At 48.4% G+C, this 285155-nt stretch overlaps 12 protein-coding genes across 12 annotated transcripts; 6 read left to right on the top strand and 6 right to left on the bottom strand.

Moving 5' to 3' along the window:
• Nucleotides 1–29576: 29576 nt before the first annotated feature.
• On the bottom strand, nt 29577–30506 carry LOC309414883 (olfactory receptor 14A16-like; the record flags this gene model as incomplete). The annotated part of the gene is made up of 1 exon (XM_082012261.1): nt 29577–30506. One exon carries the CDS (start codon nt 30504–30506, stop codon nt 29577–29579), a length of 930 nt encoding a protein of 309 aa, XP_081868387.1.
• Nucleotides 30507–44893: 14387 nt separating this feature from the next.
• On the top strand, nt 44894–45841 carry LOC309414897 (olfactory receptor 14J1-like; the record flags this gene model as incomplete). The annotated part of the gene is made up of 1 exon (XM_082012276.1): nt 44894–45841. Exon 1 carries the CDS (start codon nt 44912–44914, stop codon nt 45839–45841), a length of 930 nt encoding a protein of 309 aa, XP_081868402.1. The 5' UTR covers nt 44894–44911.
• Nucleotides 45842–57220: 11379 nt separating this feature from the next.
• Nucleotides 57221–72974, bottom strand: LOC309414899 (E3 ubiquitin-protein ligase RBBP6-like; the record flags this gene model as incomplete). The annotated part of the gene is given in 18 exon segments (XM_082012278.1): nt 57221–57406; nt 57410–58556; nt 59860–59958; nt 60327–60608; nt 61795–61852; nt 61946–62024; nt 62105–62201; nt 63314–63657; nt 64102–64205; nt 64959–65131; nt 66049–66188; nt 66909–67005; nt 67131–67219; nt 68463–68507; nt 69796–69832; nt 70188–70226; nt 70995–71094; nt 72809–72974. Coding segments are annotated over 18 exon segments (3282 nt in total).
• Nucleotides 72975–75379: 2405 nt separating this feature from the next.
• Nucleotides 75380–101831, bottom strand: LOC309414900 (serine/threonine-protein kinase PAK 3-like; the record flags this gene model as incomplete). Its single annotated transcript, XM_082012279.1, has 9 exons — nt 75380–75472; nt 76606–76743; nt 80654–80850; nt 81291–81390; nt 82237–82354; nt 83113–83225; nt 84815–84863; nt 87173–87236; nt 101618–101831. The coding sequence occupies 9 exons, from the start codon at nt 101829–101831 to the stop codon at nt 75380–75382; spliced, it is 1086 nt and encodes a 361-aa protein (XP_081868405.1).
• An 889-nt stretch (nt 101832–102720) lies between these two features.
• LOC309414901 (serine/threonine-protein kinase PAK 3-like) lies at nt 102721–122457 on the top strand (the record flags this gene model as incomplete). The annotated part of the gene is made up of 12 exons (XM_082012280.1): nt 102721–102805; nt 107762–107799; nt 108374–108505; nt 108821–108977; nt 110587–110650; nt 112960–113008; nt 114598–114710; nt 115466–115583; nt 116420–116519; nt 116960–117156; nt 121064–121201; nt 122365–122457. The coding sequence occupies 12 exons, from the start codon at nt 102721–102723 to the stop codon at nt 122455–122457; spliced, it is 1284 nt and encodes a 427-aa protein (XP_081868406.1).
• A 1890-nt stretch (nt 122458–124347) lies between these two features.
• LOC309414902 (E3 ubiquitin-protein ligase RBBP6-like) lies at nt 124348–141042 on the top strand (the record flags this gene model as incomplete). The annotated part of the gene is given in 18 exon segments (XM_082012281.1): nt 124348–125028; nt 126987–127086; nt 127853–127891; nt 128247–128283; nt 129580–129624; nt 130854–130942; nt 131068–131164; nt 132003–132142; nt 133060–133232; nt 133983–134086; nt 134534–134877; nt 135988–136084; nt 136165–136243; nt 136337–136394; nt 137580–137939; nt 138306–138404; nt 139707–140853; nt 140857–141042. Coding segments are annotated over 18 exon segments (3360 nt in total). The 5' UTR covers nt 124348–124862.
• A 7530-nt stretch (nt 141043–148572) lies between these two features.
• Nucleotides 148573–168979, bottom strand: LOC309414921 (E3 ubiquitin-protein ligase RBBP6-like; the record flags this gene model as incomplete). The annotated part of the gene is given in 22 exon segments (XM_082012300.1): nt 148573–148644; nt 148706–148966; nt 149051–149055; nt 149144–149749; nt 152369–152525; nt 152529–153675; nt 154978–155076; nt 155445–155726; nt 156912–156969; nt 157063–157141; nt 157222–157318; nt 158431–158774; nt 159222–159325; nt 160076–160251; nt 161169–161308; nt 162134–162230; nt 162356–162444; nt 163688–163732; nt 165021–165057; nt 165413–165451; nt 166217–166316; nt 168299–168979. Coding segments are annotated over 22 exon segments (4200 nt in total). The 5' UTR covers nt 168465–168979.
• A 1890-nt stretch (nt 168980–170869) lies between these two features.
• LOC309414922 (serine/threonine-protein kinase PAK 3-like) lies at nt 170870–191024 on the bottom strand (the record flags this gene model as incomplete). Its single annotated transcript, XM_082012301.1, has 11 exons — nt 170870–170962; nt 172124–172261; nt 176169–176365; nt 176806–176905; nt 177742–177859; nt 178615–178727; nt 180653–180701; nt 183150–183213; nt 184835–184991; nt 186013–186050; nt 190940–191024. The coding sequence occupies 11 exons, from the start codon at nt 191022–191024 to the stop codon at nt 170870–170872; spliced, it is 1152 nt and encodes a 383-aa protein (XP_081868427.1).
• Nucleotides 191025–191913: 889 nt separating this feature from the next.
• Nucleotides 191914–218011, top strand: LOC309414923 (serine/threonine-protein kinase PAK 3-like; the record flags this gene model as incomplete). The annotated part of the gene is made up of 9 exons (XM_082012302.1): nt 191914–192127; nt 205344–205407; nt 207857–207905; nt 209495–209607; nt 210367–210484; nt 211331–211430; nt 211871–212067; nt 215977–216114; nt 217276–218011. The coding sequence occupies 9 exons, from the start codon at nt 191914–191916 to the stop codon at nt 217366–217368; spliced, it is 1086 nt and encodes a 361-aa protein (XP_081868428.1). The 3' UTR covers nt 217369–218011.
• Nucleotides 218012–220097: 2086 nt separating this feature from the next.
• Nucleotides 220098–235777, top strand: LOC309414924 (E3 ubiquitin-protein ligase RBBP6-like; the record flags this gene model as incomplete). The annotated part of the gene is given in 18 exon segments (XM_082012303.1): nt 220098–220263; nt 221977–222076; nt 222829–222867; nt 223224–223260; nt 224553–224597; nt 225841–225929; nt 226055–226151; nt 226986–227125; nt 228043–228215; nt 228735–228838; nt 229286–229629; nt 230733–230829; nt 230910–230988; nt 231082–231139; nt 232325–232684; nt 233053–233151; nt 234454–235588; nt 235592–235777. Coding segments are annotated over 18 exon segments (3348 nt in total).
• Nucleotides 235778–251342: 15565 nt separating this feature from the next.
• On the top strand, nt 251343–267799 carry LOC309414925 (E3 ubiquitin-protein ligase RBBP6-like; the record flags this gene model as incomplete). Its single annotated transcript, XM_082012304.1, is given in 18 exon segments — nt 251343–251853; nt 253836–253935; nt 254689–254727; nt 255083–255119; nt 256417–256461; nt 257687–257775; nt 257901–257997; nt 258835–258974; nt 259892–260064; nt 260815–260918; nt 261366–261709; nt 262821–262917; nt 262998–263076; nt 263170–263227; nt 264413–264694; nt 265063–265161; nt 266464–267610; nt 267614–267799. Coding segments are annotated over 18 exon segments (3282 nt in total). The 5' UTR covers nt 251343–251687.
• An 11431-nt stretch (nt 267800–279230) lies between these two features.
• Nucleotides 279231–280160, bottom strand: LOC309414926 (olfactory receptor 14J1-like; the record flags this gene model as incomplete). Its single annotated transcript, XM_082012305.1, has 1 exon — nt 279231–280160. One exon carries the CDS (start codon nt 280158–280160, stop codon nt 279231–279233), a length of 930 nt encoding a protein of 309 aa, XP_081868431.1.
• Nucleotides 280161–285155: the final 4995 nt, after the last annotated feature.

Genomic DNA, 285155 nt, shown 5'->3' on the forward strand with positions numbered 1-285155 from the left:
GGCCGTACCAGGGCAGGAAGCTTATTCTTCACACCTTTAACTGGGGCCCCAGGGAGGCAGCAGACTTCCCTAAGAAGTGGGTCCGGTCTGCATATGGGGCCTTCTGTGCCCTTCAGAAGGGAGTCTCCTCTGACAATGACCTGTCGTCTTCTTTTTGTGGAAGCGGTACCAGTACAAGCAGATGGGTTTATGGCAATAACCATCAATGGCCATTGGCTCTTTGACCGAACGTCCCGTAAATGCAAGAAGAGACACTCGGACACCCTGAGATGTCCCCTCCCTTCGCTGGGCCTGGGCACGGGCAGCCAAGTGCCGCACGGCAAAGCCCACTGCATCTTCCCCAGGCTGTCTTGTCCTGGCCGGCTGCTGCCAGGAGGGGACAGCGGGTAGTGACAGCCTGGGGGTGACAGGAGGGACAGCAGGCGGTGACAGGCCTTCGGGGTGACAGGAGGGACACCACAGGCCTGGGGTGTGACAGGACACCGGGCAGTGACTGCCCAGGGGGGTGGCAGGAGGGACACCACAGGCCTGGGGTGTGACATGACACCAGGCAGTGGCAGGCCCAGGGCGGTGACAGGAGGGACACCACAGGCCTGGGGTGTGACAGGACACCAGGCAGTGGCAGGCCCAGGGGGGTGACAGGAGGGACACCACAGGCCTGGGGTGTGACAGGACACCAGGCAGTGGCAGGCCCAGGGGGGTGACAGGAGGGACACCACAGGCCAGGTGAGGCGTGGGGGGGTGCAGTGTTCCGTTGGGCACGCGCAGTGATGCGATCAGGGCAGCCCCTGCGGCTGGCGTCCGTTAAACCGCCAACGGAACGCTGAGGCAGAGGTGCCCGAGTGCCCACAGCGAGTGGTTGGGCCTGGGAGCGCTGCGTGAGAGAGGGAGCAGAGGCCGAGCCGGGGCCGCGGGGGCCTCTCCCCGTCATCCGCCCGCCCGCTCGTCGCTGAGGGCCGCAGGCCGGACTTGTTGCGGGGGTGAGCTCAGCCCCGTCGGTCCGCTGTAGTAGACGCCGTCGGGGAGCAGGCCCCGACCATGTCGTGCGTCCACTACAAGTTCTCCTCCAAGCTGAGCTATGACACGGTCACCTTCACCGGCCTCCACATCTCCCTGTGCGACCTCAAGCGCCAGATCATGGGCCGGGAGAAGCTGAAGGCGGCCACCTGTGACCTGCAGATCACCAACGCCCAGACCAAAGAAGGTGCGTGGGGGCGGCGGGCGTGGGGGCTCGGGGACTGCCCGGCTGGCAGTGTCACAGACCACCCTGTGATGGCCATGGCCTGTGGGAGCCACGCTCTGCTCTTTGTGGCTCGTCCCCACGTAGCCTGAGTCAGCCTGAGGCCCATCTTGCCGGCCTGCGGGGGGACTGGGAGGGCAAGCGGCGCGGGGGCTTACACGGGGTGGGAAGCGATAATGTGATGGGAAGACAACAGGTGGCTACTTTGAAGAAATAAATTGTCTTTGGTGACTTCGTTTTGTGATCACCTTGCTTTACTCCACTGCACTGGAAAACTGGCTTGGTGGCTGTTGCAGCAACTGCTCGCTAGCAACACTTTGGATCAAGAGTGTAGCTGTGAGTTACCATCTGTGCAGACCCTCTAATGGCCCCTCTGCCATGGATGTTCTCCGTATCTAAATGACACCTTGGAATTTCTTGTTAATATCGCTTCTTTTCTACACCAAAGACATTGTCGTTCAGGTGCTATCGAGCATCATTTCACCATATGTCTCTAAGCATTTTTTTTCCCTGGTACTACGTGTGAACCGTATCAGGGCACTACTGAAGTTTTCCGGCAGAACATTTATGGTGACTATACGTAAGAAACGTTCTTAGAGAAGTCATAAATTCTTTTAAACCTAAAAAGTGGTGCTTGTTTCTCAGAGATGATAATGGTTTCGTGGTACTTAGTATGATATTTCAGTTTGGTAAGCTGCTGTCTTGACAAGTTTGAATGTGATTACAGGCCTTGGGGTGTGACTTTTCAGAAAGAGAAAGATTTGTTGCCAAGTCTCTGCTCGGGGATATTGCTGCCCAGGAGGAAAAGGTTCCTGCTGGGAGATGCCAGTTTTGTCCGAGAGCTGCTAGACTAAGCTGGCATCTGTTAAATTCAAATCAAGCAAACAAAAATTTCCAGGCACTTCAGGAATAGTGCTCCAGCTTTAATCCTTTCCTATTAAAAGAAGAAAAAGAAAGTTAACTTTTTAGTCTGCGTTGTTTGACTTCACCTTTATTAAGGTGCCATCAACCAAAATGAATTCAATTAATCGAGGCGAAGGAAATAGAAATGTATTAAAGCCAACTGGTACCACATCCCTTAAGTCTTAAGTCTGCAGTCTTAAGCTGCAAGCCATACGCAGAGGTGGCCGGCTGTCTTCTGTGTTCTGTCGGCCTTGAGCACCAGCAGCGTGGCCGAATCGCTTTTAGTGAACAGCTATGAAAGCAACGGCGCAGAGATTTCATGCTTTAGCTAAGGGCCTGTTTTGTTGCAGGGCAAGCTTGTCTGACTTCAGATCTGCTTTACACAGGTGAGACTTGGCTGTGCTTTGTTTTTCTCCAAAGATCTCTTGGTTTTGTAGCCTAACAGAAGCAAAAGCCACTTAAGCTAGATCAGGACAGAACCTCATGCGCTAGCAGACTCTCCTTTAGTGACCTTTGGGAGCATTTTGCTGTTGGCATTCACGCTCTCTCAAAAAAAACTGGAAAAGATTGTGCTGCTTGCGTTTGGTTCTCAAACCTGAAGATTTCTTGGAATGTACTGCTAGTGTGCTGAGACGATAAAAATGCACCGTTACATCTGAAATCTGGCTTTTCTATCTGCAAAGGGCTTCCCTCTCTGCCGCGCTGTGTAATTACATATTCATATACATTCTTATGAATTGACTAATGTTTTTTTCTGCATTTATGTTGTTTTCAGAATACACAGAGGCTAATGCCCTGATTCCTAAGAACTCATCAGTAATTGTGAGAAGAATCCCTGTCGGAGGAGTTAAAGCTACCAGCAAAACATACCTTCTGTAGGTATCCATAAAGCACTGTGTTCTGTGCTAGTGGTTTGGGTGTGTTACCTTTTCTAATTGATGTTCATTTCCAGAGGCACTCAGATTGTATCTTTCTGGTTAAAGCTGCTGTTAGTTTTTGTTGTAATGGGGTAGATTTTATTGTTCCTGTCCCAAAGTAAACTTATGCTTTTCGGCCTGCTGGGACATGGGGTTCAAACTCCAACAACGGTAACTGTTAAGAATGATTCTATTTGGTTTGATCTTGGGGTTGTTTTTTCTGAGCGCCAAGTTTTTGATGCTGTTTCCTCTACGTGGAGAGATTCCTTGTTACATGTGTTTGCTTGTCTTGCTTTTAGAGTGAAGACAGGTACGCACTGGAGTGTAAACTTAGAATTTGTTCCCATCTCAGAAGAGTCTGATTCTCAGTGTTTCTGCGAATCCGTCTATTCTTTGCATTTGGGGCAGGGGGGGTGGCATATGGCAGGTATCCTTATGCCCCAAATCTGGTGTTTTTGCATACTAGCTAGAGGGGAAAGACCAAGGGTCGCCAGCTCTGCTGATGGGACACTTGGGATGATGCTGGAATTATTTGTTCACTACATCGATGGCTGCATGTCTCATTCATGATGATCTACATGCAGATACAGATCAATGAGTATGTGGAATCTCAGCGAGTTCCCAGATGTAATAAATATTTCCCCAAATACTGTAGCATTTTCAAGGTTATCTTAAAGCAAATTCTGGCAATTAAGTCTTCTTTTTTTTTTTTTTATTCCCCTACAGGACTCCTAAATCGCAGAAAATCCTAGGCACTGCCTTCAGGTGACATTTCTACTACTATTTTTAGTCACCATGTTTAAGACACAAAACTGTAGTACAGACTTCATATTTTTGATACTTACGTAGCAGAGACAAAATATCTGAGGCACTTTGGTGTTCTATTTCTGTAAGTCTTAGAGTAATTTTCTGACAAAGTAGAAATGGGCTTTTTGGGGTTTTTTTAGTTGCACTGAAGGTACCAAGAGAGAGCCGTTTATGTATATGAATACGTTTCCACATGCACTAGACTATCAGCACATCACGTTTTGATGTTCAAGTTCTGTAATCTGTTGTCGCTGCTGTATGTTGGGCACAAGGGCTTTCTTTTAAGTTCTGATCACTTTTATTTCTTCTTCCAGATGTCAAACTGAGCCAGTGAGTGGAATATCAAGAGGCGTATGTAAAACACCATCTCACACTTTTTTCTACACACTGCACTTAATTCCAATCAATGTAGCCTTGTGTTAATTTCCCCAACATTAACCTAATATATTTTCCACTAAAACATAGATGCTGTATGTACAATGTATTTGATTCAGCATCATAGAAATTTTATTCTACGTTTCTAAAAAACTAAGCAGTGATTCGGATGTCTTTCTGATGATGTTTTACTAGTGTCAGCTTAACTGCTGCTTGTGGCATCATAGAATTCAATATCCTGGAAAAGGAACCAGATGAGAGCTACCCTTTTGACTTGTGGAAAAACCGCATGTCATCTTAGTTCCCAGTAAATGCCGCAGTCCGTTGCTGACTGGTGGCCTGAGGACTTCATTCCTGCAAGCTGTTGCAGGAGGTAGCTGGGAGGGAGGAGTGTGGTTGCAAAGGAGAAAAAAAAAAATCCCAGGATTGTGCTCTGAATCCATGTTTTTGTCATCATTAAGACTTGGTTTTGGTCTGCTGGCAAGGAGAAGAATATTAAATTCTCACACTTCCCAAACTAATTTGCGTAGTGTGGCCTGCGGTCTAATACACGACAAGAAATCCATTTTCTCAGTTTTTATAGGCTACTCTGTCATGGCAGACACCTTAATTTCAATAATTTGAGCAGCTTATTTTTTTTCTTGATAAAGTGGTGGGTTTCTTTTATGGCGGATGCTTTGGAGTGGTGTTTGCATTTGGGTTTTGTGGGGTGTGGTGGGCCTGGCATTTTTAAACTTATGGAGAGGAGAGGCAGAGTTCCTGTTTCAGGGCTGATGTGCCCATGCTTGATTTTGACAGGCAACTAGGCTGTGTTCATAAAGGCATAGCCGTGTGCATTTATAAATGATGAGACGCTGATTGATTTACAAACTACACTGAAAATAAGTTTTCTGTAGTGATGCTTCCTTCTCCAAGAAACATAAATATTGTTTTAGAATCCCTTTTAGCGGACAGTTGACAGCTTCCTTACCCCTTGGACTTTTAAGCAGTTGTGAGCATTTGACAAGGCTCCCTCCCTGAGACATTCTGGAGCAATACATAATCTCAAGCGGCTTTGGTTGTTTTAGTTTCTTCTCCTTAACCACATAGGCACTCCTAAGCTGTCGTGGGTTTGGACTTTGTTTTGAACACAGGCAAATGACACTAGGTTGGAAATGCCTATTTCAGTGATGCTCAGAGGATATAGCGCAGAATTTCCGACTACGGTAGAGGTTAACTATTGCTAGGTTTTGATTGTAAAACTTAAAGATGTTTTTAATTTTTTGTGAACAGAGTGATGACTCTTCTGCACCTCTTTCTCTGGCCCAGCTGATTAAGGTATATATATTTTTTTTTCCTGTCAAATACATAAAAAAAAAAAGTGTTTGCTTCAAATTTTTAAATTGAACACTGTGATCTATAGCAGGATAACTGTTGTAATGGGAAGAAAACTTTAATGTAGTTTTTAATTATTTATTTATTTTAACTTTAAAGCCTGTGTAGCTGTTGATAGTATCCTGTGAAGAGCAGTTCCCACTTTGGGAAGATTGAAGGGGAGCGCCTTATCAGCCTGCACATAGTGTTGCAGTATGACTCAGCTTCAAGACACAAAGCAGCAGCCCTGCAGAAGCTGTTGGCTTGTTCACACATTTCGTTAGGTTTACATTGGAAACGAACACAATGTTCACAGAAGAACTGAATTGGCTGTTGGTTATGGACATCTTGGGGGGGGTTGCAACAGCCAAAGTAGAAGCGTTTCTGTCGCATGGGCAATGGCATGGCTATTTTTGAATTTCTAGTCATTATAGTTATAGATCCATTCTTGGAATGCTGCACAATTTCATAAATTGCAGTATATCTAGAGTGGACAACACGGTCTAATTTGTTGGGACACAGTGTAGATTGTGAAAATGTTCCTAGTTACATCAGTTAATATGAAGAATTTAGCAGGGGGGAACGTGCAGTTTGGACTGCCTACAGCACATGAGTGGTCCAATTTCTACTGAAAAGAGTCTTTTGTCTTGCTGAGGGGCTCTAAAAAGCTTGAATCTCTGTAATGCTTCTGTGTCTGAAGCTGAATTTCAGCAAGCAAAACCAACTTCCCTGACCTTTAAGTTGTGTATGCTTCTGATGCTGCAAATGTAAACAATGGTACTTGCCTTCATCTTTCTCAATTCAATGTACAGTGGCTGTCTTCTCCTTCAAATAGACTGGAGCTTAAAGATCCCTTTAATAATAGCGGCAGGTCTAACTTTTTCTGTGCATAGCTTCAGTCCACTTGGAAGAAAACTGGAGTAGGTGCACAAGTCTTTATAAGGTCCAACCTGAGCCTAAGGTTTTGAGTGCCCAAGAATGCTCTTTTCAAGTAGGTTAACAGGCACATAAGCATCATTTCATGGTGTAAGGACTCCCCAGAACACTTTCAGCACAACTATTTTTTATATAAGCAGCTGTTTTCAGGCAACCTCAGCTAGTGTTGTGCTGCTCTGTACAGGCTTGGGTGAGTGGTGTTGTCTTTGGCTGTGTGCGCTTCAATGTGTTTCTAATGTGCCTCTCAAACGATTACTTGTTAAACAACAGACTGCCAATCTGGTTGAAGCCAATGCTGCCGAAGAAGATAAAATAAAAGCCATGATGATCCAGTCTTGCCGTGAATATGATCCAGCCAAGTAAGTGTGGATAATGTCAAATCCGATCTTTGGCAATGATGGAAAACCTGTAAACTTGTTGGTTTTAACAAACATGGATTTAACACATGCATCCTTTTTGTTTTTTTTCCCCAAAACACCTTCAGTTACACGAAGAAAGCCTTGGGTCCACCTCCGACATCATATACTTGCTTTGGTTGTGGAAAACCTGGCCACTGTGTAAAGAACTGCCCAACAAAGGGGGTAAGATTGTGGGGGACTTCTGGTGTGACTTACTTTTAAATTGTTTTCCCTTGGCAGTTCCGTAACAAATACATGAATACTCATGTTAAGAATTGTTTCTTTTGGGGTGAAACGCAGAGGTCATGTGGCAATGTTGCAAAGCCCTTTACAATTCACGGGAAACCTGGAGTTATAAATGTAACATTTTCTCCTTCCAGGCCATGGACATTACATATGTCCATAGATCTTTCTCTGCACACTGTCATGCATATTTTTATACATTTCAATTTTATTGGAAATCTTTCTGGTTTCAACGCTTTTTAATGACAGTTCACAGTTTTCAGTAGTTTGTAAAAACCCAAGATGTTTCGGTCGACCCCATCCGTTCAATGTTTGCGTGTTTTAGTTACACAAGCACCTGGCTGAGTAGCCATGCCATTTGACATCAGTTGCTGAATGTATATGCGTGAGATATGAATTCCACCTTCACTAGAGAAGGTGAATCTCAGTTTCTCAGTGTCGGATTCAGAGCACCGAGTTAAGCTCTCACTCTGAACTGCGCTTTGGAGGAGGAGCGGGGTTGTGTCTCCTCTCCGAGTGGATGGTGAGCCAAGGGATATTTCACCCTTAAGGAACTTGACATTAAGCCAAAGGATGTCGACTGAGTTCAAAACGCTGCTCAAGCCTTTGGGACATCCTGGCTATATTCCTTTAGGGAGAAGGGTATTTTAGTTGAGCAAGCCTTATGCTGGGTAAAAGGAGAGGATTAAAGGCTTTTGCTGCTGAAAATCATCATTGAAATGTCCTTTTAAGGGTGGGTCTTAAGATGAGAGATATCTGCACTTCTTTTCTTAACAGGACAGAAATTTTGAGTCTGTTCCCAGAATTAAAAGGAGCACAGGAATTCCGAGGAGTTTCCTGATGGAGGTGAAAGATCCCAGTATAAAGGGTGCTATGCTGACAAGCACTGGGAAATACGCCATACCAATTATTAGTGCGTAAGTATGGGATTAATGGGACTGAGCAGAAAGGGAACGAGAGAAACCATGCGTGTGTGTCTGAGTGGCAATGCAAGCAAGTTGGCCAGCGTCTGTAATTACGAAGGAGGAAGCACCGTCATTGTATCGTCGCCTTAAAATCTGTGATACTTTCTGATATGGAAATAGACTGGTCCTGCTGTTCACACCCCTGGAAGTTGGTTCAACTTGTGGTACACCTAGAATCTGTAGGTCTGCAGAAGATTTCACTAGTGCTTACCGTTGGAGTCATTCTCCTCGAAAGCTCGTTTTGCTTCTCTTTGACGTTTCAAAGGCTTCTTGCCCAATTTAGCAAATAGCTGTGTGAGTGAGATTTCCTCCCCCTCTGGCTTTGATCAAATCTCATGTGTGAACCAGACGGATGTTTTCCTGTTTTGCTTTACCCTAAGAAAATCCTACTGTGTGGTGACAAGAGTGTCTGAGAAGAAATGCACTTGATAGCACTTCTGTTTGTGGCTGTCATGGATCTCCTTGTGTAGAAGCTGAGACATAGTTTTCTTTTATTCATAAGTGTATTTAATCGGAGACTCACTTGATCCTGAGCCTGCAATTTACATTGACCCTCTGGCAGAGGAGAGGTGGGATTCATTTCAGCTGATTTCTGGATGTCGAAAAATGATTTTTCTAGTCTGAGCCAATCTCTTAGTTGATCCCATGAATGGGAGAGTTCTGCAGAAGGAAAATTGTTCCCCCTCCCTCTTCTGGTGTGGTGGCCAAAGAGAAGTAGTTGAAACTAAATGCCTACGCTTTAGAAGGCTAATGTGGACTGAGAAGAATGCCATCTATTTTACCTAGCTTGCGGAAAATCCAAAGCTTGGAAAAGTTCTCCTTTGCCCATCTTTCACTTGTTGTTTTTCCTTCCCCGCCCCGCCTCCAGGGAAGCGTATGCTAGAGGAAAGAAGGAAAAGCCTCCCTTTTCACCAGAGGAGCCGTCCTCCTCCTCCTCCTCAGACGCTCCTATTCCAGAGGAGTTGTTATGTCTCATTTGCAAAGAGGTCATGAGTGACGCAGCTGTTACTCCCTGCTGTGGAAACAGTTACTGTGACGAATGTAAGTCTTACTCCCACGGTTGTTAACTCAAAACATGGCATCTGACCTTCCGAAGGCAGAACTGGGTGAGAACGAAATTACTTGGTTACCCGTTCTGTTTGATACCTGAGTATACCCAGAACGGGAGAGGACCCTGCTCATGCAAAGGGCAGAAAAAAAAGGCAGAAAGCTTTTTTCCCTGGTTACGTGTCTAGTTAAACCCTCTGTACATGTGGAAGGATGACTCTGAGAAGAATGTGTAACCGTGCAGGTGATTACAGTATGAGATACTGAATACATTTAGTTTGTCCCCAGACCTTTCTCTCATGCAAAATTCTATAGCCTGCTCTGGTGACTTATTGTGGTCTGCAACAAACGGAGAGTTGGGCGTTTAATCCACATTCTTCTCCACAGGAGAGTTGGTGAAATCCTTCAGAACTTGAATCTATGAACGGTTTTTTGAGATGTGTTTTATTCATCAACCTTGAGGTTGGTGACTTCTCACTGTCCTGCACAGTGGAAAGACCAGTCCAAACATCAAGACACAGCCTACTCTACAGCTTCCAAGTAACAACAGTGAAATATCAACACTGCTTAGTTATTTGCTGCATGCTGGACATTTTTTACACTATTGGACATTTACCGCTTCAGGCTCTGTTCAAGACTGTATTCACCCATTAATCATATACGTGTTTTTATAATTGATTAGAACCCCAACATTTTCCTTAGTTTTGCTGAAAACTCTTTTGATGGTTCTCGTTATTCACAGGTATTAGAACAGCGTTACTGGAATCTGAGGAACATACATGCCCAACGTGTCATCAAACAGATGTTTCTCCCGATGCTTTGACTGCCAACAAGTTGTTACGCCAGGTGACATGCTGACATTTATGTAAACTGTTTGTTAGACAGGTCTATTTGCGAAAAGCTGAAAGGGAAGAAAATACTCGTTTACATCTCCTTAAGCAAGGCTAAATGGAATAAGGCTAAATTTACTTTTCAGAGACGTTATCTGGTGTTAGAGAAGCTTACAACTCTTTAGAGAGAATCTGGCAAATTCAGGTCACACTTTTGCTTAACGTGATTGCCTCACTTTCAAATTTGGTGTTAACACTGAGGTACTGTAAATAGAGATACTCTGCGTTACCCATCGTTAGGGTCAGTGTTTCACCTGATGTCTTCCTATACCTGTATGTTGATTGATTTTAGGATTGATAATGTTTACAGGAACACACAAGCAATTTTGCTCTGGGGAGGCTTTTGTTCGTACATCTACTGAAGTTTCATAGTGCCTTTCTGTACGTGTTTTTCTGCCTCTAGGCTGTGAACAACTTCAATAATGGAACTGGCTACAGAGAGCAGATTCAGCAGCAACATGAGCAGCAGCCGCCACCTCCACCACCTCCACCACCACTAACGAGACAAACAAGAGCGCACAACATGCAGCCTCAGCTCCGGCCAGCAGTTTCCAGACAGCAGGACCCACTAATGACTCCATTAGCATCCCTGGCTCCTCATTCTGCTGCTGCTTTGTCATCGTTGGCCTCTGGTCAGTCCTCTGTGGCCGTTGGGCTGCCAGTAAATCCATCTTCTGTCATCACCTCTGGTCTCCCTCCAGCAGTGTCCCTGTCTCTCTGTGCTGAACAGCCGGACGGACCTCTTTGGTAAGTAAATCTGTAGATCAACAGGGATATAAAGGACACTAAAATGCTCAAGTTAGGTTCTTCTTCTTGTTGAGCTTCTCCACTAGCTATTTATCTATCGGTAGTGACAGTTCCCGATACTAGTGGAAGTTCTGGTTTTTGTATTTACTTTGAATGAGGACACTTTGATAACTTGGAAGTGTGTCTCATGCAAGGATTGTCTCAGAAGTATTTCTTGCTCAGTTCCCTTATCAGTCATTGTCTATGAGTTTTACCCTGAAAGAGGCACATTTTGCCCAGGGGCCCTTTGGTTTTATGTGGCTAGCAATTCCTAAAGGAGCCCTCTAGTTATGTCAAAGCTTCTTGAGTGCATTAATTTCTCTCTAGTACGGAGGAAGCAACAGTTTCATGAAACCTGTAAAAGCACAATTAGAGCTAAAACTGAGCAGGTGTTTTCCTATTACGTTTTTCTACGGTATTTCTACCATCAATCTTACGATAAGTCAGAGTCATCCTCAGTAACACAAAGGGCAGTCGGTGACGCGTGCTGACCTGGCTAATAAACACTGAAACGCCGTAACTTTGAAGTATTTACAAACATGAAAGTCTGAGTTTGCAGCCTGGTGAAGTCACATGAAAAGACGTGAAAGATCTGTACGATTGTTTAGGGCTTGTGGCCTTTCAGCTTTATGCCTGGGCTGCAAATAGCCTCTCTGTCCAGAAGACTGTCAGGCTCAGCTGTAGCGTTGAATGCAAAGAACCGCAATTCAGAAGAACCTCTAAGGCAGCCTCTGCACTCGCACATAAACATTTCCTCATAGAATTTCAGTTCTCGCGTCTTCCAAAACGGAGATTCAGTGTGTGACTTGTATGTGCTCTAACCCTTTCACGTGCAGCTAGCTTAAGAAGATATTTTTCCAGTGAGCTTTCTCTTGGCATGCCAGTAGTCCAAATTGACTTCTTTCCAGTGCTTCCTTAAGAATGGGCCAACTTCACATCTGTAAATCTGATGAAGATTTTTTTTAATTTTTTTTCCCGTTTACAGTAGTCAGCCTTTTCTCACCTTGGACTTGCTATTTCCAGTAGCTCTTGAAAACGCTGTTTGAATAATAACTTTTTTTTTTTTTTTGGTAGTGATGCTGATACTGTGTTACCTCCTGCTGCTCTGGTGACTGCTACTGAACTTCTGAAATTTCCCTCTCTGTCAACCAGCAGCTTGTTGGAAGAGGAGGTCAGTTTTCTTTCAAATGATGCAGTGACTGTTGCCTTTTAGTGGAGCTTAATTTCTATCTCTTTGCATGTATTGACAAGGGCGATCACGTTCCTGCACTAAGGCAACCAGCGATCCCAAGTCTTCTGGGCCCCCAAGGGCAATCAGTACCCTCAACCGGTAAGTCACTATAACTTTAGAATTTCTTTTAAAAAGCTGTCTTGAGATAAACTAAATGGGATTTTTCTCTTTTTCCTCTCCCTATGCCAAAAGCTCATGCAATCACAGGCAGCACAGTTGGCTCAGCTGGTGGCAGACCAGGCTGGCAACGGTAAGTATTCTACAGAAATCCGGTATATTACGACCCGTAACCTGTTCAACGAGGCCGTAACACTTAACTTAGACAACAGCTGATTTATAATGGAGTAAGTATGCCCAGATAGTTGTGGAGAATACAAGCGGTGATTAATTTTTAAAGGGCTTAATTTGATTTGGCTTTGACAAAGGGGATCTGTGCTTGCAGTAGAGTATTTAAAGTAAAACTCCAGTACGTGATTGAAAAGAGGACTCTGAAAAAGGAACAGTTTTTGAGGGAACCAGCAGTACATCTAAAAATGAAATATAACTAAAGGATTGGGTGGAAAGCCACCCTTTTGATTACTGGCTGAACAGACCTGAAGACATTGATTCCCCAATACAAATCAGCCTCCAACATTCTTTATTTCACAACTTAGCGGATACTGGTGGAGCAAATTCTTCGAAAAGTCAAGGCTGTTATTTGATGACGATTTTGAATTTCTTCAATGTTCTCATCTCAACGAGCCAAGGTGCTTTCTCTCAGTGGGAGAGAGAGGCGTTTGTTTGATATATTATTGCTGTGTCAAGTTAGTCCTTCCTTTTGGTACGCCTCTGTTAGAGATCGGTTGTAAGCGTGCATTGTGTTTATAATGTCTTAAAGATAAAGCACAACAAAAGCCAGGACGATTCCACAGATTTCCTAAAACTCTCAAATTTAGTAAGCAAGAAAATAACAATTCAGGGACAAGAACAGGCCAAAGACATCATCATGAGGCAAGACCACAGGTGATGCCTGTGGAAGAAGCTAAAAGAAGTTTGAGAGAAGATTAGTTAATATTTGTGCAGTACTTTGAGGATCAGAAGTGTGATCTTCAGTAGTAAGTATAAGCAGTAAGTACATCAAGGAGTGGCAGAGGAGCGGTGGGCACTTGGCACATGGGACATGGGAGTGTCTTTTAAGCACGGGCAGCCTCCATCCACGGTCACAAAGCGGAGTATAAGGGGAGAAGACTGCGGGAGCTGTTGTGGGCGAGGGTCTGGAAGGCAAGCATGAGGATCAAGAAGGGAGCGTAGTCTCAAGTGAAGGGAAAGCAGGGAGAAAAATGCTGAAGTTGAGGGTAGGAAGTGCTCGCCACCAGGCTGCCGCTTCATTGGCTTTCCTCTTTACAATCAGGGCAGAGTGTGACAAAGAGTGACACATGTTTTTGGGTTTCTTCAGAAGTTCAAATCGAGGACGCCTGCGCAGTGGACGTTCCCAAAGGACTCATGCCCCAACAGAAGCAGCATCAACACCCGTCGTCGTGCCTGTGCCTCCAGCTCCCTCGTACCCTCCACCACCCCATGCACTTCCTTCAGGGCTACCACCAGCACAGTCTCCTCTTCACTTTCCACCTGGTCAGCCTCCATCTGCTGGGTACGCTGTTCCCCCTCCAGGATATCCTCCAGCTCCTGCCAACATGTCATCAGCTTGGGTAGCAACAGCAGTGCCAAGGGCTCATGCAAATACCATCCTCATGACACAAGCACCTCCTTTATCAAGGGAGGAGTTTTACCGAGAACAGCAGAGACTGCAAGAGGAGTAAGTATTTGGCTCAATGAAGTTGCCTTGGTTTTCATTGTTGTATTTCAATAGCATATCAGACTGCAGTTACACCACAGTGCACCTGACATCAACAAAATGCAAGAATCGTCACGATGTCATAATGTCATGTCCTTTTTCTTTGAAAGGGTAAACATGCAAAACTGAGACAAGACAAATGTAGTTCTAAAATATTGGCTAAAAGCTGTAGGTATTCTAAACTGGTCTTCCTTCGATGTTAGCTGTTCACCTTTTGCATTTGCATGCAGTAGGCATTTTCTCCTAGTGGCCATGTTGTGTTTCTTGATGTCTTTTGGTAACGAAGGTCAAACTACAATGGTAGTAAAGGTCAAACTTGTTTTCACAGGGACAAGAAAAAGTCCAAACCTGATGAGTTTACAAAGGATGAGTTTGCTAAGGAAGTGATGGAATATAACAAGTCTCGAAAGGAGCGTTCGGTTTCCAGGTACGTGCTTTACATGTCCATTATGGAGAAGCAGATTGTCTGGAAGAATCAGGAGGCATTCCACTCCACCGCTCTGTTGCTAGACGGATGGGATGACCCCAGGGATTAGCAGCGACAGGAGTTTCATGTGTGCATTCCTAGCTTAAATAGGGCAGAGATTACAGTTGACTGGCAGTTATAATTTGGCAACAGCTGTTCAGGAACAGGTTTCTCTTTTAGTAAAGCTTCTCTGTAATGGAATCCTTCACCGCCTGACAGCCTTGAGGAGGCCAGAAATTGAAGAGGTGGAGTTGCTGGATTTTCTGCATCTCCCTATTCTGCTTGTAACCATTTCCTCAAAGCACTTTGGAGGAGATCTGTGAGAGACGTTGTCTTCATCTCCTCTTCTGTTTACCACATGTGGGTACACAGAGAGATTTCAACCTGGACTGCAAACTGGTGGCTTATGCTAGTATGGTTTTGACCTTGTAAAATTTGTCTCATGACTCAGACTTGTTTGTAAGGAAATCTTGAATTGCTGAAGGACTTATAGAGGAGGGAAGATGCTCATGAACGTCTGCGGAATGATGCGAAAGGGTTCTTTAAAAAATAATAAAAGAACTCCTTGTGAAGAAAAACCTCAGGGTAGCTGATGTTTTCTATTCCCAGAAGTCACTTGGGCAGGAGTGCTGAAAAGCTCTCTCTTGCTCATGCTGCCAGTATCTGTCCTAGAGTAATGGCATTGAGTCATCCTAGTCGAGGCTGAGTTCAGAAGCTTTTCGAGATGATTTCTCTTGAAATGCAGTCACTATCCCTGGTTAGAGCTAGAGGTATGTGTAAGATTTTGCTAGCACATCTGGCCAGAAGTGTTGATTAAAGACAACTGGACGTAAGAATTTTGCATCCCATACAAATTGCCAAAGAAGTAGTGAAGTTAAATAGTCCAAGCAGCATTTTAACATTGATCTTTACTGTATTAATGCTACATCGTGTTCTCTCGATGTTTGATACTGCACGGTAGCCATAAAGACTTGCTCTTTTTGCATCTGACTGCAACAAAAGGGATTTGCACTGCGTGTAGTGGTTGAGGAGTGAAAAATGTGCACGTTCATGTCCCAGTAGAGGCCAGTATACAGCACCTTAAATCAATCAATAGCCAAAGGAAATCTGGGAGGAAAAAAGCTGGGGAGAGTAACTGTTTTGAATTAACTTCATCTGGTTTTTTGTGTTCTTGTTTTTTTAAGGTCCAACTCTCCAAAAAGCTGAGGAGAGTAACTGTTTTGAATTAACTTGATCAATTTTTTTGTGTTGTGTTTTTTTTAAGGTCCAACTCTCCCTATAGTACTTCATCTTCCTCTACAAGTTCGCATACCTACTCCAAGTCAAGAACAGGTTCTTCCTACTCTTGCTCGTACTCTCGATCATTTAGTCGTTCCCATTCTCGCTCCTACTCACGATCACCACCATATCCAAGAAGAGGCAAAGGGAAGAGTCACAAGAACTGTCATTCCTGGTCAAGGCCACATGGTTATCACCGGTCGAGGTCAAAGTCACCCCCACACAGAAGACACCATTCACGGTCAAGGTCTCCAGTAGTCCGAGGCCAATCTCCCAGGAAATGGACTATATCTCAAGGGGAAGGAGGAAGGGAGTATTTTAACCGGTACAGACAAGTTCCACCGTATGATATGAAAGCTTCCGATGGCAGATCTATTGACTTTGGAGATCCATTTGGAGAGCAAGGATACGGAGAATGGGAAAGGAACTACAGAGAGTGGTGTGAAAAGTTTTACAAGGGCAATGGTGTTGGTGCTCAACTTCATCCTCCAGTAAAGAGAGGGAACTTTTCTCCAGACTGCTTTGGTCCACCTGGGACCAGACGAGAGTATTCGCCATATGCTCGGGGACATAGGGAGGATTATCCTGTGGGGCAGAGGCAGCACAGCTGTAATAGAGCTGGAAATTACCCTGAACAACCTTCCGGAAGAGAGAGCCGTGGCAACAAAGAGAGGAAGATGCAAAATCCACGTGGAGATGACAAAGGAAATAAACCTAAAAAACACCAGGAGAGAAGGAAAGAGGATGTGAATGAAGGCTTTCTCAATGCTGAGTTGCTAGAAGGTGCGAGAAAACCAAGAGAGCCAGTTACAGGAGAAGTCGTTCAAAGGGACTCATTGTTCATGCTCCCAAGCAGAGATGATGCCACCCCTGAGATGAGGGATGAGCATTTGGGAGCAGATTCTATGGCTTTCAAGCCAGGGTCTAAAAAGAAGAAAGAGAAGGATGAGCGAAAAGCAAAACCTGGCAAGATAAAGCGGGAAGCAGAAGTGGCTGTTCCTCCTCAGAAGGACAATATAAGAAAACGAGCTAAAGCTTCCCAAGTGAAGGTGGACAGCGAGCGTGAAAAATCTCCTCAAATGGAACCTCCTGTGAAACAAGTGAAGGAGGACATGCCAAAGACAGACAATGTTTAAACATCTTCCTCTCAAAAGGATGAGAAGACTCTTGGTACCCCACAGAAAATTCATCCAAAAGTGACAGAAGATCACCCAGAAACTAGACCAGTCGTGGAGGAAAAGGCAAAGAAAGACCATCCAAAAGAAACCAACTCAGAGCAGAGGACAGGGAGAGGTCATTCAGCAATTACAATCACAGGCTAAACAGCCTCAACTTGGGAAAATTATTTTAAATTCTTGCCAACCAAAATCAGAGTAGGATAATGAGAACTAAAACGAAATCTTAAAACATATCCCCCCCATCCCTCCCTGCTTCCTGGGCTGTCACGAATGGATAATTTAGGCTGTTTGAAGAATCACCACCAAAGATACCAGAAAGCGCATGATTTTAATCTAGATTTGTAAAAAGGATGAGTTAGCAGAAGGCGATGGCAAGGTCCACTCTATTCCTTATTCAAGGTGGAAAAGCTGTGCAGATAGAACAATTAAACTGGAATGATTTACTCGTCTATCAAATCGAGTTAATGTGTATATTTGAGGAGGGAAAGTAGGAGAGACCCTTCCATTGAGTCACGAGATTCAGAGAGGACCCCCATGCTTTCTAAAGTCCTTTTCAGAGAGGAGTCTAGGTGCGACTGAATCCACTCCTATTCCCAGATTTGGTCAACAGTTTATGACTAAAGGGACAGGGTATCGGGGATTCTGGTGTAGTGATACAGACTATGATTTTGTGCTTCCTGTCACTTAAAGATGGCAATTTATCCAATACAAAATAGCAGCAATCACATTCACTAACAATGCCGAGATAAGTCACAGTATCAAATCATATAAAACTTAGCAGCATAATCCACTGAAACTTAGAAGTCCTTAATCACACGCACACCTATAGGTGTAGAGACAGAGACCCATAAAGAGATCTAGAGAAAAGAGATAGAGATGTACCAAGGTACCTATTCAATATCCCCCTGGAATTCAGTTAAATCCTCACATCGAATGCTTTGCATCGCTCAATGGCTGCACAGTCGAGCCTCTGAGCTGATCGTGAACTTGAGGGTTCACGGGCTCTGAGAGGCGTCCCACTCAGAGGGAAGTGCTAGTTGCAGCCCGCTGCGGTCCAGGAGAGCTCAAAGGGTCTCACTTGGGACCACTCTTTATAGGACTGGGAGATGACTGACTTTAGGCATCAGTGAGTTTCCACAATGCAGGCAGGTGATTTCTCAAGGTTTTGACGTTACCGCTGCCAAGGATTGTCTGGAGATAATTGATTAGTTCCGTTCATGTCCTGTACCTTGTTCAGGTGATTGCGTCCCTGATACCCTCAGTGCCATTCTCCTCCTCGTCTACACAAGAGCGCCTGGTACAGCTGAGGGCCTCTCTCTGCCAAACCCTTTGTTCAGAGGCCGAGGCTGGTCAGGCAATTTAGAGTGGCCCAGGTTCAAGGGAGGGATGTGCACCAGCACACGGGCTCAGCTTTGCTCCGGATGTCTTTTCCGCAGGTCCTGCCAGGATCCTGCTGCAGCGCGGGTGTCCCACGGGGTTACGGCCTCCTTCGGGCATCCCCCTGCCCCGGCGTGGGGTCCTTCCCAGGCTGCAGGTGGAGATCTGCTCCAGCGTGGAGCTGCATGGCTGCAGGGGCACAGCCTGCCTCACCATGGTCTTCACCAGGGACTGCAGGGGAACCTCTGCTGCGGCGCCTGGAGCACCTCCTGCCCCTCCTTCCGCACGGACCTTGGTGTCTGCAGGGCTGTTTTCACATGTTCTCCTCTCTCCGGCTGCAAATGCCACGTGCCGGTTTTGTCCCCTTCTGAAATATGTTATCCCAGAGGTGCTGCCCCCGTCGCTGCCTGGCTTGGCCCCGCCGGGCACGGGCTCTATGGGACACAGGGGCAGCTTCTAGCAGCTTCTCACAGAAGCCACCCCTGCAGCCCTGCTGCCACAACCTTGCCACGCAAACCCCATGCAGAGGACGAGGTTGCTGTGCATAAACTCGCAAACCAACCCAGAACGGCTGCCATTGTGATGTAACAGGAACGGTGTCACAGAGGGCGAGAAGGCAGGCAGAAGTGTCCCGAGCAATCTCCATAGCAGGCTCACTCCAGGAAGACCCTCGTGGTGTGGGCATTCCCGTCCAAGAGCCTGCAGATGTGATGGGGATGTCCTTTATCCTCCTGGATGCCTAGAGTCTGCAAAATTGTGACCTATCGTTGCAAAAATGAGAGAGCAAGTCTGTGCTGCAGTTCGCGTTTTCTTTTCTTTGGCTTTTTCTGTATTGTATTTGCCGGACAGACCCTGGCTGGCCACACATGTAGCAAGTAAGTGGAGGTTTTTACTACTAGTTGGCTTCTGTATCGATGTGTTCTTTGGCTGTCCCTTAATAACGGAGTTGATTTTTAAACAAAAATGCCAGTAAGATACCATGACTTTGGTAAAGCTGCTGTCAAGAGCTTCAGCTAATAAGGGGGTGTCTCTATCCCACCGGGTGTGGACAGCTTTTGGGATTTAACCTGCAGTGGTTCAGTTCCCCACACATGATCGTGTGTGGCAGTGGGGTCTGCAATTTCCTCAGTTTGCTGGTTCAACCAGTGCAACTGCTAAAATGCGGACTGGGAGAGCTTCTCGGAAGTCCTAGAAACTGTGAGGTTAATCTCCAGAATTTACTGACATTTCTCTTCTTTTGAGGGAAAGCATCTTTTTTGTTTAACCTGCATAATGAAGACATATGACTGTCTAAGTTGACACTTAATGTGTGCTAAAAAAGCAATTAGTTTTGTGGTGAAATGCAAAATTCAAAACACTTTGTGTACGCTCCTGAACTCAGGAGCTGTGACTGTGGTTTGTCAGAATAGAACTGCCACAGCTAAGGTGGATTTTCAGCAAGCTTTAATGGGGGAACAGAAGCATTGACAGTTAAAGACCAATTGGCACTTTCCTGACCAAGTTTCCAATTCTTTTAGTTACTGGCAAAACAGGGCAAAAAATAGACACAAGAAACTGTAGAAAAAAGAGTAACCTGATCTATTGTCCTGTTACCCTCCTCTCTATGTAAAATAGCTGTTTCTACTGGAGGGATGTTGTGAAAGAAACATGTCGTCTCTTTGGATTTCCTTGTTCTGTGGGTTTCCCCACAAAAGGCATTTTTATAAGAGCATCTGGTTAATTTTCCTTTGCGCATTGCTGGTAAAGTCGCCCATGGATATGTAGAAGTCCATCCTTCGGTGAGTGTGAAAGTAACCTTTAGCTTTCCTAGCATTTAAGAATGGTGGAGCAAGCTGTGAGATTTGCCTTTTGTGACAGAGTGCCAGCCTTGCAGGCTGAAGGAAAGTCAACCGTAGCGTCTTTGCAGCAGCAGCAAAGGGATCACGGGCTGTTTTCTAGCTTTCTGTTTAAAAACATCAAAACAGATGAAAGTCTGTTCTTGCAGGCAGAAGTTTGCCTTAAGATTACTGCTTAATGGGAGTCTGGCCTGAAATAAGATGACATTACTAATGTTTTAGCTGCACAATTTAGCACTGTCAGACCAAGCGTGGAGCCCAGTGGGAAACATAGTTCTAGGCATTTGACATGACAGGAGGGCGATTATTCCCTGCTTTATTTTTCCCTTAATCACCTTCTATCCCCAGGTAAGCAAAGTGCTAGCGATGCATGGAAAGCCATGCACTGATCTAACGCATGGCAAAGGAACATTCCCCTTCCCATTAGGGCACCCCTGGCTTGAGAGAGTTGGCCCTTAATCCGACGTTCAGGATGTCTGACGTCTCGCTCCCTCCTTTGGCCAGTTCAGTACCTGTTGCACTGTTTCTCTTTACACGTTGGGCAACGGCGCTGAGTCTCTCAGAAAATACAGGACGCTGTCTGTGTGCGTGTGTCTCTCTGTGACAGTGTGTCCAAGTACAGGTGACTTAAGGCACATAAATTTGTGAGAAGGTGATAGAACCCGCTGCGTCTGCGTCACAGCTGGGACTGGTGGGGGGGTTCAGCTCACCGCACTTCAAGGATCTGCACTGTAGGCTTCAGTTTACACGTAGCCAACGGATCAGCCAGACTTCCCTTGCCTGGCCCACATCTGGAGTCTGCCGGACGGTTGCCAACACCCCGGCGGTGGCTTTTATTCTCCGCTGCCTGTAACGGGAGCCCGGGTGAGCAGTCGGGATGCCTGCCTGGCAGCCCCGGGCAGGTCGGCAGGATGCGCCTTGCTGCCGAGAGGGCTGCATTCCCTCTGGGCTCCTGCTGCGGTGAGACACAGGCAAACAGGAGAAAGATCGCTGTGCGAACTTAGGAGCAGGTGAAGAGGAGGTTGGTGCTGAAAAAGGAGCTTTTAGACAGGGAAGTTGAGCACCGTGGAAACAGGCAATATGATTAGCCCATGGCTAAAACAGTAAAGATACAAATAGCCATCTCTCCAAAGGCAAATTCCCAACAAGACTACGCAGCGGGCTTTGCCCTTTGATGTGCGTTAATTAACGTAGCCAGTAGGCACCTGTTAGCTTAATTAACTCTTACCATGTCTGTAGATACAATGCCAAAGCAATGAACCAGCAACTAGATGTGACTTCTAGCGATATATCCAAGCATGACATTTTGTGAAATTGGACTTTGACTAAGCACGGGCATGGATAAGTTGTTTTCAGCAAGAATGAAAAACGCCAAGACAACTTAACAAAACAGCAGGGTCATTTGTAACCTTTAAATTGTGCTGTGCCACGTGTAACTTAGCACCGGGGCTGTAGGACTACAGGCATGTCCAGATTGGTTCCTGAAGATGTCAGAAGGAAAGCGGCGTTAGCTTTGACAGTCCCTGTAGTGGCCGATTTAAAGTGGCCTCTTCACATTCCTTTCCTTTTCCAAGGCAAGCGGTCTTGAACCTATACAAATCCTGCCTGAAAATGTGGCTAGAAACCCAGGAATGGGAGCGGAGGGGTGGTCTCTTTCGTGCCACATCGAGAGCAGGACTAGACAGAGGCACTTTGTAACTGCCCTTAGGTAGAGGTCTATATGGGGTCTAAAAGCCCTAAGCTCTGCTTAGAGCCCAGGATGTATCCATAAAATGCCATACAATGGATTAGTTTTTTCAAACCCACAAAGTAATTGCCAATCTAAACTGTGTTAGGGAATGTATGTTTTGAATTGCAAAATCAAAATTCAATAAGCTAGGAAGTGCTACGGTTGTATTTTTTTTTGTTTCTGTAACCTTAATGATCTTTTCAGTACGGCGTTTTATACGTAATGTACGTCTGTGTTTTCTCTCTGTTATGCAGTCAAGTCCAGAATAACAGCAGTTGCTGAAATAATGGTCAGAAATCATATAATTACTAAAGCATTACCAGCTGTTTTTATGTGTTTTCACAGTAACAAAATCACTTCCTGCTTCCAAAACGTGCATGAACAAGACTACTCAAGTTAATGGTTTTCCCTGTTGTTTTGGGTGTCCATAAAGCAAATTAATCTCCTACAAGAGCCCAAATTGGAACGAATTGTTACCGAAATCCTCGTCATGAGGGAAAACACAAACTCCAATATTGTGTAAAGAATTAAACCCAACTTGTGTAATGAATTAAGGAAGAAATGGGGTTCTGGGAGAGGGTGGGGGCTGGAATTAAGGAAGAAATGGGGTTCTGGGAGAGGGTGGGGGCTGGAGCAGGTGGGTGCAGGTCTCTGTCTCTGGTTCTTTTCTGCATTTGGGGGCTATGGGGAACCCTGCTGGAGCGGTGGGTTAGGGGTAGCCGTACTCGTTGGCTGTCTCCATGTCAGCCTCCCTCTGCACAAAAAACTGCAGCTGGCCCAGTGGCATCTGCAGGGCCGCCCGCTCCCGCCCCTCCTGGTCATGCTCGGGCTGCTGCTCGTCTGTGATGGGCACCGAGTCCTCCTGCTCCTGCGGTGGGATGGGCGCAGTGGTGAGGCCCCGCCAGGGCCTGAGGGATAGCAGGGAGTCGGCGGGAGGCTGCGGCACGTGCGGCGGCATGTGCAGCTGCTCTGGCAGCCCCTGGCGTGGGGTTTGGCCCCCCGTGGGGGACAGGCGCAGCCAGCTGGGCTGCCTGGGTTTGGGATGTGCACCAGTGCGTGCCTTGCTGCTCAATGCCTCTGCCGGTGCCGACTCCTTCTTGCCATGAGTTGGGGTCTCGGGGCTGCCGGCAGGGGACCAGGGTCCCTGGGGGGCACGCTGGGGCTGGCTTGGGGCTCTGGATCGGGCGGTTGGTGCACCGGCCCCACGACCTTCACTCCTCACCCCCGTGGAGGGATGTCTCGATGGCGTTGAGAAATGTGCCCTCTGGTCGGTGCGGGGCATCCTTGGCCCCAGGTTGAGGTGGCTTTTCCTGGGGACGCCGGTACCGCCTGCGGTGGGGATGCTGGTGGTGGGGCTGTCAGCAGCGGGACGGGGTAGACATGGCGGCTCCAGGGGTGTTGGTACCAGGCCGCGGTGGGGGGGCGGGTTCCGCGGCGGTGGTTCCTCGCAGGAACCGCCAGGTGGCGCCGCGGCTGCAGCCTCTGCCGGGCAGGGGGAACAGATACCCTGTTCCTTTAGTCATAAACCCGTTGACCAAGTCTGGCAGTAGGAGTGGATTCAGTCGCACCTAGACTCCTCTCTGAGAAGGACTTTAGAAAGCATGGGGGTCCACCCTGAACCTTGTGACCCAACAGGAGGGAACTCCTTTACTTTCCTTACCTAACCTTAGTCATAAACTGTTGACCAAGTCCGGGATTAGGGGTGGATTTTGGTCCACTCTGAACCTCATGAATGAATGGGAGGGTCTCCCCTACTTCCTCGCCTCTATATACACATAAGCCACTTTAACCCAATTCGATCCATGAGTAAATCATTCCAATTAAGTGGTAATTTGGGAGGTGTTGAATAAGGGATAGAGTGGACCTTGCCATCGAATTCTGTTAATTCATGCTTTTTACAACTTTATACTAAAATCATTTGCTTTCTGATATCTGTGGCAGTGATTCTTTAAGCGGCCTAAATTACTCATTCGTGACAGAAGTGGTTCAACAGTCAGGGAATGAGATTTTCAGAAGAGACCCCTGGGGTGCCCCTTTGTGGGGGTCCCCAGGAGGTACTTGTGGGGGGTTGGTCGTAGTGGGCTGGGGGATGCAGGCACTGGGGGCGATGGTAGCAGCGTGGGGGGGGATGCTGTTCCTGGGGATTCCGGTAGCATCCTGAGGTGGGGGGCTGGGGCGGGCGAGGGCAGCGAGGGCCTGAGCACGTGCTGGGTTGGCTCGGTGTAACTTGTGCGTCAGTCCGCGTCTGCCTGTGCTCGTTGCCTGCATCTTTCTCTTGGAAGGGATGGTCTCCGGGAGGTTCTGCAGCACACACCTCCTCCCTCCGTCCAGGCGTCGCAGCGCGCCTGCGTTGAATGGCCGCTGTTCAACATCCTTCCCTGTCAGAGCTGCGGCCAGAGCCTCCGTCCGGAGGAGAGCTGTTTGCCTCGTGACCCCATGAAGACCATGCGAGAGCAGAAGGCAGAACTGGGCCTGGTGGTGGACCTGGCGTCCAGAACTCGCGACGGGAGGCCAGAGGTGAGTGTTGGTCTTGCTGTCGGGGAAGCGAAGCTCTGTGACGTTCACGTGCCCCTTCCTGAGGAGCAGCGGTGGGGCCGGGCCGAGGGTCTGTCCCGGGTGAGGGCAGCGTGGTGGGGCGGCGGGCAGGCGTCCTTCCCTGCGGGGTCTGCGAGTGCAAGGGCTATGCCGGCGGTTAGCACGAGCTGCAGGGAGCCTTCCGCGGCGCCCCGGCTCAGCCGGGCTCTGGCAGCGTCCCTGATGGAAGCTCAGAGTGTTGTCGGAGACAAATGAAAGATTCTGGGGGGACAGGCCAGTAGGAGACAACACAATTAAAAAAAGATTAATGGACGTGGATTTAGTGGTCAAGAAGATGAGGAAGAATTGTACTTAAGCAGTAAACCATGAAGATTGAGTTGTTCTTTCCCTCTTGAAAAATGTCGCTGTCAGGAGATCAGCAGAATCCACAGGAACTGGGGTAAAGGTAAAGCTGGCAGGGGGAGATTGCGACCACTGACTCAATTGAGGGACTATGCAAATTACACCCCCCAACTCTTTCTTGGAGCATGCGCGATAGCTCTGTGTAACCAGTAATAACCAATGTGGTAATTTCTAGCCAATGGATGTAAATTTGGGAGGTGTTCTATTGTTTTCGCTACCCATGTAACAGAATCACAGAATCATTAAGGTTGGAAAAGACCTTCAAGATCATCAAGTCCAACCATCAACCCAACACCCCCATGCCCACTAAACCATGTCCCAAGTGCAACGTCTCCACATTTTTTGAACACTTCCAGTGATGGTGACTCCACCACCTCCCTGGGTAGCCTGTTCCAATGCTTGACCACTGTGTAAAGAAATTTTTCCTAATACCCAATCTAAACCTCCCCTGGCACAACTTGAGTCCATTTCCTCTCATCGTGTTGCTTGTTACTTGGGAGAAGAGACCAACACCCACCTCACCACTACCCCCTTTCAGGTGGTTGTAGAGAGCAATGAGGGCTCCCCTCAGCCTCCTCTTCTCCAGACTGAACAACCCCAGTTTCCTCAGCCGCTCCTCATCAGAGTTGTGCTCCAGACCCCTCCCCAGCGTTGTTGTCCTTCTCTGGACATGCTCCAGCACCTCAACGTCCTTCTTGCAGTGAGGGGCCCAAAACTGAACACAGGATTCGAGGTGCAGCCTCACCAGTGCCGAGTACAGGGGCACGATCCCTGCCCTGCTCCTGCTGGCCACACTATTTGTGATAAGGCCAGGACGCCGTTGGCCTTCTTGGCCACCTGGGCGCACTGCCAGCTCATATTCATCCGGCTGTTTTATTCTCACTCAAGGGCTGCAATTTCCATGACAACGACATGTACTTTCCCGTCTGCACATGCGCATCCGCTTCACGCGGCTCCAGCCCCGCTCCTCACGTCACTATCACGTGACTATCACGTCACTGTCACGTGACTATCGCGTGACTCCATGGTGCACGATTTGGCCTTGTAGCAACAATCGGAGGTGTCCGTGGCCCTGCAGCCACTCCCATGGCCAGCCACAGGAATTCTTGCCCAGACAAACAACCTTTGAGACAAATGCCCCATGATTTGCCCCATGGTCCAGTCTCTCACGGTTGGGTCTGGTCGTCATATTGGGCCCTCTGTTCGTTCCCCTCAGCAGGGAGTCACCTACGACAATTACCCTCCTTTTCTTCTTAACAGAGGAAGGCTTGACGTGTGGGGCTGGCTGACTCAGCCTGGGCAACTCCCCGGATGGACTTTCATCAAGGTCCTCCTGTTCCTGGCCCTCAGGTTCCAGAGCCCATGTCTGTTGTGTGAGGGCAGCTGGGACGGTGAGGGAGGCCGGGCGGGGATTCGCCTGCCGCCCCGAGCAGGGACCTGTTTCCCTTCCCCCTCATCTCTTGGGTCCCCTCCTTCTGCCCGGCAGCAGGAGGGCAGGGGATCCCCTGCTGCTTGTGGAGCCTCCACCGGCTGCCTCTGCCTCAGGGACGGCCGGGTGCGGCTCCACCGGCCCACCTCCCTCTCGCACTCCCTGATGCCCCTCAGCCTCCCCACGGCCTCTGCCAGCTCTGCCCCAGGCTGAGCAGGTCGCTCCCCGGTCGCACCGCACGCGGGTGTTGTCTGCGCTGGCCTCCGGCACCAGCGACAGGCTCAGGCGCTGCCTGCAGCCGCGCAGCGGGACAGCCGCGTGCTTGAGCGGGAGCTCGGCCTGGGTGGCCACATTCCTTCTGGCCGCGGCTTTCGGCCGAGGGGAGACCATGGCGGGGCCTCTCCTGGGAGGGCGATGGCCACTCGTCGAGAGAGCCTCTAGTGCCGGGGGGCTGCGCCCTGCCCGCACGCCTGCCCTGCGCGCCCTGCCTGCGCCAACTGCCGCGCTGCGCCCTGCTGACGCGCCACGACCTGTTTGCCCGCCCTGTGCTCTCCCTGCGCTTTCGCCTTCGCGTTTTGCCGCGTTAGGAAGGGTCCCCCGGCGCGATCCTCTGCTCCAGAGCCCTTCGCCTCGGTGGCTTCCAGTGGGGGCAGGCGAAGAGTAAAGGCAGGACCCTGAATTGTAGGAAAGCCAAATTCCAGCTCTCCAGGGAGTCAGTCAACAGGAGCCCCTGGGAAACCACCCTCGGGACAAGGGAGCAGAACAGAGCTGGCAGATCTTTACGGACGCTTTCCACAGAGCGCAAGAGCTCTCGATGCCCAGGTGTAAGAAATCAGGAGAGGAAGGCAAGAGGCTGGTATGGCTGAGTGGAGACCTGCTGGGCAAACCACAGGGCAAGCAGGAACTGCACAGGCAGTGGAGGCAGGGACAGGGATCCTGGGATGAGTCCGGGGACGCTGCCCGGTTGTGTAGGATGGGGTCAGGAGGGCCAAGGCGTGGCTGGAGCTGAGCTTGGCAAGGGATGCAAAGAATAATAAGAAGGGCTTCTACAGGTATGTCAGCCAGAAAAGGAAGGTCACAGAAAGCGTACCTGCCTTGGTCAGCAAGACTGGCAAACTGGCAACAACGGATGAGGAGAAGGCTGAGGTACTCAACAACATCTTTGCCTCGGTCTTCACTGGAAGTGTCTCTTCATACATCCCTGGAGTGGATGGACTGCAAGACGGGGATGGGGGAGCAAAGTCCCTCCCACTGCAAGGGGTGATCAAGTTTGAGACCACCTGAGGAACCTGAATGTGCTCAAGTCTATGAGACCTGAGGAGATGCATCCCAGAGTCCTGAGGGAATTGGCTGATGTAGTTGCCAAGACACTCTCCATGATATTTGAAAAGTCCTGGCACCCAGGCGAAGTCCCTGGAGACTGGAAAAAGGGAAACATTACACCCGTTTTTAAAAAAGGAAGCAAGGAGGACGCTGGGAACTAGTGACCTGTCAGCCTCCCCGCTGTGCCTGGGAAGATCATGGAACAGATCATCCTAGAAGCTATGCTAAGGCACATGGGGGACAGAGAGGTGATTCGAGACAGGCAACATGTCTTCACCAAGGCCAAGTCCTGCCTGACCAACCTAGTGGCCTTCTATGATGGAGTAACCACATCAGTGGACAAGGGAAGACCTACTGCTGTCATCTATATGGACTTCTATAAGGCCTTGGACATGGTCCCCCACAACATTCCTCTCTCTAAAGTGGAGAGAGATGGGTTTGTTGGGTGGACTGTTGGGTAGATGAGGAATTATTCGGATGGTCGCATGCAGAGGGTAGTGGTCAACAGCTCAAAGTCCACATGGAGATCAGTGATGAGCAGTGTCCCTCAGGGACCAGTACTCTTTAATAGCTTCATCAATGACATAAGCAGCGGCATCGAGTGCACCCTCATCAGTTTTGCAGAGGACACCAAGCTGAGCGGTGTGGTTGACAAGCCTGAGGGATGGGATGCCATCCAGAGGGACCTGGACATGCTTGAGGAATGGGCCCATGTGAACCTCATGAGGCTCAACAAGGCCAAGTGCAGGGTCCTGCATCTGGGTCGGGGCAACCCCCAGTATTGAAACAGGCTGAGAGATGAAGGGATGGAGAGCAGCCCTGCTGAGAAGGACTTGGGGTTACTGGTGGACGGAAAGCTGGACATGAGCCAGCACTGTGCGCTCGCAGCCCAAAGGCCAAGCGTATCCTGGGTTGTATCCAAAGCAGCGTGGCCAGCAGGTCGAGGGAGGGGATTCTGCCCCTCTGCTCCGCTCTGGTGAGACTCCACCTGGAGCACTGTGTCCAACTCTGGAGCCCTCAGCACTGGAAAGGCTTGGAGCTGTTGGAGTGGGTCCAGAGGAGGCCGCAGCAATGCTCCGAGGGCTAGACCAGCTCTGCTGTGAGGACAGGCTGGCAGAGCTGGGGTTGCTCAGCCTGGAGAAGAGAAGGCTCCAGGAGAAATTATTGCAGCCCTTCAGGACTTTAAGCGGGCTTCTAAGAAAGATGGAGAGAGACTTTTTAGCAGGGCCTGTAGTGACAGAGCAAGGGGTAACGGTTTTAAACTAAAAGAGGGTAGATTTAGACTAGATAGAAGGAAGAAATGAGGTGGTGAAACACGGGAACAGGTGTCCCAGAGAGGTGGTAGACGCCCCATCCCTGAGGACATTCCAGGTCAAGTTGGATGGGGCTCTAAGCAACCTGCTCTAGTTGAAGATGTCCCTGATCACTGCAGGGGCGTTGGACTAGACAACCTGAGAAGGTCCCTTCCAACCCAAAGATTCTACGATTCGGTGATTCCCAGAGCCAAGCAGCTGAGCTTGAGCCATCACTGCATGGTCTTGGCAAAGCCAACAGCCTCCTGGGCTGCATTAGGAAAAGCATTGCTGGCCGATGCAGGGAGGTGACCCTTCCCCTCTACTTGGCACTGGTGAGGTGACATCTGGAGTGCTGTGTCCGGTGCTCAGCTCCCCAGTGCAATCAAGGAAACTTGTTGACCCATGCACCATCTCCACTACCACTGGGCACCAAGAAGAGAGCCTTTAAAACCAGAACTTTTGCTCCCATGGGACCCAGTGGTGCCATGAGCTTAACCCGCAACACAAGGAGAACAGATCCTTTAAAAGACCAGTTCCTTAGACATTTTATTGGCAGCACCTTTGGAGGAAGAGCCCAGCCTTCAGGCACTGCAGCTGGGAGATGCCCTTTGATTGAAGAGCTGCTATCGGACAGGCCACACCTGACACAGTGTTGTGCGAGGGTCAGACACAACTGGATCACACCTCAATCCAAGGAACATAAGCCCAGAAACATTTCTACAAGGAGGATTATCACAAGGGAAAAAAAGTAGACTCCTGGCCTAAGAGAAACTCTGGGAAATGTGGAGAGGAGACGGGCTATTGTCAGGGAAACAGTGTCCATTGGGTGAGTTTCCTGAGGGCATCCTTGAGCTCCTGGTTCCTCATGCTGTAGATGAGGGGGTTCACTGCTGGAGGCACCACCGAATACAGAACTGCCATCACCAGGTCCAGAGCTGGGTAGGAGATGGAGGGGGGCTTCAGGTAGGCAAAGATGCCAGTGCTGACAAAGAGACAGACCACGGCCAGGTGAGGGAGGCAGGTGGAAAAGGCTTTGTGCCGTCCCTGCTGAGAGGGGATCCTCAGCACCGCCATGAAGATCTGCACATAGGACACAACGATGAAAACAAAACAGACAAATAGTAAACAGGCACTGGCCAGGAGAAACCCAACTTCCCTGAGGTAGGCATCTGAGCAGGAGAGCTTGAGAATCTGGGGGATTTCACAGAAGAACTGACCCAGGGCATTGCCTTGGCAGAAGGGTAGTGAAAATGTGCTGGCCGTGTGCCCCACAGCATGGAGAAACCCACTGCCCCAGGCAGCTGCTGCCATGTGGGCACAAGCTCTGCTGCCCAGGAGGGTCCCGTAGTGCAGGGGTTTGCAGATGGCAACGTAGCGGTCGTAGGCCATGACGGTGAGAAGAAAATACTCAGCTGACATCAAGAAGATAAAAAAAAAGACCTGTGCAGCACACCCTGGGTAGGAGATGGCCCTGGTGTCCCAGAGGGAGTTGGCCATGGCTTTGGGGACAGTGGTGGAGATGGAGCCCAGGTCGAGGAGGGAGAGGTTGAGCAGGAAGAAGTACATGGGGGTGTGGAGGCGGTGGTCGCAGGCTATGGCGGTGATGACGAGGCCGTTGCCCAGGAGGGCAGCCAGGTAGATGCCCAGGAAGAGCCCGAAGTGCAAGAGCTGCAGCTCCCGCGTCTCTGCGAATGCTAGGAGGAGGAACTGGGTGATGGAGCTGCCGTTGGACATGTGCTTCCTCTGGGCATGGGAGCCTGTCCAAGGAGGAAAACGCATCACTAAAGACATATTTATCTGAGCAAAATCTGTGCTGTTTCTCACAGAAACCTCCAAGACTGACTGTCCCCTTTCGGGAAGACCTTTGGCCGGTGCCTTTCATGAGCTGTGGTTGGTGCTGGCCGAGGATGCCCCAAGGAGCAGGACGCTCTGCTGTGGGCTCTGGAGGACTCAGTCCTGCCCTGTGTCCGTAGGTCAGGAGGAACACGGGGTGATCTCAGATTAAATTCACTTTTGATATCAAAGAGCTTTGCAGCTTTGTTGCTCCCAATTCACCTGGTGGCAGAGCAGAGCTGTGGGGATTTTGTTTTGTTTGTTCTGTTCTTGTCCCCCCACACCCGAGGGCAGGAGTGCTTTTAAGGCAGAAATCTTTGTCGTTCCTGCTGCGCTCCAAGTGAAACCTTGGCCGGCAAAGGGACTGTCCCTTCGAGCAGCGTGAGGACAGCCGGTCTGTCCGTCAGCCCCGGGCTCAGCTGCCCGGTGCCGGCACCTTTCTGAGCTGGAGGACTATCACACTGCGCTGTTCCCCAAAAGAACCCAGACACTGCTGAGAGCAGAGGAACCCAGTTCCACCTGCAGCTCTCCCAGCCGCTCAGCCCATCTCGTGGTGCCTGAGGAGGATCTCAGCTCTCCCCGCCCAGCCAGGGACACAGAGGGTCCTTGCAGCTGCCCACATTCCGCCCTCCCGCAGGATTTCCTTGGCCTCAGCCCGCGGTGGCTTCTCTCTCGGGCACCTGGGAAACACAGGCTTGCCATGGGCGAGTTGTGCCCTTCTGGAGGGCAGCCTGCAGCCCAGCAGGACCCCCCGGGAAAGAGTCAACTGTCCCAAAGCTGGGGTGTTGTCAAGGGAGGGTCAGGTCTTTTCCAGCCCCACGCACTGGAGTGCCCAGAGCCCCAAAGTGTGGGAGGGGGGTTGGTTGCTTTTCCTCCATGGAAGAAGCTGCAGGAGAGGACCCAGAGCGCTGGTGTCTCTGCTGAACCCGACTCCTCACCCCCGGTTTCTTGGTGAGGCTGCTGGGAAGGCAACTGATGGCCAAGTGCTTGTGAGGCTGAGGGTGCGGAGCAACGGTGTGAGGGAGGGGAGAGCGGGGGTTTGCTCTGGGGAAGGAGCCGGCACTGCAGGGGATGGCAGGAGGTGCCCGAACCCCCCTCCCACCACGTTTCTGGGATCTCCTCCCTCTCCCGCTCGGACAATGTCTCTGCTGCCGGGCGCTGTCTGTGCTGGGAACCACTTCCCTGTGCCCGAGCCTCCTCCCTGTCAGTGCTCACAGACAGAGAGCCCCATCCCACCCACGGGGTGCCCGGCTCTGCCCTGCAAACACCTCCTGGAGCTGCTCCGGAGGCATCTCTGTCCGTACAGGGGCAAAGGAGCAGCTCAGATGACCCCTCAAGAGAACGGGCACCTCCGTGCCTTCTCCAGAGCGGGAAAATAAAGTCCCATCTCCCACTTCCCCCCCAGCCAACCAAGAGGACCAGTCTCCAAGCACAGACTCCTTCCCTTTCAGGTAATCCCCACTTTTTCCATCCTCTTGTAGTTTCCTGCGAAATAGCCAGGGAGAGATCCCCCGGGGCGCAGGGACCCGCGCAGAAGGACAGCCCTGGGCAGCCCTGGCCGCACACCCAGCTTTGTGTCCCTGTGGTCCTCCACAGGACAAGGACACCGTCGTTCCCTGTCCCACTGACGTGCAGCAGGGAAGCCCTGCGCAGGAGCACGTCCTCCTCTTCTACACTGGGGAAGCCGTGAGTCCTCCTGCAGATGCGACAGCTGTGGGATGTGCCAGCTCGAGGAGATCCCTCCAGAATCACCAAATTCAATGCCCGGCACGCCCAGACTTACCGTACAGAGGGCTGTGAAGAGCTGTCCCCCACACTCAGCTCTCACCACCCTCCCACCCCAGGCTGCCTTTCTCCTCTCTCCCACTCCTCTCCGCTCCCCTCGCTGCCTGCAGGCAGTGCCCCCAGCCCTGCTGCGCTGGGCAGAGGAGCTGCTCCTGGGCAGAGCTGTCTCTCTGCAGCGCTGCCCGCTTGCCACCAGCTCCCTCCACCCCAGCAGCCCGGCCCAGCTCCGCAGCAGAGGACCAGCCCACGGCAGCACTTTCTCTGCCCGCGCTGGGCTCCCTCCGGGTGTCCCTGGGGCTGCAGGGAACCTGCTGGGAAACAGGCTGAAGCCATCCCTGGGGTGCCCTCCCTCACCTGGGGAGGGACACTTCTCTCCAGCAGAGTCGCTTCCCCTCTCAGACACAGAGTTCGGCATGAGAACTGTCGTTCCATGTCCCGTCCTTAGGCAGGACCAGCAGAACGTGGCAGGGAGGGGTCTCCTGTCCCCTGCCGAGGGAAGGGACTCGGCTGAGACATTCAGCGAATGCCACCCTGGGGGTGAAGCCCTGGGGCTGGAAGAGGACTCGGCTCCCTCTCGTGCAGACCACAGACCCACAGCAGGGGGGATTCCCCTTGCCTCAGTGCACGTGGGCAGAAAACAGGCGCCTGCCCGTCAGCTCCTCGTCTCGGCTCTCGTGCTAATTAATGGTGACTGAGGGTGTTCGGGTGGGAACACCTGGTGACATCTGAGGTGACACCAGAGCTTTTCCAAGATGTGTGCAGGTGACTGCAAGCTCTAATGGAGCAACGCTGAGAGACGGGGCAGCATCTGGGGGGTCACGTTGGAGCCCGGTGGGGAATTCCTTTGGTGGAGGGAAACGAGAGCAGATGTTTACAGTTGGACAACTAAAACCTTCCCTTTTCCTCATGTCCACAGCAGCCTACAGAGGTACTCAGCTGACCAAATGGAGCTAAGTCCCTCTCCTTCGCTTCTCCATCAGCTGTAGTTCCTAGACCTTCATCGACTGTAATGGCCGTTGTCTCATGGACATCCCACACTGCTTAACCTAAGTCAGGGCAGCTGCTCAACGGCCAAGCACAGGCCTGGGGTGCTACGTGAGATGCCAGCGCTCCCCGGCACACCTACAGGCTGCTGTCAGGGACCACACAGGGCCTGCAGGAAAACCACTGCTCTTGCGAGGGGATGCCTGACAGACACCCCGGAGAGCGTTGCAGGCAGGTTCGGTTCCTCTGTGCAAGCCCAGGTGGCATCTCAGGCAGATTTGGTTTCTGTTGGCCAGCCACTGAATCCCACCACTGCGGTGAGGCAAGGGCTGACTCAAGTTCATTCAGCCGATGCACAGCAGCTCGCAGACAGGAAGCCCATCACCCCAGGGTCTCAAATCATTTGGCTACTCCCAAACTCTCCTGGTTCTTCGTTCGAAAACCCTTTGCTCAGCCCCGTGATGGTACAATCAAGGAACAGGTGAATGATTTTCACAGTGTTCCTGGATCTCCACATGTCCAAACACCAGCACATTTTCAGCAGCACCTTGTCTTCCTGGAGATCAGCTTCACCTCCACCACAGGCCTTCAGAAGCTGCAGTCAGGACAAGGAAGTGCAGAAAGGTTTATTTCAGCAAGACAAAGTAGTCCCCAGATGAATGGCCCCAGGTCTTCTTGGGGACTTAATGACCCCGACACTCGCTGGAAGGGGAGCACAGCAGGATGCACACTGTCCCGCTGGTGTCTGGGGTCTCTTGGGACAATTCCTTTGCACGGTGCCAGGACAACAAAGGGGATGCTCACCTGAATCTGGTCCTTGTCAAAGAGGCAGTGCTGGTCAGGGATGTGAAAACTGGCATCAGCCTTGGCTGCAGTGATAATGAAAGAGTGTGAAAAAAATTTAACCTCTTCAGGGGACTTTCAGTGGTAGTCCCATGGGCAGCAGCACCCACGGGCAGCAGAGCTCAGTGCAGCTGGGCTTTTCGGAAAGCATCTAAAAGCACGAGAACTGTCCAGACCGATAAGCAGAAAACCAACGAGACATTTCAGGAGACCAACTTGGCTAAAGAAGGAACCCATCAAGAAGCTCCATATTAAAAAGAAAGCAGCCAAGAGCTGGATGCAGGGACTGCAGGAGGAATTTAGAAATAGGGATGGTTTTAGGGAAGCCAAAGCTTCCCGAGTGGGGACCCTTGCAAGAGGTTCAAGGGCATCAAGAGGAGCTGTTACTGCATCCATAAAGAACTAAAGAAAGCACCAAAGATCATGTGTGGCCACTGCAGGATTTAGTAAGAGCAGGTGTAGATAGATCAGAGATCCTCTCTGTCCTCTTTGCCTTAGGCTCGTCCAGCAAGGTCTACCAAGCCTTTGCGCCTTGAGGCAGGACTCTGGAGGCATCTCCCCTGCTTACCAAGCCCGGTCTCCCCTGAGCGTCTGCCTGCCCTTACTGATATCTCTCCATCCTCGCAGACTGTTCATTGAAATACCAAGTTTGGGTAATTCAGACTCTTTCCGTGTGGCCTATTGTCCCACAGAACTGACCTTGGAGTGACATTGCTTCCTCCTCGTGTCCAATCTCAACCTCCCAAGCTGCAATTTGTGGCATTTTTTCTTTCTCATGCTGTTTCCCAATTTTGAGAAAAGCTCCACCACCTCTGAAACCACCCTCCAAGCCGTCTCAGGCTACTCCTATACTGCCCTGAGCCTCTCCACCACTGGGCCAAAGAAGACCAGGTCTCTGAGCCGCTCTACACAGGGCATCTGCTTAAGGCCCCAAACCTGCCTTGCCAGGTCTCCTCTGGGCACTCTCCAGCTCATCCCAACTCTATCAAAATACAGGGACGAACGCCTGTGGGGGGGTCCCTAGCAGTGCTGTGCCAAGGGGAATAATAACGTTCCTGGTCTGGGTGAACATACTCATCCTAATGCTGGCCTTGCTCGTGGTGAGCATCAACCACTGGCTCGTATGGTGTCCCTCGTAGCTCCAGGCCCTTCTCCTCAGAGTCACGCTCAGCACGTCAGCTCCCAGCTGGCCCTGATGTAGAGGTTTATTATTCCTCCTGAGGCCAGACTGGCCAGTTCTCCTTGTAAACTTCCAGAGGTTCCTGTTGGCCCAGTCCCTGAGATTCTCAAGGTCCCTCTGGATGGAAGCTCCATTTGGTCAGTTGTTCATATTGGTGTGCGGGTGGCTCACCATGCTAGTGGTGTGGCCTGAGCAGATAACAGCATGAGGAGCTGCAGGCCTCTACAAGACGCAGGTAGGAATTGCCATGAACACAATCTCCAAAACACCAAAGGAGGCCACAAAGCGCTGCCGCCTCATTGTGAGGGTAGGGAGACATTGGAACAGGTTGCCCAAAGAAGTTGTGGATGCCCCATCCACAATGGGGATTTTCCTTGGCAGTAGGACCCGAGGAAATGGAAGGAGGCTGCATCAGGGGTTGCCCAAAGAAGTTGTGGATGCCCCATCCACAATGGGGATTTTCCTTGGCAGTAGGACCCGAGGAAATGGAAGGAGGCTGCATCAGGGGAAGTTCACACTGGCCATCGGGAAAAGGTTCTTCACTGAGAGGCTGGTCGGTCACTGGAACAGGCCCCCCAGAGAAGTGGTCACGGCACCAAGCCTGTCAGAGTTCAAGGAGCGTCTGGATGATGCTTTTAGTCATCTGGTTTAGTTTTAGGTAGTCCTGCCAGGAGCAGGGAGTTGGCACGATGATCCTTATGGGTGCCCTCCAGCCCAAGGTATTCGATGATTCTGTGACTTGGGGTGTTGTTGAAAGGCATTTGAAGGACAATGTCATCACCAGGAACAGTCAACACGGGTTCACAAAGGGAACGTCCTGTTGAACCTATTTGAGATATCCTATGATTCAAGGATTTTTTCCTTCAGATTCCTCTCAGCTTGCCAGCTGCTGCTTTGAGCTTCAGGGAGTTAAAAGCTTTCCTGTCTTTCAACAGTCTAAGTGTCTCCTTAGACAACTCTTTCATTATGTCCACATCTCTCTTCTCGTACGTACCTAAATCATTTCTCAGGAGATTACCCCTTGTAGACAGGTGACCTCCTGAGAGGCAGCTTGTACGTAGCACGTCGTTACAGAGTGTGTTGCATTGTTTATGAGAACTGATCACACTTACTCTTCTGCCCTTACACATAGGAGCAATTCCTCCGTGCCTGTGTGCAGCCAGTTCTCTAAGGAGGGCGGGGGGAGATGGTGCCATGGAGCTGTCACATCCAGCTGCAGAGATGAGTGGAGAAGTCTGGTGCAAGGGACGGTGATGTCAGTCCCAGGTGGCCGATGTCAGAAATGGTGAGGGGGGAGCGGTGAGGAGCAAAGGTGTCCATACAGTGTCAGGTCTTAGGGGACTGCTTCTCCCAGCTGTCCAGCCCTCCTGAGGGGACACCCTGGGTCAATACCACTGGCAGAATGCTTCTATCACCTCTTCTTCAGACTGAAAAGTAATTGAAAATATCCTTTAAAATACAAAGTAATTTTTACTAGATGCACTTTGAAATCTTCTTCCTTGGCTGCACTATGAAACCTCTCTAATTAGCTGCACAAGTCTTGAAGACTTGAAGAAAATTACAGGAAGAGCCATGGCTCGTTAGGGCTTTCTGTGTTTTAATGAGCCCCATGGTGTGTTTGGTGCTGAGCCCATGATCCTCAGGTACTGAGAGAGGAGTGAAGAAAGTGCTCAAGAAGTCCGAAACTCCACTCAGAGTACCTTGAAGTATTAATTGGCCCCACTGAGGGCCATCACTGACAACGTCTCCCCAGGGACTCGTTAGAGCAGATGGCTGGAGGCCATGAGGGCAGGTAGGCAAAGGCCCTGTGCAGGCGGCTGTCGTGCTGAGGAAACCCTCGGTCTGTTTTACAAAGCAGAAGGGCCAAGCCCTGACCCCCAGGCCCTGGGACCACAGATCCTGTCCCTCAGGCGTGGCTCGGCGCTCTTCCTGGGGGCAGTGGATGTGAGGGTGAGCAGTGCCAAGTGTAGGAGAATTCTATGACCCCTCCTGGTGTCCCCATGCTGGGGAAAAAATGTCCAGAGCCTCCAAAGAGGGTTTCCTCTGGTAGGCCTCCATGGTGCAGGCGGTGGCCATGGCCAAGGGGACGAAGCCCTCCGTCTGATGAGCCGTTTAGTCTATGCAGAGCCCTTGGCCACCTCCACCGCAGGCTGTCCTGCACTGTCCCGTGCCTGCAGCACTTTCCCTTCCAGCTGCAGACAACCATCTTGCTTTCCCACCTGGCTCTCAGCCCAGCATTTCTGTACCTTCAGGGATGTCTCTCTGGTCTTGCTGGCCATTCCTTGAAACACAAAGCCATGGGCTGATCCAGATGCCCTCTGGGTGCCCTCTTGCACCACAAGGCTGCCCTTTGATTGTGGTTTCTTTTGCCTCACCTCCAGTCTGAACCTTCCAAGCTGCACTTTTTGGAGTTCTCTTTCTCTTCCCACTACCAAGAAAAGCTCCACCACCTCTGAGAGCACCCTTCAAGATGTTGTAGGCTACTTCTGTAGTGCCCCAAGCCTCCACTTCCCCAGGCTAAAGCAGCCCAGGTCCCTCAGCCTCTCCACACAGGCCCCAAACCCCATCCTGGGCAGATCTCCTCTAGAACCTCTTCCGTTCCTCCCCATTCCTCCAGACTGGGGAGCCCCACATAGGTGACACATGAGCCCAGATCTGGCCACACCGGAGCTGAGTCGAGGGGGATGAGAACCCCCTTGTCTGGGTGGCCACGCTCCTCCTCATGCAGCCCTGTAGGCAGTTGGCCTTATTAACTTTGAGCATGCGCCACTCACTCATATGGTACCCCTCGTAACGCCCAGGCCCTTCTCTCCTCAGGGTCACTCCTCAGCTGTTCAGGTCACAGCCTGCCCTCATGTTTGGGGTTCCTCTACCCCCAGAAAAGGACTCACAACTTCTCCTTGTAAAATTTCATGAGGATTCTACTGCCAAATCCGAGAGTTCTCAAGGTCTCCCCCAGGGGTGAAGCTCTGTTTTGAGACCTTTTAGTGTGTTCGTACAGGTGGCCCACCAAATCTGTTGACAGGATGTGCCTCTAACAAGATAGCAGCACCAGGACTTGCAGGACACTACGCATAAGGGAAGGAAGCACTGGTTCGATGATATTGCTGACCAAGGTACACATTCCGATGGTGACTCGCTCAGAAGCGCCAAAGGAAGGTACAAAGGAAGCCAAAGTAGGGCCAGGCAAGAAAGGGGAAACAGAGGTGGGCTCTTTGCACGGGAGGGTCCAAGGATGGCCAAGGGGAAGAAATTGTGAGCAGGAAAAGAGGGAAAAAGGAAAGAAAACGTGAAGTGAAGGAAATGCTCAGGACTGCCCGGGGGGAGCTGCCAAGCAGCCCTGCATCTGAGCAACAATGCCTGCAGTGGGACAAGAAGTTCACAGGTCGTCTGACCCAACTTCTTTGTGGCTGACTTCAGTGGTCACTGGGAACCCGAGTGCTTTGCTTCCCGTCACGAAGAGAAGACCTGTTGTGGATGGAAATGCAGAATCCTTCATGCCGAAAGGGACCTCAGGATGTGTCTAGGCCATCCTCCTGCTCTCAGCAGGGTCAGCTATGGGGTCAGAGCAGGTTGCTCAGGGGCTTGTTCATTTAGGGCTCAAAAAGCTGCAGGGATGGAGAGGACACGAGCTCTCTGCAAATCTGCTTCAGTGCTTGACTGTCTTGATGGGGCAAAAGTTTCTCCTCCCTTGTTTCAGCTGATGCCCATTGGCCCTCCTTCTCCCATCATGCATGACAGTGCAGAACCTGGCTCCATGTTCTTGCTGATACCCAAGAAGGAACGGGAAGGCTGTGATTAGGTCTCCCCAAAGCCTTCTCTTCTCCTGCCTTTGCACCTTTGCAGCAAAGACAGACAACGTCATCCTGGGCTGCCTTTGGAAGAGCGCTGCCAAAGCGTTGGTGGAGGTCCTCTGTCCTGTCTCCCCAGCACTGCTACACTTTGTCTTGCTGACTTGGCTCAGCGTTTTCTGCTATACCAACACACTGGCACTGCAGCCAAAGCGGCCCTCCACATCCTCCACCAGTCCTGACTTGTCATCTTGCGAAAAACCTATCCAGGAGGGCATTCTCATCATGTCAGGTCAGGGATCACCTTCCTCCTTCCCTGTAACTGAGGCCTTCTAGCAGAGGGCCATGGTCTTCAAAGTCCCCCGTGATTACCAGGGTCTAAATCTGTGTGCCTTCCTCCAGCTGCCCAGAGGACAACTCGTAACCTTCCCAGTCTTCCTCAGGCACTTCAGCGATCCTGACCAAAAAACCATTGTGCCTCCAGGAGTTAGGGATCCATGTAAGAGTGTTCCTGAGTAAAGCCAGGCCTGAGCTGTGCTGTGCCCTACGTACAGCTTGGCCTGCAGGCTGTGTTCTGCAGATCATATTCCTGGGCTGCAGAAGGAAGTCGATGGCAATGAGCAGTCTGCAGGAAGCTCCCACCTGGTACCCGTAGGCCAACTGCACTGTCCTTACCTTTGCCTAAAACTGCCACAACCAATCCACACGGGAGCATCCTCTTCTGGGGGCAGTAGAAATGACGGCACGAATTTCGTCCCTTCTAAGAAAACACTGAACGTGATGACAGGAGCAAAAGGTTCACAATTTTCTACACATTGAAATACCTTGCTGTGAACAGGAGTTTGCGTTGTGCTTTCAGACAAACCCCTGAGCGTGATTGTCCTGTTTAGGAGATAAGTACTGGAGGAAGATTTCATGGGTTTTTTTACTAGCACAAACATGATGACTTTTTGCTTAATATCCTCATGAGAATGTGGCTGTTAATTCACTTTGTGGCATGACTGTTTTATTTCACAAGTGACGTATCTGGAGACATGAGTGTAGAAATACTGTCATTGCTTCTGTTTGGATGCTCTGCAAAGAAAGCTTTCGGGCGCTGTCACCACATCAGTCGGCACCTTCTAAGCATTGCTGTTGTGTTCTGGAGAACACAGAACTTTGGTAAAGGCTAGTCCCCAGGGAAAGACTAGTTTAATTTATTCTTGTAGAAGGGGATAACCCTTCCACAGATGGGATCTGCAAGACTCGCTGCATGAGCTGACCAGGCAGAACAACCTCACCATGATCTTCCAAGGCACACGCCGGCTGCTGGCCTTTCAGCTTCTCGGATCAGCACCCACACCGTGGTCGCACTGCCGTCCCAGCAGGTACTCGTGTGGAGAGGACGTGGCCACCCCTACCCAAGCCCTCTTCCGGGGTGGGCCTCGCAGGTCCTCGGGGAAAGGGAGTCCCACAACCAACTTGCCCACCAGCTGCCTCTGCTGGCCTGTCAGAGACACTGGCAGCTGTGAGCCTCACAGCACATGTCCCAGCCCTGACTCAAGGGCTGACCCCCAGCTGCTTCCGAAAGAAGGGACCTCACCGTCCCCTTCCCAGCCACGTTCCTGCCGCTGGCCTCTCAACTCCAGAGACAGAAGTGACCTCACAGCCACGTGCCTTCTGCTGTGCCATGAGAGCCTGCGGCACAGCCGACCTCACCATCGCCCTCCCACCCATCTCCTCCCTGTGGCCTAAGAGCTGCTCAGACGCGGGTAACCTCACATTCCTCTTCCAACGCCGCAGCAGCGCCCTGGGACCTCACGATCCCTGCCCTGCCCCCAAGGGGCCAAACAGCTGGAGTTAGGGCTAGGAGAGGGGACCGAGGTGAGGGGGTAGAGCATGGGAAGGAGGGCTTTGGGGGGTGGGTGTTCAGCTTACAATTAGACATTAGAGCTCGCCGTTCTGTGTTGGGGTCAGGCAAAGTTTTCTGTGGTAGTTTTGGTGTTGTGCTGCCTGGTCAGTGTTAGCGAACGGACTTGCACTGTGGGGTGGGTGTTGTTTAGGGCGGCAGCGAGGGCTCGGGTGAAGGCCAACATTTCAACGCTCGGGGTATGGGCAAAGGATTACGGTGATCAACAGGGTAAGAGTATGGGTAAGGGGTTGTGTGTTTGGGCTTTGGTTTAGTGGCAAATACTGAGGTGGGGGATTGGAGTAGTGGATTCGTTCCAGGTTGAGGGGTGGCCTTTAGTGCAAGAAAACACTCAGGGGAAGGAAGGGGAAGGGGCAGCACTTGTGGTTCTGGCCTCTGTCTTCCCAAGTAACCCTTAGGCAGGACACAGCCCTGCTTTCCTGGGAATGGCTGAACTCCCGCCTGCCAGGGGGAAGTACTGAATTCATCCTCGTTTGCTTGGCTTGCACGTGCAGCTTTGCTTCACTCGTTCAACTGTCTTTATCTCAACCCACGAGCTTCTTCACTTTTGCCATCCTTCTGCCCTTCTCTCCCCCATCTGGCTGTTGGGGGGGGTGGGTGAGCAAGGACTGGGTGGGGGCTTAGGTGCTGGCTGGGTTTTATCTCCCACTCCTCTTAATCCTTTCCCCATTGGCCATGCTGTTCTTATTTTGTACCTTCCTTTGGTGTTTCTGAGATGGTTGCTGGGGTATTTTCTACCCTGGGCAGCAAATCCATGAAATAAGTGCCCCCTTTCATTTCCTGTAGTGTCGTGCAATTGCTCCATTGCTGTCTTGAGAGAGGCTCAGGCATCTGCCCACATACCGAACCATCTCAGCCTGTGCCTTTCGGTGCTGCCCACGGAGACGGGATTCAGCTGAGGCTGAGGGGGAGAATTCCATCTTTGGCACCAGGAATGTCACCGTTATTAATATCCTGTCTTCCTAAAGGCTGAACAAGTGATGGTGTGGTGGTGCATTCCGCCCTGCCCTTGCTCCTGAAACTCTCATCAAGCATTGGCCTTGGTGCAATGAGTTTGGCAGTTAAGAGCCCCGTGAATTAGGTTCAGCATCGTAGGGGTGTCTGTGAGAAACCTGCCGTGACTGTCAATGGAGATCTGGTAAATACAGCTGATGGAGAAGGGCGAGAGACTTAGCTCTCCCGATGGCAATGACTCCAGCTGCTCAGAGGAGTACCTCCACAGGCTGCCCTGGACACACGGAGCAGGAACAGGCTTCACTGTCCTAAGCGTGACCATCCGCTGTCACTTCAGCTGGCCAAATACATGCCCCAGCAGCCTCCAAAATGACGACCCCAGACGCTGCCCTGTCCCTCTGAATTGCTCCATCAGAGCTTACAGTGACCTGCACATGTCTTGGGCCACCTCTGGCACCTCCAGTGTCCCCTGTGGTTTGCATGGGTACAGGAGGTACAGGAGGTACCTCCCTTTGCCTGTCTGGGTGTCCTGTCTCACGGTGGGACAAGAAGAGGTGATCTTTGACCTGACTCTGTCTCTGAGAGGGGAATGACGCTGCTGGAGAGAAGTGTCCCTCCCCAGGTGAGGGAGGGCACCCCAGGGATGGCTTCAGCCTGTTTCCCAGCAGGTTCCCCTGCAGCCCCAGGGACACCCGGAGGGAGCCCAGCGCGGGCAGAGAAAGTGCTGCCGTGGGCTGGTCCTCTGCTGCGGAGCTGGGCCGGGCTGCTGGGGTGGAGGGAGCTGGTGGCAAGCGGGCAGCGCTGCAGAGAGACAGCTCTGCCCAGGAGCAGCTCCTCTGCCCAGCGCAGCAGGGCTGGGGGCACTGCCTGCAGGCAGCGAGGGGAGCGGAGAGGAGTGGGAGAGAGGAGAAAGGCAGCCTGGGGTGGGAGGAGAGGTGACAGCTCACAGGGGCAGGAATCCTCACAGCCCTTGGACACGGTAAGTCTCTGGCTGCAGGGCAGTGCAGAGGAGTTCCTGGAAGTGTCTCCTGGGCCTGGCACACCCACAGCTGACAGGACCTGTCAGGACGGCTCTCCTGGCTTTTCTCTGGTGCGGAGGAGGAGGAGGAGGACGTGCTGCAGAGCGGGGCTGTGTGCCGGGGCAGGGGCTCTGCCACCCGGCAGGGTCAGGTCTCAGCCTGCCCAGGGAGCTCCCCAGAGCTGTGCAGGGGAAGCGGTGGGTGGCAGGAGCCACCCCCCGCAGGGCAGGGCATGGTCCTTCTGCTGTCGAGAGAGCGCTGCGAGGGTCGGAGAGTCTCACAGCTTCCCTTCTGCTTCATGGCATTTCCAAGGGCACTTCTCGGGAAGACATCAGCTCAGCAGCAGCTTCCCCTTCCCAGCCACATCAGGTGTCCTGCGGTCTGGTCTTCAGCCCTGCGCAGGCAGAGACGGCCCTGGGCAGTGCCCTGCCCCGGGAGGTGTTTGCGGGCAGAGGTGAGCACAGGGCAAGCGGGATGGGGTTTGTGAGCACTGACGGGCAGCTGAGCAGGGGACGGGGAGATGCTCCAGGCAGGAAGAGCTCCCAGCAGCAGAGACACGGGCAGGGAGGGAGGGAGCTGCTGCCAGAAACGCTGGGGAGGGGGATGTGGGCACCTCCCTGCCGTCCCTTAGGCACAGACACCTTCCCCTGAGCGACTCCTCCCTGGTCTCCTTTCCCAGCCTAAGCAGAGCCTCTGCCCCCCAGCCCGGGGGTCCCGGCCATGCCCTGCCGCTGCAGCAGCCGCAGCCAGAGAAGGACAAAGCCCCGATTCCCATCGGATTTGCACGTCCCTCCTCCCTTGGTGTTTCACTGCCATCCCCTCCTGCCTGTTCTGCCCGTGTTCTCAGCCTTGGGTTTGCAGGGTCAGAGCGGGGCACGGGGGTCGGGGTGGCAGGGTCAGCTCCTGTTCAGACACCGACCCTTGGGGCCCTGGTGTACAGACGTGTCTGTGCGAGCAAGTCTCCTCTAGACAACGGTGGAACATTCAGCTCCTTCCCCGGGTGTCCTGCTGGGCTGCAGGGTGCCCTCCAGAAGGGCTCAGCTCTCCCACGCTGTCTCTGGGCTACCCGGGATCCCCATGGAGAAGACACCGCGGTGCTACGGCTGTGGAAGTGCTGCTGGGCAGCTGCACAGCTGATCTCTCCATGTCCCCATCTGGGAGGGGAGAGATACAATCCTCCTCAGGCAGCTTGAGAAAAGGCGAGGGGTCTGCCCATCTGCTCGTTGAACCTGGATCCCTCTGCTCCCAGCGGTTTCTCGTTAGGGGAACACCCAAGTGTGATCATCCCCCAGCTCCAGGCTGCCAGCACAGCACAGCTGAGCACAGGGCAGACGGGCAGAGCAGCTCTCCTCTCTCTGCACTACGGCACCGTCCCTTTGCCACTCAGGACCCACAAGATTTCACATGGAGGGCATTGGAAACGTCAGGGATTTCAACCACCCAAAAGCCCTCCTAAATGTGGCAAGAGAAACTAGAACCAAACAGACAGAACCAAATCCCCTCAGCTCTGCTCTGCAGTTGGGCGAATGGAAAATGCCGAGAAGCGGTTTGATATATCACGAGTACGTTTCACTGGAGGTCACCTGCGTCCCTAGTTCCGTCTTGCTGCACAGCAAGAAGGGCTCCTCAGGAGCCCATTGCAGAGCCCGTGCTCACAATGGCCCCCTCAGGCAGCAAAACCAGGAGCTGCAGTGAGGCAGCGGCAGAAAGGTCTTCCTGAAAAGAGAGAGCCTGAACATGGGGATGCAAGGAGACATGGAAGAGGTTTTGCTTGGAGAAGTCTGGCCTAACTCAGCACTGCCTTTTCCTGCTCCACAGATAAGCATCCCAAGGGGAAGCACATGTCCAACGGCAGCTCCATCACCCACTTCCTCCTCCTGGCATTCGCAGAGACGCGGGAGCTGCAGCTCTTGCACTTCGGGCTCTTCCTGGGCATCTACCTGGCTGCCCTCCTGGGCAACGGCCTCGTCATCACCGCCATAGCCTGCGACCACCGCCTCCACACCCCCATGTACTTCTTCCTGCTCAACCTCTCCCTCCTCGACCTGGGCTGCATCTCCACCACTGTCCCCAAAGCCATGGCCAACTCCCTCTGGGACACCAGGGCCATCTCCTACCCAGGGTGTGCTGCACAGGTCTTTCTGTTTGCCTTTTTGATGGCAGCTGAGTATTTTCTTCTCACCGTCATGGCCTACGACCGCTACGTTGCCATCTGCAAACCCCTGCACTATGGGACCCTCCTGGGCGGCAGAGCTTGTGCCCACATGGCAGCAGCTGCCTGGGGCAGTGGGTTTCTCTATGCTATGGGGCACACGGCCAGCACATTTTCACTACCCCTCTGCCAAGGAAATGCTGTGGACCAGTTCTTCTGTGAAATCCCCCAGATCCTCAAGCTCTCCTGCTCAGATGCCTACCTCAGGGAAGTTAGGCTGCTTGTGGTTAGTGCCTGTTTAGTATTTGTCTGTTTTGTTTTCATCGTTGTGTCCTACGTGCAGATCTTCACGGCGGTGCTGAGGATCCCCTCTGAGCAGGGACGGCACAAAGCCTTTTCCACGTGCCTCCCTCACCTGGCCGTGGTCTGTCTCTTTGTCAGCACTGCCACCTTTGCCTACCTGAAGCCCCCCTCCATCTCCTCCCCAGCTCTGGACCTGGTGATGGCAGTTCTGTACTCGGTGGTGCCTCCAGCAGTGAACCCCCTCATCTACAGCATGAGGAACCAGGAGCTCAAGGAGGCCCTCAGGAAACTCACCCAATGGACGCTGTTTCCCTGACAATAGCCCGTCTCCTCTCCACATTTCCCAGAGTTTCTCTTAGGCCAGGAGTCTACTTTTTTTCCCTTGTGATAATCCTCCTTGTAGAAATGTTTCTGGGCTTATGCTCCTTGGATTGAGGTGTGATCCAGTTGTGTCTGACCCTCGCACAACACTGTGTCAGGTGTGGCCTGTCCGATAACAGCTCTTCAATCAAAGGGCATCTCCCAGCTGCAGTGCCTGAAGGCTGGGCTCTTCCTCCAAAGGTGCTGCCAATAAAATGTCTAAGGAACTGGTCTATTAAATGGTCTGTTCTCCCTGTGATGTGAGTTAAGCTCACGGTACCACTGGGTCCCATGGGAGCACAGGTTCTGGTTTTAAAGGCTCTCGGTGCCCAGTGGTAGTGGAGATGGTGCATGGGTCAACAAGTTTCCTAGATTGCACTGGGGAGCTGAGCACCGGACACAGCACTCCAGATGTCACCTCACCAGTGCTGAGTAGAGGGCAAGGGTCACCTCCTTCCACCTGCCAGCAACGCTTTTCCTAATGCAGCCCAGGAAGCTGTTGGCCTTTACCAAGACCATGCAGTGATAGGTTATGCTCAGCTGCTTGTCCTCTGGGAATCAGAGAATCCTTGGGTTGGAAAGGACCTTCTCAGGTCATCTAGTCCAAGGCCCCTGCAATAAGCAGGGACATCTCCAACTAGAGAAGGTTGCTCAGAGCCCCTTCCAACCTGACCATGAATGTTCCCAGGGCTGGGGCATCTGCCAGCTCTCTGGGTAACCTGTGCCTGTCATTCACCACCCTTACTGTGAAAAATGTCTTCCTCTGTCTAGTCTAAATCTACCCTCTTTTAGTTTAAAACTGTTACCCCTTTCTCTGTTGCTAGAGGCCCTGCTAAAAATTCTGTCCCCATCTTTCTTAGAAGCCTACTTAAAGTCCTGAAAGGCTCCAATAAGGTCTTCTGGAGCCTTCTCTTCTCCAGGCTGAACAACCCCAACTCTCTCAGCCTGTCCTCGCAGCAGAGCTGTTCCAGCCCTCTGATCATCTTTGTTGCCTCCTCCTAACCTGCCCCAACAGGTCCATGTCTTTCCTGTGCTGAGGGCTCCAGAGCTGGATGCAGCGCTCCAGCTGGGGTCTCACCAGAGCGGAGCAGAGGGGCAGAATCCCTTCCCTCGACCTGCTGGCCACGCTGCTTTGGATGCAGCCCAGGATACGGTTGGCTTTCCGGGCTACAAGCGCACATTGGCGGCTCATGTCCAGCTTTCTGTCCACCAGTATCCTCAAGTCCTTCTCGGCAGGGATGCTCGCCATCCCTTCATGCCCCAGCCTGTGGTGATACTGGGGGTTGCCCCAGCCAAGGTGCAGGACCCTGCACTTGACCTTGTTGAACCTCATGAGGTTCACATGGGCCCATTTCTCCAGCTTGTCCAGGTCCCTCTGGATGGCATCATGTCCCTCAGGCGTGTCAACTGCACCACTCAGCTTGATGTCCTCTGCAAACTCACTGAGGACACACTGGATCCCACTGTCTATGTCACTGATGAAGATATTAAAGAGTACTGGTGCCAGTATGGACCCCTGAGGGACACCACTCATCACCAATCTCCATCTGGACATTGCGCCATTGACCACTACCCGCTGGATGTGACCATCCAACCAATTCCTCATCCACCCAACAGTCCAACCATGAAATCCATATCTCTCCACTTTAGAGAGAGGGATGTTGTGGGGGACCATGTCAAAGGCCTTACAGAATCCAGATAGATGACATTGGTAGCTCTTCCCTTGGACAGTCCCCACGCCGGAGAAGTAAGGATAGCCCTGCACTAGCCAGATCACACCAGTGTCCCAGCCCCGCCAACACCTCTGTGAAACCCTCCCCTCCTCTGGCACCGGGATAAGGAACTGCAGCCAGACCGACTCCAGGGACACCGGGATCAAGAAAGAAGCAGAAGGATGACAACACCACAGATTTAGCCTCGCTTTGCAAAACAGCCGCCCGCGTGGGCGGGGGGTGCGTGTGTGTCTGTTAAGTAGCAATTGGTCAAATCAGTTTGTACCTGAACACGTGAAAGGTGTAAGAACCGTGCGTGACACCGCATTCGGGGTACCCTAGTCTGAACAGGACAGCTCGCGTGCACGAATGCAACAATTCCTCCTGTAACGCTAGACTGGGCGTCCAGGCTCTCTCCTCAGTGGGCAGGGGCCAGTTGCCAAATTTTTGTGAAAGCTCTCCATCGTGGCCACAGGGTCCTGGCCCCATTCCTTCCCCTTGCACAGGAAATTCACCTCCCCCCAAAAGTCATGGTTGGGTTGGGAAACCGTGGGGGTGGGAAACCATTGGGATAGGAAGCCATCATGGGGCTGAGAAATCATCGCTGGGATGGGAAAGGGTGGTGGGGGTGGGAAACCATCATTAAGGACAGGAAATCATCAGCCAGATGGGAAATAACTGAGAGGGGAAGGTGTTGTGCTATGAAAACCAAACCCTCGCGAGGCTGGCTGAAGCAGGTGCTGGTGGAATGTTCGCCATGGGGACGGAGGCTCTTTGCCCCCAACAAACCCCACACTGACCAACCGCCACGGCAGGTACAGCAGCGGCTCCCGCTCCTCGCGGTGCTCCTGCCCCCCAGGTAACCCCCCGCTGGCTCTGCCCACCGATACCTCACCCCACCACCCCTTTTTGCTTCCCCCAGCACAGAGCTTCCCTCTGCGGCTGCTGATGGCATCGCAAGTGCCCGGCGTGAGCTTCGCCGTTCCAGCCATGCCGCCACCGGTCACTGCCGGCGTGTCACCCTCTGTCCTGGTGTCCTCTGAGCCTGCCCAGCTCCACCATGTCACCTCAGAGCCGGTGCAGGCCGGTGTCTGGCAGGGGGTGCCAGGGCCCCTGGGGGTCCCGGGGCAGCCGGTGCAGCTCCCCGCCATGGGGCAGCCTCCCTGCGGGGTGCAGCTCCCCCCCATGCCTGCTGCCTGTCTCCCTGCCTACGGCTGGGGATGGCAGCTGGGGACGGGAGCGCTGGTGCCCCACCAGCCCGTGGGGCTGGGGCCTGGCACCGTGCTCCAGGGGCAGCTCCTGTACCCCACAGGCTCCTGCCCGCAGCACATTCCTGCCTGTCCAGACCCCCACCACCCCACAGCTCAGCACTGCAGGCAGGGCCCCCCTGTGCTCCACACCCTGCCCGGCAGTGCCCAGCAGCTGTCGGAGGCCTCCAGCAAAGACGGGGCAGCCACTGAGGACAGTGACCCTGCCGCCAGCCCCCACCAGACCACCCTGGCTCTGCTGACCAGCAGAACCACGACAAAGCCAAAAGGTGAGTTTTGGGGACTGGCAGAGCCTGCAGGTGGGTGGCCAAGCGGAGGAAAGCTTGCACCACCCCGGGTTTGGCTTGGCTTTTTCAGCAGTGGTAACCACCCCAGCGGCCCCAGGGATGCCCACGCATCGGCTTGCTCAGGGGGCAGCCGTATTCGCTGAGGCCTTTCCTGGGCAGGCAGAGGAAGCCAGCATCAACCAGATGCTCACCTGGCTCGACACCGTCCCCAACAGCCTCGACAGCCCCAGCTTTACCGCCTTCCTCTCTGAGCTCCCTGACCTCTCTGAGTACGTGGCAGAGGGCGGCTGCCCCAAGGAGCAAGCGGCAGCGGCAGGGCTGGGAAACAGCGACGACGTGTTCCCGGATGTCCCTGACTTGACTGACCTCCTCAGTGAGCTCCCCGACATCTTGGAGTATGTTGCAGAGGGTGGCTGCCCCAGGAGCCACTGCTGGTGGTGGGGTGGGGGGACAGCTAGAACACTGTCCCTGATGTCCTTGATTTCCCCAACAGCCTTTGCAGCACCGCAGCCTTCAACCAAGTTCCCAGCTTCTTGGAGGACAGGGCAGAGGGCAACTACCTTGAGGACCACCTGGTGGCGGCAACGCTGGGGGACACCAATCCCTCCTGGGGGGTCGCAGCCTACCCTTTGCAGGACCCCAAGGGGAAGCAGTGTGAGGTGGCAGAAGACCTCCCCACCGGGCAGCCAGTGAGACCCGTGGAGACTTCCGAGGAGAGCTCTGCAGGCAGTTCTGCGCAGAGTCCTCCAGAGACCGCAGAGGAGACTTCAGAGAACAGGCCTGGGGAGAGTCCCAACAAGGATCCCCTGAAGGGTCCTCCGGAGAGTCCCCTGCTGAGCCCCCTGCAGATCCCACTGCCCAGAGCCCTGGCAGGGTTCCCGGCTGCCCCCCAGCATCATCCGCCCCAGACGGGCCAACTGGTGGAGGGGGCATTGCAGATGCAGCCCCGGGTGTGTTCAAGCTCCTTGCTGCTGCCCCCAGGCACCATCTCCTGCCGGGTGGTGCCCAGACGGGGAGAAGAGCACAGCAAGAAGGCCAAGCGCCCCGCGCCAGCCAGTGCCTCCACGATGCCAGAGACCTCCCCGCAGGACAGCATGCCCCCAACGAAAAAGAAGATGGTGGTGCACCAGGTGGCCTAACACTCGAAAACCCTCTGGAGGGGAAGCGGGATGGGGACGGCGTGGCAGCAGGTGGCAGCGGGCAGGAAGAAGCGAGCAGAGAGCTTCCACGGGCAGCAACGTGCCAGCCAAGCGCCCGAGGACCCGGCAGGAGGCCAGCGGGCAAAGGGCCTTTGCGCAGCGGGAGGGGACAGGTTTAATGCAGCCGGCCCACTGAAGCCCTGCCGCACGGAGGCCTTAAACGGCTGGCCCGGGGCTGCGGCCCCACGCCCGGCCCAGGGACCCTCGCCCACCCCGGTCCCCCCAGACCCCCGCACTCTAAGCTACGGCTCCCCACTGCCAGGGGCTGCGCTACGTTCACCGGAACAGGCGACACCGCGCTGCCGGCTGCCGGCGTCAGGGACTCGCCGCGCCCCGCGGCTGCCGGCAGCACCAGGCCGCACGCCCCTGCAGTGCCCCGGGGCAGCCCTGGGAGGCCCCGGGACGGGACGAGGACGCGGAGCGGTGCGGGCAGGCGTAAGGCGGGGCAGGCGCACGCACCGCTCTGGCATGGGGGGAGCCCCTTCTGCCCGCCATGAGGGCGCCGGCCCCGGGCCCGCCCAGCGCCGCTTCCGCCATCACCCCGCGCCCCCACCGGCCCCGCCCCCGCAGAGGAGGCCGCGCCCCCTGCCCGGCAGAGGCTGCAGCCGCGGCGCCACCTGGCGGTTCCTGCGAGGAACCACCGCCCCGGAACCCGCCCCCCCACCGCGGCCTGGTACCAACACCCCTGGAGCCGCCATGTCTACCCCGTCCCGCTGCTGACAGCCCCACCACCAGCATCCCCACCCCAGGCGGTACCGGCGTTCCCAGGAAGAGCCACCTCAACCTGGGGCCAAGGATGCCCCGCACCGACCAGAGGGCACATTTCTCAACGCCATCGAGACATCCCTCCACGGGGGTGAGGAGTGAAGGTCGTGGGGCCGGTGCACCAACCGCCCGATCCAGAGCCCCAAGCCAGCCCCAGCGTGACCCCAGGGACCCTGGTCCCCTGCCGGCAGCCCCGAGACCCCAACTCATGGCAAGAAGGAGTCGGCACCGGCAGTGGCACTGAGCAGCAAGGCACGCACTGGTGCACGTCCCAAACCCAGGCAGCCCAGCTGGCTGCGCCTGTCCCCCACGGGGGGCCAAACCCCACGCCAGGGGCTGCCAGAGCAGCTGCACATGCCGCCGCACGTGCCGCAGCCTCCCGCCGACTCCCTGCTATCCCTCAGGCCCGGGCGGGGCCTCACCACTGCGCCCATCCCACCGCAGGAGCAGGAGGACTCGGTGCCCATCACAGCCGAGCAGCAGCCCGAGCGGGAGCGCATGACCAGGCTGGCCCAGGAGGGGCGGGAGCGGGCGGCCCTGCAGATGCCACTGGGCCAGCTGCAGTTTTTTGTGCAGAGGGAGGCTGACATGGAGACAGCCAACGAGTACGGCTACCCCTAACCCACCGCTCCAGCATGGTTCCCCATAGCCCCCAAATGCAGAAAAGAACCAGAGACAGAGACCTGCACCCACTTGCTCCAGCCCCCACCCTCTCCCAGAACCCCATTTCTTCCTTAATTCATTACACAAGTTGGGTTTAATTCATTACACAATACTGGAGTTTGTGTTTTCCCTCATGACAAGGATTTCGGTAACAATTCGTTCCAATTTGGGCCCTTGTAGGAGATTAATTTGCTTTATGGTCACCCAAAACAACAGGGAAAACCATTAACTTGAGTAGTCTTGTTCATGCACGTTTTGGAAGCAGGAAGTGATTTTGTTACTGTGAAAACACATAAAAACAGCTGGTAATGCTTTAGTAATTATATGATTTGTGACCATTATTTCAGCAACTGCTGTTATTCTGGACTTGACTGCATAACAGAGAGAAGACACAGACGTACATTACGTATAAAACGCCGTACTGAAAAGATCATTAAGGTTACAGAAACAAAAAAAAATACAACCGTAGCACTTCCTAGCTTATTGAATTTTGATTTTGCAATTTGAAAAATACATTCCCTAACACAGTTTAGATTGGCAATTACTTTGTGGGTTTGAAAAAACTAATCCATTGTATGGCATTTTATGGATACATCCTGGGCTCTAAGCAGAGCTTAGGGCTTTTAGACCCCATATAGACCTCTACCTAAGGGCAGTTACAAAGTGCCTCTGTCTAGTCCTGCTCTCGACGTGGCACGAAAGAGACCACCCCTCCGCTCCCATTCCTGGGTTTCTAGCCACATTTTCAGGCAGGGTTTGTATAGGTTCAAGACCGCTTGCCTTGGAAAAGGAAAGGAATGTGAAGAGGCCACTTTAAATCGGCCACTACAGGGACTGTCAAAGCTAACGCCGCTTTCCTTCTGACATCTTCAGGAACCAATCTGGACATGCCTGTAGTCCTACAGCCCCGGTGCTAAGTTACACGTGGCACAGCACAATTTAAAGGTTACAAATGACCCTGCTGTTTTGTTAAGTTGTCTTGACGTTTTTCATTCTTGCTGAAAACAACTTATCCATGCCCGTGCTTAGTCAAAGTCCAATTTTACAAAATGTCATGCCTGGATATATCGCTAGAAGTCACATCTAGTTGCTGGTTCATTGCTTTGGCATTGTATCTACAGACATGGTAACAGTTAATTAAGCTAACAGGTGCCTACTGGCTACGTTAATTAACGCACATCAAAGGGCAAAGCCCACTGCATACTCTTGTTGGGAATTTGCCTTTGGAGAGATGGCTATTTGTTTCTTTACTGTTTTAGCCATGGGCTAATCATATTGCCTGTTTCCATGGTGCTCAACTTCCCTGTCTAAAAGCTCCTTTTTCAGCACCAACCTCCTCTTCACCTGCTCCTAAGTTCACACAGTGATCTTTCTCCTGTTTGCCTGTGTCTCACCGCAGCAGGAGCCCAGAGGGAATGCAGCCCTCTCGGCAGCAAGGCGCGTCCTGCCGACCTGCCCGGGGCTGCCAGGCAGGCATCCCGACTGCTCACCCGGGCTCCCGTTACAGGCAGCGGAGAATAAAAGCCACCGCCGGGGTGTTGGCAACCGTCCGGCAGACTCCAGATGTGGGGCAGGCAAGGGAAGTCTGGCTGATCCGTTGGCTACGTGTAAACTGAAGCCTACAGTGCAGATCCTTGAAGTGCGGTGAGCTGAACCCCCCACCAGTCCCAGCTGCGACGCAGACGCAGGGGGTTCTATCACCTTCTCACAAATTTATGTGCCTTAAGTCACCTGTACTTGGACACACTGTCACAGAGAGACACACGCACACAGACAGCGTCCTGTATTTTCTGAGAGACTCAGCGCCGTTGCCCAACATGTAAAGAGAAACAGTGCAACAGGTACTGAACTGGCCAAAGGAGGGAGCGAGACGTCAGACATCCTGAACGTCGGATTAAGGGCCAAATCTCTCAAGCCAGGGGTGCCCTAATGGGAAGGGGAATGTTCCTTTGCCATGCGTTAGATCAGTGCATGGCTTTCCATGCATCGCTAGCACTTTGCTTACCTGGGGATAGAAGGTGATTAAGGGAAAAATAAAGCAGGGAATAATTGCCCTCCTGTCATGTCAAATGCCTAGAACTATGTTTCCCACTGGGCTCCACGCTTGGTCTGACAGTGCTAAATTGTGCAGCTAAAACATTAGTAATGTCATCTTATTTCAGGCCACGCTCCCATTAAGCAGTAGTCTTAAGGCAAACTTCTGCCTGCAAGAACAGACTTTCATCTGTTTTGATGTTTTTAAACAGAAAGCTAGAAAACAGCCCGTGATCCCTTTGCTGCTGCTGCAAAGACGCTACGGTTGACTTTCCTTCAGCCTGCAAGGCTGGCACTCTGTCACAAAAGGCAAATCTCACAGCTTGCTCCACCATTCTTAAATGCTAGGAAAGCTAAAGGTTACTTTCACACTCACCGAAGGATGGACTTCTACGTATCCATGGGCGACTTTACCAGCAATGTGTGAAGGAAAATTAACCAGATGCTGTTATAAAACTGCCTGTAGTGGGGAAACCCACAGAACAAGGAAATCCAGAGAGACAGCATGGTTCTTTCACAACATCCCTCCAGTAGAAACAGCTATTTTACATAGAGAGGAGGGTAACAGGACAATAGAAAATTCTACACTTTCTTGTGTCTATTTTTTGCCCTGTTTTGCCAGTAACTAAAAGAATTGGAAACTTGGTCAGGAAAGTGTCAATTGGTCTTTAACTGTCAATGCTTCTGTTCCCCCATTAAAGCTTGCTGAAAATCCACCTTAGCTGTGGCAGTTCTATTCTGACAAACCACAGTCACAGCTCCTGAGTTCAGGAGCGTACACAAAGTGTTTTGAATTTTGCATTTCACCACAAAACTAATTGCTTTTCTAGCACACATTAAGTGTCAACTTAGACAGTCATGTGTCTTCATTATGAAGGTTAAAAAAAAAAAGATGCTTTCCCTCAAAAGAAGAGAAATGTCAGTAAATTCTGGAGATTAACCTCACAGTTTCTAGGACTTCCGAGAAGCTCTCCCAGTCTGCGTTTTAGCAGTTGTACTGGTCAAAGCAGCAAACTGAGAAAATTGCAGACCCCACTGCCACACGCGATCATGCGTGGGGAACTGAACCACTGCAGGTTAAATCCCAAAAGCTGTCCACACCCGGTGGGATAGAGACACCCCCTTATTAGCTGAAGCTGTTGACAGAAGCTTTACCAAAGTCATGGTATCTTACTGGCATTTTCGTTTAAAAATCAACTCCGTTATTAAGGAACAGCCAAAGAACACATCGATACAGAAGCCAACTAGTAGTAAAAACCTCCACTTACTTGCTACATGTGTGGCCAGCCAGGGTCTGTCTGGCAAATACAATACAGAAAAAGCTAAAGAAAAGAAAACGCGAACTGCAGCACAGACTTGCTCTCTCATTTTTGCAACGATACATCACAATTTTGCAGACTCTAGGCATCCAGGAGGATAAAGGACATCCCCATCACATCTGCAGGCTCTTGGACGGGAATGCCCACACCACGAGGGTCTTCCTGGAGTGAGCCTGCTATGGAGATTGCTCGGGACACTTATGCCTGCCTTCTCGCCCTCTGTGACACCGTTCCTGTTACATCACAATGGCAGCCGTTCTGGGTTGGTTTGCGAGTTTATGCACAGCAACCTCGTCCTCTGCATGGGGTTTGCGTGGCAAGGTTGTGGCAGCAGGGCTGCAGGGGTGGCTTCTGTGAGAAGCTGCTAGAAGCTGCCCCTGTGTCCCATAGAACCCGCGCCCGCCGGCTCCAAGACGGACCCGGCACTGGCCAAGGCCAAGCCAGGCAGCGACGGGGGCAGCACCTCTGGGATAACATATTTCAGAAGGGGACAAAACCGGCACGTGGCATTTGCAGCCGGAGCGAGGAGTGAGAACATGTGAAAACAGCCCTGCAGACACCAAGGTCCGTGCGGAAGGAGGGGCAGGAGGTGCTCCAGGCGCCGCAGCAGAGGTTCCCCTGCAGCCCCTGGTGAAGACCATGGTGAGGCAGGCTGTGCCCCTGCAGCCATGCAGCTCCACGCTGGAGCAGATCTCCACCTGCAGCCTGGGAAGGACCCCACGCCGGGGCAGGGGGATGCCCGAAGGAGGCCGTAACCCCGTGGGACACCCGCGCTGCAGCAGGATCCTGGCAGGACCTGCGGAAAAGACATCCGGAGCAAAGCTGAGCCCGTGTGCTGGTGCACATCCCTCCCTTGAACCTGGGCCACTCTAAATTGCCTGACCAGCCTCGGCCTCTGAACAAAGGGTTTGGCAGAGAGAGGCCCTCAGCTGTACCAGGCGCTCTTGTGTAGACGAGGAGGAGAATGGCACTGAGGGTATCAGGGATGCAATCACCTGAACAAGGTACAGGACATGAACGGAACTAATCAATTATCTCCAGACAATCCTTGGCAGCGGTAACGTCAAAACCTTGAGAAATCACCTGCCTGCATTGTGGAAACTCACTGATGCCTAAAGTCAGTCATCTCCCAGTCCTATAAAGAGTGGTCCCAAGTGAGACCCTTTGAGCTCTCCTGGACTGCAGCGGGCTGCAACTAGCACTTCCCTCTGAGTGGGACGCCTCTCAGAGCCCGTGAACCCTCAAGTTCACGATCAGCTCAGAGGCTCGACTGTGCAGCCATTGAGCGATGCAAAGCATTCGATGTGAGGATTTAACTGAATTCCAGGGGGATATTGAATAGGTACCTTGGTACATCTCTATCTCTTTTCTCTAGATCTCTTTATGGGTCTCTGTCTCTACACCTATAGGTGTGTGTGTGATTAAGGACTTCTAAGTTTCAGTGGATTATGCTGCTAAGTTTTATATGATTTGATACTGTGACTTATCTCGGCATTGTTAGTGAATGTGATTGCTGCTATTTTGTATTGGATAAATTGCCATCTTTAAGTGACAGGAAGCACAAAATCATAGTCTGTATCACTACACCAGAATCCCCGATACCCTGTCCCTTTAGTCATAAACTGTTGACCAAATCTGGGAATAGGAGTGGATTCAGTCGCACCTAGACTCCTCTCTGAAAAGGACTTTAGAAAGCATGGGGGTCCTCTCTGAACCTCGTGACTCAATGGGAGGGTCTCTACTACTTTCCCTCCTGAAATATACACATTAACTCGATTTGATAGACGAGTAAATCATTCCAGTTTAATTGTTCTATCTGCACAGCTTTTCCACGTTGAATAAGCAATAGAGTGGACCTTGCCATCGCCTTCTGTTAAGTCATCCTTTTTACAAATCTAGATTAAAATCATGCGCTTTCTGGTATCTTTGGTGGTGATTCTTCAAGCAGCCTAAATTATCCATTCGTGACAGCCCAGGAAGCAGGGAGGGATGGGGGGGATATGTTTTAAGATTTCGTCTTATTTCTCATTATCCTACTCTGATTTTGGTTGGCAAGAATTTAAAATAATTTTCCCAAGTTGAGGCTGTTTAGCCTCTGATTGTAATTGCTGAATGACCTCTCCCTGTCCTCTGCTCTGAGTTGGTTTCCTTTGGATAGTCTTTCTTTGCCTTTTCCTCCACGACTGGTCTAGTTTCTGGGTGATCTTCTGTCACTTTTGGATGAATTTTCTGTGGGGTACCAAGAGTCTTCGCATCCTTTTGAGAGGAAGATGTTTAAACATTGTCTGTCTTTGGCATGTCCTCCTTCACTTGTTTCACAGGAGGTTCCATTTGAGGAGATTTTTCACGCTCGCTGTCCACCTTCACTTGGGAAGCTTTAGCTGGTTTTCTTCTCTTGTCTTTCTGAGGAGGAACAGCCACTTCTACTTCCCGCTTTGTCTTGCCAGGTTTTGCTTTTCGCTCATCCTTCTCTTTCTTCTTTTTAGACCCCGGCTTGAAAGCCATAGAATCTGCTCCCAAATGCTCATCCCTCATCTCAGGGGTGGCATCATCTCTGCTTGGGAGCATGAACAATGAGTCCCTTTGAACGACTTCTCCTGTAACTGGCTCTCTTGGTTTTCTCGCACCTTCTAGCAACTCAGCATTGAGAAAGCCTTCATTCGCATCCTCTTTCCTTCCCTCCTGGTGTTTTTTAGATTTATTTCCTTTGTCATCTCCACGTGGATATTGCATCTCCCTCTCTTTGTTGCCACGGCTCTCTCTTCCGGAAGGTTGTTCAGGGTAATTTCCAGCTCTATTACAGCTGCGCTGCCTCTGCCCCACAGGATAATCCTCCCTATGTCCCCGAGCATATGGCGAATACTCTCGTCTGGTCCCAGGTGGACCAAAGCAGTCTGGAGAAAAGTTCCCTCTCTTTACTGGAGGATGAAGTTGAGCACCAACACCATTGACCTTGTAAAACGTTTCACACCACTCTCTGTAGTTCCTTTCCCATTCTCCGTATCCTTGCTCTCCAAATGGATCTCCAAAGTCAATAGATCTGCCATCGGAAGCTTTCATATCATACGGTGGAACTTGTCTGTATCGGTTAAAATACTCCCTTCCTCCTTCCCCTTGAGATATAGTCCATTTCCTGGGAGATTGGCCTCGGACTACTGGAGACCTTGACCGTGAATGGTGTCTTCTGTGTGGGGGTGACTTTGACCTCGACCGGTGATAACCATGTGGCCTTGACCAGGAATGATAGTTCTTGTGACTCTTCCCTTTGCCTCTGCTTGGATATGGTGGTGATCGTGAGTAGGAGCGAGAATGGGAACGACTAAATGATCGAGAGTACGAGCAAGAGTAGGAAGAACCTGTTCTTGACTTGGAGTAGGTATGCGAACTTGTAGAGGAAGATGAAGTACTACAGGGAGAGTTGGACCTTAAAAAAAACACAACACAAAAAAATTGATCAAGTTAATCCAAAACAGTTACTCTCCTCAGCTTTTTGGAGAGTTGGACCTTAAAAAAACCAGAACACAAAAAAACAGAAGAATTTCATTCAAAACAGTTACTCTCCCCAGCTTTTTTCCTCCCAGATTTCCTTTGGCTATTGATTGATTTAAGGTGCTGTATACTGGCCTCTACTGGGACATGAACGTGCACATTTTTCACTCCTCAACCACTACACGCAGTGCAAATCCCTTTTGTTGCAGTCAGATGCAAAAAGAGCAAGTCTTCATGGCTACCGTGCAGTATCAAACATCGAGAGAACACGATGTAGCATTAATACAGTAAAGATCAATGTTAAAATGCTGCTTGGACTATTTAACTTCACTACTTCTTTGGCAATTTGTATGGGATGCAAAATTCTTACGTCCAGTTGTCTTTAATCAACACTTCTAGCCAGATGTGCTAGCAAAATCTTACACATACCTCTAGCTCTAACCAGGGATAGTGACTGCCTTTCAAGAGAAATCATCTCGAAAAGCTTCTGAACTCAGCCTCGACTAGGATGACTCAATGCCATTACTCTAGGACAGATACTGGCAGCATGAGCAAGAGAGAGCTTTTCAGCACTCCTGCCCAAGTGACTTTTGGGGATAGAAAACATCAGCTACCCTGAGGTTTTTCTTCACAAGGAGTTCTTTTACTATTTTTTAAAGAACACTTTCACATCATTCCGCAGACGTTCATGAGCATTTTCCCTCCTCCAAAAGTCCTTCACCAATTCAAGATTTCCTTTCAAACAATTCTGATTCATGAGACAAATTTTACAAGCTCAAAACCATACTAGCATAAGCCACCAGTTTGCAGTCCAGCTTGAAATCTCTCTGTGTACCCACATGTGGTAAACAGAAGAGGAGATGAAGACAACGTCTCTCACAGATCTCCTCCAAAGTGCTTTGAGGAAATGGTTACAAGCAGAATAGGGAGATGCAGAAAATCCAGCAACTGCACCTCTTCAATTTCTGGCCTCCTCAAGGCTGTCAGGCGGTGAAGGATGCCATTACAGAGAAGCTTTACTGAAAGAGAAACCTGTTCCTGAACAGCTGTTGCCAAATTATAACTGCCAGTCAACTGTAATCTCTGCCGTATTTAAGCTAGGAATGCACACATGAAACTCCTGTCGCTGCTAATCCCTGGGATCATCCCATCCGTCTAGCAACAGAGTGGTGGAGTGGAACGCCTCCTGATTCTTCCAGACAATCTGCTTCTCCATAATGGACATGTAAAGCACGTACCTGGAAATCGAACGCTCCTTTCGAACCTTGTTATATTCCATCACTTCCTTAGCAAACTCATCTTTTGTAAACTCATCAGGTTTGGACTTTTTCTTTTCCCTGTGAAAACAAGTTTGACCTTTACTACCATTGTAGTTTGACCTTCGTTACCAAAAGACATCAAGAAACACAACATGGCCACTAGGAGAAAATGCCTACTGCATGCAAATGCAAAAGGTGAACAGCTAACATCGAAGGAAGACCAGTTTAGAATACCTACAACTTTTAGCCAGTATTTTAGAACTACATTTGTCTTGTCTCAGTTTTGCATGTTTACCCTTTGCAAAGAAAAAGTACATGACATTATGACACCGTGACGATTCTTGCATTTTGTTGATGTCAGGTGCACTGTGGTGTAACTGCAGTCTGATATGCTATTGAAATACAACAACGAAAACCAAGGCAACTTCATTGAGCCAAATACTTACTCCTCTTGCAGTCTCTGCTGTTCTCGGTAAAACTCCTCCCTTGATAAAGGAGGTGCTTGTGTCATGAGGATGGTATTTGCATGAGCCCTTGGCACTGCTGTTGCTACCCAAGCTGATGACATGTTGGCAGGAGCTGGAGGATATCCTGAAGGAAGTGCATGGGGTGGTGGAGGGTATGAGGGAGCTGGAGGCACAGGCACGACGACGGATGTTGATGCTGCTTCTGTTGGGGCATGAGTCCTTTGGGAACGTCCACTGCGCAGGCGTCCTCGATTTGAACTTCTGAAGAAACCCAAAAACATGTGTCACTCTTTGTCACACTCTGCCCTGATTGTAAAGAGGAAAGCGAATGAAGCGGCAGCCTGGTGGCGAGCACTTCCTACCCTCAACTTCAGCATTTTTCTCCCTGCTTTCCCTTCACTTGAGACTACGCTCCCTTCTTGATCCTCATGCTTGCCTTCCAGACCCTCGCCCACAACAGCTCCCGCAGTCTTCTCCCCTTATACTCCGCTTTGTGACCGTGGATGGAGGCTGCCCGTGCTTAAAAGACACTCCCATGTCCCATGTGCCAAGCGCCCACCGCTCCTCTGCCACTCCTTGATGTACTTACTGCTTATACTTACTACTGAAGATCACACTTCTGATCCTCAAAGTACTGCACAAATATTAACTAATCTTCTCTCAAACTTCTTTTAGCTTCTTCCACAGGCATCTCCTGTGGTCTTGCCTCATGATGATGTCTTTGGCCTGTTCTTGTCCCTGAATTGTTATTTTCTTGCTTACTAAATTTGAGAGTTTTAGGAAATCTGTGGAATCATCCTGGCTTTTGTTGTGCTTTATCTTTAAGACATTATAAACACAATGCACGCTTACAACCGATCTCTAACAGAGGCGTACCAAAAGGAAGGACTAACTTGACACGGCAATAATAGATCAAACAAACGCCTCTCTCTCCCACTGAGAGAAAGCACCTTGGCTCGTTGAGATGAGAACATTGAAGAAATTCAAAATTGTCATCAAATAACAGCCTTGACTTTTCCAAGAATTTGCTCCACCAGTATCCGCTAAGTTGTGAAATAAAGAATGTTGGAGGCTGATTTGTATTGGGGAATCAATGTCTTCAGGTCTGTTCAGCCAGTAATCAAAAGGGTGGCTTTCCACCCAATCCTTTAGTTATATTTCATTTTTAGATGTACTGCTGGTTCCCTCAAAAACTGCTCCTTTTTCAGAGTCCTCTTTTCAACCACGTACTGGAGTTTTACTTTAAATACTCCTACTGCAAGCACAGATCCCCTTTGTCAAAGCCAAATCAAATTAAGCCCTTTAAAAATTAATCACCGCTTGTATTCTCCACAACTATCTGGGCATACTTACTCCATTATAAATCAGCTGTAGTCTAAGTTAAGTGTTACGGCCTCGTTGAACAGGTTACGGGTCGTAATATACCGGATTTCTGTAGAATACTTACCGTTGCCAGCCTGGTCTGCCACCAGCTGAGCCAACTGTGCTGCCTGTGATTGCATGAGCTTTTGGCGTAGGGAGAGGAAAAAGAAAAAAATCCCATTTAGTTTATCTCAAGACAGCTTTTTAAAAGAAATTCTAAAGTTATAGTGACTTACCGGTTGAGGGTACTGATTGCCCTTGGGGGCCCAGAAGCCTTGGGATCGCTGGTTGCCTTAGTGCAGGAACATGATCGCCCTTGTCAATACATGCAAACAGATAGAAATTAAGCTCCACTAAAAGGCAACAGTCACTGCATCATTTGAAAGAAAACTGACCTCCTCTTCCAACAAGCTGCTGGTTGACAGAGAGGGAAATTTCAGAAGTTCAGTAGCAGTCACCAGAGCAGCAGGAGGTAACACAGTATCAGCATCACTACAAAAAAAAAAAAAAAAAGTTATTATTCAAACAGCGTTTTCAAGTGCTACTGGAAATAGCAAGTCCAAGGTGAGAAAAGGCTGACTACTCTAAACGGGAAAAAAAATTTAAAAAATCTTCATCAGATTTACAGATGTGAAGTTGGCCCATTCTTAATGAAGACTGGAAAGAAGTCGATTTGGACTACTGGCATGCCAAGAGAAAGCTCACTGGAAAAATATCTTCTTAAGCTAGCTGCACGTGAAAGGGTTAGAGCACATACAAGTCACACACTGAATCTCAGTTTTGGAAGACGCAAGAACTGAAATTCTATGAGGAAATGTTTATGTGCGAGTGCAGAGGCTGCCTTAGAGGTTCTTCTGAATTGCGGTTCTTTGCATTCAACGCTACAGCTGAGCCTGACAGTCTTCTGGACAGAGAGGCTATTTGCAGCCCAGGCATAAAGCTGAAAGGCCACAAGCCCTAAACAATCGTACAGATCTTTCACGTCTTTTCATGTGACTTCACCGGGCTGCAAACTCAGACTTTCATGTTTGTAAATACTTCAAAGTTACGGCGTTTCAGTGTTTATTAGCCAGGTCAGCACGCGTCACCGACTGCCCTTTGTGTTACTGAGGATGACTCTGACTTATCGTAAGATTGATGGTAGAAATACCGTAGAAAAACGTAATAGGAAAACACCTGCTCAGTTTTAGCTCTAATTGTGCTTTTACAGGTTTCATGAAACTGTTGCTTCCTCCGTACTAGAGAGAAATTAATGCACTCAAGAAGCTTTGACGTAACTAGAGGGCTCCTTTAGGAATTGCTAGCCACATAAATCCAAAGGGCCCCTGGGCAAAATGTGCCTCTTTCAGGGTAAAACTCATAGACAATGACTGATAAGGGAACTGAGCAAGAAATACTTCTGAGACAATCCTTGCATGAGACACACTTCCGAGTTATCAAAGTGTCCTCATTCAAAGTAAATACAAAAACCAGAACTTCCACTAGTATCGGGAACTGTCACTACCGATAGATAAATAGCTAGTGGAGAAGCTCAACAAGAAGAAGAATCTAACTTGAGCATTTTAGTGTCCTTTATATCCCTGTTGATCTACAGATTTACTTACCAAAGAGGTCCGTCCGGCTGTTCAGCACAGAGAGACAGGGACACTGCTGGAGGGAGACCAGAGGTGACGACAGAAGATGGATTTACTGGCAGCCCAACGGCCACAGAGGGCTGACCAGAGGCCAACGATGACAAAGCAGCAGCAGAATGAGGAGCCAGGGATGCTAATGGAGTCATTAGTGGGTCCTGCTGTCTGGAAACCGCTGGCCGGAGCTGAGGCTGCATGTTGTGCGCTCTTGTTTGTCTCGTTAGTGGTGGTGGAGGTGGTGGAGGTGGCGGCTGCTGCTGACGTTGCTGCTGAATCTGCTCTCTGTAGCCAGTTCCATTATTGAAGTTGTTCACAGCCTAGAGGCAGAAAAACACGTACAGAAAGGCACTATGAAACTTCAGTAGATGTACGAACAAAAGCCTCCCCAGAGCAAAATTGCTTGTGTGTTCCTGTAAACATTATCAATCCTAAAATCAATCAACATACAGGTATAGGAAGACATCAGGTGAAACACTGACCCTAACGATGTGAGTAGGGTATCTCTATTTACAGTACCTCAGTGTTAACACCAAATCTGAAAGTGAGGCAATCACGTTAAGCAAAAGTGTGACCTGAATTTGCCAGATTCTCTCTAAAGAGTTGTAAGCTTCTCGAACACCAGATAACGTCTCTGAAAAGTAAATTTAGCCTTATTCCATTTAGCCTTGCTTAAGGAGATGTAAACGAGTATTTTCTTCCCTTTCAGCTTTTCGCAAATAGACCTGTCTAACAAACAGTTTACATAAATGTCAGCATGTCACCTGGCGTAACAACTTGTTGGCAGTTAAAGCATCGGGAGAAACGTCTGTTTGATGACACGTTGGGCATGTATGTTCCTCAGATTCCAGTAACGCTGTTCTAATACCTGTGAATAACGAGAACCGTCAAAAGAGTTTTCAGCAAAACTAAGGAAAATGTTGGGGTTCTAATCAATTATAAAAACACGTATATGATTAATGGGTGAATACGGTCTTGAACTGAGAGCCTGAAGCGGTAAATGTCCAATAGTGTAAAAAATGCCCAGCATGCAGCAAATAACTAAGCAGTGTTGATATTTCACTGTTGTTACTTGGAAGCTGTAGAGTAGGCTGTGTCTCGATGTTTGGACTGGTCTTTCCACTGTGCAGGACAGTGAGAAGTCACCAACCTCAAGGTTGATGAATAAAACACATCTCAAAAAACCGTTCATATATGGATTCAAGTTCTGAAGGATTTCACAACTCTCCTGTGGAGAAGAATGTGGATTAAATGCCCAACTCTCCGTTTGTTGCAGACCACAGTAAGTCACCAGAGCAGGCTATAGAATTTTGCATGAGAGAAAGGGCTGGGGACAAACTAAATGCATTCAGTATCTCATACTGTAATCACCTGCACGGTTACACATTCTTCTCAGAGTCATCCTTCCACATGTACAGAGGGTTTAACTAGACACGTAACCAGGGAAAAAAGCTTTCTGCCTTTTTTTTCTGCCCTTTGCATAAGAAGGGTCCTCTCCCGTTCTGGGTATACTCAGGTATCAAACAGAACGGGTAACCAAGTAATTTTGTTCTCTCCCAGTTCTGCCTTCGGAAGGTCAGATGCCATGTTTTGAGTTAACAACCGTGGGAGTAAGACTTACATTCGTCACAGTAACTGTTTCCACAGCAGGGAGTAACAGCTGCGTCACTCATGACCTCTTTGCAAATGAGACATAACAACTCCTCTGGAACAGGAGCGTCTGAGGAGGAGGAGGAGGACGGCTCCTCTGGTGAAAAGGGAGGCTTTTCCTTCTTTCCTCTAGCATACGCTTCCCTGGAGGCGGGGCGGGGAAGGAAAAACAACAAGTGAAAGATGGGCAAAGGAGAACTTTTCCAAGCTTTGGATTTTCTGCAAGGAAGGTAAAATAGATGGCATTCTTCTCAGTCCACATTAGCCTTCTAAAGCGTAGGCATTTAGTTTCAACTACTTCTCTTTGGCCACCACACCAGAAGAGGGAGGGGGAACAATTTTCCTTCTGCAGAACTCTCCCATTCATGGGATCAACTAAGAGATTGGCTCAGACTAGAAAAATCATTTTTCAACATCCAGAAATCAGCTGAAATGAATCCCACCTCTCCTCTGCCAGAGGGTCAATGTAAATTGCAGGCTCAGGATCAAGTGAGTCTCCGATTAAATACACTTTATGAATAAAAGAAAACTATGTCTCAGCTTCTACAAAAGGAGATCCATGACAGCCACAAACAGAAGTGCTACCAAGTGCATTTCTTCCCAGCCACTCTTGTCACCACACAGTAGGATTTTCTTAGGGTAAAGCAAAACAGGAAAACATCCGTCTGGTTCACACATGAGATTTGATCAAAGCCAGAGGGGGAGGAAATCTCAGTCACACAGCTATTTGCTAAATTGGGCAAGAAGCCTTTGAAACGTCAAAGAGAAGCAAAACGAGCTTTCGAGGAGAATGACTCCAACGGTAAGCACTAGTGAAATCTTTTGCAGACCTACAGATTCTAGGTGTACCACAAGTTGAACCAACTTCCAGGGGTGTGAACAGCAGGACCAGCCTATTTCCATATTAGAAAGTATCACAGATTTTAAGGCGACGATACAATGACGGTGCTTCCTCCTTCGTAATTACAGACGCTGGCCAACTTGCTTGCATTGCCACTCGGACACACACGCATGGTTTCTCTCGTTGCCTTTCTGCTCAGTCCCATTAATCCCATACTTACGCACTAATAATTGGTATGGCGTATTTCCCAGTGCTTGTCAGCATAGCACCCTTTATACTGGGATCTTTCACCTCCATCAGGAAACTCCTCGGAATTCCTGTGCTCCTTTTAATTCTGGGAACAGACTCAAAATTTCTGTCCTGTTAAGAAAAGAAGTGCAGATATCTCTCATCTTAAGACCCACCCTTAAAAGGACATTTCAATGATGATTTTCAGCAGCAAAAGCCTTTAATCCTCTCCTTTTACCCAGCATAAGGCTTGCTCAACTAAAATACCCTTCTCCCTAAAGGAATATAGCCAGGATGTCCCAAAGGCTTGAGCAGCGTTTTGAACTCAGTCGACATCCTTTGGCTTAATGTCAAGTTCCTTAAGGGTGAAATATCCCTTGGCTCACCATCCACTCGGAGAGGAGACACAACCCCGCTCCTCCTCCAAAGCGCAGTTCAGAGTGAGAGCTTAACTCGGTGCTCTGAATCTGACACTGAGAAACTGAGATTCACCTTCTCTAGTGAAGGTGGAATTCATATCTCACGCATATACATTCAGCAACTGATGTCAAACGGCATGGCTACTCAGCCAGGTGCTTGTGTAACTAAAACACGCAAACATTGAACGGATGGGGTCGACCGAAACATCTTGGGTTTTTACCATCTTGTCCATGGCCTGGAAGGAGAAAATGTTACATTTATAACTCCAGGTTTCCCGTGAATTGTAAAGGGCTTTGCAACATTGCCACATGACCTCTGCGTTTCACCCCAAAAGAAACAATTCTTAACATGAGTATTCATGTATTTGTTACGGAACTGCCAAGGGAAAACAATTTAAAAGTAAGTCACACCAGAAGTCCCCCACAATCTTACCCCCTTTGTTGGGCAGTTCTTTACACAGTGGCCAGGTTTTCCACAACCAAAGCAAGTATATGATGTTGGAGGTGGACCCAAGGCTTTCTTCGTGTAACTGAAGGTGTTTTGGGGAAAAAAACCAAAAAGGATGCATGTGTTAAATCCATGTTTGTTAAAACCAACAAGTTTACAGGTTTTCCATCATCGCCAAAGATCGGATTTGACATTATCCACACTTACTTGGCTGGATTATATTCACGGCAAGACTGGATCATCATGGCTTTTATTTTATCTTCTTCGGCAGCATTGGCTTCAGCCAGATTGGCAGTCTGTTGTTTAACAAGTAATCGTTTGAGAGGCACATTAGAAACACATTGAAGCGCACACAGCCAAAGACAACACCACTCACCCAAGCCTGTACAGAGCAGCACAACACTAGCTGAGGTTGCCTGAAAACAGCTGCTTATATAAAAAATAGTTGTGCTGAAAGTGTTCTGGGGAGTCCTTACACCATGAAATGATGCTTATGTGCCTGTTAACCTACTTGAAACGAGCATTCTTGGGCACTCAAAACCTTAGGCTCAGGTTGGACCTTATAAAGACTTGTGCACCTACTCCAGTTTTCTTCCAAGTGGACTGAAGCTATGCACAGAAAAAGTTAGACCTGCCGCTATTATTAAAGGGATCTTTAAGCTCCAGTCTATTTGAAGGAGAAGACAGCCACTGTACATTGAATTGAGAAAGATGAAGGCAAGTACCATTGTTTACATTTGCAGCATCAGAAGGATACACAACTTAAAGGTCAGGGAAGTTGGTTTTGCTTGCTGAAATTCAGCTTCACACACAGAAGCATTACAGAGATTCAAGCTTTTTAGAGCCCCTCAGCAAGACAAAAGACTCTTTTCAGTAGAAATTGGACCACTCGTGCTGTAGGCAGTCCAAACTGCACGTTCCCCCCTGCTAAATTCTTCATATTAACTGATGTAACTAGGAACATTTTCACAATCTACACTGTCTGTGCCTCAACAAATTAGACCGTGTTGTCCATTCTAGATATACTGCAATTTATGAAATTGTGCAGCATTCCAAGAACGGATCTATAACTATAATGACCTGAAATTCAAAAATAGCCATGCCATTGCCCATGCGACAGAAACGCTTCTACTTTGGCTGTTGCAACCCCCCCCAAGATGTCCATAACCAACAGCCAATTCAATTCTTCTGTGAACATTGTGTTCATTTCCAGTGTAAACCTAACGAAATGTGTGAACAAGTCAACAGCTTCTGCAGGGCTGCTGCTTTGTGTCTTGAAGCTGAGTCATACTGCAACACTATGTGGAGGCTGATAAGGTGCTCCCCTTCTATCTTCCCAAAGTGGGAACTGCTCTTCACAGGATACTATCAACAGCTACACAGGCTTTAAAGTTAAAATAAATAAATTATTAAAAACTACATTAAAGTTTTCTTCCCATTACAACAGTCATCCTGCTATAGATCACAGTGTACAATTTAAAAATTTGAAGCAAACACTTTTTTTTTAATGTATTTGACAGGAAAAAAAAATATATATACCTTAATCAGCTGGGCCAGAGAAAGAGGTGCAGAAGAGTCATCACTCTGTTCACAAAAAATTAAAAACATCTTTAAGTTTTACAATCAAAACCTAGCAATAGTTAACCTCGACGGTAGTCGGAAATTCTGCACTATATCCTCTGAGCATCACTGAAAGAGGGATTTCCAACCTAGTGTCATTTGCCTGTGTTCAAAATAAAGTCCAAACCCACGACAGCTTAGGAGTGCCTATGTGGTTAAGGAGAAGAAACTAAAACAACCAAAGCCGCTTGAGATTACGTATTGCTCCAGAATGTCTCAGCCTTGTCAAATGCTCACAACTGCTTAAAAGTCCAAGGGGTAAGGAAGCTGTCAACTGTCCGCTAAAAGGGATTCTAAAACAATATTTATGTTTCTTGGAAAAGGAAGCATCACTACAGAAAACTTATTTTCAGTGTAGTTTGTAAATCAATCAGCGTCTCATCATTTATAAATGCACACGGCTATGCCTTTATGAACACAGCCTAGTTGCCTGTCAAAATCAAGCATGGGCACATCAGCCCTGAAACAGGAACTCTGCCTCTCCTCTCCATAAGTTTAAAAATGCCAGGCTCACCACACCCCACAAAACCCAAATGCAAACACCACTCCAAAGCATCCGCCATAAAAGAAACCCACCACTTTATCAAGAAAAAAAATAAGCTGCTCAAATTATTGAAATTAAGGTGTCTGCCATGACAGAGTAGCCTATAAAAACTGAGAAAATGGATTTCTTGTCGTGTATTAGACCGCAGGCCACACTACGCAAATTAGATTGGGAAGTGTGAGGATTTAATATTATTCTCCTTGCCAGCAGACCAAAACCAAGTCTTAATGATGACAAAAACATGGATTCAGAGCACAATCCTGGGATTTTTTTTTTTCTCCTTTGCAACCACACTCCTCCCTCCCAGCTACCTCCTGCAACAGCTTGCAGGAATGAAGTCCTCAGGCCACCAGTCAGCAACGGACTGTGGCATTTACTGGGATCTAAGATGACATGCGGTTTTTCCACAAGTCAAAAGGGTAGCTCTCATCTGGTTCCTTTTCCAGGATATTGAATTCTATGATGCCACAAGCAGCAGTTAAGCTGACACTAGTAAAACATCATCAGAAAGACATCCGAATCACTGCTTAGTTTTTTAGAAACGTAGAATAAAATTTCTATGATGCTGAATCAAATACATTGTACATACAGCATCTATGTTTTAGTGGAAAATATATTAGGTTAATGTTGGGGAAATTAACACAAGGCTACATTGATCGGAATTAAGTGCAGTGTGTAGAAAAAAGTGTGAGATGGTGTTTTACATACGCCTCTTGATATTCCACTCACTGGCTCAGTTTGACATCTGGAAGAAGAAATAAAAGTGATCAGAACTTCAAAGAAAGCCCTTGTGCCCAACATACAGCAGTGACGACAGATTACAGAACTTGAACATCAAAACGTGATGTGCTGATAGTCTAGTGCATGTGGAAACGTATTCATATACATAAACGGCTCTCTCTTGGTACCTTCAGTGCAACTAAAAAAACCCCAGAAGCTCATTTCTACTTTGTCAGAAAATTACTCTAAGACTTACAGAAATAGAACACCAAAGTGCCTCAGATATTTTGTCTCTGCTACATAAGTATCAAAAATATGAAGTCTGTACTACAGTTTTGTGTCTTAAACATGGTGACTAAAAATAGTAGTAGAAATGTCACCTGAAGGCAGTGCCTAGGATTTTCTGCGATTTAGGAGTCCTGTAGGGGAATAAAAAAAAAAAAAAGAAGACTTAATTGCCAGAATTTGCTTTAAGATAACCTTGAAAATGCTACAGTATTTGGGGAAATATTTATTACATCTGGGAACTCGCTGAGATTCCACATACTCATTGATCTGTATCTGCATGTAGATCATCATGAATGAGACATGCAGCCATCGATGTAGTGAACAAATAATTCCAGCATCATCCCAAGTGTCCCATCAGCAGAGCTGGTGACCCTTGGTCTTTCCCCTCTAGCTAGTATGCAAAAACACCAGATTTGGGGCATAAGGATACCTGCCATATGCCAACCCCCCTGCCCCAAATGCAAAGAATAGACGGATTCGCAGAAACACTGAGAATCAGACTCTTCTGAGATGGGAACAAATTCTAAGTTTACACTCCAGTGCGTACCTGTCTTCACTCTAAAAGCAAGACAAGCAAACACATGTAACAAGGAATCTCTCCACGTAGAGGAAACAGCATCGAAAACTTGGCGCTCAGAAAAAACAACCCCAAGATCAAACCAAATAGAATCATTCTTAACAGTTACCGTTGTTGGAGTTTGAACCCCATGTCCCAGCAGGCCGAAAAGCATAAGTTTACTTTGGGACAGGAACAATAAAATCTACCCCATTACAACAAAAAGTAACAGCAGCTTTAACCAGAAAGATACAATCTGAGTGCCTCTGGAAATGAACATCAATTAGAAAAGGTAACACACCCAAACCACTAGCACAGAACACAGTGCTTTATGGATACCTACAGAATGTATGTTTTGCTGGTAGCTTTAACTCCTCCGACAGGGATTCTTCTCACAATTACTGATGAGTTCTTAGGAATCAGGGCATTAGCCTCTGTGTATTCTGAAAACAACATAAATGCAGAAAAAAACATTAGTCAATTCATAAGAATGTATATGAATATGTAATTACACAGCGCGGCAGAGAGGGAAGCCCTTTGCAGATAGAAAAGCCAGATTTCAGATGTAACGGTGCATTTTTATCGTCTCAGCACACTAGCAGTACATTCCAAGAAATCTTCAGGTTTGAGAACCAAACGCAAGCAGCACAATCTTTTCCAGTTTTTTTTGAGAGAGCGTGAATGCCAACAGCAAAATGCTCCCAAAGGTCACTAAAGGAGAGTCTGCTAGCGCATGAGGTTCTGTCCTGATCTAGCTTAAGTGGCTTTTGCTTCTGTTAGGCTACAAAACCAAGAGATCTTTGGAGAAAAACAAAGCACAGCCAAGTCTCACCTGTGTAAAGCAGATCTGAAGTCAGACAAGCTTGCCCTGCAACAAAACAGGCCCTTAGCTAAAGCATGAAATCTCTGCGCCGTTGCTTTCATAGCTGTTCACTAAAAGCGATTCGGCCACGCTGCTGGTGCTCAAGGCCGACAGAACACAGAAGACAGCCTCCCACCTCTGCGTATGGCTTGCAGCTTAAGACTGCAGACTTAAGACTTAAGGGATGTGGTACCAGTTGGCTTTAATACATTTCTATTTCCTTCGCCTCGATTAATTGAATTCATTTTGGTTGATGGCACCTTAATAAAGGTGAAGTCAAACAACGCAGACTAAAAAGTTAACTTTCTTTTTCTTCTTTTAATAGGAAAGGATTAAAGCTGGAGCACTATTCCTGAAGTGCCTGGAAATTTTTGTTTGCTTGATTTGAATTTAACAGATGCCAGCTTAGTCTAGCAGCTCTCGGACAAAACTGGCATCTCCCAGCAGGAACCTTTTCCTCCTGGGCAGCAATATCCCCAAGCAGAGACTTGGCAACAAATCTTTCTATTTCTGAAAAGTCACACCCCAAGGCCTGTAATCACATTCAAACTTGTCAAGACAGCAGCTTACCAAACTGAAATATCATACTAAGTACCACGAAACCATTATCATCTCTGAGAAACAAGCACCACTTTTTAGGTTTAAAAGAATTTATGACTTCTCTAAGAACGTTTCTTACGTATAGTCACCATAAATGTTCTGCCGGAAAACTTCAGTAGTGCCCTGATACGGTTCACACGTAGTACCAGGGAAAAAAAATGCTTAGAGACATATGGTGAAATGATGCTCGATAGCACCTGAACGACAATGTCTTTGGTGTAGAAAAGAAGCGATATTAACAAGAAATTCCAAGGTGTCATTTAGATACGGAGAACATCCATGGCAGAGGGGCCATTAGAGGGTCTGCACAGATGGTAACTCACAGCTACACTCTTGATCCAAAGTGTTGCTAGCGAGCAGTTGCTGCAACAGCCACCAAGCCAGTTTTCCAGTGCAGTGGAGTAAAGCAAGGTGATCACAAAACGAAGTCACCAAAGACAATTTATTTCTTCAAAGTAGCCACCTGTTGTCTTCCCATCACATTATCGCTTCCCACCCCGTGTAAGCCCCCGCGCCGCTTGCCCTCCCAGTCCCCCCGCAGGCCGGCAAGATGGGCCTCAGGCTGACTCAGGCTACGTGGGGACGAGCCACAAAGAGCAGAGCGTGGCTCCCACAGGCCATGGCCATCACAGGGTGGTCTGTGACACTGCCAGCCGGGCAGTCCCTAAGCCCCCACGCCCGCTGCCCCCACGCACCTTCTTTGGTCTGGGCGTTGGTGATCTGCAGGTCACAGGTGGCCGCCTTCAGCTTCTCCCGGCCCATGATCTGGCGCTTGAGGTCGCACAGGGAGATGTGGAGGCCGGTGAAGGTGACCGTGTCATAGCTCAGCTTGGAGGAGAACTTGTAGTGGACGCACGACATGGTCGGGGCCTGCTCCCCGACGGCGTCTACTACAGCGGACCGAGGGGGCTGAGCTCACCCCCGCAACAAGTCCGGCCTGCGGCCCTCAGCGACGGGCGGGCGGGCGGATGATGGGGAGAGGCCCCCGCGGCCCCGGCTCGGCCTCTGCTCCCTCTCTCACGCAGCGCTCCCAGGCCCAACCACTCGCTGTGGGCACTGGGCACCTCTGCCTCAGCGTTCCGTTGGCGGTTTAACGGACGCCAGCCGCAGGGGCTGCCCTGATCGCATCACTGCGCGTGCCCAACGGAACACTGCACCCCCCCACGCCTCACCTGGCCTGTGGTGTCCCTCCTGTCACCCCCCTGGGCCTGCCACTGCCTGGTGTCCTGTCACACCCCAGGCCTGTGCTGTCCCTCCTGTTATCCCCCTGGCTGCTCATTGCCCGGTGTCTTGTCACCCCCCAGGCCTGTGGGGACCCTCCTGTCACCCCAAAGGCCTGTCACCGCCTGCTGTCCCTCCTGTCACCCCCAGGCTGTCACTACCCGCTGTCCCCTCCTGGCAGCAGCCGGCCAGGACAAGCCAGCCTGGGGAAGATGCAGTGGGCTTTGCCGTGCGGCACTTGGCTGCCCGTGCCCAGGCCCAGCGAAGGGAGGGGACATCTCAGGGTGTCCGAGTGTCTCTTCTTGCATTTACGGGAAGTTCGGTCAAAGAGCCAATGGCCATTGATGGTTATTGCCATAAACCCATCTGCTTGTACTGGTACCGCTTCCACAAAAAGAAGACGACAGGTCATTGTCAGAGGAGACTCCCTTCTGAAGGGCACAGAAGGCCCCATATGCAGACCGGACCCACTTCTTAGGGAAGTCTGCTGCCTCCCTGGGGCCCCAGTTAAAGGTGTGAAGAATAAGCTTCCTACCCTGGTACGGCCTCAGATTATTCTCCATTATTGATTTTTCATGTAGGTAGTGACAAAGTTGCAGTAAGAAGTCCAAGGGCAAACAAGAGAGACTTCGGGGCCTTGGCACGACTGGCTAAGGGATCAGGAGCACAAGTAGGTTCTCCTCGGTCCTTCCAGTTGCAGGAATGCTGAGGGAAGGAACAGGAAGAGCCAGCAGCTTGAGCCCGGTGACACCGGCAGAATTGGGAGGTTTTTGATCATGAGCTGGTCCACACGACACCAGGCCTGCTGGTGACAGGTGGGGTACATGTGTCTCAAAGGGGGAAAAGGGTCTTTGCACAGGACTTAGCAGGGCTCCATGAAAGAGCCTTAAACTAGATTCGAAGGGGGAAGGGGATAAAACCCGGCTCGCTAGAGATGAGCCTGGGGGCGGCACGCCGATGTTTGAGGGATGGTGCTAGCGAGGTGCTGCAGTCTGCCAGCTCAGTGGAGGTAGGGAGGATGGAGAGCTGTGTGACAGCAAAGACGCAAGGGTTATTGATGTGTTAGAAACCACAGCAGAACTTCCCCTTTGGACTTCAGGAGGGCATACTGGAGTCACTGTGTTCAGCCAGCTGGGCAGAGGATAGGGAGTCCCCCATATGATGCGTCCCGTCTGCCTGGTGGGCCTGTCCCAGGGAAGGCAGGGTGCAGTTCCAAGAGTCTCTCGCTTGCTCGCTCTCCCTGATAGCCTCAACCTAGTCACCTCCTCCCGCAGCTCGGTCACTACGTGGAAGAGTTCCTCTCCCTGGGCGCACCTCCCACAGCTGTGCTCACTGCTGCCGTCCATCAGCATTGCATCCGTCCGTTGCCTCAGCCGAGGACACTGGGTCGGACAGAGTGAGCGAGAGTAGGTCAGTTGAGGTATGAATGACAGTGGCAACACAAAGACTGGAACTAAACAAGAAGCCAAAGCCAAACAAGCCAATGGCCTAATCCAAGAACAACCCAAGCATCCTTCCTTCCTACTGCCAAAACAGGACCGTGGTTTCACACCTTAAAGGCTACTTAGCCCTTTGCAGGACCAGGCCTAGACATGAAGACTACAGCGCCAAGCTGTCTTACTGTTTTTTTTTCTTTTTTATTTTTTTTAAACACTGGGTGGCTGTTACTTCACTTGCTCTTTTGACTGTCACAATTTCCAAGTGAGTGTACAGCTTATTCACAGAGTGAGAAAGAAGGGGACCTTCCGACTGAATTTGCTTTCCCTTGGAAATGGCTGAGGCAGGCAAGCATTTGTGGTTGTTACCTCTCTATCTTAAGCCCTGTTTCGTCTTAAAAATAAATTCAGGAGCCAGAAGGCAGGAAGAAGAGAAACGGTCATATTTTACTCCTTGAGGGGCTGGGTTGTTCTCCCTCCTACCACCATGACTGTGACCATTGGTCTCTTTATCCATCCACCTGTCCCACAGCACAAGCGTTGAGGTTCTATAGAGTTTTATTCTCAGTTCTGCTCTGAGCTGGCATGGGAGAAAGCCGGCCTGAAGCACTAGTGGCTGCTGCCGTTCTTATTCGCTTCCTTTGCTTCCGTGATCAGCGGCATCAGGCTGGAGAGAGGCTTGGCTAATTTTAGGAATGGATGCTGTGCAAAGGAAAAAAAGAAATGAACCATTACTTTCCAAACTCAGGTACTCAGAGCCTCAAGCAGCATTTCTCTGGTTATGGGGAATACGCTGAAACAGGACTGAGGGGACCATCTGCACCTGCGTCTTCATGTCCAGTACCTTGCTATCACAGGCAAACAGGGCCCAAAATCCCATTAATCCCTTTATCAAGTCGTCTTCAGCGTGCTGGCATTTCTGCCCTGCCAGCACTCTGGGAATGCTGTTTGCTCTCCCAGGGCCTTGTTCCTTTCAGGAAACGCAAGTTACTTACTTAGGTTCCTGTTTTTTAAAGACATGGGCTATCTGAGTTGTCAGAAAAGAGCAGAGGCATAAACCGTTCCTTAGGGAACTCCAATAGCTCTAGGAAATGTTCATGCCAGGAGTATTTAGGCCCATGTGTTCTTCTGAAGGCCACGGAGGTACAGGTTTTCAGCACCAAGACAAGAGCAGGGACACCAGTGACAGAGCGCTGACGGACTACTATGCATACGGCCACTATGTAGAGCTGAATATACTACCAAAATTCAACACAGGGCCGCAAAAATGATCAGAGGGACAGAATACCTCTCCTAGGAGGACAGGCTGAGAGAGTTGGGGTTGTTCAGCCTGGAGAAGAGGAGGCTCCGGAGAGACCTTTTTGCAGCCTTCCAGTACTTAAAGGGGGCTTCTAAAGAAAGATGGGGACAGGTTTTTTAGCAGGGTCTCTTGCAACAGGACAAGGGGTCATGGTTTTAAACGACAAGAGGGTAGATTCAGGCTGGATCTAAGGAAGAATTTTTTTGCAATGAGGTGGTGAAACACTGGTACAGGTTGCCCGGAGAGGTGGTAGATGCCCCATCCCTGGGAACATTCCAGGCCAGGTTGGATGGGGCTCTGAGCAACCTGCTCTAGTCGAAGATGTCCCTGATCACTGTACGGGGGTTGGACTAGATGACCTTTAAAGATCCCTTCCAACCCAAACCGTTCTATGATTCCACTTCTTTTCCTTTTGAAAAGCACCAAGACTGGAGACTAATATGAGGGGGTTCCGTCTCATGCCTTTGAGTTTAGCTGGTGAGAAAACCATTACATAGAACAGCTGTTCCGCTTGCAGCCGTGTCCCATTTTTTACCTGCAGAAGTTCCTTGGCAGACCCTCGCCTGTCCACATCCACCTCCAGGCAGCAGCTCAGAAAGTCGCAAAACACTGCGGACAATCGCTCAGGGTTCTGCAGCTCTGGTGTCCCGTTCGTAGCGATCAGATGCAGCGCCTAGAGAAAAAGGGAACATGAGACTCCACCTGTTTCCTTCATATCCATAACTGCCCAGATAGACCCCATTTTTTAAGGTTCAGTCTCCAGTGGCAGTTTCTTCCCTGGCAGGGGGTCAGACAGGATTTTTCTATAGCTACATAAAAAACCTTGAGGCAGCCACAGCTCTTCCAATATCAAAATGATCTTGCCTTGACAGCTGATTTCACGGACTGACCTGGTTAGTATGAACTACATCAGCAAAAGCACATTTTGCTTCTCCAAGTAGTGACAGGCTTGTGACAGTGACAGTTTACAGGCTCTTTTAAAGAGTGAATTTGGCCTAACGCTATTATTTCAGAGGATTACTACTGAAAATGCATCTCGGCGGGGCTCACTGTTCCCTAAAGTACAGCTTCCATAAAGCAAAGGTAGCCAAGTTTTTTGCTCTGCTCTTGATAAAAATGGTAACCAGATGGGAAAAAAGGAAATCCATCAGCTTAGTCCTTGGATAAAGAAACAGAAACATTGGGAACCTTTTTTTCAACACAGGCACATAAGTTGCATGCACAAATATCTTATGAAGAAAATGCGTCTTTGGGCAGATGGGAGCCAAGCTGCAACAACGTCTTTCAGCAGTCTCCAAATTCCAGATCAGCGTCACTTATGTGTTAAGAAGAAAACGTTTAATGCTTGCTATCAGAAAAACGAGTAATTCCATCGCTATGGTAACACTCCACTGCCTCAGAATTGGGAGTATTCACCTGTGTTAAGGGTTGAGTCCTCTGTGGATTCCCCTCTATGTTGTGCATAAATGTCCAGCTGCTCATCTGAATGCACAGTCATTCTGCGCACACAAGCCTAGCCAAACACTTGAAAATTCCAGCCTTTCTCCTCTTCAATAGCATCCAGCCAAAGCTAAGCTCAAGTTTCCTAAGCAAAGCCAAGGATGTTCACTGTCAAGCAGCTGACGGAGTTCATGCAGCTGAGCAAGTCTTCCTGATATTCCTCAGGCCAAGGGAGTACAACGTCATTTTGCAAAACACAGGGTGAGCAGTATCCAGTGTGGTTCGCTTGTAACCAAGGTCTAACATGCTGAGAAGCCAGCGAGATGAGTTCATTGCGCTTTTGCAAGATGTTATGTAGAAACGGAAGACAAACCTTTTGAACTATTCAGACATAAACTTCCAGAATACGTCTAAAATACACAGCAATAATGACAGAAATAGGCCATGGGGTCTTCCATTAAAACGTCTGCCATTACAACAGCTCTGTTCTACTGGCACTTAACTAGACCGGGACCACATTGACTTTGCTATTGTCCTCTTAAATACAGAGGACAATTTCCAAGCCTAAAAGGCAAAGGAACGATCCTAGAGTAAAAACAATAAAAGGAAGCTTCTTTCCTTTTCCCACAACATAAATGTCACAAAATCAGTCTGATCCTGTCCATCTGCAGCTGACCTCAGCCACCGGACACAGTGGTGAGCTGGAGTGCCTGTCCTCACTACGCTTCAATTGCGCTACCCGAGGGATGATACTTCTCCTGCGGGAAAGGACTACAGCACCAATGGCAGCTTTGGGGATTTTACTGCAGCCACATTCACCTGAGTGTGAAACAGGAGTGCCAGGACAAATGGAGCTCTTTTAGTTACTTGTTTCTTCTCAGAACATGAATCCCAAAGAAGAGTCATCTTCAGCTCAGTACGTCCCCTTTTCAGTATTTCCACCAGAACAGGGAAAGGTCTACGGGAAGCTGAAGTACCTTCTTATCACATATCTTTTGGTCTCCTATGATATGCAGCTGGCAAAGAAAAGCAAGTACGGTACAAAGGAAAGGAGCGTTCGCAGTAGCTGCAAAGGGGCAATAAGCTCATTAATTTGTTTCACATGCCAAGAAACAAGAAAGGCTTCAGCAGACCATTACAGCTGCAGTCTGTGAAAGCAAGATCCTAAAGGTATCCAGGCCACCCAGATACGTGACGGAACAACATACAGATGATTAAGAAGCCTGAAACTGTAGAAGATGTGCAGCATTTGAAAAAAATGCTACAGTTTTGAGACAAATTGATGCGCTGTGGTTAAGAAATGAAAAAGAAATGCTTAAGGCTTTGTTTTGTTTCTGTGGTTTTCTGTTTGTTTTTTTTTTTAATTGAAATCAGGAGGAGGTCCAACCTGAATTTCAAAGGGTTTTTATCACACCAGTGTTTGTCCCCCAGGCCCTCGGCATGTGCCGGATGGAAGGAAATCACAGTGAGAGGAAACAAATACCATCACAGACACATCCAAGACACACATGGCTCGAAAATTGTTCATTCCTGTGAGTTCTGCATCAGCTGGAAAGAACGTGAGCAGCATGGGATGCGCCTGCTCTACACGTGGAAAACAACACTGCATCTACATGAAGACTGCTGCTAACTCTAGGACTAATGAGCCTTTCATGCCCTTACAATTTATTTAGGTGTTTAAGTAACGGAAGCTCCTGTGTGCCTTCCATTATTAAAACAATCCTTCATAAAAAACAAATCAATCCTGTCGGGGTTGATTGACCTTAATAAAACTAGCTGATAACTGGGGAACTTCAGGCAGTCCATCACAGGCTGTTCACTGTTCCTAGCTCAGGGGCAACAACCGCTGAAAAAGAGCCCAGGAAGCCAATGCAGATGGAAGCAACTTCAGGTGCCTGATTTTCATCTACCACAGTTTTACTAAGACACCTGAAGATGCCTTGAAGCTCTAAGTGTCCAAGCTGATCGTATCTCCAGCAGGAGATGAGGCATATATGGAGAAAAAGAGCATCTCAAAGAATCTGGGTGAGGGCAGGAAGAGCTGAGTTTGGTCAGAGAGAAGAAATCCAGTGATCTTTCTAACAAACAGTTGACCTGAGGCTTCTCGAGGAGCCCTAATCAGCATTTGAGGTTAAGGAGGCAGGGAACCTTCAGCATCCCGACCAGTCACGCTAATGCTCTTCACGGGTTTTTGCTGCCTTATGCAAATGCATTTTTTGCAAGGGTCTCCCAGGGAAGCAGGTGGAGTGTGGGCTCCTCTCTTTGCTTGGCCGGGGGTATTTCCTGACCATTCTCTTGTTTCTTCTTTCAGTCTGCAGTACGCAGTCGGGGTGCCACAGACCAGAGAGAGCACAGCCTTACTGCTATGAGAAAAGCTAAAGGTCAGGCTCTATTTTAATTCTAGCCTTAATAAGAATCGCGTATGTATACGCATAGAGCAAACTTAATTTCCTCCTGAATTCCTGCATCCTGTCAGGAATTAACTGTGCAGCATTGAGCTCTGTTTCAGCTCTCAGTCATGAGGTGTTATCTCAGCAGACATTCCTCCACTATGACACGCTCCTTTGGTATAAGAACTGGTCATTTCATTTTAAGGAATTAGGACAAAACTGGAAACTTCAAAACATCAAAATACACTAGTGTACTACAAGTACCTGTGCTAAAACAGACTTGTAGAAAAGCATTTGCTAAGAAGTGATTATGGCATTACTAGAACCAGTGACACTTCCTGAAAGGCGCAGGTGAGCAATCGGCACTGATCTGAGTTTGGAAAGACTTCTCCTGCACGTACAGTTGAAATATTTTTCATAAAAATTCCCCAACTGGAGGATCTTGCTGCTGAAAAATTCTTGTCATTCAGAGATACAGCTCAAAGAGATTTCTAAAAGCGCATGAGAAATCTCAAGCGTTGTTGAGGGCAAAAATGACACATTTCTGAACAGTCTATATGTCACTTCTCTTTTAAGGTCCCCCTATTGACGTAACGACAGCTACAATATATGCCGATATGCTCCAGCGACATATTTAGAAGCAGCCCTTGGTGGAACTAGTTCAAGCTGGTGTAACTGGGATTTTGTCTCATGGGAGACAAAACATGGGGCAGGTTAGAAAGACGGTGGTCTCTGGTTTTATTCGCACCTTACCCTGAGAGGATGAGCGTTAACGTAAGGAGGTTCTCCTTGCGCCATTTCAATTGCCGTGATCCCAAGCGACCAGATGTCCACTTTGGGCCCGTATGCGTTTCCCGACACCACTTCTGGTGCCATCCAGTAAGGAGACCCGACCATCGTGCTCCGTTGACTCTGCTCAGGGGTGATCTGAGCACACAAGCCAAAATCAGCTGAGGAGAAAAACAAGTACTGTTAAAGGCAGCTTGATTTATGAAACCAAGCAAAAGAAATCCCTTCCAGATGCCTCAGAAGGCGTTGTTGAATCTATCTGGTAAAGCGGCCATGCTCTGTTTACTCAGTGCTCGAGCCAAGGAAATACTGAAGTGGCCACTTAAAAACCCCTCAAGTTTCATGCAGTGGCTTTTATTCACTTGAAGCTTTAGATTATTCTTTATTACTATCCCTTCTGGAAGGGACCTACACAAACCGAAACCACTCTTTACACCTTTTTCCTTTCTGTACCTCTCTGGACGTTGGCACTGTGCTCTTAGCTCGCAGCAGTGGTCTGCCAGTGCACTACCACAGGCATCGCTTTTGGGTAACAGGCAGTCAGTCAAAAGCAGCCCCACACCACATCCTGGGAATGCTGCACCTGACCAAGGATACCTACTCAGTTTGACAGATCCATCCATTCCGAGGAGGATATTGTCGCTTTTGATGTCTCTGTGGATCACTTGGTTGGAATGAAGGCAATCCAGAGCTTGTAGGCACTCATAGATAAAAAAGAAACATGAGGGTAAAACTTACTTAGTGACCAGATTTCATCACACAAGAAAAGAAATGGCTCTAAAGGATTTAATTTCTAGTTGAATTGAGAGTAATGGCAGAGTATTGTGCTCTCAAGAGGAAGAGCTTGCTGCTTCAACACAGAGTAATAACTTCCTAAACGAAGGCGTAGTAGCTTTTGAAACAGAAATGTCAATTCTTGGCACAGACTGTCCCCTGAAAGCACACACGGAATGACTGCTGCTGCAGGGAATGTGCTATCTCCACCCAGGTGACAAACTATGGTTTGCCAAAAACCAAAAAGTCCCTTCCTTCGGTATAAGATGGATCACTTTTGAGTCGGAGGTCGCATGAGAAAGATTTTATTGTTAGGCTTGACGGCAGATCTGGAAATAGCGTGTTAGGCATTTTTCAGGAGCAACCACCGTTTTGGGTGGAGTGCTATTCTTTTAAGCCGAGGACTGGGATGAAGGAGCCCCTATTTTTCTTTGCTGGTATTTTAAAATTCTGCCACCAGCATATTTGCTTGTACACGAAAGGAATGCAGTACAGGCATGCTCCAGGCAAAGGTTTAGAGAGGCAAAGTTGAGAAGAGTAAAACGAAAAACAACAAAAAAAGAAATAGTACAATAAAATTCTATGAGTAAAACAACAGAGTGTAATAAGTGCAGCGATACTGGCAGGCAGTTCACTTAAGATGCTCTTTCTTCTCCGTATCATAAAAGCAACACAGAAACAAAGCTCTGAACATGAAACCTCTCATCTTCTTACCACCTGCTTAGAAGTACCATCCTGTCCCAGTAATGGGAAGCACAGGCGGGATCCCTTACCTCCCTACAGACAGCTGCTATCTGTCCTTCATCCATACATGTCTCCTCAAGAACATCATTTAAAGAGCCTCCAGCTAGGTATTCCATAACCACCCACAGTGTGTCACCGACGAGGTAGCTGAAAGAAGAAAACAATGGCACTGAGATGAGTGTGCACGGCCAAATTACCTCTGGAAAAAGGCTACAGCTGATTTTGTTTCCAAGTCATTCTTACATGAGGACAGGACAACATGAATAGACATTCCCTCTAGGCTATACAGGACTTAGAACCTGTGCGGTCTAAATGAGGAAGGCCCATAAGTGAACAATTAGACGTCCGAGCTGGCAAGCAAGTGAAAAATTGAAGTTCAGTAATGGCAAAGATAAATCTTGGACCAGGAGGATGTGTACCAGTGAGGACAGGTATTGGTCAACAGTTTGGAAAACCTACCAGAAAATACATCCAGGAACAGGAGAAACAATTTAAAAAATGGCAAATTACGTGTTTCTGCAAACAAGAACTTCACCTTCCTGATATCCACAGCAATGGAAAAGAGCAGGAACAGCCCAAAGGAAGTAATTTCGAGGAGGATTTACCAGCATTTATGATAAGACACAGAAAAGATGATCAACTTAAACAACCACAAAACCAATCAAGCCAACAGCAAAAAAACATGGAGGTAGGCTGAGATGGCTGTGCCAGGTCCTTGAAAACAGTCTTAAGCAATATATGCCAGAAAAGATTAATGCAGACAAAATGCAGTCTCCTCCCATACACTGGCTATGAGTAGATAAACAATAGAGGTCAATTTTCTGCCAGTGACCAAAGGGGTTTTTAAAAGGTTTGGCTTGCAGCATGTAAATGAACATTCACGTGATCATACCAGAACTACTCACCTGTCTAAATAGTTCACAATATTGGAGCTCTTGTTTTCTCTCATGATGAGGATTTCGTTAACTATTAGCTCCTTTTTGGGCTGTTGTTGGAGATTAATTTGCTTTATGGCCACCTAAAACGACAGGGAAAGCCATTAACTTGAGTAGCCTGTTGCACAAGGTCCCAATGAACATGGAGCGCGTGTTTTTGGAATGACATAGCAGAGCTGTGCCAAACTGTCTTGGTATCAGACCAAAGAGCTCAGTAACTTATATTACAACACCCAATTTCTCTGCTAGCCTGGGTGCTAGTTACAGGACACAGGGCCATATACATTTTGTCTTGTAAAATCTGTACAAATGCTCTTTAAACTATCAAGCACGCATCTCTAACAACACTCTCTGGACCGACATTCTTCTCAGATGGTCTTAGTTTACCACCACTATTATTGTTGATGCACAGTTTGCAAGCAGGATGTGATTTTGTTACTGCCAAGATACACAAAAACTGCTGGTAATGCTTTAGTAATTGTACGATTTGTCATCATTATTTCAGCAACTGCTGTTACTCTTGACTTGACGGCATAACAGAGAGAAAACACAGACGTACATTACATTTCAAAAGCCATACTAAAACAATCATTAAGGTTACACACACAAAAAATACAGTCCTGGCTGTTGCCTTCGCAGGCGTGGCGACCTGGTTCAGGAACGGCACGGAGACCAACCCCAGGCCGCTCGGGCCATCAGCTCGCTGACACCAATGTGGTAGACGGCAAATGGCGTTTATTAGTGTGTGACACGGCGTTATATAGCTTAGGTTTCTAACCTCACTTCCGTCTGCTTGCATCATAAATTAAACGCTATTGGCTTTCAGGAGAGGGGCCCTAACTTTCCGTACAGCGCGATATCTTCCGGCCGCCAGACCCTAGCTATCTACACCTGGCACTTCCTAGCTTCTTGAATCTTGATTTTGCAACTCGAAATACACATTCCTTAACACAGTTCAGATTGGCAATTACTTTGAGGGTTTCAAAAAAATAATCCATTCTATGTCATTTGATGGATACACCCCGGGTCCTAAGCAGGGCTAGACCTCTACCTAAGAGCAGTTATAAAGTGCCTCTGTCTAGTCCTGCTCTCAACATGGCACGAAAGAGACCACCCCTCCGCTCCCATTCCTGGGTTTCTAGCCACATTTTCAGGCAGGGTTTGTATAGATTCAAGACCGCTTGCCTTGGAAAAGGAAAGGAATGTGAAGAGGCCACTTTAAACTGGTCACTACAGGGGCTGTCAAAGCTAACGCCGCTTTCCTTCAAGATTCGTTTCTCACCCTCCTGGACCCCACTTCCCTGCGAGCACTTCACGGGCTGTAATGGGCTGTCACCGACACCAGACTTAAACACGACTGTTTGGTTTGGGAGAGATCTTTGCTCTTGATATACTTCTTCTACACTGACAGACATGAGAATGATTTCTAAACCAACACATTGACACTGGCAATAAAAATGATACTGTTTTTATCAGTCCCAAAAGCTTGCTGGGATTTCTGAAGGCTGAAGACAGCAGATGATGCATTTTGCCAGCTGACACTAGCCTGTGCTTCAGAGGAACTGCCTTGGCAGTAAAGATCTACTGGCCACCCAAAAGCCCCATCCACCCTTCGCACCAGAGGGGAGAGCACTAAAGACCTGCAAAATCGGCTGGGACTGTGGACACTTACCTCTTGTCCTGTGGTGATGTCCATCGCCATGTAAACAGTTCCTGACGCCCTAGAAGCAAAACAGCAGCAAAGAAAGGAGCACTTTAGTCCCTAGGAGTGAAAGCAAGCCCAGACAGGAGATCGCTGCTGCCTGTAGGGTTTAAAAAACACCTTTGTTCACCCACTCCTTCAGGCAGCAGCGCACAGCGCAGCAGCCCACCAGCCCTCTGCCACGCAGGGTATCCAAGAGAAAACTTATGCCCAACGTGAAGAACAAGGGATGTCCAACATGAGGAAAGGATCCACACACAGCTTTCTCCAGCATAGCAAAGCAAGGAAACTATTCTCCAGCCATCCTACAAGGTCACAGCTAGAGCAGGTTAAGGCATGTTGTGCTCCAAACAGGGGATCCTTAAACAGCTTCTTTAGGTGTCAAGAGCCATCAGCAGCTGCTTCTGTTAGGTGCACCGGACACGTGAAGGACTCTTCATGGTATCTGTATTTTCCTCCTGTGGCAGACACGGGTTGTGTTGTAGAGCCACCAGAAAGAAATGGTGCTCTCATCTGTGGACTAGGCAGTGTGGCGTTTTGTTTGCCATCTGCCTCTTGTTAAAAGAGGTTCTTCCCCTGTAATGATGTGAAGGGCCTGAAAGGCCACGGTCAGAGGAAACCCCTTTGGGTTTAAAGTAACTGCAGGCTTGTAAACCCCATTAGTGTTCCTTCTGAGCTAAGCACAGGTTTACACTGCCATCATGTCAAAGCTGACGTCTGCACGGGCAGTGAGGCAAGGGAGAGCCAGCGAGGGAATTCTGAGAAGTGGGAACACCCATCCGGCAAGTGTCCCACTGACTGACAATGCCAAAATCAGTTTGCTCCTTTTCACCTGATCCCCTGGCTTGTTTGTGTACCTGCAGGCTGAAATATGTCTGAAGCACTGCTATCCAACAGGCACCAGGGACGATTTTTTTCTGGAGGATTTTTCCCCATCACTACAAATTGACCTGCAGCATGACAGTCACGAGCTGGTGACGGCAGCACGCTCACTGCTCTGTAAGAAGGGCGTGCCATCTTCAGGCTGCACTAAAAGCTGGAGGAAATCAGTTCAGAGACCCTTTCAGGCCAGGTATTAGCCACTTCTCTTCCCACCAGCTGCTGAGGCACCTTTGTACAAGCTCACTCCTAGGATGGGCAAAACAAAAGACGGTGAGGGCGATGGTCATACTGTCACGGTCACACGTGCGTCACACGCATGTTTCTTCTGGCTCTCACTTCTTCAGTCGACACATATCTTTTGAGAGCCTGGCACAGCTCTAAGTGTCCACTGACATTTTACAAATGACAATGACAACCAAACCTTCGGGTACAACGCAAGCGGCAATCCCAGAAAGGGTTTTTATACAACGAATGGAGCAGAAACACCTTCCCACAAGTGCCCCACCAAACAAGAAGTGTCTACGATAAAGCCTGCCAGAGAAAGAGCGTGAGTGCGTCTGGCTTTCTGCAGCATCTATCAGTTCTAGGTCAGCAACGTGCTACCCTGACTCCAAACCTCACAAGCAGTCACGGTTTCTTTACAAACACTAAGGTCACCTGCCTTAACAGGCAGGAAAACATCTCCCGATGTCAGTGAACAGCTTCTGTCAGACACTGACAGCAGCGTGATCCTGGTGCTACACAATGGCTCTGGCCTTCCCGGAACTACGACACAGCCACCGAAACTTTGACCGAGCAGGGAGTCTGTCTGTATTTAAAACGCAAGTCAGATACCTAATTTTGATGCCATTTCTTCTTGCCTCCTCACATCAGAACCATTTCAAATCAATCCTAGTTACAGTAAGCATGGTTGGGCTTCAAAGGGAAATAGCCTGATGGTTTTTTTTCTGTAAACTCCTAAAACCTGCAGGATCCACAAGTGGTCTGCCATCAGGCAGATGATGCATGTTCTCATCAAGTACTTTGTGCTTCAACTCTCTGTTTATTACTGAATTTTTGTTCTTTTCTGCCTCTGCTAGAAAAGAGAGCTTATTATTTAATCTCTGCGTTCTGTTGCTAAACTATGTGGTTATAATCCAGATCACTGAATATCTTTTTAGAGCAAAATATTCGAAAGAAATGGTATTGAGAACTGGTATCTCTCTCACAACTAGCAGGTGCTAAGTGGCTCTTTTAGGCAACAAAGTTTTTTCGCCATTCTTTAGCGTGGCCAGATTATTTTGCGACATACAAAAAACTATTCCCCCTTCTCCCCCTAAGAACATAAGCAAATAGGGGCCACACACTTGAGGGACAGTAGACCTTCCCGGTCCTGCTCCTTGCTGCAGACAAGACATTGGCTCCACCAGGTTGTCTTTTCGTGTCAGTAACTGTGGTCGGACTTACCCTTGGCCAATTTGCTCCAATTCAGTATATTTCTTCTTAGGATCTCCCATGCTCACAACGCTCCCTGAAAGAAACAAAATTAAAGATGCTCACTGCAAACTGGAGATACCAACTTCCAGCAGGTCAGAAATGCAGCTCCACTGTCTGGGCTTGTGAGTCGTTTGTAGCCACTTGGGCAACAACAACAACAACAACTTCGTCATACAGGCAGCTCCACAGCACAGACAGCCTCCACAAAGACAGATTTTCTACAGTCCTTTGGAGAGCTACCTTGACAGCAAACTAAGAGCATGGAGAAACATTCACAGCAGACAGGTATCAGAAAAGAACAAGCACCAATGCAAGTGTTTGTTGTTGAGAAACACTAGCGAGTGCTGGAACAACAGAGCCTTTATTTCCTTAGGAATACTCTGTGTGATTCAATGGAAGGTATAATGCTACCAATGATTACATGCACCTTGGGTTCTGGAATCAATTTTGATGAACAGGTGCCATTTTCAGAACAGGAAAAATACTGCAGAGTGTTTCCAGGAGGGGATCTTCTCAACCTTTCAGCAGTTTGCCGGAAGAATGCCTTTATGTTTTTAAAGAACAGCTTCTCATGTTCATTCACCAGGAATGATGGGGTTTTAAGAACTATCACCATCATCCACTCATTACCAGGCTAAGTTCTGAAGACCTTGCTTATGCCACTCTAAGAACCACACTGCTTGTCTGCAACCTGACTGGGATTGACACGCACTTGTCCTGCACTCTCAACACTGCACGCATGTTGATCTCCACAGAATCACAGAATGGTAGAGGTTGGAAGGGACCTCTGAAGATCATCTGGTCCAACCCCCCTGCCAAGGCAGGATCACCGAGGGCAGCTTGCACAGGAACGTGTCCAGTCGGGTTTGGAAGGTCTCCAGAGAAGGAGCCTCCAACAACCTCTCTGGGCAGCCTGTTCCAGTGCTCCATCACCCTCACAGTAAAGAAGTTTTTCCTCATGCTGAGGTGGGACTCCTGTGTTGCAGTTTATGCCCATTGCCCCTCGTCCTGTCACTGGGCACTACTGAAAAGAGGCTGGCTCCATCCTCCTGACAGCCACCCTGCAGATATTGATAGACATTGAATATCAGTCTTCTCTTCTCCAGACTAAACAGCCCCAGGTCTCTCAGCCTTTCCTCATACAAGAGATGTTCCAGTCCCTTAATCATCCTCGTAGCCCTCCGTTGGACTCGCTCCAGGAGTTCCCTGTCTCTCTTGAACTGGGGAGCCCACAACCGGATGCAATAGTCCAGATGAGGCCTCACCAGCGCAGAGTAGACGGGGAGGATAACCTCTCTCGACCTGCTGGCCACACTCTTCTTAATGCACCTCAGGATACCATTGGCCCTCTTGGCCACCAGGGCACAGTGCTGTCCCATGGATAACTTACTGTCTGCCAATATTATGCTTATTCACAAATAAGCACAGCCGTGGTGGACAGCACGAACAGCATTATTCCTCAGGCTGCCGCGTTACACAGGCAGCTGCACAAACGAGATGCTGATCATTCCAGCAGTAAGGCTCAGAAGCCAGGCCAGATGGGGTGCTGCCGCCTCCCGGCAGCTCTGCGCTGCAGCAGCGGGAAGGCAGGGCCGGCACATCTGGCACAGGGCATGGGACAGAAAGAAATACCGAATACGTACTCAGTTTCTCTAGGATGTCCTCATCTGTCAGCCCAGATTTTGTCTCCTGCCCGTCTGTGTTTCTGGACAAAGCGTTTGATTGTCCACATTGCAGAGTGGTGGCCACTTTAGCTGGTGCCAGCGCAGCGGCAGGTTCAGTTACAGAGCATGAGTAGATCTGTGACAAAAAAAGGCGTTGTATCAGAAAGCTGGCTTGCAGAGATGCCCCTAAGATCATATTGCAAATGCAAATGCTTACGAAGATGCCTCTTCTCTGCTACTAAGATAAATTCACGGACCCTATCAGAATCACAGGAAACTCATGACTAAATGGGAAAGTTCAAACCCGATTGTCGGGGTGTCAGTGGCCTGGGTGAAGCACTGTCATGGTAGGACTGCGGCCCGCAGAGTCTTCACCCGCAAGTGCTGTCTGACCAGAAACATGCAGCTCTGAATTACCCCAAATACAGTGCTATCCAACGCGGGGACTTACTGGTTTTGTATGTTCAGGCCAGGGTGCGGGAACAGGGGGAGGTTCAATGCCTTCTTCCTCCTCCTCATCACCTTCATCCGCTTCTTCAGAAACAGGCAGAGCTGGTGGGGGTTCACATGCTGGTTTTGTGCCCTGTGGACAGACGGGAGCATGAGCGACAGTCACCACTTTGGCACTTGGGAGCTTTGACAATTACACACCACTTGGGTCTGCTCAGACAGCTTCAGGAACCAATCTGGACATGCCTGTAGTCCTACAGGCCCCGGTGCTAAGTTACACGTGGCACAGCACAATTTAAAGGTTACAAATGACCCTGCTGTTTTGTTAAGTTGTCTTGGCGTTTTTCATTCTTGCTGAAAACAACTTATCCATGCCCATGCTTAGTCAAAGTCCAATTTTACAAAATGTCATGCTTGGATATATCGCTAGAAGTCACATCTAGTTGCTGGTTCATTGCTTTGGCATTGTATCTACAGTCATGGTAACAGTTAATTAAGCTAACAGGTATCTACTTATTCGAATGTGGTTAAATACAAGGGTTTAAGAACCCTCCTATTTAACCCCAACCTTTGCTGCTGCTGCAAAGACGCTACGGTTGACTTTCCTTCAGCCTGCAAGGCTGGCACTCTGTCACAAAGGGCAAATCTCACAGCTTGCTCCACCATTCTTAAATGCTAGGAAAGCTAAAGGTTACCTTCACACTCACCGAAGGATGGGTTTCTCGGTATCCACGGGCGATTTTACCTGCAATGTGCAAAGGAAAATTAACCAGACGCTGTTATAAAAATGCCTTTTGTGGGGAAACCCACAGAACAAGGAAATCCAAAGAGACGACATGTTTCTTTCACAACATCCCTCCAGGAGCAACAGCTATTTTACATAGAGAGGAGGGTAACAGGACAATAGAAAATTCTACACTTTCTTGTGTCTATTTTTTGCCCTGTTTTGCCAGTAACTAAAAGAATTGGAAACTTATTCAAGAAAATGCAGATTGGTCTTTGTCAATGCTTCTCTTCCCCCATTAAAGCTTGCCAAAATTCCACCTTAGCTGTGCCACTTCTATTCTGACAAACCACAGTCACAGCTCCTGAGTTTAGGAGTGTACACAAAGTGTTTTGAATTTTGCATTTCACCACAAAACTAATTGCTTTTTTAGCAAACATTAAGTGTCAACTTAGACAGTCAAACCTCTTCATTATGCAAGTTAAAAAAAAAAAAGATGCTTTCCCTCAAAAGACGAGAAACAGTAATAAATTCTGGAGATTAACCTCACAGTTTCTCTCTCACAGAAGCTCTCCCAGTCCGCATTTTAGCAGTTGCACTGGTTGAACCAGCAAACTGAGGAAATTGCAGACCCCACTGCCAGGCGTGGGGAACTGAACCACTGCAGGTAAATCTGTCCAAAAGCTGTCCACACCCGGTGGGATAGAGACACCCCCTTATTAGCTGCAGCTCTTGACAGAAGCTTTACCAAAGTCATGGTATCTTACTGGCATTTTTGTTTAAAAATCAACTCCGTTATTAAGGAACAGCCAAAGAACACATCGATACAGAAGCCAGCTAGTACTAAAAACCTCCACTTACTTGCTACATGTGTGGCCAGCCAGGGTCTGTCTGGCAAATACAATACAGAAAAAGCCAAAGAAAAGAAAACGCGAACTGCAGCACAGACTTGCTCTCTCATTTTTGCAACGATAGGTCACTATTTTGCAGACTCTAGGCATCCAGGAGGATAAAGGACATCCCCATCACATCTGCAGGCTCTTGGACGGGAATGCCCACACCACGAGGGTCTTCCTGGAGTGAGCCTGCTATGGAGATTGCTCGGGACGCTTATGCCTGCCTTCTCGCCCTCTGTGACACCGTTCCTGTTACAGCACAATGGCAGCCGTTCTGGGTTGGTTTGCGAGTTTATGCACGGCAACCACGTCCTCTGCATGGGGTTTACGTGGCAAGGTTGTGGCAGCAGGGCTGCAGGGGTGGCTTCTGTGAGAAGCTGCTAGAAGCTTCCCCTGTGTCCCATAGAGCCCGTGCCCGGCGGGGCCAAGCCAGGCAGCGACGGGGGCAGCACCTCTGGGATAACATATTTCAGAAGGGGACAAAACCGGCACGTGGCATTTGCAGCCAGAGAGAGGAGTGAGAACATGTGAAAAGATCTCTGCAGACACCAAGGTCAGTGCGGAAGGAGGGGCAGGAGGTGCTCCAGGCGCCGCAGCAGAGGTTCCCCTGCAGCCCCTGGTGAAGACCATGGTGAGGCAGGCTGTGCCCCTGCAGCCATGCAGCTCCACGCTGGAGCAGATCTCCACCTGCAGCCCGGGGAGGACCCCATGCCAGGGCAGGGGATGCCCGAAGGAGGCCGTCACCCCGTGGCAGGCCCGTGCTGGAGCAGCCTGTTTCTGGAGGATGGCACCCTGTGGCTGGGGCCCAGGCTGGAGGATGCCGACACAGTCTCACGTAGCCTGACGTGATCCTGCCCTGCTGTGCCAGCCTGCAAGGGTTAGAGGAACTGGATTGTCCGGACTCCAAGCCAAGGGCCGTACGCTTTCAGGACCTGGTTAACGTTTTGTAGTTTCATCTCACTCGAACCTATAGCGTAAGATGAAGCTTTCCTTCTGTTTCTCTATGGTGGGTCTCCACTACAAAAGAACCCTTCAGTCCAGAAGAATATGCCCAGAGGACTCTGGGACTCCCTCGTAACTGACTGGAAGAAGGGACGTGAGATGAGAAAGCGTACCCTCCTGCTCACACTGCCGAGCTTAACCAGCCCCCAGACAGGGATCCCCATGGGACCCTGCAGTACTAAACCAACCACTGCCGTAATCCTGGGCTGGGCTGGGCAGCAGGAAAAACACCGTGTTGTCGGTGTCTGGTAGGTGCTATTTTCAGCTTGTTAGTGGAACTGTGTACCTATCCAAACAGGTATCACAAGTTCATGGAAGCTCTTGTTAGAAAAGAATAAAGAAAAAGACTGCAGAACAAATATTTTGAAAAAGAATTCTCGTAGTAAGTTTCAGTGGATTATGCTGCTAAGTTTTATATGATTTGATACTGTGACTTATCTCGGCATTGTTAGTGAATGTGATTGCTGCTATTTTGTATTGGATAAATTGCCATCTTTAAGTGACAGGAAGCACAAAATCATGGACTATATCACTACACCAGAATCCCTGATACTCTATCCCTTTAGTCATGTAAACCGTTGACCAAGTCTGGGACTAGGAGTGGATTCAGCCGCACCTAGACTCCCCTCTGAAAAGGACTTTAGAAAGCATGGGGGTCCACCCTGATCCTCGTGACTCAACGGGAGGGCATTCCTTTACTTTCCTTACCTAACCTTAGTCATAAACCGTTGACCAAGTCCAGGACTAGGGGTGGATTTCGGTCCACTCTGAGCCTCGTGTCTCAAGAGGAGGGTCTCCCCTAGTTTCTCTCCTCAAGATACACATTAACTCGATCCGATAGACACGTAAATCATTCCAGTTTAATTGTAATCTGGCTTCTCTCTGCATAGCTTTTCCACGTTGAATATGGAATAGAGTGGACCTTGCCAGCAACTTCTGTTAATTCACGCTTTTTACAAATCTAGATTAAAATCATTCGCTTTCTGATATCTTCGGCAGTGATTCTTTAAGCAGCCTAAATTATCCATCCGTGACAGCCCAGGACGAAGGGAGGGGTGCCAGGAAGGTGTTTTAAGATTTCATCATATTTCCCATTATCCTACTCTGATTTTGATTGGCAAGAACTTAAACAAATTTCCCCAAGTTGAGTCTGTTTTGCCCGTGATGGGAATTGCTGAATGATCTCTCCCTGTCCTTATCTCGAGCCACAGGCTTGTCCTTATATTTTCTCTCCCCTGTCCAGCTGAGGAGGGGGAGTGACAGAGCAGCTTTGGTGGGCACCTGGCGTCTAGCCAAGGTCAGCCCACCACATCTTCTCTACAGCTAATGCAAGAAATCCTTGAAAATTCCCCTCTATCACAAAACACCACAAAAAAATCCTCAGGGTCCATAACCTGTTGCTCAAAGGATCCAAGAATAACTCATAAAACGCGCAAAACAAGTATATAACCCTGTACCCCAATCTGAACAGCGTGAAGGAGCAAGGATGCAAAGAAACAAAAGTAAACATGACCTTTGGCCACTAATGCTTCTCTGGAAAAATGGTCATGATTGCTCCATCTACTGTCTGCTTTAGTTGTAAAAACAAGCAAGAGAAGAAAAGTCACAGTTTCAATGCCATTTAGGGGACAAAAGCAGAAAGAGAATTCATTTCAGGAGTATTCCACAAGGTGGAAGTTTTTAAGGCTGCTGCTTGACCACCTCATTTTTGAACGTGGGTCTGACTCATTTTGGGGCCTGACACTGCCTCTTTCGCAGTGAGATGTCAACTTACCTCCCGACAGGGAGGCGATTCGAGACAGTCAGCACGGCTTCACCTAGGACAAGTCCTGCCTGACCAACCTAGTGGCCTTCTGTGATGCAGCGACCACATTAGTGGGCAAGGGAAGAGCAACCGACGTCGTCTATCCAGAGTTCTGTAAGGCCTTTGAGACAGTCCCCCACAACAGCCTTCTCTCTAAGTTGGAGAGAGAGAGATTTGATGGGCTGTGGACTGTGCTGAGTGGTGCGGTTGACACGCCTGAGGGATGGGATGCCGTCCAGAGGGACCTGGATAAGCTCGAGGAATGGGCTCGTGTGAACCTCTAAGGTTCAGCATGGCCAAGTGCAGGGTCCTGACACAGTACTCCAGCTGGGGTCTTGCCACAGCGGAGTGGAGGGGCAGAGTTCATGTACTTCACGGCATCCTTCGAATTTATGAAGGACTATCAACAGAGATGGGGTTGTCCATGAGCATGAGAACCACATGAAGTCTAAAAGTCAGCAAAAGCACCTGCTCCAAAGCGTGGCAGCCTCCTGTCACACGGGAGGCAGCTCTACCTTCCACTGTCTCCAGATGTCAGGGCTCCGGTGGGTCACTCTTGGGGTAGCAGCAGGAACACTTTGGCACAGGTAAAAAGCGTTCCCAGAGCTTCCTGCAAGCATTTGCACAGCTCACAGCCCAGGACAGCCGTGCCTGTGACGGCCACACCGTTTTTACCCTGCCTCCCCCGACCAAAGTACGCTCTGATGCAAGAGCTTTGGTCCCCGCTGTCTCCCAAGGAAAACCAGAAAGTGTGTTACAACCACTGAGCTCCCGTGGGATATAAAGAAGCCTTGTCTGGCAGCAGTTGCTTCCTGCTGCGTAGGCTTTGAACTAGCCCTGGTGACAAAGCTGATCAGCCAATTGTGCTTCATAAGAAAAAGCTCCTGTGTAAAGCTAGCTTCAAAGACATGCACAAGAGAACTTGACTGACAGTGGCCTCACCTATACAAGTGGGCTTAGCATTAGAAAGAAACAGACAGAAACCAGCTGAATGCGGCAAAGGTGCAACGAGATAGTGCCAACTCAGCTAATAAATATGCATTAAGCATGCTTGCACAGGGCAGGTTGTGTGTACAAATACACAAAAGCAAACAGTAACATGTCGTGGCCAAAGCCAATGGGTTTTTCAGCCTGCAAAAATGAATATGTGAGTACCCTTAAAATTGCATATGAGGCATCGAGAATTGTAATGTGGGGTCCTTCTCAGGCTTACAGCCAAGAGGCACCTTTACAGCCGGCAATAAAAAGCGGTTTTAGCCAGTGTGTATGTCTGCTGCCTTCTTTCTTCTACCCACACATGAACTAGGAGAGAAGAAAAGTGCCAGCGAATCCATTTCAGTCAAAGTTCAGGTCGACATTTAAACAGCAAAACATCTCAATACTTATGCTGACCCTTACATAGTTATTTATTTCATCTTCCTTTGATATGTAACTAAGCACATCCTCTGCTACCCACAGGATTTCCTCCCAGCCTCCCAGCTCTCCTATGTAAGAAACACAAGCTATAAATGCTACAAAACAACAAAAAACCCAAACCCACCTGCTTTGGTGGACACCAAAACACCCATGACTTTCTCAAACTCTTCATTGCACCATCTGACGGGCAAGGGACAGGATCTCCTAAAGGGTCTTTTATGGGCACTGCCCTGAAACCCCCCCACTGCTTCTCTCCTAGAGCACAAAGAGATGAGGAAGAATTTCTTTTTTAAGTCTGTGGAGACAGTTTCTGAAAGTAGACCAGTAATTTTAAATGAGGATAAGCCCTTTGCCTTGCATCTGGCAACCAACAGGGATGTGGACCCAGCAGCACAGACCAGTGCCACGCAGAAACCACCACCTGACGCACAGGGAAAGCACGACAAGTCAGATATGGTACCCAGTAACGACAACCAATGGCTCTTCACATTGGTTCTCTGTATGATCAGGTTAGTTCTTAGTCAGACACAGAAACGAGAAGCGATTTCTTCTTCTTTTGCTGAAGTAGACTTTTAAGGAGATATTGACAAAAAGTGCAAAAACAACCCAAAAAAGTCAAAGTAGGTACTTTCATCCTCACTAGATGCATATCTGTCCTGGTTTCAGGCAGGATAGAGCTGGTTTTCTTCACAGATGCTAGCGTGAGGCTATATTTTGGATTTGGGATGAGAAAATGTTGATAATGTGCTGATGTTTTGAGTTGTTGCTAAGTAGTCAAGGACAGTCCAGCTTCTCGTGCTGGCCCCAGCAAGAAGGCTGGGAGTGCACGGGAAGCTGCGAGGGGACACAGCACAGCTAACCCAGGCTGGCCAAAGAGATATTCCCTACCATACAACATCATGCCCAGTACACAAATTGGAGTTAGCCGGGGGGGCAGAAATCGCTGCTCGGGGATGGGTTATGGATTGCCGGCTGCTGAGTAATTGCTGCATTGGGCATCACTTGTTCTTCTATGTTCCTTTGTCGGTATTATTATGGTTGTTATCATTGTTGTTTCCTTCTCTCTTGCTGTCCTATTAAACTGTTTTTAACTCAACCCACGAGTTTTTTCCCAATGCTCTCCCCTGTCGCACTGGGGGAGAGGGGAGTGAGCGGGCAGCTGCATGGCACTTAGTTGCCGGCTGGGGCTAAACCACGACATGTTCAAACCGGTGTCTGAAAAGGAGAAGAAAGAGAAGGAGCCAAAGTCAAAAACTGGCAAGACAAAGCGGGAAGCAGAAGTGGCTGTTCCTCCTCAGAAAGACAATATAAGAAAACCAGCTAAAGCTTCCCAAGTGAAGGTGGACAGCGAGCGTGAAAAGCCTCCTCCAATGGAACCTCCTGTGAAACAAGTGAAGGAGGACGTGCCAAAGACAGACAATGTTTAAACATTTTCCTCTCAAAAGGATGAGAAGGCTCTTGGTACCCCACAGAAAATTCATCCAAAAGTGATAGAAGATCACCCAGAAACTAGACCAGCCGTGGAGGAAAAGGCAAAGAAAGACCATCCAAAAGAAATCAAGTCAGAGCAGCTCTCCAACAAAGAGGGGCAGCCAAAAAAACCTACTGAAAAAAGCAAAACTTCTGACGCGAAACCTGAAAAAAAAGAAATAAAAGGTGATGAAAAGGTTGACAAAGAACGTGAAGCCACTTCCATGAAGGCCTCTAAAGCAGAAAGTGCTGAATCAAACACATCACGGAAGGGGAAGACCAAGCCTGATGGTGAAAAAGGAGAATGAACTCCAGCAAAAGATAAATCTGCTTTTCTTAAAAACCTGAAGCCTTAACAATCTTCAGTAAGATTCAACTTAACTAAGAAACTGGCAAAAAGATGGTGAGTGGAGAAAATGTGCCACCCGCAAAAGAACCTCTTGAGAAACATGAGCCGAGCAGCAGCAACGTGAAACAAGAAAAAGCAAAGGGAAAAGTGAGAAGTAACAGGAGCTGATGGCTCTCATTCAAGTCTTGTAGATTACACCAGGTACCTCATCACTTCTTTTCCTATTCTCTCCTTCCTCCCCCCACCCCAAAAACTGCAGAATTCTTTATGGTGACTAATGGAAGGAACAGCTAAATCCCTGCTAAATGAGTGAATAATCTGTGATCTCTCCTGTTCAACTGTACTTGTGTCAGAACCAAATTTTGTTAAAGGAAACAAGCAGTCTGTACTGCGCAGAAAGCTAATAACATGTTTGACCCTTACTTCTGGGACTTCTTTTTCCCCTCTTCTTATTCATTACATGTTGACTCTTGGAGGAGTGCCCTCTCGGTCTTCCTTCAAATCCAAGGACAACAGACATGTCTATCTCATGCAATATTTTGCGTTTCAAAAATTGCAAGGCACTGTCATGTTCTACTTTTGTCAGTAGGACATGAAATTATACCTTGCAGAGAGAGCAGCTTGGCTGACAATAGGTTGTACTGATTTTGGCTTTGAGCACAGCGCCATATCGACACAGTTACACTGCTGCCAGCTCAGTGCCTCCGTGTTTGGCACTTCCCTTGGAGACCTCTCTTCTAGGTTCCATTGTATGACACGTGAAAAACAGAAAAGTGATCTAGTGTGGAACTGTTAGGATTTAGATTTCAGTGCCTAAAGAAGGAGGACAAAGCAAACTCAAAACATTTAAGACATGGCTGGAGACATAAGGTAGTGTCTTGGTGTTCTAAGAAGGTTCAAAACTGTACATTTTTCTAAGGAAGAACAGTGGGACATGAGGATAGAGCTTTGGTTGTGTATACCTCTCCATAATTGCTTGCTTACAAGAATGAAACAAGAGTGCATGTCTCATGTATCCACCATTGGTAGAAGTAGGACCTGAAGGTATTACCAGATCAGATGGGCCCCAATCTGATAATCTCGTGTCTTTGTTAATTACATGTAGAGTAGGAAGATACCAAATCCATTGGTTGCTCATAGTCACAGCTAGTGGGCTCATCCGTTCTCTTGCCTGTTCCCTTAATTGAACATCTTTTGAAAAAATCCTGAAGATTTAGAATTGAAACAAAAGCCATTTTAGAAAATGTTACAGAAAATGGCAGTGTGTGGATCTCACCCAGTACTAACATGCGCTTTCCTTCTCTGAGCACTAGTTCTACTGAGGGAAGCCCCATTAGAAAGACTGAAGAAAAGCCAGGCACTAAACTCCTTAAGACCAGAGAGGAGTCTAATAATGATATAACAGCCCCTGATAAAGATGTCAATATTATGATCCAGATCCCTCCGTCAAAGTGGGATAGAGTTGACTCTGAGTCTGAAGAGGAAGATGTTAAATCTAGCCAGTGCCCGCAAACGTAGGAAAACCTGCTAGTGCTATAAAAACATGAGTGCTAAGCCACCAAATCCTGTAAAACAGCATGAAAAAGAGGTGGAGCCTTCAGAGGAAACACTGCAGGAAAAAAATCCTAAAGAGCCAAAAGAAAAGGCTGTTGGTAAGGTGGAAGACGATACAGCAGCACCTGCTGCAGTTGACCAGCCTGAAGCAAGCAGACGTGAAAGTCAAAGCAGTCCCAGTGTTAGCTGCAGCCATAGGCGAAGCCCTTCTGAGAGGCAGACTCAAAGCCACAGCAGCAGTGCCAGCTCAGGAGAGAGTCAAGAGAGCAAGAAAAAAAAGAACCAAGAGAAGAAGAAGCACAAGAAGCCAAAGAAACACATTGGAAACCAAACGGATTTGGAAAAGAGCCAAAAGCACGAACACAAGAAGAGGAAATTGAAGAAGAGCAAATATAAAGAGAAAAGTGATGCAAAAGTGAAACCTGTCACTACACGGAATCACAGGTAATAAAAAAAGACTTAATTCATCCTAAGTCATCTTTGTTCAATTTTGTTACACTGCAAACAAATTCAGAGAGAATTCACAGAGTGACAGAGAGAGAGAAAAGGAACAGGGGGCAGGACAGCACTGGTGGAAAAAAGCAACTGTGATGGGCAGCAGGACAGAGACCTGGAGAAAGAAAACATAGAGCAAGAGAGAGGGAAAGAAGGGGCAGCCAGCTGGACAGGGGGATACAGTGAGAAAGGATGGGGCAGGGAACGGGACAGAAAGAGACAGAACAAAGAGAGGGGAAAGAAGGACAGCAAGAGGGAAAAAGGGACAGGGATCTGGGAAGAGAGGGAGAAAGCAGCAGCAGGGCAAGAGGAAGAGAGGCAGAAGGAGGGGGAGGGAGCAGGAGAGGGAAAGCACAATAAGGGCTGGGGCCAGAACAGAGACTGCAAAACAAGCCTGGGGACGCAGCAAGATGGAGGGGGGCTGAAAAAGAACAGGGGCAGGGACAGAGGCAGGACAGAAGGACATAGTGAGAAAAGTTGGGGCAGGGAGGAGGACAGAGCGCCAGACGAGAGAGACAACAGAAAGAAAGAGAAAACCAGGGACAGTGAGCAGCACAGCGGAATGGAGAAAGAGAGAGAGGTATTGGGAACCTTGCCAAGAGATGGAGGAGGGCAGGTGGAAGGCTCAGGAAGCAGCAGAGAGGGACAGAGAGAGAAGAGATGAGCAGGAAGAAGGACAGGGACGGTGGGATAGAGAATGGAAAAACACAGTGACTGTGAACAGGACAGAGCGAGAAAGAGAGAGAACAAAAGAGAAGCAGCAGACCAACGGTATCCTGGGCTGCATCCAAAGCAGCGTGGCCAGCAGGTCGAGAGAGGGGATGCTGCCCCTCTACTACGCTCTGGTGAGACCCACCTGGAGCACTGTGTCCAGCTCTGGAGCCCTCCGCACAGGATAAGACATGGACCTGTTGGAGTGGTCAGGAGGAGGGCCACCAAAATGATCCGAGGGATGGAACACTTCTCCTATGAGGACAGGCTGAGAGAGTTGGGGTTGTTCAGTCTGGAGAAGAGGAGGCTCCGAGGAGACCTTTTTGCAGCCTTCCAGTAATTACAGGGGATCTATAAGAAAGATGGGGACAGGCTTTTTAGCTGGCCCTGCTGTGACAGAACAAGGGCTCATGGTTTTAAACTATAAGAGGGTAGGTAAAGGCTAGATCTAAGGAAGAAATTTTTCACAATGAGGGTGGTGAAAGACAGGCACAGGTTGCCCAGAGAGGTGGTAGATGCCCCATCCCTGGGAACATTCCAGGCCAGGATGGACAGGCCTCTGAGCAACCTGCTCTAGTTGAGGATGTCCTTGCTCAGTGCAGGCGGGTTGGACTGGACGACCTTTAAAGATCCCTTCCAACCCAAACTAGTCTATGATTCAAAGAGATGGAGAAGGAAAAACCTGCACTGGCCTGCAGACAGAGAGAGACAGAAGAAAAGAAGCACAGGGAGCAGGAAAGAGGGGCAAGAGGGAAAGTAAAGGGAGAGGGAGATGAGAGAGAAAGAAAAAGACTTGGAGAAAAGAGAAAGGGGAGGTAGGGAGCAGAGCACGGTAATAAAGGAGGGAAACAGAACCAAAAAAAAAAAAAATTACACAGCGGGAAAGGGGAGCGGGCAGGGAGGGACTGGGACACAGAAGAGGGGTGACATGACCCCATGGACCCAGCACTCACCGGAGTTCCTGCCCTCTGCACTGCCAGGCCAGTTAGAGAATTCAGGCACTTCTGTCTCTGTCTGCCCTTTCCTCCCTTCCTCTGCTGTAGCTCCACTCACTTGACTGTCCACCTAAGAGAACACATTGGTGCCTTACAGCTCCGACAACATGAGGCTGCCTAGATGCACAGCCACGCACCCACACGCACGCACCCACACCAACCCCCCCCCCCCCCCCGCCAACACACACTACGTGGCCGTACTGCACTTTTCCTTATTTATACAGACCCCGCGGTGCACATTGGAGATCTGGTCTGCTGAGAACTACTGAGAGGGACCCTTCCTCACCTGGAGAGGCCGGCTGTCTCTTGTCTGCAGCTGGAGGCAGCAGCTGCTGGGATCCTCTTCATCTCATTCTCCAGCTGCTTCACCTTCTGCTGAGCTCTTCAGCTTCAGCCACGGCAGCTCCTCTCCAGAGGCACTAAGTGTCCATCTGCCCCTCTGCATCCACGTCACCAGGAGAGCAAGGCCAGAGACAGCCCACGCAAACCCGAGCCAGATGCAGGCTGAGAGGCCCCGGCCCTCAGGGCAGCCTCGCTGCAGCTGGAGCAGAGAGACTGGGCCTCCAAGACCAAGATGGCCGCCTGGCAGCCCCGAGCCCAGGACTACAGCTCCCGGCATGCCCTGGGGCACGCCCTCCTGCTGCCTGAGCCTGCATCCCGCCCCCCAGCCAGGCCCCGCCCGCCCACAGCCTCATGGCCGTCTCCCTGGGGTTGCCCAGGCCCGGGCCCGGGCCCAGGCGGAGCAGGGAAGAGGAGGAGAGGGGCACAGAGGGGCAGAGAGGGGTGACAGAGGGATGTAGATGAGGACAGGGGGATGGAGAAGGACAGAACAGCGATGGCCTCCAGGCTTTGTCCTCATTTTAGGCCCGCTGGTTAAAGACTCACCCATGGAGCGATGTCTCAGGACCACTTCATGGCCAGTGGCGCTGCTTTCTGGATCCCCTGGTGGCGATGGGCAGAGGGCCAGGTTGTCAAGTCCCAAGGCCAGGTGCATATGTGGGATGTCAGGGTCACCCCTGCCTGGTTTTTCCCGGCGAAGCCCCAGCTGGTGCCGTCCCTGTGCTGCAGCCCTAGGGCTAAGGCTCCAGGAGCCGGGCATTTCTGCGGGCACTGCACCCTGCCGGGCCCTGCTGCCGGCTGCCCTGGGCTTCGCCCCGTTGCCTCCAGCTCTGCTTTCAGCCAGCACCGAGGGCACCGCAGATTGGCTTGCCTGCTCCCCACAGCCGTCCTGACCCACGTCTGCAGCTCGTATGTGGTGTCCACGTCACACGGCTGATTTGGGGGTGGCAGGTCTCTCTTGTGGCACCCTGGGAATGAGGGCAAAGCAAACCCATCCCTCCCTTTCAATCTTTGCCCACAGACTGAGCAAGTGGAGATGTACCCTGTGCTGGAGAGTGCCCTGCAGGGAGGAGACAGCTGCTTGCAGAGCAGTGCTGAGACCTGCCTGACAGCAAAGGTGGCCACAGAGCGGCCCAGGTGAGCTGGTTGCCTTGGAGGCTATGAAAGCAGCCTTCCTCCACCCCTGGTTTTGGTGAGATACGGAGCAGCACAGAGATGTTTCTCTGGGATCCAGGAGGGCTTCCCAGTGCCCCTGTGAGGGATCCTGCTCCCAGAAGGCGCCTCCCCATAGAGCAAAGGCCATATCCAGCCACCTGGCACTGGGTACGTCTGCCCTGAGGAGTGTCTCCAGGAGGATGGGGTCATCTGCCTGGTGGCTCTGACACAGCAAAGATGAGCTGAAGCCCCGTGGCTGTGGCTGTCTGGTTCAATGTCTCTGAGTGCCTCAGCCTTTCTCCCTGGGAGTGTTTAACCTGGGCCCGTTATCAGGGTGTGACGGATGATGTAAAGATGGATGCTGGTGACATCCCTGTGGCTCTAGTCCTGCTCCCACTTCCAAGTTGTGATGTCTGAAATCCGGGGCCACCTGAAGGTCCCGGCAGAGATTTCCGGAGAGTTTGTGTTCATTTTGTTGACATCCTAGAGCTACAATGGGCGAGGGTTATGGGAAGCTAGGGCTACAGTTTGCTAGGTTGATGGGGTGGCAGGGTTATGGCATGCCAGAGTTCCAGCGAGGTAGGATTAAAGCGTGTTCTTGCTATGGACAGAATCTGGGTTTGTTGCCCTGGGTTCCTGGGGTTAGGTTATTTCTGCCTTGCGTTGTGTTCTGTGTAGCCTTTTTTTGTGGAGAGTCCTTTTTCAGCTTGTCTTTTTAGTGGTTGGACAGGCACCTTTGGTTTGTGTACGATGTTTCTTCTGGTTGACTTTTTTGCTGCTCTGGTGGATTGTACTGTGTTTTGTGTCTTGTAAGCCACTTTTCTGGTCCAATATATCTGCAGCAGGTTGGGCAGTTTCTTGTACTAGAGTTACCAGGGTTCTCTTCCATCTGCAGTTTCTTTGAAGGCATCTCTTTAAGCCACTTGTCTGTTTTGTGAGGGGCAGTGGACTTAACGGGAGAGCTTTTCTTCCTCAGTAGTGCCTCAGAGGATTACCCATCATTTTTGGTGGGTTTGTCTGCTTTTTATTGGCTGTACTTGATTTAAAAAGCTTATTGTAGCTCTTTGGATTTCTGTCATTAAAGGAAGTCTCTGGGCTTTCTGCCCAGGAGTGAGATGTCCAGAATGTTGTCCTTGTTCTGGGGAGGCAGGGTAAAAACGGTGTGGCCGTCACAGGCACGGCTGTCCTGGGCTGTGAGCTGTGCAAATGCTTGCAGGAAGCTCTGGGAACGCTTTTTACCTGTGCCAAAGTGTTCCTGCTGCTACCCCAAGAGTGACCCACCGGAGCCCTGACATCTGGAGACAGTGGAAGGTAGAGCTGCCTCCCGTGTGACAGGAGGCTGCCACGCTTTGGAGCAGGTGCTTTTGCTGACTTTTAGACTTCATGTGGTTCTCATGCTCATGGACAACCCCATCTCTGTTGATAGTCCTTCATAAATTCGAAGGATGCCGTGAAGTACATGAACTCTGCCCCTCCACTCCGCTGTGGCAAGACCCCAGCTGGAGTACTGTGTCAGGACCCTGCACTTGGCCATGCTGAACCTTAGAGGTTCACACGAGCCCATTCCTCGAGCTTATCCAGGTCCCTCTGGACGGCATCCCATCCCTCAGGCGTGTCAACCGCACCACTCAGCACAGTCCACAGTCCATCAAATCTCTCTCTCTCCAACTTAGAGAGAAGGCTGTTGTGGGGGACTGTCTCAAAGGCCTTACAGAACTCTGGATAGACGACGTCGGTTGCTCTTCCCTTGCGCACTAATGTGGTCGCTGCATCACAGAAGGCCACTAGGTTGGTCAGGCAGGACTTGTCCTAGGTGAAGCCGTGCTGACTGTCTCGAATCGCCTCCCTGTCGGGAGGTAAGTTGACATCTCACTGCGAAAGAGGCAGTGTCAGGCCCCAAAATGAGTCAGACCCACGTTCAAAAATGAGGTGGTCAAGCAGCAGCCTTAAAAACTTCCACCTTGTGGAATACTCCTGAAATGAATTCTCTTTCTGCTTTTGTCCCCTAAATGGCATTGAAACTGTGACTTTTCTTCTCTTGCTTGTTTTTACAACTAAAGCAGACAGTAGATGGAGCAATCATGACCATTTTTCCAGAGAAGCATTAGTGGCCAAAGGTCATGTTTACTTTTGTTTCTTTGCATCCTTGCTCCTTCACGCTGTTCAGATTGGGGTACAGGGTTATATACTTGTTTTGCGCGTTTTATGAGTTATTCTTGGATCCTTTGAGCAACAGGTTATGGACCCTGAGGATTTTTTTGTGGTGTTTTGTGATAGAGGGGAATTTTCAAGGATTTCTTGCATTAGCTGTAGAGAAGATGTGGTGGGCTGACCTTGGCTAGACGCCAGGTGCCCACCAAAGCTGCTCTGTCACTCCCCCTCCTCAGCTGGACAGGGGAGAGAAAATATAAGGACAAGCCTGTGGCTCGAGATAAGGACAGGGAGAGATCATTCAGCAATTCCCATCACGGGCAAAACAGACTCAACTTGGGGAAATTTGTTTAAGTTCTTGCCAATCAAAATCAGAGTAGGATAATGGGAAATATGATGAAATCTTAAAACACCTTCCTGGCACCCCTCCCTTCGTCCTGGGCTGTCACGGATGGATAATTTAGGCTGCTTAAAGAATCACTGCCGAAGATATCAGAAAGCGAATGATTTTAATCTAGATTTGTAAAAAGCGTGAATTAACAGAAGTTGCTGGCAAGGTCCACTCTATTCCATATTCAACGTGGAAAAGCTATGCAGAGAGAAGCCAGATTACAATTAAACTGGAATGATTTACGTGTCTATCGGATCGAGTTAATGTGTATCTTGAGGAGAGAAACTAGGGGAGACCCTCCTCTTGAGACACGAGGCTCAGAGTGGACCGAAATCCACCCCTAGTCCTGGACTTGGTCAACGGTTTATGACTAAGGTTAGGTAAGGAAAGTAAAGGAATGCCCTCCCGTTGAGTCACGAGGATCAGGGTGGACCCCCATGCTTTCTAAAGTCCTTTTCAGAGGGGAGTCTAGGTGCGGCTGAATCCACTCCTAGTCCCAGACTTGGTCAACGGTTTACATGACTAAAGGGATAGAGTATCAGGGATACTGGTGTAGTGATATAGTCCATGATTTTGTGCTTCCTGTCACTTAAAGATGGCAATTTATCCAATACAAAATAGCAGCAATCACATTCACTAACAATGCCGAGATAAGTCACAGTATCAAATCATATAAAACTTAGCAGCATAATCCACTGAAACTTACTACGAGAATTCTTTTTCAAAATATTTGTTCTGCAGTCTTTTTCTTTATTCTTTTCTAACAAGAGCTTCCATGAACTTGTGATACCTGTTTGGATAGGTACACAGTTCCACTAACAAGCTGAAAATAGCACCTACCAGACACCGAGAACACGGTGTTTTTCCTGCTGCCCAGCCCAGCCCAGGATTACGGCAGTGGTTGGTTTAGTACTGCAGGGTCCCATGGGGATCCCTGTCTGGGGGCTGGTTAAGCTCGGCAGTGTGCGCAGGAGGGTACGCTTTCTCATCTCACGTCCCTTCTTCCAGTCAGTTACGAGGGAGTCCCAGAGTCCTCTGGGCATATTCTTCTGGACTGAAGGGTTCTTTTGTAGTGGAGACCCACCATAGAGAAACAGAAGGAAAGCTTCATCTTACGCTATAGGTTCGAGTGAGATGAAACTACAAAACGTTAACCAGGTCCTGAAAGCGTACGGCCCTTGGCTTGGAGTCCGGACAATCCAGTTCCTCTAACTCTTGCAGGCTGGCACAGCAGGGCAGGATCACATCAGGCTACGTGAGACTGTGTCGGCATCCTCCAGCCTGGGCACCAGCCACGGGGTGCCATCCTCCAGAAACAGGCTACTCCAGCACGGGCCTGCCACGGGGTTACGGCCTCCTTCGGGCATCCCCCTGCCCCGGCGGGGGGTCCTCCCCAGGCTGCAGGTGGAGATCTGCTCCAGCGTGGAGCTGCATGGCTGCAGGGGCACAGCCTGCCTCACCATGGTCTTCACCAGGGGCTGCAGCGGAACCTCTCCTGCGGCGCCGGGAGCACCTCCTGCCCCTCCTTCCGCACGGACCTTGGTGTCTGCAGAGCTCTTTTCACATGTTCTCACTCCTCTCTCCGGCTGCAAATGCCACGTGCCGGTTTTGTCCCCTTCTGAAATATGTTATCCCAGAGGTGCTGCCCCCGTCGCTGCCTGGCTTGGCCTTGGCCAGCGGCGGGTCCGTCTTGGAGCCGGCGGGCACGGGCTCTATGGGACACAACGGAAGCTTCTAGCAGCTTCTCACAGAAGCCACCCCTGCAGCCCTGCTGCCACAACCTTGCCACGTAAACCCCATGCAGAGGACGTGGTTGCCGTGCATAAACTCGCAAACCAACCCAGAACGGCTGCCATTGTGCTGTAACAGGAACGGTGTCACAGAGGGCGAGAAGGCAGGCATAAGCGTCCCGAGCAATCTCCATAGCAGGCTCACTCCAGGAAGACCCTCGTGGTGTGGGCATTCCCGTCCAAGAGCCTGCAGATGTGATGGGGATGTCCTTTATCCTCCTGGATGCCTAGAGTCTGCAAAATAGTGACCTATCGTTGCAAAAATGAGAGAGCAAGTCTGTGCTGCAGTTCGCGTTTTCTTTTCTTTGGCTTTTTCTGTATTGTATTTGCCAGACAGACCCTGGCTGGCCACACATGTAGCAAGTAAGTGGAGGTTTTTAGTACTAGCTGGCTTCTGTATCGATGTGTTCTTTGGCTGTTCCTTAATAACGGAGTTGATTTTTAAACAAAAATGCCAGTAAGATACCATGACTTTGGTAAAGCTTCTGTCAAGAGCTGCAGCTAATAAGGGGGTGTCTCTATCCCACCGGGTGTGGACAGCTTTTGGACAGATTTACCTGCAGTGGTTCAGTTCCCCACGCCTGGCAGTGGGGTCTGCAATTTCCTCAGTTTGCTGGTTCAACCAGTGCAACTGCTAAAATGCGGACTGGGAGAGCTTCTGTGAGAGAGAAACTGTGAGGTTAATCTCCAGAATTTATTACTGTTTCTCTTCTTTTGAGGGAAAGCATCTTTTTTTTTTTTAACTTGCATAATGAAGAGGTTTGACTGTCTAAGTTGACACTTAATGTTTGCTAAAAAAGCAATTAGTTTTGTGGTGAAATGCAAAATTCAAAACACTTTGTGTACACTCCTAAACTCAGGAGCTGTGACTGTGGTTTGTCAGAATAGAAGTGGCACAGCTAAGGTGGAATTTTGGCAAGCTTTAATGGGGGAAGAGAAGCATTGACAAAGACCAATCTGCATTTTCTTGAATAAGTTTCCAATTCTTTTAGTTACTGGCAAAACAGGGCAAAAAATAGACACAAGAAAGTGTAGAATTTTCTATTGTCCTGTTACCCTCCTCTCTATGTAAAATAGCTGTTTCTACTGGAGGGATGTTGTGAAAGAAACATGTCGTCTCTTTGGATTTCCTTGTTCTGTGGGTTTCCCCACAAAAGGCATTTTTATAACAGCGTCTGGTTAATTTTCCTTTGCACATTGCAGGTAAAATCGCCCGTGGATACCGAGAAACCCATCCTTCGGTGAGTGTGAAGGTAACCTTTAGCTTTCCTAGCATTTAAGAATGGTGGAGCAAGCTGTGAGATTTGCCCTTTGTGACAGAGTGCCAGCCTTGCAGGCTGAAGGAAAGTCAACCGTAGCGTCTTTGCAGCAGCAGCAAAGGTTGGGGTTAAATAGGAGGGTTCTTAAACCCTTGTATTTAACCACATTCGAATAAGTAGATACCTGTTAGCTTAATTAACTGTTACCATGACTGTAGATACAATGCCAAAGCAATGAACCAGCAACTAGATGTGACTTCTAGCGATATATCCAAGCATGACATTTTGTAAAATTGGACTTTGACTAAGCATGGGCATGGATAAGTTGTTTTCAGCAAGAATGAAAAACGCCAAGACAACTTAACAAAACAGCAGGGTCATTTGTAACCTTTAAATTGTGCTGTGCCACGTGTAACTTAGCACCGGGGCCTGTAGGACTACAGGCATGTCCAGATTGGTTCCTGAAGCTGTCTGAGCAGACCCAAGTGGTGTGTAATTGTCAAAGCTCCCAAGTGCCAAAGTGGTGACTGTCGCTCATGCTCCCGTCTGTCCACAGGGCACAAAACCAGCATGTGAACCCCCACCAGCTCTGCCTGTTTCTGAAGAAGCGGATGAAGGTGATGAGGAGGAGGAAGAAGGCATTGAACCTCCCCCTGTTCCCGCACCCTGGCCTGAACATACAAAACCAGTAAGTCCCCGCGTTGGATAGCACTGTATTTGGGGTAATTCAGAGCTGCATGTTTCTGGTCAGACAGCACTTGCGGGTGAAGACTCTGCGGGCCGCAGTCCTACCATGACAGTGCTTCACCCAGGCCACTGACACCCCGACAATCGGGTTTGAACTTTCCCATTTAGTCATGAGTTTCCTGTGATTCTGATAGGGTCCGTGAATTTATCTTAGTAGCAGAGAAGAGGCATCTTCGTAAGCATTTGCATTTGCAATATGATCTTAGGGGCATCTCTGCAAGCCAGCTTTCTGATACAACGCCTTTTTTTGTCACAGATCTACTCATGCTCTGTAACTGAACCTGCCGCTGCGCTGGCACCAGCTAAAGTGGCCACCACTCTGCAATGTGGACAATCAAACGCTTTGTCCAGAAACACAGACGGGCAGGAGACAAAATCTGGGCTGAGAGATGAGGACATCCTAGAGAAACTGAGTACGTATTCGGTATTTCTTTCTGTCCCATGCCCTGTGCCAGATGTGCCGGCCCTGCCTTCCCGCTGCTGCAGCGCAGAGCTGCCGGGAGGCGGCAGCACCCCATCTGGCCTGGCTTCTGAGCCTTACTGCTGGAATGATCAGCATCTCGTTTGTGCAGCTGCCTGTGTAACGCGGCAGCCTGAGGAATAATGCTGTTCGTGCTGTCCACCACGGCTGTGCTTATTTGTGAATAAGCATAATATTGGCAGACAGTAAGTTATCCATGGGACAGCACTGTGCCCTGGTGGCCAAGAGGGCCAATGGTATCCTGAGGTGCATTAAGAAGAGTGTGGCCAGCAGGTCGAGAGAGGTTATCCTCCCCGTCTACTCTGCGCTGGTGAGGCCTCATCTGGACTATTGCATCCGGTTGTGGGCTCCCCAGTTCAAGAGAGACAGGGAACTCCTGGAGCGAGTCCAACGGAGGGCTACGAGGATGATTAAGGGACTGGAACATCTCTTGTATGAGGAAAGGCTGAGAGACCTGGGGCTGTTTAGTCTGGAGAAGAGAAGACTGATATTCAATGTCTATCAATATCTGCAGGGTGGCTGTCAGGAGGATGGAGCCAGCCTCTTTTCAGTAGTGCCCAGTGACAGGACGAGGGGCAATGGGCATAAACTGCAACACAGGAGTCCCACCTCAGCATGAGGAAAAACTTCTTTACTGTGAGGGTGATGGAGCACTGGAACAGGCTGCCCAGAGAGGTTGTTGGAGGCTCCTTCTCTGGAGACCTTCCAAACCCGACTGGACACGTTCCTGTGCAAGCTGCCCTCGGTGATCCTGCCTTGGCAGGGGGGTTGGACCAGATGATCTTCAGAGGTCCCTTCCAACCTCTACCATTCTGTGATTCTGTGGAGATCAACATGCGTGCAGTGTTGAGAGTGCAGGACAAGTGCGTGTCAATCCCAGTCAGGTTGCAGACAAGCAGTGTGGTTCTTAGAGTGGCATAAGCAAGGTCTTCAGAACTTAGCCTGGTAATGAGTGGATGATGGTGATAGTTCTTAAAACCCCATCATTCCTGGTGAATGAACATGAGAAGCTGTTCTTTAAAAACATAAAGGCATTCTTCCGGCAAACTGCTGAAAGGTTGAGAAGATCCCCTCCTGGAAACACTCTGCAGTATTTTTCCTGTTCTGAAAATGGCACCTGTTCATCAAAATTGATTCCAGAACCCAAGGTGCATGTAATCATTGGTAGCATTATACCTTCCATTGAATCACACAGAGTATTCCTAAGGAAATAAAGGCTCTGTTGTTCCAGCACTCGCTAGTGTTTCTCAACAACAAACACTTGCATTGGTGCTTGTTCTTTTCTGATACCTGTCTGCTGTGAATGTTTCTCCATGCTCTTAGTTTGCTGTCAAGGTAGCTCTCCAAAGGACTGTAGAAAATCTGTCTTTGTGGAGGCTGTCTGTGCTGTGGAGCTGCCTGTATGACGAAGTTGTTGTTGTTGTTGTTGCCCAAGTGGCTACAAACGACTCACAAGCCCAGACAGTGGAGCTGCATTTCTGACCTGCTGGAAGTTGGTATCTCCAGTTTGCAGTGAGCATCTTTAATTTTGTTTCTTTCAGGGAGCGTTGTGAGCATGGGAGATCCTAAGAAGAAATATACTGAATTGGAGCAAATTGGCCAAGGGTAAGTCCGACCACAGTTACTGACACGAAAAGACAACCTGGTGGAGCCAATGTCTTGTCTGCAGCAAGGAGCAGGACCGGGAAGGTCTACTGTCCCTCAAGTGTGTGGCCCCTATTTGCTTATGTTCTTAGGGGGAGAAGGGGGAATAGTTTTTTGTATGTCGCAAAATAATCTGGCCACGCTAAAGAATGGCGAAAAAACTTTGTTGCCTAAAAGAGCCACTTAGCACCTGCTAGTTGTGAGAGAGATACCAGTTCTCAATACCATTTCTTTCGAATATTTTGCTCTAAAAAGATATTCAGTGATCTGGATTATAACCACATAGTTTAGCAACAGAACGCAGAGATTAAATAATAAGCTCTCTTTTCTAGCAGAGGCAGAAAAGAACAAAAATTCAGTAATAAACAGAGAGTTGAAGCACAAAGTACTTGATGAGAACATGCATCATCTGCCTGATGGCAGACCACTTGTGGATCCTGCAGGTTTTAGGAGTTTACAGAAAAAAAACCATCAGGCTATTTCCCTTTGAAGCCCAACCATGCTTACTGTAACTAGGATTGATTTGAAATGGTTCTGATGTGAGGAGGCAAGAAGAAATGGCATCAAAATTAGGTATCTGACTTGCGTTTTAAATACAGACAGACTCCCTGCTCGGTCAAAGTTTCGGTGGCTGTGTCGTAGTTCCGGGAAGGCCAGAGCCATTGTGTAGCACCAGGATCACGCTGCTGTCAGTGTCTGACAGAAGCTGTTCACTGACATCGGGAGATGTTTTCCTGCCTGTTAAGGCAGGTGACCTTAGTGTTTGTAAAGAAACCGTGACTGCTTGTGAGGTTTGGAGTCAGGGTAGCACGTTGCTGACCTAGAACTGATAGATGCTGCAGAAAGCCAGACGCACTCACGCTCTTTCTCTGGCAGGCTTTATCGTAGACACTTCTTGTTTGGTGGGGCACTTGTGGGAAGGTGTTTCTGCTCCATTCGTTGTATAAAAACCCTTTCTGGGATTGCCGCTTGCGTTGTACCCGAAGGTTTGGTTGTCATTGTCATTTGTAAAATGTCAGTGGACACTTAGAGCTGTGCCAGGCTCTCAAAAGATATGTGTCGACTGAAGAAGTGAGAGCCAGAAGAAACATGCGTGTGACGCACGTGTGACCGTGACAGTATGACCATCGCCCTCACCGTCTTTTGTTTTGCCCATCCTAGGAGTGAGCTTGTACAAAGGTGCCTCAGCAGCTGGTGGGAAGAGAAGTGGCTAATACCTGGCCTGAAAGGGTCTCTGAACTGATTTCCTCCAGCTTTTAGTGCAGCCTGAAGATGGCACGCCCTTCTTACAGAGCAGTGAGCGTGCTGCCGTCACCAGCTCGTGACTGTCATGCTGCAGGTCAATTTGTAGTGATGGGGAAAAATCCTCCAGAAAAAAATCGTCCCTGGTGCCTGTTGGATAGCAGTGCTTCAGACATATTTCAGCCTGCAGGTACACAAACAAGCCAGGGGATCAGGTGAAAAGGAGCAAACTGATTTTGGCATTGTCAGTCAGTGGGACACTTGCCGGATGGGTGTTCCCACTTCTCAGAATTCCCTCGCTGGCTCTCCCTTGCCTCACTGCCCGTGCAGACGTCAGCTTTGACATGATGGCAGTGTAAACCTGTGCTTAGCTCAGAAGGAACACTAATGGGGTTTACAAGCCTGCAGTTACTTTAAACCCAAAGGGGTTTCCTCTGACCGTGGCCTTTCAGGCCCTTCACATCATTACAGGGGAAGAACCTCTTTTAACAAGAGGCAGATGGCAAACAAAACGCCACACTGCCTAGTCCACAGATGAGAGCACCATTTCTTTCTGGTGGCTCTACAACACAACCCGTGTCTGCCACAGGAGGAAAATACAGATACCATGAAGAGTCCTTCACGTGTCCGGTGCACCTAACAGAAGCAGCTGCTGAGGGCTCTTGACACCTAAAGAAGCTGTTTAAGGATCCCCTGTTTGGAGCACAACATGCCTTAACCTGCTCTAGCTGTGACCTTGTAGGATGGCTGGAGAATAGTTTCCTTGCTTTGCTATGCTGGAGAAAGCTGTGTGTGGATCCTTTCCTCATGTTGGACATCCCTTGTTCTTCACGTTGGGCATAAGTTTTCTCTTGGATACCCTGCGTGGCAGAGGGCTGGTGGGCTGCTGCGCTGTGCGCTGCTGCCTGAAGGAGTGGGTGAACAAAGGTGTTTTTTAAACCCTACAGGCAGCAGCGATCTCCTGTCTGGGCTTGCTTTCACTCCTAGGGACTAAAGTGCTCCTTTCTTTGCTGCTGTTTTGCTTCTAGGGCGTCAGGAACTGTTTACATGGCGATGGACATCACCACAGGACAAGAGGTAAGTGTCCACAGTCCCAGCCGATTTTGCAGGTCTTTAGTGCTCTCCCCTCTGGTGCGAAGGGTGGATGGGGCTTTTGGGTGGCCAGTAGATCTTTACTGCCAAGGCAGTTCCTCTGAAGCACAGGCTAGTGTCAGCTGGCAAAATGCATCATCTGCTGTCTTCAGCCTTCAGAAATCCCAGCAAGCTTTTGGGACTGATAAAAACAGTATCATTTTTATTGCCAGTGTCAATGTGTTGGTTTAGAAATCATTCTCATGTCTGTCAGTGTAGAAGAAGTATATCAAGAGCAAAGATCTCTCCCAAACCAAACAGTCGTGTTTAAGTCTGGTGTCGGTGACAGCCCATTACAGCCCGTGAAGTGCTCGCAGGGAAGTGGGGGCCAGGAGGGTGAGAAACGAATCTTGAAGGAAAGCGGCGTTAGCTTTGACAGCCCCTGTAGTGACCAGTTTAAAGTGGCCTCTCCACATTCCTTTCCTTTTCCAAGGCAAGCGGTCTTGAATCTATACAAACCCTGCCTGAAAATGTGGCTAGAAACCCAGGAATGGGAGCGGAGGGGTGGTCTCTTTCGTGCCATGTTGAGAGCAGGACTAGACAGAGGCGCTTTATAACTGCTCTTAGGTAGAGGTCTAGCCCTGCTTAGGACCCGGGGTGTATCCATCAAATGACATAGAATGGATTATTTTTTTGAAACCCTCAAAGTAATTGCCAATCTGAACTGTGTTAAGGAATGTGTATTTCGAGTTGCAAAATCAAGATTCAAGAAGCTAGGAAGTGCCAGGTGTAGATAGCTAGGGTCTGGCGGCCGGAAGATATCGCGCTGTACGGAAAGTTAGGGCCCCTCTCCTGAAAGCCAATAGCGTTTAATTTATGATGCAAGCAGACGGAAGTGAGGTTAGAAACCTAAGCTATATAACGCCGTGTCACACACTAATAAACGCCATTTGCCGTCTACCACATTGGTGTCAGCGAGCTGATGGCCCGAGCGGCCTGGGGTTGGTCTCCGTGCCGTTCCTGAACCAGGTCGCCACGCCTGCGAAGGCAACAGCCAGGACTGTATTTTTTGTGTGTGTAACCTTAATGATTGTTTTAGTATGGCTTTTGAAATGTAATGTACGTCTGTGTTTTCTCTCTGTTATGCCGTCAAGTCAAGAGTAACAGCAGTTGCTGAAATAATGATGACAAATCGTACAATTACTAAAGCATTACCAGCAGTTTTTGTGTATCTTGGCAGTAACAAAATCACTTCCTGCTTGCAAACTGTGCATCAACAATAATAGTGGTGGTAAACTAAGACCATCTGAGAAGAATGTCGGTCCAGAGAGTGTTGTTAGAGATGCGTGCTTGATAGTTTAAAGAGCATTTGTACAGATTTTACAAGACAAAATGTATATGGCCGTGTGTCCTGTAACTAGCACCCAGGCTAGCAGAGAAATTGGGTGTTGTAATATAAGTTACTGAGCTCTTTGGTCTGATACCAAGACAGTTTGGCACAGCTCTGCTATGTCATTCCAAAAACACGCGCTCCATGTTCATTGGGACCTTGTGCAACAGGCTACTCAAGTTAATGGCTTTCCCTGTTGTTTTAGGTGGCCATAAAGCAACTTAATCTCCAACAACAGCCCAAAAAGGAACTAATAGTTAACGAAATCCTCATCATGAGAGAAAACAAGAGCTCCAATATTGTGAACTATTTAGACAGGTGAGTAGTTCTGGTATGATCACGTGAATGTTCATTTACATGCTGCAAGCCAAACCTTTTTAAAAACCCCTTTGGTCACTGGCAGAAAATTGACCTCTATTGTTTATCTACTCATAGCCAGTGTATGGGAGGAGACTGCATTTTGTCTGCATTAATCTTTTCTGGCATATATTGCTTAAGACTGTTTTCAAGGACCTGGCACAGCCATCTCAGCCTACCTCCATGTTGTTTTGTTGTTGGCTTGATTGGTTTTGTGGTTAAGTTGATCATCTTTTCTGTGTCTTATCATAAGTGCTGGTAAATCCTCCTCGAAATTACTTCCTTTGGGCTGTTCCTGCTCTTTTCCATTGCTGTGGATATCAGGAAGGTGAAGTTCTTGTTTGCAGAAACACGTAATTTGCCACTTTTTAAATTGTTTCGCCTGTTCCTGGATGTATTTTCTGGTAGGTTTTCCAAACTGTTGACCAATTCCTGTCCTCACTGGTACACATCCTCCTGGTCCAAGATTTATCTTTGCCATTACTGAACTTCAATTTTTCACTTGCTTGCCAGCTCGGACGTCTAATTGTTCGCTTATGGGCCTTCCTCATTTAGACCGCACAGGTTCTAAGTCCTGTATAGCCTAGAGGGAATGTCTATTCATGTTGTCCTGTCCTCATGTAAGAATGACTTGGAAACAAAATCAGCTGTAGCCTTTTTCCTGAGGTAATTTAGCCGTGCACACTCATCTCAGTGCCATTGTTTTCATCTTTCAGCTACCTCGTCGGTGACACACTGTGGGTGGTTATGGAATACCTAGCTGGAGGCTCTTTAAATGATGTTCTTGAGGAGACATTTATGGATGAAGGACAGATAGCAGCTGTCTGTAGGGAGGTAAGGGATCCCGCCTGTGCTTCCCATTACTGGGACAGGATGGTACTTCTAAGCAGGTGGTAAGAAGATGAGAGGTTTCATGTTCAGAGCTTTGTTTCTGTGTTGCTTTTATGATACGGAGAAGAAAGAGCATCTTAAGTGAACTGCCTGCCAGTATCGCTGCACTTATTACACTCTGTTGTTTTACTCATAGAATTTTATTGTACTATTTCTTTTTTTGTTGTTTTTAGTTTTACTCTTCTCAACTTTGCCTCTCTAAACCTTTGCCTGGAGCATGCCTGTACTGCATTCCTTTCGTGTACAAGCAAATATGGTGGTGGCAGAATTTTAAAATACCAGCAAAGAAAAATAGGGGCTCCTTCATCCCAGTCCTCGGCTTAAAAGAATAGCACTCCACCCAAAACGGTGGTTGCTCCTGAAAAATGCCTAACACGCTATTTGCAGATCTGCCGTCAAGCCTAACAATAAAATCTTTCTCATGCGACCTCCGACTCAAAAGTGATCCATCTTATACCGAAGGAAGGGACTTTTTGGTTTTTGGCAAACCATAGTTTGTCACCTGGGTGGAGATAGCACATTCCCTGCAGCAGCAGTCATTCCGTGTGTGCTTTCAGGGGACAGTCTGTGCCAAGAATTGACATTTCTGTTTCAAAAGCTACTACGCCTTTGTTTAGGAAGTTATTACTCTGTGTTGAAGCAGCAAGCTCTTCCTCTTGAGAGCACAATACTCTGCCATTACTCTCAATTCATCTAGAAATTAAATCCTTTAGAGCCATTTCTTTTCTTGTGTGATCACTAAGTAAGTTTTACCCTCATGTTTCTTTTTTATTTATGAGTGCCTACAAGCTCTGGATTGCCTTCATTCCAACCAAGTGATCCACAGAGACATCAAAAGCGACAATATCCTCCTCGGAATGGATGGATCTGTCAAACTGAGTAGGTATCCTTGGTCAGGTGCAGCATTCCCAGGATGTGGTGTGGGGCTGCTTTTGACTGACTGCCTGTTACCCAAAAGCGATGCCTGTGGTAGTGCACTGGCAGACCACTGCTGCGAGCTAAGAGCACAGTGCCAACGTCCAGAGAGGTACAGAAAGGAAAAAGGTGTAAAGAGTGGTTTCGGTTTGTGTAGGTCCCTTCCAGAAGGGATAGTAATAAAGAATAATCTAAAGCTTCAAGTGAATAAAAGCCACTGCATGAAACTTGAGGGGTTTTTAAGTGGCCACTTCAGTATTTCCTTGGCTCGAGCACTGAGTAAACAGAGCATGGCCGCTTTACCAGATAGATTCAACAACGCCTTCTGAGGCATCTGGAAGGGATTTCTTTTGCTTGGTTTCATAAATCAAGCTGCCTTTAACAGTACTTGTTTTTCTCCTCAGCTGATTTTGGCTTGTGTGCTCAGATCACCCCTGAGCAGAGTCAACGGAGCACGATGGTCGGGTCTCCTTACTGGATGGCACCAGAAGTGGTGTCGGGAAACGCATACGGGCCCAAAGTGGACATCTGGTCGCTTGGGATCACGGCAATTGAAATGGCGCAAGGAGAACCTCCTTACGTTAACGCTCATCCTCTCAGGGTAAGGTGCGAATAAAACCAGAGACCACCGTCTTTCTAACCTGCCCCATGTTTTGTCTCCCATGAGACAAAATCCCAGTTACACCAGCTTGAACTAGTTCCACCAAGGGCTGCTTCTAAATATGTCGCTGGAGCATATCGGCATATATTGTAGCTTTCCTTATGTCAATAGGGGGACCTTAAAAGAGAAGTGACATGTAGACTGTTCAGAAATGTGTCATTTTTGCCCTCAACCACGCTTGAGATTTCTCATGTGCTTTTAGAACTCTCTTTGAGCTGTATCTCTGAATGACAAGAATTTTTCAGCAGCAAGATCCTCCAGTTGGGGAATTTTTATGACAAATATTTCAACTGTACGTGCAGGAGAAGTCTTTCCAAACTCAGATCAGTGCCAATTGCTCACCTGCGCCTTTCAGGAAGTGTCACTGGTTCTAGTAATGCCATAATCACTTCTTAGCAAATGCTTTTCTACAAGTCTGTTTTGGCACAGGTACTTGTAGTACACTAGTGTATTTTGATGTTTTGAAGTTTCCAGTTTTGTCCTAATTCCTTAAAATGAAATGACCAGTTCTTATACCAAAGGAGCGTGTCATAGTGGAGGAATGTCTGCCAAGATAACACCTCATGACTGAGAGCTGAAACAGAGCTCAATGCTGCACAGTTAATTCCTGACAGGATGCAGGAATTCAGGAGGAAATTAAGTTTGCTCTATGCCTATACATACGCAATTCTTATTAAGGCTAGAATTAAAATAGAGCCTGACCTTTAGCTTCTCTCATAGCAGTAAGGCTGTGCTCTCTCTGGTCTGTGGCACCCCGACTGCGTACTGCAGACTGAAAGAAGAAACAAGAGAATGGTCAGGAAATACCCCCGGCCAAGCAAAGAGAGGAGCCCATACTCCACCTGCTTCCCTGGGAGACCCTTGCAAAAAATGCATTTGCCTTGCATAAGGCAGCAAAAACCCATGAAGAGCATTAGCGTGACTGGTCGGGATGCTGAAGGTTCCCTGCCTCAAATGCTGATTAGGGCTCCTCAAGAAGCCTCAGGTCAACTGTTTGTTAGAAAGATCACTGGATTTCTTCTCTCTGACCAAACTCAGCTCTTCCTGCCCTCACCCAGATTCTTTGAGATGCTCTTTTTCTCCATATATGCCTCATCTCCTGCTGGAGATACGATCAGCTTGGACACTTAGAGCTTCAAGGCATCTTCAGGTGTCTTAGTAAAACTGTGGTAGATGAAAATCAGGCACCTGAAGTTGCTTCCATCCGCATTGGCTTCCTGGGCTCTTTTTCAGCGGTTGTTGCCCCTGAGCTAGGAACAGTGAACAGCCTGTGATGGACTGCCTGAAGTTCCCCAGTTATCAGCTAGTTTTATTAAGGTCAATCAACCCCGACAGGATTGATTTGTTTTTTATGAAGGATTGTTTTAATAATGGAAGGCACACAGGAGCTTCCGTTACTTAAACACCTAAATAAATTGTAAGGGCATGAAAGGCTCATTAGTCCTAGAGTTAGCGGCAGTCTTCATGTAGATGCAGTGTTGTTTTCCACGTGTAGAGCAGGCGCATCCCATGCTGCTCACGTTCTTTCCAGCTGATGCAGAACTCACAGGAATGAACAATTTTTGAGCCATGTGTGTCCTGGATGTGTCTGTGATGGTATTTGTTTCCTCTCACTGTGATTTCCTTCCATCCGGCGCATGCCGAGGGCCTGGGGGACAAACACTGGTGTGATAAAAACCCTTTGAAATTCAGGTTGGACCTCCTCCTGATTTCAATTAAAAAAAAAACCAAACAGAAAACCACAGAAACAAAACAAAGCCTTAAGCATTTCTTTTTCATTTCTTAACCACAGCGCATCAATTTGTCTCAAAACTGTAGCATTTTTTTCAAATGCTGCACATCTTCTACAGTTTCAGGCTTCTTAATCACCTGTATGTTGTTCTGTCACGTATCTGGGTGGCCTGGATACCTTTAGGATCTTGCTTTCACAGACTGCAGCTGTAATGGTCTGCTGAAGCCTTTCTTGTTTCTTGGCATGTGAAACAAATTAATGAGCTTCTTGCCCCTTTGCAGCTACTGCGAACGCTCCTTTCCTTTGTACCGTACTTGCTTTTCTTTGCCAGCTGCATATCATAGGAGACCAAAAGATATGTGATAAGAAGGTACTTCAGCTTCCCGTAGACCTTTCCCTGTTCTGGTGGAAATACTGAAAAGGGGACGTACTGAGCTGAAGATGACTCTTCTTTGGGATTCATGTTCTGAGAAGAAACAAGTAACTAAAAGAGCTCCATTTGTCCTGGCACTCCTGTTTCACACTCAGGTGAATGTGTCTGCAGTAAAATCCCCAAAGCTGCCGTTGGTGCTGTAGTCCTTTCCCGCAGGAGAAGTATCATCCCTCGGGTAGCGCAATTGAAGCGTAGTGAGGACAGGCACTCCAGCTCACCACTGTGTCCGGTGGCTGAGGTCAGCTGCAGAGGGACAGGATCAGACTGATTTTGTGACATTTATGTTGTGGGAAAAGGAAAGAAGCTTCCTTTTATTGTTTTTACTCTAGGATCGTTTCTTTGCCTTTTTAGGCTTGGAAATTGTCCTCTGTATTTAAGAGGACAATAGCAAAGTCAATGTGGTCCCGGTCTAGTTAAGTGCCAGTAGAACAGAGCTGTTGTAATGGCAGACGTTTTAATGGAAGACCCCATGGCCTATTTCTATCATTATTGCTGTGTAGTTTAGACGTATTCTGGAAGTTTATGTCTGAATAGTTCAAAAGGTTTGTCTTCCGTTTCTACATAACATCTTGCAAAAGCGCAATGAACTCATCTCGCTGGCTTCTCAGCATGTTAGACCTTGGTTACAAGCGAACCACACTGGATACTGCTCACCCTGTGTTTTGCAAAATGACGTTGTACTCCCTTGGCCTGAGGAATATCAGGAAGACTTGCTCAGCTGCATGAACTCCGTCAGCTACTTGACAGTGAACATCCTTGGCTTTGCTTAGGAAACTTGAGCTTAGCTTTGGCTGGATGCTGTTGAAGAGGAGAAAGGCTGGAATTTTCAAGTGTTTGGCTAGGCTTGTGTGCACAGAATGACTGTGCATTCAGATGAGCAGCTGGACATTTATGCACAACATGGAGGGGAATCCACAGAGGACTCAACCCTTAACACAGGTGAATACTCCCAATTCTGAGGTAGCGGAGTGTTACCATAGCGATGGAATTACTCGTTTTTCTGATAGCAAGCATTAAACGTTTTCTTCTTAACACATAAGTGACGCTGATCTGGAATTTGGAGACTGCTGAAAGACGTTGTTGCAGCTTGGCTCCCATCTGCCCAAAGATGCATTTTCTTCATAAGATATTTGTGCATGCAACTTATGTGCCTGTGTTGAAAAAAAGGTTCCCAATGTTTCTGTTTCTTTATCCAAGGACTAAGCTGATGGATTTCCTTTTTTCCCATCTGGTTACCATTTTTATCAAGAGCAGAGCAAAAAACTTGGCTACCTTTGCTTTATGGAAGCTGTACTTTAGGGAACAGTGAGCCCCGCCGAGATGCATTTTCTGTAGTAATCCTCTGAAATAATAGCGTTAAGCCAAATTCACTCTTTAAAAGAGGCTGTAAACTGTCACTGTCACAAGCCTGTCACTACTTGGAGAAGCAAAATGTGCTTTTGCCGATGTAGTTCATACTAACCAGGTCAGTCCGTGAAATCAGCTGTCAAGGCAAGATCATTTTGTTATTGGAAGAGCTGTGGCTGCCTCAAGGTTTTTTATGTAGCTATAGAAAAATCCTGTCTGACCCCCTGCCAGGGAAGAAACTGCCACTGGAGACTGAACCTTAAAAAATGGGGTCTATCTGGGCAGTTATGGATATGAAGGAAACAGGTGGAGTCTCATGTTCCCTTTTTCTCTAGGCGCTGCATCTGATCGCTACGAACGGGACACCAGAGCTGCAGAACCCTGAGCGATTGTCCGCGGTGTTTCGCGACTTTCTGAGCTGCTGCCTGGAGGTGGATGTGGACAGGCGAGGGTCTGCCAAGGAACTTCTGCAGGTAAAAAATGGGACACGGCTGCAAGCAGAACAGCTGTTCTATGGAATGGTTTTCTCACCAGCTAAACTCAAAGGCATGAGACGGAACCCCCTCATATTAGTCTCCAGTCTTGGTGCTTTTCAAAAGGAAAAGAAGTGGAATCATAGAACGGTTTGGGTTGGAAGGGATCTTTAAAGGTCCTCTAGTCCAACCCCCGTACAGTGATCAGGGACATCTTCGACTAGAGCAGGTTGCTCAGAGCCCCGTCCAACCTGGCCTGGAATGTTCCCAGGGATGGGGCATCTACCACCTCTCCGGGCAACCTGTACCAGTGTTTCACCACCTCATTGCAAAAAAATTCTTCCTTAGATCCGGCCTGAATCTACCCTCTTGTCGTTTAAAACCATGACCCCTTGTCCTGTTGCAAGAGACCCTGCTAAAAAACCTGTCCCCATCTTTCTTTAGAAGCCCCCTTTAAGTACTGGAAGGCTGCAAAAAGGTCTCTCCGGAGCCTCCTCTTCTCCAGGCTGAACAACCCCAACTCTCTCAGCCTGTCCTCCTAGGAGAGGTATTCTGTCCCTCTGATCATTTTTGCGGCCCTGTGTTGAATTTTGGTAGTATATTCAGCTCTACATAGTGGCAAATGGGATGGTAGCCACTGCTCTCGCTGCAAGCCAGAGCTGAGTCCGTCAGCGCTCTGTCTCTGGTGTCCCTGCTCTTGTCTTGGTGCTGAAAACCTGTACCTCCGTGGCCTTCAGAAGAACACATGGGCCTAAATACTCCTGGCATAAACATTTCCTAGAGCTATTGGAGTTCCCTAAGGAACGGTTTATGCCTCTGCTCTTTTCTGACAACTCAGATAGCCCATGTCTTTAAAAAACAGGAACCTAAGTAAGTAACTTGCGTTTCCTGAAAGGAACAAGGCCCTGGGAGAGCAAACAGCATTCCCAGAGTGCTGGCAGGGCAGAAATGCCAGCACGCTGAAGACAACTTGATAAAGGGATTAATGGGATTTTGGGCCCTGTTTGCCTGTGATAGCAAGGTACTGGACATGAAGACGCAGGTGCAGATGGTCCCCTCAGTCCTGTTTCAGCGTATTCCCCAAAACCAGAGAAATGCTGCTTGAGGCTGTGAGTACCTGAGTTTGGAAAGTAATGGTTCATTTCTTTTTTTCCTTTGCACAGCATCCATTCCTAAAATTAGCCAAGCCTCTCTCCAGCCTGACGCCGCTGATCACGGAAGCAAAGGAAGCGAATAAGAACGGCAGCAGCCACTAGTGCTTCAAGCCGGCTTTCTCCCATGCCAGCTCAGAGCAGAACTGAGAATAAAACTCTATAGAACCTCAACGCTTGTGCTGTGGGACAGGTGGATGGATAAAGAAGCCAATGGTCACAGTCATGGTGGTAGGAGGGAGAACAACCTAGCCCCTCAAGGAGTAAAATATGACCGTTTCTCTTCTTCCTGCCTTCTGGCTCCTGAATTTATTTTTAAGACGAAACAGGGCTTAAGACAGAGAGGTAACGACCACAAATGCTTGCCTGCCTCAGCCATTTCCAAGGGAAAGCAAATTCAGTTGGAAGGTCCCCTTCCTTCTCAGCCTGTGAATAAGCTGTACACTCACTTTGAAATTGTGACAGTCAAAAGAGCAAGTGAAGCAACAGCCACCCAGTGTTAAAAAAAAAAAAAAAAAAAGGAAAAAACCCCCCTGTAAAACAGCTTAGCGCTGTAGTCTTCATGTCTAGGCCTGGTCCTGCAAAGGGCTAAGTAGCCTTTAAGGTATGAACCACCGTCCTGTTTTGGCAGTAGGAAGGCAGGATGCTTGGGTTATTCTTGGGTTAGGCCATTGGCTTGTTTGGCTTCTTGTTTAGTTCCAGTCTTTGTGTTGCCACTGTCATTCATACCTCAACTGACCTACTCTCGCTCGCTCTGTCCGTCCCAGTGTCCTCGGCTGAGGCAACGGACGGATGCAATGCTGATGGACGGCAGCAGTGAGCACAGCTGTGGGAGGTGCGTCCAGGGAGAGGAACTCTTCCACGCAGTGACCGAGCTGCGGGAGGAGGTGACTAGGTTGAGGCTATCAGGGAGAGCGAGCAAGCGAGAGACTCTTAGAACTGCACCCTGCCTTCCCTGGGACAGGCCCACCAGGCAGACGGGACGCATCATATGGGGGATTCCCTATCCTCTGCCCAGCTGGCTGAACACAGTGACTCCAGTATGCCCTCCGGAAGTCCAAAGGGGCAGTTCTGCTATGGTTTCTAACACATCAATAACCCTTGCGTCTTTGCTGTCACACAGCTCTCCATGCTCCCTACCTCCACTGAGCTGGCAGACTGCAGCACCTCGCTAGCACCATCCCTCAAACATCGGCGTGCTGCCCCCAGGCTCATCTCTAGCGAGCCTGGTTTTATCCCCTTCCCCCTTCGAATCTAGTTTAAGGCTCTTTCATGGAGCCCTGCTAAGTCCTGTGCAAAGACCCTTTTCCCCCTTTGAGACACGTGTACCCCACCTGTCACCAGCAGGCCTGGTGTCGTGTGGACCAGCTCATGATCAAAAACCTCCCAATTCTGCCGGTGTCACCGGGCTCAAGCTGCTGGCTCTTCCTGTTCCTTCCGTCAGCATTCCTGCAACTGGAAGAACTGAGGAGAACCTACTTGTGCTCCTGATCCCTTAGCCAGTCGTGCCAAGGCCCCGAAGTCTCTCTTGATTGCCCTTGGACTTCTTGCTGCAACTTTGTCACTACCTACATGAAAAATCAATAATGGAGAATAATCTGAGGCCGTACCAGGGTAGGAAGCTTATTCTTCACAGCTTTAACTGGGGCCCCAGGGAGGCAGCAGACTTCCCTAAGAAGTGGGTCCGGTCTGCATATGGGGCCTTCTGTGCCCTTCAGAAGGGAGTCTCCTCTGACAATGACCTGTCGTCTTCTTTTTGTGGAAGCGGTACCAGTACAAGCAGATGGGTTTATGGCAATAACCATCAATGGCCATTGGCTCTTTGACCGAACTTCCCGTAAATGCAAGAAGAGACACTCGGACACCCTGAGATGTCCCCTCCCTTCGCTGGGCCTGGGCACGGGCAGCCAAGTGCCGCACGGCAAAGCCCACTGCATCTTCCCCAGGCTGTCTTGTCCTGGCCGGCTGCTGCCAGGAGGGGACAGCGGGTAGTGACAGCCTGGGGGTGACAGGAGGGACAGCAGGCGGTGACAGGCCTTCGGGGTGACAGGAGGGTCCCCACAGGCCTGGGGTGTGAAAGGACACCGGGCAGTGACTGCCCAGGGGGGTGGCAGGAGGGACACCACAGGCCTGGGGTGTGACAGGACACCAGGCAGTGGCAGGCCCAGGGGGGTGACAGGAGGGACACCACAGGCCAGGTGAGGCGCGGGGGGGTGCAGTGTTCCGTTGGGCACGCGCAGTGATGCGATCAGGGCAGCCCCTGCGGCTGGCGTCCGTTAAACCGCCAACGGAACGCTGAGGCAGAGGTGCCCGAGTGCCCACAGCGAGTGGTTGGGCCTGGGAGCGCTGCGTGAGAGAGGGAGCAGAGGCCGAGCCGGGGCCGCGGGGGCCTCTCCCCGTCATCCGCCCGCCCGCCCGTCGCTGAGGGCCGCAGGCCGGACTTGTTGCGGGGGTGAGCTCAGCCCCCTCGGTCCGCTGTAGTAGACGCCGTCGGGGAGCAGGCCCCGACCATGTCGTGCGTCCACTACAAGTTCTCCTCCAAGCTGAGCTATGACACGGTCACCTTCACCGGCCTCCACATCTCCCTGTGCGACCTCAAGCGCCAGATCATGGGCCGGGAGAAGCTGAAGGCGGCCACCTGTGACCTGCAGATCACCAACGCCCAGACCAAAGAAGGTGCGTGGGGGCGGCGGGCGTGGGGGCTCGGGGACTGCCCGGCTGGCAGTGTCACAGACCACCCTGTGATGGCCATGGCCTGTGGGAGCCACGCTCTGCTCTTTGTGGCTCGTCCCCACGTAGCCTGAGTCAGCCTGAGGCCCATCTTGCCGGCCTGCGGGGGGACTGGGAGGGCAAGCGGCGCAGGGGCTTACACGGGCTGGGAAGCGATAATGTGATTCGGCCACGCTCGGTAGCTGTGGCTTGTGTTGGGGGCCTCAGGGCTGTTCTTTTGTGGTTGCTGTTCTGACAACTACCTTCAGATCTGTGCTTTGGGCGCGGAGCAGGCATAGAAGAATGTGTGGTTGATGTGTGATGTACAGGGCTTAGAAATTTTTGCTTTCCTGGAATTCTGCTAGGTAAAATGATAAGGAAATATGGGAGGATATCTTATATTAATAACCTCTCCAGATGTCTTGGAAATCAGGTGGAGAAAGCTGAAAGGGATGGGAAGAGAACAGGTGGCTACTTTGAAGAAATAAATTGTCTTTGGTGACTTCGTTTTGTGATCACCTTGCTTTACTCCACTGCACTGGAAAACTGGCTTGGTGGCTGTTGCAGCAACTGCTCGCTAGCAACACTTTGGATCAAGAGTGTAGCTGTGAGTTACCATCTGTGCAGACCCTCTAATGGCCCCTCTGCCATGGATGTTCTCCGTATCTAAATGACACCTTGGAATTTCTTGTTAATATCGCTTCTTTTCTACACCAAAGACATTGTCGTTCAGGTGCTATCGAGCATCATTTCACCATATGTCTCTAAGCATTTTTTTTCCCTGGTACTACGTGTGAACCATATCAGAGCATTTATGGTGACTATACGTAAGAAACGTTCTTAGAGAAGTCATAAATTCTTTTAAACCTAAAAAGTGGTGCTTGATTCTCAGAGATGATAATGGTTTCGTGGTACTTAGTATGATATTTCAGTTTGGTAAGCTGCTGTCTTGACAAGTTTGAATGTGATTACAGGCCTTGGGGTGTGACTTTTCAGAAATAGAAAGATTTGTTGCCAAGTCTCTGCTCGGGGATATTGCTGCCCAGGAGGAAAAGGTTCCTGCTGGGAGATGCCAGTTTTGTCCGAGAGCTGCTAGACTAAGCTGGCATCTGTTAAATTCAAATCAAGCAAACAAAAATTTCCAGGCACTTCAGGAATAGTGCTCCAGCTTTAATCCTTTCCTATTAAAAGAAGAAAAAGAAAGTTAACTTTTTAGTCTGCGTTGTTTGACTTCACCTTTATTAAGGTGCCATCAACCAAAATTAATTCAATTAATCGAGGCGAAGGAAATAGAAATGTATTAAAGCCAACTGGTACCACATCCCTTAAGTCTTAAGTCTGCAGTCTTAAGCTGCAAGCCATACGCAGAGGTGGCCGGCTGTCTTCTGTGTTCTGTCGGCCTTGAGCACCAGCAGCGTGGCCGAATCGCTTTTAGTGAACAGCTATGAAAGCAACGGCGCAGAGATTTCATGCTTTAGCTAAGGGCCTGTTTTGTTGCAGGGCAAGCTTGTCTAACTTCAGATCTGCTTTACACAGGTGAGACTTGGCTGTGCTTTGTTTTTCTCCAAAGATCCCTTGGTTTTGTAGCCTAACAGAAGCAAAAGCCACTTAAGCTAGATCAGGACAGAACCTCATGCGCTAGCAGACTCTCCTTTAGTGACCTTTGGGAGCATTTTGCTGTTGGCATTCACGCTCTCTCAAAAAAAAATGGAAAAGATTGTGCTGCTTGCGTTTGGTTCTCAAACCTGAAGATTTCTTGGAATGTACTGCTAGTGTGCTGAGACGATAAAAATGCACCGTTACATCTGAAATCTGGCTTTTCTATCTGCAAAGGGCTTCCCTCTCTGCCGCGCTGTGTAATTACATATTCATATACATTCTTATGAATTGACTAATGTTTTTTTCTGCATTTATGTTGTTTTCAGAATACACAGAGGCTAATGCCCTGATTCCTAAGAACTCATCAGTAATTGTGAGAAGAATCCCTGTCGGAGGAGTTAAAGCTACCAGCAAAACATACGTTCTGTAGGTATCCATAAAGCACTGTGTTCTGTGTTAGTGGTTTGGGTGTGTTACCTTTTCTAATTGATGTTCCTTTCCAGAGGCACTCAGATTGTATCTTTCTGGTTAAAGCTGCTGTTACTTTTTGTTGTAATGGGGTAGATTTTATTGTTCCTGTCCCAAAGTAAACTTATGCTTTTCGGCCTGCTGGGACATGGGGTTCAAACTCCAACAACGGTAACTGTTAAGAATGATTCTATTTGGTTTGATCTTGGGGTTGTTTTTTCTGAGCGCCAAGTTTTCGATGCTGTTTCCTCTACGTGGAGAGATTCCTTGTTACACGTGTTTGCTTGTCTTGCTTTTAGAGTGAAGACAGGTACGCACTGGAGTGTAAACTTAGAATTTGTTCCCATCTCAGAAGAGTCTGATTCTCAGTGTTTCTGCGAATCCGTCTATTCTTTGCATTTGGGGCAGGGGGGGTGGCATATGGCAGGTATCCTTATGCCCCAAATCTGGTGTTTTTGCATACTAGCTAGAGGGGAAAGACCAAGGGTTGCCAGCTCTGCTGATGGGACACTTGGGATGATGCTGGAATTATTTGTTAACTACATCGATGGCTGCATGTCTCATTCATGATGATCTGCAGGCAGATACAGATCAATGAGTATGTGGAATCTCAGCAAGTTCCCAGATGTAATAAATATTTCCCCAAATACTGTAGCATTTTCAAGGTTATCTTAAAGCAAATTCTGGCAATTAAGTCCTTTTTTTTTTTTTTTTTTCCCTACAGGACTCCTAAATCGCAGAAAATCCTAGGCACTGCCTTCAGGTGACATTTCTACTACTATTTTTAGTCACCATGTTTAAGACACAAAACTGTAGTACAGACTTCATATTTTTGATACTTATGTAGCAGAGACAAAATATCTGAGGCACTTTGGTGTTCTATTTCTGTAAGTCTTAGAGTAATTTTCTGACAAAGTAGAAATGAGCTTCTGGGGTTTTTTTAGTTGCACTGAAGGTACCAAGAGAGAGCCGTTTATGTATATGAATACGTTTCCACATGCACTAGACTATCAGCACATCACGTTTTGATGTTCAAGTTCTGTAATCTGTCGTCACTGCTGTATGTTGGGCACAAGGGCTTTCTTTTAAGTTCTGATCACTTTTATTTCTTCTTCCAGATGTCAAACTGAGCCAGTGAGTGGAATATCAAGAGGCGTATGTAAAACACCATCTCACACTTTTTTCTACACACTGCACTTAATTCCAATCAATGTAGCCTTGTGTTAATTTCCCCAACATTAACCTAATATATTTTCCACTAAAACATAGATGCTGTATGTACAATGTATTTGATTCAGCATCATAGAAATTTTATTCTACGTTTCTAAAAAACTAAGCAGTGATTTGGATGTCTTTCTGATGATGTTTTACTAGTGTCAGCTTAACTGCTGCTTGTGGCATCATAGAATTCAATATCCTGGAAAAGGAACCAGATGAGAGCTACCCTTTTGACTTGTGGAAAAACCGCATGTCATCTTAGATCCCAGTAAATGCCGCAGTCCGTTGCTGACTGGTGGCCTGAGGACTTCATTCCTGCAAGCTGTTGCAGGAGGTAGCTGGGAGGGAGGAGTGTGGTTGCAAAGGAGAAAAAAAAAAATCCCAGGATTGTGCTCTGAATCCATGTTTTTGTCATCATTAAGACTTGGTTTTGGTCTGCTGGCAAGGAGAATAATATTAAATTCTCACACTTCCCAATCTAATTTGCGTAGTGTGGCCTGCGGTCTAATACACGACAAGAAATCCATTTTCTCAGTTTTTATAGGCTACTCTGTCATGGCAGACACCTTAATTTCAATAATTTGAGCAGCTTATTTTTTTTCTTGATAAAGTGGTGGGTTTCTTTTATGGCGGATGCTTTGGAGTGGTGTTTGCATTTGGGTTTTGTGGGGTGTGGTGAGCCTGGCATTTTTAAACTTATGGAGAGGAGAGGCAGAGTTCCTGTTTCAGGGCTGATGTGCCCATGCTTGATTTTGACAGGCAACTAGGCTGTGTTCATAAAGGCATAGCCGTGTGCATTTATAAATGATGAGACGCTGATTGATTTACAAACTACACTGAAAATAAGTTTTCTGTAGTGATGCTTCCTTTTCCAAGAAACATAAATATTGTTTTAGAATCCCTTTTAGCGGACAGTTGACAGCTTCCTTACCCCTTGGACTTTTAAGCAGTTGTGAGCATTTGACAAGGCTCCCTCCCTGAGACATTCTGGAGCAATACATAATCTCAAGCAGCTTTGGTTGTTTTAGTTTCTTCTCCTTAACCACATAGGCACTCCTAAGCTGTCGTGGGTTTGGACTTTATTTTGAACACAGGCAAATGACACTAGGTTGGAAATGCCTCTTTCAGTGATGCTCAGAGGATATAGTGCAGAATTTCCGACTACCGTAGAGGTTGACTATTGCTAGGTTTTGATTGTAAAACTTAAAGATGTTTTTAATTTTTTGTGAACAGAGTGATGACTCTTCTGCACCTCTTTCTCTGGCCCAGCTGATTAAGGTATATATTTTTTTTTTCTTGTCAAATACATAAAAAAAAAAGTGTTTGCTTCAAATTTTTAAATTGAACACTGTGATCTATAGCAGGATGACTGTTGTAATGGGAAGAAAACTTTAATGTAGTTTTTAATTATTTATTTTAACTTTAAAGCCTGTGTAGCTGTTGATAGTATCCTGTGAAGAGCAGTTCCCACTTTGGGAAGATCGAAGGGGAGCACCTTATCAGCCTCCACATAGTGTTGCAGTATGACTCAGCTTCAAGACACAAAGCAGCAGCCTTGCAGAAGCTGTTGACTTGTTCACACATTTCGTTAGGTTTACATTGGAAACAAACACAATGTTCACAGAAGAACTGAATTGGCTCTTGGTTATGGACATCTTGGGGGCAGTTGTAACAGCCAAAGTAGAAGCGTTTCTGTCGCATGGGCAATGGCATGGCTATTTTTGAATTTCTAGTCATTATAGTTATAGATCCGTTCTTGGAATGCTGCACAATTTCATAAATTGCAGTATATCTAGAGTGGACAACACGGTCTAATTTGTTGGGACACAGACAGTGTAGATTGTGCAAATGTTCCTAGTTACATCAGTTAATATGAAGAATTTAGCAGGGAGGAACGTGCAGTTTGGACTGCCTACAGCACGATTTCTACTGAAAAGAGTCTTTTGTCTTGCTGAGGGGCTCTAAAAAGCTTGAATCTCTGTAATGCTTCTGTGTGTGAAGCTGAATTTCAGCAAGCAAAACCAACTTCCCTGACCTTTAAGTTGTGTATCCTTCTGATGCTGCAAATGTAAACAATGGTACTTGCCTTCATCTTTCTCAATTCAATGTACAGTGGCTGTCTTCTCCTTCAAATAGGCTGGAGCTTAAAGATCCCTTTAATAATAGCGGCAGGTCTAACTTTTTCTGTGCATAGCTTCAGTCCACTTGGAAGAAAACTGGAGTAGGTGCACAAGTCTTTATAAGGTCCAACCTGAGCCTAAGGTTTTGAGTGCCCAAGAATGCTCTTTTCAAGTAGGTTAACAGGCACATAAGCATCATTTCATGGTGTAAGGACTCCCCAGAACACTTTCAGCACAACTATTTTTTATATAAGCAGCTATTTTCAGGCAACCTCAGCTAGTGTTGTGCTGCTCTGTACAGGCTTGGGTGAGTGGTGTTGTCTTTGGCTGTGTGCGCTTCAATGTGTTTCTAATGTGCCTCTCAAACGATTACCTATTAAACAACAGACTGCCAATCTGGCTGAAGCCAATGCTGCCGAAGAAGATAAAATAAAAGCCATGATGATCCAGTCTTGCCGTGAATATGATCCAGCCAAGTAAGTGTGGATAATGTCAAATCCGATCTTTGGCGATGATGGAAAACCTGTAAACTTGTTGGTTTTAACAAACATGGATTTAACACATGCATCCTTTTTCTTTTTTTTCCCCAAAACACCTTTAGTTACACGAAGAAAGCCTTGGGTCCACCTCTGACATCATATACTTGCTTTGGTTGTGGAAAACCTGGCCACTGTGTAAAGAACTGCCCAACAAAGGGGGTAAGATTGCGGGGGACTTCTGGTGTGACTTACTTTTAAATTGTTTTCCCTTGGCAGTTCCGTAACAAATACATGAATACTCATGTTAAGAATTGTTTCTTTTGGGGTGAAACGCAGAGGTCATGTGGCAATGTTGCAAAGCCCTTTACAATTCACGGGAAACCTGGAGTTATAAATGTAACATTTTCTTCCTTCTAGGCCATGGACATTACATATGTCCATAGATCTTTCTCTGCACACTGTCATGCATATTTTTATACATTTCAATTTTATTGGAAATCTTTCTGGTTTCAACGCTTTTTAATGACAGTTCACAGTTTTCAGTATTTTGTAAAAACCCAAGATGTTTCGGTCGACCCCATCCGTTCAATGTTTGCGTGTTTTAGTTACACAAGCACCTGGCTGAGTAGCCATGCCGTTTGACATCAGTTGCTGAATGTATATGCGTGAGATATGAATTCCACCTTCACTAGAGAAGGTGAATCTCAGTTTCTCAGTGTCGGATTCAGAGCACCGAGTTAAGCTCTCACTCTGAACTGCGCTTTGAAGGAGGAGCGGGGTTGTGTCTCTTCTCCGAGTGGATGGTGAGCCAAGGGATATTTCACCCTTAAGGAACCTGACGTTAAGCCAAAGGATGTTGACCGAGTTCAAAACACTGCTCAAGCCTTTGGGACACCCTGGCTATATTCCTTTAGGAAGAAAGGTATTTTAGTCGAGCAAGCCTTACACTGGGTAAAAGGAGAGGATTAAAGGCTTTTGCTGCTGAAAATCATCATTGAAATGTCCTTTTAAGGGTGGGTCTTAAGATGAGAGATATCTGCACTTCTTTTCTTAACAGGACAGAATTTTTGAGTCTGTTCCCAGAATTAAAAGGAGCACAGGAATTCCGAGGAGTTTCCTGATGGAGGTGAAAGATCCCAGTATAAAGGGCGCTATGCTGACAAGCACTGGGAAATACGCCATACCAATTATTAGTGCGTAAGTATGGGATTAATGGGACTGAGCAGAAAGGGAACGAGAGAAACCATGCGTGTGTGTCCGAGTGGCAATGCAAGCAAGTTGGCCAGCGTCTGTAATTACGAGGGAGGAAGCACCATCATTGTATCGTCGCCTTAAAATCTGTGATACTTTCTAATATGGAAATAGACTGGTCCTGCTGTTCACACCCCTGGAAGTTGGTTCAACTTGTGGTACACCTAGAATCTGTAGGTCTGCAGAAGATTTCACTAGTGCTTACCGTTGGAGTCATTCTCCTCGAAAGCTTGTTTTGCTTCTCTTTGACGTTTCAAAGGCTTCTTGCCCAATTTAACAAATAGCTGTGTGAGTGAGATTTCCTCCCCCTCTGGCTTTGATCAAATCTCATGTGTGAACCAGACAGATGTTTTCCTGTTTTGCTTTACCCTAAGAAAATCCTACTGTGTGGTGACAAGAGTGTCTGAGAAGAAATGCACTTGGTAGCACTTCTGTTTGTGGCTGTCATGGATCTCCTTTTGTAGAAGCTGAGACATAGTTTTCTTTTATTCATAAAGTGTATTTAATCGGAGACTCACTTGATCCTGAGCCTGCAATTTACATTGACCCTCTGGCAGAGGAGAGGTGGGATTCATTTCAGCTGATTTCTGGATGTCGAAAAATGATTTTTCTAGTCTGAGCCAATCTCTTAGTTGATCCCATGAATGGGAGAGTTCTGCAGAAGGAAAATTGTTCCCCCTCCCTCTTCTGGTGTGGTGGCCAAAGAGAAGTAGTTGAAACTAAATGCCTACGCTTTAGAAGGCTAATGTGGAGTGAGAAGAATGCCATCTATTTTACCTTCCTTGCGGAAAATCCAAAGCTTGGAAAAGTTCTCCTTTGCCCATCTTTCACTTGTTGTTTTTCCTTCCCCGCCCCGCCTCCAGGGAAGCGTATGCTAGAGGAAAGAAGGAAAAGCCTCCCTTTTCACCAGAGGAGCCGTCCTCCTCCTCCTCCTCAGACGCTCCTATTCCAGAGGAGTTGTTATGTCTCATTTGCAAAGAGGTCATGAGTGACGCAGCTGTTACTCCCTGCTGTGGAAACAGTTACTGTGACGAATGTAAGTCTTACTCCCACGGTCGTTAACTCAAAACATGGCATCTGACCTTCCGAAGGCAGAACTGGGAGAGAACGAAATTACTTGGTTACCCGTTCTGTTTGATACCTGAGTATACCCAGAACGGGAGAGGACCCTTCTTATGCAAAGGGCAGAAAAAAAAGGCAGAAAGCTTTTTTCCCTGGTTACGTGTCTAGTTAAACCCTCTGTACATGTGGAAGGATGACTCTGAGAAGAATGTGTAACCGTGCAGGTGATTACAGTATGAGATACTGAATGCATTTAGTTTGTCCCCAGCCCTTTCTCTCATGCAAAATTCTATAGCCTGCTCTGGTGACTTATTGTGGTCTGCAACAAACGGAGAGTTGGGCGTTTAATCCACATTCTTCTCCACAGGAGAGTTGGTGAAATCCTTCAGAACTTGAATCTATGAACGGTTTTTTGAGATGTGTTTTATTCATCAACCTTGAGGTTGGTGACTTCTCACTGTCCTGCACAGTGGAAAGACCAGTCCAAACATCAAGACACAGCCTACTCTACAGCTTCCAAGTAACAACAGTGAAATATCAACACTGCTTAGTTATTTGCTGCATGCTGGACATTTTTTACACTATTGGACATTTACCGCTTCAGGCTCTCAGTTCAAGACTGTATTCACCCATTAATCATATACGTGTTTTTATAATTGATTAGAACCCCAACATTTTCCTTAGTTTTGCTGAAAACTCTTTTGACGGTTCTCATTATTCACAGGTATTAGAACAGCGTTACTGGAATCTGAGGAACATACATGCCCAACGTGTCATCAAACAGACGTTTCTCCCGATGCTTTGACTGCCAACAAGTTGTTACGCCAGGTGACATGCTGACATTTATGTAAACTGTTTGTTAGACAGGTCTATTTGCGAAAAGCTGAAAGGGAAGAAAATACTCGTTTACATCTCCTTAAGCAAGGCTAAATGGAATAAGGCTAAATTTACTTTTCAGAGCCGTTATCTGGTGTTAGAGAAGCTTACAACTCTTTAGAGAGAATCTGGCAAATTCAGGTCACACTTTTGCTTAACGTGATTGCCTCACTTTCAAATTTGGTGTTAACACTGAGGTACTGTAAATAGAGATACTCTGCGTTACCCATCGTTAGGGTCAGTGTTTCACCTGATGCCTTCCTATACCTGTATGTTGATTGATTTTAGGATTGATAATGTTTACAGGAACACACAAGTAATTTTGCTCTGGGGAGGCTTTTGTTCGTACATCTACTGAAGTTTCATAGTGCCTTTCTGTACGTGTTTTTCTGCCTCTAGGCTGTGAACAACTTCAATAATGGAACTGGCTACAGAGAGCAGATTCAGCAGCAACGTCAGCAGCAGCCGCCACCTCCACCACCTCCACCACCACTAACGAGACAAACAAGAGCGCACAACATGCAGCCTCAGCTCCGGCCAGCAGTTTCCAGACAGCAGGACCCACTAATGACTCCATTAGCATCCCTGGCTCCTCATTCTGCTGCTGCTTTGTCATCGTTGGCCTCTGGTCAGTCCTCTGTGGCCGTTGGGCTGCCAGTAAATCCGTCTTCTGTCGTCACCTCTGGTCTCCCTCCAGCAGTGTCCCTGTCTCTCTGTGCTGAACAGCCGGACGGACCTCTTTGGTAAGTAAATCTGTAGATCAACAGGGATATAAAGGACACTAAAATGCTCAAGTTAGATTCTTCTTCTTGTTGAGCTTCTCCACTAGCTATTTATCTATCGGTAGTGACAGTTCCCGATACTAGTGGAAGTTCTGGGTTTTGTATTTACTTTGAATGAGGACACTTTGATAACTCGGAAGTGTGTCTCATGCAAGGATTTTCTCAGAAGTATTTCTTGCTTAGTTCCCTTATCAGTCATCGGCTACCAGTTTTACCCTGAAAGAGGCACATTTTGCCCAGGGGCCCTTTGGTTTCATGTGGCTAGCAACTCCTAAAGGAGCCCTCTAGTTATGTCAAAGCTTCTTGAGTGCATTAATTTCTCTCTAGTACGGAGGAAGCAACAGTTTCATGAAACCTGTAAAAGCACAATTAGAGCTAAAACTGAGCAGGTGTTTTCCTATTACTTTTTTCTACGGTATTTCTACCATCAATCTTACGATAAGTCAGAGTCATCCTCAGTAACACAAAGGGCAGTCGGTGACGCGTGCTGACCTGGCTAATAAACACTGAAACGCCGTAACTTTGAAGTATTTACAAACATGAAAGTCTGAGTTTGCAGCCCGGTGAAGTCACATGAAAAGACGTGAAAGATCTGTACGATTGTTTAGGCCTTGTGGCCTTTCAGCTTTATGCCTGGGCTGCAAATAGCCTCTCTGTCCAGAAGACTGTCAGGCTCAGCTGTAGCGTTGAATGCAAAGAACCGCAATTCAGAAGAACCTCTAAGGCAGCCTCTGCACTCGCACATAAACATTTCCTCATAGAATTTCAGTTCTTGCGTCTTCCAAAACTGAGATTCAGTGTGTGACTTGTATGTGCTCTAACCCTTTCACGTGCAGCTAGCTTAAGAAGATATTTTTCCAGTGAGCTTTCTCTTGGCATGCCAGTAGTCCAAATCGACTTCTTTCCAGTCTTCATTAAGAATGGGCCAACTTCACATCTGTAAATCTGATGAAGATTTTTAAAATTTTTTTCCCCATTAACAGTAGTCAGCCTTTTCTCACCTTGGACTTGCTATTTCCAGTAGCACTTGAAAACGCTGTTTGAATAATAACTTTTTTTTTTTTTTTGTAGTGATGCTGATACTGTGTTACCTCCTGCTGCTCTGGTGACTGCTACTGAACTTCTGAAATTTCCCTCTCTGTCAACCAGCAGCTTGTTGGAAGAGGAGGTCAGTTTTCTTTCAAATGATGCAGTGACTGTTGCCTTTTAGTGGAGTTTAATTTCTAACTGTTTGCATGTATTGACAAGGGCGATCACGTTCCTGCACTAAGGCAACCAGCGATCCCAAGGCTTCTGGGCCCCCAAGGGCAATCAGTACCCTCAACCGGTAAGTCACTATAACTTTAGAATTTCTTTTAAAAAGCTGTCTTGAGATAAACTAAATGGGATTTTTCTCTTTTTCCTCTCCCTACGCCAAAAGCTCATGCAATCACAGGCAGCACAGTTGGCTCAGCTGGTGGCAGACCAGGCTGGCAACGGTAAGTATTCTACAGAAATCCGGTATATTACGACCCGTAACCTGTTCAACGAGGCCGTAACACTTAACTTAGACTACAGCTGATTTATAATGGAGTAAGTATGCCCAGATAGTTGTGGAGAATACAAGCGGTGATTAATTTTTAAAGGGCTTAATTTGATTTGGCTTTGACAAAGGGGATCTGTGCTTGCAGTAGAGTATTTAAAGTAAAACTCCAGTACGTGATTGAAAAGAGGACTCTGAAAAAGGAGCAGTTTTTGAGGGAACCAGCAGTACATCTAAAAATGAAATATAACTAAAGGATTGGGTGGAAAGCCACCCTTTTGATTACTGGCTGAACAGACCTGAAGACATTGATTCCCCAATACAAATCAGCCTCCAACATTCTTTATTTCACAACTTAGCGGATACTGGTGGAGCAAATTCTTGGAAAAGTCAAGGCTGTTATTTGATGACAATTTTGACTTTCTTCAATGTTCTCATCTCAACGAGCCAAGGTGCTTTCTCTCAGTGGGAGAGAGAGGCGTTTGTTTGATCTATTATTGCCGTGTCAAGTTAGTCCTTCCTTTTGGTACGCCTTTGTTAGAGATCGGTTGTAAGCGTGCATTGTGTTTATAATGTCTTAAAGATAAAGCACAACAAAAGCCAGGACGATTCCACAGATTTCCTAAAACTCTCAAATTTAGTAAGCAAGAAAATAACAATTCAGGGACAAGAACAGGCCAAAGACATCATCATGAGGCAAGACCACAGGTGATGCCTGTGGAAGAAGCTAAAAGAAGTTTGAGAGAAGATTAGTTAATATTTGTGCAGTACTTTGAGGATCAGAAGTGTGATCTTCAGTAGTAAGTATAAGCAGTAAGTACATCAAGGAGTGGCAGAGGAGCGGTGGGCGCTTGGCACATGGGACATGGGAGTGTCTTTTAAGCACAGGCAGCCTCCATCCACGGTCACAAAGCGGAGTATAAGGGGAGAAGACTGCGGGAGCTGTTGTGGGCGAGGGTCTGGAAGGCAAGCATGAGGATCAAGAAGGGAGCATAGTCTCAAGTGAAGGGAAAGCAGGGAGAAAAATGCTGAAGTTGAGGGTAGGAAGTGCTCGCCACCAGGCTGCCGCTTCATTCGCTTTCCTCTTTACAATCAGGGCAGAGTGTGACAAAGAGTGACACATGTTTTTGGGTTTCTTCAGAAGTTCAAATCGAGGACGCCTGCGCAGTGGACGTTCCCAAAGGACTCATGCCCCAACAGAAGCAGCATCAACATCCGTTGTCGTGCCTGTGCCTCCAGCTCCCTCATACCCTCCACCACCCCATGCACTTCCTTCAGGGCTACCACCAGCACAGTCTCCTCTTCACTTTCCACCTGGTCAGCTTCCATCTGCTGGGTACGCTGTTCCCCCTCCAGGATATCCTCCAGCTCCTGCCAACATGTCATCAGCTTGGGTAGCAACAGCAGTGCCAAGGGCTCATGCAAATACCATCCTCATGACACAAGCACCTCCTTTATCAAGGGAGGAGTTTTACCGAGAACAGCAGAGACTGCAAGAGGAGTAAGTATTTGGCTCAATGAAGTTGCCTTGGTTTTCGTTGTTGTATTTCAATAGCATATCAGACTGCAGTTACACCACAGTGCACCTGACATCAACAAAATGCAAGAATCGTCACGGTGTCATAATGTCATGTACTTTTTCTTTGCAAAGGGTAAACATGCAAAACTGAGACAAGACAAATGTAGTTCTAAAATATTGGCTAAAAGTTGTAGGTATTCTAAGCTGGTCTTCCTTCGATGTTAGCTGTTCACCTTTTGCATTTGCATGCAGTAGGCATTTTCTCCTAGTGGCCATGTTGTGTTTCTTGATGTCTTGGTAACGAAGGTCAAACTACAATGGTAGTAAAGGTCAAACTTGTTTTCACAGGGACAAGAAAAAGTCCAAACCCGATGAGTTTACAAAGGATGAGTTTGCTAAGGAAGTGATGGAATATAACAAGTCTCGAAAGGAGCGTTCGGTTTCCAGGTACGTGCTTTACATGTCCATTATGGAGAAGCAGATTGTCTGGAAGAATCAGGAGGCATTCCACTCCACCGCTCTGTTGCTAGACGGATGGGATGATCCCAGGGATTAGCAGCGACAGGAGTTTCATGTGTGCATTCCTAGCTTAAATACGGCAGAGATTACAGTTGACTGGCAGTTATAATTTGGCAGCAGTTGTTAAGGAACAGGTTTCTCTTTTAGTAAAGCTTCTCTGTAATGGCATCCTTCACCGCCTGACAGCCTTGAGGAGGCCAGAAATTGAAGAGGTGTAGTTGCTGGATTTTCTGCATCTCCCTATTCTGCTTGTAACCATTTCCTCAAAGCACTTTGGAGGAGATCTGTGAGAGACGTTGTCTTCATCTCCTCTTCTGTTTACCACATGTGGGTACACAGAGAGATTTCAAGCTGGACTGCAAACTGGTGGCTTATGCTAGTATGGTTTTGACCTTGTAAAATTTGTCTCATGACTCAGACTTGTTTGTAAGGAAATCTTGAATTGCTGAAGGATTTATAGAGGAGGGAAGATGCTCATGAACGTCTGCGGAATGATGCGAAAGGGTTCTTTACAAAATAATGAAAGAACTCCTTGTGAAGAAAAACCTCAGGGTAGCTGATGTTTTCTATCCCCAAAAGTCACTTGGGCAGGAGTGCTGAAAAGCTCTCTCTTGCTCATGCTGCCAGTATCTGTCCTAGAGTAATGGCATTGAGTCATCCTAGTCGAGGCTGAGTTCAGAAGCTTTTCGAGATGATTTCTCTTGAAATGCAGTCACTATCCCTGGTTAGAGCTAGAGGTATGTGTAAGATTTTGCTAGCACATCTGGCCAGAAGTGTTGATTAAAGACAACTGGACGTAAGAATTTTGCATCCCATACAAATTGCAAAGAAGTAGTGAAGTTAAATAGTCCAAGCAGCATTTTAACATTGATCTTTACTGTATTAATGCTACATCGTGTTCTCTCGATGTTTGATACTGCACGGTAGCCATGAAGACTTGCTCTTTTTGCATCTGACTGCAACAAAAGGGATTTGCACTGCGTGTAGTGGTTGAGGAGTGAAAAATGTGCACGTTCATGTCCCAGTAGAGGCCAGTATACAGCACCTTAAATCAATCAATAGCCAAAGGAAATCTGGGAGGAAAAAAGCTGGGGAGAGTAACTGTTTTGAATTAACTTCATCTGGTTTTTTGTGTTCTGGTTTTTTTAAGGTCCAACTCTCCAAAAAGCTGAGGAGAGTAACTGTTTTGAATTAACTTGATCAATTTTTTTGTGTTGTGTTTTTTTTAAGGTCCAACTCTCCCTATAGTACTTCATCTTCCTCTACAAGTTCGCATACCTACTCCAAGTCAAGAACAGGTTCTTCCTACTCTTGCTCGTACTCTCGATCATTTAGTCGTTCCCATTCTCGCTCCTACTCACGATCACCACCATATCCAAGAAGAGGCAAAGGGAAGAGTCACAAGAACTGTCATTCCTGGTCAAGGCCACATGGTTATCACCGGTCGAGGTCAAAGTCACCCCCACACAGAAGACACCATTCACGGTCAAGGCCTCCAGTAGTCCGAGGCCAATCTCCCAGGAAATGGACTATATCTCAAGGGGAAGGAGGAAGGGAGTATTTTAACCGGTACAGACAAGTTCCACCGTATGATATGAAATCTTCCGATGGCAGATCTATTGACTTTGGAGATCCATTTGGAGAGCAAGGATACGGAGAATGGGAAAGGAACTACAGAGAGTGGTGTGAAAAGTTTTACAAGGGCAATGGTGTTGGTGCTCAACTTCATCCTCCAGTAAAGAGAGGGAACTTTTCTCCAGGCTGCTTTGGTCCACCTGGGACCAGACGAGAGTATTCGCCATATGCTCGGGGACATAGGGAGGATTATCCTGTGGGGCATAGGCAGCGCAGCTGTAATAGAGCTGGAAATTACCCTGAACAACCTTCCGGAAGAGAGAGCCGTGGCAACAAAGAGAGGGAGATGCAAAATCCACGTGGAGATGACAAAGGAAATAAACCTAAAAAACACCAGGAGGGAAGGAAAGAGGATGCGAATGAAGGCTTTCTCAATGATGAGTTGCTAGAAGGTGCGAGAAAACCAAGAGAGCCAGTTACAGGAGAAGTTGTTCAAAGGGACTCATTGTTCATGCTCCCAAGCAGAGATGATGCCACCCCTGAGATGAGGGATGAGCATTTGGGAGCAGATTCTATGGCTTTCAAGCCAGGGTCTAAAAAGAAGAAAGAGAAGGATGAGCGAAAAGCAAAACCTGGCAAGACAAAGCGGGAAGCAGAAGTGGCTGTTCCTCCTCAGAAGGACAATATAAGAAAACGAGCTAAAGCTTCCCAAGTGAAGGTGGACAGCGAGCGTGAAAAATCTCCTCAAATGGAACCTCCTGTGAAACAAGTGAAGGAGGACATGCCAAAGACAGACAATGTTTAAACATCTTCCTCTCAAAAGGATGCGAAGACTCTTGGTACCCCACAGAAAATTCATCCAAAAGTGATAGAAGATCACCCAGAATCTAGACCAGTCGTGGAGGAAAAGGCAAAGAAAGACCATCCAAAAGAAACCAACTCAGAGCAGAGGACAGGGAGAGGTCATTCAGCAATTACAATCACAGGCTAAACAGCCTCAACTTGGGAAAATTATTTTAAATTCTTGCCAACCAAAATCAGAGTAGGATAATGAGAAATAAGACGAAATCTTAAAACATATCCCCCCCATCCCTCCCTGCTTCCTGGGCTGTCACGAATGGATAATTTAGGCTGTTTGAAGAATCACCACCAAAGATACCAGAAAGCGCATGATTTTAATCTAGATTTGTAAAAAGCATGAGTTAGCAGAAGGCGATGGCAAGGTCCACTCTATTCCTTATTCAAGGTGGAAAAGCTGTGCAGATAGAACAATTAAACTGGAATGATTTACTCGTCTATCAAATCGAGTTAATGTGTATATTTGAGGAGGGAAAGTAGGAGAGACCCTTCCATTGAGTCACGAGATTCAGAGAGGACCCCCATGCTTTCTAAAGTCCTTTTCAGAGAGGAGTCTAGGTGCGACTGAATCCACTCCTATTCCCAGATTTGGTCAACAGTTTATGACTAAAGGGACAGGGTATCGGGGATTCTGGTGTAGTGATACAGACTATGATTTTGTGCTTCCTGTAACTTAAAGATGGCAATTTATCCAATACAAAATAGCAGCAATCACATTCACTAACAATGCCGAGATAAGTCACAGTATCAAATCATATAAAACTTAGCAGCATAATCCACTGAAACTTAGAAGTCCTTAATCACACGCACACCTATAGGTGTAGAGACAGAGACCCATAAAGAGATCTAGAGAAAAGAGATAGAGATGTACCAAGGTACCTATTCAATATCCCCCTGGAATTCAGTCAAATACATCGAATGCTTTGCGTCGCTCAATGGCTGCACAGTCGAGCCTCTGAGCTGATCGTGAACTTGAGGGTTCACGGGCTCTGAGAGGCGTCCCACTCAGAGGGAGGTGCAGGTTGCAGCCCGCTGCGGTCCAGGAGAACTCAAAGGGTCTCACTTGGGACCACTCTTTATAGGACTGGGAGATGACTGTCTTTAGGCATCAGTGAGTTTCCACAATGCAGGCAGGTGATTTCTGAAGGTTTTGACGGTACCACTGCCAGGATTGTCTGGAGATAATTGATTAGTTCTGTTCCTGTCCTGTACCTTGTTCAGGTGATTGCGTCCCTGATACCCTCAGTGCCATTCTCCTCCTCGTCTACACAAGAGCGCCTGGTACAGCTGAGGGCCTCTCTCTGCCAAACCCTTTGTTCAGAGGCCGAGGCTGGTCAGGCAATTTAGAGTGGCCCAGGTACAAGGCAAAGGGCTGGGATGTGCACCAGCACACGGGCTCAGCTTTGCTCCGGATGTCTTTTCCGCAGGTCCTGCCAGGATCCTGCTGCAGCGCGGGTGTCCCACGGGGTTACGGCCTCCTTCGGGCATCCCCCTGCCCCGGCGGGGGGTCCTCCCCGGGTTGCAGGTGGAGATCTGCTCCAGCGTGGAGCTGCATGGCTGCAGGGGCACAGCCTGCCTCACCATGGTCTTCAGCAGGGGCTGCAGGGGAACCTCTGCTGCGGCGCCTGGAGCACCTCCTGCCCCTCCTTCCGCACAGACCTTGGTGTCTGCAGGGCTGTTCTCACATGTTCTCCTCTCTCCAGCTGCAAATGCCACGTGCCGGTTTTGTCCCCTTCTGAAATATGTTATCCCAGAGGTGCTGCCCCCGTTGCTGCCTGGCTTGGCCCCGCCGGGCACGGGCTCTATGGGACACAGGGGAAGCTTCTAGCAGCTTCTCACAGAAGCCACCCCTGCAGCCCTGCTGCCACAACCTTGCCACGCAAACCCCATGCAGAGGACGAGGTTGCTGTGCATAAACTCGCAAACCAACCCAGAACGGCTGCCATTGTGATGTAACAGGAACGGTGTCACAGAGGGCGAGAAGGCAGGCAGAAGTGTCCCGAGCAATCTCCATAGCAGGCTCACTCCAGGAAGACCCTCGTGGTGTGGGCATTCCCGTCCAAGAGCCTGCAGATGTGATGGGGATGTCCTTTATCCTCCTGGATGCCTAGAGTCTGCAAAATAGTGACCTATCGTTGCAAAAATGAGAGAGCAAGTCTGTGCTGCAGTTCGCGTTTTCTTTTCTTTGGCTTTTTCTGTATTGTATTTGCCGGACAGACCCTGGCTGGCCACACATGTAGCAAGTAAGTGGAGGTTTTTACTACTAGTTGGCTTCTGTATCGATGTGTTCTTTGGCTGTTCCTTAATAACGGAGTTGATTTTTAAACAAAAATGCCAGTAAGATACCATGACTTTGGTAAAGCTTCTGTCAACAGCTTCAGCTAATAAGGGGGTGTCTCTATCCCACCGGGTGTGGACAGCTTTTGGACAGATTTACCTGCAGTGGTTCAGTTCCCCACGCCTGGTAGTGTGTGGCAGTGGGGTCTGCAATTTCCTCAGTTTGCTGGTTCAACCAGTGCAACTGCTAAAATGCGGACTGGGAGAGCTTCTCGGAAGTCCTAGAAACTGTGAGGTTAATCTCCAGAATTTACTGACATTTCTCTTCTTTTGAGGGAAAGCATCTTTTTTTTTTAACCTGCATAATGAAGACATATGACTGTCTAAGTTGACACTTAATGTGTGCTAAAAAAGCAATTAGTTTTGTGGTGAAATGCAAAATTCAAAACATTTTTTGCACGCTCCTGAACTCAGGAGCTGTGACTGTGGTTTGTCAGAATAGAACTGCCACAGCTAAGGTGGATTTTCAGCAAGCTTTAATGGGGGAACAGAAGCATTGACAGTTAAAGACCAATTGGCACTTTCCTGACCAAGTTTCCAATTCTTTTAGTTACTGGCAAAACAGGGCAAAAAATAGACACAAGAAACTGTAGAAAAAAGAGTAACCTAATCTATTGTCCTGTTACCCTCCTCTCTATGTAAAATAGCTGTTTCTACTGGAGGGATGTTGTGAAAGAACCATGCTGTCTCTCTGGATTTCCTTGTTCTGTGGGTTTCCCCACAACAGGCAGTTTTATAACAGCATCTGGTTAATTTTCCTTTGCACATTGCTGGTAAAGTCGCCCATGGATACGTAGAAGTCCATCCTTCGGTGAGTGTGAAAGTAACCTTTACCTTTCCTAGCATTTAAGAATGGTGGAGCAAGCTGTGAGATTTGCCTTTTGTGACAGAGTGCCAGCCTTGCAGGCTGAAGGAAAGTCAACCGTAGCGTCTTTGCAGCAGCAGCAAAGGGATCACGGGCTGTTTTCTAACTTTCTGTTTAAAAACATCAAAACAGATGAAAGTCTGTTCTTGCAGGCAGAAGCTTGCCTTAAGATTACTGCTTAATGGGAGTCTGGCCTGAAATAAGATGACATTGTCCATGTTCTAGCTGCACACTTTAGCGCTGTCAGACCAAGCGTGGAGCCCAGTGGGAAACATAGTTCTAGGCATTTAACATGACAGGAGGGCGATTATTCCCTGCTTTATTTTTCCCTTAATCACCTTCTATCCCCAGGTAAGCAAAGTGCTAGCGATGCATGGAAAGCCATGCACTGATCTAACGCATGGCAAAGGAACATTCCCCTTCCCATTAGGGCACCCCTGGCTTGAGAGAGTTGGCCCTTAATCCGACGTTCAGGATGTCTGACGTCTCGCTCCCTCCTTTGGCCAGTTCAGTACCTGTTGCACTGTTTCTCTTTACGCGTTGGGCAACGGCGCTGAGTCTCTCAGAAAATACAGGACGCTGTCTGTGTGCGTGTGTCTCTCTGTGACAGTGTGTCCAAGTACAGGTGACTTAAGGCACATAAATTTGTGAGAAGGTGATAGAACCCGCTGCGTCTGCGTCGCAGCTGGGACTGGTGGGGGGTTCAGCTCACCGCACTTCAAGGATCTGCACTGTAGGCTTCAGTTTACACGTAGCCAACGGATCAGCCAGACTTCCCTTGCCTGCCCCACATCTGGAGTCTGCCGGACGGTTGCCAACACCCCGGCGGTGGCTTTTATTCTCCGCTGCCTGTAACGGGAGCCCGGGTGAGCAGTCGGGATGCCTGCCTGGCAGCCCCGGGCAGGTCGGCAGGACGCGCCTTGCTGCCGAGAGGGCTGCATTCCCTCTGGGCTCCTGCTGCGGTGAGACACAGGCAAACAGGAGAAAGATCGCTGTGTGAACTTAGGAGCAGGTGAAGAGGAGGTTGGTGCTGAAAAAGGAGCTTTTAGACAGGGAAGTTGAGCACCGTGGAAACAGGCAATATGATTAGCCCATGGCTAAAACAGTAGAGAAACAAATAGCCATCTCTCCAAAGGCAAATTCCCAACAAGACTACGCAGCGGGCTTTGCCCTTTGATGTGCGTTAATTAACGTAGCCAGTAGGCACCTGTTAGCTTAATTAACTGTTATCATGTCTGTAGATACAATGCCAAAGCAATGAACCAGCAACTAGATGTGACTTCTAGCGATATATCCAGGCATGACATTTTGTAAAATTGGACTTTGACTAAGCACGGGCATGGATAAGTTGTTTTCAGCAAGAATGAAAAACGCCAAGACAACTTAACAAAACAGCAGGGTCATTTGTAACCTTTAAATTGTGCTGTGCCACGTGTAACTTAGCACCGGGGCCTGTAGGACTACAGGCATGTCCAGATTGGTTCCTGAAGATGTCAGAAGGAAAGCGGCGTTAGCTTTGACAGTCCCTGTAGTGGCCGATTTAAAGTGGCCTCTTCACATTCCTTTCCTTTTCCAAGGCAAGCGGTCTTGAACCTATACAAACCCTGCCTGAAAATGTGGCTAGAAACCCAGGAATGGGAGCGGAGGGGTGGTCTCTTTCGTGCCATGTTGAGAGCAGGACTAGACAGAGGCACTTTGTAACTGCCCTTAGGTAGAGGTCTATATGGGGTCTAAAAGCCCTAAGCTCTGCTTAGAGCCCAGGATGTATCCATAAAATGCCATACAATGGTTTAGTTTTTTCAAACCCACAAAGTAATTGCCAATCTAAACTGTGTTAGGGAATGTATGTTTTGAATTGCAAAATCAAAATTCAATAAGCTAGGAAGTGCTACGGTTGTATTTTTTTTTGTTTCTGTAACCTTAATGATCTTTTCAGTACGGCGTTTTATACGTAATGTACGTCTGTGTTTTCTCTCTGTTATGCAGTCAAGTCCAGAATAACAGCAGTTGCTGAAATAATGGTCACAAATCATATAATTACTAAAGCATTACCAGCTGTTTTTATGTGTTTTCACAGTAACAAAATCACTTCCTGCTTCCAAAACGTGCATGAACAAGACTACTCAAGTTAATGGTTTTCCCTGTTGTTTTGGGTGACCATAAAGCAAATTAATCTCCTACAAGAGCCCAAATTGGAACGAATTGTTACCGAAATCCTTGTCATGAGGGAAAACACAAACTCCAATATTGTGTAAAGAATTAAACCCAACTTGTGTAATGAATTAAGGAAGAAATGGGGTTCTGGGAGAGGGTGGGGGCTGGAATTAAGGAAGAGATGGGGTTCTGGGAGAGGGTGGGGGCTGGAGCAGGTGGGTGCAGGTCTCTGTCTCTGGTTCTTTTCTGCATGTGGGGGCTACGGGGAACCATGCTGGAGCGGTGGGTTAGGGGTAGCCGTACTCGTTGGCTGTCTCCATGTCAGCCTCCCTCTGCACAAAAAACTGCAGCTGGCCCAGTGGCATCTGCAGGGCCGCCCGCTCCCGCCCCTCCTGGGCCAGCCTGGTCATGCGCTCCCGCTCGGGCTGCTGCTCGTCTGTGATGGGCACCGAGTCCTCCTGCTCCTGCGGTGGGATGGGCGCAGTGGTGAGGCCCCGCCAGGGCCTGAGGGATAGCAGGGAGTCGGCGGGAGGCTGCGGCACGTGCGGCGGCATGTGCAGCTGCTCTGGCAGCCCCTGGCGTGGGGTTTGGCCCCCCGTGGGGGACAGGCGCAGCCAGCTGGGCTGCCTGGGTTTGGGACGTGCACCAGTGCGTGCCTTGCTGCTCAGTGCCACTGCCGGTGCCGACTCCTTCTTGCCATGAGTTGGGGTCTCGGGGCTGCTGGCAGGGGACCAGGGTCCCTGGGGTCACGCTGGGGCTGGCTTGGGGCTCTGGATTGGGCGGTTGGTGCACCGGCCCCACGACCTTCACTCCTCACCCCCGTGGAGGGATGTCTCGATGGCGTTGAGAAATGTGCCCTCTGGTCGGTGCGGGGCATCCTTGGCCCCGGGTTGAAGTGGCTCTTCCTGGGAACGCCGGTACCGCCTGGGGTGGGGATGCTGGTTGTAGGGCTGTCAGCAGCGGGACGGGGTAGACATGGCGGCTCCAGGGGTGTTGGTACCAGGCCGCGGTGGGGGGGCGGGTTCCGCGGCGGTGGTTCGTCGCAGGAACCGCCAGGTGGCGCCGCGGCTGCAGCCTCTGCCGGGCAGGGGGCGCGGCCTCCTCTGCGGGGGCGGGGCCGGTGGGGGCGTGGGGTGATGGCGGAAGCGGCGCTGGGCGGGCCCGGGGCCGGCGCCCTCATGGCGGGCAGAAGGGGCTCCCCCCATGCCAGAGCGGTGCGTGCGCCTGCCCCGCCTTACGCCTGCCCGCACCGCTCCGCGTCCTCGTCCCGTCCCGGGGCCTCCCAGGGCTGCCCCGGGGCACTGCAGGGGCGTGCGGCCTGGTGCTGCCGGCAGCCGCGGGGCGCGGCGAGTCCCTGACGCCGGCAGCCGGCAGCGCGGTGTCGCCTGTTCCGGTGAACGTAGCGCAGCCCCTGGCAGTGGGGAGCCGTAGCTTAGAGTGCGGGGGTCTGGGGGGACCGGGGTGGGCGAGGGTCCCTGGGCCGGGCGTGGGGCCGCAGCCCCGGGCCAGCCGTTTAAGGCCTCCGTGCGGCAGGGCTTCAGTGGGCCGGCTGCATTAAACCTGTCCCCTCCCGCTGCGCAAAGGCCCTTTGCCCGCTGGCCTCCTGCCGGGTCCTCGGGCGCTTGGCTGGCACGTTGCTGCCCGTGGAAGCTCTCTGCTCGCTGCTTCCTGCCCGCTGCCACCTGCTGCCACGCCGTCCCCGTCCCGCTTCCCCTCCAGAGGGTTTTCGAGTGTTAGGCCACCTGGTGCACCACCATCTTCTTTTTCGTTGGGGGCATGCTGTCCTGCGGGGAGGTCTCTGGCATCGTGGAGGCACTGGCTGGCGCGGGGCGCTTGGCCTTCTTGCTGCGCTCTTCTCCCCGTCTGGGCACCACCCGGCAGGAGATGGTGCCTGGGGGCAGCAGCAAGGAGCTTGAACACACCCGGGGCTGCATCTGCAATGCCCCCTCCGCCAGTTGGCCCGTCTGGGGCGCATGATGCTGGGGGGCAGCCGGGAACCCTGCCAGGGCTCTGGGCAGTGGGATCTGCAGGGGGCTCAGCAGGGGACTCTCCGGAGGACCCTTCAGGGGATCCTTGTTGGGACTCTCCCCAGGCCTGTTCTCTGAAGTCTCCTCTGCGGTCTCTGGAGGACTCTGCGCAGAACTGCCTGCAGAGCTCTCCTCGGAAGTCTCCACGGGTCTCACTGGCTGCCCGGTGGGGAGGTCTTCTGCCACCTCACACTGCTTCCCCTTGGGGTCCTGCAAAGGGTAGGCTGCGACCCCCCAGGAGGGATTGGTGTCCCCCAGCGTTGCCGCCACCAGGTGGTCCTCAAGGTAGTTGCCCGCTGCCCCGTCCTCCAAGAAGCTGGGAACTTGGTTGAAGGAGGCGGTGCTGCAAAGGCTGTTGGGGAAATCAAGGACATCAGGGACGGTGTCCTAGCTGTCCTCCCACTACCACTGACTCCTGGGGCAGCCCCCTCTGCCACGTACTCGAAGAGGTGGGGGAGCTCACTGAGGAGGTCAGTCAAGTCAGGGACATCCGGGAACACGTCGCTGTTTCCCAGCCCTGCCGCTGCTGCTTGCTCCTTGGGGCAGCCGCCCTCTGCCATGTACTCAGAGAGGTCAGGGAGCTCAGAGAGGAAGGCGGTAAAGCTGGGGCTGTCGAGGCTGTTGGGGACGGTGTCGAGCCAGGTGAGCATCTGCTTGATGCTGGCTTCCTCTGCCTGCTCAGGAAAGGCCTCAGGGAATACGGCTGCCCCCTGAGCAAGCCGATGCGCGGGCATCCCTGGGGCCGCTGGGGTGGTTACCACTGCTGAAAAAGCCAAGCCAAACCCGGGGTGGTGCAAGCTTTCCTCCGCTTGGCCACCCACCTGCAGGCTCTGCCAGTCCCCAAAACTCACCTTTTGGCTTTGTCGTGGTTCTGCTGGTCAGCAGAGCCAGGGTGGTCTGGTGGGGGCTGGCGGCAGGGTCACTGTCCTCAGTGGCCGCCCCGTCTTTGCTGGAGGCCTCCGACAGCTGCTGGGCACTGCCGGGCAGGGTGTGGGGCACAGGGGGGCCCTGCCCGCAGTGCTGAGCTGTGGGGTGGTGGGGGTCTGGACAGGCAGGGATGTGCTGCGGGCAGGAGCCTGTGGGGTACAGGAGCTGCCCCTGGAGCACGGTGCCAGGCCCCAGCCCCACGGGCTGGTGGGGCACCAGCGCTCCCGTCCCCAGCTGCCATCCCCAGCCGTAGGCAGGGAGACAGGCAGCAGGCATGGGGAGGAGCTGCACCCCGCAGGGAGGCTGCCCCATGGCGGGGAGCTGCCCCGGGACCCCCAGGGGCCCTGGCACCCCCTGCCAGACGCCGGCCTGCACCAGCTGGGAGGTGACGTGGTGGAGCTGGGCAGGCTCAGAGGACACCAGGACAGAGGGTGACACGCCGGCAGTGACCGGAGGCGGCATGGCTGGAACGGCGAAGCTCACGCCGGGCAGTTGCGATGCCATCAGCAGCCGCAGAGGGAAGCTCTCTGCTGGGGGAAGCAAAAAGGGGTGGTGGGGTGAGGTATCGGCGGGCAGAGCCAGCGGGGGGTTACCTGGGGGGCAGGAGCACCGCGAGGAGCGGGAGCCGCTGCTGTACCTGCCGTGGCGGTTGGTCAGTGTGGGGTTTGTTGGGGGCAAAGAGCCTCCGTCCCCATGGCGAACATTCCGCCAGCACCTGCTTCAGCCAGCCTGGCGAGGGTTTGGTTTTCATAGCACAACACCTTCCCCTCTCAGTTATTTCCCATCTGGCTGATGATTTCCTGTCCTTAATGATGGTTTCCCATCCCCACCACCGTTTCCCATCCCAGCGATGATTTCTCAGCCCTGTGTTGGTTTCCTATCCCAATGGTTTCCCACCCCCACAGTTTCCGAACCCAACCATGCCTTTTGGGGCAGGTGAATTTCCTGTGCAAGGGGAAGGAATGGGGCCAGGACCCTGTGGCCACGATGGAGAGCTTTCACAAAAATTTGGCAACTGGCCCCTGCCCACTGAGGAGAGAGCCTGGGACGCCCAGTCTAGCGTTACGGGAGGAATTGCTGCATTCGTGCACGCGAGCTGTCAGGTTCAGACTGGGGCACCCCGAATGCGGTGTCACGCACGGTTCTTACACCTTTCACGTGTTCAACTCCAAACTGATTTGACCAATTGCTACTTAACACACACACACGCACCCCCCCGCCCACGCGGGCGGCTGTTTTGCAAAGCCAGGCTAAATCTGTGGTGTTGTCAACCTTCTGCTTCTTTCTTGATCCCGGCGTCCCTGGAGTCGGTCTGGCTGCAGTTCCTTATCCCGGTGCCAGAGGAGGGGAGGGTTTCACAGAGGTGTTGGCGGGGCTGGGACACTGGTATGATCTGGCTAGTGCAGAGCTATCCTTACTTCTCCAGGGTGGGGACTGTCCTTCTCCTCTTTGCAATGAGCTGGGGTTCTTTAGGCATGCTGAGTGACCCATGGCTGTGCAGCCGACAGTGTAAGCTAGAGGTACCTCTGTCTGTCTGTCTGTCTGTCTATCTCAAGGCACTTGATCCAATTTAATCTCGTCAAGAGGAAGTTGTGATGGTGCATTGTTCTGTCCATCAAAACTTGGTGCATGGCCACACCAGGTTATGTTTGTGCCAAAACCTCCTCGCGTGTATAGTGTTCAATCTCATCTAATGAAATCTTCGCTGGCTACAAAGGTTCACCTTACATACATTTCCCCCTAAATTACAATTGCAATGTCATATATTACTCCATCTACAGGCACAGAGGCAAGAGGTGACCACAGCACCACTCTTTGGGAAAGAGATGGACTGACTTTAGTCACGGGGGGGATTGTGGTGGTGCATCCCCTCGCCCCCCCAGCCGCGCCTTGTACACGGGCTGTTCTAAGTTGCCTGACCAGCCTCGGCCTCTGAACAAAGGGTTTGGCAGAGAGAGGCCCTCAGCTGTACCAGGCGCTCTTGTGTAGACGAGGAGGAGAATGGCACTGAGGGTATCAGGGACGCAATCACCTGAACAAGGTACAGGACAGGAACAGAACTAATCAATTATCTCCAGACAATCCTGGCAGCGGTAACGTCAAAACCTTGAGAAATCACCTGCCTGCATTGTGGAAACTCACTGATGCCTAAAGTCAGTCATCTCCCAGTCCTATAAAGAGTGGTCCCAAGTGAGACCCTTTGAGCTCTCCTGGACCGCAGCGGGCTGCAACTAGCACCTCCCTCTGAGTGGGACGCCTCTCAGAGCCCGTGAACCCTCAAGTTCACGATCAGCTCAGAGGCTCGACTGTGCAGCCATTGAGCGACACAAAGCATTCGATGTATTTGACTGAATTCCAGGGGGATATTGAATAGGTACCTTGGTACATCTCTATCTCTTTTCTCTAGATCTCTTTATGGGTCTCTGTCTCTACACCTATAGGTGTGCGTGTGATTAAGGACTTCTAAGTTTCAGTGGATTATGCTGCTAAGTTTTATATGATTTGATACTGTGACTTATCTCGGCATTGTTAGTGAATGTGATTGCTGCTATTTTGTATTGGATAAATTGCCATCTTTAAGTTACAGGAAGTACAAAATCATAGTCTGTATCACTACACCAGAATCCCCGATACCCTGTCCCTTTAGTCATAAACTGTTGACCAAATCTGGGAATAGGAGTGGATTCAGTCGCACCTAGACTCCTCTCTGAAAAGGACTTTAGAAAGCATGGGGGTCCTCTCTGAACCTCGTGACTCAATGGAAGGGTCTCTCCTACTTTCCCTCCTCAAATATACACATTAACTCGATTTGATAGACGAGTAAATCATTCCAGTTTAATTGTTCTATCTGCACAGCTTTTCCACCTTGAATAAGCAATAGAGTGGACCTTGCCATCGCCTTCTGTTAAGTCATCCTTTTTACAAATCTAGATTAAAATCATGTGCTTTCTGGTATCTTTGGTGGTGATTCTTCAAGCAGCCTAAATTATCCATTCGTGACAGCCCAGGAAGCAGGGAGGGATGGGGGGGATATGTTTTAAGATTTCGTCTTATTTCTCATTATCCTACTCTGATTTTGGTTGGCAAGAATTTAAAATAATTTTCCCAAGTTGAGGCTGTTTAGCCTGTGATTGTAATTGCTGAATGACCTCTCCCTGTCCTCTGCTCTGAGTTGGTTTCTTTTGGATAGTCTTTCTTTGCCTTTTCCTCCACGACTGGTCTAGTTTCTGGGTGATCTTCTGTCACTTTTGGATGAATTTTCTGTGGGGTACCAAGAGTCTTCTCATCCTTTTGAGAGGAAGATGTTTAAACATTGTCTGTCTTTGGCATGTCCTCCTTCACTTGTTTCACAGGAGGTTCCATTTGAGGAGATTTTTCACGCTCGCTGTCCACCTTCACTTGGGAAGCTTTAGCTGGTTTTCTTCTCTTGTCTTTCTGAGGAGGAACAGCCACTTCTACTTCCCGCTTTGTCTTGCCAGGTTTTGCTTTTCGCTCATCCTTCTCTTTCTTCTTTTTAGACCCTGGCTTGAAAGCCATAGAATCTGCTCCCAAATGCTCATCCCTCATCTCAGGGGTGGCATCATCTCTGCTTGGGAGCATGAACAATGAGTCCCTTTGAACGACTTCTCCTGTAACTGGCTCTCTTGGTTTTCGCGCACCTTCTAGCAACTCAGCATTGAGAAAGCCTTCATTCGCATCCTCTTTCCTTCTCTCCTGGTGTTTTTTAGATTTATTTCCTTTGTCATCTCCACGTGGATATTGCATCTCCCTCTCTTTGTTGCCACGGCTCTCTCTTCCGGAAGGTTGTTCAGGGTAATTTCCAGCTCTATTACAGCTGCGCTGCCTCTGCCCCACAGGATAATCCTCCCTATGTCCCCAAGCATATGGCAAATACTCTCGTCTGGTCCCAGGTGGACCAAAGCAGTCTGGAGAAAAGTTCCCTCTCTTTACTGGAGGATGAAGTTGAGCACCAACACCATTGCCCTTGTAAAACTTTTCACACCACTCTCTGTAGTTCCTTTCCCATTCTCCGTATCCTTGCTCTCCAAATGGATCTCCAAAGTCAATAGATCTGCCATCGGAAGCTTTCATATCATACGGTGGAACTTGTCTGTACCGGTTAAAATACTCCCTTCCTCCTTCCCCTTGAGATATAGTCCATTTCCTGGGAGATTGGCCTCGGACTACTGGAGACCTTGACCGTGAATGGCGTCTTCTGTGTGGGGGTGACTTTGACCTCGACCGATGATAACCATGTGGCCTTGACCAGGAATGATAGTTCTTGTGACTCTTCCCTTTGCCTCTTCTTGGATATGGTGGTGATCGTGAGTAGGAGCGAGAATGGGAACGACTAAATGATCGAGAGAACGAGCAAGAGTAGGAAGAACCTGTTCTTGACTTGGAGTAGGTATGCGAACTTGTAGAGGAAGATGAAGTACTACAGGGAGAGTTGGACCTTAAAAAAAACACAACACAAAAAAATTGATCAAGTTAATCCAAAACAGTTACTCTCCTCAGCTTTTTGGAGAGTTGGACCTTAAAAAAAACAGAACACAAAAAAACAGATGAATTTAATTCAAAACAGTTACTCTCCCCAGCTTTTTTCCTCCCAGATTTCCTTTGGCTATTGATTGATTTAAGGTGCTGTATACTGGCCTCTACTGGGACATGAACGTGCACATTTTTCACTCCTCAACCACTACACGCAGTGCAAATCCCTTTTGTTGCAGTCAGATGCAAAAAGAGCAAGTCTTCATGGCTACCGTGCAGTATCAAACATCGAGAGAGTACGATGTAGCATTAATACAGTAAAGATCAATGTTAAAATGCTGCTTGGACTACTTAACTTCACTACTTCTTTGCAATTTGTATGGGATGCAAAATTCTTACGTCCAGTTGTCTTTAATCAACACTTCTGGCCAGATGTGCTAGCAAAATCTTACACATACCTCTAGCTCTAACCAGGGATAGTGACTGCATTTCAAGAGAAATCATCTCGAAAAGCTTCTGAACTCAGCCTCGACTAGGATGACTCATTGCCATTACTCTAGGACAGATACTGGCAGCATGAGCAAGAGAGAGCTTTTCAGCACTCCTGCCCAAGTGACTTTTGGGGATAGAAAACATCAGCTACCCTGAGGTTTTTCTTCACAAGGAGTTCTTTTATTATTTTTTAAAGAACATTTTCACAACATTTCACAGACGTTCATGAGCATTTTCCCTCCTCCAAAAGTCCTTCACCAATTCAAGATTTCCTTTCAAACAAGTCTGATTCATGAGACAAATTTTACAAGCTCAAAACCATACTAGCATAAGCCACCAGTTTGCAGTCCAGCTTGAAATCTCTCTGTGTATCCACATGTGGTAAACAGAAGAGGAGATGAAGACAATGTCTCTCACAGATCTCCTCCAAAGTGCTTTGAGGAAATGGTTACAAGCAGAATAGGGAGATGCAGAAAATCCAGCAACTCCACCTCTTCAATTTCTGGCCTCCTCAAGGCTGTCAGGCGGTGAAGGATGCCATTACAGAGAAGCTTTACTAAAAGAGAAACCTGTTCCTTAACAACTGCTGCCAAATTATAACTGCCAGTCAACTGTAATCTCTGCCCTATTTAAGCTAGGAATGCACACATGAAACTCCTGTTGCTGCTAATCCCTGGGATCATCCCATCCGTCTAGCAACAGAGCGGTGGAGTGGAATGCCTCCTGATTCTTCCAGACAATCTGCTTCTCCATAATGGACATGTAAAGCACGTACCTGGAAATCGAACGCTCCTTTCGAACCTTGTTATATTCCATCACTTCCTTAGCAAACTCATCCTTTGTAAACTCATCAGGTTTGGACTTTTTCTTTTCCCTGTGAAAACAAGTTTGACCTTTACTACCATTGTAGTTTGAACTTCGTTACCAAAAGACATCAAGAAACACAACATGGCCACTAGGAGAAAATGCCTTCTGCATGCAAATGCAAAAGGTGAACAGCTAACATCGAAGGAAGACCAGTTTAGAATACCTACAGCTTTTAGCCAATATTTTAGAACTACATTTGTCTTGTCTCAGTTTTGCATGTTTACCCTTTGCAAAGAAAAAGGACATGACATTATGAGACCGTGACGATTCTTGCATTTTGTTGATGTCAGGTGCACTGTGGTGTAACTGCAGTCTGATATGCTATTGAAATACAACAATGAAAACCAAGGCAACTTCATTGAGCCAAATACTTACTCCTCTTGCAGTCTCTGCTGTTCTCGGTAAAACTCCTCCCTTGATAAAGGAGGTGCTTGTGTCATGAGGATGGTATTTGCATGAGCCCTTGGCACTGCTGTTGCTACCCAAGCTGATGACATGTTGGCAGGAGCTGGAGGATATCCTGAAGGAAGTGCATGGGGTGGTGGAGGGTATGAGGGAGCTGGAGGCACAGGCATGACAACGGATGTTGATGCTGCTTCTGTTGGGGCATGAGTCCTTTGGGAACGTCCACTGCGCAGGCGTCCTCGATTTGAACTTCTGAAGAAACCCAAAAACATGTGTCACTCTTTGTCACACTCTGCCCTGATTGTAAAGAGGAAAGCCAATGAAGCGGCAGCCTGGTGGCGAGCACTTCCTACCCTCAACTTCAGCATTTTTCTCCCTGCTTTCCCTTCACTTGAGACTACGCTCCCTTCTTGATCCTCATGCTTGCCTTCCAGACCCTCGCCCACAACAGCTCCCGCAGTCTTCTCCCCTTATACTCCGCTTTGTGACCGTGGATGGAGGCTGCCTGTGCTTAAAAGACGCTCCCATCTCCCATGTGCCAAGCGCCCACCGCTCCTCTGCCACTCCTTGATGTACTTACTGCTTATACTTACTACTGAAGATCACACTTCTGATCCTCAAAGTACTGCACAAATATTAACTAATCTTCTCTCAAACTTCTTTTAGCTTCTTCCACAGGCATCTCCTGTGGTCTTGCCTCATGATGATGTCTTTGGCCTGTTCTTGTCCCTGAATTGTTATTTTCTTGCTTACTGAATTTGAGAGTTTTAGGAAATCTGTGGAATCGTCCTGGCTTTTGTTGTGCTTTATCTTTAAGACATCATACACACAATGCACGCTTACAACCGATCTCTAACAAAGGCGTACCAAAAGGAAGGACTAACTTGACACGGCAATAATAGATCAAACAAACGCCTCTCTCTCCCACTGAGAGAAAGCACCTTGGCTCGTTGAGATGAGAACATTGAAGAAATTCAAAATTGTCATCAAATAACAGCCTTGACTTTTCGAAGAATTTGCTCCACCAGTATCCGCTAAGTTGTGAAATAAAGAATGTTGGAGGCTGATTTGTATTGGGGAATCAATGTCTTCAGGTCTGTTCAGCCAGTAATCAAAAGGGTGGCTTTCCACCCAATCCTTTAGTTATATTTCATTTTTAGATGTACTGCTGGTTCCCTCAAAAACTGCTCCTTTTTCAGAGTCCTCTTTTCAATCACGTACTGGAGTTTTACTTTAAATACTCTACTGCAAGCACAGATCCCCTTTGTCAAAGCCAAATCAAATTAAGCCCTTTAAAAATTAATCACCGCTTCTATTCTCCACAACTATCTGGGCATACTTACTCCATTATAAATCAGCTGTTGTCTAAGTTAAGTGTTACGGCCTCGTTGAACAGGTTACGGGTCATAATATACCGGATTTCTGTAGAATACTTACCGTTGCCAGCCTGGTCTGCCACCAGCTGAGCCAACTGTGCTGCCTGTGATTGCATGAGCTTTTGGCGTAGGGAGAGGAAAAAGAAAAAAATCCCATTTAGTTTATCTCAGGACAGCTTTTTAAAAGAAATTCTAAAGTTATAGTGACTTACCGGTTGAGGGTACTGATTGTCCTTGGGGGCCCAGAAGCCTTGGGATCGCTGGTTGCCTTAGTGCAGGAACATGATCGCCCTTGTCAATACATGCAAACAGTTAGAAATTAAGCTCCACTAAAAGGCAACAGTCACTGCATCATTTGAAAGAAAACTGACCTCCTCTTCCAACAAGCTGCTGGTTGACAGAGAGGGAAATTTCAGAAGTTCAGTAGCAGTCACCAGAGCAGCAGGAGGTAACACAGTATCAGCATCACTACAAAAAAAAAAAAAAAAGTTATTATTCAAACAGCGTTTTCAAGTGCTACTGGAAATAGCAAGTCCAAGGTGAGAAAAGGCTGACTACTGCAAACAGGAAAAAAAAATTTAAAAAATCTTCATCAGATTTACAGATGTGAAGTTGGCCCATTCTTACTGAAGACTGGAAAGAAGTCGATTTGGACTACTGGCATGCCAAGAGAAAGCTCACTGGAAAAATATCTTCTTAAGCTAGCTGCACGTGAAAGGGTTAGAGCACATACAAGTCACACACTGAATCTCCGTTTTGGAAGACGCGAGAACTGAAATTCTATGAGGAAATGTTTATGTGCGAGTGCAGAGGCTGCCTTAGAGGTTCTTCTGAATTGCGGTTCTTTGCATTCAACGCTACAGCTGAGCCTGACAGTCTTCTGGACAGAGAGGCTATTTGCAGCCCAGGCATAAAGCTGAAAGGCCACAAGCCCTAAACAATCGTACAGATCTTTCACGTCTTTTCATGTGACTTCACCGGGCTGCAAACTCAGACTTTCATGTTTGTAAATACTTCAAAGTTACGGCGTTTCAGTGTTTATTAGCCAGGTCAGCACGCGTCACCGACTGCCCTTTGTGTTACTGAGGATGACTCTGACTTATCGTAAGATTGATGGTAGAAATACCGTAGAAAAAAGTAATAGGAAAACACCTGCTCAGTTTTAGCTCTAATTGTGATTTTACAGGTTTCATGAAACTGTTGCTTCCTCCGTACTAGAGAGAAATTAATGCACTCAAGAAGCTTTGACATAACTAGAGGGCTCCTTTAGGAGTTGCTAGCCACATAAAACCAAAGGGCCCCTGGGCAAAATGTGCCTCTTTCAGGGTAAAACTCATAGACAATGACTGATAAGGGAACTGAGCAAGAAATACTTCTGAGACAATCCTTGCATGAGACACACTTCCGAGTTATCAAAGTGTCCTCATTCAAAGTAAATACAAAAACCAGAACTTCCACTAGTATCGGGAACTGTCACTACCGATAGATAAATAGCTAGTGGAGAAGCTCAACAAGAAGAAGAATCTAACTTGAGCATTTTAGTGTCCTTTATATCCCTGTTGATCTACAGATTTACTTACCAAAGAGGTTCGTCCGGCTGTTCAGCACAGAGAGACAGGGACACTGCTGGAGGGAGACCAGAGGTGACGACAGAAGACGGATTTACTGGCAGCCCAACGGCCACAGAGGACTGACCAGAGGCCAACGATGACAAAGCAGCAGCAGAATGAGGAGCCAGGGATGCTAATGGAGTCATTAGTGGGTCCTGCTGTCTGGAAACTGCTGGCCGGAGCTGAGGCTGCATGTTGTGCGCTCTTGTTTGTCTCGTTAGTGGTGGTGGAGGTGGTGGAGGTGGCGGCTGCTGCTGACGTTGCTGCTGAATCTGCTCTCTGTAGCCAGTTCCATTATTGAAGTTGTTCACAGCCTAGAGGCAGAAAAACACGTACAGAAAGGCACTATGAAACTTCAGTAGATGTACGAACAAAAGCCTCCCCAGAGCAAAATTGCTTGTGTGTTCCTGTAAACATTATCAATCCTAAAATCAATCAACATACAGGTATAGGAAGACATCAGGTGAAACACTGACCCTAACGATGGGTAACGCAGAGTATCTCTATTTACAGTACCTCAGTGTTAACACCAAATTTGAAAGTGAGGCAATCACGTTAAGCAAAAGTGTGACCTGAATTTGCCAGATTCTCTCTAAAGAGTTGTAAGCTTCTCTAACACCAGATAACGTCTCTGAAAAGTAAATTTAGCCTTATTCCATTTAGCCTTGCTTAAGGAGATGTAAACGAGTATTTTCTTCCCTTTCAGCTTTTCGCAAATAGACCTGTCTAACAAACAGTTTACATAAATGTCAGCATGTCACCTGGCGTAACAACTTGTTGGCAGTCAAAGCATCGGGAGAAACGTCTGTTTGATGACACGTTGGGCATGTATGTTCCTCAGATTCCAGTAACGCTGTTCTAATACCTGTGAATAATGAGAACCGTCAGAAGAGTTTTCAGCAAAACTAAGGAAAATGTTGGGGTTCTAATCAATTATAAAAACACGTATATGATTAATGGGTGAATACAGTCTTGAACTGAGAGCCTGAAGCGGTAAATGTCCAATAGTGTAAAAAATGTCCAGCATGCAGCAAATAACTAAGCAGTGTTGATATTTCACTGTTGTTACTTGGAAGCTGTAGAGTAGGCTGTGTCTTGATGTTTGGACTGGTCTTTCCACTGTGCAGGACAGTGAGAAGTCACCAACCTCAAGGTTGATGAATAAAACACATCTCAAAAAACCGTTCATAGATTCAAGTTCTGAAGGATTTCACCAACTCTCCTGTGGAGAAGAATGTGGATTAAACGCCCAACTCTCCGTTTGTTGCAGACCACAATAAGTCACCAGAGCAGGCTATAGAATTTTGCATGAGAGAAAGGGCTGGGGACAAACTAAATGCATTCAGTATCTCATACTGTAATCACCTGCACGGTTACACATTCTTCTCAGAGTCATCCTTCCACATGTACAGAGGGTTTAACTAGACACGTAACCAGGGAAAAAAGCTTTCTGCCTTTTTTTTCTGCCCTTTGCATAAGAAGGGTCCTCTCCCATTCTGGGTATACTCAGGTATCAAACAGAACGGGTAACCAAGTAATTTCGTTCTCTCCCAGTTCTGCCTTCGGAAGGTCAGATGCCATGTTTTGAGTTAACAACCGTGGGAGTAAGACTTACATTCGTCACAGTAACTGTTTCCACAGCAGGGAGTAACAGCTGCGTCACTCATGACCTCTTTGCAAATGAGACATAACAACTCCTCCGGAATAGGAGCATCTGAGGAGGAGGAGGAGGAGGACGGCTCCTCTGGTGAAAAGGGAGGCTTTTCCTTCTTTCCTCTAGCATACGCTTCCCTGGAGGCGGGGCGGGGAAGGAAAAACAACAAGTGAAAGATGGGCAAAGGAGAACTTTTCCAAGCTTTGGATTTCCTGCAAGGAAGGTAAAATAGATGGCATTCTTCTCAGTCCACATTAGCCTTCTAAAGCGTAGGCATTTAGTTTCAACTACTTCTCTTTGGCCACCACACCAGAAGAGGGAGGGGGAACAATTTTCCTTCTGCAGAACTCTCCCATTCATGGGATCAACTACGAGATTGGCTCAGACTAGAAAAATAATTTTTCAACATCCAGAAATCAGCTGAAATGAATCCCACCTCTCCTCTGCCAGAGGGTCAATGTAAATTGCAGGCTCAGGATCAAGTGAGTCTCCGATTAAATACACTTTATGAATAAAAGAAAACTATGTCTCAGCTTCTACACAAGGAGATCCATGACGGCCACAAACAGAAGTGCTACCAAGTGCATTTCTTCTCAGCCACTCTTGTCACCACACAGTAGGATTTTCTTAGGGTAAAGCAAAACAGGAAAACATCCGTCTGGTTCACACATGAGATTTGATCAAAGCCAGAGGGGGAGGAAATCTCACTCAGACAGCTATTTGCTAAATTGGGCAAGAAGCCTTTGAAACGTCAAAGAGAAGCAAAACGAGCTTTCGAGGAGAATGACTCCAACGGTAAGCACTAGTGAAATCTTCTGCAGACCTACAGATTCTAGGTGTACCACAAGTTGAACCAACTTCCAGGGGTGTGAACAGCAGGACCAGTCTATTTCCATATTAGAAAGTATCACAGATTTTAAGGCGACGATACAATGACGGTGCTTCCTCCTTCGTAATTACAGACGCTGGCCAACTTGCTTGCATTGCCACTCAGACACACACGCATGGTTTCTCTCGTTCCCTTTCTGCTCAGTCCCATTAATCCCATACTTACGCACTAATAATTGGTATGGCGTATTTCCCAGTGCTTGTCAGCATAGCGCCCTTTATACTGGGATCTTTCACCTCCATCAGGAAACTCCTCGGAATTCCTGTGCTCCTTTTAATTCTGGGAACAGACTCAAAAATTCTGTCCTGTTAAGAAAAGAAGTGCAGATATCTCTCATCTTAAGACCCACCCTTAAAAGGACATTTCAATGTTGATTTTCAGCAGCAAAAGCCTTTAATCCTCTGCTTTTACCCAGTGTAAGGCTTGCTCGACTAAAATACCTTTCTTCCTAAAGGAATATAGCCAGGGTGTCCCAAAGGCTTGAGCAGTGTTTTGAACTCGGTCAACATCCTTTGGCTTAACGTCAGGTTCCTTAAGGGTGAAATATCCCTTGGCTCACCATCCACTCGGAGAAGAGACACAACCCCGCTCCTCCTTCAAAGCGCAGTTCAGAGTGAGAGCTTAACTTGGTGCTCTGAATCCGACACTGAGAAACTGAGATTCACCTTCTCTAGTGAAGGTTGAATTCATATCTCACGCATATACATTCAGCAACTGATGTCAAATGGCATGGCTACTCAGCCAGGTGCTTGTGTAACTAGAACATGCAAACATTGAACGGATGTCGATAGAAACATCTTGGGTTTTTACAAACTATTGAAAACTGTGAACTGTCATTAAAAAGCATTGAAACCAGAAAAATTTCCAATAAAATTGAAATGTATAAAATATGCCTGACAGTGTGTGGAGAAAGATCTATGGACATATGTAATGTCCATGGCCTAGAAGGAAGAAAATGTTACATTTATAACTCCAGGTTTCCCGTGAATTGTAAAGGGCTTTGCAACATTGCCACATGACCTCTGAATTTCACCCCAAAAGAAACAATGAGTATTCATGTATTTGTTACGGAACTGCCAAGGGAAAACAATTTAAAAGTAAGTCACACCAGAAGTCCCCCGCAATCTTACCCCCTTTGTTGGGCAGTTCTTTACACAGTGGCCAGGTTTTCCACAACCAAAGCAAGTATATGATGTCAGAGGTGGACCCAAGGCTTTCTTCGTGTAACTAAAGGTGTTTTGGGGAAAAAAAAGAAAAAGGATGCATGTGTTAAATCCATGTTTGTTAAAACCAACAAGTTTACAGGTTTTCCATCATCGCCAAAGATCGGATTTGACATTATCCACACTTACTTGGCTGGATCATATTCACGGCAAGACTGGATCATCATGGCTTTTATTTTATCTTCTTCGGCAGCATTGGCTTCAGCCAGATTGGCAGTCTGTTGTTTAACAAGTAATCGTTTGAGAGGCACATTAGAAACACATTGAAGCGCACACAGCCAAAGACAACACCACTCACCCAAGCCTGTACAGAGCAGCACAACACTAGCTGAGGTTGCCTGAAAACAGCTGCTTATATAAAAAATAGTTGTGCTGAAAGTGTTCTGGGGAGTCCTTACACCATGAAATGATGCTTATGTGCCTGTTAACCTACTTGAAAAGAGCATTCTTGGGCACTCAAAACCTTAGGCTCAGGTTGGACCTTATAAAGACTTGTGCACCTACTCCAGTTTTCTTCCAAGTGGACTGAAGCTATGCACAGAAAAAGTTAGACCTGCCGCTATTATTAAAGGGATCTTTAAGCTCCAGTCTATTTGAAGGAGAAGACAGCCACTGTACATTGAATTGAGAAAGATGAAGGCAAGTACCATTGTTTACATTTGCAGCATCAGAAGGATACACAACTTAAAGGTCAGGGAAGTTGGTTTTGCTTGCTGAAATTCAGCTTCAGACACAGAAGCATTACAGAGATTCAAGCTTTTTAGAGCCCCTCAGCAAGACAAAAGACTCTTTTCAGTAGAAATTGGACCACTCGTGCTGTAGGCAGTCCAAACTGCACGTTCCCCCCTGCTAAATTCTTCATATTAACTGATGTAACTAGGAACATTTGCACAATCTACACTGTCTGTGCCCCAACAAATTAGACCGTGTTGTCCACTCTAGATATACTGCAATTTATGAAATTGTGCAGCATTCCAAGAACGGATCTATAACTATAATGACTAGAAATTCAAAAATAGCCATGCCATTGCCCATGCGACAGAAACGCTTCTACTTTGGCTGTTGCAACCCCCCCCAAGATGTCCATAACCAACAGCCAATTCAATTCTTCTGTGAACATTGTGTTCGTTTCCAGTGTAAACCTAACGAAATGTGTGAACAAGTCAACAGCTTCTGCAGGGCTGCTGCTTTGTGTCTTGAAGCTGAGTCATACTGCAACACTATGTGCAGGCTGATAAGGTGCTCCCCTTCGATCTTCCCAAAGTGGGAACTGCTCTTCACAGGATACTATCAACAGCTACACAGGCTTCAAAGTTAAAATAAATAAATTATTAAAAACTACATTAAAGTTTTCTTCCCATTACAACAGTCATCCTGCTATAGATCACAGTGTACAATTTAAAAATTTGAAGCAAACACTTTTTTTTTAATGTATTTGACAGGAAAAAAAAATATATATACCTTAATCAGCTGGGCCAGAGAAAGAGGTGCAGAAGAGTCATCACTCTGTTCACAAAAAATTAAAAACATCTTTAAGTTTTACAATCAAAACCTAGCAATAGTTAACCTCGACGGTAGTCGGAAATTCTGCACTATATCCTCTGAGCATCACTGAAAGAGGCATTTCCAACCTAGTGTCATTTGCCTGTGTTCAAAACAAAGTCCAAACCCACGACAGCTTAGGAGTGCCTATGTGGTTAAGGAGAAGAAACTAAAACAACCAAAGCCGCTTGAGATTACGTATTGCTCCAGAATGTCTCAGCCTTGTCAAATGCTCACAACTGCTTAAAAGTCCAAGGGGTAAGGAAGCTGTCAACTGTCCGCTAAAAGGGATTCTAAAACAATATTTATGTTTCTTGGAGAAGGAAGCATCACTACAGGAAACTTATTTTCAGTGCAGTTTGTAAATCAATCAGCGTCTCATCATTTATAAATGCACACGGCTATGCCTTTATGAACACAGCCTAGTTGCCTGTCAAAATCAAGCATGGGCACATCAGCCCTGAAACAGGAACTCTGCCTCTCCTCTCCATAAGTTTAAAAATGCCAGGCTCACCACACCCCACAAAACCCAAATGCAAACACCACTCCAAAGCATCCGCCATAAAAGAAACCCACCACTTTATCAAGAAAAAAAATAAGCTGCTCAAATTATTGAAATTAAGGTGTCTGCCATGACAGAGTAGCCTATAAAAACTGAGAAAATGGATTTCTTGTCGTGTATTAGACCGCAGGCCACACTACGCAAATTAGATTGGGAAGTGTGAGAATTTAATATTCTTCTCCTTGCCAGCAGACCAAAACCAAGTCTTAATGATGATGAAAACATGGATTCAGAGCACAATCCTGGGATTCTTTTTTTTCTCCTTTGCAACCACACTCCTCCCTCCCAGCTACCTCCTGCAACAGCTTGCAGGAATGAAGTCCTCAGGCCACCAGTCAGCAACGCACTGCGGCATTTACTGGGAACTAAGATGACATGCGGTTTTTCCACAAGTCAAAAGGGTAGCTCTCATCTGGTTCCTTTTCCAGGATATTGAATTCTATGATGCCACAAGCAGCAGTTAAGCTGACACTAGTAAAACATCATCAGAAAGACATCCGAATCACTGCTTAGTTTTTTAGAAACGTAGAATAAAATTTCTATGATGCTGAATCAAATACATTGTACATACAGCATCTATGTTTTAGTGGAAAATATATTAGGTTAATGTTGGGGAAATTAACACAAGGCTACATTGATTGGAATTAAGTGCAGTGTGTAGAAAAAAGTGTGAGATGGTGTTTTACATACGCCTCTTGATATTCCACTCACTGGCTCAGTTTGACATCTGGAAGAAGAAATAAAAGTGATCAGAACTTAAAAGAAAGCCCTTGTGCCCAACATACAGCAGTGACGACAGATTACAGAACTTGAACATCAAAACGTGATGTGCTGATAGTCTAGTGCATGTGGAAATGTATTCATATACATAAACGGCTCTCTCTTGGTACCTTCAGTGCAACTAAAAAAACCCCAGAAGCCCATTTCTACTTTGTCAGAAAATTACTCTAAGACTTACAGAAATAGAACACCAAAGTGCCTCAGATATTTTGTCTCTGCTACGTAAGTATCAAAAATATGAAGTCTGTACTACAGTTTTGTGTCTTAAACATGGTGACTAAAAATAGTAGTAGAAATGTCACCTGAAGGCAGTGCCTAGGATTTTCTGCGATTTAGGAGTCCTGTAGGGAAATAAAAAAAAAAAAAAAGGACTTAATTGCCAGAATTTGCTTTAAGATAACCTTGAAAATGCTACAGTATTTGGGGAAATATTTATTACATCTGGGAACTCGCTGAGATTCCACATACTCATTGATCTGTATCTGCATGTAGATCATCATGAATGAGACATGCAGCCATCGATGTAGTTAAATTATTCCAGCATCATCCCAAGTGTCCCATCAGCAGAGCTGGCAAGCCTTGGTCTTTCCCCTCTAGCTAGTATGCAAAAACACCAGATTTGGGGCATAAGGATACCTGCCATATGCCACCCCCCCTGCCCCAAATGCAAAGAATAGACGGATTCGCAGAAACACTGAGAATCAGACTCTTCTGAGATGGGAACAAATTCTAAGTTTACACTCCAGTGCGTACCTGTCTTCACTCTAAAAGCAAGACAAGCAAACACGTGTAACAAGGAATCTCTCCACGTAGAGGGAAACAGCATCGAAAACTTGGCGCTCAGAAAAAACAACCCCAAGATCAAACCAAATAGAATCATTCTTAACAGTTACCGTTGTTGGAGTTTGAACCCCATGTCCCAGCAGGCCAAAAAGCATAAGTTTACTTTGGGACAGGAACAATAAAATCTACCCCATTACAACAAAAAGTAACAGCAGCTTTAACCAGAAAGATACAATCTGAGTGCCTCTGGAAATGAACATCAATTAGAAAAGGTAACACACCCAAACCACTAACACAGAACACAGTGCTTTATGGATACCTACAGAACGTATGTTTTGCTGGTAGCTTTAACTCCTCCGACAGGGATTCTTCTCACAATTACTGATGAGTTCTTAGGAATCAGGGCATTAGCCTCTGTGTATTCTGAAAACAACATAAATGCAGAAAAAAACATTAGTCAATTCATAAGAATGTATATGAATATGTAATTACACAGCGCGGCAGAGAGGGAAGCCCTTTGCAGATAGAAAAGCCAGATTTCAGATGTAACGGTGCATTTTTATCGTCTCAGCACACTAGCAGTACATTCCAAGAAATCTTCAGGTTTGAGAACCAAACGCAAGCAGCACAATCTTTTCCAGTTTTTTTTGAGAGAGCGTGAATGCCAACAGCAAAATGCTCCCAAAGGTCACTAAAGGAGAGTCTGCTAGCGCATGAGGTTCTGTCCTGATCTAGCTTAAGTGGCTTTTGCTTCTGTTAGGCTACAAAACCAAGAGATCCTTGGAGAAAAACAAAGCACAGCCAAGTCTCACCTGTGTAAAGCAGATCTGAAGTCAGACAAGCTTGCCCTGCAACAAAACAGGCCCTTAGCTAAAGCATGAAATCTCTGCGCCGTTGCTTTCATAGCTGTTCACTAAAAGCGATTCGGCCACGCTGCTGGTGCTCAAGGCCGACAGAACACAGAAGACAGCCGGCCACCTCTGCGTATGGCTTGCAGCTTAAGACTGCAGACTTAAGACTTAAGGGATGTGGTACCAGTTGGCTTTAATACATTTCTATTTCCTTCGCCTCGATTAATTGAATTAATTTTGGTTGATGGCACCTTAATAAAGGTGAAGTCAAACAACGCAGACTAAAAAGTTAACTTTCTTTTTCTTCTTTTAATAGGAAAGGATTAAAGCTGGAGCACTATTCCTGAAGTGCCTGGAAATTTTTGTTTGCTTGATTTGAATTTAACAGATGCCAGCTTAGTCTAGCAGCTCTCGGACGAAACTGGCATCTCCCAGCAGGAACCTTTTCCTCCTGGGCAGCAATATCCCCGAGCAGAGACTTGGCAACAAATCTTTCTATTTCTGAAAAGTCACACCCCAAGGCCTGTAATCACATTCAAACTTGTCAAGACAGCAGCTTACCAAACTGAAATATCATACTAAGTACCACGAAACCATTATCATCTCTGAGAATCAAGCACCACTTTTTAGGTTTAAAAGAATTTATGACTTCTCTAAGAACGTTTCTTACGTATAGTCACCATAAATGTTCTGCCGGAAAACTTCAGTACTGCCCTGATATGGTTCACACGTAGTACCAGGGAAAAAAAAGGCTTAGAGACATATGGTGAAATGATGCTCGATAGCACCTGAACGACAATGTCTTTGGTGTAGAAAAGAAGCGATATTAACAAGAAATTCCAAGGTGTCATTTAGATACGGAGAACATCCATGGCAGAGGGGCCATTAGAGGGTCTGCACAGATGGTAACTCACAGCTACACTCTTGATCCAAAGTGTTGCTAGCGAGCAGTTGCTGCAACAGCCACCAAGCCAGTTTTCCAGTGCAGTGGAGTAAAGCAAGGTGATCACAAAACGAAGTCACCAAAGACAATTTATTTCTTCAAAGTAGCCACCTGTTCTCTTCCCATCCCTTTCAGCTTTCTCCACCTGATTTCCAAGACATCTGGAGAGGTTATTAATATAAGATATCCTCCCATATTTCCTTATCATTTTACCTAGCAGAATTCCAGGAAAGCAAAAATTTCTAAGCCCTGTACATCACACATCAACCACACATTCTTCTATGCCTGCTCCGCGCCCAAAGCACAGATCTGAAGGTAGTTGTCAGAACAGCAACCACAAAAGAACAGCCCTGAGGCCCCCAACACAAGCCACAGCTACCGAGCGTGGCCGAATCACATTATCGCTTCCCAGCCCGTGTAAGCCCCTGCGCCGCTTGCCCTCCCAGTCCCCCCGCAGGCCGGCAAGATGGGCCTCAGGCTGACTCAGGCTACGTGGGGACGAGCCACAAAGAGCAGAGCGTGGCTCCCACAGGCCATGGCCATCACAGGGTGGTCTGTGACACTGCCAGCCGGGCAGTCCCCGAGCCCCCACGCCCGCCGCCCCCACGCACCTTCTTTGGTCTGGGCGTTGGTGATCTGCAGGTCACAGGTGGCCGCCTTCAGCTTCTCCCGGCCCATGATCTGGCGCTTGAGGTCGCACAGGGAGATGTGGAGGCCGGTGAAGGTGACCGTGTCATAGCTCAGCTTGGAGGAGAACTTGTAGTGGACGCACGACATGGTCGGGGCCTGCTCCCCGACGGCGTCTACTACAGCGGACCGAGGGGGCTGAGCTCACCCCCGCAACAAGTCCGGCCTGCGGCCCTCAGCGACGGGCGGGCGGGCGGATGACGGGGAGAGGCCCCCGCGGCCCCGGCTCGGCCTCTGCTCCCTCTCTCACGCAGCGCTCCCAGGCCCAACCACTCGCTGTGGGCACTCGGGCACCTCTGCCTCAGCGTTCCGTTGGCGGTTTAACGGACGCCAGCCGCAGGGGCTGCCCTGATCGCATCACTGCGCGTGCCCAACGGAACACTGCACCCCCCCGCGCCTCACCTGGCCTGTGGTGTCCCTCCTGTCACCCCCCTGGGCCTGCCACTGCCTGGTGTCCTGTCACACCCCAGGCCTGTGGTGTCCCTCCTGCCACCCCCCTGGGCAGTCACTGCCCGGTGTCCTTTCACACCCCAGGCCTGTGGGGACCCTCCTGTCACCCCGAAGGCCTGTCACCGCCTGCTGTCCCTCCTGTCACCCCCAGGCTGTCACTACCCGCTGTCCCCTCCTGGCAGCAGCCGGCCAGGACAAGACAGCCTGGGGAAGATGCAGTGGGCTTTGCCGTGCGGCACTTGGCTGCCCGTGCCCAGGCCCAGCGAAGGGAGGGGACATCTCAGGGTGTCCGAGTGTCTCTTCTTGCATTTACGGGAAGTTCGGTCAAAGAGCCAATGGCCATTGATGGTTATTGCCATAAACCCATCTGCTTGTACTGGTACCGCTTCCACAAAAAGAAGACGACAGGTCATTGTCAGAGGAGACTCCCTTCTGAAGGGCACAGAAGGCCCCATATGCAGACCGGACCCACTTCTTAGGGAAGTCTGCTGCCTCCCTGGGGCCCCAGTTAAAGCTGTGAAGAATAAGCTTCCTACCCTGGTACGGCCTCAGATTATTCTCCATTATTGATTTTTCATGTAGGTAGTGACAAAGTTGCAGCAAGAAGTCCAAGGGCAATCAAGAGAGACTTCGGGGCCTTGGCACGACTGGCTAAGGGATCAGGAGCACAAGTAGGTTCTCCTCAGTTCTTCCAGTTGCAGGAATGCTGACGGAAGGAACAGGAAGAGCCAGCAGCTTGAGCCCGGTGACACCGGCAGAATTGGGAGGTTTTTGATCATGAGCTGGTCCACACGACACCAGGCCTGCTGGTGACAGGTGGGGTACACGTGTCTCAAAGGGGGAAAAGGGTCTTTGCACAGGACTTAGCAGGGCTCCATGAAAGAGCCTTAAACTAGATTCGAAGGGGGAAGGGGATAAAACCAGGCTCGCTAGAGATGAGCCTGGGGGCAGCACGCCGATGTTTGAGGGATGGTGCTAGCGAGGTGCTGCAGTCTGCCAGCTCAGTGGAGGTAGGGAGCATGGAGAGCTGTGTGACAGCAAAGACGCAAGGGTTATTGATGTGTTAGAAACCATAGCAGAACTGCCCCTTTGGACTTCCGGAGGGCATACTGGAGTCACTGTGTTCAGCCAGCTGGGCAGAGGATAGGGAATCCCCCATATGATGCGTCCCGTCTGCCTGGTGGGCCTGTCCCAGGGAAGGCAGGGTGCAGTTCTAAGAGTCTCTCGCTTGCTCGCTCTCCCTGATAGCCTCAACCTAGTCACCTCCTCCCGCAGCTCGGTCACTGCGTGGAAGAGTTCCTCTCCCTGGACGCACCTCCCACAGCTGTGCTCACTGCTGCCGTCCATCAGCATTGCATCCGTCCGTTGCCTCAGCCGAGGACACTGGGACGGACAGAGCGAGCGAGAGTAGGTCAGTTGAGGTATGAATGACAGTGGCAACACAAAGACTGGAACTAAACAAGAAAGCCAAACAAGCCAATGGCCTAACCCAAGAATAACCCAAGCATCCTGCCTTCCTACTGCCAAAACAGGACGGTGGTTCATACCTTAAAGGCTACTTAGCCCTTTGCAGGACCAGGCCTAGACATGAAGACTACAGCGCTAAGCTGTTTTACAGGGGGGTTTTTTCCTTTTTTTTTTTTTTTTTTAACACTGGGTGGCTGTTGCTTCACTTGCTCTTTTGACTGTCACAATTTCAAAGTGAGTGTACAGCTTATTCACAGGCTGAGAAGGAAGGGGACCTTCCAACTGAATTTGCTTTCCCTTGGAAATGGCTGAGGCAGGCAAGCATTTGTGGTCGTTACCTCTCTGTCTTAAGCCCTGTTTCGTCTTAAAAATAAATTCAGGAGCCAGAAGGCAGGAAGAAGAGAAACGGTCATATTTTACTCCTTGAGGGGCTGGGTTGTTCTCCCTCCTACCACCATGACTGTGACCATTGGCTTCTTTATCCATCCACCTGTCCCACAGCACAAGCGTTGAGGTTCTATAGAGTTTTATTCTCAGTTCTGCTCTGAGCTGGCATGGGAGAAAGCCGGCTTGAAGCACTAGTGGCTGCTGCCGTTCTTATTCGCTTCCTTTGCTTCCGTGATCAGCGGCGTCAGGCTGGAGAGAGGCTTGGCTAATTTTAGGAATGGATGCTGTGCAAAGGAAAAAAAGAAATGAACCATTACTTTCCAAACTCAGGTACTCACAGCCTCAAGCAGCATTTCTCTGGTTTTGGGGAATACGCTGAAACAGGACTGAGGGGACCATCTGCACCTGCGTCTTCATGTCCAGTACCTTGCTATCACAGGCAAACAGGGCCCAAAATCCCATTAATCCCTTTATCAAGTTGTCTTCAGCGTGCTGGCATTTCTGCCCTGCCAGCACTCTGGGAATGCTGTTTGCTCTCCCAGGGCCTTGTTCCTTTCAGGAAACGCAAGTTACTTACTTAGGTTCCTGTTTTTTAAAGACATGGGCTATCTGAGTTGTCAGAAAAGAGCAGAGGCATAAACCGTTCCTTAGGGAACTCCAATAGCTCTAGGAAATGTTTATGCCAGGAGTATTTAGGCCCATGTGTTCTTCTGAAGGCCACGGAGGTACAGGTTTTCAGCACCAAGACAAGAGCAGGGACACCAGAGACAGAGCGCTGACGGACTCAGCTCTGGCTTGCAGCGAGAGCAGTGGCTACCATCCCATTTGCCACTATGTAGAGCTGAATATACTACCAAAATTCAACACAGGGCCGCAAAAATGATCAGAGGGACAGAATACCTCTCCTAGGAGGACAGGCTGAGAGAGTTGGGGTTGTTCAGCCTGGAGAAGAGGAGGCTCCGGAGAGACCTTTTTGCAGCCTTCCAGTACTTAAAGGGGGCTTCTAAAGAAAGATGGGGACAGGTTTTTTAGCAGGGTCTCTTGCAACAGGACAAGGGGTCATGGTTTTAAACGACAAGAGGGTAGATTCAGGCCGGATCTAAGGAAGAATTTTTTTGCAATGAGGTGGTGAAACACTGGTACAGGTTGCCCGGAGAGGTGGTAGATGCCCCATCCCTGGGAACATTCCAGGCCAGGTTGGACGGGGCTCTGAGCAACCTGCTCTAGTCGAAGATGTCCCTGATCACTGTACGGGGGTTGGACTAGAGGACCTTTAAAGATCCCTTCCAACCCAAACCGTTCTATGATTCCACTTCTTTTCCTTTTGAAAAGCACCAAGACTGGAGACTAATATGAGGGGGTTCCGTCTCATGCCTTTGAGTTTAGCTGGTGAGAAAACCATTCCATAGAACAGCTGTTCCGCTTGCAGCCGTGTCCCCTTTTACCTGCAGAAGTTCCTTGGCAGACCCTCGCCTGTCCACATCCACCTCCAGGCAGCAGCTCAGAAAGTCGCGAAACACCGCGGACAATCGCTCAGGGTTCTGCAGCTCTGGTGTCCCGTTCGTAGCGATCAGATGCAGCGCCTAGAGAAAAAGGGAACATGAGACTCCACCTGTTTCCTTCATATCCATAACTGCCCAGATAGACCCCATTTTTTAAGGTTCAGTCTCCAGTGGCAGTTTCTTCCCTGGCAGGGGGTCAGACAGGATTTTTCTATAGCTACATAAAAAACCTTGAGGCAGCCACAGCTCTTCCAATAACAAAATGATCTTGCCTTGACAGCTGATTTCACGGACTGACCTGGTTAGTATGAACTACATCGGCAAAAGCACATTTTGCTTCTCCAAGTAGTGACAGGCTTGTGACAGTGACAGTTTACAGCCTCTTTTAAAGAGTGAATTTGGCTTAACGCTATTATTTCAGAGGATTACTACAGAAAATGCATCTCGGCGGGGCTCACTGTTCCCTAAAGTACAGCTTCCATAAAGCAAAGGTAGCCAAGTTTTTTGCTCTGCTCTTGATAAAAATGGTAACCAGATGGGAAAAAAGGAAATCCATCAGCTTAGTCCTTGGATAAAGAAACAGAAACATTGGGAACCTTTTTTTCAACACAGGCACATAAGTTGCATGCACAAATATCTTATGAAGAAAATGCATCTTTGGGCAGATGGGAGCCAAGCTGCAACAACGTCTTTCAGCAGTCTCCAAATTCCAGATCAGCGTCACTTATGTGTTAAGAAGAAAACGTTTAATGCTTGCTATCAGAAAAACGAGTAATTCCATCGCTATGGTAACACTCCGCTACCTCAGAATTGGGAGTATTCACCTGTGTTAAGGGTTGAGTCCTCTGTGGATTCCCCTCCATGTTGTGCATAAATGTCCAGCTGCTCATCTGAATGCACAGTCATTCTGTGCACACAAGCCTAGCCAAACACTTGAAAATTCCAGCCTTTCTCCTCTTCAACAGCATCCAGCCAAAGCTAAGCTCAAGTTTCCTAAGCAAAGCCAAGGATGTTCACTGTCAAGTAGCTGACGGAGTTCATGCAGCTGAGCAAGTCTTCCTGATATTCCTCAGGCCAAGGGAGTACAACGTCATTTTGCAAAACACAGGGTGAGCAGTATCCAGTGTGGTTCGCTTGTAACCAAGGTCTAACATGCTGAGAAGCCAGCGAGATGAGTTCATTGCGCTTTTGCAAGATGTTATGTAGAAACGGAAGACAAACCTTTTGAACTATTCAGACATAAACTTCCAGAATACGTCTAAACTACACAGCAATAATGATAGAAATAGGCCATGGGGTCTTCCATTAAAACGTCTGCCATTACAACAGCTCTGTTCTACTGGCACTTAACTAGACCGGGACCACATTGACTTTGCTATTGTCCTCTTAAATACAGAGGACAATTTCCAAGCCTAAAAAGGCAAAGAAACGATCCTAGAGTAAAAACAATAAAAGGAAGCTTCTTTCCTTTTCCCACAACATAAATGTCACAAAATCAGTCTGATCCTGTCCCTCTGCAGCTGACCTCAGCCACCGGACACAGTGGTGAGCTGGAGTGCCTGTCCTCACTACGCTTCAATTGCGCTACCCGAGGGATGATACTTCTCCTGCGGGAAAGGACTACAGCACCAACGGCAGCTTTGGGGATTTTACTGCAGACACATTCACCTGAGTGTGAAACAGGAGTGCCAGGACAAATGGAGCTCTTTTAGTTACTTGTTTCTTCTCAGAACATGAATCCCAAAGAAGAGTCATCTTCAGCTCAGTACGTCCCCTTTTCAGTATTTCCACCAGAACAGGGAAAGGTCTACGGGAAGCTGAAGTACCTTCTTATCACATATCTTTTGGTCTCCTATGATATGCAGCTGGCAAAGAAAAGCAAGTACGGTACAAAGGAAAGGAGCGTTCGCAGTAGCTGCAAAGGGGCAAGAAGCTCATTAATTTGTTTCACATGCCAAGAAACAAGAAAGGCTTCAGCAGACCATTACAGCTGCAGTCTGTGAAAGCAAGATCCTAAAGGTATCCAGGCCACCCAGATACGTGACAGAACAACATACAGGTGATTAAGAAGCCTGAAACTGTAGAAGATGTGCAGCATTTGAAAAAAATGCTACAGTTTTGAGACAAATTGATGCGCTGTGGTTAAGAAATGAAAAAGAAATGCTTAAGGCTTTGTTTTGTTTCTGTGGTTTTCTGTTTGGTTTTTTTTTTAATTGAAATCAGGAGGAGGTCCAACCTGAATTTCAAAGGGTTTTTATCACACCAGTGTTTGTCCCCCAGGCCCTCGGCATGCGCCGGATGGAAGGAAATCACAGTGAGAGGAAACAAATACCATCACAGACACATCCAGGACACACATGGCTCAAAAATTGTTCATTCCTGTGAGTTCTGCATCAGCTGGAAAGAACGTGAGCAGCATGGGATGCGCCTGCTCTACACGTGGAAAACAACACTGCATCTACATGAAGACTGCCGCTAACTCTAGGACTAATGAGCCTTTCATGCCCTTACAATTTATTTAGGTGTTTAAGTAACGGAAGCTCCTGTGTGCCTTCCATTATTAAAACAATCCTTCATAAAAAACAAATCAATCCTGTCGGGGTTGATTGACCTTAATAAAACTAGCTGATAACTGGGGAACTTCAGGCAGTCCATCACAGGCTGTTCACTGTTCCTAGCTCAGGGGCAACAACCGCTGAAAAAGAGCCCAGGAAGCCAATGCAGATGGAAGCAACTTCAGGTGCCTGATTTTCATCTACCACAGTTTTACTAAGACACCTGAAGATGCCTTGAAGCTCTAAGTGTCCAAGCTGATCGTATCTCCAGCAGGAGATGAGGCATATATGGAGAAAAAGAGCATCTCAAAGAATCTGGGTGAGGGCAGGAAGAGCTGAGTTTGGTCAGAGAGAAGAAATCCAGTGATCTTTCTAACAAACAGTTGACCTGAGGCTTCTTGAGGAGCCCTAATCAGCATTTGAGGCAGGGAACCTTCAGCATCCCGACCAGTCACGCTAATGCTCTTCATGGGTTTTTGCTGCCTTATGCAAGGCAAATGCATTTTTTGCAAGGGTCTCCCAGGGAAGCAGGTGGAGTATGGGCTCCTCTCTTTGCTTGGCCGGGGGTATTTCCTGACCATTCTCTTGTTTCTTCTTTCAGTCTGCAGTACGCAGTCGGGGTGCCACAGACCAGAGAGAGCACAGCCTTACTGCTATGAGAGAAGCTAAAGGTCAGGCTCTATTTTAATTCTAGCCTTAATAAGAATTGCGTATGTATAGGCATAGAGCAAACTTAATTTCCTCCTGAATTCCTGCATCCTGTCAGGAATTAACTGTGCAGCATTGAGCTCTGTTTCAGCTCTCAGTCATGAGGTGTTATCTTGGCAGACATTCCTCCACTATGACACGCTCCTTTGGTATAAGAACTGGTCATTTCATTTTAAGGAATTAGGACAAAACTGGAAACTTCAAAACATCAAAATACACTAGTGTACTACAAGTACCTGTGCCAAAACAGACTTGTAGAAAAGCATTTGCTAAGAAGTGATTATGGCATTACTAGAACCAGTGACACTTCCTGAAAGGCGCAGGTGAGCAATCGGCACTGATCTGAGTTTGGAAAGACTTCTCCTGCACGTACAGTTGAAATATTTGTCATAAAAATTCCCCAACTGGAGGATCTTGCTGCTGAAAAATTCTTGTCATTCAGAGATACAGCTCAAAGAGAGTTCTAAAAGCACATGAGAAATCTCAAGCGTGGTTGAGGGCAAAAATGACACATTTCTGAACAGTCTACATGTCACTTCTCTTTTAAGGTCCCCCTATTGACATAAGGAAAGCTACAATATATGCCGATATGCTCCAGCGACATATTTAGAAGCAGCCCTTGGTGGAACTAGTTCAAGCTGGTGTAACTGGGATTTTGTCTCATGGGAGACAAAACATGGGGCAGGTTAGAAAGACGGTGGTCTCTGGTTTTATTCGCACCTTACCCTGAGAGGATGAGCGTTAACGTAAGGAGGTTCTCCTTGCGCCATTTCAATTGCCGTGATCCCAAGCGACCAGATGTCCACTTTGGGCCCGTATGCGTTTCCCGACACCACTTCTGGTGCCATCCAGTAAGGAGACCCGACCATCGTGCTCCGTTGACTCTGCTCAGGGGTGATCTGAGCACACAAGCCAAAATCAGCTGAGGAGAAAAACAAGTACTGTTAAAGGCAGCTTGATTTATGAAACCAAGCAAAAGAAATCCCTTCCAGATGCCTCAGAAGGCGTTGTTGAATCTATCTGGTAAAGCGGCCATGCTCTGTTTACTCAGTGCTCGAGCCAAGGAAATACTGAAGTGGCCACTTAAAAACCCCTCAAGTTTCATGCAGTGGCTTTTATTCACTTGAAGCTTTAGATTATTCTTTATTACTATCCCTTCTGGAAGGGACCTACACAAACCGAAACCACTCTTTACACCTTTTTCCTTTCTGTACCTCTCTGGACGTTGGCACTGTGCTCTTAGCTCGCAGCAGTGGTCTGCCAGTGCACTACCACAGGCATCGCTTTTGGGTAACAGGCAGTCAGTCAAAAGCAGCCCCACACCACATGCTGGGAATGCTGCACCTGACCAAGGATACCTACTCAGTTTGACAGATCCATCCATTCCGAGGAGGATATTGTCGCTTTTGATGTCTCTGTGGATCACTTGGTTGGAATGAAGGCAATCCAGAGCTTGTAGGCACTCATAAATAAAAAAGAAACATGAGGGTAAAACTTACTTAGTGATCACACAAGAAAAGAAATGGCTCTAAAGGATTTAATTTCTAGATGAATTGAGAGTAATGGCAGAGTATTGTGCTCTCAAGAGGAAGAGCTTGCTGCTTCAACACAGAGTAATAACTTCCTAAACAAAGGCGTAGTAGCTTTTGAAACAGAAATGTCAATTCTTGGCACAGACTGTCCCCTGAAAGCACACACGGAATGACTGCTGCTGCAGGGAATGTGCTATCTCCACCCAGGTGACAAACTATGGTTTGCCAAAAACCAAAAAGTCCCTTCCTTCGGTATAAGATGGATCACTTTTGAGTCGGAGGTCGCATGAGAAAGATTTTATTGTTAGGCTTGACGGCAGATCTGCAAATAGCGTGTTAGGCATTTTTCAGGAGCAACCACCGTTTTGGGTGGAGTGCTATTCTTTTAAGCCGAGGACTGGGATGAAGGAGCCCCTATTTTTCTTTGCTGGTATTTTAAAATTCTGCCACCACCATATTTGCTTGTACACGAAAGGAATGCAGTACAGGCATGCTCCAGGCAAAGGTTTAGAGAGGCAAAGTTGAGAAGAGTAAAACTAAAAACAACAAAAAAAGAAATAGTACAATAAAATTCTATGAGTAAAACAACAGAGTGTAATAAGTGCAGCGATACTGGCAGGCAGTTCACTTAAGATGCTCTTTCTTCTCCGTATCATAAAAGCAACACAGAAACAAAGCTCTGAACATGAAACCTCTCATCTTCTTACCACCTGCTTAGAAGTACCATCCTGTCCCAGTAATGGGAAGCACAGGCGGGATCCCTTACCTCCCTACAGACAGCTGCTATCTGTCCTTCATCCATACATGTCTCCTCAAGAACATCATTTAAAGAGCCTCCAGCTAGGTATTCCATAACCACCCACAGTGTGTCACCGACGAGGTAGCTGAAAGAAGAAAACAATGGCACTGAGATGAGTGTGCACGGCTAAATTACCTCTGGAAAAAGGCTACAGCTGATTTTGTTTCCAAGTCATTCTTACATGAGGACAGGACAACATGAATAGACATTCCCTCTAGGCTATACAGGACTTAGAACCTGTGCGGTCTAAATGAGGAAGGCCCATAAGCGAACAATTAGACGTCCGAGCTGGCAAGCAAGTGAAAAATTGAAGTTCAGTAATGGCAAAGATAAATCTTGGACCAGGAGGATGTGTACCAGTGAGGACAGGAATTGGTCAACAGTTTGGAAAACCTACCAGAAAATACATCCAGGAACAGGAGAAACAATTTAAAAAGTGGCAAATTACGTGTTTCTGCAAACAAGAACTTCACCTTCCTGATATCCACAGCAATGGAAAAGAGCAGGAACAGCCCAAAGGAAGTAATTTCGAGGAGGATTTACCAGCACTTATGATAAGACACAGAAAAGATGATCAACTTAACCACAAAACCAATCAAGCCAACAACAAAACAACATGGAGGTAGGCTGAGATGGCTGTGCCAGGTCCTTGAAAACAGTCTTAAGCAATATATGCCAGAAAAGATTAATGCAGACAAAATGCAGTCTCCTCCCATACACTGGCTATGAGTAGATAAACAATAGAGGTCAATTTTCTGCCAGTGACCAAAGGGGTTTTTAAAAAGGTTTGGCTTGCAGCATGTACATGAACATTCACGTGATCATACCAGAACTACTCACCTGTCTAAATAGTTCACAATATTGGAGCTCTTGTTTTCTCTCATGATGAGGATTTCGTTAACTATTAGTTCCTTTTTGGGCTGTTGTTCGAGATTAATTTGCTTTATGGCCACCTAAAACGACAGGGAAAGCCATTAACTTGAGTAGCCTGTTGCACAAGGTCCCAATGAACATGGAGCGCGTGTTTTTGGAATGACATAGCAGAGCTGTGCCAAACTGTCTTGGTATCAGACCAAAGAGCTCAGTAACTTATATTACAACACCCAATTTCTCTGCTAGCCTGGGTGCTAGTTACAGGACACACAGCCATATACATTTTGTCTTGTGAAATCTGTACAAATGCTCTTTAAACTATCAAGCACGCATCTCTAACAACACTCTCTGGACCGACATTCACAGAATCACAGAATCACAGAATCACTAGGTTGGAAAGGACCTTTAAGATCATCAAGTCCAACCATTAATCCAGAACCACCATGTCCCCTAAACCATGTCCTGAAGCGCCACATCCACACGTTTTTTGAACACTTCCAGGGATGGCGACTCCACCACCTCCCTGGGCAGCCTGTTCCAATGCCTGACCACCCTCTCAGTGAAGAAATTTTTCCTAATATCCAATCTAAACCTCCCCTGGCGCAACTTGAGGCCATTTCCTCTTGTCCTATCACTAGTTACTTGGGAGAAGAGACCAACACCCTCATCGCCACAACCCCCTTTCAGGTAGTTCATTCTTCTCAGATGGTCTTAGTTTACCACCACTATTATTGTTGATGCACAGTTTGCAAGCAGGAAGTGATTTTGTTACTGCCAAGATACACAAAAACTGCTGGTAATGCTTTAGTAATTGTACGATTTGTCATCATTATTTCAGCAACTGCTGTTACTCTTGACTTGACGGCATAACAGAGAGAAAACACAGACGTACATTACATTTCAAAAGCCATACTAAAACAATCATTAAGGTTACACACACAAAAAATACAGTCCTGGCTGTTGCCTTCGCAGGCGTGGCGACCTGGTTCAGGAACGGCACGGTGACCAACCCCAGGCCGCTCGGGCCATCAGCTCGCTGACACCAATGTGGTAGATGGCAAATGGCGTTTATTAGTGTGTGACACGGCGTTATATAGCTTAGGTTTATAACCTCACTTCCGTCTGCTTGCATCATAAATTAAACGCTATTGGCTTTCAGGAGAGGGGCCCTAACTTTCCGTACAGCACGATATCTTCCGGCCGCCAGACCCTAGCTATCTACACCTGGCACTTCCTAGCTTCTTGAATCTTGATTTTGCAACTTGAAATACACATTCCTTAACACAGTTCAGATTGGCAATTACTTTGAGGGTTTCAAAAAAATAATCCATTCTATGTCATTTGATGGATACACCCCGGGTCCTAAGCAGGGCTAGACCTCTACCTAAGAGCAGTTATAAAGCGCCTCTATCTAGTCCTGCTCTCAACATGGCACGAAAGAGACCACCCCTCCGCTCCCATTCCTGGGTTTCTAGCCACATTTTCAGGCAGGGTTTGTATAGATTCAAGACCGCTTGCCTTGGAAAAGGAAAGGAATGTGAAGAGGCCACTTTAAACTGGTCACTACAGGGGCTGTCAAAGCTAACGCCGCTTTCCTTCAAGATTCGTTTCTCACCCTCCTGGACCCCACTTCCCTGCGAGCACTTCACGGGCTGTAATGGGCTGTCACCGACACCAGACTTAAACACGACTGTTTGGTTTGGGAGAGATCTTTGCTCTTGATATACTTCTTCTACACTGACAGACAAGAGAATGATTTGTAAACCAACACATTGATGCTGGCAATAAAAATGATACTGTTTTTATCAGTCCCAAAAGCTTGCTGGGATTTCTGAAGGCTGAAGACAGCAGATGATGCATTTTGCCAGCTGACACTAGCCTGTGCTTCAGAGGAACCGCCTTGGCAGTAAAGATCTACTGGCCACCCAAAAGCCCCATCCACCCTTCGCACCAGAGGGGAGAGCACTAAAGACCTGCAAAATCGGCTGGGACTGTGGACACTTACCTCTTGTCCTGTGGTGATGTCCATCGCCATGTAAACAGTTCCTGACGCCCTAGAAGCAAAACAGCAGCAAAGAAAGGAGCACTTTAGTCCCTAGGAGTGAAAGCAAGCCCAGACAGGAGATCGCTGCTGCCTGTAGGGTTTAAAAACCACCTTTGTTCACCCACTCCTTCAGGCAGCAGCGCACAGCGCAGCAGCCCACCAGCCCTCTGCCACGCAGGGTATCCAAGAGAAAACTTATGCCCAACGTGAAGAACAAGGGATGTCCAACATGAGGAAAGGATCCACACACAGCTTTCCCCAGCATAGCAAAGCAAGGAAACTATTCTCCAGCCATCCTACAAGGTCACAGCTAGAGCAGGTTAAGGCATGTTGTGCTCCAAACAGGGGATCCTTAGACAGCTTCTTTAGGTGTCAAGAGCCCTCAGCAGCTGCTTCTGTTAGGTGCACCGGACACGTGAAGGACTCTTCATGGTATCTGTATTTTCCTCCTGTGGCAGACACGGGTTGTGTTGTAGAGCCACCAGAAAGAAATGGTGCTCTCATCTGCGGACTAGGCAGTGTGGCGTTTTGTTTGCCATCTGCCTCTTGTTAAAAGAGGTTCTTCCCCTGTAATGATGTGAAGGGCCTGAAAGGCCACGGTCAGAGGAAACCCCTTTGGGTTTAAAGTAACTGCAGGCTTGTAAACCCCATTAGTGTTCCTTCTGAGCTAAGCACAGGTTTACACTGCCATCATGTCAAAGCTGACGTCTGCACGGACAGTGAGGCAACGGAGAGCCAGCGAGGGAATTCTGAGAAGTGGGAACACCCATCCGGCAAGTGTCCCACTGACTGACAATGCCAAAATCAGTTTGCTCCTTTTCACCTGATCCCCTGGCTTGTTTGTGTACCTGCAGGCTGAAATATGTCTGAAGCACTGCTATCCAACAGGCACCAGGGACGATTTTTTTCTGGAGGATTTTTCCCCATCACTACAAATTGACCTGCAGCATGACAGTCACGAGCTGGTGACGGCAGCACGCTCACTGCTCTGTAAGAAGGGCGTGCCATCTTCAGGCTGCACTAAAAGCTGGAGGAAATCAGTTCAGAGACCCTTTCAGGCCAGATATTAGCCACTTCTCTTCCCACCAGCTGCTGAGGCACCTTTGTACAAGCTCACTCCTAGGATGGGCAAAACAAAAGACGGTGAGGGCGATGGTCATACTGTCACGGTCACACGTGCGTCACACGCATGTTTCTTCTGGCTCTCACTTCTTCAGTCGACACATATCTTTTGAGAGCCTGGCACAGCTCTAAGTGTCCACTGACATTTTACAAATGACAATGACAACCAAACCTTCGGGTACAACGCAAGCGGCAATCCCAGAAAGGGTTTTTATACAACGAATGGAGCAGAAACACCTTCCCACAAGTGCCCCACCAAACAAGAAGTGTCTACGATAAAGCCTGCCAGAGAAAGAGCGTGAGTGCGTCTGGCTTTCTGCAGCATCTATCAGTTCTAGGTCAGCAACGTGCTACCCTGACTCCAAACCTCACAAGCAGTCACGGTTTCTTTACAAACACTAAGGTCACCTGCCTTAACAGGCAGGAAAACATCTCCCGATGTCAGTGAACAGCTTCTGTCAGACACTGACAGCAGCGTGATCCTGGTGCTACACAATGGCGCTGGCCCTCCCGGAACTACGACACAGCCACGGAAACTTTGACCGAGCAGGGAGTCTGTCTGTATTTAAAACGCAAGTCAGATACCTAATTTTGATGCCATTTCTTCTTGCCTCCTCACATCAGAACCATTTCAAATCAATCCTAGTTACAGTAAGCATGGTTGGGCTTCAAAGGGAAATAGCCTGATGGTTTTTTTTCTGTAAACTCCTAAAACCTGCAGGATCCACAAGTGGTCTGCCATCAGGCAGATGATGCATGTTCTCATCAAGTACTTTGTGCTTCAACTCTCTGTTTATTACTGAATTTTTGTTCTTTTCTGCCTCTGCTAGAAAAGAGAGCTTATTATTTATCTCTGCGTTCTGTTGCTAAACTATGTGGTTATAACCCAGATCACTGAATATCTTTTTAGAGCAAAATATTCAAAAGAAATGGTATTGAGAACTGGTATCTATCTCACAACTAGCAGGTGCTAAGTGGCTCTTTTAGGCAACAAAGTTTTTTCGCCATTCTTTAGCGTGGCCAGATTATTTTGCGACATACAAAAAACTATTCCCCCTTCTCCCCCTAAGAACATAAGCAAATAGGGGCCACACACTTGAGGGACAGTAGACCTTCCCGGTCCTGCTCCTTGCTGCAGACAAGACATTGGCTCCATCAGGTTGTCTTTGGCCGTGCCTTCCGACCGCACTTATAAATTTGATCGGTACTGAGAGACAGGAGAATCTAAATCCAGGGTTGTCTGAACATGTCTGGAGCTTGCCCGACTTCACGCTTGATATTACACCAGCAAAATACCTGGCCCATTTTTCGTGTCAGTAACTGTGGTTGGACTTACCCTTGGCCAATTTGCTCCAATTCAGTATATTTCTTCTTAGGATCTCCCATGCTCACAACGCTCCCTGAAAGAAACAAAATTAAAGATGCTCACTGCAAACTGGAGATACCAACTTCCAGCAGGTCAGAAATGCAGCTCCACTGTCTGGGCTTGTGAGTCGTTTGTAGCCACTTGGGCAACAACAACAACAACAACTTCGTCATACAGGCAGCTCCACAGCACAGACAGCCTCCACAAAGACGGATTTTCTACAGTCCTTTGGAGAGTTACCTTGACAGCAAACTAAGAGCATGGAGAAACATTCACAGCAGACAGGTATCAGAAAAGAACAAGCACCAATGCAAGTGTTTGTTGTCAAGAAACACTAACGAGCACTGGAACAACAGAGCCTTTATTTCCTTAGGAATAAATACTCTGTGTGATTCAACAGAAGGTTTAATGCTACCAAAGATTACATGCACCTTGGGTTCTGGAATCAATTTTGATGAACAGGTGCCATTTTCAGAACAGGAAAAATACTGCAGAGTGTTTCCAGGAGGGGATCTTCTCAACCTTTCAGCAGTTTGCCGGAAGAATGCCTTTATGTTTTTAAAGAACAGCTTCTCATGTTCATTCACCAGGAATGATGGGGTTTTAAGAACTATCACCATCATCCACTCATTACCAGGCTAAGTTCTGAAGACCTTGCTTATGCCACTCTAAGAACCACACTGCTTGTCTGCAACCTGACTGGGATTGACATGCACTTGTCCTGCACTCTCAACACTGCACGCATGTTGATCTCCACAGAATCACAGAATGGTAGAGGTTGGAAGGGACCTCTGAAGATCATCTGGTCCAACCCCCCTGCCAAGGCAGGATCACCGAGGGCAGCTTGCACAGGAACGCGTCCAGTCGGGTTTGGAAGGTCTCCAGAGAAGGAGCCTCCAACAACCTCTCTGGGCAGCCTGTTCCAGTGCTCCATCACCCTCACAGTAAAGAAGTTTTCCTCATGCTGAGGTGGGACTCCTGTGCTGCAGTTTATGCCCATTGCCCCTCGTCCTGTCACTGGGCACTACTGAAAAGAGACTGGCTCCATCCTCCTGACAGCCACCCTGCAGATATTGATAGACATTGAAAAGGTCCCCTCTCAGTCTTCTCTTCTCCAGACTAAACAGCCCCAGGTCTCTCAGCCTTTCCTCATACAAGAGATGTTCCAGTCCCTTAATCATCCTCGTAGCCCTCCGTTGGACTCACTCCAGGAGTTCCCTGTCTCTCTTGAACTGGGGAGCCCACAACCGGATGCAATAGTCCAGATGAGGCCTCACCAGCGCAGAGTAGACGGGGAGGATAACCTCTCTCGACCTGCTGGCCACACTCTTCTTAATGCACCTCAGGATACCATTGGTCCTCTTGGCCACCAGGGCACAGTGCTGTCCCATGGATAACTTACTGTCTGCCAATATTATGCTTATTCACAAATAAGCACAGCCGTGGTGGACAGCACGAACAGCATTATTCCTCAGGCTGCCGCGTTACACAGGCAGCTGCACAAACGAGATGCTGATCATTCCAGCAGTAAGGCTCAGAAGCCAGGCCAGATGGGGTGCTGCCGCCTCCCGGCAGCTCTGCGCTGCAGCAGCGGGAAGGCAGGGCCGGCACATCTGGCACAGGGCATGGGACAGAAAGAAATACCGAATACGTACTCAGTTTCTCTAGGATCTCCTCATCTGTCAGCCCAGATCTTGTCTCCTGCCCGTCTGTGTTTCTGGACAAAGCGTTTGATTGTCCACATTGCAGAGTGGTGGCCACTTTAGCTGGTGCCAGCGCAGCGGCAGGTTCAGTTACAGAGCATGAGTAGATCTGTGACAAGAAAAGGCGTTGTATCAGAAAGCTGGCTTGCAGAGATGCCCCTAAGATCATATTGCAAATGCAAATGCTTACGAAGATGCCTCTTCTCTGCTACTAAGATAAATTCACGGACCCTATCAGAATCACAGGAAACTCATGACTAAATGGGAAAGTTCAAACCCGATTGTCGGGGTGTCAGTGGCCTGGGTGAAGCACTGTCATGGTAGGACTGTGGCCCGCAGAGTCTTCACCCGCAAGTGCTGTCTGACCAGAAACATGCAGCTCTGAATTACCCCAAATACAGTGCTATCCAACGCTGGGACTTACTGGTTTTGTATGTTCAGGCCAGGGTGCGGGAACAGGGGGAGGTTCAATGCCTTCTTCCTCCTCCTCATCACCTTCATCCGCTTCTTCAGAAACAGGCAGAGCTGGTGGGGGTTCACATGCTGGTTTTGTGCCCTGTGGACAGACGGGAGCATAAGCGACAGTCACCACTTTGGCACTTGGGAGCTTTGACAATTACACACCACTTGGGTCTGCTCAGACAGCTTCAGGAACCAATCTGGACATGCCTGTAGTCCTACAGGCCCCGGTGCTAAGTTACACGTGGCACAGCACAATTTAAAGGTTACAAATGACCCTGCTGTTTTGTTAAGTTGTCTTGGTGTTTTTCATTCTTGCTGAAAACAACTTATCCATGCCCGTGCTTAGTCAAAGTCCAATTTTACAAAATGTCATGCTTGGATATATCGCTAGAAGTCACATCTAGTTGCTGGTTCATTGCTTTGGCATTGTATCTACAGTCATGGTAACAGTTAATTAAGCTAACAGGTATCTACTTATTCGAATGTGGTTAAATACAAGGGTTTAAGAACCCTCCTATTTAACCCCAACCTTTGCTGCTGCTGCAAAGACGCTACGGTTGACTTTCCTTCAGCCTGCAAGGCTGGCACTCTGTCACAAAAGGCAAATCTCACAGCTTGCTCCACCATTCTTAAATGCTAGGAAAGCTAAAGGTTACTTTCACACTCACCGAAGGATGGGTTTCTCGGTATCCACGGGCGATTTTACCTGCAATGCGCAAAGGAAAATTAACCAGATGCTGTTATAAAAATGCCTTTTGTGGGGAAACCCACAGAACAAGGAAATCCAAAGAGACGACATGTTTCTTTCACAACATCCCTCCAGGAGCAACAGCTATTTTACATAGAGAGGAGGGTAACAGGACAATAGAAAATTCTACACTTTCTTGTGTCTATTTTTTGCCCTGTTTTGCCAGTAACTAAAAGAATTGGAAACTTATTCAAGAAAATGCAGATTGGTCTTTAACTGTCCATGCTTCTGTTCCCCCATTAAAGCTTGCCAAAATTCCACCTTAGCTGTGCCACTTCTATTCTGACAAACCACAGTCACAGCTCCTGAGTTCAGGAGCGTACACAAAGTGTTTTGAATTTTGCAGTTCACCACAAAACTAATTGCTTTTTTAGCAAACATTAAGTGTCAACTTAGACAGTCAAATCTCTTCATTATGCAAGTTAAAAAAAAAAGATGCTTTCCCTCAAAAGAAGAGAAACGGTAGTAAATTCTGGAGATTAACCTCACAGTTTCTCTCTCACAGAAGCTCTCCCAGTCCGCATTTTAGCAGTTGCACTGGTTGAACCAGCAAACTGAGGAAATTGCAGACCCCACTGCCACACACTACCAGGCGTGGGGAACTGAACCACTGCAGGTAAATCTGTCCAAAAGCTGTCCACACCCGGTGGGATAGAGACACCCCCTTATTAGCTGCAGCTCTTGACAGAAGCTTTACCAAAGTCATGGTATCTTACTGGCATTTTTGTTTAAAAATCAACTCCGTTATTAAGGAACAGCCAAAGAACACATCGATACAGAAGCCAACTAGTAGTAAAAACCTCCACTTACTTGCTACATGTGTGGCCAGCCAGGGTCTGTCTGGCAAATACAATACAGAAAAAGCCAAAGAAAAGAAAACGCGAACTGCAGCACAGACTTGCTCTCTCATTTTTGCAACGATAGGTCACTATTTTGCAGACTCTAGGCATCCAGGAGGATAAAGGACATCCCCATCACATCTGCAGGCTCTTGGACGGGAATGCCCACACCACGAGGGTCTTCCTGGAGTGAGCCTGCTATGGAGATTGCTCGGGACACTTATGCCTGCCTTCTCGCCCTCTGTGACACCGTTCCTGTTACATCACAATGGCAGCCGTTCTGGGTTGGTTTGCGAGTTTATGCACAGCAACCTCGTCCTCTGCATGGGGTTTGCATGGCAAGGTTGTGGCAGCAGGGCTGCAGGGGTGGCTTCTGTGAGAAGCTGCTAGAAGCTTCCCCTGTGTCCCATAGAGCCCGTGCCCGCCGGGGCCAAGCCAGGCAGCGACGGGGGCAGCACCTCTGGGATAACATATTTCAGAAGGGGACAAAACCGGCACGTGGCATTTGCAGCCGGAGAGAGGAGAACATGTGAAAACAGCCCTGCAGACACCAAGGTCCGTGCGGAAGGAGGGGCAGGAGGTGCTCCAGGCGCCGCAGCAGAGGTTCCCCTGCAGCCCCTGCTGAAGACCATGGTGAGGCAGGCTGTGCCCCTGCAGCCATGCAGCTCCATGCTGGAGCAGATGTCCACCTGCAGCCTGGGGAGGACCCCCCGCCGGGGCAGGGGATGCCCGAAGGAGGCCGTGACCCCGTGGCAGGCCCATGCTGGAGCAGCCTGTTTCTGGAGGATGGCACCCCGTGGCTGGGGTCCAGGCTGGAGGATGCCGACACAGTCTCACGTAGCCTGACGTGATCCTGCCCTGCTGTGCCAGCCTGCAAGAGTTAGAGGAACTGGATTGTCCGGACTCCAAGCCAAGGGCCGTACGCTTTCAGGACCTGGTTAACGTTTTGTAGTTTCATCTCACTCAAACCTATAGCGTAAGATGAAGCTTTCCTTCTGTTTCTCTATGGTGGGTCTCCACTACAAAAGAACCCTTCAGTCCAGAAGAATATGCCCAGAGGACTCTGGGACTCCCTCGTAACTGACTGGAAGAAGGGACGTGAGATGAGAAAGCGTACCCTCCTGCTTACACTGCCAAGCTTAACCAGCCCCAGACAGGGATCCCCATGGGACCCTGCAGTACTAAACCAACCACTGCCGTAATCCTGGGCTGGGCTGGGCAGCAGGAAAAACACCGTGTTGTCGGTGTCTGGCAGGTGCTATTTTCAGCTTGTTAGTGGAACTGTGTACCTATCCAAACAGGTATCACAAGTTCATGGAAGCTCTTGTTAGAAAAGAATAAAGAAAAAGACTGCAGAACAAATATTTTGAAAAAGAATTCTCGTAGTAAATTTCAGTGGATTATGCTGCTAAGTTTTATATGATTTGATACTGTGACTTATCTCGGCATTGTTAGTGAATGTGATTGCTGCTATTTTGTATTGGATAAATTGCCATCTTTAAGTGACAGGAAGCACAAAATCATGGACTATATCACTACACCAGAATCCCTGATACTCTATCCCTTTAGTCATGTAAACCGTTGACCAAGTCTGGGACTAGGAGTGGATTCAGCCGCACCTAGACTCCCCTCTGAAAAGGACTTTAGAAAGCATGGGGGTCCACCCTGAACCTTGTGACTCAACGGGAGGGCATTCCTTTACTTTCCTTACCTAACCTTAGTCATAAACCGTTGACCAAGTCCAGGACTAGGGGTGGATTTTGGTCCACTCTGAGCCTCGTGTCTCAAGAGGAGGGTCTCCCCTAGTTTCTCTCCTCAAGATACACATTAACTCGATCCGATAGACACGTAAATCATTCGAGTTTAATTGTAATCTGGCTTCTCTCTGCATAGCTTTTCCACATTGAATATGGAATAGAGTGGACCTTGCCAGCAACTTCTGTTAATTCGCGCTTTTTACAAATCTAGATTAAAATCATTCGCTTTCTGATATCTTCGGCAGTGATTCTTTAAGCAGCCTAAATTATCCATCCGTGACAGCCCAGGACGAAGGGAGGGGTGCCAGGAAGGTGTTTTAAGATTTCACCATATTTCCCATTATCCTACTCTGATTTTGATTGGCAAGAACTTAAACAAATTTCCCCAAGTTGAGTCTGTTTTGCCCGTGATGGTAATTGCTGAATGATCTCTCCCTGTCCTTATCTCCAGCCACAGGCTTGTCCTTATATTTTCTCTCCCCTGTCCAGCTGAGGAGGGGGAGTGACAGAGCAGCTTTGGTGGGCACCTGGCGTCTAGCCAAGGTCAGCCCACCACATCTTCTCTACAGCTAATGCAAGAAATCCTTGAAAATTCCCCTCTATCACAAAACACCACAAAAAAATCCTCAGGGTCCATAACCTGTTGCTCAAAGGATCCAAGAATAACTCATAAAACGCACAAAACAAGTATACCCTGTACCCCAATCTGAACAGCGTGAAGGAGCAAGGATGCAAAGAAACAAAAGTAAACATGACCTTTGGCCACTAATGCTTCTCCGGAAAAATGGTCATGATTGCTCCATCTACTGTCTGCTTTAGTTGTAAAAACAAGCAAGAGAAGAAAAGTCACAGTTTCAATGCCATTTAGGGGACAAAAGCAGAAAGAGAATTCATTTCAGGAGTATTCCACAAGGTGGAAGTTTTTAAGGCTGCTGCTTGACCACCTGATTTTTGAACGTGGGTCTGACTCATTTTGGGGCCTGACACTGCCTCTTTCGCAGTGAGATGTCAACTTACCTCCCGACAGGGAGGCGATTCGAGACAGTCAGCACGGCTTCACCTAGGACAACCGACGTCGTCTATCCAGAGTTCTGTAAGGCCTTTGAGACAGTCCCCCACAACAGCCTTCTCTCTAAGTTGGAGAGAGAGAGATTTGATGGACTGTGGACTGTGCTGAGTGGTGCGGTTGACACGCCTGAGGGATGGGATGCCGTCCAGAGGGACCTGGATAAGCTCGAGGAATGGGCTCGTGTGAAACTCTAAGGTTCAGCATGGCCAAGTGCAGGGTCCTGACACAGTACTCCAGCTGGGGTCTTGCCACAGCGGAGTGGAGGGGCAGAGTTCATGTACTTCACGGCATCCTTCGAATTTATGAAGGACTATCAACAGAGATGGGGTTGTCCATGAGCATGAGAACCACATGAAGTCTAAAAGTCAGCAAAGGCACCTGCTCTGAGCCCACCAGAGCATGTCTGCTCCAAAGCGTGGCAGCCTCCTGTCACACCGGAGGCAGCTCTACCTTCCACTGTCTCCAGATGTCAGGGCTCCGGTGGGTCACTCTTGGGGTAGCAGCAGGAACATTTTGGCACAGGTAAAAAGCGTTCCCAGAGCTTCCTGCAAGCATTTGCACAGCTCACAGCCCAGGACAGCCGTGCCTGTGACGGCCACACCGTTTTTACCCTGCCTCCCCAGAACAAGGACAACATTCTGGACATCTCACTCCTGGGCAGAAAGCCCAGAGACTTCCTTTAATGACAGAAATCCAAAGAGCTACAATAAGCTTTTTAAATCAAGTACAGCCAATAAAAAGCAGACAAACCCACCAAAAATGACGGGTAATCCTCTGAGGCACTACTGAGGAAGAAAAGCTCTCCCGTTAAGTCCACTGCCCCTCACAAAACAGACAAGTGGCTTAAAGAGATGCCTTCAAAGAAACTGCAGATGGAAGAGAACCCTGGTAACTCTAGTACAACAAACTGCCCAACCTGCTGTAGACATATTAGACCAGAAAAGTGGCTTACAAGACACAAAACACAGTACAATCCACCAGAGCAGCAAAAAAGTCAACCAGAAGAAACATCGTACACAAACCAAAGGTGCCTGTCCAACCACTAAAAAGACAAGCTGAAAAAGGACTCTCCACAAAAAAAGGCTACACAGAACACAACGCAAGGCAGAAATAACCTAACCCCAGGAACCCAGGGCAACAAACCCAGATTCTGTCCATAGCAAGAACACGCTTTAATCCTACCTCGCTGAAACTCTGGCATGCCATAACCCTGCCACCCCATCAACCTAGCAAACTGTAGCCCTAGCTTCCCATAACCCTCGCCCATTGTAGCTCTAGGATGTCAACAAAATGAACACAAACTCTCTGGAAATCTCTGCCGGGACCTTCAGGTGGCCCCGGATTTCAGACATCACAACTTGGAAGTGGGAGCAGGACTAGAGCCACAGGGATGTCACCAGCATCCATCTTTACATCATCCGTCACACCCTGGTAACGGGCCCAGGTTAAACACTCCCAGGGAGAAAGGCTGAGGCACTCAGAGACATTGAACCAGACAGCCACAGCCACGGGGCTTCAGCTCATCTTTGCTGTGTCAGAGCCACCAGGCAGATGACCCTGTCCTCCTGGAGACACTCCTCAGGGCAGACGTACCCAGTGCCAGGAGGCTGGATATGGCCTTTGCTCTATGGGGAGGCGCCTTCTGGGAGCAGGATCCCTCACAGGGGCACTGGGAAGCCCTCCTGGATCCCAGAGAAACATCTCTGTGCTGCTCCGTATCTCACCAAAACCAGGGGTGGAGGAAGGCTGCTTTCATAGCCTCCAAGACAACCAGCTCACCTGGGCCGCTCTGTGGCCACCTTTGCTGTCAGGCAGGTCTCAGCACTGCTCTGCAAGCAGCTGTCTCCTCCCTGCAGGGCACTCTCCAGCACAGGGTACATCTCCACTTGCTCAGTCTGTGGGCAAAGATCGAAAGGGAGGGATGGGTTTGCTTTGCCCTCATTCCCAGGGTGCCACAAGAGAGACCTGCCACCCCCAAATCAGCCGTGTGACGTGGACACCACGTACGAGCTGCAGACGTGGGTCAGGACGGCTGTGGGGAGCGGGCAAGCCAATCTGCAGTGCCCTTGGTGCTGGCTGAAAGCAGAGCTGGAGGCAACGGGGCGAAGCCCAGGGCAGCCGGCAGCAGGGCCCGGCAGGGTGCAGTGCCCGCAGAAATGCCCGGCTCCTGGAGCCTTAGCCCTAGGGCTGCAGCACAGGGACGGCACCAGCTGGGGCTTCGCCGGGAAAAACCAGGCAGGGGTGACCCTGACATCCCACATATGCACCTGGCCTTGGGACTTGACAACCTGGCCCTCTGCCCATCGCCACCAGGGGATCCAGAAAGCAGCGCCACTGGCCATGAAGTGGTCCTGAGACATCGCTCCATGGGTGAGTCTTTAACCAGCGGGCCTAAAATGAGGACAAAGCCTGGAGGCCATCGCTGTTCTGTCCTTCTCCATCCCCCTGTCCTCATCTACATCCCTCTGTCACCCCTCTCTGCCCCTCTGTGCCCCTCTCCTCCTCTTCCCTGCTCCGCCTGGGCCTGGGCCTGGGCCCGGGCCCGGGCCTGGGCAACCCCAGGCAGACGGCCATGAGGCTGTGGGCGGGCGGGGCCTGGCTGGGGGGCGGGATGCAGGCTCAGGCAGCAGGAGGGCGTGCCCCAGGGCATGCCGGGAGCTGTAGTCCTGGGCTCGGGGCTGCCAGGCGGCCATCTTGGTCTTGGAGGCCCAGTCTCTCTGCTCCAGCTGCAGCGAGGCTGCCCTGAGGGCCGGGGCCTCTCAGCCTGCATCTGGCTCGGGTTTGCGTGGGCTGTCTCTGGCCTTGCTCTCCTGGTGACGTGGATGCAGAGGGGCAGATGGACACTTAGTGCCTCTGGAGAGGAGCTGCCGTGGCTGAAGCTGAAGCTGAAGAGCTCAGCAGAAGGTGAAGCAGCTGGAGAATGAGATGAAGAGGATCCCAGCAGCTGCTGCCTCCAGCTGCAGACAAGAGACAGCCGGCCTCTCCAGGTGAGGAAGGGTCCCTCTCAGTAGTTCTCAGCAGACCAGATCTCCAATGTGCACCGCGGGGTCTGTATAAATAAGGAAAAGTGCAGTACGGCCACGTAGTGTGTGTTGGCGGGGGGGGGGGGGGGTTGGTGTGGGTGCGTGCGTGTGGGTGCGTGGCTGTGCATCTAGGCAGCCTCATGTTGTCGGAGCTGTAAGGCACCAATGTGTTCTCTTAGGTGGACAGTCAAGTGAGTGGAGCTACAGCAGAGGAAGGGAGGAAAGGGCAGACAGAGACAGAAGTGCCTGAATTCTCTAACTGGCCTGGCAGTGCAGAGGGCAGGAACTCCGGTGAGTGCTGGGTCCATGGGGTCATGTCACCCCTCTTCTGTGTCCCAGTCCCTCCCTGCCCGCTCCCCTTTCCCTCTGTGTAATTTTTTTTTTTTTTGGTTCTGTTTCCCTCCTCTATTACCGTGCTCTGCTCCCTACCTCCCCTTTCTCTTTTCTCCAAATCTTTCTTTCTCTCTCATCTCCCTCTCCCTTTACTTTCCCTCTTGCCCCTCTTTCCTGCTCCCTGTGCTTCTTTTTTTCTGTCTCTCTCTGTCTGCAGGCCAGTGCAGGTTTTTCCTTCTCCATCTCTTTGAATCATAGACTAGTTTGGGTTGGAAGGGATCTTTAAAGGTCGTCCAGTCCAACCCCCCTGCACTGAGCAAGGACATCCTCAACTAGAGCAGGTTGCTCAGAGGCCTGTCCATCCTGGCCTGGAATGTTCCCAGGGATGGGGCATCTACCACCTCTCTGGGCAACCTGTGCCTGTCTTTCACCACCCTCATTGTGAAAAATTTCTTCCTTAGATCTAGCCTTTACCTACCCTCTTATAGTTTAAAACCATGAGCCCTTGTTCTGTCACAGCAGGGCCAGCTAAAAAGCCTGTCCCCATCTTTCTTATAGATCCCCTGTAATTACTGGAAGGCTGCAAAAAGGTCTCCTCGGAGCCTCCTCTTCTCCAGGCTGAACAACCCCAACTCTCTCAGCCTGTCCTCATAGGAGAAGTGTTCCATCCCTCGGATCATTTTGGTGGCCCTCCTCCTGACCACTCCAACAGGTCCGTGTCTTATCCCGTGCGGAGGGCTCCAGAGCTGGACACAGTGCTCCAGGTGGGTCTCACCAGAGCGTAGTAGAGAGGCAGCATCCCCTCTCTCGACCTGCTGGCCACGCTGCTTTGGATGCAGCCCAGGATACCGTTGGTCTGCTGCTTCTCTTTTGTTCTCTCTCTTTCTCGCTCTGTCCTGTTCACAGTCACTGTGTTTTTCCATTCTCTATCCCACCGTCCCTGTCCTTCTTCCTGCTCATCTCTTCTCTCTCTGTCCCTCTCTGCTGCTTCCTGAGCCTTCCACCTGCCCTCCTCCATCTCTTGGCAAGGTTCCCAATACCTCTCTCTCTTTCTCCATTCCACTGTGCTGCTCACTGTCCCTGGTTTTCTCTTTCTTTCTGTTGTCTCTCTCGTCTGGCGCTCTGTCCTCCTCCCTGCCCCAACTTTTCTCACTATGTCCTTCTGTCCTGCCTCTGTCCCTGCCCCTGTTCTTTTTCAGCCCCCCTCCATCTTGCTGCGTCCCCAGGCTTGTTTTGCAGTCTCTGTTCTGGCCCCAGCCCTTATTTTGCTTTCCCTCTCCTGCTCCCTCCCCCTCCTTCTGCCTCTCTTCCTCTTGCCCTGCTGCTGCTTTCTCCCTCTCTTCTCAGATCCCTGTCCCTTTTTCCCTCTTGCTGTCCTTCTTTCCCCTCTCTTTGTTCTATCTCTTTCTGTCCCGTTCCCTGCCCCATCCTTTCTCACTGTATCCCCCTGTCCAGCTGGCTGCCCCTTCTTTCCCTCTCTCTTGCTCTATGTTTTCTTTCTCCAGGTCTCTGTCCTGCTGCCCATCACAGTTGCTTTTTTCCACCAGTGCTGTCCTGCCCCCTGTTCCTTTTCTCTCTCTCTGTCACTCTGTGAATTCTCTCTGAATTTGTTTGCAGTGTAACAAAATTGAACAAAGATGACTTAGGATGAATTAAGTCTTTTTTTATTACCTGTGATTCCGTGTAGTGACAGGTTTCACTTTTGCATCACTTTTCTCTTTATATTTGCTCTTCTTCAATTTCCTCTTCTTGTGTTCGTGCTTTTGGCTCTTTTCCAAATCCGTTTGGTTTCCAATGTGTTTCTTTGGCTTCTTGTGCTTCTTCTTCTCTTGGTTCTTTTTTTTCTTGCTCTCTTGACTCTCTCCTGAGCTGGCACTGCTGCTGTGGCTTTGAGTCTGCCTCTCAGAAGGGCTTCGCCTATGGCTGCAGCTAACACTGGGACTGCTTTGACTTTCACGTCTGCTTGCTTCAGGCTGGTCAACTGCAGCAGGTGCTGCTGTATCGTCTTCCACCTTACCAACAGCCTTTTCTTTTGGCTCTTTAGGATTTTTTTCCTGCAGTGTTTCCTCTGAAGGCTCCACCTCTTTTTCATGCTGTTTTACAGGGTTTGGTGGCTTAGCACTCATGTTTTTATAGCACTAGCAGGTTTTCCTACATTTGCGGGCACTGGCTAGATTTAACATCTTCCTCTTCAGACTCAGAGTCAACTCTATCCCACTTTGACGGAGGGACCTGGATCATAATATTGACATCTTTATCAGGGGCTGTTATATCATTATTAGACTCCTCTCTGGTCTTAAGGAGTTTAGTGCCTGGCTTTTCTTCAGTCTTTCTAATGGGGCTTCCCTCAGTAGAACTAGTGCTCAGAGAAGAAAAGCGCATGTTAGTACTGGGTGAGATCCACACACTGCCATTTTCTGTAACGTTTTCTAAAATGGCTTTTGTTTCAATTCTAAATCTTCAGGAGTTTTTCAAAAGATGTTCAATTAAGGGAACAGGCAAGAGAACGGATGAGCCCACTAGCTATGATTATGAGCAACCTATGGATTTAGTATCTTCCTACTCTACATGTAATTAACAAAGACACAAGATTATCAGATTGGGCCCCATCTGATCTGGTAATACCTTCAGGTCCTACTTCTACCAATGGTGGATACATGAGACATGCACTCTTGTTTCATTCTTGTAAGCAAGCAATTATGGAGAGGTATACACAACCAAAGCTCTGTCCCACTGTTCTTCCTTAGAAAAATGTACAGTTTTGAACCTTCTTAGAACACCAAGACACTACCTTATGTCTCCAGCCATGTCTTAAATGTTTTGAGTTTGCTTTGTCCTCCTTCTTTAGGCACTGAAATCTAAATCCTAACAGTTCCACACTAGATCACTTTTCTGTTTTTCACGTGTCATACAATGGAACCTAGAAGAGAGGTCTCCAAGGGAAGTGCCAAACACGGAGGCACTGAGCTGGGAGCAGTGTAGCTGTGTCGATATGGCGCTGTGCTCAAAGCCAAAATCAGTACAACCTATTGTCAGCCAAGCTGCTCTCTCTGCAAGGTATAATTTCATGTCCTACTGACAAAAGTAGAACATGACAGTGCCTTGCAATTTTTGAAACGCAAAATATTGCATGAGATAGACATGTCTGTTGTCCTTGCCGTTCGCAGTAGCGTGGATTTGAAGGAAGACCGAGAGGGCCCTCCTCCAAGAGTCAACATGTAATGAATAAGAAGAGGGGAAAAAGAAGTCCCAGAAGTAAGGGTCAAACATGTTATTAGCTTTCTGCGCAGTACAGACTGCTTGTTTCCTTTAACAAAATTTGGTTCTGACACAAGTACAGTTGAACAGGAGAGATCACAGATTATTCACTCATTTAGCAGGGATTTAGCTGTTCCTTCCATTAGTCACCATAAAGAATTCTGCAGTTTTTGGGGTGGGGGGAGGAAGGAGAGAATAGGAAAAGAAGTGATGAGGTACCTGGTGTAATCTACAAGACTTGAATGAGAGCCATCAGCTCCTGTTACTTCTCACTTTTCCCTTTGCTTTTTCTTGTTTCACGTTGCTGCTGCTCGGCTCATGTTTCTCAAGAGGTTCTTTTGCGGGTGGCACATTTTCTCCACTCACCATCTTTTTGCCAGTTTCTTAGTTAAGTTGAATCTTACTGAAGATTGTTAAGGCTTCAGGGTTTTAAGAAAAGCAGATTTATCTTTTGCTGGAGTTCATTCTCCTTTTTCACCATCAGGCTTGGTCTTCCCCTTCCATGATGTGTTTGATTCAGCACTTTCTGCTTTAGAGGCCTTCATGGAAGTGGCTTCACGTTCTTTGTCAACCTTTTCATCACCTTTTATTTCTTTTTTTTCAGGTTTCGCATCAGAAGTTTTGCTTTTTTCAGTAGGTTTTTTTGGCTGCCCCTCTTTGTTGGAGAGCTGCTCTGACTTGATTTCTTTTGGATGGTCTTTCTTTGCCTTTTCCTCCACGGCTGGTCTAGTTTCTGGGTGATCTTCTATCACTTTTGGATGAATTTTCTGTGGGGTACCAAGAGCCTTCTCATCCTTTTGAGAGGAAAATGTTTAAACATTGTCTGTCTTTGGCACGTCCTCCTTCACTTGTTTCACAGGAGGTTCCATTGGAGGAGGCTTTTCACGCTCGCTGTCCACCTTCACTTGGGAAGCTTTAGCTGGTTTTCTTATATTGTCTTTCTGAGGAGGAACAGCCACTTCTGCTTCCCGCTTTGTCTTGCCAGTCAAAATTCTTGCCAATCAAAATCAGAGTAGGATAATGGGAAATATGATGAAATCTTAAAACACCTTCCTGGCACCCCTCCCTTCGTCCTGGGCTGTCACGGATGGATAATTTAGGCTGCTTAAAGAATCACTGCCGAAGATATCAGAAAGCGAATGATTTTAATCTAGATTTGTAAAAAGCGCGAATTAACAGAAGTTGCTGGCAAGGTCCACTCTATTCCATATTCAACGTGGAAAAGCTATGCAGAGAGAAGCCAGATTACAATTAAACTGGAATGATTTACGTGTCTATCGGATCGAGTTAATGTGTATCTTGAGGAGAGAAACTAGGGGACACCCTCCTCTTGAGACACGAGGCTCAGAGTGGACCAAAATCCACCCCTAGTCCTGGACTTGGTCAACGGTTTATGACTAAGGTTAGGTAAGGAAAGTAAAGGAATGCCCTCCCGTTGAGTCACGAGGTTCAGGGTGGACCCCCATGCTTTCTAAAGTCCTTTTCAGAGGGGAGTCTAGGTGCGGCTGAATCCACTCCTAGTCCCAGACTTGGTCAACGGTTTACATGACTAAAGGGATAGAGTATCAGGGATTCTGGTGTAGTGATATAGTCCATGATTTTGTGCTTCCTGTCACTTAAAGATGGCAATTTATCCAATACAAAATAGCAGCAATCACATTCACTAACAATGCCGAGATAAGTCACAGTATCAAATCATATAAAACTTAGCAGCATAATCCACTGAAACTTACTACGAGAATTCTTTTTCAAAATATTTGTTCTGCAGTCTTTTCCTTTATTCTTTTCTAACAAGAGCTTCCATGAACTTGTGATACCTGTTTGGATAGGTACACAGTTCCACTAACAAGCTGAAAATAGCACCTACCAGACACCGACAACACGGTGTTTTTCCTGCTGCCCAGCCCAGCCCAGGATTACGGCAGTGGTTGGTTTAGTACTGCAGGGTCCCATGGGGATCCCTCTCTGGGGGCTGGTTAAGCTCGGCAGTGTGAGCAGGAGGGTACGCTTTCTCATCTCACATCCCTTCTTCCAGTCAGTTACGAGGGAGTCCCAGAGTCCTCTGGGCATATTCTTCTGGACTGAAGGGTTCTTTTGTAGTGGAGACCCACCATAGAGAAACAGAAGGAAAGCTTCATCTTACGCTATAGGTTCGAGTGAGATGAAACTACAAAACGTTAACCAGGTCCTGAAAGCGTACGGCCCTTGGCTTGGAGTCCGGACAATCCAGTTCCTCTAACCCTTGCAGGCTGGCACAGCAGGGCAGGATCACGTCAGGCTACGTGAGACTGTGTCGGCATCGTCCAGCCTGGGCCCCAGCCACGGGGTGCCATCCTCCAGAAACAGGCTGCTCCAGCACGGGCCTGCCACGGGGTCACGGCCTCCTTCGGGCATCCCCCTGCCCCGGCGGGGGGTCCTCCCCAGGCTGCAGGTGGAGATCTGCTCCAGCGTGGAGCTGCATGGCTGCAGGGGCACAGCCTGCCTCACCATGGTCTTCACCAGGGGCTGCAGCGGAACCTCTCCTGCGGCGCCTGGAGCACCTCCTGCCCCTCCTTCTGCACGGACCTTGGTGTCTGCAGGGCTCTTTTCACATGTTCTCACTCCTCTCTCCGGCTGCAAATGCCACGTGCCGGTTTTGTCCCCTTCTGAAATATGTTATCCCAGAGGTGCTGCCCCCGTCGCTGCCTGGCTTGGCCCCGCCGGGCACGGGCTCTATGGGACACAGGGGCAGCTTCTAGCAGCTTCTCACAGAAGCCACCCCTGCAGCCCTGCTGCCACAACCTTGCCACGTAAACCCCATGCAGAGGACGTGGTTGCCGTGCATAAACTCGCAAACCAACCCAGAACGGCTGCCATTGTGATGTAACAGGAACGGTGTCACAGAGGGCGAGAAGGCAGGCATAAGCGTCCCGAGCAATCTCCATAGCAGGCTCACTCCAGGAAGACCCTCGTGGTGTGGGCATTCCCGTCCAAGAGCCTGCAGATGTGATGGGGATGTCCTTTATCCTCCTGGTTGCCTAGAGTCTGCAAAATTGTGACGTATCGTTGCAAAAATGAGAGAGCAAGTCTGTGCTGCAGTTCGCGTTTTCTTTTCTTTGGCTTTTTCTGTATTGTATTTGCCAGACAGACCCTGGCTGGCCACACATGTAGCAAGTAAGTGGAGGTTTTTAGTACTAGCTGGCTTCTGTATCGATGTGTTCTTTGGCTGTTCCTTAATAACGGAGTTGATTTTTAAACAAAAATGCCAGTAAGATACCATGACTTTGGTAAAGCTTCTGTCAAGAGCTGCAGCTAATAAGGGGGTGTCTCTATCCCACCGGGTGTGGACAGCTTTTGGACAGATTTACCTGCACTGGTTCAGTTCCCCACGCCTGGTAGTGTGTGGCAGTGGGGTCTGCAATTTCCTCAGTTTGCTGGTTCAACCAGTGCAACTGCTAAAATGCGGACTGGGAGAGCTTCTGTGAGAGAGAAACTGTGAGGTTAATCTCCAGAATGTATTACCGTTTCTCTTCTTTTGAGGGAAAGCATCTTTTTTTTTTTAACTTGCATAATGAAGAGATTTGACTGTCTAAGTTGACACTTAATGTTTGCTAAAAAAGCAATTAGTTTTGTGGTGAACTGCAAAATTCAAAACACTTTGTGTACGCTCCTGAACTCAGGAGCTGTGACTGTGGTTTGTCAGAATAGAAGTGGCACAGCTAAGGTGGAATTTTGGCAAGCTTTAATGGGGGAACAGAAGCATTGACAGTTAAAGACCAATCTGCATTTTCTTGAATAAGTTTCCAATTCTTTTAGTTACTGGCAAAACAGGGCAAAAAAGAGACACAAGAAAGTGTAGAATTGTCTATTGTCCTGTTACCCTCCTCTCTATGTAAAATAGCTGTTGCTCCTGGAGGGATGTTGTGAAAGAAACATGTCGTCTCTTTGGATTTCCTTGTTCTGTGGGTTTCCCCACAAAAGGCATTTTTATAACAGCATCTGGTTAATTTTCCTTTGCGCATTGCAGGTAAAATCGCCCGTGGATACCGAGAAACCCATCCTTCGGTGAGTGTGAAAGTAACCTTTAGCTTTCCTAGCATTTAAGAATGGTGGAGCAAGCTGTGAGATTTGCCTTTTGTGACAGAGTGCCAGCCTTGCAGGCTGAAGGAAAGTCAACCGTAGCGTCTTTGCAGCAGCAGCAAAGGTTGGGGTTAAATAGGAGGGTTCTTAAACCCTTGTATTTAACCACATTCAAATAAGTAGATACCTGTTAGGTTAATTAACCGTTACCATGACTGTAGATACAATGCCAAAGCAATGAACCAGCAACTAGATGTGACTTCTAGCGATATATCCAAGCATGACATTTTGTAAAATTGGACTTTGACTAAGCACGGGCATGGATAAGTTGTTTTCAGCAAGAATGAAAAACGCCAAGACAACTTAACAAAACAGCAGGGTCATTTGTAACCTTTAAATTGTGCTGTGCCACGTGTAACTTAGCACCGGGGCCTGTAGGACTACAGGCATGTCCAGATTGGTTCCTGAAGCTGTCTGAGCAGACCCAAGTGGTGTGTAATTGTCAAAGCTCCCAAGTGCCAAAGTGGTGACTGTCGCTCATGCTCCCGTCTGTCCACAGGGCACAAAACCAGCATGTGAACCCCCACCAGCTCTGCCTGTTTCTGAAGAAGCGGATGAAGGTGATGAGGAGGAGGAAGAAGGCATTGAACCTCCCCCTGTTCCCGCACCCTGGCCTGAACATACAAAACCAGTAAGTCCCAGCGTTGGATAGCACTGTATTTGGGGTAATTCAGAGCTGCATGTTTCTGGTCAGACAGCACTTGCGGGTGAAGACTCTGCGGGCCGCAGTCCTACCATGACAGTGCTTCACCCAGGCCACTGACACCCCAACAATCGGGTTTGAACTTTCCCATTTAGTCATGAGTTTCCTGTGATTCTAATAGGGTCCGTGAATTTATCTTAGTAGCAGAGAAGAGATAGCGTTGTGTCTTTTACCGCTACTGCTGTAACAGTGAGCAGCTTTGCCCAAAGTGTGTAGGCTCTCTGTCATCAGTGGAGAGAGCGGTCGTCAGGCACAGTTCACACCCTTGCAGGCTACTTGCAGGAGAAACTGTCCCCTGGAGGTCCCTGTCCCTCTGCACAGCTTGTACATGTAGAAAAGCGAGCAGCTCTAGACCATACTCAGTGAGGAACACAGTGTGCCAGTGTGACAGAGTGCCACCCTTGTAGGCTGAAGGAAAATCAACCGTAGTGTCTTTGCAACAGGCTGCATTCTACCTTACTAGTTCAGCACTTTTAAACAGCTGAAAATCTGCTTTTGCAGAGAGAAGCTTGCCTGTCTATAAGTTAAGATGACTCCTCAACGGGAGGCTGGCCTGAAATAAGATGACATTGCTTATGTTTTAGCTGCACAATTTAGCACTGTCAGACCAAGCGTAGGGCCCAGTGGGAAACATAGTTCTAGGCGTTTGACATGACAGGAGGGCAATTATTCCCTGCTTTATTTTTCCCTTAATCACCTTCTATCCCCAGGTAAGCAAAGTGCTAGCGATGCATGGAAAGCCATGCACTGATCTAACGCATGGCAAAGGAACTTTCCCCTTCCCATTAGGGCACCCGTGGCTTGAGAGAGTTGGCCCTTAATCTGACGTTCAGGATGTCTGACGTCTCGCTCCCTCCTTTGGCCAGTTCAGTACCTGTTGCACTGTTTCTCTTTACGCGTTGGGCAACGGCGCTGAGTCTCTCAGAAAATACAGGACGCTGTCTGTGTGCGTGTGTCTCTCTGTGACAGTGTGTCCAAGTACAGGTGACTTAAGGCACATAAATTTGTGAGAAGGTGATAGAACCCCCTGCGTCTGCGTCGCAGCTGGGACTGGTGGGGGGTTCAGCTCACCGCACTTCAAGGATCTGCAGTGTAGGCTTCAGTTTACACATAGCCAACGGATCAGCCAGACTTCCCTTGCCTGCCCCACATCTGGAGTCTGCCGGACGGTTGCCAACACCCCGGCGGTGGCTTTTATTCTCCGCTGCCTGTAACGGGAGCCCGGGTGAGCAGTCGGGATGCCTGCCTGGCGGCCCCGGGCAGGTCGGCAGGACGCGCCTTGCTGCCGAGAGGGCTGCATTCCCTCTGGGCTCCTGCTGCGGTGAGACACAGGCAAACAGGAGAAAGATCGCTGTGTGAACTTAGGAGCAGGTGAAGAGGAGGTTGGTGCTGAAAAAGGAGCTTTTAGACAGGGAAGTTGAGAGCCATGGAAACAGGCAATATGATTAGCCCATGGCTAAAACAGTAGAGAAACAAATAGCCATCTCTCCAAAGGCAAATTCCCAACAAGACTATGCAGCGGGCTTTGCCCTTTGATGTGTGTAAATTAACGTAGCCAGTAGGCACCTGTTAGCTTAATTACCTGTTACCATGTCTGTAGATACAATGCCAAAGCAATGAACCAGCAACTAGATGTGACCTCTAGCGATATATCCAGGCATGACATTTTTTGACTAAGCACGGGCATGGATAAGTTGTTTTCAGCAAGAATGAAAAACGCCAAGACAACTTAACAAAACAGCAGGGTCATTTGTAACCTTTAAATTGTGGTGTGCCACGTGTAACTTAGCACCGGGGCCTGTAGGACTACAGGCATGTCCAGATTGGTTCCTGAAGCTGTCTGAGCAGACCCAAGTGGTGTGTAATTGTCAAAGCTCCCACGTGCCAAAGTGGTGACTGTCGCTCATGCTCCCGTCTGTCCACAGGGCACAAAACCAGCATGTGAACCCCCACCAGCTCTGCCTGTTTCTGAAGAAGCGGATGAAGGTGATGAGGAGGAGGAAGAAGGCATTGAACCTCCCGCTGTTCCCGCACCCTGGCCTGAACATATAAAACCAGTAAGTCCCAGCGTTGGATAGCACTGTATTTGGGGTAATTCAGAGCTGCATGTTTCTGGTCAGACAGCACTTGCGGGTGAAGACTCTGCGGGCCGCAGTCCTACCATGACAGTGCTTCACCCAGGCCACTGACACCCCGACAATCGGGTTTGAACTTTCCCATTTAGTCATGAGTTTCCTGTGATTCTGATAGGGTCCGTGAATTTATCTTAGTAGCAGAGAAGAGGCATCTTCGTAAGCATTTGCATTTGCAATATGATCTTAGGGGCATCTCTGCAAGCCAGCTTTCTGATACAACGCCTTTTCTTGTCACAGATCTACTCATGCTCTGTAACTGAACCTGCCGCTGCGCTGGCACCAGCTAAACTGGCCACCACTCTGCAATGTGGACAATCAAACGCTTTGTCCAGAAACACAGACGGGCAGGAGACAAAATCTGGGCTGACAGATGAGGAGATCCTAGAGAAACTGAGTACGTATTCGGTATTTCTTTCTGTCCCATGCCCTGTGCCAGATGTGCCGGCCCTGCCTTCCCGCTGCTGCAGCGCAGAGCTGCCGGGAGGCGGCAGCACCCCATCTGGCCTGGCTTCTGAGCCTTACTGCTGGAATGATCAGCATCTCGTTTGTGCAGCTGCCTGTGTAACGCGGCAGCCTGAGGAATAATGCTGTTCGTGCTGTCCACCACGGCTGTGCTTATTTGTGAATAAGCATAATATTGGCAGACAGTAAGTTATCCATGGGACAGCACTGTGCCCTGGTGGCCAAGAGGGCCAATGGTATCCTGAGGTGCATTAAGAAGAGTGTGGCCAGCAGGTCGAGAGAGGTTATCCTCCCCGTCTACTCTGCGCTGGTGAGGCCTCATCTGGACTATTGCGTCCGGTTGTGGGCTCCCCAGTTCAAGAGAGACAGGGAACTCCTGGAGCGAGTCCAACGGAGGGCTACGAGGATGATTAAGGGACTGGAACATCTCTTGTATGAGGAAAGGCTGAGAGACCTGGGGCTGTTTAGTCTGGAGAAGAGAAGACTGAGAGGGGACCTTTTCAATGTCTATCAATATCTGCAGGGTGGCTGTCAGGAGGATGGAGCCAGTCTCTTTTCAGTAGTGCCCAGTGACAGGACGAGGGGCAATGGGCATAAACTGCAGCACAGGAGTCCCACCTCAGCATGAGGAAAACTTCTTTACTGTGAGGGTGATGGAGCACTGGAACAGGCTGCCCAGAGAGGTTGTTGGAGGCTCCTTCTCTGGAGACCTTCCAAACCCGACTGGACGCGTTCCTGTGCAAGCTGCCCTCGGTGATCCTGCCTTGGCAGAGGGGTTGGACCAGATGATCTTCAGAGGTCCCTTCCAACCTCTACCATTCTGTGATTCTGTGGAGATCAACATGCGTGCAGTGTTGAGAGTGCAGGACAAGTGCGTGTCAATCCCAGTCAGGTTGCAGACAAGCAGTGTGGTTCTTAGAGTGGCATAAGCAAGGTCTTCAGAACTTAGCCTGGTAATGAGTGGATGATGGTGATAGTTCTTAAAACCCCATCATTCCTGGTGAATGAACATGAGAAGCTGTTCTTTAAAAACATAAAGGCATTCTTCCGGCAAACTGCTGAAAGGTTGAGAAGATCCCCTCCTGGAAACACTCTGCAGTATTTTTCCTGTTCTGAAAATGGCACCTGTTCATCAAAATTGATTCCAGAACCCAAGGTGCATGTAATCTTTGGTAGTATTAAACCTTCTGTTGAATCACACAGAGTATTTATTCCTAAGGAAATAAAGGCTCTGTTGTTCCAGCGCTCGCTAGTGTTTCTCGACAACAAACACTTGCATTGGTGCTTGTTCTTTTCTGATACCTGTCTGCTGTGAATGTTTCTCCATGCTCTTAGTTTGCTGTCAAGGTAACTCTCCAAAGGACTGTAGAAAATCCGTCTTTGTGGAGGCTGTCTGTGCTGTGGAGCTGCCTGTATGACGAAGTTGTTGTTGTTGTTGTTGCCCAAGTGGCTACAAACGACTCACAAGCCCAGACAGTGGAGCTGCATTTCTGACCTGCTGGAAGTTGGTATCTCCAGTTCGCAGTGAGCATCTTTAATTTTGTTTCTTTCAGGGAGCGTTGTGAGCATGGGAGATCCTAAGAAGAAATATACCGAATTGGAGCAAATTGGCCAAGGGTAAGTCCGACCACAGTTACTGACACGAAAAATGGGCCAGGTATTTTGCTGGTGTAATATCAAGAGTGAAGTCGGGCAAGCTCCAGACATGTTCAGACAACCCTGGATTTAGATTCTCCTGTCTCTCAGTACCGATCAAACTTATAAGTGTGGTCGGAAGGCACGGCCAAAGACAACCTGGTGGAGCCAATGTCTTGTCTGCAGCAAGGAGCAGGACCGGGAAGGTCTACTGTCCCTCAAGTGTGTGGCCCCTATTTGCTTATGTTCTTAGGGGGAGAAGGGGGAATAGTTTTTTGTATGTCGCAAAATAATCTGGCCACGCTAAAGAATGGCGAAAAAACTTTGTTGCCTAAAAGAGCAACTTAGCACCTGCTAGTTGTCAGATAGATACCAGTTCTCAATACCATTTCTTTCGAATATTTTGCTCTAAAAAGATATTCAGTGATCTGGATTATAACCACATAGTTTAGCAACAGAACGCAGAGATTAAATAATAAGCTCTCTTTTCTAGCAGAGGCAGAAAAGAACAAAAATTCAGTAATAAACAGAGAGTTGAAGCACAAAGTACTTGATGAGAACATGCATCATCTGCCTGATGGCAGACCACTTGTGGATCCTGCAGGTTTTAGGAGTTTACAGAAAAAAAACCATCAGGCTATTTCCCTTTGAAGCCCAACCATGCTTACTGTAACTAGGATTGATTTGAAATGGTTCCGATGTGAGGAGGCAAGAAGAAATGGCATCAAAATTAGGTATCTGACTTGCGTTTTAAATACAGACAGACTCCCTGCTCGGTCAAAGTTTCCGTGGCTGTGTCGTAGTTCCGGGAGGGCCAGCGCCATTGTGTAGCACCAGGATCACGCTGCTGTCAGTGTCTGACAGAAGCTGTTCACTGACATCGGGAGATGTTTTCCTGCCTGTTAAGGCAGGTGACCTTAGTGTTTGTAAAGAAACCGTGACTGCTTGTGAGGTTTGGAGTCAGGGTAGCACGTTGCTGACCTAGAACTGATAGATGCTGCAGAAAGCCAGACGCACTCACGCTCTTTCTCTGGCAGGCTTTATCGTAGACACTTCTTGTTTGGTGGGGCACTTGTGGGAAGGTGTTTCTGCTCCATTCGTTGTATAAAAACCCTTTCTGGGATTGCCGCTTGCGTTGTACCCGAAGGTTTGGTTCTCATTGTCATTTGTAAAATGTCAGTGGACACTTAGAGCTGTGCCAGGCTCTCAAAAGATATGTGTCGACTGAAGAAGTGAGAGCCAGAAGAAACATGCGTGTGATGCACGTGTGACCGTGACAGTATGACCATCGCCCTCACCGTCTTTTGTTTTGCCCATCCTAGGAGTGAGCTTGTACAAAGGTGCCTCAGTAGCTGGTGGGAAGAGAAGTGGCTAATATCTGGCCTGAAAGGGTCTCTGAACTGATTTCCTCCAGCTTTTAGTGCAGCCTGAAGATGGCACGCCCTTCTTACAGAGCAGTGAGCGTGCTGCTGTCACCAGCTCGTGACTGTCATGCTGCAGGTCAATTTGTAGTGATGGGGAAAAATCCTCCAGAAAAAAATCGTCCCTGGTGCCTGTTGGATAGCAGTGCTTCAGACATATTTCAGCCTGCAGGTACACAAACAAGCCAGGGGATCAGGTGAAAAGGAGCAAAGTGATTTTGGCATTGTCAGTCAGTGGGACACTTGCCGGATGGGTGTTCCCACTTCTCAGAATTCCCTCGCTGGCTCTCCGTTGCCTCACTGTCCGTGCAGACGTCAGCTTTGACATGATGGCAGTGTAAACCTGTGCTTAGCTCAGAAGGAACACTAATGGGGTTTACAAGCCTGCAGTTACTTTAAACCCAAAGGGGTTTCCTCTGACCGTGGCCTTTCAGGCCCTTCACATCATTACAGGGGAAGAACCTCTTTTAACAAGAGGCAGATGGCAAACAAAACGCCACACTGCCTAGTCTGCAGATGAGAGCACCATTTCTTTCTGGTGGCTCTACAACACAACTCGTGTCTGCCACAGGAGGAAAATACAGATACCATGAAGAGTCCTTCACGTGTCCGGTGCACCTAACAGAAGCAGCTGCTGAGGGCTCTTGACACCTAAAGAAGCTGTCTAAGGATCCCCTGTTTGGAGCACAACATGCCTTAACCTGCTCTAGCTGTGACCTTGTAGGATGGCTGGAGAATAGTTTCCTTGCTTTGCTATGCTGGAGAAAGCTGTGTCTGGATCCTTTCCTCATGTTGGACATCCCTTGTTCTTCACGTTGGGCATAAGTTTTCTCTTGGATACCCTGCGTGGCAGAGGGCTGGTGGGCTGCTGCGCTGTGCGCTGCTGCCTGAAGGAGTGGGTGAACAAAGGTGTTTTTTAAACCCTACAGGCAGCAGAGATCTCCTGTCTGGGCTTGCTTGCACTCCTAGGGACTAAAGTACTCCTTTCTTTGCTGCTGTTTTGCTTCTAGGGCGTCAGGAACTGTTTACATGGCGATGGACATCACCACAGGACAAGAGGTAAGTGTCTACAGTCCCAGCCGATTTTGCAGGTCTTTAGTGCTCTCCCCTCTGGTGCGAAGGGTGGATGGGGCTTTTGGGTGGCCAGTAGATCTTTACTGCCAAGGCGGTTCCTCTGAAGCACAGGCTAGTGTCAGCTGGCAAAATGCATCATCTGCTGTCTTCAGCCTTCAGAAATCCCAGCAAGCTTTTGGGACTGATAAAAACAGTATCATTTTTATTGCCAGTGTCAATGTGTTGGTTTAGAAATCATTCTCTTGTCTGTCAGTGTAGAAGAAGTATATCAAGAGCAAAGATCTCTCCCAAACCAAACAGTCGTGTTTAAGTCTGGTGTCGGTGACAGCCCATTACAGCCCGTGAAGTGCTTGCAGGGAAGTGGGGTCCAGGAGGGTGAGAAACGAATCTTGAAGGAAAGCGGCGTTAGCTTTGACAGCCCCTGTAGTGACCAGTTTAAAGTGGCCTCTTCACATTCCTTTCCTTTTCCAAGGCAAGCGGTCTTGAATCTATACAAACCCTGCCTGAAAATGTGGCTAGAAACCCAGGAATGGGAGCGGAGGGGTGGTCTCTTTCGTGCCATGTTGAGAGCAGGACTAGACAGAGGCGCTTTATAACTGCTCTTAGGTAGAGGTCTAGCCCTGCTTAGGACCCGGGGTGTATCCATCAAATGACATAGAATGGATTATTTTTTTGAAACCCTCAAAGTAATTGCCAATCTGAACTGTGTTAAGGAATGTGTATTTCGAGTTGCAAAATCAAGATTCAAGAAGCTAGGAAGTGCCAGGTGTAGATAGCTAGGGTCTGGCGGCCGGAAGATATCGCGCTGTACGGAAAGTTAGGGCCCCTCTCCTGAAAGCCAATAGCGTTTAATTTATGATGCAAGCAGACGGAAGTGAGGTTATAAACCTAAGCTATATAACGCCGTGTCACACACTAATAAACGCCATTTGCCGTCTACCACATTGGTGTCAGCGAGCTGATGGCCCGAGCGGCCTGGGGTTGGTCACCGTGCCGTTCCTGAACAAGGTCGCCACGCCTGCGAAGGCAACAGCCAGGACTGTATTTTTTGTGTGTGTAACCTTAATGATTGTTTTAGTATGGCTTTTGAAATGTAATGTACGTCTGTGTTTTCTCTCTGTTATGCCGTCAAGTCAAGAGTAACAGCAGTTGCTGAAATAATGATGACAAATTGTACAATTACTAAAGCATTACCAGCAGTTTTTGTGTATCTTGGCAGTAACAAAATCACTTCCTGCTTGCAAACTGTGCATCAACAATAATAGTGGTGGTAAACTAAGACCATCTGAGAAGAATGTCGGTCCAGAGAGTGTTGTTAGAGATGCGTGCTTGATAGTTTAAAGATCATTTGTACAGATTTTACAAGACAAAATGTATATGGCCCTGTGTCCTGTAACTAGCACCCAGGCTAGCAGAGAAATTGGGTGTTGTAATATAAGTTACTGAGCTCTTTGGTCTGATACCAAGACAGTTTGGCACAGCTCTGCTATGTCATTCCAAAAACACGCGCTCCATGTTCATTGGGACCTTGTGCAACAGGCTACTCAAGTTAATGGCTTTCCCTGTCGTTTTAGGTGGCCATAAAGCAAATTAATCTCCAACAACAGCCCAAAAAGGAACTAATAGTTAACGAAATCCTCATCATGAGAGAAAACAAGAGCTCCAATATTGTGAACTATTTAGAGAGGTGAGTAGTTCTGGTATGATCACGTGAATGTTCATTTACATGCTGCAAGCCAAACCTTTTTAAAAACCCCTTTGGTCGCTTGCAGAAAATTGACCTCTATTGTTTATCTACTCATAGCCAGTGTATGGGAGGAGACTGCATTTTGTCTGCATTAATCTTTTCTGGCATATATTGCTTAAGACTGTTTTCAAGGACCTGGCACAGCCATCTCAGCCTACCTCCATGTTGTTTTGTTGTTGGCTTGATTGGTTTTGTGGTTGTTTAAGTTGATCATCTTTTCTGTGTCTTATCATAAGTGCTGGTAAATCCTCCTCGAAATTACTTCCTTTGGGCTGTTCCTGCTCTTTTCCATTGCTGTGGATATCAGGAAGGTGAAGTTCTTGTTTGCAGAAACACGTAATTTGCCACTTTTTAAATTGTTTCTCCTGTTCCTGGATGTATTTTCTGGTAGGTTTTCCAAACTGTTGACCAATTCCTGTCCTCACTGGTACACATCCTCCTGGTCCAAGATTTATCTTTGCCATTACTGAACTTCAATTTTTCACTTGCTTGCCAGCTCGGACGTCTAATTGTTCGCTTATGGGCCTTCCTCATTTAGACCGCACAGGTTCTAAGTCCTGTATAGCCTAGAGGGAATGTCTATTCATGTTGTCCTGTCCTCATGTAAGAATGACTTGGAAACAAAATCAGCTGTAGCCTTTTTCCAGAGGTAATTTAGCCGTGCACACTCATCTCAGTGCCATTGTTTTGTTCTTTCAGCTACCTCGTCGGTGACACACTGTGGGTGGTTATGGAATACCTAGCTGGAGGCTCTTTAAATGATGTTCTTGAGGAGACATGTATGGATGAAGGACAGATAGCAGCTGTCTGTAGGGAGGTAAGGGATCCCGCCTGTGCTTCCCATTACTGGGACAGGATGGTACTTCTAAGCAGGTGGTAAGAAGATGAGAGGTTTCATGTTCAGAGCTTTGTTTCTGTGTTGCTTTTATGATACGGAGAAGAAAGAGCATCTTAAGTGAACTGCCTGCCAGTATCGCTGCACTTATTACACTCTGTTGTTTTACTCATAGAATTTTATTGTACTATTTCTTTTTTTGTTGTTTTTAGTTTTACTCTTCTCAACTTTGCCTCTCTAAACCTTTGCCTGGAGCATGCCTGTACTGCATTCCTTTCGTGTACAAGCAAATATGCTGGTGGCAGAATTTTAAAATACCAGCAAAGAAAAATAGGGGCTCCTTCATCCCAGTCCTCGGCTTAAAAGAATAGCACTCCACCCAAAACGGTGGTTGCTCCTGAAAAATGCCTAACATGCTATTTCCAGATCTGCCGTCAAGCCTAACAATAAAATCTTTCTCATGCGACCTCCGACTCAAAAGTGATCCATCTTATACCGAAGGAAGGGACTTTTTGGTTTTTGGCAAACCATAGTTTGTCACCTGGGTGGAGATAGCACATTCCCTGCAGCAGCAGTCATTCCGTGCGTGCTTTCAGGGGACAGTCTGTGGCAAGAATTGACATTTCTGTTTCAAAAGCTACTACGCCTTTGTTTAGGAAGTTATTACTCTGTGTTGAAGCAGCAAGCTCTTCCTCTTGAGAGCACAATACTCTGCCATTACTCTCAATTCAACTAGAAATTAAATCCTTTAGAGCCATTTCTTTTCTTGTGTGATGAAATCTGGTCACTAAGTAAGTTTTACCCTCATGTTTCTTTTTTATCTATGAGTGCCTACAAGCTCTGGATTGCCTTCATTCCAACCAAGTGATCCACAGAGACATCAAAAGCGACAATATCCTCCTCGGAATGGATGGATCTGTCAAACTGAGTAGGTATCTTTGGTCAGGTGCAGCATTCCCAGCATGTGGTGTGGGGCTGCTTTTGACTGACTGCCTGTTACCCAAAAGCGATGCCTGTGGTAGTGCACTGGCAGACCACTGCTGCGAGCTAAGAGCACAGTGCCAACGTCCAGAGAGGTACAGAAAGGAAAAAGGTGTAAAGAGTGGTTTCGGTTTGTGTAGGTCCCTTCCAGAAGGGGCAGTAATAAAGAATAATCTAAAGCTTCAAGTGAATAAAAGCCACTGCATGAAACTTGAGGGGTTTTTAAGTGGCCACTTCAGTATTTCCTTGGCTCGAGCACTGAGTAAACAGAGCATGGCCGCTTTACCAGATAGATTCAACAACGCCTTCTGAGGCATCTGGAAGGGATTTCTTTTGCTTGGTTTCATAAATCAAGCTGTCTTTAAGAGTACTTGTTTTTCTCCTCAGCTGATTTTGGCTTGTGTGCTCAGATCACCCCTGAGCAGAGTCAACGGAGCACGATGGTCGGGTCTCCTTACTGGATGGCACCAGAAGTGGTGTCGGGAAATGCATACGGGCCCAAAGTGGACATCTGGTCGCTTGGGATCACAGCAATTGAAATGGCGCAAGGAGAACCTCCTTACGTTAATGCTCATCCTCTCAGGGTAAGGTGCGAATAAAACCAGAGACCACCGTCTTTCTAACCTGCCCCATGTTTTGTCTCCCATGAGACAAAATCCCAGTTACACCAGCTTGAACTAGTTCCACCAAGGGCTGCTTCTAAATATGTCGCTGGAGCATATCGGCATATATTGTAGCTGTCGTTATGTCAATAGGGGGACCTTAAAAGAGAAGTGACATGTAGACTGTTCAGAAATGTGTCATTTTTGCCCTCAACCACGCTTGAGATTTCTCATGTGCTTTTAGAACTCTCTTTGAGCTGTATCTCTGAATGACAAGAATTTTTCAGCAGCAAGATCCTCCAGTTGGGGAATTTTTATGACAAATATTTCAACTGTACGTGCAGGAGAAGTCTTTCCAAACTCAGATCAGTGCCAATTGCTCACCTGCGCCTTTCAGGAAGTGTCACTGGTTCTAGTAATGCCATAATCACTTCTTAGCAAATGCTTTTCTACAAGTCTGTTTTGGCACAGGTACTTGTAGTACACTAGTGTATTTTGATGTTTTGAAGTTTCCAGTTTTGTCCTAATTCCTTAAAATGAAATGACCAGTTCTTATACCAAAGGAGCGTGTCATAGTGGAGGAATGTCTGCCAAGATAACACCTCATGACTGAGAGCTGAAACAGAGCTCAATGCTGCACAGTTAATTCCTGACAGGATGCAGGAATTCAGGAGGAAATTAAGTTTGCTCTATGCCTATACATACGCAATTCTTATTAAGGCTAGAATTAAAATAGAGCCTGACCTTTAGCTTCTCTCATAGCAGTAAGGCTGTGCTCTCTCTGGTCTGTGGCACCCCGACTGCGTACTGCAGACTGAAAGAAGAAACAAGAGAATGGTCAGGAAATACCCCCGGCCAAGCAAAGAGAGGAGCCCATACTCCACCTGCTTCCCTGGGAGACCCTTGCAAAAAATGCATTTGCCTTGCATAAGGCAGCAAAAACCCATGAAGAGCATTAGCGTGACTGGTCGGGATGCTGAAGGTTCCCTGCCTCAAATGCTGATTAGGGCTCCTCAAGAAGCCTCAGGTCAACTGTTTGTTAGAAAGATCACTGGATTTCTTCTCTCTGACCAAACTCAGCTCTTCCTGCCCTCACCCAGATTCTTTGAGATGCTCTTTTTCTCCATATATGCCTCATCTCCTGCTGGAGATACGATCAGCTTGGACACTTAGAGCTTCAAGGCATCTTCAGGTGTCTTAGTAAAACTGTGGTAGATGAAAATCAGGCACCTGAAGTTGCTTCCATCCGCATTGGCTTCCTGGGCTCTTTTTCAGCGGTTGTTGCCCCTGAGCTAGGAACAGTGAACAGCCTGTGATGGACTGCCTGAAGTTCCCCAGTTATCAGCTAGTTTTATTAAGGTCAATCAACCCCGACAGGATTGATTTGTTTTTTATGAAGGATTGTTTTAATAATGGAAGGCACACAGGAGCTTCCGTTACTTAAACACCTAAATAAATTGTAAGGACATGAAAGGCTCATTAGTCCTAGAGTTAGCAGCAGTCTTCATGTAGATGCAGTGTTGTTTTCCACGTGTAGAGCAGGCGCATCCCATGCTGCTCACGTTCTTTCCAGCTGATGCAGAACTCACAGGAATGAACAATTTTCGAGCCATGTGTGTCTTGGATGTGTCTGTGATGGTATTTGTTTCCTCTCACTATGATTTCCTTCCATCCGGCACATGCCGAGGGCCTGGGGGACAAACACTGGTGTGATAAAAACCCTTTGAAATTCAGGTTGGACCTCCTCCTGATTTCAATTAAAAAAAAAAACAAACAGAAAACCACAGAAACAAAACAAAGCCTTAAGCATTTCTTTTTCATTTCTTAACCACAGCGCATCAATTTGTCTCAAAACTGTAGCATTTTTTTCAAATGCTGCACATCTTCTACAGTTTCAGGCTTCTTAATCATCTGTATGTTGTTCTGTCACGTATCTGGGTGACCTGGATACCTTTAGGATCTTGCTTTCACAGACTGCAGCTGTAATGGTCTGCTGAAGCCTTTCTTGTTTCTTGGCATGTGAAACAAATTAATGAGCTTATTGCCCCTTTGCAGCTACTGCGAACGCTCCTTTCCTTTGTACCGTACTTGCTTTTCTTTGCCAGCTGCATATCATAGGAGACCAAAAGATATGTGATAAGAAGGTACTTCAGCTTCCCGTAGACCTTTCCCTGTTCTGGTGGAAATATTGAAAAGGGGACGTACCGAGCTGAAGATGACTCTTCTTTGGGATTCATGTTCTGAGAAGAAACAAGTAACTAAAAGAGCTCCATTTGTCCTGGCACTCCTGTTTCACACTCAGGTGAATGTGTCTGCAGTAAAATCCCCAAAGCTGCCGTTGGTGCTGTAGTCCTTTCCCGCAGGAGAAGTATCATCCCTCGGGTAGCGCAATTGAAGCGTAGTGAGGACAGGCACTCCAGCTCACCACTGTGTCCGGTGGCTGAGGTCAGCTGCAGATGGACAGGACCAGACTGATGTTGTGACATTTATGTTGTGGGAAAAGGAAAGAAGCTTCCTTTTATTGTTTTTACTCTAGGATCGTTTCTTTGCCTTTTTAGGCTTGGAAATTGTCCTCTGTATTTAAGAGGACAATAGCAAAGTCAATGTGGTCCCGGTCTAGTTAAGTGCCAGTAGAACAGAGCTGTGTTCTAATGGCAGACGTTTTAATGGAAGACCCCACGGCCTATTTCTATCATTATTGCTGTGTAGTTTAGACGTATTCTGGAAGTTTATGTCTGAATAGTTCAAAAGGTTTGTCTTCCGTTTCTACATAACATCTTGCAAAAGCGCAATGAACTCATCTCGCTGGCTTCTCAGCATGTTAGACCTTGGTTACAAGCGAACCACACTGGATACTGCTCACCCTGTGTTTTGCAAAATGACGTTGTACTCCCTTGGCCTGAGGAATATCAGGAAGACTTGCTCAGCTGCATGAACACCGTCAGCTGCTTGGCAGTGAACATCCTTGGCTTTGCTTAGGAAACTTGAGCTTAGCTTCGGCTGGATGCTGTTGAAGAGGAGAAAGGCTGGAATTTTCAAGTGTTTGGCTAGGCTTGTGTGCACAGAATGACTGTGCATTCAGATGAGCAGCTGGACATTTATGCACAACATGGAGGGGAATCCACAGAGGACTCAACCCTTAACACAGGTGAATACTCCCAATTCTGAGGCAGCGGAGTGTTACCATAGCGATGGAATTACTCGTTTTTCTGATAGCAAGCATTAAACGTTTTCTTCTTAACACATAAGTGACGCTGATCTGGAATTTGGAGACTGCTGAAAGACGTTGTTGCAGCTTGGCTCCCATCTGCCCAAAGATGCATTTTCTTCATAAGATATTTGTGCATGCAACTTATGTGCCTGTGTTGAAAAAAAGGTTCCCAATGTTTCTGTTTCTTTATCCAAGGACTAAGCTGATGGATTTCCTTTTTTCCCATCTGGTTACCATTTTTATCAAGAGCAGAGCAAAAAACTTGGCTACCTTTGCTTTATGGAAGCTGTACTTTAGGGAACAGTGAGCCCCGCCGAGATGCATTTTCTGTAGTAATCCTCAGAAATAATAGCGTTAGGCCAAATTCACTCTTTAAAAGAGGCTGTAAACTGTCACTGTCACAAGCCTGTCACTACTTGGAGAAGCAAAATGTGCTTTTGCAGATGTAGTTCATACTAACCAGGTCAGTCCGTGAAATCAGCTGTCAAGGCAAGATCATTTTGATATTGGAAGAGCTGTGGCTGCCTCCAGGTTTTTTATGTAGCTATAGAAAAATCCTGTCTGACCCCCTGCCAGGGAAGAAACTGCCACTGGAGACTGAACCTTAAAAAATGGGGTCTATCTGGGCAGTTATGGATATGAAGGAAACAGGTGGAGTCTCATGTTCCCTTTTTCTCTAGGCGCTGCATCTGATCGCTACGAACGGGACACCAGAGCTGCAGAACCCTGAGCGATTGTCCGCAGTGTTTCGCGACTTTCTGAGCTGCTGCCTGGAGGTGGATGTGGACAGGCGAGGGTCTGCCAAGGAACTTCTGCAGGTAAAAGGGGACACGGCTGCAAGCGGAACAGCTGTTCTATGGAATGGTTTTCTCACCAGCTAAACTCAAAGGCATGAGACGGAACCCCCTCATATTAGTCTCCAGTCTTGGTGCTTTTCAAAAGGAAAAGAAGTGGAATCATAGAACGGTTTGGGTTGGAAGGGATCTTTAAAGGTCATCTAGTCCAACCCCCGTACAGTGATCAGGGACATCTTCGACTAGAGCAGGTTGCTCAGAGCCCCGTCCAACCTGGCCTGGAATGTTCCCAGGGATGGGGCATCTACCACCTCTCCGGGCAACCTGTGCCAGTGTTTCACCACCTCATTGCAAAAAAATTCTTCCTTAGATCCAGCCTGAATCTACCCTCTTGTCGTTTAAAACCATGACCCCTTGTCCTGTTGCAAGAGACCCTGCTAAAAAACCTGCCCCCATCTTTCTTTAGAAGCCCCCTTTAAGTACTGGAAGGCTGCAAAAAGGTCTCTCCGGAGCCTCCTCTTCTCCAGGCTGAACAACCCCAACTCTCTCAGCCTGTCCTCCTAGGAGAGGTGTTCTGTCCCTCTGATCATTTTTGCGGCCCTGTGTTGAATTTTGGTAGTATATTCAGCTCTACATAGTGGCAAATGGGTTGGTAGCCACTGCTCTCGCTGCAAGCCAGAGCTGAGTCCGTCAGCGCTCTGTCACTGGTGTCCCTGCTCTTGTCTTGGTGCTGAAAACCTGTACCTCCGTGGCCTTCAGAAGAACACATGGGCCTAAATACTCCTGGCATAAACATTTCCTGGAGCTATTGGAGTTCCCTAAGGAACGGTTTATGCCTCTGCTCTTTTCTGACAACTCAGATAGCCCATGTCTTTAAAAAACAGGAACCTAAGTAAGTAACTTGCGTTTCCTGAAAGGAACAAGGCCCTGGGAGAGCAAACAGCATTCCCAGAGTGCTGGCAGGGCAGAAATGCCAGCACGCTGAAGACAACTTGATAAAGGGATTAATGGGATTTTGGACCCTGTTTGCCTGTGATAGCAAGGTACTGGACATGAAGACGCAGGTGCAGATGGTCCCCTCAGTCCTGTTTCAGCGTATTCCCCATAACCAGAGAAATGCTGCTTGAGGCTGTGAGTACCTGAGTTTGGAAAGTAACGGTTCATTTCTTTTTTTCCTTTGCACAGCATCCATTCCTAAAATTAGCCAAGCCTCTCTCCAGCCTGACGCCGCTGATCACGGAAGCAAAGGAAGCGAATAAGAACGGCAGCAGCCACTAGTGCTTCAAGCCGGCTTTCTCCCATGCCAGCTCAGAGCAGAACTGAGAATAAAACTCTATAGAACCTCAACGCTTGTGCTGTGGGACAGGTGGATGGATAAAGAAGCCAATGGTCACAGTCATGGTGGTAGGAGGGAGAACAACCCAGCCCCTCAAGGAGTAAAATATGACCGTTTCTCTTCTTCCTGCCTTCTGGCTCCTGAATTTATTTTGAAGACGAAACAGGGCTTAAGACAGAGAGGTAACGACCATAAATGCTTGCCTGCCTCAGCCATTTCCAAGGGAAAGCAAATTCAGTTGGAAGGTCCCCTTCCTTCTCACCCTGTGAATAAGCTGTACACTCACTTTGAAATTGTGACAGTCAAAAGAGCAAGTGAAGCAACAGCCACCCAGTGTTAAAAAAAAAAAAAAAAAGGAAAAAACCCCCCTGTAAAACAGCTTAGTGCTGTAGTCTTCATGTCTAGGCCCGGTCCTGCAAAGGGCTAAGTAGCCTTTAAGGTATGAACCACCGTCCTGTTTTGGCAGTAGGAAGGCAGGATGCTTGGGTTGTTCTTGGATTAGGCCATTGGCTTGTTTGGCTTCTTGTTTAGTTCCAGTCTTTGTGTTGCCACTGTCATTCATACCTCAACTGACCTACTCTCGCTCGCTCTGTCCGTCCCAGTGTCCTCGGCTGAGGCAACGGACGGATGCAATGCTGATGGACGGCAGCAGTGAGCACAGCTGTGGGAGGTGCGCCCAGGGAGAGGAAATCTTCCACGTAGTGACCGAGCTGCGGGAGGAGGTGACTAGGTTGAGGCTATCAGGGAGAGCGAGCAAGCGAGAGACTCTTAGAACTGCACCCTGCCTTCCCTGGGACAGGCCCACCAGGCAGACGGGACGCATCATATGGGGGATTCCCTATCCTCTGCCCAGCTGGCTGAACACAGTGACTCCAGTATGCCCTCCGGAAGTCCAAAGGGGCAGTTCTGCTGTGGTTTCTAACACATCAATAACCCTTGCGTCTTTGCTGTCACACAGCTCTCCATCCTCCCTACCTCCACTGAGCTGGCAGACTGCAGCACCTCGCTAGCACCATCCCTCAAACATCGGCGTGCCGCCCCCAGGCTCATCTCTAGCGAGCCTGGTTTTATCCCCTTCCCCCTTCGAATCTAGTTTAAGGCTCTTTCATTCAGCCCTGCTAAGTCCTGTGCAAAGACCCTTTTCCCCCTTTGAGACACGTGTACCCCACCTGTCACCAGCAGGCCTGGTGTCGTGTGGACCAGCTCATGATCAAAAACCTCCCAATTCTGCCGGTGTCACTGGGCTCAAGCTGCTGGCTCTTCCTGTTCCTTCCGTCAGCATTCCTGCAACTGGAAGGACCGAGGAGAACCTACTTGTGCTCCTGATCCCTTAGCCAGTCGTGCCAAGGCCCCGAAGTCTCTCTTGATTGCCCTTGGACTTCTTACTGCAACTTTGTCACTACCTACATGAAAAATCAATAATGGAGAATAATCTGAGGCCGTACCAGGGTAGGAAGCTTATTCTTCACAGCTTTAACTGGGGCCCCAGGGAGGCAGCAGACTTCCCTAAGAAGTGGGTCCGGTCTGCATATGGGGCCTTCTGTGCCCTTCAGAAGGGAGTCTCCTCTGACAATGACCTGTCGTCTTCTTTTTGTGGAAGCGGTACCAGTACAAGCAGATGGGTTTATGGCAATAACCATCAATGGCCATTGGCTCTTTGACCGAACTTCCCGTAAATGCAAGAAGAGACACTCGGACACCCTGAGATGTCCCCTCCCTTCGCTGGGCCTGGGCACGGGCAGCCAAGTGCCGCACGGCAAAGCCCACTGCATCTTCCCCAGGCTGTCTTGTCCTGGCCGGCTGCTGCCAGGAGGGGACAGCGGGTAGTGACAGCCTGGGGGTGACAGGAGGGACAGCAGGCGGTGACAGGCCTTCGGGGTGACAGGAGGGTCAGCACAGGCCTGGGGTGTGACAGGACACCAGGCAATGGCAGGCCCAGGGGGGTGACAGGAGGGACACCACAGGCCTGGGGTGTGACAGGACACCAGGCAGTGGCAGGCCCAGGGGGGTGACAGGAGGGACAGCACAGGCCTGGGGTGTGACAGGACACCAGGCAGTGGCAGGCCCAGGGGGGTGACAGGAGGGACAGCACAGGCCTGGGGTGTGACAGGACACCAGGCAGTGGCAGGCCCAGGGGGGTGACAGGAGGGACAGCACAGGCCTGGGGTGTGACAGGACACCAGGCAGTGGCAGGCCCAGGGGGGTGACAGGAGGGACAGCACAGGCCTGGGGTGTGACAGGACACCAGGCAGTGGCAGGCCCAGGGGGGTGACAGGAGGGACACCACAGGCCTGGGGTGTGACAGGACACCAGGCAGTGGCAGGCCCAGGGGGGTGACAGGAGGGACACCACAGGCCAGGTGAGGCGCGGGGGGGTGCAGTGTTCCGTTGGGCATGCGCAGTGATGCGATCAGGGCAGCCCCTGCGGCTGGCGTCCGTTAAACCGCCAACGGAACGCTGAGGCAGAGGTGCCCGAGTGCCCACAGCGAGTGGTTGGGCCTGGGAGCGCTGCGTGAGAGAGGGAGCAGAGGCCGAGCCGGGGCCGCGGGGGCCTCTCCCCGTCATCCGCCCGCCCGGCCGTCGCTGAGGGCCGCAGGCCGGACTTGTTGCGGGGGTGAGCTCAGCCCCCTCGGTCCGCTGTAGTAGACGCCGTCGGGGAGCAGGCCCCGACCATGTCGTGCGTCCACTACAAGTTCTCCTCCAAGCTGAGCTATGACACGGTCACCTTCACCGGCCTCCACATCTCCCTGTGCGACCTCAAGCGCCAGATCATGGGCCGGGAGAAGCTGAAGGCGGCCACCTGTGACCTGCAGATCACCAACGCCCAGACCAAAGAAGGTGCGTGGGGGCGGCGGGCGTGGGGGCTCGGGGACTACCCGGCTGGCAGTGTCACAGACCACCCTGTGATGGCCATGGCCTGTGGGAGCCACGCTCTGCTCTTTGTGGCTCGTCCCCACGTAGCCTGAGTCAGCCTGAGGCCCATCTTGCCGGCCTCCGGGGGGACTGGGAGGGCAAGCGGCGCGGGGGCTTACACGGGGTGGGAAGCGATAATGTGATGGGAAGAGAACAGGTGGCTACTTTGAAGAAATAAATTGTCTTTGGTGACTTCGTTTTGTGATCACCTTGCTTTACTCCACTGCACTGGAAAACTGGCTTGGTGGCTGTTGCAGCAACTGCTCGCTAGCAACACTTTGGATCAAGAGTGTAGCTGTGAGTTACCATCTGTGCAGACCCTCTAATGGCCCCTCTGCCATGGATGTTCTCCGTATCTAAATGACACCTTGGAATTTCTTGTTAATATCGCTTCTTTTCTACACCAAAGACATTGTCGTTCAGGTGCTATCAAGCATCATTTCACCATATGTCTCTAAGCATTTTTTTTCCCTGGTACTACGTGTGAACCGTATCAGGGCACTACTGAAGTTTTTCGGCAGAACATTTATGGTGACTATACGTAAGAAACGTTCTTAGAGAAGTCATAAATTCTTTTAAAGCTAAAAAATGGTGCTTGATTCTCAGAGATGATAATGGTTTCGTGGTACTTAGTATGATATTTCAGTTTGGTAAGCTGCTGTCTTGACAAGTTTGAATGTGATTACAGGCCTTGGGGTGTGACTTTTCAGAAATAGAAAGATTTGTTGCCAAGTCTCTGCTCGGGGATGTTGCTGCCCAGGAGGAAAAGGTTCCTGCTGGGAGATGCCAGTTTTGTCCGAGAGCTGCCAGACTAAGCTGGCATCTGTTAAATTCAAATCAAGCAAACAAAAATTTCCAGGCACTTCAGGAATAGTGCTCCAGCTTTAATCCTTTCCTATTAAAAGAAGAAAAAGAAAGTTAACTTTTTAGTCTGCGTTGTTTGACTTCACCTTTATTAAGGTGCCATCAACCAAAATGAATTCAATTAACTGAGGCGAAGGAAATAGAAATGAATTAAAGCCACTGGTACCACATCCCTTAAGTCTTAAGTCTGCAGTCTTAAGCTGCAAGCCATAGACAGAGGTGGCCGGCTGTCTTCTGTGTTCTGTCGGCCTTGAGCACCAGCAGCGTGGCCGAATCGCTTTTAGTGAACAGCTATGAAAGCAACGGCGCAGAGATTTCATGCTTTAGCTAAGGGCCTGTTTTGTTGCAGGGCAAGCTTGTCTGACTTCAGATCTGCTTTACACAGGTGAGACTTGGCTGTGCTTTGTTTTTCTCCAAGGATCCCTTGGTTTTGTAGCCTAACAGAAGCAAAAGCCACTTAAGCTAGATCAGGACAGAACCTCATGCGCTAGCAGACTCTCCTTTAGTGACCTTTGGGAGCATTTTGCTGTTGGCATTCACGCTCTCTCAAAAAAAACTGGAAAAGATTGTGCTGCTTGCGTTTGGTTCTCAAACCTGAAGATTTCTTGGAATGTACTGCTAGTGTGCTGAGACGATAAAAATGCACCGTTACATCTGAAATCTGGCTTTTCTATCTGCAAAGGGCTTCCCTCTCTGCCGCGCTGTGTAATTACATATTCATATACATTCTTATGAATTGACTAATGTTTTTTTCTGCATTTATGTTGTTTTCAGAATACACAGAGGCTAATGCCCTGATTCCTAAGAACTCATCAGTAATTGTGAGAAGAATCCCTGTCGGAGGAGTTAAAGCTACCAGCAAAACATACGTTCTGTAGGTATCCATAAAGCACTGTGTTCTGTGTTAGTCGTTTGGGTGTGTTACCTTTTCTAATTGATGTTCCTTTCCAGAGGCACTCAGATTGTATCTTTCTGGTTAAAGCTGCTGTTACTTTTTGTTGTAATGGGGTAGATTTTATTGTTCCTGTCCCAAAGAAAACTTATGCTTTTTGGCCTGCTGGGACATGGGGTTCAAACTCCAACAATGGTAACTGTTAAGAATGATTCTATTTGGTTTGATCTTGGGGTTGTTTTTTCTGAGCGCCAAGTTTTCGATGCTGTTTCCTCTACGTGGAGAGATTCCTTGTTATACGTGTTTGCTTGTCTTGCTTTTAGAGTGAAGACAGGTACGCATTGGAGTGTAAACTTAGAATTTGTTCCCATCTCAGAAGAGTCTGATTCTCAGTGTTTCTGCGTCTATTTGGGGCAGGGGGGTGGCATATGGCAGGTATCCTTATGCCCCAAATCTGGTGTTTTTGCATACTAGCTAGAGGGGAAAGAGCAAGGCTTGCCAGCTCTGCTGATGGGACACTTGGGATGATGCAGGAATTATTTGTTCACTACATCGATGGCTGCATGTCTCATTCATGATGATCTGCAGGCAGATACAGATCAATGAGTATGTGGAATCTCAGCAAGTTCCCAGATGTAATAAATATTTCCCCAAATACTGTAGCATTTTCAAGGTTATCTTAAAGCAAATTCTGGCAATTAAGTCCCTTTTTTTTTTTTTTTATTTCCCTACAGGACTCCTAAATCGCAGAAAATCCTAGGCACTGCCTTCAGGTGACATTTCTACTACTATTTTTAGTCACCATGTTTAAGACACAAAACTGTAGTACAGACTTCATATTTTTGATACTTTCGTAGCAGAGACAAAATATCTGAGGCACTTTGGTGTTCTATTTCTGTAAGTCTTAGAGTAATTTTCTGACAAAGTAGAAATGGGCTTCTGGGGGTTTTTTTAGTTGCACTGAAGGTACCAAGAGAGAGCCGTTTATGTATATGAATACGTTTCCACATGCACTAGACTATCAGCACATCACGTTTTGATGTTCAAGTTCTGTAATCTGTCGTCACTGCTGTATGTTGGGCACAAGGGCTTTCTTTTAAGTTCTGATCACTTTTATTTCTTCTTCCAGATGTCAAACTGAGCCAGTGAGTGGAATATCAAGAGGCGTATGTAAAACACCATCTCACACTTTTTTCTACTCACTGCACTTAATTCCAATCAATGTAGCCTTGTGTTAATTTCCCCAACATTAACCTAATATATTTTCCACTAAAACATAGATGCTGTATGTACAATGTATTTGATTCAGCATCATAGAAATTTTATTCTACGTTTCTAAAAAACTAAGCAGTGATTCGGATGTCTTTCTGATGATGTTTTACTAGTGTCAGCTTAACTGCTGCTTGTGGCATCATAGAATTCAATATCCTGGAAAAGGAACCAGATGAGAGCTACCCTTTTGACTTGTGGAAAAACCGCATGTCATCTTAGATCCCAGTAAATGCCGCAGTCCGTTGCTGACTGGTGGCCTGAGGACTTCATTCCTGCAAGCTGTTGCAGGAGGTAGCTGGGAGGGAGGAGTGTGGTTGCAAAGGAGAAAAAAAAAAATCCCAGGATTGTGCTCTGAATCCATGTTTTCGTCAGCATTAAGACTTGGTTTTGGTCTGCTGGCAAGGAGAAGAATATTAAATTCTCACACTTCCCAAACTAATTTGCGTAGTGTGGCCTGCGGTCTAATACACGACAAGAAATCCATTTTCTCAGTTTTTATAGGCTACTCTGTCATGGCAGACACCTTAATTTCAATAATTTGAGCAGCTTATTTTTTTTCTTGATAAAGTGGTGGTTTACTTTTATGGCGGATGCTTTGGAGTGGTGTTTGCATTTGGGTTTTGTGGGGTGTGGTGAGCCTGGCATTTTTAAACTTATGGAGAGGAGAGGCAGAGTTCCTGTTTCAGGGCTGATGTGCCCATGCTTGATTTTGACAGGCAACTAGGCTGTGTTCATAAAGGCATAGCCATGTGCATTTATAAATGATGAGACGCTAACTGATTGATTTACAAACTACACTGAAAATAAGTTTCCTGTAGTGATGCTTCCTTCTCCAAGAAACATAAATATTGTTTTAGAATCCCTTTTAGCGGACAGTTGACAGCTTCCTTACCCCTTGGACTTTTAAGCAGTTGTGAGCATTTGACAAGGCTGAGACATTCTGGAGCAATACGTAATCTCAAGCGTCTTTGGTTGTTTTAGTTTCTTCTCCTTAACCACATAGGCACTCCTAAGCTGTCGTGGGTTTGGACTTTGTTTTGAACACAGGCAAATGACACTAGGTTGGAAATGCCTCTTTCAGTGATGCTCAGAGCATATAGTGCAGAATTTCCGACTACCGTAGAGGTTAACTATTGCTAGGTTTTGATTGTAAAACTTAAAGATGTTTTTAATTTTTTGTGAACAGAGTGATGACTCTTCTGCACCTCTTTCTCTGGCCCAGCTGATTAAGGTATATATATTTTTTTTTCCTGTCAAATACATTAAAAAAAAAGTGTTTGCTTCAAATTTTTAAATTGTACACTGTGATCTATAGCAGGATAACTGTTGTAATGGGAAGAAAAATTTAATGTAGTTTTTAATAATTTATTTATTTGAACTTTAAAGCCTGTGTAGCTGTTGATAGTATCCTGTGAAGAGCAGTTCCCACTTTGGGAAGATCGAAGGGGAGCACCTTATCAGCCTCCACATAGTGTTGCAGTATGACTCAGCTTCAAGACACAAAGCAGCAGCCCTGCAGAAGCTGTTGACTTGTTCACACATTTCGTTAGGTTTACACTGGAAATGAACACAATGTTCACAGAAGAATTGAATTGGCTGTTGGTTATGGACATCTTGGGGGGGGTTGCAACAGCCAAAGTAGAAGCGTTTCTGTCACATGGGCAATGGCATGGCTATTTTTGAATTTCAGGTCATTATAGTTATAGATCCGTTCTTGGAATGCTGCACAATTTCATAAATTGCAGTATATCTAGAGTGGACAACACGGTCTAATTTGTTGGGGCACAGACAGTGTAGATTGTGCAAATGTTCCTAGTTACATCAGTTAATATGAAGAATTTAGCAGGGGGGAACGTGCAGTTTGGACTGCCTACAGCACGAGTGGTCCAATTTCTACTGAAAAGAGTCTTTTGTCTTGCTGAGGGGCTCTAAAAAGCTTGAATCTCTGTAATGCTTCTGTGTCTGAAGCTGAATTTCAGCAAGCAAAACCAACTTCCCTGACCTTTAAGTTGTGTATCCTTCTGATGCTGCAAATGTAAACAATGGTACTTGCCTTCATCTTTCTCAATTCAATGTACAGTGGCTGTCTTCTCCTTCAAATAGACTGGAGCTTAAAGATCCCTTTAATAATAGCGGCAGGTCTAACTTTTTCTGTGCATAGCTTCAGTCCACTTGGAAGAAAACTGGAGTAGGTGCACAAGTCTTTATAAGGTCCAACCTGAGCCTAAGGTTTTGAGTGCCCAAGAATGCTCTTTTCAAGTAGGTTAACAGGCACATAAGCATCATTTCATGGTGTAAGGACTCCCCAGAACACTTTCAGCACAACTATTTTTTATATAAGCAGCTGTTTTCAGGCAACCTCAGCTAGTGTTGTGCTGCTCTGTACAGGCTTGGGTGAGTGGTGTTGTCTTTGGCTGTGTGCGCTTCAATGTGTTTCTAATGTGCCTCTCAAACGATTACTTGTTAAACAACAGACTGCCAATCTGGCTGAAGCCAATGCTGCCGAAGAAGATAAAATAAAAGCCATGATGATCCAGTCTTGCCGTGAATATGATCCAGCCAAGTAAGTGTGGATAATGTCAAATCCGATCTTTGGCGATGATGGAAAACCTGTAAACTTGTTGGTTTTAAGAAACATGGATTTAACACATGCATCCTTTTTCTTTTTTTTCCCCAAAACACCTTTAGTTACACGAAGAAAGCCTTGGGTCCACCTCTGACATCATATACTTGCTTTGGTTGTGGAAAACCTGGCCACTGTGTAAAGAACTGCCCAACAAAGGGGGTAAGATTGCAGGGGAGTTCTGGTGTGACTTACTTTTAAATTGTTTTCCCTTGGCAGTTCCGTAACAAATACATGAATACTCATGTTAAGAATTGTTTCTTTTGGGGTGAAACGCAGAGGTCATGTGGCAATGTTGCAAAGCCCTTTACAATTCATGGGAAACCTGGAGTTATAAATGTAACATTTTCTTCCTTCTAGGCCATGGACATTACATATGTCCATAGATCTTTCTCCACACACTGTCATGCATATTTTATACATTTCAATTTTATTGGAAATTTTTCTGGTTTCAATGCTTTTTAATGACAGTTCACAGTTTTCAGTAGTTTGTAAAAACCCAAGATGTTTCTATCGACATCCGTTCAATGTTTGCGTGTTTTAGTTACACAAGCACCTGGCTGAGTAGCCATGCCATTTGACATCAGTTGCTGAATGTATATGCGTGAGATACGAATTCCACCTTCACTAGAGAAGGTGAATCTCAGTTTCTCAGTGTCGGATTCAGAGCACCAAGTTAAGCTCTCACTCTGAACTGCGCTTTGAAGGAGGAGCGGGGTTGTGTCTCTTCTCCAAGTGGATGGTGAGCCAAGGGATATTTCACCCTTAAGGAACCTGACGTTAAGCCAAAGGATGTTGACCGAGTTCAAAACACTGCTCAAGCCTTTGGGACACCCTGGCTATATTCCTTTAGGAAGAAAGGTATTTTAGTCGAGCAAGCCTTACACTGGGTAAAAGCAGAGGATTAAAGGCTTTTGCTGCTGAAAATCATCATTGAAATGTCCTTTTAAGGGTGGGTCTTAAGATGAGAGATATCTGCACTTCTTTTCTTAACAGGACAGAATTTTTGAGTCTGTTCCCAGAATTAAAAGGAGCACAGGAATTCCGAGGAGTTTCCTGATGGAGGTGAAAGATCCCAGTATAAAGGGTGCTATGCTGACAAGCACTGGGAAATACGCCATACCAATTATTAGTGCGTAAGTATGGGATTAATGGGACTGAGCAGAAAGGGAACGAGAGAAACCATGCGTGTGTGTCCGAGTGGCAATGCAAGCAAGTTGGCCAGCGTCTGTAATTACGAAGGAGGAAGCACCATCATTGTATCGTTGCCTTAAAATCTGTGATACTTTCTAATATGGAAATAGACTGGTCCTGCTGTTCACACCCCTGGAAGTTGGTTCAACTTGTGGTACACCTAGAATCTGTAGGTCTGCAAAAGATTTCACTAGTGCTTACCGTTGGAGTCATTCTCCTCGAAAGCTCGTTTTGCTTCTCTTTGACGTTTCAAAGGCTTCTTGCCCAATTTAGCAAATAGCTGTGTGAGTGAGATTTCCTCCCCCTCTGGCTTTGATCAAATCTCATGTGTGAACCAGACGGATGTTTTCCTGTTTTGCTTTACCCTAAGAAAATCCTACTGTGTGGTGACAAGAGTGGCTGAGAAGAAATGCACTTGATAGCACTTCTGTTTGTGGCTGTCATGGATCTCCTTGTGTAGAAGCTGAGACATAGTTTTCTTTTATTCATAAAGTGTATTTAATCGGAGACTCACTTGATCCTGAGCCTGCAATTTACATTGACCCTCTGGCAGAGGAGAGGTGGGATTCATTTCAGCTGATTTCTGGATGTTGAAAAATGATTTTTCTAGTCTGAGCCAATCTCTTAGTTGATCCCATGAATGGGAGAGTTCTGCAGAAGGAAAATTGTTCCCCCTCCCTCTTCTGGTGTGGTGGCCAAAGAGAAGTAGTTGAAACTAAATGCCTACGCTTTAGAAGGCTAATGTGGACTGAGAAGAATGCCATCTATTTTACCTTCCTTGCGGAAAATCCAAAGCTTGGAAAAGTTCTCCTTTGCCCATCTTTCACTTGTTGTTTTTCCTTCCCTGCCCCGCCTCCAGGGAAGCGTATGCTAGAGGAAAGAAGGAAAAGCCTCCCTTTTCACCAGAGGAGCCGTCCTCCTCCTCCTCCTCAGACGCTCCTGTTCCAGAGGAGTTGTTATGTCTCATTTGCAAAGAGGTCATGAGTGACGCAGCTGTTACTCCCTGCTGTGGAAACAGTTACTGTGACGAATGTAAGTCTTACTCCCACGGTTGTTAACTCAAAACATGGCATCTGACCTTCCGATACCTGAGTATACCCAGAACGGGAGAGGACCCTTCTTATGCAAAGGGCAGAAAAAAAAGGCAGAAAAAAAAGAGTTGGGCGTTTAATCCACATTCTTCTCCACAGGAGAGTTGGTGAAATCCTTCAGAACTTGAATCCATATATGAACGGTTTTTTGAGATGTGTTTTATTCATCAACCTTGAGGTTGGTGACTTCTCACTGTCCTGCACAGTGGAAAGACCAGTCCAAACATCGAGACACAGCCTACTCTACAGCTTCCAAGTAACAGCAGTGAAATATCAACACTGCTTAGTTATTTGCTGCATGCTGGACATTTTTTACACTATTGGACATTTACCGCTTCAGGCTCTCAGTTCAAGACTGTATTCACCCATTAATCATATACGTGTTTTTATAATTGATTAGAACCCCAACATTTTCCTTAGTTTTGCTGAAAACTCTTTTGACGGTTCTCATTATTCACAGGTATTAGAACAGCGTTACTGGAATCTGAGGAACATACATGCCCAACGTGTCATCAAACAGACGTTTCTCCCGATGCTTTAACTGCCAACAAGTTGTTACGCCAGGTGACATGCTGACATTTATGTAAACTGTTTGTTAGACAGGTCTATTTGCGAAAAGCTGAAAGGGAAGAAAATACTCGTTTACATCTCCTTAAGCAAGGCTAAATGGAATAAGGCTAAATTTACTTTTCAGAGCCGTTATCTGGTGTTAGAGAAGCTTACAACTCTTTAGAGAGAATCTGGCAAATTCAGGTCACACTTTTGCTTAACGTGATTGCCTCACTTTCAAATTTGGTGTTAACACTGAGGTACTGTAAATAGAGATACTCTGCGTTACCCATCGTTAGGGTCAGTGTTTCACCTGATGTCTTCCTATACCTGTATGTTGATTGATTTTAGGATTGATAATGTTTACAGGAACACACAAGTAATTTTGCTCTGGGGAGGCTTTTGTTCGTACATCTACTGAAGTTTCATAGTGCCTTTCTGTACGTGTTTTTCTGCCTCTAGGCTGTGAACAACTTCAATAATGGAACTGGCTACAGAGAGCAGATTCAGCAGCAACGTCAGCAGCAGCCGCCACCTCCACCACCTCCACCACCACTAACGAGACAAACAAGAGCGCACAACATGCAGCCTCAGCTCCGGCCAGCAGTTTCCAGACAGCAGGACCCACTAATGACTCCATTAGCATCCCTGGCTCCCAATTCTGCTACTGCTTTGTCATCGTTGGCCTCTGGTCAGTCCTCTGTGGCCGTTGGGCTGCCAGTAAATCCGTCTTCTGTCGTCACCTCTGGTCTCCCTCCAGCAGTGTCCCTGTCTCTCTGTGCTGAACAGCCGGACGGACCTCTTTGGTAAGTAAATCTGTAGATCAACAGGGATATAAAGGACACTAAAATGCTCAAGTTAGATTCTTCTTCTTGTTGAGCTTCTCCACTAGCTATTTATCTATCGGTAGTGACAGTTCCCGATACTAGTGGAAGTTCTGGGTTTTGTATTTACTTTGAGTGAGGACACTTTGATAACTCGGATCATGCAAGGATTTTCTCAGAAGTATTTCTTGCTTAGTTCCCGTATCAGTCATCGGCTACCAGTTTTACCCTGAAAGAGGCACATTTTGCCCAGGGGCCCTTTGGTTTTATGTGGCTAGCAACTCCTAAAGGAGCCCTCTAGTTATGTCAAAGCTTCTTGAGTGCATTAATTTCTCTCTAGTACGGAGGAAGCAACAGTTTCATGAAACCTGTAAAAGCACAATTAGAGCTAAAACTGAGCAGGTGTTTTCCTATTACGTTTTTCTACGGTATTTCTACCATCAATCTTACGATAAGTCAGAGTCATCCTCAGTAACACAAAGGGCAGTCGGTGACGCGTGCTGACCTGGCTAATAAACACTGAAACGCCGTAACTTTGAAGTATTTACAAACATGAAAGTCTGAGTTTGCAGCCCGGTGAAGTCACATGAAAAGACGTGAAAGATCTGTACGATTGTTTAGGGCTTGTGGCCTTTCAGCTTTATGCCTGGGCTGCAAATAGCCTCTCTGTCCAGAAGACTGTCAGGCTCAGCTGTAGCGTTGAATGCAAAGAACGGCAATTCAGAAGAACCTCTAAGGCAGCCTCTGCACTCGCACATAAACATTTCCTCATAGAATTTCAGTTCTTGCGTCTTCCAAAACTGAGATTCAGTGTGTGACTTGTATGTGCTCTAACCCTTTCACGTGCAGCTAGCTTAAGAAGATATTTTTCCAGTGAGCTTTCTCTTGGCATGCCAGTAGTCCAAATCGACTTCTTTCCAGTCTTCATTAAGAATGGGCCAACTTCACATCTGTAAATCTGATGAAGATTTTTAAATTTTTTTTTCCTGTTTACAGTAGTCAGCCTTTTCTCACCTTGGACTTGCTATTTCCAGTAGCACTTGAAAACGCTGTTTGAATAATAACTTTTTTTTTTTTTTTTGTAGTGATGCTGATACTGTGTTACCTCCTGCTGCTCTGGTGACTGCTACTGAACTTCTGAAATTTCCCTCTCTGTCAACCAGCAGCTTGTTGGAAGAGGAGGTCAGTTTTCTTTCAAATGATGCAGTGACTGTTGCCTTTTAGTGGAGCTTAATTTCTATCTGTTTGCATGTATTGACAAGGGCGATCACGTTCCTGCACTAAGGCAACCAGCGATCCCAAGGCTTCTGGGCCCCCAAGGGCAATCAGTACCCTCAACCGGTAAGTCACTATAACTTTAGAATTTCTTTTAAAAAGCTGTCTTGAGATAAACTAAATGGGATTTTTTTCTTTTTCCTCTCCCTACGCCAAAAGCTCATGCAATCACAGGCAGCACAGTTGGCTCAGCTGGTGGCAGACCAGGCTGGCAACGGTAAGTATTCTACAGAAATCCGGTATATTACGACCCGTAACCTGTTCAACGAGGCCGTAACACTTAACTTAGACAACAGCTGATTTATAATGGAGTAAGTATGCCCAGATAGTTGTGGAGAATAGAAGCGGTGATTAATTTTTAAAGGGCTTAATTTGATTTGGCTTTGACAAAGGGGATCTGTGCTTGCAGTAGAGTATTTAAAGTAAAACTCCAGTACGTGATTGAAAAGAGGACTCTGAAAAAGGAGCAGTTTTTGAGGGAACCAGCAGTACATCTAAAAATGAAATATAACTAAAGGATTGGGTGGAAAGCCACCCTTTTGATTACTGGCTGAACAGACCTGAAGACATTGATTCCCCAATACAAATCAGCCTCCAACATTCTTTATTTCACAACTTAGCGGATACTGGTGGAGCAAATTCTTGGAAAAGTCAAGGCTGTTATTTGATGACAATTTTGAATTTCTTCAATGTTCTCATCTCAACGAGCCAAGGTGCTTTCTCTCAGTGGGAGAGAGAGGCGTTTGTTTGATCTATTATTGCCGTGTCAAGTTAGTCCTTCCTTTTGGTACGCCTTTGTTAGAGATCGGTTGTAAGCGTGCATTGTGTTTATAATGTCTTAAAGATAAAGCACAACAAAAGCCAGGACGATTCCACAGATTTCCTAAAACTCTCAAATTTAGTAAGCAAGAAAATAACAATTCAGGGACAAGAACAGGCCAAAGACATCATCATGAGGCAAGACCACAGGTGATGCCTGTGGAAGAAGCTAAAAGAAGTTTGAGAGAAGATTAGTTAATATTTGTGCAGTACTTTGAGGATCAGCAGTGTGATCTTCAGTAGTAAGTATAAGCAGTAAGTACATCAAGGAGTGGCAGAGGAGCGGTGGGCGCTTGGCACATGGGACATGGGAGTGTCTTTTAAGCACGGGCAGCCTCCATCCACGGTCACAAAGCGGAGTATAAGGGGAGAAGACTGCGGGAGCTGTTGTGGGCGAGGGTCTGGAAGGCAAGCATGAGGATCAAGAAGGGAGTGTAGTCTCAAGTGAAGGGAAAGCAGGGAGAAAAATGCTGAAGTTGAGGGTAGGAAGTGCTCGCCACCAGGCTGCAGCTTCATTGGCTTTCCTCTTTACAATCAGGGCAGAGTGTGACAAAGAGTGACACATGTTTTTGGGTTTCTTCAGAAGTTCAAATCGAGGACGCCTGCACAGTGGACGTTCCCAAAGGACTCATGCCCCAACAGAAGCAGCATCAACATCCGTCGTCGTGCCTGTGCCTCCAGCTCCCTCGTACCCTCCACCACCCCATGCACTTCCTTCAGGGCTACCACCAGCACAGTCTCCTCTTCACTTTCCACCTGGTCAGCTTCCATCTGCTGGGTACGCTGTTCCCCCTCCAGGATATCCTCCAGCTCCTGCCAACATGTCATCAGCTTGGGTAGCAACAGCAGTGCCAAGGGCTCATGCAAATACCATCCTCATGACACAAGCACCTCCTTTATCAAGGGAGGAGTTTTACCGAGAACAGCAGAGACTGCAAGAGGAGTAAGTATTTGGCTCAATGAAGTTGCCTTGGTTTTCGTTGTTGTATTTCAATAGCATATCAGACTGCAGTTACACCACAGTGCACCTGACATCAACAAAATGCAAGAATCGTCACGGTGTCATAATATCATGTCCTTTTTCTTTGCAAAGGGTAAACATGCAAAACTGAGACAAGACAAATGTAGTTCTAAAATATTGGCTAAAAGTTGTAGGTATTCTAAGCTGGTCTTCCTTCGATGTTAGCTGTTCACCTTTTGCATTTGCATGCAGTAGGCATTTTCTCCTAGTGGCCATGTTGTGTTTCTTGATGTCTTTTGGTAACGAAGGTCAAACTACAATGGTAGTAAAGGTCAAACTTGTTTTCACAGGGACAAGAAAAAGTCCAAACCTGATGAGTTTACAAAGGATGAGTTTGCTAAGGAAGTGATGGAATATAACAAGTCTCGAAAGGAGCGTTCGGTTTCCAGGTACGTGCTTTACATGTCCATTATGGAGAAGCAGATTGTCTGGAAGAATCAGGAGGCATTCCACTCCACCGCTCTGTTGCTAGACGGATGGGATGATCCCAGGGATTAGCAGCGACAGGAGTTTCATGTGTGCATTCCTAGCTTAAATAGGGCAGAGATTACAGTTGACTGGCAGTTATAATTTGGCAACAGCTGTTCAGGAACAGGTTTCTCTTTTAGTAAAGCTTCTCTGTAATGGCATCCTTCACCGCCTGACAGCCGTGAGGAGGCCAGAAATTGAAGAGGTGGAGTTGCTGGATTTTCTGCATCTCCCTATTCTGCTTGTAACCATTTCCTCAAAGCACTTTGGAGGAGATCTGTGAGAGACGTTGTCTTCATCTCCTCTTCTGTTTACCACATGTGGGTACACAGAGAGATTTCAAGCTGGACTGCAAACTGGTGGCTTATGCTAGTATGGTTTTGACCTTGTAAAATTTGTCTCATGACTCAGACTTGTTTGTAAGGAAATCTTGAATTGCTGAAGGACTTATAGAGGAGGGAAGATGCTCATGAACGTCTGCGGAATGATGCGAAAGGGTTCTTTAAAAAATAATAAAAGAACTCCTTGTGAAGAAAAACCTCAGGGTAGCTGATGTTTTCTATCCCCAAAAGTCACTTGGGCAGGAGTGCTGAAAAGCTCTCTCTTGCTCATGCTGCCAGTATCTGTCCTAGAGTAATGGCATTGAGTGATCCTAGTCGAGGCTGAGTTCAGAAGCTTTTCGAGATGATTTCTCTTGAAATGCAGTCACTATCCCTGGTTAGAGCTAGAGGTATGTGTAAGATTTTGCTAGCCCATCTGGCCAGAAGTGTTGATTAAAGACAACTGGACGTAAGAATTTTGCATCCCATACAAATTGCAAAGAAGTAGTGAAGTTAAATAGTCCAAGCAGCATTTTAACATTGATCTTTACTGTATTAATGCTACATCGTGTTCTCTCGATGTTTGATACTGCACGGTAGCCATAAAGACTTGCTCTTTTTGCATCTGACTGCAACAAAAGGGATTTGCACTGCGTGTAGTGGTTGAGGAGTGAAAAATGTGCACGTTCATGTCCCAGTAGAGGCCAGTGTACAGCACCTTAAATCAATCAATAGCCAAAGGAAATCTGGGAGGAAAAAAGCTGGGGAGAGTAACTGTTTTGAATTAACTTCATCTGGTTTTTTGTGTTCTGGTTTTTTTAAGGTCCAACTCTCCAAAAAGCTGAGGAGAGTAACTGTTTTGAATTAACTTGATCAATTTTTTTGTGTTGTGTTTTTTTTAAGGTCCAACTCTCCCTATAGTACTTCATCTTCCTCTACAAGTTCGCATACCTACTCCAAGTCAAGAACAGGTTCTTCCTACTCTTGCTCGTACTCTCGATCATTTAGTCGTTCCCATTCTCGCTCCTACTCACGATCACCACCATATCCAAGAAGAGGCAAAGGGAAGAGTCACAAGAACTGTCATTCCTGGTCAAGGCCACATGGTTATCACCGGTCGAGGTCAAAGTCACCCCCACACAGAAGACACCATTCACGGTCAAGGTCTCCAGTAGTCCGAGGCCAATCTCCCAGGAAATGGACTATATCTCAAGGGGAAGGAGGAAGGGAGTATTTTAACCAGTACAGACAAGTTCCACCGTATGATATGAAAGCTTCCGATGGCAGATCTATTGACTTTGGAGATCCATTTGGAGAGCAAGGATACGGAGAATGGGAAAGGAACTACAGAGAGTGGTATGAAACGTTTTACAAGGGCAATGCTGTTGGTGCTCCAGTAAAGAGAGGGAACTTTTCTCCAGACTGCTTTGGTCCACCTGGGACCAGACGAGAGTATTCGCCATATGCTTGGGGACATAGGGAGGATTATCCTGTGGGGCATAGGCAGCGCAGCTGTAATAGAGCTGGAAATTACCCTGAACAACCTTCCGGAAGAGAGAGCCGTGGCAACAAAGAGAGGGAGATGCAAAATCCACGTGGAGATGACAAAGGAAATAAACCTAAAAAACACCAGGAGAGAAGGAAAGAGGATGCGAATGAAGGCTTTCTCAATGCTGAGTTGCTAGAAGGTGCGAGAAAACCAAGAGAGCCAGTTACAGGAGAAGTCGTTCAAAGGGACTCATTGTTCATGCTCCCAAGCAGAGATGATGCCACCCCTGAGATGAGGGATGAGCATTTGGGAGCAGATTCTATGGCTTTCAAGCCAGGGTCTAAAAAGAAGAAAGAGAAGGATGAGCGAAAAGCAAAACCTGGCAAGACAAAGCGGGAAGTAGAAGTGGCTGTTCCTCCTCAGAAAGACAAGAGAAGAAAACCAGCTAAAGCTTCCCAAGTGAAGGTGGACAGCGAGCATGAAAAATCTCCTCAAATGGAACCTCCTGTGAAACAAGTGAAGGAGGACATGCCAAAGACAGACAATGTTTAAACATCTTCCTCTCCAAAGGATGCGAAGACTCTTGGTACCCCACAGAAAATTCATCCAAAAGTGACAGAAGATCACCCAGAAACTAGACCAGTCGTGGAGGAAAAGGCAAAGAAAGACCATCCAAAAGAAACCAACTCAGAGCAGAGGACAGGGAGAGGTCATTCAGCAATTACAATCAGAGGGTAAACAGCCTCAACTTGGGAAAATTATTTTAAATTCTTGCCAACCAAAATCAGAGTAGGATAATGAGAAATAAGACGAAATCTTAAAACATATCCCCCCCATCCCTCCCTGCTTCCTGGGCTGTCACGAATGGATAATTTAGGCTGTTTGAAGAATCACCACCAAAGATACCAGAAAGCACATGATTTTAATCTAGATTTGTAAAAAGCATGAGTTAGCAGAAGGCGATGGCAAGGTCCACTCTATTCCTTATTCAAGGTGGAAAAGCTGTGCAGATAGAACAATTAAACTGGAATGATTTACTCGTCTATCAAATCGAGTTAATGTGTATATTTGAGGAGGGAAAGTAGGAGAGACCCTTCCATTGAGTCACGAGATTCAGAGAGGACCCCCATGCTTTCTAAAGTCCTTTTCAGAGAGGAGTCTAGGTGCGACTGAATCCACTCCTATTCCCAGATTTGGTCAACAGTTTATGACTAAAGGGACAGGGTATCGGGGATTCTGGTGTAGTGATACAGACTATGATTTTGTACTTCCTGTAACTTAAAGATGGCAATTTATCCAATACAAAATAGCAGCAATCACATTCACTAACAATGCCGAGATAAGTCACAGTATCAAATCATATAAAACTTAGCAGCATAATCCACTGAAACTTAGAAGTCCTTAATCACACGCACACCTATAGGTGTAGAGACAGAGAGCCATAAAGAGATCTAGAGAAAAGAGATAGAGATGTACCAAGGTACCTATTCAATATGCCCCTGGAATTCAGTCAAATACTCACATCGAATGCTTTGCATCGCTCAATGGCTGCACAGTCGAGCCTCTGAGCTGATCGTGAACTTGAGGGTTCACGGGCTCTGAGAGGCGTCCCACTCAGAGGGAGGTGCTAGTTGCAGCCCGCTGCGGTCCAGGAGAGCTCAAAGGGTCTCACTTGGGACCACACTTTATAGGACTGGGAGATGACTGACTTTAGGCATCAGTGAGTTTCCACAATGCAGGCAGGTGATTTCTCAAGGTTTTGACGTTACCGCTGCCAGGATTGTCTGGAGATAATTGATTAGTTCTGTTCCTGTCCTGTACCTTGTTCAGGTGATTGCGTCCCTGATACCCTCAGTGCCATTCTCCTCCTCGTCTACACAAGAGCGCCTGGTACAGCTGAGGGCCTCTCTCTGCCAAACCCTTTGTTCAGAGGCCGAGGCTGGTCAGGCAATTTAGAGTGGCCCAGGTACAAGGCAAAGGGCTGGGATGTGCACCAGCACACGGGCTCAGCTTTGCTCCGGATGTCTTTTCCGCAGGTCCTGCCAGGATCCTGCTGCAGTGCGGGTGTCCCACGGGGTTACGGCCTCCTTCGGGCATCCCCCTGCCCCGGCGGGGGGTCCTCCCCGGGCTGCAGGTGGAGATCTGCTCCAGCGTGGAGCTGCATGGCTGCAGGGGCACAGCCTGCCTCACCATGGTCTTCACCAGGGGCTGCAGGGGAACCTCTGCTGCGGCGCCTGGAGCACCTCCTGCCCCTCCTTCCGCACGGACCTTGGTGTCTGCAGGGCTGTTTTCACATGTTCTCACTCCTCTCTCCGGCTGCAAATGCCACGTGCCGGTTTTGTCCCCTTCTGAAATATGTTATCCCAGAGGTGCTGCCCCCGTTGCTGCCTGGCTTGGCCCCGCCGGGCACGGGCTCTATGGGACACAGGGGAAGCTTCTAGCAGCTTCTCACAGAAGCCACCCCTGCAGCCCTGCTGCCACAACCTTGCCACGCAAACCCCATGCAGAGGACGAGGTTGCCGTGCATAAACTCGCAAACCAACCCAGAACGGCTGCCATTGTGATGTAACAGGAACGGTGTCACAGAGGGCGAGAAGGCAGGCATAAGTGTCCCGAGCAATCTCCATAGCAGGCTCACTCCAGGAAGACCCTCGTGGTGTGGGCATTCCCGTCCAAGAGCCTGCAGATGTGATGGGGATGTCCTTTATCCTCCTGGTTGCCTAGAGTCTGCAAAATTGTGGCGTATCGTTGCAAAAATGAGAGAGCAAGTCTGTGCTGCAGTTCGCATTTTCTTTTCTTTGGCTTTTTCTGTATTGTATTTGCCAGACAGACCCTGGCTGGCCACACATGTAGCAAGTAAGTGGAGGTTTTTACTACTAGTTGGCTTCTGTATCGATGTGTTCTTTGGCTGTTTCTTAATAACGGAGTTGATTTTTAAACAAAAATGCCAGTAAGATACCATTACTTTGGTAAAGCTTCTGTCAACAGCTTCAGCTAATAAGGGGGTATCTCTATCCCACCGGGTGTGGACAGCTTTTGGGATTTAACCTGCAGTGGTTCAGTTCCCCACGCCTGGTAGTGTGTGGCAGTGGGGTCTGCAATTTCCTCAGTTTGCTGGTTCAACCAGTGCAACTGCTAAAATGCGGACTGGGAGAGCTTCTCGGAAGTCCTAGAAACTGTGAGGTTAATCTCCAGAATTTACTGACATTTCTCTTCTTTTGAGGGAAAGCATCTTTTTTTTTTAACCTGCATAATGAAGACATATGACTGTCTAAGTTGACACTTAATGTGTGCTAAAAAAGCAATTAGTTTTGTGGTGAAATGCAAAATTCAAAACACTTTGTGTACGCTCCTGAACTCAGGAGCTGTGACTGTGGTTTGTCAGAATAGAACTGCCACAGCTAAGGTGGATTTTCAGCAAGCTTTAATGGGGGAACAGAAGCATTGACAGTTAAAGACCAATTGGCACTTTCCTGACCAAGTTTCCAATTCTTTTAGTTACTGGCAAAACAGGGCAAAAAATAGACACAAGAAACTGTAGAAAAAAGAGTAACCTAATCTATTGTCCTGTTACCCTCCTCTCTATGTAAAATAGCTGTTTCTACTGGAGGGATGTTGTGAAAGAAACATGTCGTCTCTTTGGATTTCCTTGTTCTGTGGGTTTCCCCACAAAAGGCATTTTTATAAGAGCATCTGGTTAATTTTCCTTTGCACATTGCTGGTAAAGTCGCCCATGGATACGTAGAAGTCCATCCTTCGGTGAGTGTGAAAGTAACCTTTAGCTTTCCTAGCATTTAAGAATGGTGGAGCAAGCTGTGAGATTTGCCTTTTGTGACAGAGTGCCAGCCTTGCAGGCTGAAGGAAAGTCAACCGTAGCGTCTTTGCAGCAGCAGCAAAGGGATCACGGGCTGTTTTCTAGCTTTCTGTTTAAAAACATCAAAACAGATGAAAGTCTGTTCTTGCAGGCAGAAGTTTGCCTTAAGACTACTGCTTAATGGGAGCCTGGCCTGAAATAAGATGACATTACTAATGTTTTAGCTGCACAATTTAGCACTGTCAGACCAAGCGTGGAGCCCAGTGGGAAACATAGTTCTAGGCATTTGACATGACAGGAGGGCAATTATTCCCTGCTTTATTTTTCCCTTAATCACCTTCTATCCCCAGGTAAGCAAAGTGCTAGCGATGCATGGAAAGCCATGCACTGATCTAACGCATGGCAAAGGAACATTCCCCTTCCCATTAGGGCACCCCTGGCTTGAGAGAGTTGGCCCTTAATCCGACGTTCAGGATGTCTGACGTCTCGCTCCCTCCTTTGGCCAGTTCAGTACCTGTTGCACTGTTTCTCTTTACACGTTGGGCAACGGCGCTGAGTCTCTCAGAAAATACAGGACGCTGTCTGTGTGCGTGTGTCTCTCTGTGACAGTGTGTCCAAGTACAGGTGACTTAAGGCACATAAATTTGTGAGAAGGTGATAGAACCCGCTGCGTCTGCGTCGCAGCTGGGACTGGTGGGGGGTTCAGCTCACCGCACTTCAAGGATCTGCACTGTAGGCTTCAGTTTACACGTAGCCAACGGATCAGCCAGACTTCCCTTGCCTGCCCCACATCTGGAGTCTGCCGGACGGTTGCCAACACCCCGGCGGTGGCTTTTATTCTCCGCTGCCTGTAACGGGAGCCCGGGTGAGCAGTCGGGATGCCTGCCTGGCAGCCCCGGGCAGGTCAGCAGGACGCGCCTTGCTGCCGAGAGGGCTGCATTCCCTCTGGGCTCCTGCTGCGGTGAGACACAGGCAAACAGGAGAAAGATCGCTGTGTGAACTTAGGAGCAGGTGAAGAGGAGGTTGGTGCTGAAAAAGGAGCTTTTAGACAGGGAAGTTGAGCACCGTGGAAACAGGCAATATGATTAGCCCATGGCTAAAACAGTAGAGAAACAAATAGCCATCTCTCCAAAGGCAAATTCCCAACAAGACTACGCAGCGGGCTTTGCCCTTTGATGTGCGTTAATTAACATAGCCAGTAGGCACCTGTTAGCTTAATTAACTGTTACCATGTCTGTAGATACAATGCCAAAGCAATGAACCAGCAACTAGATGTGACTTCTAGCGATATATCCAGGCATGACATTTTTTGACTAAGCACAGGCATGGATAAGTTGTTTTCAGCAAGAATGAAAAACGCCAAGACAACTTAACAAAACAGCAGGGTCATTTGTAACCTTTAAATTGTGCTGTGCCACGTGTAACTTAGCACCGGGGCTGTAGGACTACAGGCATGTCCACATTGGTTCCTGAAGATGTCAGAAGGAAAGCAGCGTTAGCTTTGACAGTCCCTGTAGTGACCAATTTAAAGTGGCCTCTTCACATTCCTTTCCTTTTCCAAGGCAAGCGGTCTTGAACCTATACAAACCCTGCCTGAAAATGTGGCTAGAAACCCAGGAATGGGAGCGGAGGGGTGGTCTCTTTCGTGCCACGTCGAGAGCAGGACTAGACAGAGGCACTTTGTAACTGCCCTTAGGTAGAGGTCTATATGGGGTCTAAAAGCCCTAAGCTCTGCTTAGAGCCCAGGATGTATCCATAAAATGCCATACAATGGATTAGTTTTTTCAAACCCACAAAGTAATTGCCAATCTAAACTGTGTTAGGGAATGTATGTTTTGAATTGCAAAATCAAAATTCAATAAGCTAGGAAGTGCTACGGTTGTATTTTTTTTTGTTTCTGTAACCTTAATGATCTTTTCAGTACGGCGTTTTATACGTAATGTACGTCTGTGTTTTCTCTCTGTTATGCAGTCAAGTCCAGAATAACAGCAGTTGCTGAAATAATGGTCACAAATCATATAATTACTAAAGCATTACCAGCTGTTTTTATGTGTTTTCACAGTAACAAAATCACTTCCTGCTTCCAAAACGTGCATGAACAAGACTACTCAAGTTAATGGTTTTCCCTGTTGTTTTGGGTGACCATAAAGCAAATTAATCTCCTACAAGGGCCCAATTTGGAACGAATTGTTACCGAAATCCTTGTCATGAGGGAAAACACAAACTCCAGTATTGTGTAATGAATTAAACCCAACTTGTGTAATGAATTAAGGAAGAAATGGGGTTCTGGGAGAGGGTGGGGGCTGGAATTAAGGAAGAGATGGGGTTCTGGGAGAGGGTGGGGGCTGGAGCAGGTGGGTGCAGGTCTCTGTCTCTGGTTCTTTTCTGCATTTGGGGGCTATGGGGAACCATGCTGGAGCGGTGGGTTAGGGGTAGCCGTACTCGTTGGCTGTCTCCATGTCAGCCTCCCTCTGCACAAAAAACTGCAGCTGGCCCAGTGGCATCTGCAGGGCCGCCCGCTCCCGCCCCTCCTGGGCCAGCCTGGTCATGCGCTCCCGCTCGGGCTGCTGCTCGGCTGTGATGGGCACCGAGTCCTCCTGCTCCTGCGGTGGGATGGGCGCAGTGGTGAGGCCCCGCCAGGGCCTGAGGGATAGCAGGGAGTCGGCGGGAGGCTGCGGCACGTGCGGCGGCATGTGCAGCTGCTCTGGCAGCCCCTGGTGTGGGGTTTGGCCCCCCGTGGGGGACAGGCGCAGCCAGCTGGGCTGCCTGGGTTTGGGACGTGCACCAGTGCGTGCCTTGCTGCTCAGTGCCACTGCCGGTGCCGACTCCTTCTTGCCATGAGTTGGGGTCTCGGGGCTGCCGGCGGGGGACCAGGGTCCCTGGGGTCACGCTGGGGCTGGCTTGGGGCTCTGGATCAGGCGGTTGGTGCACCGGCCCCACGACCTTCACTCCTCACCCCCGTGGAGGGATGTCTCGATGGCGTTGAGAAATGTGCCCTCTGGTCGGTGCGGGTCATCCTTGGCCCCAGGTTGAGGTGGCTTTTCCTGGGGACGCCGGTACCGCCTGGGGTGGGGATGCTGGTGGTGGGGCTGTCAGCAGCGGGACGGGGTAGACATGGCGGCTCCAGGGGTGTTGGTACCAGGCCGCGGTGGGGGGGCGGGTTCCGCGGCGGTGGTTCGTCGCAGGAACCGCCAGGTGGCGCCGCGGCTGCAGCCTCTGCCGGGCAGGGGGCGCGGCCTCCTCTGCGGGGGCGGGGCCGGTGGGGGCGCGGGGTGATGGCGGAAGCGGCGCTGGGCGGGCCCGGGGCCGGCGCCCTCATGGCGGGCAGAAGGGGCTCCCCCCATGCCAGAGCGGTGCGTGCGCCTGCCCCGCCTTACGCCTGCGCGCACCGCTCCGCGTCTCCGGCGTGGGGACTGTCCTTCTCCTCCTTCCAATGAGCTGGGGTTCTTTAGGCATGCTGAGTGACCCATGGCTGTGCAGCCGACAGTGTAAGCTAGAGGTACCTCTGTCTGTCTGTCTGTCTGTCCATCTCAAGGCACTTGATCCAATTTAATCCTCTCAAGAGGAAGTTGTGGTGGTGCATTGTTCTGTCCATCAAAACTTGGCGCATGGCCACACCAGGGTATGTTCGTGCCAAAACCTCCTCGCGTGTATAGTGTTCAATCTCATCTAATGAAATCTTCGCTGGCTACAAAGGTTCACCTTACATACATTTCCCCCTAAATTACAATTGCAATGTCATATATTACTCCATTTACAGGCACAGAGGCAAGAGGTGACCACAGCACCACTCTTTGGGAAAGAGATGGATTGACTTTAGTCACGGGGGGGATTGTGGTGGTGCATCCCCTCACCCCCCCAGCTGCGCCTTGTACACGGGCTGCTCTAAGTTGCCAGACAAGCCTTGGCCTCTGAACACAGTGTTTGGCCTTTGAGAACCCCTCAACCATACCAAGCGCTCTTGTTTAGCCAAGGAGGAGAATGGCACTGAGGGTATCAGGGATGTGACCATCTGAACAAGGTACAGGACAGGAACAGAACTAATCAATTATCTCCAGACAATCCTGGCAGTGGTACCGTCAAAACCTTCAGAAATCACCTGCCTGCATTGTGGAAACTCACTGATGCCTAAAGACAGTCATCTCCCAGTCCTATAAAGAGTGGTCCCAAGTGAGACCCTTTGAGCTCTCCTGGACCGCAGTGAGCTGAGACCAGCACCTCCCTCTGAGTGGGACGCCTCTCAGAGCCCGTGAACCCTCAAGTTCATGATCAACTCAGAGGCTCGACTGTGCAGCCATTGAGCGACGCAAAACATTCGATGTGAGGATTTGACTGAATTCCAGGGGGATATTGAATAGGTACCTTGGTACATCTCTCTCTCTTTTCTCTAGATCTCTTTATGGGTCTCTGTCTCTACACCTATAGCTGTGCGTGTGATTAAGGACTTCTAAGTTTCCGTGGACTATGCTGCTAAGTTTTATATGATTTGATACTGTGATTTATCTCAGCATTGTTCATGAATGTGATTGCTGCTATATTGTATTGGATAAATTGCCATCTTTAAGTTACAGGAAGCACAAAATCATAGTCTGTATCACTACACCAGAATCCTCGATACCCTGTTCCTTTAGTCATAAACCCGTTGACCAAGTCTGGCAATAGGAGTGGATTCAGCTGCACCTAGACTCCTCTCTGAGAAGGACTTTAGAAAGTATGAGGGTGTTGGGATCACCCTGCATAGCTCGACCTTAAGGAGAAGGAGCTGTGGCACTGAGAAGCTGGTAAACAGCTGGATTTCTGCACGGCTCGGCCTTGAGGAGAAGGAGCTGTGATAAACAACTAAGAAGAAGCGAGGAAAACAGGAACACCTGCAAGCAACAATCCTGACTGTGTGAGGGGCGCGTGGACAGCGCGTGATATTTTGTATATAGCCAATTGCAATAGTGTGTGTAGCAAGTTGTAACCAATCATGAGTGTGTGCGCAGTGACTAAGCGAAAATTATGATATATATTGGAGTCAGACAAGACAATAAACGGCTTCGGAATATAACTCTCATAGACTTGTGAAGTCCATCCTTCTCCCGCAACTGGTGACCCCGACGTGATACGATCTCTGGGATCTCATCGTTGAACACCGGTCGAGCGCAGAGGACGCCGCAGGAGAAGCCCGGTTGGAAGAATTGCAGTCAGCGGGACTGACGCAAGGAAAAAGAAGAAGGAATATGTTGCAACGGAGAAGCACCCAGCGAGGTGAGGTGAGCAACCGGGGCGGCATGGGGCAGAACACATCGCGTGAAGAAGGGGCGATAGTCAGACTCCTGCTGCATATGCTCTCTAAGAGAGGACTGAAATATGATGAATATACACTTAGAAGGCTTCTAATTTGGAGCCGAAAGAAAGGGTACCCCCCCGATCTGTCTGTGGCGTTTAGGGCAGAGACGTGGGAGGAGATAGGAAAAATGTTATGGGAGCATATTGAGAAAACTGCTGCAGAGTTAGTGACGGCGTGGAAGTTGATATTAACCACATTAAAAGCCTTAAAGGCAGAGAGAAAAGCTGCAGCTGATGTGGAGGAGGCTGTTAAACTGCTTTCAACCAATCCCTTCTTAACCGAGTCAGAGGGTCCGGGACCTTCAGCGACTCCGAATGCACCGCCTGAGGTGCCAGATGCACCGGGTGAACTGGCCACATTAGATAAGTCAGAGAAACAGATCTACGATGATATATGTGAGGGCAAGACGGGACAAAGCTGCCCAGAACAATGTACTCAATGTTCCTCTGTGTGCCCATGTGAAAGATTGATGGGGCGCGCTTCACCACCCCCGAAACCACCCAGACTTAACCAATCAAAAGCCGTAGTTTTGAAGCCCTCAGCTGAGCCCCTGCCACCTTTACGGCCCCCGTTGCCTGATAGCAGCGACGAAGAAGAGCCTGTTGTAGAGACTATAGGGAGGCAAGAGCCTAGAATGAAAGGCGACCCTAGAGAGCGGTGGAAAGACGTTTTTTTAGGAGCGATGAAAGACGAGGAAACAGAGTTACCGATGGCATTTCCTGTTAGTGTACAGCCTCATGGGCCCAATCGCTGGGACCCATTTCACTGGGACTTGATTAAGAAAGTGCGGAAGGCAGTACAAAATTACGGCTTGCAATCACCTTTCACGCAAGCTCTATTAGATAACATATTCACGGGAATGATTCTTACACCATGCGATTGTCGGCAGATGATAGATATGTTGTTGACACCAACCCAAAGGTTATTGTGGGCAGACAGATGGTATAAACTCTGTATGCAAGAAGCCCTGAGAAACCTGGAGCGTCAAGACGGCGATCCACTCCAGAACATTACTATGGAACAAATGACAGGCCAGGGACTGTTTGTGGATGTTAGATTGCAAGCTCAGCTGCCCTTAGAAGCCTTGCAATTAGTTGGGCGACTAGCATTGAATGCATTGCGAACAGTCCCTGAGGAGGGAAAGAGGCAACCATCTTACACTCAAATTAGACAAGGGAGAGATGAACCATATATGTCTTTTGTTGATCGTCTGAGAGACACTTTGAATAAAGCGTATACCAATGAGGAGGCAAAACTAGCAGTGTTGTTGAATTTAGCAGTAGAAAATGCCAATGTAGATTGTAAAAGAATTTTGTTAACTTTGCCAAAAGAAGCAACGTTAGTACAAATGGTAGAAGCCTGCAACAGAGTAGGCTCTGCCACACATCAGGCAGAAACACTCGCAAGTGCCTTTGCAGCAGCAATTAAGCCATTTATAAATGGAAAAGGGGAGAAAAAATGTTTTAATTGTGGAAAAACAGGCCATTTTAGAGCTCAGTGCAAGGCCACAAGGAAAGAACCTAGGCAGATTGAGACAGGTCATAAATCCTTCCAACAAGGACCCTTTCAGCAAGGAATAGGCCCAGCAGGAGCACCGTGTGGTCGATGTCAAAAATTTGGTCATCAAGCCTCAGAATGTTGTTCAAAGTATCATCGGGATGGTATGAAATTGGGAAACGGGCGACCGAGCACGAAGGCACCCCACACGACGACACAAATGGGGAAGCACCACCAGGCTGCTTGGCAAGTCTCAGCGCCCAAACCAGAGGGAGCGCCGGAATGGACGTGGAAACAACAGTAGAAGTTACCTTATGGGACATGTCGGTTTATGATGTCCCGACTAACGCAAATGGACCATTAGGATATGGATTGAGTGCTTTGTTATTAGGACGATCTTCAGCAACAAAGTAGGGACTTTTTGTTCTACCTGGAGTCATTGACGAAAAAGGCCATATTGTGCCAACCACTAGTCCTTGGAACACACCTGTTTTTGTGATTCCAAAGAAAAGTGAAAAATGGAGACTATTACATGACTTGTGAGAAGTCAATAAGGTATAGTGGACATGGGAGCCTTGCAACCAGGGCTACCATCTCCCTGTATGATACTGAAGTATTGGAAGCTTTTGATCATAGATCTCAAAGATTGCTTTTTTACAATCCCTCTGCATGAAGATGATGCCAAACATTTTGCATTCTCAGTCCCAAGTACAAACAAGGCGCAACCCATGCAAAGATATCATTGGACAGTATTGCCACAAGGCATGAAAAATTCACCCACGATGTGTCAAATTTATGTAAATTGGGCTTTACAGCCAATCAGAAAAAGGTGGCCTCAATATCTCATCAGGGAGCTCGTTGAGCTTTTAAGACAAAGTGGGCCGCAAGTGGCGCCAGAAAAGATACAAGCTGAAGCGCCTTGGAGGTACTTGGGGTGGGTGATCACTGAAACGTCGGTAACCCCCCAGAAGGTTGAATTAAGAATTCAGATTAAAACATTAAATGATGTACAAAAATTGGTAGGAGATGTTAACTGGATTCGACCTATTTGTGGGATCACAAACCAAGATATGGAGCCCTTGGTTCAGCTCTTGCAAGGGGATAGCAGGTTAAACTCTCCTCAGCAATTGACCAAGGAAGCCTGGGAAGCAGTAGCAAACATTTCTGAAAAGGTAACTCAAGCATTTAGTTCTAGGATAGACCCCTCGATAGGGATCACTTTGGCAGTAGTCAATCATGAGCGACATCCCTATGCGCTTATAATACAGTAGATAACAAAGCTGGAATCAAAAGCTGAGAATTTTAGAGTGGGTCTTTTTACCTCAGTAGCACAGAAAAACCATCACCATGAAAGTAGAGTGTTTTGCAAATTTGATTATGAAAGGGCGCAACAGAATTATTGATATGTCGGCAAAGGACCTGAAAACGATTTTAATACCATTACAACAAGAATATTTGACTTGGGCTTTGCAGCACTCGGTTCCCTTCCAAACTGCATTAGCAGAATTTGAGGGTGACATTTAGATTCATTATCCATCACACAAAATGTTTACCTTTAAAAAAAACAAAAAAACCTCCCCAAAAAACCCCCAAAAAACAACCCAAACATGAAGTAGAAGAAAAATCAAAGTGTAGTCAATATCCAGTTCAAGGTGCTACAGTATTTATGGATGGTGGTGGGAAAACACGCAAGGCAGCAATAGTATGGCGAGAGCATGGCGAATGGAAAGAACGGGTACTTGTCGTGCCAGGATCAGTTCAAAAGGTAGAACTACAGGCAGTAATTGAAGCCTTTAAATTATGGTCTGAAGAACCTGTGAATATAATTACTGATTCTTTATATGTAGTTGGAGTACTCCAAAGATTGGAAGGTTCAATCCTCAGACAGGTACAGCAGGAACAGCTATATCAACAATTTAGAACGCTTTGGGTTTTATTGCAGAAAAGACGACATCCTTATTACGTTATGCATATACACAGCCATACCAACCTTCCAGGGGAATTGGTGGAAAGAAATGCAAGAGCTGATCGGCTGACTGCCGCAGTATGGGCTGAACCTGCTCTGGACCGTTTAGGTCAAGCACAAGCCTCTCATGCCTTTTTCCATCAATCTGCCAAAGTTTTAGCAAGACAATTTAATCTAAGTGCAGGTGACGCTAGAGCTATTATACAGACTTGTGCTGATTGTCAACAAATAGGCCCAGGAATCGCAATTACAGTTAGTCCCCAACGATTGCATTCGCTACAACCTATGGCAGATGGATGTGACACATGTTGCTGACTTTGGAAGATTTAAATATGTTCATGTTTCAATTGATTTCTATTCTGCAATAGTTTGGGCCACTGCACAAACAGGAGAAACTAGTAGATATGTACAAAAGCATTTGCGAGCTGCATTCGCAGCCCATGGTATACCCCTACAAATTAAAACCGATAATGGTCCTTGTTATGTAGCCCAGTCAACCCAAAGTTTTTTTGCTCAATGGGGAGTGACACATGTTACTGGAATACCGCATTCCCCAACTGGACAAGCTATTGTTGAACGAATGAATCATTTCCTGAAGTGTTTATTGCAAAAACAAAAAGGGGGAGAGGCTACCATACCACCCCAAGAACATTTGAATAAAGCCTTATATGTGTTAAATTATTTCCGTCTAGCAGAAGGAGAAACATGTAAAAGGAATGACAGGAAGTCTGTTTGAGTTAACACAAAATGTGCAAGTAAAAGTTAAAAATTTGGAAAAGAATATGTGGGAAGGACCTTTTCAACTGCTAACCTGGGGACGAGGTTATGCTTGTGTCATTGCAGATTCTGGAACTCGTTGGGTACCCACAAAATGGGTAAAACCATGGGTGAAACAGTCACCATCGTCATCGTCGGACACATCTTGACACTATCAGGTGTCATCGCAATCTGGATGCCACCTCAGCCAAAAGAAAATGTATGGGTAAATCACACTGAAATTAGCAGTATCATGAGAGGAACATGGAAAGCTTTTAGGACAAACCGCTCTATAACTACAAATCCTTCGGTAAGATATAATATTGGTTTTCATAGCTTTATACAAGCACTTTTTCCATCACTAGAAGTAGCTTCTATCGCTAGGAGTAGTACAGCTAGAATTGTTTGCCTTGTAACATTCTGCTATTAATTTAAGCATAGTTGATATGTGACTGCTGGATTATGGTAAGATGCCGTGTGAACAAAGCCTACGAACCAATAGACGGGGTGGCTGTGGCGCGTGCAGCACGTCTGGCCAGCGGGCACATGCGCCATAGGTTCCCTGTGTTGAAAGGTGACAACCGAGGCGTGTTCCAACACTCGCTGGCCACGTGTGTCGAAACTTGTTCCTTGGCAAATGTATAAATACCGGGATTTCCCGAAGAGCAGGGGGATCGGTGTATGGCAAGGCCATCGTTGCCTCCGTGGGGACGCCCACGTAAAGCTGGCACCTACCGACTGCTGGGCTGAGTTCACGGCACAGGACAATACAAGCATGTACAGATGGTCCATCTTCCTCACAGTCCTTAGGTTGCAAATGATCCATCAGGTTTTGTTTTTAGATAAACAAAAAGGGGGAGATGTTGGGATCACCCTGCATGGCTCGACCTTAAGGAGAAGGAGCTGTGGCACTGAGAATCTGGTAAACAACTGGATATCTGCACGGCTCGGCCTTGAGGAGAAGGAGCTGTGATAAACAACTAAGAAGAAGCGAGGAAAACAGGAACACCTGCAAGCAACAATCCTGACTGTGTGAGGGGCGCGTGGACAGCGCGTGATATTTTGTATATAGCCAATTGCAATAGTGTGTGTAACAAGTTGTAACCAATCATGAGTGTGTGCGCAGTGACTAAGCGAAAATTATGATATATATTGGAGTCAGACAAGACAATAAACGGCTTCGGAATATAACTCTCATAGACTTGTGAAGTCCATCCTTCTCCCGCATTCTTGGATTAGGCCATTGGCTTGTTTGGCTTTGGCTTCTTGTTTAGTTCCAGTCTTTGTGTTGCCACTGTCATTCATACCTCAACTGACCTACTCTCGCTCGCTCTGTCCGTCCCAGTGTCCTCGGCTGAGGCAACGGACGGATGCAATGCTGATGGACGGCAGCAGTGAGCACAGCTGTGGGAGGTGCGCCCAGGGAGAGGAACTCTTCCACGTAGTGACCGAGCTGCGGGAGGAGGTGACTAGGTTGAGGCTATCAGGGAGAGCGAGCAAGCGAGAGACTCTTAGAACTGCACCCTGCCTTCCCTGGGACAGGCCCACCAGGCAGACGGGACGCATCATATGGGGGATTCCCTATCCTCTGCCCAGCTGGCTGAACACAGTGACTCCAGTATGCCCTCCGGAAGTCCAAAGGGGCAGTTCTGCTGTGGTTTCTAACACATCAATAACCCTTGCGTCTTTGCTGTCACACAGCTCTCCATGCTCCCTACCTCCACTGAGCTGGCAGACTGCAGCACCTCGCTAGCACCATCCCTCAAACATCGGCGTGCCGCCCCCAGGCTCATCTCTAGCGAGCCTGGTTTTATCCCCTTCCCCCTTCGAATCTAGTTTAAGGCTCTTTCATGGAGCCCTGCTAAGTCCTGTGCAAAGACCCTTTTCCCCCTTTGAGACACGTGTACCCCACCTGTCACCAGCAGGCCTGGTGTCGTGTGGACCAGCTCATGATCAAAAACCTCCCAATTCTGCCGGTGTCACTGGGCTCAAGCTGCTGGCTCTTCCTGTTCCTTCCGTCAGCATTCCTGCAACTGGAAGGACCGAGGAGAACCTACTTGTGCTCCTGATCCCTTAGCCAGTCGTGCCAAGGCCCCGAAGTCTCTCTTGATTGCCCTTGGACTTCTTACTGCAACTTTGTCACTACCTACATGAAAAATCAATAATGGAGAATAATCTGAGGCCGTACCAGGGTAGGAAGCTTATTCTTCACAGCTTTAACTGGGGCCCCAGGGAGGCAGCAGACTTCCCTAAGAAGTGGGTCCGGTCTGCATATGGGGCCTTCTGTGCCCTTCAGAAGGGAGTCTCCTCTGACAATGACCTGTTGTCTTCTTTTTGTGGAAGCGGTACCAGTACAAGCAGATGGGTTTATGGCAATAACCATCAATGGCCATTGGCTCTTTGACCGAACTTCCCGTAAATGCAAGAAGAGACACTCGGACACCCTGAGATGTCCCCTCCCTTCGCTGGGCCTGGGCACGGGCAGCCAAGTGCCGCACGGCAAAGCCCACTGCATCTTCCCCAGGCTGTCTTGTCCTGGCCGGCTGCTGCCAGGAGGGGACAGCGGGTGGTGACAGCCTGGGGGTGACAGGAGGGACAGCAGGTGGTGACAGGCCTGGGGGGTGACAGGAGGGTCACCACAGGCCTGGGGTGTGACAGGACACCAGGCAGTGGCAGGCCCAGGGGGATGACAGGAGGGACACCACAGGCCTGGGGTGTGACAGGACACCGGGCAGTGACTGGCCAGGGGGGTGACAGGAGGGACACCACAGGCCTGGGGTGTGACAGGACACCAGGCAGTGGCAGGCCCAGGGGGGTGACAGGAGGGACACCACAGGCCTGGGGTGTGACAGGACACCAGGCAGTGGCAGGCCCAGGGGGGTGACAGGAGGGACAGCACAGGCCTGGGGTGTGACAGGACACCAGGCAGTGGCAGGCCCAGGGGGGTGACAGGAGGGACACCACAGGCCAGGTGAGGCGCGGGGGGGTGCAGTGTTCCGTTGGGCACGCGCAGTGATGCGATCAGGGCAGCCCCTGCGGCTGGCGTCCGTTAAACCGCCAACGGAACGCTGAGGCAGAGGTGCCCGAGTGCCCACAGCGAGTGGTTGGGCCTGGGAGCGCTGCGTGAGAGAGGGAGCAGAGGCCGAGCCGGGGCCGCGGGGGCCTCTCCCCGTCATCCGCCCGCCCGCCCGTCGCTGAGGGCCGCAGGCCGGACTTGTTGCGGGGGTGAGCTCAGCCCCCTCGGTCCGCTGTAGTAGACGCCATCGGGGAGCAGGCCCCGACCATGTCGTGCGTCCACTACAAGTTCTCCTCCAAGCTGAGCTATGACACGGTCACCTTCACTGGCCTCCACATCTCCCTGTGCGACCTCAAGCGCCAGATCATGGGCCGGGAGAAGCTGAAGGCGGCCACCTGTGACCTGCAGATCACCAACGCCCAGACCAAAGAAGGTGCGTGGGGGCGGCGGGCGTGGGGGCTCGGGGACTGCCCGGCTGGCAGTGTCACAGACCACCCTGTGATGGCCATGGCCTGTGGGAGCCACGCTCTGCTCTTTGTGGCTCGTCCCCACGTAGCCTGAGTCAGCCTGAGGCCCATCTTGCCGGCCTCCGGGGGGACTGGGAGGGCAAGCGGCGTGGGGGCTTACACGGGGTGGGAAGCGATAATGTGATTTGGCCACGCTCGGTAGCTGTGGCTTGTGTTGGGGGCCTCAGGGCTGTTCTTTTGTAGTTGCTGTTCTGACAACTACCTTCAGATCTGTGCTTTGGGCGCGGAGCAGGCATAGAAGAATGTGTGGTTGATGTGTGATGTACAGGGCTTAGAAATTTTTGCTTTCCTGGAATTCTGCTAGGTAAAATGATAAGGAAATATGGGAGGATATCTTATATTAATAACCTCTCCAGATGTCTTGGAAATCAGGTGGAGAAAGCTGAAAGGGATGGGAAGAGAACAGGTGGCTACTTTGAAGAAATAAATTGTCTTTGGTGACTTCGTTTTGTGATCACCTTGCTTTACTCCACTGCACTGGAAAACTGGCTTGGTGGCTGTTGCAGCAACTGCTCGCTAGCAACACTTTGGATCAAGAGTGTAGCTGTGAGTTACCATCTGTGCAGACCCTCTAATGGCCCCTCTGCCATGGATGTTCTCCGTATCTAAATGACACCTTGGAATTTCTTGTTAATATCGCTTCTTTTCTACACCAAAGACATTGTCGTTCAGGTGCTATCGAGCATCATTTCACCATATGTCTCTAAGCATTTTTTTTCCCTGGTACTGCGTGTGAACCATATCAGGGCACTACTGAAGTTTTCCGGCAGAACATTTATGGTGACTATACGTAAGAAACGTTCTTAGAGAAGTCATAAATTCTTTTAAACCTAAAAAGTGGTGCTTGATTCTCAGAGATGATAATGGTTTCGTGGTACTTAGTATGATATTTCAGTTTGGTAAGCTGCTGTCTTGACAAGTTTGAATGTGATTACAGGCCTTGGGGTGTGACTTTTCAGAAATAGAAAGATTTGTTGCCAAGTCTCTGCTCGGGGATATTGCTGCCCAGGAGGAAAAGGTTCCTGCTGGGAGATGCCAGTTTTGTCCGAGAGCTGCTAGACTAAGCTGGCATCTGTTAAATTCAAATCAAGCAAACAAAAATTTCCAGGCACTTCAGGAATAGTGCTCCAGCTTTAATCCTTTCCTATTAAAAGAAGAAAAAGAAAGTTAACTTTTTAGTCTGCGTTGTTTGACTTCACCTTTATTAAGGTGCCATCAACCAAAATGAATTCAATTAATCGAGGCGAAGGAAATAGAAATGTATTAAAGCCAACTGGTACCACATCCCTTAAGTCTTAAGTCTGCAGTCTTAAGCTGCAAGCCATACGCAGAGGTGGCCGGCTGTCTTCTGTGTTCTGTCGGCCTTGAGCACCAGCAGCGTGGCCGAATCGCTTTTAGTGAACAGCTATGAAAGCAACGGCGCAGAGATTTCATGCTTTAGCTAAGGGCCTGTTTTGTTGCAGGGCAAGCTTGTCTGACTTCAGATCTGCTTTACACAGGTGAGACTTGGCTGTGCTTTGTTTTTCTCCAAAGATCTCTTGGTTTTGTAGCCTAACAGAAGCAAAAGCCACTTAAGCTAGATCAGGACAGAACCTCATGCGCTAGCAGACTCTCCTTTAGTGACCTTTGGGAGCATTTTGCTGTTGGCATTCACGCTCTCTCAAAAAAAACTGGAAAAGATTGTGCTGCTTGCGTTTGGTTCTCAAACCTGAAGATTTCTTGGAATGTACTGCTAGTGTGCTGAGACGATAAAAATGCACCGTTACATCTGAAATCTGGCTTTTCTATCTGCAAAGGGCTTCCCTCTCTGCCGCGCTGTGTAATTACATATTCATATACATTCTTATGAATTGACTAATGTTTTTTTCTGCATTTATGTTGTTTTCAGAATACACAGAGGCTAATGCCCTGATTCCTAAGAACTCATCAGTAATTGTGAGAAGAATCCCTGTCGGAGGAGTTAAAGCTACCAGCAAAACATACGTTCTGTAGGTATCCATAAAGCACTGTGTTCTGTGTTAGTGGTTTGGGTGTGTTACCTTTTCTATTTGATGTTCGTTTCCAGAGGCACTCAGATTGTATCTTTCTGGTTAAAGCTGCTGTTAGTTTTTGTTGTAATGGGGTAGATTTTATTGTTCCTGTCCCAAAGAAAACTTATGCTTTTTGGCCTGCTGGGACATGGGGTTCAAACTCCAACAATGGTAACTGTTAAGAATGATTCTATTTGGTTTGATCTTGGGGTTGTTTTTTCTGAGCGCCAAGTTTTCGATGCTGTTTCCTCTACGTGGAGAGATTCCTTGTTATACGTGTTTGCTTGTCTTGCTTTTAGAGTGAAGACAGGTACGCATTGGAGTGTAAACTTAGAATTTGTTCCCATCTCAGAAGAGTCTGATTCTCAGTGTTTCTGCGTCTATTTGGGGCAGGGGGGGTGGCATATGGCAGGTATCCTTATGCCCCAAATCTGGTGTTTTTGCATACTAGCTAGAGGGGAAAGAGCAAGGCTTGCCAGCTCTGCTGATGGGACACTTGGGATGATGCAGGAATTATTTGTTCACTACATCGATGGCTGCATGTCTCATTCATGATGATCTGCATGCAGATACAGATCAATGAGTATGTGGAATCTCAGCAAGTTCCCAGATGTAATAAATATTTCCCCAAATACTGTAGCATTTTCAAGGTTATCTTAAAGCAAATTCTGGCAATTAAGTCCCTTTTTTTTTTTTTTTATTTCCCTACAGGACTCCTAAATCGCAGAAAATCCTAGGCACTGCCTTCAGGTGACATTTCTACTACTATTTTTAGTCACCATGTTTAAGACACAAAACTGTAGTACAGACTTCATATTTTTGATACTTATGTAGCAGAGACAAAATATCTGAGGCACTTTGGTGTTCTATTTCTGTAAGTCTTAGAGTAATTTTCTGACAAAGTAGAAATGGGCTTCTGGGGTTTTTTTAGTTGCACTGAAGGTACCAAGAGAGAGCCGTTTATGTATATGAATACGTTTCCACATGCACTAGACTATCAGCACATCACGTTTTGATGTTCAAGTTCTGTAATCTGTCGTCACTGCTGTGTGTTGGGCACAAGGGCTTTCTTTTAAGTTCTGATCACTTTTATTTCTTCTTCCAGATGTCAAACTGAGCCAGTGAGTGGAATATCAAGAGGCGTATGTAAAACACCATCTCACACTTTTTTCTACACACTGCACTTAATTCCAATCAATGTAGCCTTGTGTTAATTTCCCCAACATTAACCTAATATATTTTCCACTAAAACATAGATGCTGTATGTACAATGTATTTGATTCAGCATCATAGAAATTTTATTCTACGTTTCTAAAAAACTAAGCAGTGATTCGGATATCTTTCTTGATGATGTTTTACTAGTGTCAGCTTAACTGCTGCTTGTGGCATCATAGAATTCAATATCCTGGAAAAGGAACCAGATGAGAGCTACCCTTTTGACTTGTGGAAAAACTGCATGTCATCTTAGATCCCAGCAAATGCCGCAGTCCGTTGCTGACTGGTGGCCTGAGGACTTCATTCCTGCAAGCTGTTGCAGGAGGTAGCTGGGAGGGAGGAGTGTGGTTGCAAAGGAGAAAAAAAAAAATCCCAGGATTGTGCTCTGAATCCATGTTTTTGTCATCATTAAGACTTGGTTTTGGTCTGCTGGCAAGGAGAAGAATATTAAATTCTCACACTTCCCAATCTAATTTGCGTAGTGTGGCCTGCGGTCTAATACACGACAAGAAATCCATTTTCTCAGTTTTTATAGGCTACTCTGTCATGGCAGACACCTTAATTTCAATAATTTGAGCAGCTTATTTTTTTTCTTGATAAAGTGGTGGGTTTCTTTTATGGCGGATGCTTTGGAGTGGTGTTTGCATTTGGGTTTTGTGGGGTGTGGTGAGCCTGGCATTTTTAAACTTATGGAGAGGAGAGGCAGAGTTCCTGTTTCAGGGCTGATGTGCCCATGCTTGATTTTGACAGGCAACTAGGCTGTGTTCATACTGGCATAGCCGTGTGCATTTATAAATGATGAGACGCTGATTGATTTACAAACTACACTGAAAATAAGTTTTCTGTAGTGATGCTTCCTTCCCCAAGAAACATAAATATTGTTTTAGAATCCCTTTTAGCGGACAGTTGACAGCTTCCTTACCCCTTGGACTTTTAAGCAGTTGTGAGCATTTGACAAGGCTCCCTCCCTGAGACATTCTGGAGCAATACATAATCTCAAGCGGCTTTGGTTGTTTTAGTTTCTTCTCTTTAACCACATAGGCACTCCTAAGCTGTCGTGGGTTTGGACTTTGTTTTGAACACAGGCAAATGACACTAGGTTGGAAATGCCTCTTTCAGTGATGCTCAGAGCATATAGTGCAGAATTTCCGACTACCGTAGAGGTTGACTATTGCTAGGTTTTGATTGTAAAACTTAAAGATGTTTTTAATTTTTTGTGAACAGAGTGATGACTCTTCTGCACCTCTTTCTCTGGCCCAGCTGATTAAGGTATATATATTTTTTTTTCCTGTCAAATACATTAAAAAAAAAGTGTTTGCTTCAAATTTTTAAATTGTACACTGTGATCTATAGCAGGATAACTGTTGTAATGGGAAGAAAAATTTAATGTAATTTTTAATAATTTATTTATTTTAACTTTAAAGCCTGTGTAGCTGTTGATAGTATCCTGTGAAGAGCAGTTCCCACTTTGGGAAGATCGAAGGGGAGTGCCTTATCAGCCTGCACATAGTGTTGCAGTATGACTCAGCTTCAAGACACAAAGCAGCAGCCTTGCAGAAGCTGTTGACTTGTTCACACATTTCGTTAGGTTTACACTGGAAACGAACACAATGTTCACAGAAGAATTGAATTGGCTGTTGGTTATGGACATCTTGGGGGCGGTTGCAACAGCCAAAGTAGAAGCGTTTCTGTCGCATGGGCAATGGCATGGCTATTTTTGAATTTCTAGTCATTATAGTTATAGATCCGTTCTTGGAATGCTGCACAATTTCATAAATTGCAGTATATCTAGAGTGGACAACACGGTCTAATTTGTTGGGGCACAGAGTGGATTGTGCAAATGTTCCTAGTTACATCAGTTAATATGAAGAATTTAGCAGGGGGGAACGTGCAGTTTGGACTGCCTACAGCACGAGTGGTCCAATTTCTACTGAAAAGAGTCTTTTGTCTTGCTGAGGGGCTCTAAAAAGCTTGAATCTCTGTAATGCTTCTGTGTCTGAAGCTGAATTTCAACAAGCAAAACCAACTTCCCTGACCTTTAAGTTGTGTATCCTTCTGATGCTGCAAATGTAAACAATGGTACTTGCCTTCATCTTTCTCAATTCAATGTACAGTGGCTGTCTTCTCCTTCAAATAGACTGGAGCTTAAAGATCCCTTTAATAATAGCGGCAGGTCTAACTTTTTCTGTGCATAGCTTCAGTCCACTTGGAAGAAAACTGGAGTAGGTGCACAAGTCTTTATAAGGTCCAACCTGAGCCTAAGGTTTTGAGTGCCCAAGAATGCCCTTTTCAAGTAGGTTAACAGGCACATAAGCATCATTTCATGGTGTAAGGACTCCCCAGAACACTTTCAGCACAACTATTTTTTATATAAGCAACTGTTTTCAGGCAACCTCAGCTAGTGTTGTGCTGCTCTGTACAGGCTTGGGTGAGTGGTGTTGTCTTTGGCTGTGTTTCTAATGTGCCTCTCAAACGATTACTTGTTAAACAACAGACTGCCAATCTGGCTGAAGCCAATGCTGCCGAAGAAGATAAAATAAAAGCCATGATGATCCAGTCTTGCCGTGAATATGATCCAGCCAAGTAAGTGTGGATAATGTCAAATCCGATCTTTGGCGACGATGGAAAAACTGTAAACTTGTTGGTTTTAACAAACATGGATTTAACACATGCATCCTTTTTCTTTTTTTTCCCCAAAACACCTTTAGTTACACGAAGAAAGCCTTGGGTCCACCTCTGACATCATATACTTGCTTTGGTTGTGGAAAACCTGGCCACTGTGTAAAGAACTGCCCAACAAAGGGGGTAAGATTGCGGGGGACTTCTGGTGTGACTTACTTTTAAATTGTTTTCCCTTGGCAGTTCCGTAACAAATACATGAATACTCATGTTAAGAATTGTTTCTTTTGGGGTGAAATTCAGAGGTCATGTGGCAATGTTGCAAAGCCCTTTACAATTCACGGGAAACCTGGAGTTATAAATGCAACATTTTCTTCCTTCTAGGCCATGGACATTACATATGTCCATAGATCTTTCTCTGCACACTGCCACGCATATTTTATACATTTCAACTTTATTGGAAATTTTTCTGGTTTCAATGCTTTTTAATGACAGTTCACAGTTTTCAGTAGTTTGTAAAAACCCAAGATGTTTCTGTCGACCCCATCCGTTCCATGTTTGCGTGTTTTAGTTACACAAGCACCTGGCTGAGTAGCCATGCCGTTTGACATCAGTTGCTGAATGTATATGCGTGAGATATGAATTCCACCTTCACTAGAGAAGGTGAATCTCAGTTTCTCAGTGTCGGATTCAGAGCACCAAGTTAAGCTCTCACTCTGAACTGCGCTTTGAAGGAGGAGCGGGGTTGTGTCTCTTCTCCGAGTGGATGGTGAGCCAAGGGATATTTCACCCTTAAGGAACCTGACGTTAAGCCAAAGGATGTTGACCGAGTTCAAAACACTGCTCAAGCCTTTGGGACACCCTGGCTATATTCCTTTAGGAAGAAAGGTATTTTAGTTGAGCAAGCCTTACACTGGGTAAAAGCAGAGGATTAAAGGCTTTTGCTGCTGAAAATCAACATTGAAATGTCCTTTTAAGGGTGGGTCTTAAGATGAGAGATATCTGCACTTCTTTTCTTAACAGGACAGAAATTTTGAGTCTGTTCCCAGAATTAAAAGGAGCACAGGAATTCCGAGGAGTTTCCTGATGGAGGTGAAAGATCCCAGTATAAAGGGTGCTATGCTGACAAGCACTGGGAAATACGCCATACCAATTATTAGTGCGTAAGTATGGGATTAATGGGACTGAGCAGAAAGGGAACGAGAGAAACCATGCGTGTGTGTCTGAGTGGCAATGCAAGCAAGTTGGCCAGCGTCTGTAATTACGAGGGAGGAAGCACCGTCATTGTATCGTTGCCTTAAAATCTGTGATACTTTCTAATATGGAAATAGGCTGGTCCTGCTGTTCGCACCCCTGGAAGTTGGTTCAACTTGTGGTACACCTAGAATCTGTAGGTCTGCAAAAGATTTCACTAGTGCTTACCGTTGGAGTCATTCTCCTCGAAAGCTCGTTTTGCTTCTCTTTGACGTTTCAAAGGCTTCTTGCCCAATTTAGCAAATAGCTGTGTGACTGAGATTTCCTCCCCCTCTGGCTTTGATCAAATCTCATGTGTGAACCAGACGGATGTTTTCCTGTTTTGCTTTACCCTAAGAAAATCCTACTGTGTGGTGACAAGAGTGGCTGAGAAGAAATGCACTTGATAGCACTTCTGTTTGTGGCTGTCATGGATCTCCTTGTGTAGAAGCTGAGACATAGTTTTCTTTTATTCATAAAGTGTATTTAATCGGAGACTCACTTGATCCTGAGCCTGCAATTTACATTGACCCTCTGGCAGAGGAGAGGTGGGATTCATTTCAGCTGATTTCTGGATGTCGAAAAATGATTTTTCTAGTCTGAGCCAATCTCTTAGTTGATCCCATGAATGGGAGAGTTCTGCAGAAGGAAAATTGTTCCCCCTCCCTCTTCTGGTGTGGTGGCCAAAGAGAAGTAGTTGAAACTAAATGCCTACGCTTTAGAAGGCTAATGTGGACTGAGAAGAATGCCATCTATTTTACCTTCCTTGCGGAAAATCCAAAGCTTGGAAAAGTTCTCCTTTGCCCATCTTTCACTTGTTGTTTTTCCTTCCCCGCCCCGCCTCCAGGGAAGCGTATGCTAGAGGAAAGAAGGAAAAGCCTCCCTTTTCACCAGAGGAGCCGTCCTCCTCCTCCTCCTCAGACGCTCCTGTTCCAGAGGAGTTGTTATGTCTCATTTGCAAAGAGGTCATGAGTGACGCAGCTGTTACTCCCTGCTGTGGAAACAGTTACTGTGACGAATGTAAGTCTTACTCCCACGGTTGTTAACTCAAAACATGGCATCTGACCTTCCGAAGGCAGAACTGGGAGAGAACGAAATTACTTGGTTACCCGTTCTGTTTGATACCTGAGTATACCCAGAACGGGAGAGGACCCTTCTTATGCAAAGGGCAGAAAAAAAAGGCAGAAAGCTTTTTTCCCTGGTTACGTGTCTAGTTAAACCCTCTGTACATGTGGAAGGATGACTCTAAGAAGAATGTGTAACCGTGCAGGTGATTACAGTATGAGATACTGAATGCATTTAGTTTGTCCCCAGCCCTTTCTCTCATGCAAAATTCTATAGCCTGCTCTGGTGACTTATTGTGGTCTGCAACAAACGGAGAGTTGGGCGTTTAATCCACATTCTTCTCCACAGGAGAGTTGGTGAAATCCTTCAGAACTTGAATCTATGAACGGTTTTTTGAGATGTGTTTTATTCATCAACCTTGAGGTTGGTGACTTCTCACTGTCCTGCACAGTGGAAAGACCAGTCCAAACATCAAGACACAGCCTACTCTACAGCTTCCAAGTAACAACAGTGAAATATCAACACTGCTTAGTTATTTGCTGCATGCTGGACATTTTTTACACTATTGGACATTTACCGCTTCAGGCTCTCAGTTCAAGACCGTATTCACCCATTAATCATATACGTGTTTTTATAATTGATTAGAACCCCAACATTTTCCTTAGTTTTGCTGAAAACTCTTTTGACGGTTCTCGTTATTCACAGGTATTAGAACAGCGTTACTGGAATCTGAGGAACATACATGCCCAACGTGTCATCAAACAGACGTTTCTCCCGATGCTTTAACTGCCAACAAGTTGTTACGCCAGGTGACATGCTGACATTTATGTAAACTGTTTGTTAGACAGGTCTATTTGCAAAAAGCTGAAAGGGAAGAAAATACTCGTTTACATCTCCTTAAGCAAGGCTAAATGGAATAAGGCTAAATTTACTTTTCAGAGACGTTATCTGGTGTTAGAGAAGCTTACAACTCTTTAGAGAGAATCTGGCAAATTCAGGTCACACTTTTGCTTAACGTGATTGCCTCACTTTCAAATTTGGTGTTAACACTGAGGTACTGTAAATAGAGATACTCTGCGTTACCCATCGTTAGGGTCAGTGTTTCACCTGATGTCTTCCTATACCTGTATGTTGATTGATTTTAGGATTGATAATGTTTACAGGAACACACAAGTAATTTTGCTCTGGGGAGGCTTTTGTTCGTACATCTACTGAAGTTTCATAGTGCCTTTCTGTATGTGTTTTTCTGCCTCTAGGCTGTGAACAACTTCAATAATGGAACTGGCTACAGAGAGCAGATTCAGCAGCAACATGAGCAGCAGCCGCCACCTCCACCACCTCCACCACCACTAACGAGACAAACAAGAGCGCACAACATGCAGCCTCAGCTCCGGCCAGCAGTTTCCAGACAGCAGGACCCACTAATGACTCCATTAGCATCCCTGGCTCCTCATTCTGCTGCTGCTTTGTCATCGTTGGCCTCTGGTCAGTCCTCTGTGGCCGTTGGGCTGCCAGTAAATCCGTCTTCTGTCGTCACCTCTGGTCTCCCTCCAGCAGTGTCCCTGTCTCTCTGTGCTGAACAGCCGGACGGACCTCTTTGGTAAGTAAATCTGTAGATCAACAGGGATATAAAGGACACTAAAATGCTCAAGTTAGATTCTTCTTCTTGTTGAGCTTCTCCACTAGCTATTTATCTATCGGTAGTGACAGTTCCCGATACTAGTGGAAGTTCTGGGTTTTGTATTTACTTTGAATGAGGACACTTTGATAACTCGGAAGTGTGTCTCATGCAAGGATTTTCTCAGAAGTATTTCTTGCTCAGTTCCCTTATCAGTCATTGTCTATGAGTTTTACCCTGAAAGAGGCACATTTTGCCCAGGGGCCCTTTGGATTTATGTGGCTAGCAATTCCTAAAGGAGCCCTCTAGTTATGTCAAAGCTTCTTGAGTGCATTAATTTCTCTCTAGTACGGAGGAAGCAACAGTTTCATGAAACCTGTAAAAGCACAATTAGAGCTAAAACTGAGCAGGTGTTTTCCTATTACTTTTTTCTACGGTATTTCTACCATCAATCTTACGATAAGTCAGAGTCATCCTCAGTAACACAAAGGGCAGTCGGTGACGCGTGCTGACCTGGCTAATAAACGCTGAAACGCCGTAACTTTGAAGTATTTACAAACATGAAAGTCTGAGTTTGCAGCCCGGTGAAGTCACATGAAAAGACGTGAAAGATCTGTACGATTGTTTAGGGCTTGTGGCCTTTCAGCTTTATGCCTGGGCTGCAAATAGCCTCTCTGTCCAGAAGACTGTCAGGCTCAGCTGTAGCGTTGAATGCAAAGAACGGCAATTCAGAAGAACCTCTAAGGCAGCCTCTGCACTCGCACATAAACATTTCCTCATAGAATTTCAGTTCTTGCGTCTTCCAAAACTGAGATTCAGTGTGTGACTTGTATGTGCTCTAACCCTTTCACGTGCAGCTAGCTTAAGAAGATATTTTTCCAGTGAGCTTTCTCTTGGCATGCCAGTAGTCCAAATCGACTTCTTTCCAGTCTTCATTAAGAATGGGCCAACTTCACATCTGTAAATCTGATGAAGATTTTTAAATTTTTTTTTCCTGTTTACAGTAGTCAGCCTTTTCTCACCTTGGACTTGCTATTTCCAGTAGCACTTGAAAACGCTGTTTGAATAATAACTTTTTTTTTTTTTTTTGTAGTGATGCTGATACTGTGTTACCTCCTGCTGCTCTGGTGACTGCTACTGAACTTCTGAAATTTCCCTCTCTGTCAACCAGCAGCTTGTTGGAAGAGGAGGTCAGTTTTCTTTCAAATGATGCAGTGACTGTTGCCTTTTAGTGGAGCTTAATTTCTATCTGTTTGCATGTATTGACAAGGGCGATCACGTTCCTGCACTAAGGCAACCAGCGATCCCAAGTCTTCTGGGCCCCCAAGGGCAATCAGTACCCTCAACCGGTAAGTCACTATAACTTTAGAATTTCTTTTAAAAAGCTGTCCTGAGATAAACTAAATGGGATTTTTTTCTTTTTCCTCTCCCTACGCCAAAAGCTCATGCAATCACAGGCAGCACAGTTGGCTCAGCTGGTGGCAGACCAGGCTGGCAACGGTAAGTATTCTACAGAAATCCGGTATATTACGACCCGTAACCTGTTCAACGAGGCCGTAACACTTAACTTAGACAACAGCTGATTTATAATGGAGTAAGTATGCCCAGATAGTTGTGGAGAATACAAGCGGTGATTAATTTTTAAAGGGCTTAATTTGATTTGGCTTTGACAAAGGGGATCTGTGCTTGCAGTAGAGTATTTAAAGTAAAACTCCAGTACGTGATTGAAAAGAGGACTCTGAAAAAGGAGCAGTTTTTGAGGGAACCAGCAGTACATCTGAAAATGAAATATAACTAAAGGATTGGGTGGAAAGCCACCCTTTTGATTACTGACTGAACAGACCTGAAGACATTGATTTCCCAATACAAATCAGCCTCCAACATTCTTTATTTCACAACTTAGCGGATACTGGTGGAGCAAATTCTTGGAAAAGTCAAGGCTGTTATTTGATGACAATTTTGAATTTCTTCAATGTTCTCATCTCAACGAGCCAAGGTGCTTTCTCTCAGTGGGAGAGAGAGGCGTTTGTTTGATCTATTATTGCCGTGTCAAGTTAGTCCTTCCTTTTGGTACGCCTTTGTTAGAGATCGGTTGTAAGCGTGCATTGTGTGTATGATGTCTTAAAGATAAAGCACAACAAAAGCCAGGATGATTCCACAGATTTCCTAAAACTCTCAAATTCAGTAAGCAAGAAAATAACAATTCAGGGACAAGAACAGGCCAAAGACATCATCATGAGGCAAGACCACAGGAGATGCCTGTGGAAGAAGCTAAAAGAAGTTTGAGAGAAGATTAGTTAATATTTGTGCAGTACTTTGAGGATCAGAAGTGTGATCTTCAGTAGTAAGTATAAGCAGTAAGTACATCAAGGAGTGGCAGAGGAGCGGTGGGCGCTTGGCACATGGGACATGGGAGTGTCTTTTAAGCACGGGCAGCCTCCATCCACGGTCACAAAGCGGAGTATAAGGGGAGAAGACTGCGGGAGCTGTTGTGGGCGAGGGTCTGGAAGGCAAGCGTGAGGATCAAGAAGGGAGCGTAGTCTCAAGTGAAGGGAAAGCAGGGAGAAAAATGCTGAAGTTGAGGGTAGGAAGTGCTCGCCACCAGGCTGTCGCTTCATTCGCTTTCCTCTTTACAATCAGGGCAGAGTGTGACAAAGAGTGACACATGTTTTTGGGTTTCTTCAGAAGTTCAAATCGAGGACGCCTGCGCAGTGGACGTTCCCAAAGGACTCACGCCCCAACAGAAGCAGCATCAACATCCGTCGTCGTGCCTGTGCCTCCAGCTCCCTCATACCCTCCACCACCCCATGCACTTCCTTCAGGATATCCTCCAGCTCCTGCCAACATGTCATCAGCTTGGGTAGCAACAGCAGTGCCAAGGGCTCATGCAAATACCATCTTCATGACACAAGCACCTCCTTTATCAAGGGAGGAGTTTTACCGAGAACAGCAGAGACTGCAAGAGGAGTAAGTATTTGGCTCAATGAAGTTGCCTTGGTTTTCGTTGTTGTATTTCAATAGCATATCAGACTGCAGTTACACCACAGTGCACCTGACATCAACAAAATGCAAGAATCGTCACGGTGTCATAATGTCATGTCCTTTTTCTTTGCAAAGGGCAAACATGCAAAACTGAGACAAGACAAATGTAGTTCTAAAATATTGGCTAAAAGTTGTAGGTATTCTAAGCTGGTCTTCCTTCGATGTTAGCTGTTCACCTTTTGCATTTGCATGCAGTAGGCATTTTCTCCTAGTGGCCATGTTGTGTTTCTTGATGTCTTTTGGTAACGAAGGTCAAACTACAATGGTAGTAAAGGTCAAACTTGTTTTCACAGGGACAAGAAAAAGTCCAAACCCGATGAGTTTACAAAGGATGAGTTTGCTAAGGAAGTGATGGAATATAACAAGTCTCGAAAGGAGCGTTCGGTTTCCAGGTACGTGCTTTACATGTCCATTATGGAGAAGCAGATTGTCTGGAAGAATCAGGAGGCATTCCACTCCACCGCTCTGTTGCTAGACGGATGGGATGATCCCAGGGATTAGCAGCGACAGGAGTTTCATGTGTGCATTCCTAGCTTAAATAGGGCAGAGATTACAGTTGACTGGCAGTTATAATTTGGCAACAGCTGTTCAGGAACAGGTTTCTCTTTTAGTAAAGCTTCTCTGTAATGGCATCCTTCACCGCCTGACAGCCTTGAGGAGGCCAGAAATTGAAGAGGTGCAGTTGCTGGATTTTCTGCATCTCCCTATTCTGCTTGTAACCATTTCCTCAAAGCACTTTGGAGGAGATCTGTGAGAGACGTTGTCTTCATCTCCTCTTCTGTTTACCACATGTGGGTACACAGAGAGATTTCAAGCTGGACTGCAAACTGGTGGCTTATGCTAGTATGGTTTTGACCTTGTAAAATTTGTCTCATGACTCAGACTTGTTTGTAAGGAAATCTTGAATTGCTGAAGGACTTATAGAGGAGGGAAGATGCTCATGAACGTCTGCGGAATGATGCGAAAGGGTTCTTTAAAAAATAATAAAAGAACTCCTTGTGAAGAAAAACCTCAGGGTAGCTGATGTTTTCTATCCCCAAAAGTCACTTGGGCAGGAGTGCTGAAAAGCTCTCTCTTGCTCATGCTGCCAGTATCTGTCCTAGAGTAATGGCATTGAGTGATCCTAGTCGAGGCTGAGTTCAGAAGCTTTTCGAGATGATTTCTCTTGAAATGTGGTCACTATCCCTGGTTAGAGCTAGAGGTATGTGTAAGATTTTGCTAGCACATCTGGCCAGAAGTGTTGATTAATGACAACTGGACGTAAGAATTTTGCATCCCATACAAATTGCAAAGAAGTAGTGAAGTTAAATAGTCCAAGCAGCATTTTAACATTGATCTTTACTGTATTAATGCTACATCGTGTTCTCTCGATGTTTGATACTGCACGGTAGCCATGAAGACTTGCTCTTTTTGCATCTGACTGCAACAAAAGGGATTTGCACTGCGTGTAGTGGTTGAGGAGTGAAAAATGTGCACGTTCATGTCCCAGTAGAGGCCAGTATACAGCACCTTAAATCAATCAATAGCCAAAGGAAATCTGGGAGGAAAAAAGCTGGGGAGAGTAACTGTTTTGAATTAACTTCATCTGGTTTTTTGTGTTCTGGTTTTTTTAAGGTCCAACTCTCCAAAAAGCTGAGGAGAGTAACTGTTTTGAATTAACTTGATCAATTTTTTTGTGTTGTGTTTTTTTTAAGGTCCAACTCTCCCTGTAGTACTTCATCTTCCTCTACAAGTTCGCATACCTACTCCAAGTCAAGAACAGGTTCTTCCTACTCTTGCTCGTACTCTCGATCATTTAGTCGTTCCCATTCTCGCTCCTACTCACGATCACCACCATATCCAAGAAGAGGCAAAGGGAAGAGTCACAAGAACTGTCATTCCTGGTCAAGGCCACATGGTTATCACCGGTCGAGGTCAAAGTCACCCCCACACAGAAGACACCATTCACGGTCAAGGTCTCCAGTAGTCCGAGGCCAATCTCCCAGGAAATGGACTATATCTCAAGGGGAAGGAGGAAGGGAGTATTTTAACCGGTACAGACAAGTTCCACCGTATGATATGAAATCTTCCGATGGCAGATCTATTGACTTTGGAGATCCATTTGGAGAGCAAGGATACGGAGAATGGGAAAGGAACTACAGAGAGTGGTGTGAAAAGTTTTACAAGGGCAATGGTGTTGGTGCTCAACTTCATCCTCCAGTAAAGAGAGGGAACTTTTCTCCAGGCTGCTTTGGTCCACCTGGGACCAGACGAGAGTATTCGCCATATGCTCGGGGACATAGGGAGGATTATCCTGTGGGGCATAGGCAGCGCAGCTGTAATAGAGCTGGAAATTACCCTGAACAACCTTCCGGAAGAGAGAGCCGTGGCAACAAAGAGAGGGAGATGCAAAATCCACGTGGAGATGACAAAGGAAATAAACCTAAAAAACACCAGGAGGGAAGGAAAGAGGATGTAAATGAAGGCTTTCTCAATGCTGAGTTGCTAGAAGGTGCGAGAAAACCAAGAGAGCCAGTTACAGGAGAAGTTGTTCAAAGGGACTCATTGTTCATGCTCCCAAGCAGAGATGATGCCACCCCTGAGATGAGGGATGAGCATTTGGGAGCAGATTCTATGGCTTTCAAGCCAGGGTCTAAAAAGAAGAAAGAGAAGGATGAGCGAAAAGCAAAACCTGGCAAGACAAAGCGGGAAGCAGAAGTGGCTGTCCCTCCTCAGAAGGACAATATAAGAAAACGACCTAAAGCTTCCCAAGTGAAGGTGGACAGCGAGCGTGAAAAATCTCCTCAAATGGAACCTCCTGTGAAACAAGTGAAGGAGGACATGCCAAAGACAGACAATGTTTAAACATCTTCCTCTCAAAAGGATGCGAAGACTCTTGGTACCCCACAGAAAATTCATCCAAAAGTGACAGAAGATCACCCAGAAACTAGACCAGTCGTGGAGGAAAAGGCAAAGAAAGACCATCCAAAAGAAACCAACTCAGAGCAGAGGACAGGGAGAGGTCATTCAGCAATTACAATCAGAGGCTAAAGAGCCTCAACTTGGGAAAATTATTTTAAATTCTTGCCAACCAAAATCAGAGTAGGATAATGAGAAATAAGACGAAATCTTAAAACATATCCCCCCCATCCCTCCCTGCTTCCTGGGCTGTCACGAATGGATAATTTAGGCTGCTTGAAGAATCACCACCAAAGATACCAGAAAGCGCATGATTTTAATCTAGATTTGTAAAAAGCATGAGTTAGCAGAAGGCGATGGCAAGGTCCACTCTATTCCTTATTCAAGGTGGAAAAGCTGTGCAGATAGAACAATTAAACTGGAATGATTTACTCGTCTATCAAATCGAGTTAATGTGTATATTTGAGGAGGGAAAGTAGGAGAGACCCTCCCATTGAGTCACGAGGTTCAGAGAGGACCCCCGTGCTTTCTAAAGTCCTTTTCAGAGAGGAGTCTAGGTGCGACTGAATCCACTCCTATTCCCAGATTTGGTCAACAGTTTATGACTAAAGGGACAGGGTATCGGGGATTCTGGTGTAGTGATACAGACTATGATTTTGTGCTTCCTGTCACTTAAAGATGGCAATTTATCCAATACAAAATAGCAGCAATCACATTCACTAACAATGCCGAGATAAGTCACAGTATCAAATCATATAAAACTTAGCAGCATAATCCACTGAAACTTAGAAGTCCTTAATCACACGCACACCTATAGGTGTAGAGACAGAGACCCATAAAGAGATCTAGAGAAAAGAGATAGAGATGTACCAAGGTACCTATTCAATATCCCCCTGGAATTCAGTCAAATACTCACATCGAATGCTTTGTGTCGCTCAATGGCTGCACAGTCGAGCCTCTGAGCTGATCGTGAACTTGAGGGTTCACGGGCTCTGAGAGGCGTCCCACTCAGAGGGAGGTGCAGGTTGCAGCCCGCTGCGGTCCAGGGGAGCTCAAAGGGTCTCACTTGGGACCACACTTTATAGGACTGGGAGATGACTGACTTTAGGCATCAGTGAGTTTCCACAATGCAGGCAGGTGATTTCTCAAGGTTTTGACGTTACCGCTGCCAAGGATTGTCTGGAGATAATTGATTAGTTCCGTTCATGTCCTGTACCTTGTTCAGGTGATTGCGTCCCTGATACCCTCAGTGCCATTCTCCTCCTCGTCTACACAAGAGCGCCTGGTACAGCTGAGGGCCTCTCTCTGCCAAACCCTTTGTTCAGAGGCCGAGGCTGGTCAGGCAATTTAGAGTGGCCCAGGTACAAGGCAAAGGGCTGGGATGTGCACCAGCACACGGGCTCAGCTTTGCTCCGGATGTCTTTTCCGCAGGTCCTGCCAGGATCCTGCTGCAGCGCGGGTGTCCCACGGGGTTACGGCCTCCTTCGGGCATCCCCCTGCCCCGGCGGGGGGTCCTCCCCGGGTTGCAGGTGGAGATCTGCTCCAGCGTGGAGCTGCATGGCTGCAGGGGCACAGCCTGCCTCACCATGGTCTTCACCAGGGGCTGCAGGGGAACCTCTGCTGCGGCGCCTGGAGCACCTCCTGCCCCTCCTTCCGCACGGACCTTGGTGTCTGCAGGGCTGTTTTCACATGTTCTCACTCCTCTCTCCGGCTGCAAATGCCACGTGCCGGTTTTGTCCCCTTCTGAAATATGTTATCCCAGAGGTGCTGCCCCCGACGCTGCCTGGTTTGGCCTTGGCCAGCGGCGGGTCCGTCTTGGAGCCGGCGGGCGCGGGTTCTATGGGACACAGGGGCAGCTTCTAGCAGCTTCTCACAGAAGCCACCCCTGCAGCCCTGCTGCCACAACCTTGCCATGCAAACCCCATGCAGAGGACGAGGTTGCCGTCCATAAACTCGCAAACCAACCCAGAACGGCTGCCATTGTGATGTAACAGGAACGGTGTCACAGAGGGCGAGAAGGCAGGCATAAGTGTCCCGAGCAATCTCCATAGCAGGCTCACTCCAGGAAGACCCTCGTGGTGTGGGCATTCCCGTCCAAGAGCCTGCAGATGTGATGGGGATGTCCTTTATCCTCCTGGATGCCTAGAGTCTGCAAAATTGTGGCGTATCGTTGCAAAAATGAGAGAGCAAGTCTGTGCTGCAGTTCGCATTTTCTTTTCTTTGGCTTTTTCTGTATTGTATTTGCCAGACAGACCCTGGCTGGCCACACATGTAGCAAGTAAGTGGAGGTTTTTACTACTAGTTGGCTTCTGTATCGATGTGTTCTTTGGCTGTTTCTTAATAACGGAGTTGATTTTTAAACAAAAATGCCAGTAAGATACCATTACTTTGGTAAAGCTTCTGTCAACAGCTTCAGCTAATAAGGGGGTATCTCTATCCCACCGGGTGTGGACAGCTTTTGGGATTTAACCTGCAGTGGTTCAGTTCCCCACACATGATCGTGTGTGGCAGTGGGGTCTGCAATTTCCTCAGTTTGCTGGTTCAACCAGTGCAACTGCTAAAATGCGGACTGGGAGAGCTTCTCGGAAGTCCTAGAAACTGTGAGGTTAATCTCCAGAATTTACTGACATTTCTCTTCTTTTGAGGGAAAGCATCTTTTCTTTTTAACCTGCATAATGAAGACATATGACTGTCTAAGTTGACACTTAATGTGTGCTAAAAAAGCAATTAGTTTTGTGGTGAAATGCAAAATTCAAAACACTTTGTGTACGCTCCTGAACTCAGGAGCTGTGACTGTGGTTTGTCAGAATAGAACTGCCACAGCTAAGGTGGATTTTCAGCAAGCTTTAATGGGGGAGCAGAAGCATTGACAGTTAAAGACCAATTGGCACTTTCCTGACCAAGTTTCCAATTCTTTTAGTTACTGGCAAAACAGGGCAAAAAATAGACACAAGAAACTGTAGAAAAAAGAGTAACCTAATCTATTGTCCTGTTACCCTCCTCTCTATGTAAAATAGCTGTTTCTACTGGAGGGATGTTGTGAAAGAAACATGTCGTCTCTTTGGATTTCCTTGTTCTGTGGGCTTCCCCACAAAAGGCATTTTTATAAGAGCATCTGGTTAATTTTCCTTTGCACATTGCTGGTAAAGTCGCCCATGGATACATAGAAGTCCATCCTTCGGTGAGTGTGAAAGTAACCTTTAGCTTTCCTAGCATTTAAGAATGGTGGAGCAAGCTGTGAGATTTGCCTTTTGTGACAGAGTGCCAGCCTTGCAGGCTGAAGGAAAGTCAACCGTAGCGTCTTTGCAGCAGCAGCAAAGGGATCACGGGCTGTTTTCTAACTTTCTGTTTAAAAACATCAAAACAGATGAAAGTCTGTTCTTGCAGGCAGAAGTTTGCCTTAAGACTACTGCTTAATGGGAGCGTGGCCTGAAATAAGATGACATTACTAATGTTTTAGCTGCACAATTTAGCACTGTCAGACCAAGCGTGGAGCCCAGTGGGAAACATAGTTCTAGGCATTTGACATGACAGGAGGGCAATTATTCCCTGCTTTATTTTTCCCTTAATCACCTTCTATCCCCAGGTAAGCAAAGTGCTAGCGATGCATGGAAAGCCATGCACTGATCTAACGCATGGCAAAGGAACATTCCCCTTCCCATTAGGGCACCCCTGGCTTGAGAGAGTTGGCCCTTAATCCGACGTTCAGGATGTCTGACGTCTCGCTCCCTCCTTTGGCCAGTTCAGTACCTGTTGCACTGTTTCTCTTTACGCGTTGGGCAACGGCGCTGAGTCTCTCAGAAAATACAGGACGCTGTCTGTGTGCGTGTGTCTCTCTGTGACAGTGTGTCCAAGTACAGGTGACTTAAGGCACATAAATTTGTGAGAAGGTGATAGAACCCGCTGCGTCTGCGTCGCAGCTGGGACTGGTGGGGGGTTCAGCTCACCGCACTTCAAGGATCTGCACTGTAGGCTTCAGTTTACACGTAGCCAACGGATCAGCCAGACTTCCCTTGCCTGCCCCACATCTGGAGTCTGCCGGACGGTTGCCAACACCCCGGCGGTGGCTTTTATTCTCCGCTGCCTGTAACGGGAGCCCGGGTGAGCAGTCGGGATGCCTGCCTGGCGGCCCCGGGCAGGTCGGCAGGACGCGCCTTGCTGCCGAGAGGGCTGCATTCCCTCTGGGCTCCTGCTGCGGTGAGACACAGGCAAACAGGAGAAAGATCGCTGTGTGAACTTAGGAGCAGGTGAAGAGGAGGTTGGTGCTGAAAAAGGAGCTTTTAGACAGGGAAGTTGAGCACCATGGAAACAGGCAATATGATTAGCCCATGGCTAAAACAGTAAAGAAACAAATAGCCATCTCTCCAAAGGCAAATTCCCAACAAGAGTATGCAGTGGGCTTTGCCCTTTGATGTGTGTTAATTAACGTAGCCAGTAGGCACCTGTTAGCTTAATTACCTGTTACCATGTCTGTAGATACAATGCCAAAGCAATGAACCAGCAACTAGATGTGACCTCTAGCGATATATCCAGGCATGACATTTTGTAAAATTGGACTTTGACAAAGCACGGGCATGGATAAGTTGTTTTCAGCAAGATTGAAAAACGCCAAAACAACTTAACAAAACAGCAGGGTCATTTGTAACCTTTAAATTGTGCTGTGCCACGTGTAACTTAGCACCGGGGCCTGTAGGACTACAGGCATGTCCAGATTGGTTCCTGAAGATGTCAGAAGGAAAGCGGCGTTAGCTTTGACAGTCCCTGTAGTGGCCGATTTAAAGTGGCCTCTTCACATTCCTTTCCTTTTCCAAGGCAAGCGGTCTTGAACCTATACAAACCCTGCCTGAAAATGTGGCTAGAAACCCAGGAATGGGAGCGGAGGGGTGGTCTCTTTCGTGCCACGTCGAGAGCAGGACTAGACAGAGGCACTTTGTAACTGCCCTTAGGTAGAGGTCTATATGGGGTCTAAAAGCCCTAAGCTCTGCTTAGAGCCCAGGATGTATCCATAAAATGCCATGCGATGGATTAGTTTTTTCAAACCCACAAAGTAATTGCCAATCTAAACTGTGTTAGGGAATGTATTTTTCAAATTGCAAAATCAAAATTCAATAAGCTAGGAAGTGCTACGGTTGTATTTTTTTTTGTTTCTGTAACCTTAATGATCTTTTCAGTACGGCGTTTTATACGTAATGTACGTCTGTGTTTTCTCTCTGTTATGCAGTCAAGTCCAGAATAACAGCAGTTGCTGAAATAATGGTCACAAATCATATAATTACTAAAGCATTACCAGCTGTTTTTATGTGTTTTCACAGTAACAAAATCACTTCCTGCTTCCAAAACGTGCATGAACAAGACTACTCAAGTTAATGGTTTTCCCTGTTGTTTTGGATGACCATAAAGCAAATTAATCTCCTACAAGAGCCCAAATTGGAACGAATTGTTACCGAAATCCTCGTCATGAGGGAAAACACAAACTCCAATATCGTGTAATGAATTAAACCCAACTTGTGTAATGAATTAAGGAAGAAATGGGGTTCTGGGAGAGGGTGGGGGCTGGAATTAAGGAAGAAATGGGGTTCTGGGAGAGGGTGGGGGCTGGAGCAGGTGGGTGCAGGTCTCTGTCTCTGGTTCTTTTCTGCATTTGGGGGCTACGGGGAACCATGCTGGAGCGGTGGGTTAGGGGTAGCCGTACTCGTTGGCTGTCTCCATGTCAGCCTCCCTCTGCACAAAAAACTGCAGCTGGCCCAGTGGCATCTGCAGGGCCGCCCGCTCCCGCCCCTCCTGGGCCAGCCTGGTCATGCGCTCCCGCTCGGGCTGCTGCTCGGCTGTGATGGGCACCGAGTCCTCCTGCTCCTGCGGTGGGATGGGCGCAGTGGTGAGGCCCCGCCAGGGCCTGAGGGATAGCAGGGAGTCGGCGGGAGGCTGCGGCACGTGCGGCGGCATGTGCAGCTGCTCTGGCAGCCCCTGGCGTGGGGTTTGGCCCCCCGTGGGGGACAGGCGCAGCCAGCTGGGCTGCCTGGGTTTGGGATGTGCACCAGTGCGTGCCTTCTGCTCAGTGCCACTGCCGGTGCCGACTCCTTCTTGCCATGAGTTGGGGTCTCGGGGCTGCTGGCAGGGGACCAGGGTCCCTGGGGGGCACGCTGGGGCTGGCTTGGGGCTCTGGATCGGGCGGTTGGTGCACCGGCCCCACGACCTTCACTCCTCATCCCCGTGGAGGGATGTCTCGATGGCGTTGAGAAATGTGCCCTCTGGTCGGTGCGGGGCATCCTTGGCCCCGGGTTGAAGTGGCTCTTCCTGGGGACGCCGGTACCGCCTGCGGTGGGGATGCTGGTGGTGGGGCTGTCAGCAGCGGGACGGGGTAGACATGGCGGCTCCAGGGGTGTTGGTACCAGGCCGCGGTGGGGGGGCGGGTTCCGGGGCGGTGGTTCCTCGCAGGAACCGCCAGGTGGCGCCGCGGCTGCAGCCTCTGCCGGGCAGGGGGCGCGGCCTCCTCTGCGGGGGCGGGGCCGGTGGGGGCGCGGGGTGATGGCGGAAGCGGCGCTGGGCGGGCCCGGGGCCGGCGCCCTCATGGCGGGCAGAAGGGGCTCCCCCCATGCCAGAGCGGTGCGTGCGCCTGCCCCGCCTTACGCCTGCCCGCACCGCTCCGCGTCCTCGTCCCGTCCCGGGGCCTCCCAGGGCTGCCCCGGGGCACTGCAGGGGCGTGCGGCCTGGTGCTGCCGGGAGCCGCGGGGCGCGGCGAGTCCCTGACGCCGGCAGCCGGCAGCGCGGTGTCGCCTGTTCCGGTGAACGTAGCGCAGCCCCTGGCAGTGGGGAGCCGTAGCTTAGAGTGCGGGGGTCTGGGGGGACCGGGGTGGGCGAGGGTCCCTGGGCCGGGCGTGGGGCCGCAGCCCCGGGCCAGCCGTTTAAGGCCTCCGTGCGGCAGGGCTTCAGTGGGCCGGCTGCATTAAACCTGTCCCCTCCCGCTGCGCAAAGGCCCTTTGCCCGCTGGCCTCCTGCCGGGTCCTCGGGCGCTTGACTGGCACGTTGCTGCCCGTGGAAGCTCTCTGCTCGCTGCTTCCTGCCCGCTGCCACCTGCTGCCACGCCGTCCCCGTCCCGTTTCCCCTCCAGAGGGTTTTCAAGTGTTAGGCCACCTGGTGCACCACCATCTTCTTTTTGGTTGGGGGCATGCTGTCCTGCGGGGAGGTCTCTGGCATCGTGGAGGCACTGGCTGGCGCGGGGCGCTTGGCCTTCTTGCTGCGCTCTTCTCCCCATCTGGGCACCACCCGGCAGGAGATGGTGCCTGGGGGCAGCAGCAAGGAGCTTGAACACACCCGGGGCTGCATCTGCAATGCCCCCTCCGCCAGTTGGCCCGTCTGGGGCGCATGATGCTGGGGTCAGCTGGGAACCCTGCCAGGGCTCTGGGCAGTGGGATCTGCAGGGGGCTCAGCAGGGGACTCTCCGGAGGACCCTTCAGGGGATCCTTGTTGGGACTCTCCCCAGGCCTGTTCTCTGAAGTCTCCTCTGCGGTCTCTGGAGGACTCTGCGCAGAACTGCCTGCAGAGCTCTCCTCGGAAGTCTCCACGGGTCTCACTGGCTGCCCGGTGGGGAGGTCTTCTGCCACCTCACACTGCTTCCCCTTGGGGTCCTGCAAAGGGTAGGCTGCGACCCCCCAGGAGGGATTGGTGTCCCCCAGCGTTGCCGCCACCAGGTGGTCCTCAAGGTAGTTGCCTGCTGCCCTGTCCTCCAAGAAGTTGGGGACTTGGTTGAAGGCTGCGGTGCTGCAAAGGCTGTTGGGGAAATCAAGGACATCAGGGACGGTGTCCTAGCTGTCCTCCCACTACCACTGACTCCTGGGGCAGCCCCCTCTGCCACGTACTCGAAGAGGTGGGGGAGCTCACTGAGGAGGTCAGTCAAGTCAGGGACATCCGGGAACACGTCGTCGCTGTTTCCCAGCCCTGCCGCTGCCGCTTGCTCCTTGGGGCAGCCGCCCTCTGCCACGTACTCAGAGAGGTCAGGGAGCTCAGAGAGGAAGGCGGTAAAGCTGGGGCTGTCGAGGCTGTTGGGGACGGTGTCGAGCCAGGTGAGCATCTGGTTGATGCTGGCTTCCTCTGCCTGCCCAGGAAAGGCCTCAGCGAATACGGCTGCCCCCTGAGCAAGCCGATGCGCAGGCATCCCTGGGGCCGCTGGGGTGGTTACCACTGCTGAAAAAGCCAAGCCAAACCCGGGGTGGTGCAAGCTTTCCTCCGCTTGGCCACCCACCTGCAGGCTCTGCCAGTCCCCAAAACTCACCTTTTGGCTTTGTCGTGGTTCTGCTGGTCAGCAGAGCCAGGGTGGTCTGGTGGGGGCTGGCGGCAGGGTCACTGTCCTCAGTGGCCGCCCCGTCTTTGCTGGAGGCCTCTGACAGCTGCTGGGCACTGCCGGGCAGGGTGTGGGGCACAGGGGGGCCCTGACTGCAGTGCTGAGCTGTGGGGTGGTGGGGGTCTGGACAGGCAGGGATGTGCTGCGGGCAGGAGCCTGTGGGGTACAGGAGCTGCCCCTGGAGCACGGTCCCAGGCCCCAGCCCCACGGGCTGGTGGGGCACCAGCGCTCCCGTCCCCAGCTGCCGTCCCCAGCCGTAGGCAGGGAGACAGGCAGCAGGAATGGGGGGGAGCTGCACCCCGCAGGGAGGCTGCCCCATGGCGGGGAGCTGCACCGGCTGCCCCGGGACCCCCAGGGGCCCTGGCACCCCCTGCCAGACACCGGCCTGCACCAGCTGGGAGGTGACGTGGTGGAGCTGGGCAGGCTCAGAGGGCACCAGGACAGAGGGTGACACGCCGGCAGTGACCGGTGGCGGCATGGCTGGAACGGCGAAGCTCACGCCGGGCACTTGTGATGCCATCAGCAGCCGCAGAGGGAAGCTCTCTGCTGGAGGAAGCAAAAAGGGGTGGTGGGGTGAGGTATCGGCGGGCAGAGCCAGCGGGGGGTTACCTGGGGGGCAGGAGCACCTTGAGGAGCGGGAGCCGCTGCTGTACCTGCCGTGGCGGTTGGTCAGTGTGGGGTTTGCTGGGGGCAAAGAGCCTCCGTCCCCTTGGCGAACATTCCACCAGCACCTGCTTCAGCCAGCCTGGCGAGGGTTTGGTTTTCATAGCACAACACCTTCCCCTCTCAGTTATTTCCCATCTGGCTGATGATTTCCTGTCCTTAATGATGGTTTCCCATCCCCACCACCCTTTCCCATCCCAGTGATGATTTCTCAGCCCCATGATGGCTTCCTATCCCAACGGTTTCCCATCCCCACAGTTTCCCAACCCAACCATGACTTTTCGGGGCAGGTGAATTTCCTGTGCAAGGGGAAGGAATGGGGCCAGGACCCTGTGGCCACGATGGAGAGCTTTCACAAAAATTTGGCAACTGGCCCCTGCCCACTGAGGAGAGAGCCTGGGACGCCCAGTCTAGCGTTACAGGAGGAATTGTTGCATTCGTGCACGCGAGCTGTCCCGTTCAGACTGGGGCACCCCGAATGCGGTGTCACGCACGGTTCTTACACCTTTCCAGTGTTCAGGTCCAAACTGATTTGACCAATTGCTACTTAACACACACACACGCACCCCCCGCCCACGCGGGCGGCTGTTTTGCAATGCGAGGCTAAATCTGTGGTGTTGTCATCCTTCTGCTTCTTTCTTGATCCAGGCGTCCCTGGAGTCGGTCTGGCTGCAGTTCCTTATCCCGGTGCCAGAGGAGGGGAGGGTTTCACAGAGGTGTCGGCGGGGCTGGGACACTGGTGTGATCTGGCTAGTGCAGGGCTATCCTTACTTCTCCGGCGTGGGGACTGTCCAAGGGAAGAGCTACTGATGGCATCTATCTGGATTCTGTAAGGCCTTTGACATGGTCCCCCACAACATCCCTCTCTCTAAAGTGGAGAGATATGGATTTCATGGTTGGACTGTTGGGTGGATGAGGAATTGGTTGGATGGTCACATCCAGCGGGTAGTGGTCAATGGCGCAATGTCCAGATGGAGATTGGTGATGAGTGGTGTCCCTCAGGGGTCCATACTGGCACCAGTACTCTTTAATATCTTCATCAGTGACATAGACAGTGGGATCCAGTGTGTCCTCAGTGAGTTTGCAGAGGACACCAAGCTGAGTGGTGCAGTTGACACGCCTGAGGGACATGATGCCATCCAGAGGGACCTGGACAAGCTGGAGAAATGGGCCCATGTGAACCTCATGAGGTTCAACAAGGTCAAGTGCAAGGTCCTGCACCTGGGTTGGGGCAACCCCCAGTATCAGCACAGGCTGGGGCATGAAGGGATGGCGAGCATCCCTGCCGAGAAGGACTTGAGGATACTGGTGGACAGAAAGCTGGACATGAGCCGGCAATGTGCGCTTGTAGGCCGGAAAGCGAACCGTATCCTGGGCTGCATCCAAAGTAGCGTGGCCAGCAGGTCGAGGGAGGGGATTCTGCCCCTCTGCTCCGCTCTGGTGAGACCCCAGCTGGAGCACTGCATCCAGCTCTGGAGCCCTCAGCACAGGAAAGACATGGACCTGTTGGGGCAGGTTAGGAGGAGGCAACAAAGATGATCAGAGGGCTGGAACAGCTCTGCTGCGAGGACAGGCTGAGAGAGTTGGGGTTGTTCAGCCTGGAGAAGAGAAGGCTCCAGAAGACCTTATTGGAGCCTTTCAGGACTTTAAGTAGGCTTCTAAGAAAGATGGGGACAGACTTTTTAGCAGGGCCTCTAGCAACAGAGCAAGGGGTAACAGTTTTAAACTAAAAGAGGGTAGATTTAGACTAGACAGAGGAAGACATTTTTCACAGTAAGGGTGGTGAATGACAGGCACAGGTTACCCAGAGAGCTGGCAGATGCCCCAGCCCTGGGAACATTCATGGTCAGGTTGGAAGGGGCTCTGAGCAACCTTCTCTAGTTGGAGATGTCCCTGCTTATTGCAGGGGCATTGGACTAGATGACCTGAGAAGGTCCTTTCCAACCCAAGGATTCTCTGATTCCCAGAGGACAAGCAGCTGAGCATAACCTATCACTGCATGGTCTTGGTAAAGGCCAACAGCTTCCTGGGCTGCATTAGGAAAAGCATTGCTGGCAGGTGGAGGGAGGTGACCCTTCCCCTCTACTCGGCACTGGTGAGGTGACATCTGGAGTGCTGTGTCCGGTGCTCAGCTCCCCAGTGCAATCTAGGAAACTTGTTGACCCATGCACCATCTCCACTACCACTGGGCACCGAGAGCCTTTAAAACCAGAACCTGTGCTCCCATGGGACGCAGTGGTACCGTGAGCTTAACTCACATCACAGGGAGAACAGACCATTTAATAGACCAGTTCCTTAGGCATTTTATTGGCAGCACCTTTGGAGGAAGAGCCCAGCCTTCAGGCACTGCAGCTGGGAGATGCCCTTTGATTGAAGAGCTGTTATCGGACAGGCCACACCTGACACAGTGTTGTGCGAGGGTCAGACACAACTGGATCACACCTCAATCCAAGGAGCATAAGCCCAGAAACATTTCTACAAGGAGGATTATCACAAGGGAAAAAAAGTAGACTCCTGGCCTAAGAGAAACTCTGGGAAATGTGGAGAGGAGACGGGCTATTGTCAGGGAAACAGCGTCCATTGGGTGAGTTTCCTGAGGGCCTCCTTGAGCTCCTGGTTCCTCATGCTGTAGATGAGGGGGTTCACTGCTGGAGGCACCACCGAGTACAGAACTGCCACCACCAGGTCCAGAGCTGGGGAGGAGATGGAGGGGGGCTTCAGGTAGGCAAAGGTGGCAGTGCTGAGAAACAGGGAGACCACGGCCAGGTGAGGGAGGCACGTGGAAAAGGCTTTGTGCTGTCCCTGCTCAGAGGGGATCCTCAGCACCGCCATGAAGATCTGCACGTAGGACACAACGATGAAAACAAAACAGACAAATACTAAACAGGCACTAACCACAAGCAGCCTAACTTCCCTGAGGTAGGCATCTGAGCAGGAGAGCTTGAGGATCTGGGGGATTTCACAGAAGAACTGGTCCACAGCATTTCCTTGGCAGAGGGGTAGTGAAAATGTGCTGGCCGTGTGCCCCATAGCATAGAGAAACCCACTGCCCCAGGCAGCTGCTGCCATGTGGGCACAAGCTCTGCCGCCCAGGAGGGTCCCATAGTGCAGGGGTTTGCAGATGGCAACGTAGCGGTCGTAGGCCATGACGGTGAGAAGAAAATACTCAGCTGCCATCAAAAAGGCAAACAGAAAGACCTGTGCAGCACACCCTGGGTAGGAGATGGCCCTGGTGTCCCAGAGGGAGTTGGCCATGGCTTTGGGGACAGTGGTGGAGATGCAGCCCAGGTCGAGGAGGGAGAGGTTGAGCAGGAAGAAGTACATGGGGGTGTGGAGGCGGTGGTCGCAGGCTATGGCGGTGATGACGAGGCCGTTGCCCAGGAGGGCAGGCAGGTAGATGCCCAGGAAGAGCCCGAAGTGCAAGAGCTGCAGCTCCTGCGTCTCTGCGAATGCTAGGAGGAGGAACTGGGTGATGGAACTGCCGTTGGACATGTGCTTCCCCTTGGGATGCTTATCTGTGGAGCAGGAAAAGGCAGTGCTGAGTTAGGCCAGACTTCTCCAAGCAAAACCTCTTCCATGTCTCCTTGCACCCCCACATTCAGGCTCTCTCTTTTCAGGAAGACCTCTCTGCCGCTGCCTCACTGCAGCTCCTGGTTTTGCTGCCTGAGGGGGCCATTGGGAGCACGGGCTCTGCAATGGGCTCCTGAGGAGCCCTTCTTGCTGTGCTGCAAGACAGAACTAGGGACGCAGGTGACCTCCAGTGAAACGTACTCGTGATATATCAAACCGCTTCTCGGCATTTTCCATTCACCCAACTGCAGAGCAGAGCTGAGGGGATTTGGTTCTGTCTGGTTGGTTCTAGTTTCTCTTGCCACATTTAGGAGGGCTTTTGGGTGGTTGAAATCCCTGACGTTTCCAATGCCCTCCATGTGAAATCTTGTGGGTCCTGAGCGGCAAAGGGACGGTGCCGTAGTGCAGAGAGAGGAGAGCTGCTCTGCCCGTCTGCCCTGTGCTCAGCTGTGCTGTGCTGGCAGCCTGGAGCTGGGGGATGATCACACTCGGGTGTTCCCCTAACGAGAAACCGCTGGGAGCAGAGGGATCCAGGTTCAACGAGCAGATGGGCAGACCCCTCGCCTTTTCTCAAGCTGCCTGAGGAGGATTGTATCTCTCCCCTCCCAGATGGGGACATGGAGAGATCAGCTGTGCAGCTGCCCAGCAGCACTTCCACAGCCTTAGCACCGCGGTGTCTTCTCCATGGGGATCCCGGGTAGCCCAGAGACAGCGTGGGAGAGCTGAGCCCTTCTGGAGGGCACCCTGCAGCCCAGCAGGACACCCGGGGAAGGAGCTGAATGTTCCACCGTTGTCTAGAGGAGACTTGCTCGCACAGACACGTCTGTACACCAGGGCCCCAAGGGTCGGTGTCTGAACAGGAGCTGACCCTGCCACCCCGACCCCCGTGCCCCGCTCTGACCCTGCAAACCCAAGGCTGAGAACACGGGCAGAACAGGCAGGAGGGGATGGCAGTGAAACACCAAGGGAGGAGGGACGTGCAAATCCGATGGGAATCGGGGCTTTGTCCTTCTCTGGCTGCGGCTGCTGCAGCGGCAGGGCATGGCCGGGACCCCCGGGCTGGGGGGCAGAGGCTCTGCTTAGGCTGGGAAAGGAGACCAGGGAGGAGTCGCTCAGGGGAAGGTGTCTGTGCCTAAGGGACGGCAGGGAGGTGCCCACATCCCCCTCCCCAGCGTTTCTGGCAGCAGCTCCCTCCCTCCCTGCCCGTGTCTCTGCTGCTGGGAGCTCTTCCTGCCTGGAGCATCTCCCCGTCCCCTGCTCAGCTGCCCGTCAGTGCTCACAAACCCCATCCCGCTTGCCCTGTGCTCACCTCTGCCCGCAAACACCTCCCGGGGCAGGGCACTGCCCAGGGCCGTCTCTGCCTGCGCAGGGCTGAAGACCAGACCGCAGGACGCCTGATGTGGCTGGGAAGGGGAAGCTGCTGCTGAGCTGATGTCTTCCCGAGAAGTGCCCTTGGAAATGCCATGAAGCAGAAGGGAAGCTGTGAGACTCTCTGACCCTCGCAGCGCTCTCTCGACAGCAGAAGGACCATGCCCTGCCCTGCGGGGGGTGGCTCCTGCCACCCACCGCTTCCCCTGCACAGCTCTGGGGAGCTCCCTGGGCAGGCTGAGACCTGACCCTGCCGGGTGGCAGAGCCCCTGCCCCGGCACACAGCCCTGCTCTGCAGCACGTCCTCCTCCTCCTCCTCCGCACCAGAGAAAAGCCAGGAGAGCCGTCCTGACAGGTCCTGTCAGCTGTGGGTGTGCCAGGCCCAGGAGGCACTTCCAGGAACTCCTCTGCACTGCCCTGCAGCCAGAGACTTACCGTGTCCAAGGGCTGTGAGGATTCCTGCCCCAGTGAGCTGTCACCTCTCCTCCCACCCCAGGCTGCCTTTCTCCTCTCTCCCACTCCTCTCCGCTCCCCTCGCTGCCTGCAGGCAGTGCCCCCAGCCCTGCTGCGCTGGGCAGAGGAGCTGCTCCTGGGCAGAGCTGTCTCTCTGCAGCGCTGCCCGCTTGCCACCAGCTCCCTCCACCCCAGCAGCCCGGCCCAGCTCCGCAGCAGAGGACCAGCCCACGGCAGCACTTTCTCTGCCCGCGCTGGGCTCCCTCCGGGTGTCCCTGGGGCTGCAGGGAACCTGCTGGGAAACAGGCTGAAGCCATCCCTGGGGTGCCCTCCCTCACCTGGGGAGGGACACTTCTCTCCAGCAGCGTCATTCCCCTCTCACACACAGAGTCAGGTCAAAGATCACCTCTGCTTGTCCCACCGTGAGACAGGACACCCAGACAGGCAAAGGGAGGAACCTCCTGTACCTCCTGTACCCATGCAAACCACAGGGGACACTGGAGGTGCCAGAGGTGGCCCAAGACATGTGCAGGTCACTGTAAGCTCTGATGGAGCAATTCAGAGGGACAGGGCAGCGTCTGGGGTCGTCATTTTGGAGGCTGCTGGGGCATGTATTTGGCCAGCTGAAGTGACAGCGGATGGTCACGCTTAGGACAGTGAAGCCTGTTCCTGCTCCGTGTGTCCAGGGCAGCCTGTGGAGGTACTCCTCTGAGCAGCTGGAGTCATTGCCATCGGGAGAGCTAAGTCTCTCGCCCTTCTCCATCAGCTGTATTTACCAGATCTCCATTGACAGTCACGGCAGGTTTCTCACAGTCACCCCTACGATGCTGAACCTAATTCACGGGGCTCTTAACTGCCAAACTCATTGCACCAAGGCCAATGCTTGATGAGAGTTTCAGGAGCGAGGGCAGGGCGGAATGCACCACCACACCATCACTTGTTCAGCCTTTAGGAAGACAGGATATTAATAACGGTGACATTCCTGGTGCCAAAGATGGAATTCTCCCCCTCAGCCTCAGCTGAATCCCGTCTCCGTGGGCAGCACCGAAAGGCACAGGCTGAGATGGTTCGGTATGTGGGCAGATGCCTGAGCCTCTCTCAAGACAGCAATGGAGCAATTGCACGACACTACAGGAAATGAAAGGGGGCACTTATTTCATGGATTTGCTGCCCAGGGTAGAAAATACCCCAGCAACCATCTCAGAAACACCAAAGGAAGGTACAAAATAAGAACAGCATGGCCAATGGGGAAAGGATTAAGAGGAGTGGGAGATAAACCCCAGCCAGCACCTAAGCCCCTACCCAGTGCTTGCTCACCCACCCCCCCCAACAGCCAGATGGGGGAGAGAAGGGCAGAAGGATGGCAAAAGTGAAGAAGCTCGTGGGTTGAGATAAAGACAGTTGAACGAGTGAAGCAAAGCTGCATGTGCAAGCCAAGCAAACGAGGAATGAATTCAGTACTTCCCCCTGGCAGGCGGGAGTTCAGCCATTCCCAGGAAAGCAGGGCTGTGTCCTGCCTAAGGGTTACTTGGGGAGACAGAGGCCAGAAGCACAAGTGCTGCCCCTTCCCCTTCCTTCCCCTGAGTGTTTTCTTGCACTAAAGGCCACCCCTCAACCTGGAACGAATCCACTACTCCAATCCCCCACCTCAGTATTTGCCACTAAACCGAAGCCCAAACACACAACCCCTTACCCATACTCTTACCCTGTTGACCACCGTAATCCTTTGCCCATACCCCGAGCGTTGAAATGTTGGCCTTCACCCGAGCCCTCGCTGCCGCCCTAAACAACACCCACCCCACAGCGCAAGCCCGTTCGCTAACACTGACCAGGCAGCACAACACCAAAACTACCACAGAAAACTTTGCCTGACCCCAACACAGAACGGCGAGCTCTAATGTCTAATTGTAAGCTGAACACCCACCCCCCAAAGACCTCCTTCCCATGCTCTACCCCCCTCACCTCGGTCCCCTCTCCTAGCCCTAACTCCAGCTGTTTGGCCCCTTGGGGGCAGGGCAGGGATCGTGAGGTCCCAGGGCGCTGCCGCGGCGTTGGAAGAGGAACGTGAGGTTACCCGCGTCTGAGCAGCTCTTAGGCCACAGGGAGGAGATGGGTGGGAGGGCGATGGTGAGGTCGGCTGTGCCGCAGGCTCTCATGGCACAGCAGAAGGCACGTGGCTGTGAGGTCACTTCTGTCTCTGGAGTTGAGAGGCCAGCGGCAGGAACGTGGCTGGGAAGGGGACGGTGAGGTCCCTTCTTTCGGAAGCAGCTGGGGGTCAGCCCTTGAGTCAGGGCTGGGACATGTGCTGTGAGGCTCACAGCTGCCAGTGTCTCTGACAGGCCAGCAGAGGCAGCTGGTGGGCAAGTTGGTTGTGGGACTCCCTTTCCCCGAGGACCTGCGAGGCCCACCCCGGAAGAGGGCTTGGGTAGGGGTGGCCACGTCCTCTCCACACGAGTACCTGCTGGGACGGCAGTGCGACCACGGTGTGGGTGCTGATCCGAGAAGCTGAAAGGCCAGCAGCCGGCGTGTGCCTTGGAAGATCATGGTGAGGTTGTTCTGCCTGGTCAGCTCATGCAGCGAGTCTTGCAGATCCCATCTGTGGAAGGGTTATCCCCTTCTACAAGAATAAATTAAACTAGTCTTTCCCTGGGGACTAGCCTTTACCAAAGTTCTGTGTTCTCCAGAACACAACAGCAATGGTTAGAAGGTGCCGACTGATGTGGTGACAGCGCCCGAAAGCTTTCTTTGCAGAGTATCCAAACAGAAGCAATGACAGTATTTCTACACTCATGTCTCCAGATACGTCACTTGTGAAATAAAACAGTCATGCCACAAAGTGAATTAACAGCCACATTCTCATGAGGATATTAAGCAAAAAGTCATCATGTTTGTGCTAGTAAAAAAACCCATGAAATCTTCCTCCAGTACTTATCTCCTAAACAGGACAATCACGCTCAGGGGTTTGTCTGAAAGCACAACGCAAACTCCTGTTCACAGCAAGGTATTTCAATGTGTAGAAAATTGTGAACCTTTTGCTCCTGTCATCACGTTCAGTGTTTTCTTAGAAGGGACGAAATTCGTGCCGTCATTTCTACT

This window comes from Phaethon aethereus, assembly GCF_964289735.1.
Source record: "Phaethon aethereus genome assembly, chromosome: 34".
Taxonomy (NCBI): Eukaryota; Metazoa; Chordata; class Aves; order Phaethontiformes; family Phaethontidae; genus Phaethon; species Phaethon aethereus.